Raw genomic sequence first — 269,230 nt, forward strand, 5'->3', positions numbered from 1 at the left:
TACACAGACATACAGCATGCTGTAAGATTCCAGTGAGTGTCAGGAGCAAAGACTGATCGGAGGTCTTTCTTACTTAATTTTAACTAGATATTTCTTTGGAAGCATCTTTTTTAATTATGGCAGAGAAGCTGTATTATCTATTATCTCATCTAATGTTATTTCCTGGGGTTGTTTCCAGCAGACTGGATAAATAATTTCTTCTTGCTGTTGTTAAAAGCTATAACTATGTTTTAAAACTAGTGTGAATAATTGCATGCAAAATTTCTCTCCTTTACACCTAACCAAGAGTGTGAGTGTGGCAGAACAGATCACTCTTCCTCTTGTTCTCTTTCCATTTTTGTCCTTTTCAGCTTTTAGAGCTTGCCACAGCAGATCATCTGCATCCTCCTCTGTCACACCATCCCTCTGCATGTCTTCTTTCACTAAATCCATGGATCTCCTCTGAGATATTTATTTCTTATCCTCTTGCCTGGAAGCACCATATTCAATGAGCTTTACTCAATACATCAAAAATGCTTCCTCTGCACATCCCCAAAACCATCTCAGCCTTACTTCTCTAACTTTGTCTCCAAAGTACTCAACCTGAGCTGTCTTTCCGATGTGCTCACTTCTAATCTTGTCCATTTTGGTCACCCCCAACAAAGCATCTTTAAAGAAAACACTTATGATTAGCAATGATTTTATAAATTTTATTTGGAAATACTATCCCCATACTTCTAGCTTTGTACTGTATCCCAAAAATTGGCGCAAAATCAATTGTGGATATAGAGGAGAAAAATACAAAGCAAAGCTCTTCCAACATAAAGAAGAACCTCATATAAAGCAATAAAAAATACTTTATGAGACATGGCAGCGGAAAAATCCCAGTAAAGCAGAGATTCACATGGCTGTCAGCCAGGAGAGCAGAAGCACATGCAGCATGAAACCAAGCATCCCTGCGTGTACTCCACAGATGCTCTTTGGCATTACCTGCTCATCTCTCTGTCACACTGAAAAATTAATATGGAAATCGCCACTGATCATCTGATCATGCTCTCATTTGTTGTTTTTCCTCCATAAATTTCTTTAAATAAGTATAATTTTCCTTCATTATGACTCATTTTAAAATAATTACAGCCCCCTTTTTTCACACATCCTAAAACAAATCCGATGAAATCTATTGAAATGATGAAGAATTACTGCAGCCCACTGGGCATAAATTTTAGGAGAAAAAAAGAGAATATAAGACTCGTTATGACTGGTATATTTTGCAGTGCCCCTTCCTTTCTCATATCTAGTTATTATTCTATCCTAGTCTGCCAGGCTCTTCTTCTGTGCAGTGGAGTGCCAATTATTATGGTAATAACTGAAACAGATATCAGATGGGTTTCCCTGGAATAAGCTTTTTCACATTTCTCACACATCCCTCCGTGTGTGTGTGTGTTTATACATATGTACATGCACATTCATGCCTGTATTTGTGTGTTTATGGGAAAGTAAGACACAGGACAAAGCTGCAGGAAGAGTTTCTCCATGATGAATTGAGTTTTTTCACTTTCCCTGGCTGAATAAGCCCTTATGGGGGAAAAAGCTGAGCAAACTACTGCTCATCAAAAACACATTTCTTTGAACATTTTGGGTTTAAATTTGGAATTATTAAAGGAGTCGGTGACAGAGCCAGTAGCAATAATTGGACACAAGAGAGATATGATGACAGTGCTGTTTGCAATGTCTCCATCTCCCTCTTGTTTCGTCTCTTCAACCTCTCTGCTGAATGGTTCGCTGTGATCTTCATGGACTCATATAATGAGTTTCATCAGATGTGTTGGATCTGCTCTATGATGATAATGGACCTGTTTGTTTCAGAGAGGTAGTGGTGTGTGTGCTTCCTGTCCAAAGTGCAGAACCATGGAATTACTAAAAGAAAAATGAAGTTTCACACTGTGTAAAACAGCCTTTCAACCTCTAATGGCTAAATTATGTGAAATGGAACCTGTGAATATACTGTATGACAAGTGGGTGCCAGCAACTACAATTTCAGGAGCTGTAACCATTACTGTGCCTTTATGTATGCATGATAAAAATCTTATGAAATCATAAGAAATCATAATAAAAGCCTTTTTTCTTTGATAAAATGTTAGTTTCATTTTTTTAATGCTTCTTTAAGCTTAATATCTTTAATTTGAGCACATTCACTACTTATACGTGGAAATGTAGTTCTTGTTGCAGCAACTGTATGGGCTTCACTGCAGAGCAGCTAGATTCATTACAATCCGTTCACTAAAATGCTGTTCAGTGTCTGGGCTAAGCTGTAGAGAAGCAGCTTAAACATCACATACAACAACTTTTTTTCACAAAACATTTAGAGAAATGTGTAGCTGATTGACTGCTGACAGTAATCCTGCACTCATTCCTAATAAGTTAGTCTGATATCCACGTCCCTTTTTTCAAATTTTACTTACAGCCATGTGTAAAAGACACCCGATTATATTGCAGCTTGTAGAACCACCTTCAGCTGCTCTGCTGAGAATCATGACTCAGCTTCTCCTATGGCCTCACATAAGGCTCAAGGATACTTTTGTATATGGAGGAGTTCATGGTCAACTCAGTGTCTGCAAGGTGCCCGGGTCCTGTAGCTGACAGTCCAGATCCTCACCCCTCCACCACCATACTTGTCAGCTGATACAAGGTATTTATGCTGATATCCTGTGTTTGGTTTTACAAAATGCGATCCTGTTCATTATGGCCAAATATCTCCATTTGTTTTGTCTTTTTCTAATTTTATTGTAATGAACCTTAACATTTAACATTATAGCTAGGACCTGCAGAGTCTGAGATGTTGATTGTGGGTGTTTAAAGCTTTAGGGATTGATGGGTGTAACATTTGCTTCTCTAAAATCATCACTGGCATTTTTCCTCCTTGGTATTGTGTTAACACACACCTGAATGCTCCAGACCAGCAAACTAACAAAACATCTGCTTTTAAGAGAGGTGCTCACACATGCTGATGATCAATTAATTAATGTGCATTTGATTATCGGTGCTTAACTGCTAATCAGTTTCTTAATTAAGATAATATCAGTGTGCTTAGTGTTAATATGACTGTAGCTTTTAGCAGTGTTAGTACTTTCATAGTTTGTAGCATCTTGCTGCTTAGCTTCAAAACAGCTGATAAATAAACTTCTGAAGAATAAGATGCTGTTTTACTGTAGAAACTGGGTTGAGCTCCTGGGCGCAAGCTAGTTTTTGAAGAAGCTATTTAGTAGTGCAATTGTTTGACTTCAAAGTAATTCCCTTTTCTGGGCTTGATTCTTATTTAATTTGAATAATATATTAGTAGTGGAGGAGTGGAAAGGGTGGGGGGAGAGATTTTTTATCCACTGCAATAATGTGGATGTTATTGATTTCACCTTGTGAGTCTGAATGTGTGTGTGCGTGTGTTGGTGTGTGTGTCATGGCAAGATGTGCTCCAACAGATACCTAGTGTAGTTGGATTCACATCAGAGTGGGTTTTCAGTATACTTTGAAAGCTTTCCCTTCTTTGTTGTGATCAGCTTTGGGGTTTTTCCTCAAAATAAAATGTATTACACATATACACACAGAACACTTTTCTTAAAACTAATGCAGTATATTTCTTAGTTACTCCCAGGAGAAAGTAATTCATTACAATACCACTGGCGTTACTTTGGTGATTCTGTGTAAAAAGAGCTGAAACCCGCCTGTCTCAAAATGAACATTTAACAATATAAACCCATAGGCAACATTCCCACATTCTTCTTTAGAAACATGAATAGGTTGAAATAGAGTCTGGAGTAGCCTGACTACTCATCCATTGTGCTACTGTTAAACTTCAGACTTTGGGTCCTTGGCTAGCTTAATGTTAGCATGCTGTCTGTGCAGGTGCCTGCAAAGAGCTGAAGTAGTGTTAGCAACATTATGCAGTTGTTTCTGTCTGGATATATTTTGCACTTTACCATTGTGCTCTCGTCCTTTACTGCAATTAAAAATAAAAGTTCATATCCGCACTGTAGACTGCATCTCCGGCACACAAACTTAAAATCAGCTGATTGTTGCGCAAACGTAAGTGGAACAGATAAGCAGGATCGATAGGCAAGCAGACTCGTAATAGGCCTACACTTGGTCAAAATTTCAAATAATGATGTCAGTGTAGTCATGTGATGAAAGCTCTAGCTCCAGATGGCCCAAAGTGCTTTGTTTTGTAATTTTTTTTCTTCTCCTGGATTTGCATGATGTCAGTGATGGACCTCAATATGATCATGTCAGGCACATACTAGTGCCCTCCATAACGTTTAAGGTAAAGACACAGTTTTTGTAGCTTTGCCTCCGTACACAACCATGGTGGATTGTAAATCAATATGTGATTAAAGTGAAGAGTTTCAGCTTTAACTCAACAGGTTTACAAAGAATCTGCAATCATTTTTAAAGGTTCAACAATAATTGGAAAAACCGTTTCATGGCCAGGTGAGGACATACATAATATCTTGAGTTGATTCAAAGTTTTGAATTTGTATTTTATAGCTTTTCACTGTAATTTTATATATATATATATATATATATATATATATATATATATATATATATATGAGTCCTAAAGACAAAGTTATTGCGAGTGAAGTAGGCCGTCATCAGGCTGTAAACTCAAGTAAACCTATCAGAGATGTAGCAAAAGCTTTGGACGTGGCCAAATCAGCAAAAAAGTAAAAGAAAAGAAAATGAATCCACTGACTAGCTCAGCAACACCAAAATACCTGAAAGTCCACAGAATGCAATAAATGACAGAATTATTGACATAATTAAGAAAAACAAACTCACAAAATCTAATGAAGTCAAGAGTTTATAACAAGGTGCAAACCATTGAGGAAGGTCTAGTGCAGATATCACAGATATCACAAACATTACATCTGGCGATGTCCATGGGCTGTAAACTTTAGGTAGACATGGGCTGCAAAGTTTTTTTTTCCATCCAAGTATTCTAAGTCTCTGAATTTAAATTCATTTTGTCTGATTAATTTTGAACCTCTGAAAATGGGAGACTGTGTAAAAAATGTCTGTAATTCTTTAACAGTTTATGCAAAACTGTTTGTTAAATCACTTAACTTGAAAGTAGTAGCTGTGTAGCTATGTTTGTGACAGTGAGCCACTCTGAAGACAGCTACCTAAAAGGTGACATCTGAGGTGGAGGAGCTAAAATAGAGGCTTGTTTCAATCAGAATGGGTCCTAATGACCAATACAATATTGGCTGAATAAAAGCGTAACAAAACAGATGCAAATTCTGTGCAGAAAATCTTGGTTCTTCTCATTGTTGACTTCTGATTGAAGACACTGCTGGCTTCGCAAATCTCAGAAATGTGATTCTCAGAAAAAGAGAAGAAAGAAAAAAAAGCACACTCAGAGTCAAGGACATTCTGTTTACCTTCTATACCTCAAAATTTTACTGTTCAGAACGAGAAGATGACACTATTTGTTGAAATCATTAAAAAATGAGGCTGTGTCAACACTAATCTCCCACTAAGGTTCCCAGGATGTGATGTGCTGATCCTAAAGACGAAACGAGAGCCGAGATTTATCGATAAAACTCGATGCTGCATTTTAATGAAGTCAAACACTTTCAAGCCTCTCAGCAAATCTCCAGACTTTACCTGTGTTTACCCTCAAATCCCCAAATGTACTGCTCTTCAGAATACATGGGAAATCTACAGGGACAATGCTGAAAACTGGGCAACAAAACATTCTGTGAAAATAAGATCCCTGAGTGATGTTATCTAATCACACTCCAAGGAGTGAATTCAATAATCAAAGAACAATATGATTAGGATTTATATCTATTGCAACCATTTCTCCAAAAGAAGACGTAATAGAGCATCTTCACTATGAGTTTATTAAGCTTTTGTGTTACATTTTGGTTGGTTAGATAGATAGATAGATAGATAGATAGATAGATAGATAGATAGATAGATAGATAGATCAAAAAGCACATCCTGGTAAATTAAACAGGGCTGTGTATAAAAGGATATTATCTCTGGACACATTTGGCTTATGCACTTTTGGTGTAAGACTCTGCAGGTTTGAAATGCGTGTTCAAAGGCAATTCCATCGTTTTCATCATTTGTGATTAAGCCTCAAGCTAAATGCCGTGATTGCAGCTATAAGTGTACATGAGGAGGAGGGTGATTTGCTGCTCCATTAGATTACCTTGTGATTTTGTACAACATTACTGAAGTGTTGTGGAGGAGGACATAACTGTGTATGTTGCATAGACACATTCCTGCCAAGAACTAGAGGATTAGGTACAGTAATATTAACCCAACATAAACACGCCACTTGATGAAAATGACAAGTGCACGACATCTTTATGTAACTGCCACTTTTCAATACAACAGGCGTAGGTTCAGAGCTGAGCCACATTTCTCTTTGTACAGAGTGTGCAGATGCAGAAGGGTCGATATTCCTGTTTAAGTTTTCTGTCATATAAGCAAAATAATCTCTGTTTATGACAGCATTTCAGAGAAAGAACAGTAGAGGAGGGTGGCAGTGAAATAACTTGAAAAAAAAACATTAACATTTTAGCATCTTTTATAGGTGACAGAATAATGGTATCCTATTAGAGAACAGCTATTTATTAAAGGTAGTGATTTAAAGCAAATATTATGACAGATTTACAAACTGGAATAAGATCAAAGGACAAAACGGCTCCATCTCACTAATATCCCACTGGACTGGCCTAAGATTGCTGAGATGCAAACACATCCATCCACTCACACAAAAATAAATGAACCTGCAATTTAACAGATTTTTCCCCTTTTAAGTTTCAAATAATTTTTCTGTTATTTTTTCATTGGAGATTATATATCGGAATTTCAAGAGCGGGACCACGCCTCCAAACACGCTCCTTACGGTTCTGATCTATATAGGTTCCCCCAGTTCTGCAAGCTGTTCATTCTCGTTTACATGCCCCACCCTCCCTTCCTCCTTGTTCTCAATTCTTTAACTTCTTCATTTCTATTTAGTACATGAGGATCTGCCATGTCCGGGAGCCTTCGCCAGTCCCCTTCGAGGCCTTCCCCAAACCGCAGCTCAATTCATGTCCAAGCATTCACCTTTACCTACTAAAACGCTGTCAAACCTAAAATGAGGACGTGGGCCCAGCTAGTGAAATACATAAAATAACACTTTGCATTGCGCTTGGTGATATGAAGTTTGCATGCAGCTGCTCAGACATGGAAACCTGTTGCATGAAACTCTCTTTACACACTGTTCTTGAGCTAAGCTGAAGGCCACATGAAGTTTGAAGGTCTGTAGTGACTGACTCTGCAGAAAGTTGGCAATCTCTTTGCACTATGCGCCTCAGCATCCACTGACCCCGGGCTGTCAGGCATAGATAGAAGTCTTAATATAGCAATTACAATGGCACCATGTCCTATATGACAGCTTCTAAAATTTTGTTTTAACTTACACACATTCATTAAACGTTTGTCACATCTGATTTGGCCTCACGGTTGATGCACTAAATGAGATGGTAAGCACAGGACTAAACAAATAACTTCAAGTGCATCATGTGCACATGAAGGAAAATTAGAGACAGTTTATCTATACAGTTGCTGCAATTTTCACCTGCTTCAAAATAAAGTCCAGCATTCTCACTTGTGTTTCAGGGATTTTCTGTTGTTTTCTACAGCTCTCATCTACAAATATTGACATCTACTAAAAAAAAATTTAAAAAAAAATCTCTGGTTTTGTTTTGTTTTCTTTGTGTCCCTCTTAAGTTTCAGTCCCCATCACTCTGCCACAAATAGTAATAGTATTACTGCAGTTGGTAATTTTCCAACACTGTGCAGGATAGCAAAGCAGAAAAGTGTTTCACTGGGGTAACGATTGCACCACTGCTTCTAAAGAAAGTCTTTTGTTGGGGAACAATGTGAGTGTGAGTCATGTCACTTCACATTTCCTGTTGATGATCAGAAAGGGGGGGGGAGACAAATGTAAAGAAACAAAATGCCCAAATTGCTTTTTGCTCACATAAAAAGTTGATTCGGGCAGTTTCAGACCAACAGAGGATGGATTAATAATTTCCTCAAAGGAACAAGGCCCAGTGACTCAGGGAGAACATTTTCAGTTCTAAGAGGAGTGCCTGTAAAGGATAACCAAACTTTCTGACCTGGGGTGTACTGCTGAGCTGGTGCTATGTGTATGTTTTGTTGAGCAGCCCTGCTCTCTCTAAACCTTTCTGCAGTGATAGTGTCACTATCAGATTGTTTCTGTTGGACAGGGACAATTCAGTGACACAATCACAGGGAAATACAGACCTGGGTTTACTACATGTGAGCAAGAATTACAGGAGGCCAGCAGGTTGTCAGTAAAAGTGTTTACTTTAGGTACAAATTAAAGAGACTGGAGGGAGCATAAAGACAAGTGGGAGGTCCTCTGCTAGGATTTAGGGTTTTTCCTTGTCTGACCGTGGTAAGAGCCTCACAACGTAGGGAGAAGGGGTTTTATTGCCAGGACTGAGAAGCTAAGATGCTAAACAGGAGCACAAGGGGAAACACACAACAATGACGGTGTATGACACAACAAAAGGCAAAGGAAAACACAGGGCTTAAATACACGAGCGAATGGGAAACAGGAGGGAAACACAGCAGGGCCTAATCAGACATAATGAGACAAGGGGAAGCAAAACTAGATACACTGCGCACAGGACTATCAAAATAAAGCAGGAAACAAGAGACAATCACAAAGACGGGGACTTGACACAGAGACAGAGGGAACATGGAGACAAGTTGAGAAACGTGAAACACGGGAAAGGCAAAGGAACTGGAACCTAAGGCCTAAGAACAAAGAAAATAAAATAAACATAATAATGAGAATCAAAACTATGAATAACAATAAAGAAGGAATATACATTAATCCACAACCACACGACACCGTGACACAAACTCAATGTAGGTGATATTCTTGTGATTTTATAGCCAGCAGTGCCCAATGTCTCATACCATAGCTCTGCCCAGATGGAGTTAAATGATGTGGGCAAGATGTATCCAGTTGCAGCTAAACATCTGGACTTGGGGACTGAGAAAGTACAGTTCTGACCTAGAGTAGCCTCACAATAAACTGGAACTACAACTCTGGTTTAATTAGAACTGGGGCTGAGATTAACTGCATCTTCACTTTTTTAAATTAAATTTTTGGGGACGTTTCAGACAGAATTTGGTTGATACTCAGAGGCTGTAGCATATTTCATCACTGGATTAGCTACTGATTAGTTGTCTGCTCATGCCCCACTAAGGATTTTAAAACTTGGTCAGTACAACATTACAACACTTCCTGGCTAGCTAGGTCACAGTGGACTGCACAGTGGTTTTGACAAGATCGTCTGGTTCATGACAGAACCAGAACAAGTGGACTCAATTATGCAGACACAGACATCAAACACAGTTCAGAGATTTAAAGTGAAAGCCAAAGGAGTATTCCTCACTGAGGGGAATTGGGCTGAGGTAACACCGAGCAGTGGAGAATGGGTTGGCAGGTGAGTATTTCCAAGAGGTAAGTTTCCCAGAGATGCTTGTTTCAAGGTGGAGGTTACTGGCAACAGGCAGCTGCACCAGAGGACTGTAAGAAGTAAATATTCAAACAAACTAGGAGCCGAACGTGAAGCTGTACTATCTGGTGAAGCATGGATGACAGAGTTGCTCCACGAGTACTCAGGATGGGAAATGTGCTGATGAAATGCAGGTGTAGCAGCCAGATATCCAGCTGGAACTCAAGATGCCACAGATATGATAAGACCTGCCCACTCACGTACACTTACACCCAAAAAAACAAGGTGAGAAAGAAGGTGAAAGAGAGAGAAAAAACTAGAAGGAGGGAAGAGAAAGAGAAAAATGAACCATGAGGAACTGGAGGCAGCCACGGCGTATGACAAAATGATCTGCAAATCATTGCATTCTGCTTTCATTTACACGAAACAGTACTGCTTTTGTGTGTTACAATTTATTACCAATCCTTGAAGCTTTGCAAACCAAATGCATTTAACAAGTAGATGTCCCTTTCAAAGAAGCCACTCCTCACTGGATAATGGCAAAAAGAGGAAGCAGTTTTCTTTTACATCTGCTGACATGTTCTGCTAGCTGCCTCCTTTTCTCTCTGCCTCTCATAGTTAACAATGACAGATCCTGTCTTAGTGTTTTCTTGAAGTTGCTCTGATGATGAGCCACTCTGCTTTCCCCCCGTGTTATTATTCTTTTTCATGTTTTCAAGCGTCATGGATGAATATGTTTTCAGGGACAGATGTGGGAGGAAAATAAATTCTTCTTTCATAAAAAATCTTTTGTGTATTTATATGCAGCGCACATCACACCCAGTCATTGTGGAATGTGAATGTATGTATGTACACCATGCTCTCTGCAATGTTGGCTTTGTTATGAGTGACACAAATTGCATGCTGCTGTGTAACAATTTTTTTGTGAATACATACACCACTGGGAATGAAATGGAGGCTGTGAGTTAGATTTTTAATGAAGGCAGTTGTGGATCCTTTTTAGTCTTGAAGGCATCTTTTGTGATTTAAATAATGAATCCATAATGTATCTATGCACTAACAAACAAAGAAAAAAAGGTTTAGCATATCACAGCACAAAAATGTCATAGATCTTCAGGGTGATCTTTACTCTGATCACCCTACATGGTTAATGCTTATACTATGTAACAAGTACACGGGGAGGAGGCTAACAAAGGCCAGTCAGTTATGTATGTAAATCAAAGAAAACTTTTTTTTTTTACCATAACCACAAAAAGAAAAAAATGTATTTGGTTTGAAGTGATAAATTATCTTTAAGCAATCTCCACAGGCAATTTACTTGGAGCCAAATTACTTTTGATTGGAATTAATGGAGCTTTTTATTTTCCATTTGGTTTTTAATTTCTATTCTGTTTTATTTTGCTTTATTTATTAAAATCTAGCCTTAAAATCTAAGACGTTCCAAATAGGTGTTAGAATACAAGCATAGCACTTTGTGAAGGCCACAGTCACAATAATCTTATTTTCACACATATGGTTTTTTTCCCCTGTAATTTTATTCTCTATTATTTTCTGAAACTCTTTTCTGCACATACAGGTGAAACTTGAAAAATTACAATATCGTGCAAAAGTTCATTTATTTCAGTAATTCAACTCAAAAGGTGAAACTAATATATGATATAGACTCATTACTTGCAAAGCGAGATATTTCAAGCCTTTATTTGTTATAATTTTGATGATTATGGCTTACAGCTCATGAAAACCTCAAATTCAAAATCTTAGAAAATTAGAATATTGTGAATAGGTTCAATATTTTAGACTCAACGTGTCACACTCTAATCAGCTAATTAATCCAAAACACCTGCATAGGGTTCCCGAGCCTTTAAATGGTCTCTTAGGCTGGTTCAGTAGGAATCTGAATCTCATTTGGAAACCAAGGTCCCAGAGTCTGGAGGAAGAATGGAGAGGCACGCAATCCAAGATTCTTGAAGTCCAGTGTGAATTTTCCACAGTCCTCACAGTTGATTTGGGGCGCCGTGCCATCTGCTGGTGTTGGTCTACTGTGCAGAGTCCAGAGTCAACGCCGCCGTCTACCAGGACATTTTGGAGCACCTCATGCTTCCTTCCCCAGACAAGCTTTCTGGATTTCATTTTCCAGGAGGACTTGGCACCTGCCCACACTGCCAAAAGTACCCAAAACCTGGTTCAATGACCATTGGATTACTGTGCTTGATTGGCCAGCAAACTCGCTTGACCTGAATCCCAAAGAGAATTTATGGGGCAATGTCAAGAGAAAGATGAAACATGAGACCAAACAATGCAGAAGAGCTGAAGGCTGCTATTGAAGCATCCTGGTCTTCCATAACACCTCAGCATTGCCACAGGCTGATAGCCTCCATGCCACACCGCATTAAGGCAGTAATTCATGAAAAAGGGGCGCAAAACAAGTTCTGAGTACATATGTATGATTATACTTTTTAGAGGTCCGACATTTCTCTATTTAAAATCCTTGTTTCATTGATTTCATGTAATATTCTGATTTTCAGAGATTTTGAAATTGGGGCTAACATAAGCTGTTAGCCATGATCATCAAAATTATAAAAAAAATAATAATAAAGGCTTGAAATATCTTGCTTTACATGTAATGAGTCTATATTAGTTTGACCTTTAAGTTGAATTAGTGAAATAAATGAATTTTTCAAGTTTTACCTGTATATCTACTGAAAGTCTGAACTGGTGTATCAAAAGTCCTGCAGACATCCCCAGTCTCAACAAACATCTGTACAAACGTCTCATCAGGCTGGTTGTTTGGTTGTTTGTCTGTATTATCATTTTAGTTTATTTAGTTTTCTAATGATAAAATCTTTTTCAAATCTAAAATATGTGTGCTTCTATTCACTTACTCATAAATTGAGATGATTTGATTAGATTTGTATTATTTTCAGAAACCTTCTGTTGCACAAATGTTTACTTAATCCATTGTGGAGATCAGACATTCATTCAAGCTGGAAGATACCGCTGGTGAGCAGAAATCATGGTCCTGTTATTTATGACAGCTCATGAAGCAGGAAAGCAGCCTCGCTGCAAGGCTGCTCGGGGCTTCACTTGAGAAGTATTTCTTCTTCACTCTTTTTTTTTTTTCAATCGCTATGTGTTTATGCACCACTCTGCATTTAACCATTAGTTATGTGCTCTTTCCACAGCATCGTCCTCTCCTCACTTGCCGCCCCTCCCTGAGCCTGGTTTTGCCAGAGGTTTCTTCCTGTTAAAACAAAGGTTTTTCTCCCCACTGTTGCAGAATGCTTGCTTTAAAAGGGTTGTTTGATTGTTGGGGTTTCTCTTTATTATTGTAGGGTCTTTACCCTACAATACAAAACGCCCTGAGGTGACTGTTGTTTTGATTTGTGTTGATTACGCTGTAAAGTTGAATTTATTTAAACTGATAATGGCTTTTTCCTTGGTTCTCTGGTGTCCCACAGCTTCATGGCTTTATAACCCTTTAAAACTGATAGATGAATTTCTGAGTTTCTTTCGATTTGTGGCATGATGTGTTGCTTTGTGAGATCTTTTAGCCTAATCCACTTTGTCAGGAAGGTTCCATTTTTGAATTAACTCCGGTGATCTTGACTAATATTGCTGCACTGCAGTATTTCTTTTTATCTGGGATCAAATGAGTTTGGTGTGCAGGGTATAATATCTTTTTATATGAAATGTAAAAGTCCAATTAAAACCTTAAAAAGAATATTTCCATCAGCTGTTTGCATACAATTTTTCTGACATCTTTACATTACTGCTTGTCACTTTGAACCTCCATCTGTTCCATGAATTCTTCATTTTGTGCCATATCCTGTTGATACAGCTCCTCCTGCAGTGACCCAGTTTCTATACAGCGATCAGTACAATTTTATCTAATTTGTCATATTCTTGTGTACATCCAGCTATATTCACATAAATTTTGTGCGAAACGTCTTCCTCCAACCCTGAAGTGAGTCTTGCATGGGGAGGCTGACTTGAACCGGTTTCATAACCAAGGAATGACAAACTCACCAGAGCGCCTGCGATGCATGACTCATAAAGATATGATTTTTGAAATGCTAATGAGGTGAAGATTATACAGAGTGGAAGAGCAAGATAGAGTGTGAAACTGTGATATAGAGACAGTAAGACAGTGGGAGCGATTCTCCGTATCTTGCTGGGTGTTTTGCTGGAGCTGACAGTCATGGTTTTCTAATGAATGTATAAGATAGTTTTTTAAATAATCCCCCTTTACCCGCTTTAGTATTTCATGACTTTGCGATGAGTCAGAGAGGGAAAGCGAGTCTATGCGGTAAAGCCTGCAGCACTGTGAGAACACTCCTTACTTTTTTCTCTGCCTCTCTCTCTCGCTCTCTCTCTCTCTTCATCATGTGTTCATCTCCAGCACAGTGAAACAGGGCTAAACAAGGTTAAAGAGAAGGTCAAACACACATGGACACAGTTAATCTAATTCCTGTCACTCCATCCACATGGGATACGGCTCATCCAGGAGAGACTCAATTATGTTTGGTAGTGAAATACACTGTATTTTCTGCATGCATGGTTATTGTCTATTAGTATGTGAGCACAATTAAGGTGATGTTATGTGACTGACGAGCGATCAGCGGGGCAATCGAGCCCTTCAGGTCAAAGATTTATTTTAGTACACGTGCTGTGATCTCACTCAGTTCCCCCCCCCCCAATTCTTTACTCAGAACGTTTTTTGCTCCGTCTGATCATGCTTGTATAATTTTTCACTCTTTTCATCATCCTCTTGCTATTTATCCTCCTTCTCAAAACACTTCCTTCTGCTCGTTCACATCTGTACTTCTCATTCGCGTCTCCTTATCCCACTCTGATTCCGTCGTTCCCTTCTTCCGGCATGTTGAACTTGTGAAGGTCATTTTAGTGTTGGAGACAGAGGGGAGGGGAGGGGATGATACAGCTGCAGTTTTTCGCAACTGCTGCTTTGGGTGAGTGCAAGAGGACGGCTGGATGGATGGATGATAAGAGGAGGAAAGTGAAAACCAAGAAACGGAAAAGACAGACGGTATTCAATCCCACCTTTGTCTGCATCCTGATGAGGACACAGTGAGCTGGAGTGTGCGTGCTTGCCTCTCATGATTAACTGTGCTGTTATGTGTGCACTAAAGCATACTGCTACCATTTGATTTCATTAGTAGTCCATCCAGAGGGGGCCCCCTTCAAATTACCTTGCTGTTAGCTGCAGCGTCTTTATGTGTCTTTGACATGAAGCATGGGGAGCCAAAGAAAAACAAGAGCCTTTTAACCCCCAAATGACCATTTGCTAAAACCCGCCTTCAAACAGAGACGAGATATTTCAGCAATTTTAACATGCCAAAAAGCTGCATAAAGAATGGAAAATAGTGTCGTCACATTACCTGCTGTAAATCTTAAATGTTTTTTGCCTAAATGGCTAGTGGTAACAGTGTTATACTGTTTCCAAGACCACTAAGTGTTAACCATTTTGGTGTATTACATAGCAGCTTTGGTAGCTCCACTTCCCTTCAGTGCTTTTTGCTGGAGTTTAGAAAGCACTAGTGTTTGAGATTTTAATGGATTTTGAAAATTTTCCACCCCACCCCACACAAACTTTTTACTTAACACTGGTCTTAATTATGAAATACCTCATTTGGGAGTACTGGATACCCTTGAACATTAAGGGGTGACTGGGTGCATTTAATCCAAACCAAAGAGTGAGTGAAAAGGAAGGAAAAATAAAGTTCCACAGCTCTGGAAATTGGGTATAAACCATGTTGTCCAGATTTACACTCTCCCGATTTATGTCACCACAACCCCTACTGCCTCCTTATGCGAGCTCTATCGCTCTTTCAAACAGACTGTTTGCTCTTGCCGTGGCCACAGCATCAAGGTTCAGACACCACAGTACACATTGTGCATATCTCATTGATACCAGCAGCTTCTGGCAAAATGACAGTATCTGACACCTGAGATGAAAATGGGTGGAAGTACTACATCTTTTAAAAGCTATTCTGCCCATTGTAAACAACAGCAAACTGGAAAGGTTAATTGCCAGAATAACTAAAGATGTCAGAAGACCTGGTGAGCAGTGTTGGTCAAGTTACTTGAAAAAAGTAATCAGTAACTAATTACTGATTACTTCCCCAAAACAGTAATCCTGTTACTTTACTGATTACTTATTTTCAAAAGTAATTACTTAGTTACTTTTAAAAAACAATTTACAACCTGAATAGGTGATAAAGCGATAGATCTTTCAGCCCAATCTACTTTTTCTACATAATCCATCATACAAAATGTAATCAAATGGAAAAGTCTCTTTTTAAAACTTGTTTTATCAGTTTTAATCTTTTAACTTTATGCATCAAGCAAAAATTTCATTATATGCAACATTCTCTGACTGGAAGAAATTTAACATTTAAACCTATTTTCTGCACATTCCAGCACGTAAAATAAAATATTTTTTTGTGTTTACACTCACTCTTTCAAATAGATGCAAGTAAAACACAGCAGAAAATAAATAAAGTCAAAGACTAGCGGTCCTTTGGCTCTATTTTCACCTGTAAAGCAGGAGTAGGGTAGGCGGAGGTTTACCCTGGTGCAGGTGTGCCGCAGCGGTCAGTTGAAGAATCCGCGAGTTTCTCTGTGAATTTCCCATTACGTCGTAGCGCACTCGGTGCTTGCTTGGAAGTTTAGGGGTATTTTACTCGTTACTTGAAAAAAGTAATCGGATTACAGTAACGCGTTATAAGTAACGCGTTACTGCCCATCTCTGCTGGTGAGTCTTCTGCTGTTTACTCGCAATATGCTAAAAGCTGAATTTCTTTTCACTGGTGTAAAATATCTGTTAGAATATGTTGAAGAGAATTTGCTTTGAAATGGAACATAAAATAGAGCTATCATGTCAAGAGAGACCAAAGAGCTCCAGCAGGAAGCAACTTTTCAGTTTCATTTGGTCTTGCATCAGTTAGCTCTATGAATATGTTGCTATTTTCAGGTGACAGCAGTATCGAACAGAGGACAAAGATTTGTGCCCTGCAGGCTATAAACACATGCACACTCTGATAAACAGCTGGGGGGGGGGAAAAAAAGTGCAGATTTTGTGTGGATGTTGCCAAAAAGCTTCTTCCTCTGTCACTGTCAGATATACATCTACACATCTCTTCCTTTGGCTTGGCAGTAACTGCACGCAGGATTTTGTTAAACCTGAACTTTTCCTTGCCTCAGTGAAAAGTATATGAAAGAGATGGAGTTAAAAGAAAGCTGCAAACAGAGCTCAGCCTGAGCTCGATCGCTGCTGCACAAACTGATGTTTCATGAGCAGAGATGGGCAGTAACGCGTTACTTGTAACGCGTTACTGTAATCTGATTACTTTTTTCAAGTAACGAGTAAAGTAAGGGATTACTATTGCAAAATCAGTAATTACCGTTACTTTCCCGTAGGAACGCTGCGTTACTGCGTTACTAAAACCGTGATTTTTTTTGCGAGAATGTCTCATGACAGTGATGTAAGCAAGTGCGACGTTGGTGACAGCAGCTGTGTGCAGATCAACAATGGATAATATATCGAGTGCGGGAGAGAGTATGAGCGTGCAGCGTTTAAAGTGTGGAAGTACTGACCTTACTTTGAGTTTGATTCCATAAAAAGTGACAAAAACATTAGCGTCCATCGTGCGTGGGAAGAAAACTTCTTTTTACAGCGAAAAAAACCCCTAAACTTCCAAGCAAGCACCGAGTAGCTACGACGTGATGAGAAACTCACAGAGACACTCGCGCGGATTCTTCAACTGACCGCAGCACACCTGCACCAGGGTAACCCTCCGCCTACCCTGCTCCTGCTTTACAGGTGAAAATAGAGCGAAAGGACCGCTGAGTCTTTGACTTTATTTATTTTCTGCTGTGTTTTACTTGCATCTGTTTGAAAGAGTGAGTGAAAACACAAAAAATATTTTATTTTATGTGCTGGAATGTGTAGAAAATAGGTTTAAATGTTAAACTAATTTATTCAAGTCAGAGAATGTTGCATATAATTAAATGTTTTGCTTGATGCATAAAGTTAAAAGATTAAAACTGATAAAACAAGTTTAAAAAAGAGACTTTTCCATTTGATTACATTTTGTATGATGGATTATGTAGAAAAAGTAGAATTGGGCTGAAAGATCTATCACTTTATCACCTCTTCAGGTTGTAAATCGTGTTTTTAAAAAGTAACTAAGTAACTAAGTAACTAAGTAATTAATTACTTTTGAAAATAAGTAATCAGTAAAGTAACGGGATTACTTTTTTGGGGGAGTAATCAGTAATTAGTTACTGATTACTTTTTTCAAGTAACTTGACCAACACTGTTCATGAGTGGAGGTGGTTAACAATCACAGGTATTAAATGAATGGGAGTCTTTCCCTCTTGTGGATGTCCTAACTTGATAGTGTAATACAGATTAGGCACTCTGCAGTGAGATAACATAAAGAAGAGGTTGCTTTTGCATGTAAGGTTATGCTTACTGAAAATGTCTAATAGACATTAGCTACAGCTGCCCTGCACCCTGCCTACTGTCTGACATGCTGTGTGAAACGTGTTCCGATTCCCTCAGGTACTGAACCGGGGCAGCCCTGGCATTTCCATCCTAATAAAAACAATGATGAGAAAAATATGTTAATCTGCTCGGCTGTGGTTGGCCGAAACAAACTGTGCTCTTTTAGAAAGGCCACACGCTCCTGTGAGTAATCACCTATGGCAACTGAATCCATTTAGCTGTAACCATTATGGCTCTCTATTTGACCCATGCGTGTGATGTAAAGATTGATATCTGGCTAGCTTGTCATTTTATGACAGAGCTAAAATCATCCTTAAGTGTCGGGTCACTATTTACAGGTAACGGCCCAAAGGGAAAATCTTTCAGGAGGAACCATCATTGGCAAGTTTGAATAATCCTGTTCAGTGATGCAAAGTGCTGAAAATCATCAGTTTTACACAGAGGACTAAACCCAGTAAACCAGAGCATATCACAAAATGAGCTGAACTGCTTTATAGAAATAGTATAAACAGTTAGGCTGTTGGATCTTGACCAATAATATCTCCAAGGGAAGGATTTAGTCAGGCAGAGGCACTCTTAATGTGACTAATCACAGAAGAATACACAGTATGATACAAACACTGTAAAGAAAAATGTATTTGGTACAACTGTCAGTTATTTTCATGAAAACAACAGTGAAAAATAAATATACAATAGAGACTTACAGTTTTAAGCTATGATAAAAAAAATGGAGGTGGTTTAAAGTAGAAAAGGAAACAGTCAAACTCCAGTCTTCTGCATGAAGGTGCTAAAATTAGCTTGTGTTTTTAGAGAGGGGTGAACTACTTATAGTTAATAGTATGTACAGCTAAGACATTAGCATTGCTTATTCTGGCAAGAGTTGACAACAATACTGAACAGTTGCTATGTAGTGTGCATGCACCTGTGTACTGGTGATGGCAGTTCTGACAATGCAGCTACCAGCAGCACTGCATAATTTGAAGGTGGTTTTAAAATGAGAACAGGTTCTGACAGACAAATGTTCCAATTAGAGCGTCAGTCAGCTGATGTGATGACAGCAAATCATTATTAAAGGACAAACATGTGGGGAAACAGCTGTAAAAGTTCCTGTTGGGCTGTGTTATGTTTTTAAAATGATCTGGATTCTACTGCTCTAAAAATGATTGCAAGATTTACACTCACACTGACGCTTATTCACCAGTATGTCTGAAGCAATGTTCTCATCCTACACAAAATATAACACAACACACACACACACACACACACACACACAATTACGATCAAAATCATGAATCGCGCATACCGGCTAATACTGTTCCTACGTGGAGAACAAGGGACATCTGATCTGTCAGCCCTACAATAATTACTAAAAACAGTGGGTTATCACCAAGAAATGAGAGTTTATTTTTCAAACTGACGTATACGTTTACTGGTGTGTGTAAAATATTTGGAGATGTTTTTGTCTGGTGTTTTGCCTTTTTCTTTGTATTGTAAAGCTTAGTGCTAAAAAGGTCACCTATTAGAGTATTTTAATATAAACTACAGCATTACCATTATGAGTCAACATTTTAAGCTTTTTACATGTAATTTAGCTCCTTTTGGTAATTTATTTAGTTGAGGGGTTGGTAAAATTTACTATCAAGAGAGTAATTTTAAGCAATTTTTGACCAGAAAATCTGTACTGAGCCGCAAAACATATTCAAGCCTTGTAATTAAACCTAAAATTTAAGATGAACCTATCAGTATAGGGCTATTTATTACTTTAACTTTGTGTTTTCATTTCAATAATACCCTTTATTATTTACTGTATTTATGAAATTATAGAAATACAATAAATTAATCAAAAATGTTTAACTGTTATTTACTTAATTTAATCATCAATTGAACAATTGTGGTGTGGATGAAAAATATAATAGCTTGTTGGGTAAATGAATCAGTTTAAAGTAACCTATTTCGATTTTAAAAATTATTCTTTAAACTATTTTAATAATAGTAAATGTTTTTTATGTGTTTTGTTTTTTTAAAGGCTAGTTTCAATTTCATTTTAACTAAAGGTTGAGCCATAATTTAAGCATTAGCACTGAAATTAAACACATTTGTTTACGCACTATTAAATTCTTATTAATTCTGAATCAGTAGGTGGACTCAAAAATATTTATGCATATACATCCATGGTAGCCACCTCTACAGCTTCAACAAGATTAAGAGGATAAAGTGACAGGTGCTCGATGTAAGCTGTAATTCAGATGTAAAAACATTAGGAATATGAACTACACACATTTAAAACTGTAGAAGATGATCCATAGTGAAGATAAATTTGTATTTTTTGTTTTATGAAACCCACAGAGAGCTACTGGAGATGGGTGAAAGAGCTGCATGGAGTTCAAGAACCACAAGATACCCCTGATTTAGTTCTGATTCTCAGCATGTCTTTCTCATATTATTTTGGAAAGCTGTAAATACTCACCAAAATAAATGCAAAAAATAATAATAATAATTAGAAGAAGTAGTAATTCAGTAAATTCAATAAGACGAGGTGCTTTATACTGTAAGGTAAAGACCCTGCAAAGAGAAAACAGAAAACCCCTACAGTCAATTAAATCCCTATGAGCAAGCGCTTTGGTGACAGTGGGAAGGAAAAACTCCCCTTTAATGGGAAGAAATCTCCTGCAGAACAAATTAGTAGTAGTAATAGTGTTGTATTATGTTCAGAGATGGGCAGTAATGCGTTACTGTAATCCGATGACCTTTTTCAAGTAATGAGTAAAGTAAGGGATTACTATTGCAAAAAAGTAATTATATTACTGTTACTTTTCCGTAAGCACGCTGCGTTACTGCATTATTAAACCTGATTTTGTTTGTGTGAGCGTCTCATGACAATGGCGTACAAGTGTGCGATGCCCGTGGTAGCAACAGATGTGTGTAGATTAACAATGGATAATATGGAGTGCGGGAGAGAGTATGACCATACGGCGCTTAAAACTTAGAAGTACTGACATTACTTTGAGTTTGATCCCATAAAAAGTGACAAAAACAAACTCTGCATTGGAAGAAAACTTCTTTCTACAGCAAAAAATTTAACTTCAAATTAAGCAAGCACCTAGCACACTGCCACGGGAATGTGAAATTAACAGAGAAACCCCCGGATCCCCCCACTGACATGACCGGGCAAACCTCCACCGGCCCCACTTCCGATCTAATGATCATCAAATTAATAATCAATATCTTTGTTTTTTTCCCCCAAAAACGTCCATTTAGAGATGAAGACACAGAAAATGTTGGAATGAAGAGAAGCATGAAAAACCCCTAACTTTTTTTTGTGTGTACTGTTATGCGTGTACAATATCCTCTGTGTGGTGTGCCTGCACAACAACAAACTTGGCCTGCTGTATTTGCTCTAAGACAATAGAAGGCTTGATCTTTAGTCGGAGTTTAAAAAGACAAAAGTAAAGTTGTTTCAGCCGACTCAAAATTAGCTGTGTTCTGCTGTCTATGAGATACACAACAGAACTTAATGTACACCGAGTAAAGATGCCAGGTGTTGCCGTAAGGTCAACAATTCCTTACACTAAATATTAATTTTAGTGTAAGTTTGAAGTGGATTTGTTAAATACGTTAACATGGCTTTAAGATATGTAAATGCTCAAAACGCATAGCTGAAATGTGTCAATGAATGACGAACTCATACAGCAGTATCTGAACTGAGCCACCATTGTAGGAGGTGAAGGCACAACTTCAAAAATTACATACAGGGTTTCACAAATATATTAACCGACCTGTCATGAAAGCAATATTTAAAAAATAAAAATAAAAATAAAAAAATGCAAAAACTTGTTTAAAACTAAAAACGATGTTGTTATTTTAGGCACTACCTTCAGTATAAATGCACCAATGACACGCGGCATGCCTTCCATTCTTACTCTCCGCTCTGGCATGGTCTCAGTGTTCTAAAAAAATCACTGTAATAAACGAATAAATCTGGCTGTGCCTGTGTGCGTGTGTGTCCTCATTGTGGCTAATAAATCAAATGACGTCAAAAAAAGTACGAGGTATGTGTGTCCCTGATCCTTTTATGGGGAGAAGGGGCATGTGGGTGGGTGACAGGTTGCCACGAGCAGAAATAACAACCTTGAGGCTGAAATATGTCTGCCAGACCAACTTCCTACTGTGTGTGTGCGCGCGCATGTGGGCATGTGTGAGAGACTGTATTTAGTCATGCTAAGGGGCAGGACAAAGATACAAAAAACAGAAGCAACAGTAAGTGACAGAGGCGGGAGGGCAAGAAAGGAGAGATTAGTCATTATCAAAGGGAGAACACACACACACACACACACACACACACACACACAAAGCAGAGTCATGTTTCCATCACTTCAGAGAACACTGCATTGACTGATATCCTGGAGATTAAGTCAAACTGCATCCATGCCATAATTAAAGCAGCATGTGCAATTCCTAACGTTCAGCCTGACTTTAAACTAGGATTTTACCGTGTTTACTGATTTATGTTCTCAAGACATTTGGCTCCATAATGGAGCCAAATATCCAAAGCATGAGTATAAAATCCAGACAATATGAGGTAATACAAGTACACACAACCCTCTCAAGTCTCCACTAAAATGCATTGTTTCTCTGTTTGTAGCCCATGAAAACCTAAAACCTGCACTGTGTGCAGCCTACAGGGCAGACATCTTTGTCCTCAGTTCAATAGTCCTGTCACCGGCCCATGAATTATGGAAGTGTTTGGAAGTGACAAAGCACAGCTTACAGCCAAGAGACAGTTTCACTGAGTTGCGAGACGTGATGGATGTGTGCAAGTCCGTGTGCGTGTATGTGTGTAATTATAATTCTGTGTGTGTTAATCCATTCACCACGGTCCTGATAAAAAAAAAAAGATAGATTGCCACTCTCCTCCGCTTTTCTTCTTCGTCACTCTGCCGAAGCAGCACGTCCACCACGATCTCTCTCGTTTCTACCTTTTTCTAACACGCAGCTGCCACAATAAAACAAACTGAGGTTTGAGGTTTTCCTTCTGAGCACTAGGCACAGTCAGCCTGGTGAGACTGTCTCTACTTGTTATTATTCTCCTCCAAAGTAATGGAAAACTGGGATTGTACTTTGCAGACATATAATAGAGTGGCTTCACAGCTATGAAAAATATACAAAGTGCATATCTGGGTCCTGTTGCTTGCTGAAGACCACGTGACTAAAGTACTAAATAAGTGGGTCATGTCATATAAGGTAAACTGCGGATGTCATTTTTGGAAGAAAATTGTTTTTCTAAAGCAAAACTGTGTCACATCAGGTTACTATAGCAACACAGGTAGATATAATTCAGACAGGGACTCTAAAACATTGATAACGAGATGTGGATACAGATTTGGCTCTTTCCCAACACTTTATTTATTGTGTAAAAATAACCTTGGATTTGACAAATGACTGTGTCTACTGATTATAATACAATTATAAAATTCCAAAACTGAAATGAGAGCCCAATTATTGATGATAAATCACTCACATTCTTAACATACAGATGTGATAACTCCTTAAAAAGGTTAGTTGTTTTAATGTAGATTACGTACTTTGCACAAAAGCTTTGCTCTAAATGCAATTTGAAACAGGAAAACTTTGTTTCTTTTGAAAACTTTGGAATGAAAACATAACTACATCATAAAAAACAGCCAGGAGCCCTAATAAGCAGAACACACACTCACAACCACACACACACACACACACACACACACACACAGCGCACGCACAACGTCTCAGGCATAAACTGAGTGTGTTCCCTGAAATGCCCTGAAGTTGTTATCTTAAAGTGGCATCCTGGAGCTTTAGGGTGGGCGGGTGCGTGACTTGTGGAGCAGATTTAGAGTGTCCCTAAAGAGTACTAAACACACACATACCCCCACACACAAACACTGAACAGCGACACAGGCATGAAGACAGAACATTTTCTATATGCCAGTTAGTACACATACTGGTAAAGACACACCCAGTGAAAAATATGCAAATGAATATGAGTTATAAATATTACATACTGTGTAGTAATTGAGAAACACTCACAGGATTTTTTTGTTTTGATATTTTTCCTTTTTATTTATTTCCTGGAGGGAAGCGTGGTTCTGCACATAAGATCAAAAATCAGAGCCCAAACACACATGCATACATGTAATTTTTATCCAATGTTTACTGGATATCGTTCTTTGTGTTCAAGCATAGTCAGCTGGAGATAAAACGTCTCAGGGTTTCCTGGCTGGAGTCATTCCAGGGAGGTTGTGGTTACAGTGATGTGTGTAATAGACTACTCTGCATCAGGGGTAGCCTCTGTCTTTGATTATTTTGGGATTATAGTTTCTCCTGTCTGACTTGAGCCACATGTTACAGACACCAAGAGTAAAATACCCTGGATGCCCCCAGCTCACTATTCTCTTCTTAGCGTGACTTCTATTTTTAAAGCTCTAACTTTCTAAAACCATGCATAAAACCACTCAGGTTGAACCTGAGACCAGCACAATAATAACCTCATGAGATGGAGCAGTAAATGGAACTGAGAGGTGGAGAGGAGAAACGTATGCCCCTTTCTCTGCTGGAGTGGAAAACACTGACCTGTGTCTAAATCATTGACGAAAAGAGAGGGAAAGGAACTTAAAGAGATACTCAGAGTATCCTGACGATTTTCTGCAGCAGAATAACAAAACCTGCACATGAATTGTAGACAGATTGTTTCTCGAAAATATTCTGCTTCACTGAATTTTTAGAAGCTACTCCCTGCTGTAACACACACACACACACCCTTTTAAAGTGTTGTTATTTTTGACCTCATGAGCTGGATTTCTTTAAACAATTAGGAAAACTGTTCATTTTTAGTGGTTCCGGTTACTTTAAAATGCAAAGCAGTGGGATAATTTCACCCAGAGAAATTAAACTTAACCTTTTTTTTTTTTTTTTAAATCAAATGAGTGGAAAAACTTTAGCAGATCAATCTTATCTGGTTTTAATATGAAGAGATCAGTAATTACAAGCACGTTAAATCAAGTATTCGGCGCAATTACAGTCTTGAATTAATTAAAATTCAACCTCAGTTAAAATAGAGCGTTAGAATTAAACAGAACACTTGTGCTTAAACCTAAGTAGGAAAAAATATTTTGCTTTAACCTTGATTCAATCACATCTAAACCTTAACTAAAAAGCTTCCCAGAATGGCAGTAATACAAGGTTTTAGCAGAAAAACAAAAAAACAAAAACAAAATACTAAAGTCAAAAAAAGGACAATACATGGCATATTGCAAATTAAGAGCCTTGTTTTCCCAGAGTTAATGTAGAAGACAATATGGTATAAACCTTCCCTTTGCTTCCTGATCCAGTTCTGATGGTCATGATGGAAATGCAGCCACAATAGCATCGGGGGTAGGACAAAATATCAATATGGCAATATATCATACCACGTCCTATTGAATGTTAGTATTTTACTGATTCACTGCATTCCAACAGCTTTTAGGGGCAGCATTGTGTGGCACCGTACCCACAGGACAGTCAAACTTTCAGGAAATGCTTACAATGCTACTGCCTTTATTTGTATTGGCAACATTTAGGAAATTCTACTCCTATATGATCCTATTCAGCTTGATAAATGCCCCCAAAAAGCACCATTTTCATGCAAAAACTTTTAGGTGTTTCTAACAGGCATCGACACCCAGCTGAACACGGCACTTGTAAAAGATCGTGTAATACAGCACACTTCACTGGACAGTACCAGAGTTTCCACACAGGTCAAGTTGTCTTCAGCCTCAGCACTTCATTTCCCTTCATTAGGCCAACTCTGTAAAGCTGTCCTCAAGGATTTGACATACATTCTAATTTGTTGCACTTTGAAGTCTGATTAATTCAAATTACTGAAGGAAAAAGGAAGGAAAGCCGAGGACACGGGAGGCAGCGAGAACAAGCGAGCGTATAGATATGTTACAGAGCAGAGTGAAGAAGTAGCACAGTAATCTAAATACAGCAGGTTTTAAACAATCCTAATTACAGAAAGGCTGATAAACTCATTTTAGCTGAAGAAGCCAGCAAGTGATTCCGTGTGAAATGATCTTTGGCGTGGCCATATTTATCCAAAAGTAAATGTGACATAATAATGCAACATGCATTGAAATTATAGCTGCAAATACTTGTGTGGAGTCTAGTTTATATGACAGATTGAGAGCTGTTCCAGGGCAGCTCAGTAATATTTTGAGTAAACTGCATTACATCAGAAACTGAGCAACTGGCTGAGTTTCTAAGAAGAGGCTGACAAGTATATTCTGAGTACAACTATGCTGCACAGAGGATAACGGTGAAATTAATCATGAACCTAGCCATTGTGGAGATTTATTGAGTCACATCCATCATTACAAAGATGAAAGCGCAAAGACAGTTTTACTACGCTGTTAAGAGCAGGAAATAATGAGCGGTTCAGCCAAAGGCCTTAAAACTGCATGATGAATTTAAAGATTCAAATAAGTTCATCTTTTTAGCACTGAGAGTGGAAGCTCTAGTACAGACTGACAGATTCATCTGAGTCACATTTGATTGTATTTTTTATGAAAGAGCTGTAGTACAAAATTGTTGTCAAAATATGCACATTTTGGCATTTCATTGCTAGCATTTTCACACATCTTCTCCATTTCTGACTGCACTTAGTGACCAACTCAGCCCACACATCCGTTGCAATTTTTAAAACTAAGCATCTTTCAAAACCTTGACCTTGGAGTGGCAATAAGAATGAGTCATCTGTCGTCAAGAGGAAGTCAAATTGTAGAGACCTGCATGACAAAACAACCCTACTGCTCACTCACCTCCGTAAAACATCTTCCTGTTCAGTCTCAGTTGGAATTTTGCATACTTAAATCAAACTTTAAATTCATTTTGCGGCTTAAAGTAGAGTTTGCTTTAAACTGAGTATCTTGTGACAGCAGTATAAATGTGCAGCATCTGATTCTTAATTCAGAGCTTCCTCATGCTTATGAGGTCAAAACAAAATAATAAAATTAAAAATGCGGCTCAAGTCCAGGTTTTTAAACAAGACTTCCAAAACAAGTGGATGATGTTACAGCGGGTACATTCATATTTTATATACAGCCTACAATAAGAGTATAACTTCTGTTGTTAAATAGAGTCCCTTTCCTTTTTGCATGAATAACTGATAAAAGGTTAACTGATTTTACAGGGTACAGGGAAAAGGTAGAGATTTGATAGGGTGTTCTTGTCTAATATTTTCATGTGTGTGCGCATGCACGGGTTTGTTGATTGAGAGATATCTCTCTCTATCTATCTATCTATCTCTATATATATATATATATATATATATATATATATATATATATATATATATATATATATATATATATATATATATATATATATATATATATATATATATATATATATAGATATAGATATAGATATATATAGATATATATAGATATATATATATAGCCATTCCGGGAATGGCTAACTGAAGGCCGGACGGTCCTGATCCCCAAGGACCCCAAGAAGGGACCGGTCCCCTCCAACTACCGACCAATAACCTGCCTCAGTACTACATGGAAGCTCCTGTCAGGCATCATATCGGCTAAGATGAACAGGCACATGGGTCAATACATGAGCGGGACACAGAAAGGAATTGGCAAGAATACCAGAGGTGCAAAACACCAGCTACTGGTAGACAGAACAATCAGCCGAGACTGCAAGACCAGACTGACCAACCTGTGCACTGCCTGGATTGATTACAAGAAGGCCTATGACTCTATGCCCCACAGCTGGATACTGGAATGCCTAGAATTGTACAAGATCAATGGGACCCTAAGAGCCTTCATCAGGAACTCAATGGGGATGTGGCATACAACACTAGAGGCCAACTCCAAGCCCATAGCACAAGTTACCATCAAGTGCGGGATCTACCAAGGAGATGCTCTGTCCCCACTGCTGTTCTGCATAGGCCTGAACCCCCTCAGTGAGATCATTAACAAGACTGGCTACGGATACCGACTACGGAACGGAGCAGTTGTCAGCCACCTCCTGTACATGGATGACATCAAGCTGTATGCCAAGAGTGAACGAGACATCGATTCACTGATCCACACTACCAGGCTATACAGCAATGACATTGGAATGTCGTTCGGACTGGAGAAGTGTAGTCGGATGGTAACAAAGAGAGGGAAGGTAGTCAGAACTGAGGGGATTGAACTACCAGAAGGCAACATTGCAGACATAGAGGACAGTTACAAGTACCTGGGGATCCCGCAGGCAAATGGGAACCATGAAGAGGCCGCTAGAAAGGCTGCAACCACCAAGTACCTGCAGAGGGTCAGGCAAGTCCTGAGGAGTCAGCTGAATGGTAAGAACAAGATCCGGGCCATCAACACGTACGCCCTGCCCGTGATCAGGTACCCTGCTGGGGTAATAGGCTGGCCAAAGGAGGAGATAGAAGCCACTGACATAAAGACAAGAAAGCTCCTTACCATGCATGGAGGGTTTCACCCCAAGTCCAGCACCCTGAGGCTGTACGCTAAGCGGAAGGAAGGGGGCCGGGGACTGGTGAGTGTCAGCACCACAGTCCAGGATGAGACAACGGATGGCCCCAACTGACCGAGGATGGCCCCAACTGACCGAGGATGGCCCCAACTGACCGAGTGCTCAGTGAATACCTCAGGCAGCAGAAACCCAAGAAAGAGGAGGGAGACGAGGAACCATCATGGAAGGACAGGCCCCTGCACGGTATGTACCACCGGCAGATAGAGGAGGTGGCTGATATCCAGAAATCCTACCAGTGGCTGGACAAAGCTGGACTGAAAGACAGCACAGAGGCACTAATCATGGCAGCACAGGAACAAGCTCTGAGCACAAGATCCATAGAGGCTGGGGTCTATCACACCAGGAAAGACCCCAGGTGCAGGCTGTGTAAAGATGCCCCAGAGACAATCCAGCACATAACAGCAGGGTGCAAGATGCTAGCAGGCAAGGCATACATGGAACGCCATAACCAAGTGGCCGGCATAGTGTACAGGAACATCTGTGCCGAGTATAACCTAGAAGTCCCGAGGTCAAAATGGGAGATGCCCCCAAGGGTGGTGGAGAATGACCGAGCTAAGATCCTGTGGGACTTCCAGATACAGACGGACAAAATGGTGGTGGCTAACCAACCAGACATAGTGGTGGTAGACAAACAGAAGAAGACGGCCGTAGTGATCGATGTAGCGGTTCCGAATGACAGCAATATCAGGAAGAAGGAACACGAGAAGCTGGAGAAATACCAAGGGCTCAGAGAAGAGCTCGAGAGGATGTGGAGGGTGAAGGTAACGGTGGTCCCCGTGGTAATCGGAGCACTAGGTGCGGTGACTCCCAAGCTAGGCGAGTGGCTCCAGCAGATCCCAGGAATAACATCGGAGATCTCTGTCCAGAAGAGCGCAGTCCTGGGAACAGCTAAGATACTGCGCAGGACCCTCAAGCTCCCAGGCCTCTGGTAGAGGACCCGAGCTTGAAGGATAAACCGCCCGCAGGGGCGCGCTGGGTGTTTTTTTGTTTATAGATATATAGATATATATAGATATAGATATCTATATAGAGATATATAGATATAGATATCTATATAGAGATATCTATATAGATATAGAGATATCTATATAGATATCTCTATCTCTCTCTCTCCCTCTCTCTCTATCTATATATCTATATATCTATATATAATTGTAGGTTGTGTATCCTTCAGGTGTTAATGGGGTTATTGAAAATGTGTATATGTGCGTATGTGTGTATATACGTAGGTATGGATAGATAGAAACATATGTGTATATATTAAAAAAAAAAAATTACACATAACATATAATGTAATTACAAGGAGGTATTTCTGTAGTCTATTGATACTAGATAGTGGAAAAGGGGTGGGATTAAATAAGCTTATGCTTCTTCCTGCTCCTTTTTGAACATGGACGTTATTTGGAGTTGTGGTTGCTCGTTTTCCTTTTGTTTGCTTTGTTCATTTGTCTCTTTTAATTCTATTTTTTTTTTTTTATACTTTTTCAACATGTTCAAAATAAAGATTCAATCAATCAATAATGATTCACATTGCTTTTGACATGAACGATCAGTTTGATGCAAAAAAGTTGTTGCAAAAGGTTTAAGCTTGGCTGAGGTGAGAAAGCTGTCATAATGAAAAAGCAGCTGTGACCTTGCAATGGAAATGGATAAATGATGATGCACATAAAGTGCTCCAATCTGCAGAGCTTCTATTCTAACTGCCCTTCCTCCAACTAATGTGTTTAACTGGCACTTCTTTACTGATTTCAATGATGAGCCAACCCACTGAAGAATTAGTCTATAAAACTGTATTTTATGTTCTGATAATCTTCTGGCTTCATCTGCATTCAGTAGCTATTCAATATCCCATTAACTTCTATTAAATGATTAAACCAAACTATTTCTTCTACCAGCATTTCTTTTTATATAAATACTTTGGGAGAGAACTACAGTATATACACACACATGCAAGTGTCAATGCATCAGATGTATTGACACTTAACATACAAAACTGCCTTTATACCCTCATTTTTAATTTCCAGATATATATGCTTACAATAGCATAACTTTAAAAAGTGAACAGTTTCAGCTTAAGTCTACTTTGCTAGATCGGACTGTTTAGTTTTACCAGTTCTAGTATCTGCTGCTACAGCTTGCTTTAAAGCTCACTGGATTTTATTCATAAAGCACAATATCCAGATTACCTTAAATACAATTTAAGGTTTTAGGAAAGTAAAATCTTAGGGGGGGATATATCAGGTTAAAAGCAGAGATTAGGTAAGACTCTCCATCAGCTTTGACATTCACAGATGACATAAGGGTAGGGAGCAGATGGAAAAAGTGGAGGTATACGCTGGGGAAAGAAAAAAAAAAAAAAAAAGATGGCTCAGTTGAAGCAAGAGGTGGGGAAGGCGTTTAAATACCTAGTGTCAATGACAATGCAACAGGTAAAGAGTACAGGCAGGATGTAGTGGGTGAAGATGAGTGTCAAGGGTGATCTGTGAAAGAATGGCAACAAAGGTGAAAGGGAAGGTTTGCAAGATGATAGACACCCCTGCTATGATGTGTGGTTTGGAGGGAGTGACAAAAGGGAGGCAGAGCTGAAGATCTTAAGATTTTCACTGGGAGCGCCGAATAGAGACAGGATTTAAAATGAGACTATTCAGATTAAACAGTCTGGAGATAAAGTTTCCAATTTGGAGACAAGCCTTAGCTTTGTTTCTGAGACCTTTTCAGCTTCTTTATGGTCCTTACTAGTGGCATGCAGGGCACCTTTTGTTCTTTCTAAGAAACTTGATGAAATTTCCTGTCATACAGATTAATGTCCAAAACAAGGACATTAGTTTAAATATCTAGAGTCAAACCTTTGATTATGCAATCAGAAATGCGACGCTGTAGTCATGCTGAAGAATTTATTTTGAAATTTCATGGGAAAAGTGAAAACACAGGAAAGGGATGTGATTCCCCCCCCAGGAGTGAGGCTTCACTCCTGGTACAGCATCCATTTTTCTTCATCTTATGCCTTTTTGTGTCCCAGCACCGCATCATAGATCTTCCCAGTGAGGCAGTGCCGGATGTTGGTGAATCCGGCAGCAGTCAACAGGGCAGCATACTGAACATCTGTCCTCTCTCTGCCCTCCGTCTGCACCAGCATGTTCAGGGAGTAAAGCTGAGCTGTAAGCGGGCCAGAACCATCCTCACTGAGCAGCGCCTCCACCACCAGCACAGCACCTCCTATAGCAGGGATAAAAATACCTGCTTCAGTTCTTTCCCCCCTTTTAAATAAAGTGTCCTGGCAAAGCTTGGAGACAGGTTTGCAAAACCAAAAAACAAAATAACCACACACACGTTAAACCAATCGATCCAATGTGATGATCCCTACTAGGTGTTGCTACATCAGGCCACCTTTCAGATGATGATTATGGTTAATGACTGGCATAAGCCAAATCTGAGCCCAGGTCTGCTTTTAAACCCCACTTCCTTCTGTAAGCTGGCACTGTGACACTATTCACCATCCCGACTTTCTCATTTTTCTTTTGCTGCCCTCTCTGCTCTGTGATAGAGTTGGCTGCTTTGTGTCTGACTTTGATCAGAGTCAGAAGGACAGATTTCTCTGGGATCAGCTGCATTGTGGGATACAATCTGCTCTCATTTCAAGCAGATGAGAAAAAAAAAAAAAAAAAAAGGCGCTCATCCCTTTCACACTCAGATATGCTCAGACCTGGTTTGCAGGCTTTATAGATTCTCTGGAGTAGCTCTACGCAGCGTTCGTCTGTCCAGTCATGGAGGATTCTTGCCAGAATATAGAGTTCAGCTTCTGGTAGAGAGTCTTTGAAGAAGTCCCCTGAGAAAGAAAGAAAAAACACATCCATCCATATGAACATTTTAAAACTCCCTCCATTGAATTCCTAAGACACAGCTGCATTTCAGTCATCCAGTTCTGATGAATAGATTATGTGAATGGGAGTTCTAGGCTCTGAATTTAACCCTATAAGTCAATGCTAAAGTGGAAAGGATTCTCCTGAACACGTGAGCCATATGCATCTAGACATGCAGCAGAAATGTAAACAGAGCGGCCATGATTAAAAGTGTACATTTGATACGTGTTGGTGGAACGAGCATGTCAAGTTAGTGACTCAAACTAGGCAGAGTGCTTCCCTTTGATTTAATTATTCCATGTAATTAATAATTCTGTTGACAAGCCTTCAAGTAGTAAGACATGATTCGTTTAGTGGTTTACATTCTCAAACCTAATTACTACTAAAGGATTATGTCCGTTATAAAATGCATGCAACCTAAAAATTACTAGAGCATATCTCCAGCTGCTGTCTTGTGCTGATAGTTATCAGGGAAAAATTATTTTCCTGCCAACAGCACCGTTTCTGTAATATCAGTGTGCAAGCAGTAACTATTTTTTTTCTATGCCCATTGTAAGAGTGTCGGCATATTTGCAAGTTATGAAATAAAGCACACTGAGGCCAACACTCCTAAAAAGGCCATGTCACAGCTTCCATTGTGCTCAACACCATGATGGCTAGGAAAACAGCAGGAAGCAGTTTTGTGTCTGGGTTTAAGATTGGCATCTGCTGCAAACCTGCGCTCTGCCTTACAATAGCTGCTGTGCTGAAGGTAACAATATACATTAAAAAAGGAAGCAGGAAGTAAAAAAATATTATTATTATTATTATTATTATTATTATTCTACCCAATGTTTTCCAGCATGCCACACAAACTCTGGGAGAATGGCAGACTCATTTGATGACATCAAAATTCTCATTCTGCTTGTTTTGAGATCAGTGATTTTAAGACATTTTGCAGTAATGACAGGCATTATCCTGTCTTCCTTCTCTCTCCCCCCCAAACGCTTCGCCGCAGGCATCGGCCCCTCCCTGAGCCTGGTTCTGCCAGAGGTTTCTTCCTGTTAAAAGGGAGTTTTCCCTTCTCACTGTCACCAAAGTGCTTGCTCATAGGGGTCATATGATTTGGGGGGGTTCCTCTGCATTATTGTAGAGTCTACCTTATAATATAAAGCACCTTGAGGCGACTGTTGTTGTGATTTGGCGCTGTATAAATAAAATTGAATCCTGCTTTGGATCAGTGGTTCAGACTGATGTCATGTGTATGAGATATTTGCTTGACACCCTTTGGGCCCTTTAGTACCAACTAAGCATCACTGAAACACCACAGCCTCCCATGTGTACCCAACAAAGTAGCCAGTGAGTGTATATTTAGAGTTGGCCGACATGGATACCGAGCTGGATATTATGCAGGTGAAGTCAACTTGCTGAAAAACAACCAAATGTCTGCTTTTGTTTACCTTCAACTATTTTCTAAAAAAAAAAAAAAAAAAAAAAAAAAAAAAATAAAAAGCTGAAGAATTCGTTTTCGCAAAAGTCACTCAAACAGAATCATGAAAAAATATTCAAATTAGAATCCATGTTTTGTGAACAAGGAAACATGTCAACTAGAAAAATGAAATAGTTCACTGATGTCTTTTGGGTAAGAACTGAAGAAAAGTTTTATCTACACAAAACCCTCATTGCCATTTCATTGGGATGGTCACATAGCTCCTGTCTTTAATTTCCATAACCTTAGTATCAGCCAGTTTTGTTGACAACCCCTTGCTCTGTTTATGTAATTTGCATATTTAGATCTTATCAAAATGCAGCAGAACTGAGATAATGAGTCCTTTTAAAACCACATGTAAACACAAGAGCTCAGAGTGTATCCAAATGTAGACTGCTTGTCAATAACATGTGAATTATGTTATAGACACCAGTCTATTGAGAAGAAAAGGGAAAGAAAAACATAACAGAAACACATGTTATATTGAGACTTATTCCTGCATCCATCAGGGGTTTTGCCAAGTAATAATGGTGTTACCTTCATGAAAGCTTATCCTCTGGTCATCCTCCTTGATAAAGTGTTCCTTGGACATGTGCACCACCTTGGGAAGGTCAAAGATTGTCACAGTGCATTCTGGGTAGGCTGACGTGCAGTGCTTGGCTAATGCCCCACTGCAGCCTGGAGAGGGAGAATTACCATTAGTTGCAGCACAATGAATGCAGTCTTCATTAAAAGGACTGCATCACTCAAAAGTGCAGTCATACAAGCGGAACAGATGCTTTCAGGTAGAATCTGGTTATTTGCATGATTTGTATGCGGTGGCTTTGGGAATATGGTTCAGCTAACATTCATGCCAATAAAGCAGAGCAGAACAAATTACTTGATTTGACTAATCAGTTTTAGTCTGATTAGACTTCTGAATATCAACCTTTATGCTGGAATTCATTTGAAATCATTTTTCGCTATGAAAGCTGCCTGTTCTCTCAAGCAACAGTCAGTGCACAAATTCCACAGCAGTTCATTTCATCATTGAAGTCTCTTTAGACTGGATAAACAAATGTTTCAAGTGCATAGAGGATTACTTTGTTTTCCACTTTGGTGACGGTCCAACTTTTCCTTTAGTGCCATTAGTAGGTCAAACCCTTCCACCAGTGAGGATATGATGAGCAAGCAAATTTTTAGATCAGCTAAACATGAGCATGCAGGCATCCTCGGTGTGCATTTTAACATGACATTAGCATTTAGGAGTTCAAAAGAAGCCATTAGTGTTCCTCTGAGAACCTTGACTGAAAATCAGACTTTATGAGATGGGAAGAGGCTTTGAATTGAGGAAATGAACAAATGTGCACATGGGTGGAAACAATGACTAAATGTGAAAATATGAATCCTTCAACTTCAGGCTTTGGCAGCATCATTACCATCAATTATGCCTCATAAAGCAAACTGAATTTAAAAATTCAGAGTGACCGATATGGAAAGATTGATTGGGCAAGAGAAAGTTAGACTGTATGAATGAGACAGAGTGAGACAGTGAGGTAGAATACAGGATCAAAGGATTTCACTTTACACAAACCTACAAAGGCAATCAGACTCCGGCTGGTGTTTGTGGGCATATATGCCAAACCATCTAGCCCTGTAGAGCCTTCCTCCTAGTGTGAGCTGTTGCTGCTATATTGTATTCTTAGACAGCTTTCTATAGCCCCTACAAACACCCACCTAATACCATATTTGGCTCACATCAAACAGGGGTCAGTAGAGGAGAAAAATCAAAGAGCAACAAGGGGAAGCAAAACCCAAACACAATATGCTGTTGGAGTCCTCCCCAGCTGACCCGACTGTCTCAGTTTGTTAATGAAATCCTTTGATGACGGTTTCAGATTATAGCAATGCAACAGTTATTGCTGCATTTTAAACTAGTCAATGTCATGAGTGCAAGTTTCCTGAATTTTTATCCACATGGTCATTTAAATAAAAATCATAAAGAATTAGGATTTTATTCTCATGGAGTTTTGTTCATTGGACAGTTTAAATCCAAACTCATTCTGGTTTGCACCCCAGCAGTATTGTGTCAGCTGGATATTGTTGACTACATCTGCATCCAATGCAGTCACAGAAGGGGCAACTTTATTTTGCACATACCTCACAATGGGGAGTACTGCTCAGCCTGTGAACAGTCAAGTAATGCCTCTGTTGCTCTGGAGCAGCTTTCAGAACAAGCTTCAGCATAATTACATTTTTCCTTTATAAACCAGAAGGTCTTTTTCAAGCTGGGGAATGGAGCTGAAGAGGATTTCCTTTGGGGAAGGCCTAATACACCCCAGAGAGATGCATATTGACGAGTGTGCAGATTGAAGTGGCGCCATGCTAGGGGTTGGAGGTAAGGATATATTGGCCTTAAGATGCAAATATTTGACCGCCTGTCATTTGGAGTTGCCTCAAATTTATGGATGAACCAATTTAATTTCAGGAAAGTCATCAGAATGACACTGCTGCTTTAAGTGGCATTTCCTTAATACTTTGAGATTTTGTTTGCAGTCTAACATTAAAACACCCTGTCCATATTCTGATGTCTTAAAATGCATTTGCAGAGAAACAAATTGATTAACATGAAAGTAGCTTGAAAGGTTTCAGTTTGCTTGTTATGCAGTTACCATTGATCAAAAGGAAACAATTAGTTTTTTGTAGGCGTTTACCTAGGAGTCAAATTTAGTTACGTCTAATAGACCAAATGAACCTCATTCACTTTGAATGTTGTCAGGGTTTGGGACACAGCTCACATGTCGTTTATAGTGAAGACATGTGACTTAACATTCATATCCCCACAGCAGAGTAGAAAATGATGTTTTCCCCACAAAGATTTGGCTACTTTTGAATGTCCTGTCTACAATCAGAGCCAGCACTACCAAACCAGTTTCAGATCAGCACAAATGCCCAAATGTATACATGCAAACCAATTCCCACAATTGGGCTAATTTGTCAGCCCAATGAATTTGATTTAGTTAACTTGGCCACATATAAAGATGAAAATATAACTTGCTTTCTTTTTTGCTGCGACTACCTCCTGATATGTTTCATACATTAGTGGCATAGCCTAGAAGCAGACATTTCAACAGCTGTAAACTGCAAACACTAACAAGCTATGGTGGGCTTGTTTTTGTTCCTTTCCTAGTTTTGTCATAATTTTCATTACTGTTTATAATAGTGTTTCTTAAAACCTTATTCTGCAAGTCTCTCATTAGAGAGATTCCCTTGGGGGGGATATATAGAGAGATGTCTTGCCTAGATGGCAGTTTACATTTTAGAGGTTTAACAGTGGTTGTAACCTTTAAGTTGATCATCCATTTTAAACAAAAACATGCCTTTTAAATTGCCATTAAATGTCACATTAAAATCAATGTAAATAAACCCAGGGAAGGCTCTTTCCAGAGATGTGCACACAGTGGTTTGTAATCCAAACCAAATCAACTAGTTGACAGAGTGCTGGACAGAAAGAGCTCCTGAGCAGCAGGTGTGCACAGACACAACAGATGCTGTGTGAGACTGTCTAGATGGGATGCTGCAGTCGTGCCCTTGAGGCTCCTACTATTTCCCCAAGCACACACTTTTCAGGGATGCAGCATCATGCATAAGCATGAACATACAAGCCCATACTGAGAAAGCCACAGAGGGGTGGGTAAAACACTGTACACATGTAGGGTTCCATGTGGGAGAAGTTGTTCTTTTATTGGCTTCACAGCACCCCTATGTGGTCAGTAGTGGTGCTACAATGCAGCCACCTGTGGTACAGCGATAGTCAAAGTAGATGCTGCATCTGTTCTCAGTTTAGTAGTTCACCCAGTTTGTACAGCGCAGATTCTCTTAAACATGAATACTGGACTTTCAGGGATAAGCATCAACATTTTAATGCAAGCACCACATTGTCAGTGGGCAGAGCCACCTGAATTCAATTGGTGCATTGTAATATCACCCAGTACAAGTACAGAGCTGAGAATACACTGACCTCCTAGCTCAGCTTGATTCACATGATGGCAACAGACTCAATATCTCAGACAAAAGCCTTTTCCAGCTTTTATTCATAGTATTTTTAGGATAGAAGAAAACTCCTGTGACTACCCTTTTATTTGTTCCTCCATGCTTCTTTTTGATCTGTTCCATTGTTGGTTGGCTTTCCTGCATAGCTTTACAAGCTCTGTTCTTATTGTGTTTGTTCAGTATTTCTCTCCCTCAAAGTTTATTCATTGTGCCATTTGCTCTCCTTGTAAAGCATTTTGTAAGAAACCTGCTATTCAAAAGACACTATGAATAAATCTGACTTAAAGCAGTACACGCAGAACAGTGAAGAAAGCTTCCTTTCAAGTATCCAAAGACAGGTGACTGCTGTGAGCAGCGTCTAGTTTCACATATATTTTTTAAAAAAAAAAGGCACACAAGCTGTTCAGTTCAACAGTTGTTACAATTGTATTTACTGGCTTATGCCCAATTCTAGTTTGTGGGGAACTTCTTGTGATAGGGGTAATAGGATATACATTTGTCATGCGTTTCCATACCTGTAGAATCAAGTTAAATACAATCCACCAAAATGTTAGATGGTGTGTAAAGTGTAAAAATATTTGTTCCAGTCTTGTCTGGAATGAGATTCTAGCTGCCTAACCCTGGAAATCTGCATTTTGTTTAATGAGTCAAGTGTTTTGGTAGGCACTGCACTGATGTTGTAATAGATTGAAAATGTGGTCTGGCATCATCTTACTGAAATGTAGAAGGCCTTCCCTGAAAGACCTCTTAAGGAGCGCATCTGCTTTTCAGCACAGATTCTCATTTTCCAGATTTGGAAGTTACCAATAGTACAGATACTAATCCACCCTCATATCATCACAGATGAAGGCATTTGATAAGAGTGCTGATAAGCCAGATGGTTTCTCTTTCATTCATATTTTTCCAAGGAGAATTACAGATTTTAACAAGTATGACTCAGAAAATGCCAGCAAATAAGCCAAATCAGGCTCTAAGAAATTAAACCACCATCGCAGCTAACAAATACCAAGTTTTGGCCTGTGAGGAGATTAACCCAGATGCTGGTTCTGTTATACTGTAGATGTTCAAAGTCTTGACATTGAGGAATAGTCTGAGATTTTTCCAGTTTGCAAATGTAATTCTTTGCAAAACAGAGTATAAAGGAGCATCCTAGCTGAGCTTCACAGAAGGTGGCCAGTTTTTCAATCTTAACGACCTGTTGCCAATTAACTCATTCCAAGTCTTCTTTCAGCTGCCGAAATTATTCCAATAAATAAATAATGTTTAATACAAACTGAGATCGGGTTGCCTCGAATTCAAGCTGACCTAATATTTTTAAGGAATGACTCTGTTTAAACATCTTTGTTGTTCCCGCAGGTTTTTTCTTCCAGATCCTATCAGATCCAAGACATGGTTACTAAAAGGTAAATGAAGTCTTTGACTCAGAAGGTGTGGGGAGATCAAAGATGCGTACACTGCAAATGTGCGGCTGACCCAGCAGCTGCTCAGTTAAGACAAACTTGGACGGACTTATGGAAATCTGATGAAAACTTACCTCCAAGGTCGCAGATGACTTTGAAGGGGGAAAGGTCAAAGGCTGTGACCACATCCTTACCACAGATGTTCCAGATGGAGTGCATTAACTGCATAAATTTCACCATTTCCTCATCAGACCTACACACACGAGAAACATTGGTAATACTTTCGTCATCTCAATGCATTGTAGGAAAAGTTTCATTTTCTGCAAGCGATCGCCTAAAGGAGGCTTCTTGCTGCCACACACACACACACACACACACAGCCTCTTGTACAAAGTCTTGCCCTGTGGGGACACCATGTTGTGTGCATGCGAGACAGGGTGAGGCAGAACAGAAGAGCCTGTGGTGACTGCTGCTGCTCTGAGGAGTCTCCACCTCATCAACCAGCACTCCACCCTGCCATGAGGGCACTGTGCATACAAACAGCCTCCAGTTTGTAACAGAATTTATCCAAACTTCAGGGTAGCAAAAGCCACTTCCATCTGACGCACAAACCAGCTTCAGACGACACAGTGACCTCAAGAGTAACTTTGAAAGTGAATCATTGTTGCTTCAGACACTGACTGCACTGGATGGGAAAAGATGAATTGACTGTGAGGTCAAACAGCAGACTGTCATCTTCAATTTGAAAACATTTGGGGTATAGAATGATGAATGCCCCCCCAACGACAATCTTCAGTCGTTTTCCTTCATGAGGAATACATTTACTTGAACTCTCATCCCATCTCTAGTTCTATTGAGTAAAATGTGCTTAGCCTGGTTTTCTGTCCTCGTCCACATCATGATATTAGAACTGCATGACGTGTCTTATATTATTCAGCATCCCCCAGTCTCCATCATCTCTGCACTTGCTGGAGACCTAGCTAATGGCTTTCTGTTGCTCCAGCCTCTGCCATCCTGGCTGCAATAGAATAGTTTGAGCAGCAATGTTTAAAATATGATTCACTAAGTGTTGTCATGTTTTCTGACAAACTATTGCAGTGTATTCCTGCACTGACAGCTGATGGGAGACATGCGAGCCATTTTCCATTATACTGGAGCCAGTATAAAGTACAATCACACAGGTTCAGAACTGGTTACTCCAGCATGCATATCTTTGGACTCTGGGAGGAAGCCAGAATCCCCAGACAGCACATGCAGATTCCACACAGGACTCCAGCAAGCTAGTCTGCATTTTAGAGCCCAGACAATATACTGATGGGGCACATATTTTCAATTTGCAGATCTACTGTAGTGGCATTTATCATGGCAGCAAAATTAAAGTTCAAAAGGCAAACTGATGCCTTATGAATTATGCTTCATAGTTTGTTCACCAGCACAACTTTCCTGCTGGTAACATTCATGTTTGGAGCCACAACCAACCCAAGTCAGTGAGAGCATTACAAGTAATCCATGATTTTGTGACAATCTCAATCTTATTAAGGACTCAAATAACCAAGTTAGAGAAATCAGTTTTGCTCAGTGCTTCAACATCTGTATTTCCTGTCAATTTCATGCAGAAGCACAAATTCAGCCAGTGATCGTTTCCTTTTATATGCAATCCTCAAATAGACAAGAAATTTGATTCTGAAACCCTCCTAGTCAAATAAAACTCATCTTCAGAGTAAAGTGTTTTACTGTTAAAGGGCATGCGTATCACAGATAGCCAAAGCCAGACCCCCTGTTCGCTCCAAATCATCTGCTTTCTCAAGTATAAGAACTCGAGCTCTAGATGAGACTTTGCTGTAAATTATTCAGGTGCAGTACATGACTGGTTAAATGGCTGTGAGTAAACAGGAGTGACTCATCCAGCCAGTTTTGAATCATCCTGCTCCCTGCTGCAGCACTCCAAGAATGCACTGATTTCAGTGGTTGTTTTCCCCCTTACCAATTTACCCACAGTATTCACAGGGGGAATCAGCTGGGACAAACAACTGCTTCTCCACATTAAACTGTGTGCAGGTGCAGAAAGTCTCTCATGTAGGGCATTTTCATTTACAGTCAATTAACATTCAATTGCAGAGTCATCAGCACAAAGGTGTATTGTTTTACTCTCATATGCTTCATGGTTTTTGCATGCATCCTTGTTAATGAGGTTTATTCAGTTATATCAGCTGCAGTTTCAGAGTACAAAACGCTAAAAACTGCAAGTACAAAGAAAATTTAGCTTTATGATATCTGCTTAATGTGTGCCCAGGTTCACTACACTAAAGACCTCTTTACTTTGGTGCTTTTCAGTCCTATGGAAAATAAACTGTCACAGTTTTGCAAATCATGCCATAAGGATGTTTTATTTATATTTTTATTTATTGCCATTTGTTTCTGGCAGTGATTTACAGTGCACGGCCTCAGGGAGACCGCTCAAAACCTATTAGCAAACCAAGTGTGAATTTTTATTGCATGTGACCCCTGAACACCGCAGATTGGTGAAGCGTTAAAACTGGGCACCAGATACTATAAACACACGAGTCCTAAAGGACAATGGCGGTTGCATTCTCTTTGCCCCAAGCTTCCTCACATCACTGCCTGTCCACTCCCCCTCTGTCTCACACAATACCTGCCTTCAAATGAATTCCAGATAGTTTTTGTAAATAGAAAAAAAGAAAACAAAAAACTGACAGACAGGCTCAAGATGGAGAGACATGGATGGAATGCAAATGTGGTAAAGTGTGCATTTCGTCTGTTTACCACAAAGGGAGCTTCTCACCTGTAGATTGCTTCAAACAGGTCTCCAGAACTGACTCCAAAAGCCTTTTCATACTGGGTTCTTCCCTCTCTGGGATAAGGCAAAGAAAGAATTACTTTATATGACAACCATAACATGCAATTATCTGGTTACATGAGACTTTACTAATCATATTCAACTCCTATGATACGTGAGCATTTCACAGTCAGTTCATAAGATTATATCCCAATTTGGTAAGTGGCACATGCTTCGTTCAGCTCCTGCAAGATCAAATTAGTCATTTTGATCAGTGTCTTTGTCCTTTGGCATCTTCAGTGAATGGTTTTTCACCATTTTAGATGAACTACAGCAACAGTTCATTCAGTCACACTGCCTGAAATATGCTGGCAGCCCACCACCGGATATGAGAATCAAATCAATTTTAGGATTATGTTTTTAAAAAAAAAAAAAAAAACCCACAGGAAATCCAGCCCACAATCTTAAGCTACAGGTCAAAACTTACATTCTCACAGCTCATTGCTAACTCACTTTGGTATGCTTTTATTCTCAAACTAAATCTTAAACTCCAAGCATGTGTCAAAGTTAAATGTTTATAGAAGTACTTTAGTGTGCCGGGCATTGTTCAATTTTCTAACACTATATAAAGCATAGATTAAATCTTTTACATAAAATAGGCAGTTTAATAGAAACTGAAGAGCTTACTGCTGTAAGACTAAAAAGGTAATGATCTAATAAGCAACAAATATCACTAAGTGCTTGACAAGTGGTCTGTCAAGTATTGAGAAAAATCAAATTAGAAAATTGGTTTGGTCATTAAAAAACATTTTGATAAAATTTAAATTGGATGGCAGTTCTCAACCTGGACACTGGATACATTTCTAAGCTTGTGATGTGGTGATGTTCAGTGTACTGACCTGACGGCATCAGTCAGATAGTGCCAGCAGAGGTAGATTGTTTTGGAATGGTAATGGATGGACTGGTAGAGGGACAAAGGACTGGAGCGCGTGAGAAAGAGCCTGGCCTGCTCAGTGTTACTGTAAGACACTGACAGGTGGGAGAAGGGGTGGAGTAAATTACTGAATGAATGCATGCAACCCTTTTACTTCATATTTGAAATGACGTGATATCTGAAGAAGGGGAGGTGAATCTCCAGACAGATAAATTACAATAATCGATCACAAGTGTTAAATTGTGGGCTTGTAAATTCCAATTTTCTTCCACATTCATATTTAAAACTAGTTCAACCTTAAGTGACAATTAGCAATGAGAACTGCTACATGGCTCACTTAAGTTGTATTACTGATGTGTGTCGGCTGACCTTTCCCATCGTCTTGGTGTCTATTGAGAAGCTGCATGCCAGTGCAGGCAGCCAGCAGCCTCTCTGTGCCATCCAGACTCGCACCCACAGCCTGACTGATCTCTGCTGCAGACAGGGAGCGCTCTGAACCCAATAACAGCTCAAACACACCCAGCTCGCAGGATGTGAACAATGTCTAGGTCAGTGAGCAGAGAGAATAGAGATAAATGGAGAGGCAAGTTAATAGAATAAATTGACTTTTAAAGAATGTTATTAATGAACTTCTATTGGGTAAGACTGGGTTCATCTACACAGATTAATATAGATGAAAGTACTTTTGGCCAGTTCCTCTCAGAGCTGCTAAGTCCTGCATGAACTACATAACATATCAGAGACTACTGGTGAAGGGGAAAAAAGGGCACATGCCTGCTGTTTTGAAGTAACATACCAAACATAGGTTATTAATTTTGCTGACATTCTGGCTCACATTATTTCCAGCATTTTTTGGTCCAATTATTCAAACAAGTGTTTGAAGTAAAAGGACTTTCCTTTCAGAACCCTTTAATTTGTTTCTTAAATACTGTAATTTGCCAGTCAACAAGCTTCAGCATGCAGCATCTTTGCACTATATACACGATGGTTTTCGATATCAAGACCTATATAGTTTAATAGATGATGTACTGATTATTATGTTGGAATTTGTGTTACATAATTAACCAATTAGTTAATGCACCACTGAAATGTCAAGTTTACAATCCAACACATGTCTGCATTTGACCTGTATACATATACGATGTACATATGTTACCTTGGAGATCAGGAAGCCTTCGATATACTCCATTATTCTTTTAGGGTACACGTCTGCAGTAGGCGACACCTTAATTGGAACCATTTTCCCACCGTCAGCCATTGCCACAGATCGATCTTCCAGACAAGAGAGAAACGTGCCTTCTCAGTTGTTACACCTGCAAGAGGTTTGCATGAATGGCAGTAAGAAAAGAGGCAGACTAAAACTACACAGCGTGCCCACCCAGCAGCAGCAACGAGTGTTGCAGTGGGCTAAGCTGATTACAGCCAGATAACCTAGATTAGAGCATGGGCTCAGTGTGTCAGACAAAGAAACAACTCTGAAAATACTGCTGCCTTGTTCATTCTCGCTCAGCCACTGCATTCTCATACCAGACCCAGTTTCTACAAAGATTTCATCACCCCAAATCCAATAGTGTGGGATAGCCAGCTCTTTGACAGGACATAAGAGCAAAGTGTGCTGCTTACATTTCATGCATTAGCACTAAAGTGATACTATGTCACCATATATTTCTTAGAAGCACACATTCATTGTAATTTCATTAATCATTCAATCCGTGATGGTCATACTTGCAGCCACACAAATATAAAGCCAGCAACCAAGACTTAATACAACATAACTGAGCCTCCTTAGTTTCTGATACAAACTACACTTTCAAACATATTCAGCACACGTGCGGTTTTGTACCATTTTTTTTTTGTATTTAATGTAATGCACTTTCTATCTGTTGTGCACACATTTGGTTAACTTTATGCTCAACAACGTTAAACTACATCAGACAAAGGGTTTTCTCTTGTTTTACCAGAGCTGTGCCAGGGTCCGCTTGGGTTCTGAGGTCTGCTGGTACCAAACAATATTCTACCTGCCACTGGAGCACTATTACATACAAGAAGCGCTAATTGGGACATACCAAGTGTTGCTACATCATGGGGAGAGGAGTATTTAACTTAAATACGTTGTTGATTTTCTTTGCTTTCTGAATTAGTTATTTTGAATATGGCGATTTTTACATAAATAACTATTAAAAAAGCTTTTGTTTTTGTTTCTTTGTTATTGGATATGTTTTCAGTGTTTGTTCCACTTGATTGCCTAAATTGGCCAGTACCAAAATGATCAATACTTGGTTTGTTTGTTATTTTGTATCCTGGTGCTTCATTAGAGCTTGAGTTTAGTTGACGCTTTTAAGGGTCTAGAACTATACTTGACTTTGGAAAAAGTATTTTATTTGGGGAGTGGAAATAAAGCCCTGTTCCAAAACCTACTACACGACTCACACATGGTGGCAGTGCAGTGATCAGCCACCTTTCTGTTTTTATAACTATAATTTTTCTACTTTTTTTGTTTCTAATATGGCACCAGACGCAGTGGATGAAGATATCAACTAGCTAACATTAAAGGAACTAGCCACAATCATCCGGGCCTTGATGCCACAGCAGGAGGTCAAATTGAAACAAGAGTCTAGGACAAAAACTGTTTTTAAGGCAATTCAGCAGTTTTAGCTCTTACAGAAGAAAGCACAGGCTTGCTCTTCCCAGAGACCACTTCAGCTGATCCAGAACCACAGGAAGTTGTGATCTGGTGGTAAACCACCACCAGGTCCAAGATAAGACACCCTCCACAAAATAAGAGAGCCAGTATTCCCACAGGTCAGTCAAAAAGCTCATGAGCCAAGGTTACAAAAATTTGCAGAAAATACTGAGCCTTCTGTCCTCCTTACCTTTGAGAAAATTAGAGCCTGTAGAAATATGACTGGGTTTCCTGCCTCATTCTTCTGTTGAGGCTGGAGGTGCTGGACTATACAAGGATGCTGATGAGTCAGTTGCTGAATGTTGAGGCTGCAGACGTGACCTTTTCCTGTGGTGCTGGGAGATCTGCCTGTTCTTTATAAGTTGTTAAAAATCAATACAAAGCTTTAATCCTGCTGGCTGTTACTGAGACCAAAGTTAACGGTCAACGTGATCACTTCCCAACTTATCACATCTTACTTATGTTTGATGCTAAGGAATCAGCCTGGAAAGTCTCAGCTGAGGTTGCTCCAGATGTTCCCTCGAGACTTCAGATGCAGCAAAATGAACCAAACTTGTCAGCCATCTTGTTAAGAACTAAAGAGAGACAGTCTGTTGTTGATGCTGAGTGCAGGGAGGAGTTTTCCCCAACAGAGACATCATTAACCATTACCATTGCAGCGGAACAAGAAATGATAGTTATACAAGCAGGGGATATCACACCCACTACACCTGGCTTGTAGCCACAGCCATAGGAAGTGACTGGACAAGGACATGACCACTGCGACCACTAAACATTATTTCAGTCACCCGGGATTGTGCTCAGATGTTGCTGTTTTGTATGACTGGTCCCCATTGTCAGATGCCAAATGCCCCCACCCACCTAACAGATCCTTGAAATGACAACTCTGCTCCTGAATCTGGGTGTGATGGCCACATTTGCAGTCAGAGCCATAATGAGCAACCTATCCCAACAACTGACAGTGTCTGATTTCATGTATCGCACTCTTAGTTATTAAGCTTTGTAAAACACTAGATGTATTTTTAGCACACGTTTAGCTAACTTTTGTATATTAAAAAGTGCGCTCTGATCAGCCAGTTTTTAGACAAAGCTATGGACTTTGTCTTAGATCAGATTTTGTTTCAACATGACTTTGCACCACTGCACAAAGCAAGGTCCATAATGACATGGATGTGTGGAAGAACTTGACTGGCCTGCACAGAGTCCTGACCTCAACCCAAAAGAACACCTTTGGGATGAATTAGAGCAGAGACTCTCACCCCCATTCTCTGCGACCTGCTGGAGCGGGGGGGCTAGGAGGAGGAGTTGGCCATCCGACTGCGGTCTGGAGTGTGGGGCCTCCCTGCTGCTGCGGAGTCGGGGCACGGCTGGCTGCCGGCGGAGCTCACGGGCGCGTCACTGCAACTCCCCCTGGCTTCTGCTCCGCGGCTGCTGAGTGAGCCCTCATCTGGGACTCTCCTCAGCTCTTTCTGGGACAGTGGCGCGGCTGCCCCTCTGTTGGTCTTCCTTGGTCTCTTGTGTTCTGGGGGCCTCTGGATGTCTGGAGTTTTGATCTCCTCCATACCTGCTTCATACCCTGGAGGACGGGGCTGTGGCCCCCCCACACCCTCTAGCAGATCATTACATGAAGGAACCTTTTAAAAAACAAAAAACAAGCGCGTCCATGCTCACAGGTGTACACACGGGTGATCACACCCACAAACTACACCCTTTTTGGCTCCTACCTCAAAGCACACTGTGTTCTGTTGATCTTATGTGCTGCACAATAATGTTTAACATTTAGTATTTACTGTCATATTCCCATATATCATTGTGATGTTGTTTATTCTATTACTCTTGTTCTCTTCTGCTTGTTTTCGTTTTTCTTTCTCAGCAGGTGACCCAGGTGATTGATATATGCATTTTTTTCTCTGCCCGTTCTGTTGGTTTTTGTCTGTCCTTCTCCCCCGTCCCTCTTCTCAGCTGTTTCTCTTTCCCTCTTTCTTTCTCCCCTTCTTTCCTCCAGTAAAGTCTGTCCTGTATTCAGTAAGTGAAAATAAAATAAACAATAAAAGGTGAATCAAATGGACCATTACGGCAAAGCTGGGATGGTCAATTTGGTAAAGTAAATCCGTTGGGCATCTTTCTTTGCCTTTAGACAACAATTCTGATGGCAAAAGAGCCAAACGGGACAGGCAAAAAAAAAAAAAAAAAAAAAAAAAAAAAGAGCAGAGACTGTGAGCCATCCTGGCTGAGTTTGTGTTTAAAGCCATGTCCTCATGCTTAATCTAATTGGTTCCTCAAACAGCCACAAATGTCATAATACCAGCATTGCATGTTTTGTAGGCCTCAGGCTGACTGAACATTTTTTTGTAAATGTAAATATTACATTTTGATGATGAGTAGGAAAAAAGGTAGCAGAATATCCTAAACTTGATTTTAAACCTTCCATTTAAGGTTCACTGTAGTAAGGAAATTGCAGGTTTATCTAGGGAAAGAAAAAAAACAAACAAAAAGGGCTCAGCTTGAATTTTTTTTTATTTTAAACAACTTGCAATGTGCGCAAGACATGCTCTAGTGGATCATGAGCACATGGAGAACAAACAGGCTTTGACACAAGTACAAATGACAAAGTGTCAGCAAAACTTGGACATCCTCTGAGCAAGTAAATGTCAAGAACAGTCTGTACAGTAATTAGTAAGGTTGAAGAAATTTACCTGTCACTACAATTGGTCTGTAAAAGCAAGAGAAACGTCATCATAGTACACTTTTACAAATGCATCCAAGAAACTGCTTTATCAAAGATTTGTGAAGTGTTGAGGAAACTAGACAGGCCTCAAATCCATCACTTGCACTCTAGATCAACATCTGACTGTGAAAGAGCAAGTACACTACCTGCAGAGTTGGGTTTAATACATCAAGCCTTCAAACAAATCAAATCACGTCATTCAACTTCAAAAGCAAAAATGTTCTTTGAATTGTACACAAAAGTAATTCTTTAACTAAAACTATGTGCTGTTATTCAAAGTTGAAACAGTCACAGAGAGCTGTTTGTGTTTTTCTCTGAACCATTATCAGCAACAAAGCCAATACATAAGCAGTACTTAACAACAACAAAAAAATGATAACAAAACCAGTCATTGTACCTTACAGTCTTAAAGCAGGTATGCGTTTCATCATTTGAGAATTCTCTCCCCCCCACTGTAATTGAGCAGCAGCCATTTGTTATGGCTGGTAGTCACCTTTACAGTGTTCGGCAGCTACTGTAACATGCAAGTGCTTGTTAGAACAAACCTTATGTATATTAATATCAGATCCTGTGTCTTATTTTCTAAAAATCTGACTACAAATCTGGACAAAAATAATAATAATCATGTCTGAACTCTGTTACTCACTGATCCGTCACAGTCATTGTTTTATGTTTTAATGAGAGAACAGACTGTCGATGTAATAACCTGTGGACCAGGATATAGCCTTTAACTTAAATTTGTCCAATCACCCCTTTAAAACTCACTTTTTTAGAATTAATTTTTAGATTTATGTTTTAGTGTACTTCAATCCAGTTTATACATTTTACTTCACACACAAATAATTTTCCAGGAAAGGGAAAAAAGGTCAAGTTTATATTTTGCATCACTAATTTTTGTGAACATGCTACACTGATTATAGTGAAAATTTAGGTTGTCAACAACATCAATCTGAGAACAACTTGGGTAAAAATCCACAGCAACAACTAAGGTTCACCTGCATATGCAGTCTGTAAAGTTGGGACGTTCTTCACCTAACTGAGGAACCAAAAGTATCTAATCTTCTCTGAAACTTGCTGAACTTGAAATGTCAGTCCAGAAATGGTGAGTACAAATGAATAAAATGATAACTGTCATCCATGAGTTTAGCGCCGTGTGGAGTGGCTCCTATCCCTGCTATTGCTGTGTCTCCTGTATCGTCGACTATGACTGTGACTCCTCCGGTCCCTGCCTCTATCGCTGCTCCTGCCACTGCCTCTGCGATGACTGTGCCTGTGACTCCTCCCTCTGCTGGAACTCCTCTCAGTGCTGCTCCAGCTCCTCTCTCTGCTGGAGCTTATGCTCCTGCTGCAGTGGCTGTGGCTATATCTCCTCCTGCTCCTATGATGACTGTAGCTCCTCCTTCGGTGGCTGCAGCTCCTTCTCCTCCTGCTGTGCGACCGTTGCCTCCTTCCTCGGCTGTGAGAGCTCCTTTCCCTGTGGGAATGGTCTCGTGCTCGTTCCCTGCTGCGCTTGCTGCTAAACACGTCTTCCCTTCTTCCCTCCCGGTCCTTTTTTCTGTCCTCCCCTTCTCTCCTTTCTTCCATTAATTTATTCTTCCCTGAAACTCGGGAGTGAGCACCAGATTTGGACATCTGCTTTTCTTTGCTTTCAGTTGCCTTCAATCCATTCACCCCACTCAGGACCCCAAGTATCACATCATCTGGATTACAGATATCCTCAGTCACTTCAGGGCCACTCTGATCCTGGATGCCTGCAGCTTTGCTGCTGTTTTTCTTCAGCAAGTTGGAAAGCAGTCGCTCCCTGAGCTCCTTCTCTCTCCGCTGTAGCTCCAGTGCTCGCTCTTTCTCCACCTCCACCCTCCGCAGCTCCTCCTCTTGCTTGCGGCGACAGGCCTCCAACTGCTGAAGACGGGCCAATTCCTCCTCCTGTCGAGCTTTCTCCTTCCTCTCCTGCTCTTCACGCTCAGCCCTTTCTTTCTTCTGCTGCTCCTGTTTCAAAGCCTGATGAGGAGAACACAAAAGAAAAGATAAACGAAAGCATATGATTTAGGAGTCGGTTGGGGGGGGAAGTATCACAGGAGTAACACTTTCCCAGGAGTTGTATTGTGCAAGTCCCAACACATGCAGTACTCTGGTTGTCAAAATGAAATCCAAATTAGAGACATTAGTCATCAGTATTTTACTTTTTCTGTCCCAATGTATCAAAGTCCTATATGAGGTCCTCAAATGCTTTTCTGATGTCTTGTACCTTTAATAAGTGTGAAAATCCTAAACTCAACAGCAAACCCTTTTTTGAAGGGTTATATGCCATGTGTATTTGTGGCTGTGAACTTGTAGTGGGCTTAGTAATAAATTTCACATCTATGCAAGAAGAAAAACAGCACCTTTCCTAAAAAATAAAATTATTCCTTTATGCTGACATGGTCGAGTCAACTTTTATTAGGCAAGAGAAACTTTGCGTGATTCGCAGTTCAAAACAACCCTAACTGATTCTATACCAGTGCTCTGTGCAATCTCCCATTTCATCCTCTGTCTGAAACAAGACGCTTTAGCACCTCTTGCTTTAATATTACCCACTCTTTAATGCTGAGACTTTGTTTGCAACTCCAATTGAAACCACAGCATACAAACGCATCACTCTATGTTCCTTGTAATAGTACTTTAAAAAAAAAAAAAAACTCTTGGTGTGATCCGAAGCTGTGCAAACAACAGACAGAACAAAACTGGGTTGGGGACATTACATCAAACACGCATACCCGGTGTATTTTCAGGATACCACAACTTTTTTCTGATTGGCTGCCCCTCACAAGCATTAGATAGGGGTGCTGCTCACAGCCAGAGCTGTGTGCCTAAGATCAGCGGTCCCCAACCATTTTTGTGCAACGGACCAGTTTATGTCTGACAATATTTTCACAGACCAGCCTTTAAGGTGTCGCGGATAAATACAACAAAAGAAAACCAGTATCGGTACTAAAAAAAAAAAAAAAAGAAAGAAGAAGATTTATTCATAACACAGGGGAAAAGACCCAGGGAAACCGAGTTAACGATAAAAACGGTTAAAAACATAATGATAGAAACCGATAAAAACCCAGAAATCCATAGATTTCACACCCGAGCCTCAACTCTCGCGGCCCGGTACCAAACAGCAGGTCTGTGGCCCGGGGGTTGGGGACCACTGGCTAAAATGATAATATTAAGGATAATCACTGTCACTACTACCAAACAGCCAAGAATAGCAAAAAATGTCTGAAAGAGAGCAGCCTGGCTGGCTCTGTCACATGTGGATTACTTGCAAATATGCCAATCTCACCATTTGAAACTTCTGCAATTAATAATATAAGCTTCCACTATTATAATCACTCTCAGAAACAAAAATGGAAAAGCAAGATAGTTACATTTTAAAGATCCAACATGAATACTCATATGGGGACAGACATTTAAAGTTGAGCTGTACACACTGCAGAAGTCTTAAATATTGATTAAGCTATTGGGGTTCAACAATAAAACGCAACATTCTGCTGGACCATTGTCAGGGACTGCAGAGTACTTATTCAGATGCGTATAGTGTTGCATTGTGTAAATTGATACCTTAGCCCTGGCCAGCAGCTCAGCAATGAGCCGTATCGATTCCAAGTTGCGCTGAGCCAACAGCAGTCTCCTCTCTTCCAAGGCAATCTTCATCTGCAGCTTCTTCTGCTCCTCCTCTTGCTGACGCCTCACTTTCTTCAGATTCTTGCGCTCCTCCCTCTCTCGCAACTTTTGCTCTCGCTTCCGTAATCTTTCCTCCTTCTTCCTTTCCCTCTCCTCCTCTTCCAATTCCTTTTGTTTCCTGAAAAAGTGGTTTAATATGCTCTGTGAATATTTATTGTTAACTTTTTGACAACTCTTATCAAACCAGGTGATGAAGTTGTTCATTTAAAAGCCACCAACTCCATCAAATACTGAAAATCAATCCCCCAATTTATTTATTTTTTTATTCCTCATATTAAGTTGTTTAAACAGAATTTCTATTTTTTTTCCCCCTAACATTTTTTCTGTTTAACTTTTCAATATAGTCCAATTTTAGTCCATGTTCCTATGTAGGCTTCCATCATACCTCTCTTCTTCCTTACGCCGCTCCTCTTTTTCCTTCTCTCGTTGTTTCTGCTCCTCTCTCTGCCTCTCCAGCTCCTGCAACTTCATCCTCTCTAGGTTTCTCTTCTTCACAGAAGCATCGCTAAGGTGCTTGCTTGTGTCAAAGGTCACCTGAGGATAAGAAACGCACATCATATGAAGGTTAATTGTCACAACAGCTTTTCATATCGAAACAGCTGAGCACTTCAGTTGACGTCATTGGTTTGACTGAATGTAGCTATTAAACTAAATGGTCTTTGTTTTGGTAAAATTATACACACAAAAAACCCCAAAACAAAAGTATTTAAATTTTTATTAATTCAGTACTTTAACCAACTTTGGAGGGGATAGTGGCTAAAGCAAAACAAAATATCATCCAAGAATACCAGATTGATTGGGTTGGGTTGTATGGAAGCCCCAAACGCAATTTCATTGTTCTTGACAATGACAATAAATAAATAAATACTAAATACTAACCCATTGGTGAGTTTAAGGGCTTATTCAAGTGCTTCACACATTTCAGAGTGGTTTACTATGATTACAACATTTTATAACCATGCTTAGTCAGGAACAGTCATTCCAGCTCTTCATTTGAAAGCTAAAAATATTACATCCATGGCAGATTACTGTGGCAACACAGATTTTAAATAAATGAATAATGAACAAATATTCCAGTGACACAGCTACAAATACAACATCTTTTCTGCTCTACAAGTTTTAAGCTATTGTCACAGTACATTTAACATTTTCATATAAGAAGAAAAAAAAAGCTACACTCACTGGTAGCCTGAATGGAAAAGGAGGTTCTTTATATTACATAGAATCATTCATTTATCAGCATGTTTATCAAACAAACCTCCCAAGGCTGCATGGTTAATACAACCATATTTGAAAGGGCACTGCATTAGAACACCTTAATAATGAGTTGAACTCCAGTTCTCTCAAAACCCTGGCATTTAAAGTTTGTACGAAGAAATTTCTCTCCCAGCAGTGACTGAACATAATTAAGAAAACAACATTTTAGGAGATGGATTTAAAAAAAAGTCCTGGAATGATTGGTTTGATCAATTAAGAGGTAGAAAATAAAAGCAGCTTTAATATGTGTAGGCAGAGGCTTGACACTACTGTAGTCTGCAGTACCTTGATGTTGCAAGCCACGGCTTTTCCATCATCTCCTTTCAGCATCAGCTTCATGCTGCGCATAGTGTCCATGGCTTTCGTGAAGCCACAGTATTCCTGATACTGGACATACGCTTCAAAGTTCAGATGGCCCCCAAAGCTGAATGTGCTGAAGTTCTTGCCCATCATTTCCTCTCTATATGGGTCCAGCATGGGAATGTCAACATTTCGTACCTTAAAAAAAAATAAAAAAATACTAATGTCTTAACTTTTTATTTCGACATTTATTAGTTTCTTGTTGTTTAGTTAGGCACAGCTTATATCTTCTTCTTTTTTAAAATTGTGAACTAAAAATGTGAATATTAAAAGCTTAATTTCCTTTTAGCTACACAGAAACATGAATGTGAATCACCTTGCCGAATGTCTGGAAAACTGCAACGAGGGCTTCTTCTGAGGGCCGATCTGGGTACTGGCTGTCCTTCTGACTGAACCAGCGGCAAGGAAGCCCTTCTAGGTGGATGGTGTCAGGCCTCTCACCTGGTAGCGTCTCATTCATGTCTTTGGCATCACGGAAAAAAGAATCCCAATCGTGACGTGTCGGGAAGTCCACTTTATTTTCTACTGCACGAACCTTAATGATGAGAGGGTGACATAAATATACTCTGCTGTCGGTTTATTAGTGCAATTAAATTCAACCTGTAATCAATCTATGGTAGATAATGTTATAATACTTAGAACTAGCTGCCTTGCCTTTGGATAGTTGTTTATTTTCAAGGTAATTTCTTTGAGCTGCCAAATTACAATGTATTGACAAAGAGTTACAAACATTCAGAACATTTAAGTAGCAACAACAAACTCCAGTGACTCCAATAACCATGCAGTTACTAATTATAAGTACTGCAATGCTCTACATTTGTTCACCCTTACCTTCAGTACATCAGTAAAGCCACTGAGTTTGATGCTCTTCCCATCCAAACGACTTAGCAGGCTCTTGACTACAGTTTTGTTTTCCACTTCACCTTCAAAGCGGATGAAGTCCATTGTGCTCTTGGAGATTCGCAAGACTGAAAACTGCTCCGGAGCCACCATGGCCTTCACCCGCTCCATTACCTCCCAGTTGGAGATGCTTTTGCCTGGCAGCTTGAGCTGGGGCAAAGCCACGCTGATGGTCATTTTGGCAATAGGCTTGAGGTACAGGTTGTAGTCAGCAGAGAGGCACACTGCCTCTGTGGTATCATGTACAATGGTGGTCATTGCTGCAGAGACACAGAAGCTGGTTACACAAACGTTAGCAAACTCAATGTAACATTAGCTGAAAGCTAACGCTAAAGTCTTCGCTTCATCCCGAAGGACGGCAGGCTAGAAAGCTATGAACTTAACTAAACAGCGATCTGGTTAACGTGATTAATTTAACGTTATTACGTGCAAACTGCGCATTATTATTTGTTTACTGATTGTTATTATTTGTTAACGTTACGGTTTTTACGAGTTTGGTCCTAAAACATCACCGCTTTAGACAACAACATGCTAACGTCAGCTAGCACAGAAGATAACAGACTAGTCACAACCTACCAAAATCACTTAGCCCCCCTGTAAAAACCGAAAATGCAAAACACAACAAACACACTGTTGTAATTTAAGGTGAGCCATACACTTGAGAGGCATACAGAAAATCCAACTACATGCTACTTCCGAACGCAATGAACTCCGACCTTCTACAGAAGCCTATACCAGCGCCCACAGCGACACCACATGGATGAATATGGCGGTGAGAAAAATGGAAAAAGATCTCTTAAATTGAATTCAGTTTAATATTAATATTCATAGCAATTTTCTTCTTGGACTGCCTGGTCGCCGGGACAGTGAATCATTTGTCTCCATTGCACCCATTTCCTAGCATGTTCTTTTTTTTTCTTTTTCTTTTTTTTTTAAATTAGCAAAATACAACAAAATGCACAATATATTATACATTCAGAAAATACAAATTTCAACCTTTGTACAAAGAAAAAGAAGATACAAAGACGGGGTCATAAAAGTTAACAGAGTACTAACTCACTAAATCAAAATCTTCCGAAAAGGAAACAAAAAAATGCAGCCTTTTTCTTTTTAACTAAAGTCAAAGATTTAACCATCAGGTTTAGGTTGTTTTTCCAGTAAAGTAGGGTTGAAGTAGGGTATAATCTTTTAATATGTAATTACGTCTAAGCAAATTTGGAGAATAAAGACTCCTTAATGAAGATCTCAGAAATGTATTATTGCATTTAACATCACAAAACTGAATACCATCTATATATAATTGCCTTAACTTGGGGGAGATGTCAGAATATACTATATCACTTACGATTATGTTTTTAAGTGACAATGGAATGGATTTTATAACCCGATTAAAATTACTTTTAGAACATTGGATATTAAATTTTTGCCAAAAATCGTGATGTCAGAGCATGTCCCTCCTCATCTACAAAATGAGCAATTGCCCAAACACCTTTCTAGAACCAATCTTGAATAAAAATAGATTTTCTATTCATCAGTATATATCTATTGTTCCAAATCGGGCTGTTATGTAGAGTGAAATTATGTTTAAATATAATTTTCCAATACAGAAGGACCTGTTTATGGAATTCAGAGAGTTTAACAGGTAGCTTAGTAATTTCAAAGTCACATTTGAGGAGAAAATCGATACCCCCAGTTTGTTAAAGACCTTACTTGGTATAAGAAACCAAATGGAGTGAGGATTATTTAAAAAGGATTTTAACCATTTAAGTTTCAAAACACCATTCATTATATCAAAGTCCTAGCATGTTCTTCTGCTTCAACAACTCAAGGCTACCATCTACTCAAGGCTTTTCGTAGAAGGTATAGCAACCTGGGAGTTTGTCTTCAAACAGCAACCATAATCTCCACCCTTTGGCTTTTGTCTCAAACTAGTATTTCAACTTTTTTTTCTCAAAATACATTTTTGACTTTATTCTCAAAATTGTCAGCAATATTTTTTTTCTTAATAAGGCCCTCCTGCCTGGGAGCTCCATGTTCAACATCATATGTCCAATATGTCCACTCTCCCTCCTCTGCACATGTCTAAGTCAGCCTTGCCTCTCTAACTTTGTGCTCAACCTGAGGTCTCCCTCTGACGTGCTCATTTCTAATCCTCTCCATCTTCTCAACGAAAATCTTAACTTCTTCAGCTCTGGCACTTTTGCCTTGGCCTCCTGTCTTTTTGTAGTGTCACCATTTCGAAACTAAGCATCATAACAGGTCTCACTACCATCTTGTTAAATCTTGCCTTTCATTGGTTGACACCAGGTATTTAAACCTATCTACCATCAGTACCTCTCCTCCTTGTATGTTCATGGGGTACATGGCGGTCTGATGATTAGTGCTGTCGGCTCACAGCAAGAAGGGTTTGAATCCAGTCTGGAGCCTTTCTGTGTGGAGTTTGCAGTTCTCACAGAGAGAGAGAGTATGCATGGTTTCTCTTTGAGTACTCAGCTTCCTTCCACTGAGACCTTTTCTGACGAGGCTTCAGGGAACAGTAGATGGGTCAGATGCATCTGTGAGGTCTTTTTTTTTAACCGGGCTCACAAATTATTCAAGACTTTTGGTGTAAATAACCAAGGTTTATAGATACATATATATTAGCAGTATTTAAAAAGAGAAAGAACACACACCCTGCTATATATTTCAGAACACACATAATTAATACATAATAGAAACTTTGGCAATTGATTGTAATCGCCTGCAATTTAATTACTTATTAGCAAATCGCTGATATGGTTTATGCAAAAAAAATGTTGATCAGTACCAAAAAATGGTTCAGGCTGGATTCACTGTCTTTTTTTATATCTGCCACAAGACAAACAGCACTCTGATGACAGTACACATTTGTTACTCACTTGATATCTATTTGGCACTGTTTGTGACTCATTAGGGTTTGTCTGAAAGCCATCATCACTGTGGTAACTGTGTGAGATAAAAATGGACTGGACTTGGATTGGTCCAACAGTTGGAGGCCCCAGGCTAAAAAGTTGGCACAGTTTCCCTGAAAGGATGGCAGAGGAATTTGCATAATAGGCATTACTCCCTTCACTGTGCATGTAGGTCAGTTACTGCAGTCAAAAAGGCTCTCTATCCTGTCCTGATCAGCAGTCATCCGGTAGATAGCCTGCCTAAGGCAAATCTGGATTCTACATAACCAGAAAAAAAGCACGTCACTTCTGACCTCTATAAATCATTATTTGACTTCTAGACCAGGGAAACCCCAGAGATTACAGAATCATCAAAGGAGCTGTCTTAAGAGCATTCAGTTTTATATAAGAAACATATTGTGTGATACACTGTGACTGTTTACATGTAATCCAGCTTTTATATGGTTGGTTTGATCTGGGAAACACGAAGCAGAGAACAGACAGGGTGCCAGCAGGACATCAGAGCAACAAGAGGATTGGCAGATCTGTAGTAATCTGTTCAGGCTCAGGCACTGAGAAATGTATCGTATCCCCCACACACATATGAAAGCTTGTGGGCATTAAATTCCTCTGTACTCTATACTTTCTCTAACCAATGACAAAAATAGCATAGCAGGGAAACACAAAACTGATTGTCCTCTTAGGTTCTCTTAAGTATATTAAGATAAACACGATAAAATCTGATTTTCAAGTATTTGCAAAAATGGATTAAATAGAGTTTATATCCCAACAACAGCAGTGTTGACTTTAGGTCAGTCTGCATAACAAGAGGTGCAAAATAAGAACTGGATACTAATCTGTCTGGTGGGCCATGTGGACAGGAAGTTGTGGATATACTGTAAATGCCAGAGCAAAGCTGGGGTCGTCAGATCATCAATTATTCAGCACCAACAGGCAAGGACAATCAGCTGGTGTCAGCAGGAAGGGCGGATGAAGCGACTCGCTTCAATTGTATTTTTAATCTATTCTGGTAACGTTAACATGAGTATTCACAGCTGCTCTTTACATTTTAAACCTTCTCATTATTACCGAGGCCGTTTCTTTATACAGTCATTGCATCAATGGGACAATACAGCGTAGTTGACAAACTTAAAAACTTTAGATTATGCAAATAAAAACAAAACTTCTTTATTTCACATTTATGGATAAGACATTAATCCAAAAACAAAAGTGGCTCGTTAACAGTGATTTCACACCACACAATCACTTCACAGCATTTTACAATGAAAACACATTTTCTTTATATAGACATAAGAATCAACAGTGTGCTGCATTTCCATTTCCTCTACTCATGCCGCTGAGAAAATGACATAAAATCTCTACATCAAAAGTGTCAAGACATAGAATGACACGAATCTCCGTGATAAAAGTACAAATGCTACAAATTAGTAACAGAACATTCATGAAATTTGGGAGGAAGAAAGGTTCACATATTTGGGAAACCACTTGAGAAATCGCTGCTAAACCTATGGCACATTCTGGCCAGAGTCCTTAGAGAAAACGGAGCTTGATGAATAGATGACAGTGTGCATGCAAAGTCAGACTAATATATGGGAACAATATTGACTTTGTCTCAGTTTCATATGATGTCGTGGTTTCCGGCGGATATCTATGACCGTGGTTGCCTGAACCTTTACCCTTATGAACCAATGAATCCTGTGTCACATTTTTGGAGTAAATATAGAAATGAAATGTCAGATAACAAAGCAAAACTCTGCAACTGACATTCAGAGAGCAATATCTAAATATCAGTGTCTGAACATTTGCATACACACCACACACAAAGCAATGTAGAAACAAGTGAATTAGCTTCAGAAAATTTGAGGTACGTTATCGGCAGTAGAAAAATGTATATAAAGTTGGTGACTGTGCTTCTACTAATCTGTGTTTTTGTATAGCTAATTGGAAACAATTAAACAATTCTTAGCAACATCTCCCCATTAGTGAACCTAACTCTTTTTGGCTCCAACTTTAAATAAACAAAAATGAATGGAGAAATAACTTACCAAGCCCCTTTTGAATATCAGTTAATTTTGCATTTAAACAGGTAAAAATCTGATCCCCTTTTGATGTTATGCCTAGAATTTTAAAAAATAGATATGATTTGGGACCCAAATGGATTTTTCTACTACCAATTTTTAAAAAGTGACAAGTGCAAACATGATGACTGTACACTGTTGCTCGTTATAAAAAAAAAATCTGCGATTTCAACTGTCTGAATATTAAAATCTGCCACTTTAAAAAATAAAATATTTGTTCACATTACAGGAATGTACTAAAAAAAACGTCAGCACCATCTAATTTCAGACTAATAGTGTGTGTAAATATATATTACTCTGCAAACAGAAACGCGGTGAGGAAACAAACCAAAGTGCTTCAAAGTGAAAACTTTCTACAATACTGCTTGTTGCTTTTGCATTTTTATGAACATAACTGTACTGTAACATATTTAAACTATGTTTGTGATGTTAGTTGTCCAAATTAAATAAAGGGGGGAAAAAAAGTCAAAACAAAAATCAAGTTTGAAAGAATTCACAGTCTAGCCAAGGCAAATAAACTGTCATGTGACTGTACCCTTCCCTCAGTGACAAACAATAACTGCAACAGGAACAAAAATAAACTAGAATTTTAGAAAATTTTGTAAAATGTGTTAGTTTCTGCACTGTTATATTTTGTCACTAAAATATCTGACCTGTCAGATAATAAAAGATACCTATGCTACAAATAAAAACACCTGGGAGTGGTGTACAGCTCTGTGTCGCTGGCTTAGAGTGGTGTCGATTTATCCAAACAGGTTGGACAGCGGTCTCGTTCGAAGAGGACTGCTGTGTAGCTCCTCTCCTCTTCCCACCTCTCCTGTGTCCCTGAAGGAGGCGCTGTGGATGATCTGGGCTCTGTGGCGTCCTCTGTGCAGCCGGGCATTCAGTCGGCTCAAAGACGTCTTCCTCTGCATCCCCCCTTTACTCTTCCCGTTCCCCGTTCCATCTTCTGATGCCTCTGTTGGTGAATTCAGCAGCCGGAGCGGGTTCAGATTCCCTTGGAGGACTTTGGCAAATCTCCAGCCCCGACCTCTGCCGCTGCCGTTGTTCTCACTGTCTGACTCAGGTCCCGGTGAGGTGACCACTCCTTCTTCCAGCAGGTCAGCAGCTAGCGGTGGGGACAAGTACTGCATTGGTCTCCTCCCGCTGTAATCTCGAGCTTCAGGGTCTGCATCCCAGTCTGACAGCAGGACACGAACCACCTGTCAATGCAAACACACCGCATGCAAACATGAGAGGTCTCGTTTTCAAGGATATTAGAAGGCGACCATGTAGCTGCATTTCTTTCCCTCTCTCTCCCCACTTTCATGTCTGTCTACACCGTCTCTATCCAATAAAGGCTAAAATGCCAAAATAATAATAATACTAATTATTAAAAAAATGAATAACTAGACATTTGAAACTTGTCCACAACTGGGTGTTCCAACAGGGCATTAATCCCAAACACAAATAAAAACTAGAAGGTGTCTGTGAAGGTTCTCAGTCATCCAGGTCATCGTAGTCTAAGGAGCTTGGAAAGGAAAGCGTCTGGACTTCTTTACATTGCTTGAACGTAAAGAAGTCCAGACGCTTTCCTTTCCAGAAAAAAAAAAAAACTAGAAGGGATAGAGAAAGCTAACATTAAGCTTCTGGTAAGAGCACTGATCTGTAATAGGTTCTAAATGAATCAACTCTGCACAGGAGAGTGGTCAAATATCCATATTGCTACTAAAACATGTGGTTGAGGTGCAACTTGCTAAGGAATATTGAACCAAATAACAGTGCACGTTTGAACCCCTATGTATACTTTTGGCGCTATGTGGATTGCAGAATATCTAAAATAAGCTCAAACTTCTTGTCATTAACAATATATGCTGTACAATCATTCCATCCTGGAAAAAAAGCTTCAAAGAAATCCTTAAAAAACCCAAATTACCACCTAGGATGAGTGTGTTTAAACTTGTGTTTACAACCATAGTTCAGTTAACTTGTTTTGAGCTAATGTTTCTAGCCTGGGCAGATAAAGTGTAGGTAATTATGTACTGCTTCACTGAGCAGGTGTAACACATGATACTACTCCCTGCAACCCACCTGGGTGTGTCCATGCATGGCGGCCAGGTGCAGCGGTGTGTAACCAGCACTTGATCTCACATTCACATTCACAGGTATAGTGTTCTCTTTGGCAAAGGTGAGCAGCTGAGACAGCAGCTCAGCTTTTCCCTGCTTAGCTGCCCAGTGGAGGCAGGTAAAACCAGTCACAAAGTCTCTCTTGGTCACCAGGCTGGGTTCGACAGCAAGCAGGGGCTGAAGGCTGTCCCACAGGCCGTCTGAGGCGCACAGCATCCACTCGTGCTCTAGAGGGTCCAGGGTTACTGAGGCGCAGTCCTCGTCAGTGGCTGAGGAGAGGAGGGACGCCGAGTCGCCTTCGCTCTTAACCGAGTCCCGGAGGCGTGACCCACGGTTGATCAGAGATCTCCGCACCTGACAGAACATACAATAGCCGTGGCTTTTGTTAAGATTTTTGTGTCACAGCACAAAATGTAGTCATTTAGAAATTCCCAGCAAACTGTTACTTTCCACAGAAAGCTGCCATTCAAAGAAAGAAAAAAAGAAGGGCAAAAGCAACAAATACTTAATGATAATAAAAAGCACTGTGTCCTACCTGAGGAGAACTACTCATCATCAGCTCTATGAAGTTCCTGCGACTTCCTTTGGGTGTTTGGATATCTCCTATATGGTCCAGTCCCTCCAGAGCACTGTCTTCAGACAGGCAGCTGGTCAGCATGGCACGCTGTGACCCTCTAGACACCCTGCGTGCCCCTCTTGTCTGCTGGTTATGAGATCCTCCGGGTTGGGCCTGGTCGAGATCTGGCATCCCAAGAACTGGAGCTGACTCTCGTCTCCTTCTGTCTCTTAGCTTCACTTCACCTCCTCCACCAGGGGTAGGAACTCCTGTGCTGGTCTTGCTCTGGGATGGGGTTGCAGGTTTCTTATTGCCATTTGTCTGTTTGTCATTGTCCAGTGGAAAGTGGACCCCTGTAAGACCATTAATTTTTTTTGTGTTCATTCAACTTCATGCAGACTTTTGATCACATGCTGCAGAATTTAACAGGCTGTTGTTGTTATTTTTCCTCACTGGTGTCATTAGTATCCTGAACCTTAGGGATTTTGTGTTTTTGGCAGGAAATGATTCCAAATTAAATTGAATCAAACACTATTTTGTACGGTGAAAAAAAAAAAGAAGCAGTATGCGTATATTGGCCTGTAAAAACAACAAAATAATTGCCAAACCTTTTATTTATTCGTGCTGTATTACAAATAAACAAGTAGACAGTACATAAACAAAAATATAGATAAAACAGCCTACGTTACACGTAAGAAAGCAATTCATGGATAAAACACGTGCGTAAAAATCACGCAAACACAATGGATCCGTCGTCCTCACCTGTTTGGTCGCCCTTATCATGATTGCCGTTGACACAGTTGTTGTCCAGCGTCTCTTGGATGTTGCCATTGCACTCCGCACCATCGTGGCCATCTACGTCTGTACGCATCACCGACGCCCCGCTGCCTTCACTGTTCAAACACACAAATTTCACGCCGTTTTCTACCTTCACGAAACCCACGCTGTCAACGATGCTTTTCAGCACCTCGCGATCCACCCCTTCCTTCGACTGTTCATTCAGCGATAGGAAATGATCGATCAGCTCCATCTGTTGGACCCTCCCTCCTCTCTCCGACAGGAACTCCTGCACGGCTTGCACTGTGCAGCGGGACGCCATCATCATCATCGTCCTCGTCCTGAACGACTCAGACAGAGCGCAAAGATCACTGGGTTATTTGCGCACGAAGGTTTAAAAATGAGCCCATTAACGCGCTCATTCGCTTAAGGAGAGGATGACAGCATCTTCTTCTCTGGCCTCCTCCTCTCCTCCATGGGAAGACCAGTGTTTAGCTCTTTCAGACAGGGGGCGCTCACATCGTCTCACAGGCAAGGGGCAAGAATCATGTTGCGTTCCAGTGCTCATCGGAAACGCGGGCTTCCCAGACGACTAGTTATTTAAAAGTGACCATAAATACTGCGTATACATAATATATAATAAAATACACATTTTTTTCCGGTCAACACACTCACAGTATTAATAATAATTGCACTGCACAATTTGAACTTTTCAAAATAATATCCAAGGTTCATCCAGATTGCATTATGTTCATCCTATTTACGGCTATCTTTCATGCCCAGCTGGAGTTTCTTTTTGCATGCAGTGAGGAAACCGGACTCAATCTCCTTGTATTTTTGCAAAAACTTGGCCAGATTAAGAGGATTCTGATCCTAAAACATTTACCTCACCTCACAAAGAAAAGTAATCCACCGCAGAACTTGATCTTTCAGTCCTTATTAAAATTTTTACAAAACAACAAAAACAGGAGGTTATTTGAGTAAACAAATACACCTTAACAGTCAAGAAGTAAATTCAAGGGGAAGAGCACAAATTATTGACCTAAAAGGTGCAAATTGAACCTTAAGCTTATTAAACCTGTACTTATTTGTTATATTAAGATTTCAACCAAAATACAAAAAAGATGATACAATATGAAGAATCGAAACAGAACCAGGACAAAAATAAATGTTTCTTTTAAACAATGGAAATCATTCTGTTCCACATTTTTACATTTGTTTACGATCTGATTTTTAGACTGTTTTTAAAATGACATAGTGAACAGAACAATCGTAATTCCTCATTACAGTTACTCACATTTACCCATATAACAGATACACCTTGTATTTGTTTTTAAATTGTCCTGGCCCTGTTCTTAGTTAACATGCTTTCCCTCTAATTTAAAACCTCCAAATACAGTTTAGAAGGAGATTTTTTGTGCTTTGTACAATATCGGTGGAGTCCGGAGCTCAATGAAACAGTAGAATTTTAAGGCATGCAATTTAATGGATATTCTAATCCCTTGATCATAATAATCTGATAATATTTAATCTATTTATAATTGCTTTAGCTTTCTTCTGTAGCATATAAACCGGATTAGTTAGTTGGTCTTACATGCATTTCCCCATAGCTATACACAGCAGATCCTATATGGAACAGTTTTAAATTAATATGATATATATAATGATTTTTCATCTCGTTATTTTATTATAATAATCACACCTCAAAAAAAATCTAATTTCATACATTTTAATGTTTTGTCGGTGCAAACAGTCCCCAAAGTAAGCACTGGGAAAATTAAATTGCGCTGTACCATTATTAGAAAAGGGGGGCGATTTTATTACTGCATTAAGTTTTTCTTGCTTTTCAGCGCTATCTTATCTTTTATTTTTGTAAATTACATGCTGTAGAACATTTAAATATTGGAGCCTCCGCAAAATTTGCCATAACTTGCATTACTGTCGATATAAAGAAAATTTAAAAATCGTCCCATTACTACATTGTGTTTAATGGTGTCGTCTGTCCAGTTGTCGACAGCAGTAGGGCGATATTGAGCGAGATTCTTTGAGAAAGAAGTCGATCCTTTTCTAATTTTTATTTTTTTAAAGTTATTTCTGAATCTGTTTACGACCCATCTTAAGTTATGGCTTCTTCGGATGTTGCGCGGCAGCCGGTTAGTATTTTTTTTAATTTTTTTTTACTCTGTGTTGTCGACAATAAACTTCTTTCTAGACAGTTGAGCAGGGAGTGTCCGAGGCTATCGTTAAGTTAGCTCCTAGCCTGAAAACTTTCAGTTATTACACTTATGGAAAACATTCATGTTTAAACGGGGCAAAGTTTAAAACTCGACAACATATGTATGATGTGCTATCAACACAAGCACTGAACCTTTTTTTAAAAAAAGATCCCCGGTTATGCCTTTCACTACGGTAAACGGCTGAGAGGGCGCTAGCTGGCTAAGGCTACACTAGCAGTGCTACATTAGTTTCATAGAATCGTTAACGTTAGCTCCGTGATAAGCTTTTGAAAATATGTGTGCAATTCGTGCCTGCCGCAAGATGTATTTGTACGTTGCGGGAGCTTTGTGACACAAATATCATTGATTATTAGCCCTCACAAATCTGAATGAAAGTTGGCGTTTCGACCTCCAGCAATGACAAGGATTCAGAAATAAAGCACAGCACCGCCCACAGAGTTATTAAAGGTTCTTAGTCATAGCATATCTAAATCAGTGCTGCTGACCACCTACACTCGGGAAGTTTCATTAATTTAGACTGGAGAAGGTCTGACAAAGTGGACGACGGTGATATTTAAAGTTATCTCAGGCTTTTGGAAGTTAGGTGGATTTATCTTATTGTCCTATTTAACGTCTTCTAACCGCTTTTGTGCCTCTTTGGCCCACACACAGGCTTTAAAAACCAGATTTATCTAATCAGGCAAAGAATAAAGACAAAAATACGTAAACATCTTGGCTGGACTAGACTACTCGGTGCATTATGTGATTCTGTTTGTTTGTAAGTGCAATATTTTGTGAAATAAGAGAGGAAAAAAAGCATCATAATGTTACAACCCAGCTTTTCCTGTCAAATTTATTCCACAGGATAAAGGAGTCCGGTCCTTGTCTCTTGCTGGCCATGTGGGCTTTGACAGCCTTCCTGACCAGCTTGTCAACAAGTCCATCTGCCAGGGCTTCTGCTTTAATATTCTCTGCATCGGTACTGTGTCGCTCACACATAGATACATAGATGAAACTCTGCATAATGTATGCAGAGTTTCTTTTTGCTGTTGATGATGAGCTAATTAAAAAAATTTTTTTTTTTGGTATTTAGGAAAAAATTAAGACATTTTTTTTTATTATTTGTCATGTCATTTAGACAGGAGTAGTGGACATTTTTGTTGAACAAATTGACAGGAATAACAGAACATAGACTCTCTCAGAAAGTTTTATTGCCTTTATAAAACGTAGGTAGATTGTCTGTCATTAAATAGTAATAGAAATGCATTGCTAAATTTTATTTTGCATACAAACATTCAGTTAATGATCTCAGTTTGCAGCTCTTAGTCAGGCATTCCTGATGTTAAAGCTCCTGCACACTTAGCTAGAATTAATTGTGACCACAGTTGCATTGCTGGATAAATCTGACTTTCTGGCAGTTATAGTTACAATAAAATTGTACTGAAAAGTTTCTGTTTCAAGTTTAGTTACTAAAGATTGCATCATACGTCTCTTTTGTGCCCCTAGGTGAGACGGGTATAGGCAAGTCTACACTGATGGACACGCTATTTAATACCAACTTTGAGAACTTTGAGTCATCCCACTTTGAACCTCAGGTGAAGCTCCGGGCTCAAACATATGACCTGCAGGAGAGCAACGTCAGACTACGTCTCACTGTGGTCAACACAGTTGGCTTTGGAGACCAGATGAATAAACAAGAGAGGTACGGGGAAGAGCTGAGTAGGTTATTAATGTTGGAGGATTGCGACTGCCGTGAAGTGATTTTACTGTCGTTGTGAACTTGCCAGTTACTGATGATCACTTTATGTATGTCTTTTAGCTACCAGCCTGTGGTGGACTACATTGACAGGCAATTTGAGAGTTATCTCCAGGAGGAGCTAAAAATCAAGCGTTCTCTTCACAACTACCATGACTCACGAGTCCATGCCTGCCTTTACTTCATTTCCCCCTCAGGCCATTCACTCAAATCCCTTGATCTGGTCACCATGAAGAAATTAGACAGCAAGGTAGGAGAAAGGACCACAGTGTCTTCTGCATGTCAGAGGGTATAATAAATGTGTTGTATTTCTCAGTGTCACTGTAATGTAATACTTAAGAAAATCTGTCAGTTTTAAAGTTGTTTTCTTTATGTTTGAAGTAGAAAAAGTAGCAAGTCAAGTTGTTTCACGCATTTTGTGTAATTGATGGCGAAACTTACCTGTGTCTGTGGTTGCAGTGCTACTAAGTAGCATAGTTAATAGCAGGCTTAAGTTTAAAAAAAAAATCTAGCCCAGCAACATTTCAGTCAGGCGGCTCACATTTGAAATGTATTATTGCAGCACAAGAATATAATTGGCGTTGGCATCTAGATATGTTACACTTGTTCATTGGGGAATGATGATGTACTCCAAAGGTTAAAACGTAATTAAAAGGGCATGTTTGGTATTTGATCTGAGGAGAGTCAGGTGTGTTGATGTGTATGTCACAACATACCTTCAAACCTAGTTTGTGCTCACAATTGTTACTTTTGCAAACAGCAGCATTCACCAAAACTGACGTCACAACTATTGGCATGCGCCATGCTGTGGTGTAGTTTGGGCTTGTCGTTTCCCTTTTCGATTCCCTTTTCGACCTGACACACAAATCTATGATCATGTTGGTTTTTAACTACCATTTAAGTAAATATCAGAACAGAAGCTAAGATTCCCGGAATATACAGATGGTTTGAAGAGATTATACGTTTTGGAGGAAAAAACCAAACCAACTTGCTTTTCATGTCTTCTTGTTTTGACTTTTCTACTCTTATGCCAGCACTAATGCCAAGATTTTTTTTAAAATGGTAAATGGCCTGTATTTGTATAGCGCTTTACTTAGTCCCTAAGGACCCCACAGCGCTTCACACTACATTTAGTCATCCACCCATTCACACACTGGTGATGGCAAGCTACATTGTAGCCACAGCTGCCCTGGGGCGCACTGACAGAGGCGAGGCTGCTGGACACTGGCGCCACCGGGCCCTCTGACCACCACCAGTAGGCAACGGGGGAAGTGTCTTGCCCAAGGACACAACGACCGAGACTGCCGGAGCCAGGGCTCGAACCGGCAACCTTCCGATTACAAGACGAACTGCCAACTCTTGAGCCACGATCGCCCTGTGCTGAATTCAGGAGAAAACCTGTCATTCAGGAGAAGTCTGAACTGAGCTGGTTTGCTCCAGGTGCCAATATAAACAATGCCGGGGCTGTGGTGACGTTGCATTTGGTGTGCGTTGACCATAAACCAGGCTTAAGTTGTCTACCTGACCTGGACCACTGCCCTCGGTCCACAACAGGCCAGTGATTACCAATGAGGAAAGGGGCAATAATGCAGTAGACATTCTGTAAGGCACCATTTCATTACAGTTAAAAGGGTAAGACAATGACAAGAATTGTTGTGTGGAGATGAGTAGTAAAAAATAGAATATGATGTAGACCATATACTAAAAGCATTGTAATCTCCGCATTTAGTTTGGAGCTAAAGATGACGAATTGAACATTATAAAAGATACTCTGAAAAATCAGGCCAATGCTGAAGTGCCGTAAACGTTTTATGGCCGCCAGTGGATAATAACTGTGGTTCCAAAAAAGAATTTATAAAAGGTTATCTGAAAACCACCCTCAACTTCCTTTCTTTGTGACCTCAGTAAAACACCTTATTGTTATTTTTAGGTAATCCTGAATAATAAAAACAAAAGTTAAAAATCTGGTCAAGAGAATTATGGAGGATATGTTCAGTTTCAGATCCTCCTCTTATTACACGCAGTTTCAAAAGACCAAGGAGGTGATGGCAAACGCTGTTCAGCTTAGAACAGGATTTCACAAACCACTGGCTGATGTCACTGTGGTTACATCCATCTTTTGTACTGTCTGTGGATGAAGATGAAGGCTGGCTTAACTTTGATAGCTTTGTCTTCAGTGAACTACAGGGATAACAGGAGATTAATGATGCGTTCATGATGCATTTGCAGGAGATAAATTTCAAACTTGGAAGCGACAACTGCAAAAGGTGCCTTCTTTTAGTGCTTCTTTAGTAGGAATACAGTGTGAAAACATTTAACATGAAGACAGATTATATGTGGTTGTGTGTGGGAGAGATGGTGGGAGTTTCTGTATAAGTTGCTACTGAGGTTGTTTTTATGTCTGACTGCTGGGAGAGGTTCACTGTCCAACTAACTGAACCCCCTTCTATCCATTCCTCTTGAAATGGTTAGAGAGTTTCCCATGCTCCCTGTGTGTAGCAACTTTGTGCTTTTTGTGTGTTTGTGTGGTTTCGCTGCTCTGGAGTGTTGGTAACCCTGGATTTGCGTGTGAAAGGGATAGAAGCAGCACTGGAATGCTGTAATCACCTCACGCACACACACTCGAGTTGTCCTTCTGTGTCAGTGTACAGAACCACACAGAAAGAGCCAATTGTTCAATCTGCAGCAGTGACAGACAGGCAGTCACTCAGACAGCTGTTGGATCAGATCTCTTAAGACTTCTCTGCTGGGGTCAGTGTGTGTGTATTCTGTATGTGTGTATGGGTGTGTGTGGTCTGGCCCCAGAAGCTCGCCCAATGACAACAAGTCATTCCAGGTCCCAGTTTGGTTTGACAACGTGACAGACAGACAGGAATGTGGGACAGCGTGGTGAACTGCTGGGCCAGAAATGACATTCAGAAAACATGGTTTTTATAACACTTAGCAAAAAATAGTTTTAGGAGAAAGAATTTCTGATAAAGAGAGAGACAACAAATACAGTTCCCGTTCTTGTTGAGTGATACTGTTACCAGTCTGATGACAGGATGTATTTAATGTGTCTACATGTACTTTCACGGTATGCTGTGCTGTGAAAACAACTTGTTTTAGCTCAATTAGTGGATGCCTGTGATATCAGGAGTTGCTCTTTTTATTGAAGATAACTTTGTGAATTTAGTGTTTTGAATTTTATATATTGTCTACATGCAGCTTAAAGACAACAGTAGTTGCTGTCATGGTATTTAGTTCTTATTGAGAATAAAAGTCTCTAAATTAATGTGATAGCTGTGATGAAAATACATTTATTTGTTTCTATTTTATATTTTTCAGTATTTATCTGTATATAAATGTCCTTTAGCATACTGAGGGGAAATGCAGTGGTTTGCATGTCTTAGTTCTCAGTGTCATTGAACCATATCAAGCTACTGATATCAGTGCGGCCTTGCATTCTTTAGTGGATTTATAATTTTGTGCATTTGAGGCATTGGATGTTAATGGAGATGAAGGTCTGACTATGAAAATGGAAGCTAAAGTGTGACTCCATCATAACAAAGACATGGTGAAAATATGTTTGATGGTAAACTGGATTATCAGATTATCATTTTGTTTTTAATTATTATTATTATTTTATTTCACAGATGGCATGAAAAGTTATTTTCTGTAGCTGGCATGTATTTGTAAAAAATACTGTCACTATGCTTATCATGAACATTTATCACATCTGTCTGTAGGTGAATATCATTCCAGTGATTGCCAAGGCCGACACAATCAGCAAGAGTGAACTGCACAAGTTCAAGATCAAGATCATGAGTGAGCTGGTCAGCAATGGTGTCCAGATATACCAGTTCCCACTGGATGATGAGACAGTGGCCAAAGTCAACACTACAATGAATGTAAGGAAAAACACACACATAGACTTTTCTCAGATACAGGTTTAGGTGAATGTTTTTACTGGCAGAAATGTTCGAAACATATAATTCAAATTTCAGACACACACCGTGTGTGTTTTGTTTTGTCAAAGGAAACATTTCTGAGGTGTAAAAGGAATCTGTGATTTTAAGTGAGAATATTAGTGTAGGCGTTTGATCTACAACAGCTTTAGTTAAAGTATTTTTCCAAGCTGTGTCTTTTGCTTCAGATGCATGAATCCGTCTTGTATATGATTTTTTTTTTCTTTAAGGGTCATTTGCCATTTGCTGTAGTAGGCAGCACAGAGGAAGTTGCTGTTGGAAACAAGATGGTGAAAGCTCGCCAGTATCCATGGGGTGTAGTGCAAGGTAGGATGAATTACTCTGTTTATGGATTTCTTTAAAGCTTTGGCAGTTCACCTTAACATTTTCCTTTACTGTGGTTTTCACTGGCTACACTTTGTGTCATGCTTGAAACTAGTGCTGGGCGATATGGAAAAAATATTTATCACAAATCAATTATTTTATATCACAATAATGATATATATCACGATATACGACAATTTTACCTTGTTTCCAGTTATTCTCTGGAAAGTTTGACAAATTTCATTGCTCACTTTTCTCCAATTTTAATTTGAAAAGACATTTAACAGAACTGTTACAAATAAGAAACAAACATTTTAGTGCAGCAATATCAATGTATCAAATGAAAACAGCGGCTACTGTGATTTGTTTATGGCCCTGGGACGTTTTCTCATTGTGCGAAAGACTGCTGTATCTTCAGCTGGCTATAGTTCTTCTTTTTCCAGCTTGCTCCCATTGTTTCACAACTTGGTTTAGCTCGGGTTTTCTGGGTTCTTGAGTATTCTTTTTCTTGGACCTTCTGTAGGTGATAGAAGAGATTTGTTGTGTTGCCATCAGGCGCGGGAATAGTTTTATGGCATAGCTTGCAAATGGGCGTCTTCCGCTCTGTCGGTGCTGTTGAACCCGAAATGTAACCAAATCACAGACGTACCCCCTCTTTTCAGTAAAAGTGCTTCTTCTTGGGGTGCTGTGTAGCTGTCTCTGCCTGTTGCATGTCCGGGCATGAAACTGCAACCTGTCGCGCGTCCATCGTTTTGAGTTGCCATAAAGCATCTCGCAAATCCGGGTGCACATAAAGCAGCACCATGTCGCAAAACCACAAGACGGAGTTTCTTTACGAAAAATATAATTTTTTTTTTTTATACTTTATTTTCTTGTGCATAAAGTTAGAGTATGTATAGTGACAAGACAACACTAATATATTTGCAACAGGCTATTTAATGATAAATTTTATGTAATAATTTATACAATTAGGTTAGGAACGATAGAAACTATAGAAGACAAATGCACGATAGACACTTTTCTATCGTCCAGGCGATATATATCGTCATATCGCCCAGCACTACTTGAAACTATTTTTTTTTTTTTTTAACTTGAAGTTTAGAATGTATTTTATTATGAAGAATAACCCTTTGATTTCTTTGATGTGTGTGTGTCAGTGGAAAATGAGAATCACTGCGACTTTGTTAAGCTGAGGGAGATGCTCATATGCGTAAATATGGAAGACCTGAGAGAGCAGACCCACACTCGGCATTACGAGCTTTACAGACGCTGCAAGCTTGAAGAGCTTGGTTTCAAAGACACAGACTCAGAGTGCAAACCTGTCAGGTATGACGTCACAAACCCATGCATACATCCACAAAATGAGAAAATGCACGGGCATATGACTTACAGCTGAGTTATGTGTGTTGCAGTTTGCAGCAGACGTATGAGGCAAAGCGTCAGGAGTTTCTGGTGGAGCTGCAGAAGAGGGAGGATGAAATGAGGCAGATGTTTGTGCAGAGGGTAAAGGACAAGGAAGCGGAACTAAAGGAGGCTGAAAGAGAGGTATACAGTGCATACATGCAAACTGATGTCCTCACAACACACCTTAAGCAATGTGCTTTTTGCCCCGAGTTTCCTATTCTTTATATTTAATAGACAAATAAAATCTCGCATCAGCTGAAGAGATTAAAGTAAAGTGTTTCCTATTGGAAAAATAAAGTCAGCTTTTCCATTTTTCCCCATTAAAGAAGTCATTTATTTATATTCCGCTTTCAGTTTTATGCTCTATTATAAAAAAAAATTCACTGATGTTTTGTTTTCACCCAATCAGTCTACCTTTCTACACTTTTACATTCAATTTGTTCGACGTGTGAAAGTAAGTATTATGTAATGAACATGTGTTGTCACATCTCATTCTTTCAGCTCCAGAGTCGTTTTGAGCAGCTCAAGCGCCTCCATGCAGAAGAGAAAGCTGCTTTGGAGGAGAAGAAGCGGCTTCTTGATGACGACCTAAGCTCCTTCGGCAAGAGAAAAGCTGCTGCCCAACTCCTGCAGGCCCAGAGCCTCACTGCCAATGGCAAGAAGGACAAAGACCGGAAGAAGTAAGAGAATTCTGCAAATACCAATGCCTGTGCTTTTATGGAATACTGGGGGGCGAGTCATACTGGACATCTGAGTAATGTGTTAGGAATAAATAGATTCCACATTGTTTTTTGGAAATGAAAATTATCAACATACAGACGGCTGAATTCATCAAACCAAAGAAAAAATGATGGCTTAAAATTACAGTTGATTTTTGTGAAGTTATCAAAAAACTCATGACTCCTCGAGTGATGCCACTGACCAGCCAATCGTGGCATGCAGTCTGTAGATGTCATATTTTTAATACCTGCTCAGATTGCTTGGAACCCCGGCTGGTCAGGTACTATTTTAGTATCTGGTACCAGGTACTATGACCTAATGGAAAACCCCTGAAAAGTCGATCTGAGTAGGTAATAATGGAAAAGGAGCTATTGTTGCCTCTTAGTGCTCCTGTTGTTAATTTCATAAACACCTCTGCTCCTTAACTGGCCAGATCAATACCCCAGAAGTTTACCTGGTGTGATGCTATACTTTGATTAAAAAGTGTTCCTTTATACATATATAATCATAATATCATATTGTGAGTAAGCACCCCTGCACAGGTCATTAATTACTTGTTCTCTAAGAGACAGTGCAGATGAAGACATACTCATTGAACTCAAGGGTATCAAATCTGATAACTAATGAGGATGTTTAAGATCTGTGCACATGTAAGATGTTTAAGTTATTGTCACTGATTAACTGCAAACGGGAAATTCTGTAAGTTGCTCATATGTCTCTCTCTTGTTCTTTTTTTCAGTTCTGGTTTCATGTGAAGATTCTCAGTTGTGACCAGCAAAACCGGTGACATTATACCCCACACCCTTTCCACACCCCTGTGGCCAGTTGTAACACTAAAGAAACCGCCCACATAAATCAGTTCAACAAAGTCCAAAATGGGTTTTAAAATGAATCATGTATTTAATTTTTTATCTTTCTAGCAGTGAAGTGGTTCCTGTGAGGTACAATTCACTTTCAGCTTGTCAGCACCATATGTAATAATCCATCACCATTTTTACAGGTTTGTCTAGTGTTTCTGTCATTAAGAGTTGTCAAAAGTGTCACAGGATATTATATTTCCCTGTTTCTTTCTAGTTTTTTATATTCTCTTTGTTTGGTACACCACCTTGATGCTCTAAATCTTCAATCTGAACATACTAGCATTAACTAAAAAAAAAACCCCCAAAAACACTGTTAGGAACCTCACACGTTCTCTTGCGGTTGTTCCAAAGGGAACAAATTGGTTCAGAGTGTTTCACTTCTCTGCCGAGGTTTACAGTTAAACGGTTTTCTGAGGAGGGTAAAACAGAGGCTTGGTTTGGGATTAGGTACATGTTACTGTGTATTTTTATACATATATTTTTTGTTTTACTTGCTCTCTTATTTTCATTTTTATTTTATTTTTTTTATATATTGACACAAACCGTTGACGCTTGCAGTCCTGTCTGTATGAGAAGAGCTGACTCACGGGGGAAAAAATGCATCACACCGAGTCGCTGTTTGAGGGAGAATTGTATTTCTCTGAAGACTGTATTCTACATATTTCTGTTCATCGCTTTTCGGACTTTTTAACTGTGTGAAACCCTTTCTCAGCAATACTCCAGCATAAACCGCTGCTGGTTTCAATGATTAAAAAAAAAAAAAAAAACTTACTGTATTTACACTAGTTAAAGGTAATAGTGCCTTATCTGTATTAAACCTAAAAACTACGTTATCCAGTTTGTGATCACATCCAGGGAAACACATCGATGCCTACTGGATAAATGCTTGCCTGAGACACATTTGTACTACACTTATATTTAAGGAATAAACAGTATTATATGGGAGCTTTTCTTCTTTCTAAATAAATCTTTGTATTTTTATGATGATGGATTGTGTTTGTCTACTTCATTAAAGGCTGGGATGTTTATAGGCAACACATCTACTGGTACCATCTACTGGTACAGCGTGAGGTTCAGACTGTGATGTAATGAATGAGGACTGATTTAACCGTACCCACAGTCTGTTTGCACTGGCTTCAAAGATTTGACAGTGGAAGAGCTACAAACTGAAATGTTATGTCCATGTGTAATGGCATCATTGCAGTCCTGCCAAGGAATTCCCCCAGGATATCTAATTGTGGAGATTATTACACTATTAAATGTACTGTTGGTCTGACATTATACACTGTATTTGGGGGAAAGCATTTCTTTAGCGAGGCCTGTTTTTGCCTCACTAAAGTTTTATTGTTGGTTGCTGACACCACATCTAATCACTGGAATAACACTTTTAAGGCATTTGAACGTTTTCTTTTATACCGTACCCACATCTCCGAGGATCTCACCTGGACGACCAACTGCTCCAAGCTGGTCAAGAAGGCTCACCAGCGCCTCTTCTTCTTGAGGACTCTGAGGAAGAACCACCTGTCCTCAGACACCCTGGTGAACTTCTATCGTTGCACCATTGAGAGCATCCTGACCAACTGTATAACAGTCTGGTACGGGAACTGCTCTGCCTCGGACCGGAAGGCGTTGCAGAGGGTCGTGAAAACTGCCCAGCGCATCGCCGGAGCACCACTTCCTGCCATAAAAGACATCTACAGGAAGCGGTGTCTGAAAAGGGCTGGGAAAATCATCAAAGACCCCAGTCACCCATCACATGGACTCTTCACCCTCCTGCCCTCTGGGAGGCGCTACAGGAGCCTCCGGACTAAGACCACCAGGTACCGGAACAGCTTCTTCCCCATAGCTGTCAGACTCCTGAACTCTGCCTCCTGACATCTGACCCACGTTAACACATGGACTGAACATACACACACCCACAATGGACAACTGTACCCTCAAACACACAATAATAACATTGACTGAACCACCACTCACAACCACTAGCACTTTATATAGCCTCTGTAGGAATTATATCTCACTTATCTTAACTGCACTACTGTATAGCTCTGTGTAAATAATCATTCTGTACATTCGATAATTTTTAATCCTACAACTGTTTACAACTTGCATAGTTCCCATTTCTGTATAGCTGTATATCCCAGATTCTGTAAAGTTATTTATTTCATATTCTGTATAGTTTTTCATATTTATATCCTGTTCATATCCTGTACATAGCTTGTACTCACTACAGCCTGTACATACTTATAGTTATAGAATATTCACAACATACTTCATACCGTGTACATTATAACATACCATAATAGACCCATTTCTGTAATATACTCACATATCTATATTATTGCTAATATATATTGTAATATATCTATATCACTAAAGCACTTCTGGATGGATGCAAACTGCATTTCGTTGCCCTGTACCTGTGCATGTGCAATGACAATAAAGTTGAATTCTATTCTATTCTAATTCTAAAAGAAAAGAAAATGCCTCCATCTGTGTGGTTCAGTTAGAAGAAATGTTAATGTCTACATTTCGTTTTCCTTTTCTCAGAAGATAAGTGGAAGAAGCTCTCCCTTTGCTTTAGAGTAAGATTTAGTAGGTAACAGCAGCTTAACATCTCCCCTACCCACCACTTGCTATATCTGAACACGAACACACACACACACACACACACACAAAGGGAGTGCCCTATATTGCCTGATAAAGGACTTGTTCCCTGCAGTGTCTTACCCTACAGCCCTCTTTCCCTTAGTGCGACTCTGGAGCTGGCACACAGACAGGTGGAAAGACAGCTCTGGCGTATAGCAGAGGAATGCTGATCGATTCCTTGCAGGAGCCTGCAGCACCTCACTGGTATAATAAGCTGAGAAGTGGATACCTAGAGGAGAACCATTTCACCCAGGAAAACTGTGGAGAATGGGCACGTGTGTGTGTGTGTGTGTATATACAGACACCTTCAGCTGCTCTCTAGGAGATTCAGCTCCCAGGTGGGAAGTGATTTCACCCAGTTTTCCTGGAAGAACACAATCTGTGCACTGCAGAAATCTGAAAAATCAAAGAAAAAAGTGCAGCATTCCCTCTCTCTGCTTTAAACGCAGCAGTTTGAGTGTTAGAGTCGAGTTTTTTATGACTGGGTTTACAGCTAAGATAGCTGTCATACACCTGCACTCGCACATGCAGACATTCCCGTACACACCCCTGTCACCTTTTGCCAGTCACTCTAAATGCAAATGGGGGTGATCGCTGGAGACAGGCTCGACTCGTGGAAAGATAGGGTTGTCATTTAAGGGGAGTGCCGCTGACGCTCTGAAATTTACCAATTACACACCTCATCCACGCCAGCGTTGGCTTTTAGAGGCCAAGAGGAAGAAGATAAGAAAGGAGGAAGATAGAGATTTGAGAATGAGTCAAAGAGACAATGGGGGGGAAGGATAAAAGAGGAAGAACGTCTCCTTTATTCCTAAACACCTCTTCACTTCACACACTTCACTAATGATATGCCGACAACCATACCTGGAGTGTTGCTCCCACAGCTTTTCACAAGATAATTATAATTATAGCAAGATACAATATGACTCTCCAGGATGGATTCTCTAATGGCCAGCTGTGAAATCTTAATGGGCTATACAGGTAATGTCCTTGTTTTTGTACCAGGAGCACATAAATGTGAATTGATTCTGCCACTTCCTCTTTCATGATAATCATAAAGCTGCAGGCAACATGTAGAGAAAAAAACACACTGAACAGCTGTTTTAAAACAAAGGCATTTATTGCGAAAAATGCACTTGACATGAAAAAACAAATCAACCACGGGTCATCAGTACAAGACGATGTATAATGATCACATGGTAGAGAGCGCTGGGCGTGGCCAGCACAGAGCATGACTTCAATGGCACAAAAGGCCTATAAATATTCTGCACAATATAGAATAATATATATACTTTTTTTCGTCCCTCTGTTTCTCTCACTGCTCTGCTGGACTCTTTCCTGGAGAGGCATGAGTATCCATGCTCCACCGAACTGTTTTTTTTAATTTATTTTTTTTAATAAAGTTTCTTTTTTATGTAAAGAGCTACATACAGATGCCTCCTCCCAACCTCTCTCATCACACACACAAACACCCAAGTATCCATAGGAACAAATATGGCCAACATCTAAGTCAAGATGGCAGGGTGACACAGCTCAGGCTTCCTGGAAGGACAAACCAAAATGAACTATTATTATTTCAAATTCATAATCTGAAACAAGCTCAATCGAAACAGGAGCGTCATACAAAATCCAACGATGTGTTCGCGTCCAGTGGGAGCTACCGCTGCTGTTCAAAGCCTGTTCACATTTTCCACAACCAGGAAGCTGAGGCAAACGACAAGCTTACATCACGTAATCAAAACACATGAAGACAGTTTGCAAAAACCAGCGGTTCAAGTTATTTTGCGTAAAGTGACCACCGTGCAGTGGTTTTATTCCTGACTTTTTGACTCTTGTAAACGCTTTCTCCTCACATCACCCACCCCAAAGAAAAAAAAAAAAAAAAAAAAAAAGAACAAACCGGGCAAACAAGGACTTGTGCTTAAGTTTGACTCTATAGAAATTAAAGTCCTCAGTTTAGCGGGCATCCAAACAGATCCAAACTTTGCTCAGTGTTTCTTCGGAAACTGTTCTGGGATCCGCTGGATTTCCGTCTTTGTGCGGATTGAAAAGCAAACAGCAAACTTATCACACTGATACAAACAAAACAAAGAGGGAAAGAGGGCACTGATCTACCTAGAAGGAAAAGTAAGAGCGTATACTTGTGTTTGCGTGTGTATTGACATTTGTAGGCACTGGGGTTTGACTGACAGGTTTTGAAGGCCAATGTAGATATGTTCAGATTGAAGTTTCCCATCACAATATCAAAAAATTTGGCATTTACTTTCCCTTTTGTTTTTTTCAAGGTAAATAAACTGGCACTTTTAATCGACTGACCCCAAACGCCCCACTGAAACATATACAAAGATCATAGTCTGGTACACTTGTATAAAATAACATCACATAGACAAAAACGACCAGTTAAACATTAAACGTGTTAAGAATTGAAGCGAGCTTCTTCATATAAGTAATGTTAACGGAAAACAGCCTAGCCCTAGTCTGTATGTGTTGGAAAAAACTTTAATTTAGAGTCCAGTATATTTCTTTTGCTTGTTTTTCAAAATTATATGCCTACTGTTCAGAAAGCACAAGTATCTCACAGCATCAAAAGTATTCGGGAGGGAAAAAAATGGTTTCTAGCGAATTCGACGTTGTAGTCTGATTTAGCATCTGTTTATGTTATGTGCTTTTTTCTTCAAGTATCCACTGATTTCGCTGGAAGGTCTCAGATTTGATCATTCGGTCTGATAATTTGTAGAAAACACGTGACAGTAGCTTCCAAACATTTTGTCCTCTAGAGTTTGTAGAGTTTCCTCTCTGAGGAAGAAAAAAAAAAGACCAAAATGCGACAAGTTTTGTGCCATTTATCTTGTGGATGTTCTTTAAATTAGCTAAAATTGTATGCATGTTCAAAAAAGTGCTCTATAAATAAAGATTCTCAGAGCAGTGTAGATACCTTTTTGTATCTACACTGCTCATTTGATCAACAAAATATAGCACAATGTCAGTTCGACTTCAGGGACATCAATCTGTGCAGGTAGGAAGCACGAGGAACCATTGTGGTGCACATGAAAGTGACAGCAAGACAGCCCACCACAAAGGGAATTACAGGAATTATTAAAGGATTTAAAGGTGGTGGCCACAGACCATTCCTCTCTCCTCATTCCTCCTTACTCATTTTGCAGTAGTTTTTATTCTGTCTAGTGTCCTTCTCACTACTGGCAGCATGTGACGATACTAGCAGGTTATGCTACAAAGGGAGTTTTCTGTGTCTTCTGACTAAATCACCGTGGTAACTTGTGCTGATCACATAAAGTGGTCAGGGTCAGGTTATGTTCAGAGTTTTGGTTTAAAATTGACCGGGAGCTCCACTTTCTTGCTGATTCTTTTATTTACAGCATGTTTTAAGCGGAATGTAAATTGTCTGCAGGGTGAATATGTATTACGTGCGCAAGCTGTTAACATCATGAATGAATCAGAGCGTTAAAGGTTCAGCAGTGCAAACTGGGCATTGGCATGATACATTTATTCATTTGGTGATGCAGAAAATCTATAAATGTTGTTATACTTCACACGAATCTGCTCTTAACTCTCTTTTAGACTTCTGGAACTGCAGCTAAAGAGCGCAGAACACACACCAATCAATAAAATTACTTTTACTTTGTTCTGCTGACAAACTAAAGCAATTTCCATCCAGATGAGCAGACTCAACGTTATGGCATGTCTGTACGTGATCATCCATCATGACACTTTGACACAATTTAGCAAGGACGGCTTAAAACTGATATGTAACTTTGATGTTTAATTGTATCTATTTGAAAGTTTCAGAGCTCTGTAATTGTTTGGGTTTTATTGAATTAAGCTAAAGCAAAGAAAGCCTGGCTTTGTTGAACTTTGTAGTATATCCCTCTGCTGTGTCTCCCAGCACATCACTGACTGGCATCAGCAGACTACACCAGAATCGGCATGTCAGCTCTTGGTGGCATCATAAAGTTTGCTACGGCATCTTCATGCTCTTTCACATCTTTCACATGTGCTCAGTGTGAACCTGAACCAAAGCAGGTGAAACTGATTCACAATGGTTTGTGCTTCCTAACTGTACAGCATGACGTCCCTGATATTTTATTTACTTTAGTCTGTACTGTGATGATCAAATGTTCCCTTAATGAATGAATTTTTTTGTGAGCAGTGTATTTTTCTTCCCACATAACATGGATGTAGGAAGGAGACTCAACAGTGCTTAAGCCATAAAGGCTCTGTGCTTAGGATCAGGTTAGAGCCAATTAGAAATCTAAGCAGTCAGCCAATGAACAACCCTCGCCTGTGTGTTTAACTCTGCCTCGTTTAAAAAAATAGGTGAGGAAGTGCCTCGTGCCCTGTACCTGTGCTCTTTGACTGCCTCTTTATCTCTGATGTACCGCCGCACACACAGCGAGTGAGTCAGGCTCTGAGTGTTGCTGTGCTTTTGTCTCCACAAGCAGAAAAACAGGTAGGTGGTTGTGGCAGAACGTAAACCAGGCAAGCCTGCATCTAAACTCTGGATACGAAAGAATCACAGAAGCAGACAGACTACACTTTCACTAAAGCAGAACAAAATTATTTGACACGATCTGAGTAACAAAGTCAATTCTGGCAGTTGCATGATGAAAGTTTGTGTCCTCTGAGTTTCCCCTCTCAGCTATTCTTTCACGAGCATCGAGTCTGTGCAGTTTTGGTTTGGCAACGTTGTCTCAGAATAGATAAAAAACTGTCGAGGAAAAAGCTGAGGAAGAGGAAATACTCTTCGCAATCTTTGTACTTATTTGATGAGAACTGTCAATAATGGAAGCTTTGTTTTTTTTACATTTCAAGCTGACATCTGAAAAAAATGTTTTAGTCATTTCACCCCACCAAAGAAATTTGTGCTTTCTTAAAGAAAAATCATATTTGCGCTTAAAACAAGTATGTCACAAGCAGCAGTGGAAATCCCCTTTGTCAAGTAAATACTGTACATTAGTAAAATACTGTAAATGTAGATATTCTGGAAGGTTGTATCAAATATTACCAAGTGCATTTCTTTTGTTTCTAAACTCATACAGAAGTTCAAAAACAGCATTATAAATACAAATGAATTCTTTAAAGGAGTTTTGGTGTGACTTTGTGTTCCTTTTTACATTCAACAATTCAGCTTAATCCAACTGATGGGGTCTGTTTAAATCAGATGTAATAAAAAAAAAAACTTGAATAAAAATAAGCGGTTCACCATTATGTTATGATATAGAAATAGAAAAATTAATGACCTAATTTAGACTTTCTGTGACACTGGCTTTTAAATTACAAATCCTGTGACAGACAGCACGGCAACATAAAATATCTATTTCAACATTTTTTAAAAATGTGATAATGCTACATGCATCGTTAACAAATAATATATCGGGTTGAAAAGAAACATACTGGTCGTAGATTCGACACAGAGATGTGCTTACAATGATTCTGGAGTGTAGGCTTATGTGCTTCCTCATCACCTGGCTGTATGTTCTCACTTCTCAGACAAAGAAAGCACCCGAATTTAAGTTCTGAGGTCTCAGAGGAAAAGCAAAGCTAATGCTTTTTTGAGCTAGTGTTTGCTGGTGGATGATGCCGAGGAGGAGAATTAGGAGGCAGGGTTCGTCTTTCTGTGCTCTTTCAGTCTGCGTGCCTTCAGTAGTCAACATCACGGGTCGGGAAACCGAGTCTGATGGAGCCCCTCTGACCCAACACTGGGCGGATAATGGGAAAAGCTGCCCTGCTTCCTGTGTGGCTGAGCTGGTCGAGGCAGGGACGAGCTTTCTTGTACATTATCAGTGTGTATATGTGTTTGTGTGTGTAGATACGTTGGACTGATATGGATTACTATAGCCAACACCAATAATTAATAATTAATAATATAATTTCTTTATGGATTATAAAGTATTCTCATTCTGAATGATATTTTCCAATAGAATCAAAAACATTTTAATTCCAAACAGATTACTTGGCAAATATAAATAACAAAAAAATCTCCTTTGTTTTCAAGGTTAGCCGCCTCTTAAGGCCTTGTTGAGCTTTAATCCAATAAAACAAAGATAAATCTGGGGAACCTAATATCAGCCCAACCTTGGATTTTGTGTGTGTGTTCATGTGTTTTATGACTCAGTAACAGGAACAATGTGTGCATTCATTCGTCCACTTTTTGCAGTTCAGAAGCTCTCGACAAAGCTGCCTGGAAACAGGCCGGTCTGACCCGTCCTCTGCAGAGTGCCTTTGTACCAGCCGTCGTCCCTCTTCTTATGGACGAACACCACGTCTCCCTCCCGCAGCTCGATCTCTGCCTCGCTCTGGGGTGGGTACGGAACCACCACACGATACCTGCCTCACGGAAACACAGAGTAGCAAAGTCAAGATCGCATGCTGGGACGATCCTCCTAACTAAATGATATCAGCCAAATGATCAAAATCTCTGAGCAATGTTTCCAGCTCCTTATTGAATCTATGCAAAGAACATAAATTCTGAAGGCAAAAGGGGGCCAACCAGATACTAGCAAATTGTCAGTGAGTATAAATGTTACAATTTAGATGAGTAGTTAGTCACTGGAATAAACTTAATTTTTTATATTTTGACAATGCCCTCACCCTCTAATATAATCTACAGTTTCACACACAGGTGCAAAATAGCAGCTCTTTTGAGTGACTGATGAGTCGCTTCTTGTTACAAGAAAAAAAAATCAAACATTTTACCTATAAATTAAACTGTTTCTTTTTTTTGAGAACCAGAGATTAATTCCACAGTCCCGTTAAATCTTCCCCAGTGATTGATGTTTTTGTAAGTGCGTGATAAGTTGTTGTGATAACCATAGCGCTGATGTTTTGGTGTAATGCTGTCAAACACAGGGGACGAGATTTGTTTTCCTTCTCTGCTTTTTTCTTCGCACAAACAGAATAAGCATCATTCTGTGATAACCAGCGTTCCCATTACACCAGCATCCTGCTGACAGTGATAATTTCATGCTAAATGCATTATTCCCCCTCAACGTCCAGCTGAGGAGTCTTTAAGTGCGTTCCAGCATTTACAGGTTTTTTCTAAGGAGGCACAAAGTGTGTGTTAGTGTGTGTTCATGGGAAAGAAAAAGAATGAATGTTTTCATGAGTAGGATGGCTTACAGGGAGCTGTCTATGTGTACACAGGCTTTGGCTCTCTTATACACCTCTTGCCTGCCAGTCAAATCAATGCACATTACTGTAAGCAATCTGAGTCTGCCATGCCTGAAAACAGTCGACCACGCCAGGCAAGTGGCTATCCGGTCAGACGAGAGCGTCTTTCAGTGCTGGAAATTCAACACTTTCCTCTTGAAGTCAACATTGCTATAGAGCAGGGGTGCTCAATACGTCGATCGCGATCGACCAGTCGATCGCAAAGGTAGTATTGGTAGATCGCATGGCATTAAAAAAATAGATGCCAGCCTATCATCCATCCCGTCACTTGATTGATACAGGGAAGCCAGTCAGATGACATCAGATTTTTTTCTGACGCTTAGGTCGCTGCGCATGCGCAAACAGCGGCGCGAAGTGTAGTAAAACTGACAAGCTAGTCAGCGAGTTAACTCCAATTTTTAGCTCTCGGTTTTTTCTCTTAAACCTGGCCGTCAGCAGCTACTGTCCGGACTATGCATCCCTGGCTGATTCAATTCAGTGCAAGTCATCAGAGTAAACTCAGGTAATGACAAAAAATTTACATAGTTAATTGTGTTGTGAAATATTGGATATTGCGGTTATGCATGTATATACATTGTAGATATAAAGAATCCTCAATATATTTATAAATAAGTATATGTTTTGGATTTTTGTAGTGGGTAGATCATTTTGACTTGGTCATTTTATAAGTAGCTCACATGCGGAAAAAGTGTGAGCACCCCTGCTATAGAGAGTAGAGCTCATTTATTTATGCTTTGAGCACTGAAATGCTTGATGTCAAACCTAAGGAAACATTTACAGTCTGTAGAGGACACCGTTTTATTGCTTAAAACCTTTGCTTAGTAAAGTAATCAAAAGTTTAGTTACATTACTTTAGTGTTGTAAATAACATAGAAATGCAATAAGCGATGCAATTTAGCTAAGAAGGTAACCAGTGTTTTGTAACCTCTTCTATTTCACAGGTAACACTCCTAACACTGTCTGTGTTTCACCATAGTATTGCGATGTGTTCTTATCAACACTTAAGCTCACATATCGCAGTAAGTGTAGAACAACTAACATAGATGGCAGCATATATAACAAAAAACTACCACCTCAAGAGAAACCCGGTATTACATATCTCTTTGTGGGAATGCAGCACCAACTGGTCATGAAGGCACCTCTGGAGAGGCTCCCAGCTTTGTTTTCATCCATTGTCTGCTTATGGTTTATTATCCCGCACTCTCACAAGATTTGATGCCAAAATTGCTTAAACTTGTCAGAAAATATTTGCTGTCATTTCCAGCTGGTCAGAATGTTCGTTTACTCGCAGTATTTACGATATTGTCAGTGTTCTGCGCTCGCACATATCCAAATATTACCTTGTCTAACTTTTTAATCACTCTGGAGAGAAACAATATAACGGATTTGTTTGAGGAATATTGCATCGCCTGCAGCCTTGTTCTGCACAGTGACAATAAACTCGTGCTTGAGCCAAGTTCATAAAAGCATCACCTCGGCCTGCAAGCGTGTTTGTTTATCTGTGTTTATCAAGCGGCAACCTCTGGGGCTGGAAAATAAAGCCAACATGGAAGTGCCAAACACTCCTTGAAGGCTGGCATTAAAACCAAATAACCCACATGTTAAAATGCCCGGATACACAGCAGAATTTAACATATTCTGGCACAAAAAAAAAAGGGTTTTGTCTTTAGAGCCAATATTCCTTTTCATGAAAACTGCAGAGGTTGTGAATTTTGGCCATGTGGCTGCTTTAAGTGACAGGCGCTCAAAGAGTTTGAGCATCTGCCTGTTACTTGATCCCTCTCTCAATCAAGTTGGTGGTATTGGTGTCTTCTGCAGAGTTTTTGATGTCTGTGTCTATACAAACTATGGATTCAGCTTGAGAACCAGGCTTACTTTTATTGACTGATAATTTTTTACTCCACCTCTCATCCAAACATCCAATCCAAACCACTCTCTCAAACATACAAATGTTAAGCTCGTAACAGCAGGTGGCTAAATCCACCTGTTGTATACAGACTATTTAAGTGTGCGCGTGTGTGTTTTCATGTGTCTGTGTGCCCACCTCTCTCTGGACAGGGGTTTGGGTTCAGGTCGGAGGACCATCAGAGCATTGCCAGCACGTGTTGCCGGGGGTGACATGGGGAAGTTGGTATCCAGGGAACCGGACTTTCTGTGCAGAGGCTCCAGCCCAATTGCCCCCGCCATGTCGCTCTCGATTGGACAGGAACCGGCTCGTCCTTGCGACGCCATCGGACAGGAACCTGAGCGGGCGTGGTGGTGATGGTGGTGCACGGGGTCGGTAGCCACGGCGCCTTGACCAGTGGGGTCATGGGTGGGTGGGGAGGATGGGGGTGAGCGAGGTTTCTTCTTTGCTGCGGCGCCCGATAAGAGTTTTAATAAACCTCCTGCTTTCCTCTCCTTCTGAATACAGAGGCATGAAGAAAAAGATGCAGGGGAGGATGGAGGGATAGAATAAGGGAGGAACAAGAAAACAAATAACTCAGAGCTAGTAAGGGTCATCGTTTTTCTATATAAAGGTATATTTCGGAAGGCCTTTCTTGATAAGAAACTAATAAAAGTGATGTTGTAAAAAAAACAGGTCAGGAGGGTATTGTTTGTTTCCTATAACTAAATAACAAATACATTATAACATGGAGAAATACAGAAAACAATAGCGATGACAAAACAACGCAAGCTTTACAAGTGTCAGAAAATTTCAGGTATGATTTACAACACATTAAATATTTTTATGCATACTGCTTTGCTGCCTCTTATGTTGGAAAGGAAAGAAGAGTATCTATCAAAATATTCCAATTACAATATTTAGTGTAACTAAAGTGTGGTCAAAAGTTTAGATACATGTTTACTTGGGCATGAATGTCGTGGCTTTTAATGAATTCTTTGAACCATTCTTTTTCCAAAGAGGAATGATTGTACAGCATACAACTTGTAACTTTAAAGTTTAAATGTAACTATTTTGGATCCACTCCACAGGCTCAAATATATTCATACACCAGCAGTCTCCCAGTCATGGCAGGCTTGAGCCTTTGTGGTTCCTGGGTTGTCCGTCAGCATCCTAACCAACGTCATCTCATCTGAGGGTAACAATCTGGATCTTCTTCCGGACTTTAGCAAAGTGGTGAAACAACCAAAGTTAATAGGCCTTGATCTTGTCAAGTTAACACACATTGTAAAATCTTCAGCACTGCTTATTAAAAGATTTAAGAGCATGTATGTATATATTTGAACCTCTATGTATACCTTTTACCCTATCTAGATTAGATAATATCCATAATAAATAAAAAATTGTGCCCCAAAATTCTTGTTTTTCAAAGTAATCAAAGCTGTATGATCTACAATTATTCCCCCCTGGGAAAAAAAACAGTTCAAAGAAATGATTAAAAGCCTCAAATGACCACGGCATTCAGACCCATGATGAGTGTAACTTCTGAGCACAACTGTACCAGTCTACCAAGCTATGATTGACAGTTTTACAGGTGTCCCAGTGACAGCAAGCCAAAAGTAAAACTACCATTGTTCTTAGTTAACTAATATTACTGTTAATTTTTTCTTTATTAATCACTATGAAGTATTTTGTGTAAGTCTGGAATACATTGAAAACGCAGCTCGAGTCTTCTTTCCTGCATTAGCATGCCTTACACTCATGACTTAGAAAGAAGGAACCAGTGGATATGTGAGATTGTTAAGAAATCTGTGTTCACAGTGTGAATGCCCGTGTTACACTGAGTGCTAACTGAGGAAAGTGGTTGGGTATGTGGTCTTCAAGCTGATTACACATGCAGCTGACTATGGTGTATTGATTATAGAGCAAGCGTTTCTTAATGGTGTCTGTGAAGGCAGATTCATGCCTTTTCATACAGGCTTCACTGTGATTGATCATGGACGTGCTTGGCAATATTGTCCATTCAGCTCATACAGCTTGCTGTGATTTCACACCCTTAATCATGATGACACGAATCAATAGTAAGCATGTCTGAGCATGATTTCAGCTGTTTTGGAGACGCACACAGAGAATTCACATTGGCTCTACCTCTGTCTCACCTATTTTGGTTGCTAGATCTATCATCAGATCTTTCTACGTATACATATATCTATATATATATGTATATCTATATATATATCTACATATCTATAGATATCTATCTATATCTATCTATCTATATATCTATATCTATATATATATATATATATATATATATATCTCTATATATATCTCTATATATATATATATATATATCTATATATATATATATATATATCTCTATATATATCTCTATATATATCTCTATATATATATATATATATATATATATATATATATATATATATATATATATATATATATATATATATATATATATATATATATATATATGTGTACATATATGTATGTATGTATGTATTAATCTGGCATTTACTTGCTTGGGCTATACCTACACCTTTTTTTTTCTAACACTGAATTCAAAAATGAGAATTCAAGCTAATTTTAAAAGGTTTAATATCTTCTACAAACCGGTATATGAAAACTCTAACTTACACATACAAAATGTATAAGGTGCCACTTCTCTCTAGTATCGTGCTACATTCTTCTAATTATATGCGTAATACCTTTTAACTGTTTAAAATTATGAAACACCAGACAAAGGTTTAGCTTTTGACCTCCTTTCTTGACTCTGTTTATTGCTTTCAGTACTCTCACTTTTGACAGTGAATCACACAAAGACGTGTTCTTTGTCGTTAAACTGAAACTACAAAAAAAAGCGACATTGAAATTCAATTCTAAGAAAAAAGTCACTTTTTCAAAAAGTTATTCATGAGGTTTCGAGTTATTTTTCATCACTTTTATTCCAACTCAAATGATTTCTCTGGACTCTACATAAGCTATTGAGCATGCTATAGTATACAGCTGATTAGCTATTGTGTAGCCTGTTACTGAAATTGAACTGAACCTTGACATAATAATAACGATATTAACAATAAGCTGTAATGGCATCAGAAACAAGAGCAGTTCCAGACTGGAATAAGTAAAACTAAAAATTTACTTGACAAAGGACATGAACTGAGTCCTTGGATAAGAAGAAGAAGACGATCTGTGAACATATGTCCAACTCTACCATCTTTCAATGCAGAATAATGAACAAATGTTAAAAAAAGAGTCATCCCAAAAATTGCTAAAACAGTTTGAGATCCAGAGCAAATCCTGCTAACAAGCAGACAAACAAAAACAGAGAAACCAAACTAATCATGTTTCCTTAGGGAGACTACACTTCTTCCATGTAATTGAAATTTAAGATATCGCTGTCTATATATCTGAATTCTGCTCACTGGCCCTTGTGATAGTTCTGCCCAGCTGTCACAGTAAATTTGCAAGCCTTTGCAGATGGCTTTACAATACTGTCGTCTACTGAACCAGGCTTGACGGAAAACCTGCCTGTTCTGCATGAAGTTGTGAAAACTAGAAGCCGTCATTAAATATGGAGGGCGATAAGAGTAATGATCTGTCACAGAGAAATAGCCAGAACACAACACTTTCGGGAGGATTACTTCTTCTTACTAATTATAACTAATGAGCACAAAACTGCATTGAAATGTGTGCTCAAGCAAAGAAACGAACAAGCAAAAATACTAGTTAAAAAGGCACTTATGTCAAAACTTTGTTCATCTTGGCTTGTTTGTTTCCTGCATGAAATACACCTACTTTGGCTGGTCAATAACTTAATTTGGACAGTTTAAAAAGATCATTTGTTCAGGTGTAAATGGCTTCCTGTGACAGTCTGTAAATTAAACTCTGTTCCTTTCGTGAAAGCAAACGTGTAGAGCATGTCATTGTTTAAACTTAAATCTAAACAGGGTCGAACATGCTAACCTTTAAAACTGCTGTCTAACTGGAGTTTCTGAAATTGAATCCATTAACTCTGAAAACAACCAGCAGAGTATTCATCTACACAACAGCTTATTCAACCTAGGGTCAAAGGGGGCTATCATTAGCAAAAAAAGGCTAAAAAAAAAAAGGTGGTGTATACCCTAGACGTATTTTCAGACCACCTCTAACATCCACATTTATGGCCAACTTAGAATCACCAGTTAAAGTAACATGCATCTGCAGAGGCCTTGTGGGAATAACGCAGGCCCAATGAGAACACGCAAACTCCACACAAGAACGGCCCCATCGACCAGGAGGTCCACACCAGGAACATTTTGCTGTGGTCAAAATTGCAAATAATCCCGAGTTGCAGCCCTCAGATAAATTCAATTATTACATCTTGGACAACCAAATTCCATTAGTGATGATTGAGTGTTTTGATGATAACTGTATTAAAATAACTGATAAAATGAAGCAAAACAAAAAAGGAGACCAATAATAATTCAGTCCTAATGACCAAACTTATTATGGAGGTGGGATGGTTAGAAAAAAGTGCTTGGGAAAGCATTAGGGGAGGCTGTAAAACACTTTGACTCAGCAGACCCGCTGCAGAAAATGAACCGCATAACCTGCTCCTACACTCAGAGAAGCAGCGCTTTAGGGATGTGCATTCCTCTAAATAAAGACATATGTTTTTTTCTTGTTAGATGCCTAAAAAAATACTGCTCACCTTTCTTTATTTCCCAGCCTTCTTTAAAAATAAAAGTGCTCACTGTCTGGATAACATACAGCTGTCTCGAGTGTACTCTGGCATGGTATAACACGCATAAGATGTTGCACGGCTTTGGCAACACAGGTTTTCTTCCTTTTCATGCAAATGCAGATTGTCTGGAATCTAATTTGGGAGAGCGAGGGGGAAAAAATAAAGATTAAAGAGATAGAAGAAGAATGGAAGGATGGAGGAAAAAAGGAAAAGAAGTCAGAATGGGAAAGAGGTAGAGAAGAGGGAGAAAAAGAAGAAGGTCAACAGTGGGTGGGAAAGAAATACAGGGGGCAGGATAGAGAGAACAGAGAGGTTCAGGCATAGAGATAGAGGGAGGGAGGCGGGAGTGAAATGGCACAAAAAGTGAATAATCACTCCCTCTCTTCTTTCATCTGCTGGCTTAAAGGCTTAATCTGCCTCCTGCGAGTGTGTGCGCTCATCTGTGTGTGCGTCTGTTTGCACGAGTGTGTCGAGCCCCTGGTGTTCTTCCAAAACGAACCACGAGGGGGCAGCAGCTACTCGCATTTAATCGCTTGTGACTCTGCCGTCCAGTCTGTGATTTGCACAGTATGTAAATAAATACCGTTGATGCCCGTGTGTGAGTGAACTTGTGTTACACTTTAAATGTGAGAAAGCTGTGTTAAAGTCGCAGTGTTTTTAACTTCACTTCTAAAAGTAGGCACCATGGAGATCGGGGTTGATAGAAGTAATGCACTGGATGCCACTTTCTGTCCACCCACAGAGCTAATTACTCTGCCATTTTATTCACCCACGCTCAACACTCTGCTTAGGTTTAAAAAAAGAAGTAAAATTGAGAAAGATTAATCAGGAAATTTTAAGAATGAATGAACATGTGGAGCATTGGACTGCTTAAGCATTGGACCTCATAAGACTTTGTTGTTACACTATCTCTTACCGTACACTACTAAATCCCCATTTGCACTATTTGCCTATTTTGCACCACTATGCCTTCTTACTTGAATATTGTATATTGTATATTGCATAGCTTTTTTTTGTTATACGTAAAATTGTATTGTATTTATTTAAATTTTTACTTTTTAATTATTTTATTTGCATTTTTCTAATCACTAGGGTTTGAGAGTAACGCAATTTCTATTCTGTGTATGTCCTGTACATGTGGCAGAATTGACAAATAAAGTTGACTTGACTTGACTTGACTTGACTCCTTCATATTCATATATCTTATTTAGTTTGGTGTCCTTGTTTTCCCTAGTCATAGCTGTCGCTTTAAGGACAAAAGAGCCTCTGGGTATAAGGATCAAGGTTCCAACATGATTTAATGACACCACTATACAGCTAAATGTGAGACTTATTTACAATCAATCTCCAAAGTGTTTCAAGGCATTTTCAGACTTCATGCAATCACTTCTGACAGCCTTTTTCTTGGCGGTTGGCCTGTGAGGGCAGGCCTCTTGGAAGTGGTGTACAAATGCATTTCAGTGTCCGGCGTGATATGCGTCTGTAATGCTGGCTTGCACTGTAGACAGTGTGTCGAACAGAGATTACCCTAAACTGCGTCTGGCAGAGAGTTATCATAGCTGCTTCATCATTTCCTCTGTAACAAAGTCTGTGCAGCCTCACCGCCACGCTGATTTCATACCTGATGTTTCAGCTGTGCCAATGCAACCGCGAACGAGCCAAGTACAAAAGGATAGTGTCATATAATGGGACAAAAGATGTCAATACCCAGTTTTTTAACCAATAATAACCAACCTAATGGTTGTAACAAGCCCGTTTGTCTTCGGAAAAAAGAAGAATTATCTGGCTTTCCTCTGAAATTTTAATCAGCATTTAGATCAGGGGTGCTCACACTTTTTCCGCATGTGAGCTACTTATAAAATGACCAAGTCAAAATGATCTACCCACTACAAAAATCCAAAACATATACTTATTTATAAATATATTGAGGATTCTTTATATCTACAATGAATATACATGCATAACCGCAATATCCAATATTTCACAACACAATTAACTATGTAAATTTTTTGTCATTACCTGAGTTTACTCTGATGACTTGCACTGAATTGAATCAGCCAGGGATGCATAGTCCGGACAGTAGCTGCTGACGGCCAGGTTTAAGAGAAAAAACCGAGAGCTAAAAATTGGAGTTAACTCGCTGACTAGCTTGTCAGTTTTACTACACTTCGCGCCGCTGTTTGCGCATGCGCAGCGACCTAAGCGTCAGAAAAAATCTGATGTCATCTGACTGGCTTCCCTGTATCAATCAAGTGACGGGATGGATGATAGGCTGGCATCTATTTTTTTAATGCCATGCGATCTACCAATACTACCTTTGCGATCGACTGGTCGATCGCGATCGACGTATTGAGCACCCCTGATTTAGATGATAAATGGATGTTACAACTACAGAAAAATCCATACTGAGAGGCTCTTTTGGGATCAGAGACAGCTCAGAAAGGATGTTTAAGCCAGGTGATCAGTTAAAAGCTGAGAAAAAATCTCCTTAAACCCTCCAAATATATGATTTTAGGAGGGTGGTGCAGAGGTGAGCTTGGGTCTGTACATGTACCTGTGTGTGCACAGGGAACTGTGCTTGTTTGGCAAATGGTGATTTGAAACTGACCGTAGACGTGGGTGTGAAAGTGTAGTTGTCATTTTAGCTATCTGTCTAGGTTCTACTGCGCCTCTGGTCCTATATCAGCTGGGATAGGCTCCAGGCCCCCTAAGAAAACTGTAAATTGGTTAAGTTGTTAAGAGAAGACCATAGTGTGTATAATTTTAGTGATAAAAGGCAGCATTCTTTAAAATCATAATGAAATAAAGGATGTCATAAATAGCCATTTTAAATGAATTACAGGTAGTTGTAATATATTTATTAGTATGTGGAACACAAACTCCTAACAAAAAATGAGAGGCATTTCATCTATGAGTGTGACAGTGTCAACAAGGCCTCTGCCTGCTGTTCCATAATCAATGAGCTGTTTGTCAGCTAGCCACGTAGTTAGATTAGCTGTCCCAGACAGTGAAGCCAACAGTGAGGCAAATGGAGCTGAGACAGATGTGAGCTTTCGGTGCCATCATTCACTGTCAAAGCAGCCCGACTTAACATCCACAGCTTTAACGCTGCGGTTCTTATAACATATAGGATGGCACTCAGCGTTTGTGCCAGCTGCCTGGGTGAATGACACTTACTGAGGAAGAGGACATACACAGCACAGATTTCACACCTACTTAGCTGTGACAGGTGAAAGACAAAACACATTTTCTCCTCGCGTGGTGTGAACATTAATTAAACTATATGTGATGAGTATTAATAGGAGGGGTATAATGTCTGGAGACATAAAAGTAGAAGTGGCACCAATTACTTGTTCCCTCAGTTACTATCCGTGTAAATGAGAAGAGCTGGGCGGTCTGAAATGAGGGAATTTAGGTGCAGGCAAAATACGCAAACTGACAGATGAGTTTTGCCATGTTGAATTTCCAGCCGTGAAAAACGATTCTGTGAACATTTTCATTAATAATTTTGGCAATTCTGGTATATTTTTCTGTGTTCATGTCCATAGATCTGAAATATTCTTGCCCTGATATAAATACAGTCATTTATAGTTATTTTATGATTAAGAGGTGTGACTTTCATTTCTCATAGAACCTAATTCCCACAAAACAGTTCAGTTTTGTGATTATATATGTGAAGAAAATAATGAAAGCCATATTGTAATGTAAGACATCCAATTATTCCATTAGAGGAAAAGTCCTTGTGGCTGTAATTTCACAAAATCCAATAATTTTTTTTCAAAATCTGATGGCAAATGTTTGTACAAAAAGACAAATATTGAAGCAAGCTAATAATATTTGCTCTCTGCTGCAAAGTGTCTTCAGAATTATCAGCGAGAATGAGCCTCACCTTCTCTGCTTTGGGCGCGAGGACGCCTTGGGCTGTGGTGTGTGAGGGGCCCGGCGATGGCGGTTGCAGTGGACTGGCTGACTCTCCGTTGAGGAGCACCGCGGACACGTTCGGAGGCGTGAGGCAGGAGAGAGGGGAGGAGAGGGGGAGGATGGGGCGCGAAGCCGGGGAAGAGAGGGGCGAGGGCCCTAAGCTGGGTCCCGGAGATACCATGGAGAGAGGACGACCCGATTGGCCAGGGCAGCGCGACGGGGAGGAGCTCTGAGAACGAAGGGGAGATATGGCCACCGTGGGGCGTTCCGGGCTTGCAGCAGAGGGACTGTGGACTGGAAGACACAAAGATGCAGTGTGGATTAGTATAAATGAGCGGCCTTCACTGACTGCAGCCGTCACTCGGTATTAGGCCCTGGAGGGAACAAATCAGTGGTTTGACATTGAGTCTCACTGAATAATCACTTAATATTGCAGGAGAGGGCTGGTTTTAAAATTGTGTCTCGGAAATAATAGGTCTGCCTGTATCTGTAAGCAGTTAGCATCATTATTACTTTCAAAGTCATCTTAGCTTGTTTAAGATGTACCCGTGCTACCTCACCCCTCTGTCTCCTGATACTCCTCATATACTGGCTAACACTAAATTACTTGATACACTATTGTGTCCAAGGCTCTGGTGCAATTTGCACAGGATAGAAAACATAGACACAGTACAGTCAGCCGATTGTCAACACCCATGTTGGTGCAAATATGCAAAGAAGTTGTAACCACTTTAGTTCCTACATGAGAAGTCTTCCAAACCTGCAAGTTTATAATGTCTGTTTAGAAACCAACTTGTCCAACAGCTAAGATAATAGTCATTATAATGCATTACTTCATGCATTTATAATTGTATTAATTAAATTTATAATGTAGGAAATGCAATTTAACACTATTAGGGCTGAGTTTGTTTCTCGTGAGAATAAAAGTGCACAAATATACAATTCCACGACAACATTCAGGCAAGCACGTGAGTGTGTTTGTGTATGCATGTGCACGCACAAATGGACACATATGGTTGCTAGCCACCTGCTCTTCTACACTGCAGAACAGAGGCAGAAATCCACAGAGAGGTGTACCGGTCATGTGAAAAACCCCAAAATGCCAGAGCTATGCGCATACTTTCTTTTGTAATTGAGAACAGATGCGTGTGTGTGCATGTTCGTGTGCGTGCGTGCGTTTGTGTGCGCATATATGCGAGAGGGAGCGCAAGAGAGGGAGAGAAAAACAGAGCGAAAGGAGAAGCTCTGTCATTACGCCTCCATAAAACAAAAAGCACAGTGATGTCATTCAGCTGTGTGTTTTGTGAGTCTGTGTGTTCACTTGTGTGTACGTATGTACGTGGGAGTGCTCGTGTGTGTATGTGTGTTATTCTTGGCTGTCTCCTCACAGTGTGTACTCTTTAGCTTCCCAAATGAAACACTCACCATTATTTTCTCAAAGGGAGAAAGCAAAGATTCAAAGAGAGATCAAGGCTGATGTGTCGTATGGACACTGCTGTCTGTTTGTGTGTGTGTGTGTGTGTTTCTGGGAACTGTGTATAAGGGTGCTTCTGGCAAAAGCAGTAACACTGCATGATCAGAGTGCTTAGAAATGTCTGTGTTGTGTGCAGAAGTCCAGTGTCTTTATGTGTGAGTGCATGTAGTAACACTGACATTGTGCTAAATTATCCAGCTGAGGTACAATGTGTTCTTGTACAGCCTCTCTGAACATAAACTCCCATCTTTAGTGTTGTTCCTTAAGGTTTATGGGGTAAAATGCAATGATTGAGTGTATGTGTATGATGCACATTAAATAATGTCCCACGGTCACAAGTTTTTTCTAAATTTAACAAAAATGTTTTAGTGTCTATATTTAGGTTTTGCTGCTTTACTGAGGACTGCAACCGGTTGCAATCAACATGCTGCAGATACAGACAATATGATTGTTGGAAATGCATTATATTTACCCCACAGCATACCCTCTGGGCCATTTTATTAGGTATACCTATTCAGCTGCTTGTTATCTAATCTGGCAATCACGTGCAGGCAACTCAGTGCATTTAGGCTTGTAGACGTGGCAAAAACAACCTGATGAAGTTCAAACTGAACATCCAAATGGGGAAGAAAGGTGATTTAAGAGACTCTCAACCAAACTCCCTGAGAGAAACTATCCAGTGAGGGGTGGTTTTGCAGGTGCCAGAGATCAGACGAGCAAGACCAGATGGCTTCAAGACGACAGGATAGCAACAGTAACTCAACAAACTACAGGTTTCAACCAAGGTATACAGAAGAGCATCTCAGAAGGCACAACATGGCAAACCTTGAAACAGAATACTTTCAAGCAAAAGACCAGAGAGGGGCATCATTCAAACCCCACAGACTACTAGGATGACATGTCCTTCCTTCTGATTGGCTGCTTTCAGCGGGATAATGTGCCACGTCACAGAGCTTACATAATTTCAAACAGATTTCTTGAACATGACAACGGGTTAACTGTACTCAAATGGCATCTCCAGACACAATTTGTCATTCCAATACAGCACTTTGAGACAGGGTGAAACAGGAGATTCACACCAAGTCTGTCCAGTCGACAAATCTGCAGCAAGTGTGTGATGCTTTCATGTCAATGTGGACCAAAATCTCACCTTGTTGAAGCTATGCCACGAAGAACTGAGTTCGTTCTAAAGGCAAAGGGGGAACCAACCTAATACTCGCAAGGCATACCTAATAAAGATGATGAGCGTATTTTATGAATGTATTAAAGCGAAGCAGGGTTATAAAAAGAAACCTTGGTTATCATGTTGACTAATAAAAAATTCACCAGCTGTTAAATCAGGGTTTTTCTCTGTCTGGTTTGGGAAAACCTGGGTGGATATGTGCACTTTGTTCATCATTAGTGCACAACTGCTTGCCAGCACAATATACTTTAAAAGCCAAGTGTGCACATACCTTTGGATATTTTGTCTATGTGAACAATACTAACTGGGTTTCATTTATTTAGGCACATTTTTCTTGTTTGCTTTTATTTAGCTGCTACCAAAAACAATCAGCACATGACTAACAACATGGAAGAAGCTGAAGATTAAAGAGGTTACTTGTAAAACTGCATATGGTAGCTACTTGAATTAATGACTGTTCAATATTCTGTAATCAAAGACTACGGGGCAACAATGCTATAGCACCCCAAATAATCTGGACTTGGCTCCTTTAAGGCTGGAGGCTGCTGAGCAGTTTTACTGAAGCACATTAAAACTGTAAAAATACTGCACATCCCCGTATGATTTCTTTTTACTGAATATTTCTTTGCAGCAAAGATCCAGTCATCTGTCATTTAAAGAGGCTTTAATGTTTCCCCTTCTCCTGCGGAAAACCTTATTCTTTGTTTCTCAGAAGTATACGTCAATTTTGGAATAACTGATTTATCATCAAAGTAAAATCTTTTACCAATCATAGAACATACTGCCTGTGTCAGTTTGTTAGTCAGACCTTTGCGTTTTGCTAACTCTGAATTTGAAACTAACAGTCCTATTAGCCTGAAATCTGTAATGCTGCAAAATAAAGTTTTTAAAGCATATTACAAAAACCCATGCATGATATTTTTCAGGATCTCCTTTGCTGTTACCCTGCATTAAAGAAAAATATACATGCGATTAAAGCAATACATCTATGTGATACTCTAGGTAACTGAAAAAAAAAAGACTTTTTCTCTGTGTCACAACATCCCACCTGGATGCAGTAGCCTTAACCTGGCCTGGCAGGCTAGGCTCAGTACAGCTGCTTTTACGAAATGAAGGGGAACGACACTGTTATGCTCTCTTCCGTGCTGTATATAGACCTTTTTCTGGCTTATAAATTTTTCCATAATGAAGAAAGGTGGTTTAGAATAGAATAGAAGAGAATAGAATAGAATAGAACAGCTCTTGTCATTATGACAAGCTAACAAAAGCACAAGAAAACAGATATGATAGTCTACTTTAATTGTTATATTTGGGTTTAGTACATTAAAATCCAATTAGTAATTTTTTCTCACAAGAGGAAAACTTGTGCAAAACTTTTGACCAAGTAGAAATATATAGATTTAAAATGTTTCTGCTCACCCAGCTGCATTGAGGTGCGTGCTTGGTTGGTATGCTGGCTGGAGCGCAGGCAGTTTTTCAGCTGGGCGGCAGCAGTTTGTGGCGAAGAGGCGGGACTGATGCTGTTAACAGCGTTGGCTGAGTTTACCAGTGGGGTGCCAGGACGGGACGAAGAGGGCCCCGGGGATCCTGGAGACGAGGGGTCTAAGATTTTACTTGCCACCTGACTGCAGCCACTTCCTCCTCCTGGGCTGGACAAACACGAGCTCCGAGTAGCACCAACTCCAAATGGAGCCCTTCAACGAAAAAAGGTGAAAGCGATATAGACTTTTTATTAAATTTATTTTATCATTTAATTACAACTGTTTTCTACTGTACTTGTGACCATTAACATTTACTGCTCTGAAAACATCAGTCTCTTTCAATACAGTGACTTTTCTTCTAGTGCCACATTAAGATTCATTTCAGTGGTTTAGAGTAAAAACTGTTGAACATATTGCCTTGAAATTTGATGTACCACTGGCCCCTGACAGTCCTCTTCTGTTTATTTGCTCAGTAACTCAAATACCCATTTAATGCTAAGTAGCAAATCGGAGCTTGAAAACCTACACTTTAATGTGGTCAACTCCAGCTGTGTATTCATCTCAAGCTGACGTGAGAAAGTAGCTTTACAATCCAAGACCAGAAGCCATCTCCATGTATAAAAATAAGATGGAGATAGCTTCTGGTTTGAAAAGTAAAGCCAGTGTGGAAGGGCCCTAAACATACAACCATTGCAAAGGAAAATCTGATTGGACAGATTTACCCAATGATATATTAGTTTAGTTAACATCCTTTTTATGGTCTCTAGCTATAGTCTTCTTTAACACAGCATGGTGTTTGCATTGTAAGTTAGCCATATTTAAAGTAAAAACAGAAAAAAAATGAGGGATAAGTCTTTAAAAATGGCTACCCCAGTCCTTACCAACCTGCAGCAACTCTGGGAACTAATTCTGGCCTTCTGGTGAACGATAAATGCAACTAGTTAACAGATAACAGATTTGCCCTTTTTACTAATTTATCACGGTTAATTGCCATATTATCAGAAATTAATTGCATTCAAATGCAAATGTGATCCCATTCAGATTTAAACTGATAGACTGGTAGCAGATTGATAGTGAATGCAGTTTTATCTTATTGCATCAAAGTCACTTTAAAGACAGCAGCTGACTACAAGTGGTTGCAGACCTGGTCCCTTTCTTTGAAGCAACCATTTCAAAGGCAACAAGACTTTAAGTTCATTGCACGCAGTCACAGTAATTTAGTCATGCTGCGGTCTCTAACCACTGCTTTCCCTAGTGAGACCGTAGCACAATGGGGAATATAACTGAAAAAACAAACATCATATCATACTTAATAAGCGACCGAGACAATAAACTCATCAGGAGTTACGTTAAATGTTAATTATGAGCCAGTACTGAATCCAAAATTAAAATTTGCAAGCTTCCCTGTCAGTACTATTACCCTCTGTCAAAGTGAAAAATTCCAGTACTATTATCTGACCGGTGGATCAGCACGAGAAAGTGTCCTGCTGTAACATATATGGCGTTGCAGACTGCTCATGTTTCTGTCTGCAGAGTGCTGAATGGCAGAACAGTGAGCTGAACATTATTGACGCAGCGGTATTCACACACTTATGGTTGCCCATCGACTTCCCGTCAGACACATACAGAGTTATGGCTTTCTCTCCCTGTGTGTGTTTTTGCCAAAAGAAACTGCAAAGTTATCCACTGTTTCTTCGACACACTAAATTCAACTGCTTAAAGTGTGTGCTGGGTTTAACTCAGGTCTTTTAGCAGGCGTTTTTGGCCTTACTTATGAGTAAGTTTGAAGATTTCATACAAAAGAGGATTTTTTTCCCCCCAGTATGAGTTCAAGATCGGAAATGAATCCGGCAACACAACAATCAAAAGGCTTCTTGGGAGTCTTATGTTTAATCACATGCATTTGTTATGTATACTCACGGTTTGCATTAACCAGGATAATGAATTCCACAACAAATATGCAAATATTCAAAGTGAAATTTAAATTTGCCAGTATGGGCCACCTGTGTAGCTCTAAAATAAACATGCATTTATGTGTTTGATCAAGTCAGTGTGTTTCTGTGTGCATATCTTTGGCAGCTTCTCATTATCATACTGAGAAATTTCTGAGCTGCACTGCAGACAAAGGGGGGTGGGGGGTAGGGGGGGGGGGTGTAAGGAGGGAGGAAGGCAGAGAGGGAGAGAGTATGCTTGCGTAAAAATAACAAATTGCCTCTCATTTGATTACTCGCCCATCCTGTCTTTCTCTCTTTCTCTCTTCTTGGGATTGCATAATTGCAAAATGTGAAGCAGCCATTCATATCCACTGGAGAAGGACACCTGCTGTTTTTGCACCCGTTTCATGTCTTTGTATCATTTTCTTTTGCTTTCTCTTCCTTCTTCTCTCTCCTGCTCCTCCTCCTCACTCTGTCAATTTCTCTTTCAGCCATCTTCTGTTTGAATTTCTTTCCATAATTCACGCCCTTCTTCACCTTTTCCTTTGTCAAACCCATTCTATTCCCTTTCAACCGTTTTCTTCTCCTCTCACATTTTGCTTCCCTCCATTCGCTTTCCCTGTTTATCCTGCATAGCCTCATCATGCTCTCCAGCTTCTCATTACCTTCCTCTCTCTCATTTTTTTGGCTCTCTTTTCTTCCATTACTGTTACTGTGCCTTGCTTTCATTTTCTTCTCTCCTTTTTCTTGACTGCATCATGGAGCGGAATACAGATGAGATATAAAGCAACTGAAAACGTTTTAATGCATATGGGAATAATGAGGGTAATTAAGTTGCAAAATATTTCAGCACACCATTTTTACTGGTTTATTTGTTTTGGACAGCTACGAGAAGTAGCTGTACTACTAAGTAACGACGAGGATGGTAATTATAATAATGACGACAGTCGCAATGATCTACGGTGAGGCTGCGGAAGCCAAACACTAGAACGGCAGAGCCAGTAGTGTCGGACTGGTTAAATTTTATGATGTATTTAATTTAATCTTCATGTAACAACATTGAATTGATTAAGAATGGATTAGATCAAGATTAAGACATTTTTGCACTACACTTTGTTTCTTCTTGTCTTCACAGCAATATACAGTTTCGCTCCTAGCAATGGCTTCCCAGATCATACTTCTGGTAAATGTGCTGGCTCGACCTAATCATTTTGGTGGTTTTTGTAGCCACGTTGGAGATAATATGCACAGATTGCACCTTTCTCCAACTAAAGCCCCCCAAAATTACCTTTTTGGGTGTGCCTTTGTGACGAGAGGCAGCCTGAGTGCAGAAAAACACATGTGCAATTGCCATGCCATAATACCGGGCAAATTGCACATTTCAGTCTGCAACTAAGTAATGACTGCAAAAAAATTACACAGTAAATTACAACAACTATGTTGATGCTACCATTCACATTGCCTTTGTGAGAGGACAAAATTGGGGTGTGCGTCTGATTTGATTGCAATGCTGGGTACATTAAAAAAAAAAAGAGGGCAAAAAGGCTTTAACAGGGCATAAAGAGATTAAAAATTTAACTCATGTGCCCTCTGCTTATACTGTGGAGAAATTCAGTTGAACTTACTTGTCCATCTTCGGTGAACGAGATTAACTGTACTCTAAGCTTCATCACCACAGCTGATATGATTGGCAGTCATAATAAGAGCTAGTGGAATTCTCTAAAAGCTAAGGTGCTTTAATTGTACCTTTATTACTTCTTTAAGGCCCAGCATAACTAAGACTAATTCAAAAATCAAACATAATGCACCATTTGGGTGTTCGTGAAAACAAGCCATCACCAGGTAAATGACCACTTTTACCAATATGTTGAACCCACAAGTGCACTATAAACTTTATGCTGTCATAAAATCTGCTTGTTAAGTAATTGTTGTCTTGTATGCAGCTCTTTGTACTGTGGATTTAGAAAAGATTATAGGCTCTATTAAATTGATGAAAGTGAAGTTGATGTAGCACAGCATAAGATACTTTTATTGCCTTTTACTTCAGTCACAGAAGCTGAAAGCCTTGCCTTAATAAAGGCTAGACTTCAAATGGATTTTCCACTCAGCAGGAAGAGAAAATATAAATGGACACAAGGGTGAGTATCAAGTCTCGATGTGACAACCATTTCATTTCACTTTACTGTTTTGCTTTTCAGCTTTGGTAATGAAGTAAAAATGCTCAGTGTGGGGTCCCAGTTTATTTAGCTTACATCAAACAACAAGGTAAGAACACCCGGGGTGGGTATCTCTGTTATCTGTCTTCAGAACACTGTAGTTTTACCACAGCAGACAAGTGGATGGATGGACACATCTCAACAACATCTGTCATTGCATAACTAAGTTGCCAAGTGTTCATGCAGTGGTAGTTCTTTCACTATTTAACCACATGCATGCAGTACTTTCCGCTCTCACCTGGACACAGGAGTGACATAGTTTCCCGGGAAGACGCCAGAGGCAGCAGTTCTCAGTGACGTGCCTTTGAACCATCCGTCTTGACACTTCTCTGTCACCCGATACATCTCCCCTTTTCTAAGCTCCAGCTCGTCAGCCTTCTGGGGTTTGTAGGCATATAATGCCAGGTATCTGAGAAAGAAAAGTGACAAGCTGCATTGCAAAAGCGAGTCATATAATAACAATATTTAACTCTAAAGGAAATCTTGAACAACTGTTCACCTAATTATAAACTCCCACTGGACATCTTCTTCTTAAAGCATTCATGTGGATTACTCCGAGTGAACAGCAGCAATTCAATCTTTTAATAAGGCAGTGCTGTTTGGTCCTTCCACTATAAATCCCCTGTTTTTGCTGTATATTTCATGTCTGTGTATTACTGTCTCCTTTAGAAATAGAGGGAAGGAGTGGGACTGCAAACACGAACAGTTGTCAACTACTGGTTTAAGTGAGACTATGATTATCACCCTAACACTGCAAATAAATATATACATGTACAGCATGTATAATGTTTTACTCCAAAAGTTGATTCTGTTCATCTGGATGTAGCGTTTTCAGTGGGAGAAACATTTCATCACTCATCCAAGTGACTTCTTCAGTCTCAGCTGACTGCAGGTTTCCCCAGTCTTATAAATAGTGCATTTTATGAAGGAACTGAACTCCCAGCCCATTGTTCCTTCAGTGGTGCTAGTTTCAGTCATTATGTAAATGCATCGTCAATGTTTTACCTTTACTTATCCACTAATGTGTCTAAGAATTAATTCTGTAATGCAGTTGTACAGTTGTTGAATACTAAATAAGAAAGAATATATTTAGACAGATCTTACAATAGCTTCAATTTACTGTTATGACAATTTGAACTATAAGACAACAAAAACACTGTTAAAAAAAAGAAAACATCAAAAGACGTAACACCTTTTTTGCATACTTCCTATTTTTACAGGACACTTTTTTTCTGTCTGAAGGACCAGTGTGACCACTAGAGGTGAATGGTACACTTTGCCATACGTGTCTTGGTTTATGTGTTTACACACACATTTATTGATCAGTGTAGTATTTTGAAATGTCCTAAATGTGACTGTATATTGAGTTTTGTGGGTTCTACAACTACTACATATACATGATATCCCGGTACCGGTGCTGGAGTGCACTCATAGTTGTGTGGTGCCAGATTCCAACAGAAGACGATAATACCAGAAAGTAAACAAGTACTATATATGCTGCCTTCCCGTTTCCATGGTAACAGATGTAGGGACTGTCTTCAGTCTCCCCATGGCAACAGGAACAGTTGCCAGGTCAAGAGGAAAACGTCCGACCTCATCAGTAGTATGAACTCACTCCGGATGCACGTGTGCATATTGTGTGTGTGTTTGTGTGTGTGCGTGAGAGAGCGCACGTCTGAGTGTGTACCTACTACTTGGAAAGTGATATTATTAAATCTGACAATGTTGCTGTATTTGGCTCACATCCTGCAGGAAGGACACCGGTTAATAGTAAACAGCACACACACAGGCCATCGCACACACGCGCATACACACATGCGAACTTCTACTTCTATACAAGTGAAGATCTTCACTGGTGTAATGTTGTTCTTGGCACAAATGTATGGGTTTCTTTTTTAACACAATGTCTTTGTTATTTGTTTGAAGAATGATTTATAGTAATAATAAAACAAACAAGCAGATACAAATAAATCCTACAAAATAATACAATAAAAAAAACAAAACCCCTAAATGTCCCAATTCCCAAACACTGACACTTTAAAAGTTATACCAAAGTAAACACTTTTGCTGTGGTTTACACTAAATAGTCAGTTTTTCTGTTCGAGCCCAAAGCTTTAGAAATTCAAACTTTTACAAATCTCTTTTTTTTACCCTGAAAAAAATAACGCTATTATCTTTTTGTAATTTGAAAGAATATTGAGTTTCATTAATGTCTGTCCATTGTTATTATACCATAGTTCTAATTCTAACCTTGTATGGCGCGCAGACTAAGCAAGTGTCCTCACTTTCCAAAAATATCCACACCCTCAAGGTCTCACTCTCAAAATTGGTCCATGCAGCAATGGAAGCACAAGAGAACAATCACATGCTCACCTTGAAGAGACCTTTATTTTCCTAGTTAATTTGTTTGTAGGTTAGTTATGTGGTAAAACTAGGTTAGCAGTGGCACTTCCCCAGGACTGCTGACCACCTAAATTTTCCAAAGGATTCAATGTAGTTTTTTGTGTTTGTGTAAAGCTAAAGTCTCCAACTGCAGCAATAAATTACTTTATCATGCACATCCTAATGCATAACACCTCTTTTTATGTTGCAATGCATGCAATGTTAGTGTGATAGTCATAGTCTCACTTTTTATGTCATAATCTTTATGACAGAAATCTTTTTTGTGTGCATCTCTCATCCCTCTTAACATGGTCATTTTAATGAAATAACAAAAACCTGTACAGTAAAATGCTGTTAAGAGCCTTGTTACGAAACACTGACGTAAGCATCGCACAAGTGAGGAAATAGCATATTTTCCTGTCTGGGGAGAATTTCATCATTGACCAGTGGAGGAGCGAATGTGCAGAGGTGGTGGAACACGGCCAATATCTCAGAGCACAACAAAGGAAATATTTTTAACGCTGCCAGCAGGCGGCTTGTGAAATCAAGCTTGGATCTGAGTCGCACGTATGCTGTGATAAACAGAATGGGCAGGTGGAAAAAAGAGAAAAGAAAGTCACAGCTGGGTGAACTCACAGCACTGAGGCATACTCACATGTTGAGTGGGAGCTGAACCTTGGCATGGGCCAGCAGCTCAGAGGTTATGGATGCCACTTTGGGGGGCACCAGCACCCCTGCCGAGGAGGGAGAGGGACCTGGGGGAGACGCATCCTAAAGAAATGCAGAAAGATATACAATGAAAATGCCTACAACCCACATGCAGTTTTACAGTATACATGCTGGGTATTATTCACAGAATACAAACTGAACCCACGTCTAAATACAACAAGAGGCAGTATTTGCAAGAGCAATGCGTCTCTAGTGAAATGCTGTAAATAAGAGGAATGATTTTATTTACATGGAACTGGACGAGTAGGTGATTGGGGAATAAGTTATTAAATCTAGAGTAACAGAGTGACTGAAGTGAACTCTGGTTTGTGAAATGCAAGCAATGCCTTAGAGGTGAAACCAAGGAATCAGCAGGGGCAATACACTGGCTGATATTAGTTCCCCGCAGATATATTACATGCCAAGCAATGTATTTGTTGACTGCTGTTTAACTAGAAAATGCACAAAAAATCCAAGTGATTTTCACTATACACTTTTTAAATACAAAACAAGCATAGTACTTGTACATAATGGGGCCACATTACATCTAATCAAGTATTTTCTTATGCTCAAACAAACTGATTTTCCCTGATATAAAAGATCTGCTGCGTTCTGTAATTATGGGGTCTGTGTACATCACATGCACCTGGATGCGTGCAGCCGCTCTGGGGTCAGAGGAGCTGATGAGGACTGGGTGGGAGATCTCCATGCTGTGTCTGTTGTTGAGCTGGGCAGCCCTCTGGCTGACGGATAGAGCGGTAAACGAATGGCGCTTCTTGGCGTTCTTCTTTCCTTCGCCTCTCCGATGGCCAAAGCCGTTTCCATTAGACGGGGACGCGCTTGGGGAGGGCCCGGAAGAGCAGGGGCCCAACGGGGCCGGCTCAGAGCTCGGACCCGGTGCATTAGCTGGTATAGGTTTGTCAATCTCCATCAACTGCTTGGCTGTTTCATTTAACTGCGAGGAGAGCAGAGGAGAGGAGAGGGGGAGGGAACTATGAGAGAGAAGACGTTCAGGTGTTCGATTTCAGACCTGAGTGGTTCAAGTACATCTCCAGTACATTCAAGTGTGTTTGTGTGGCTCTCTTGCTGCTTGTTCTTGCTGGCAGCTTTTCAGACCAGCAGCACAAGAATCATCACTTACAACAGCAGGTCTGGTGAGACTCCCTCTGTGTAACACTTTGACAGTAGCTCAAACACACAGATACTCAAATAACCCACAGAAAGGTGAGCATTCACTTTGCTTGCCAGAGTTTACTCCTTTTCTTCTCACCAATAGATGGTCTTGTACATGTTTCAAACATTTATTTACAGAGTATTTCCAGGAAAAACATTTTTTTTGGGGGGGAAGACACAATCAGCCTGATTCACTAAACAGGGGACTGACCTGCAGAGTGTGGGGGCCATAGGTGTCGTTAGCTGGGTGATTTACAAAAGCTGTGTTGTTTTCTAAACAGGTGCAGTCGGCTCATTTCAATATAAAGCACAAAAAATGAGACATGCTGCTTTTTGGTGTTAAATATTGGAACAATTAGCAGGAAATTATGTGCACAGTAAATCACTTACTTTGCTCTATTGATTTAAAAATTATCCTCCCTATAATTTGCACCTTGAAAAAGGAATTCCCAGAAATACGTATACAACACGGTTAGTGGCATAACCCCAGTTTCCACCTCTTACACGCAATCTTGACACTGCACTCTTTTGTAAATACCATTTTTCTGTTGTTTTGGTAAAACATCCTTTTAAGACATGGCAAAAATGAATGAATCCAAAGCCTCATTAACTGGGTGATTAAAAAAAAGGTTGGCTCTGTGACTCTAACATCTGGTCAGAGCTCTGGATTTTAATAATGTGTCAATTTTATTTATTCATTTTTTTCAACCAGAAATTGATGAGAAAGAAACACCTACTTTATTTTTTTTAACTTTAAGGTAGAAGAGCTCACACTATCGGTGCAGGTTGTGGTCTGTTTACAGACAGTGTGATTTACCGGCAGAGGAGAAGATGCATCATTTTGTTGAGGTAAAGAAGGAAAATAATTCGAAAAAAATAAGCCAATAAATTACGAGTGCAAAGTATCAAATTCCAGGTTCCCTTACAGCTGATAAATAATTTTACTTATTAAATCCTGATTTATAACAGTTACACATGCGATACACTATATAATAGAAGTATTAGACGTCTAAATTATGGATCGCTGTGCTGGGAAAAAGCACCAGTATAGGAGGTAAAAGCACCTCTGTAAATCTAATCAATCTTGATTATTTGTGGTCAGGCACTGACCTGCAACAAGAAGTTTGTTGGTGTAGTCCTGATCATTGCCGTTTCCTACTGTACTCAGTATGCATCATATTATCAAGGAAAGAGCAAAATGTGTTTATCAACATAAAAAAGTAGTGAAAATATGAGAATGAGTGTTCCATAGAAATTGAATTATGTTATGTTATTATCTGTAATACTTACCAAGCGTTGGAAAACCCCCTATATGAACTAATCTGATTGTGTTTTCTGTGGACGTGAGCACATATTTGATTGCAAATGGGATTACTGAAAGGAACAATTTGTATTTTTTGACCACTATGGAGCTCTGAGGTAGTTTAAGCTGGCAGTGAAGTTGTTTTACTGTCACACGTTGCTTGTACAATCCAATTAGTCATCCAAGCAATCATTACAAGAACCTGCCGCTCATTAATTCTTCTTACTCCGGTGCTTACGCTGCTTCTCTTTGTTACTGAAGTATCTGTTGCTTGCAATTCAACCTCCCTTCGCCTCACTCAGACAGAAACCCTGCAGCTTTTACATAAATACTATATACGCATTATGACCTGAGTATTTCACTTTTGTTACCTCAGTGAAAGTCTAACATTTCCGCTTCACATTTTTCTTCAGTGTTAAGCAAGGGTCTTTAAAGTGCTGCCTGCAGGCCAATGGCAGCCCATTGTTACATGCTGTGCAGCCTGCAAGCATGCCAAAGAAAGACTGTACATGTACATGTAGTTCATCGGCACTTCATGCCAAATTAAGGTATGACTTGGCACAGAACAAGACCAAAGGAACAACTCCTTTCAATTTTAACTCTTGTATTCTAGTCATCAAAGCAGACTGAATATTTATAAGTTTGAAATATACAGCTGGGCTCAGAAATATCTATGAAGCAGTGAGTTTCTAACAATAAATGTCTGAACAGAGAGATGACATATAAGCTAACGCATCTGATACATTAACAGACATCATCAACTTTGGCATCCTCCAACAAATTCCCTGAGCAACCCCTGGAGAGATATGTGTGGTATATAAGTGTGTGTGTGTTGGAGAGAGAGACTCAGACAAAGTGTGTACAGGGCCGCCCTGTCTGGGTTCAGTGTTGGTGATGTTGCATTTCCATTTTAATAGATATGCTAATCAAAGCCAAATCATATGCTAATGAGCATGATGGATTGATGCTGCAGATATAACTCAGTTTGCTCTCATGAGGTTGACTAGAGGACACACACACACACACACAGTCAGGAATTCATCCAACACTTTCACTAAGTGACTTACACAAACACATTCCAGTTACTGTCTGTGAATGCAACAACTGGACGGATACACAGACGCACATACATTTTCAGCTGTTCCACTGAAAATGGCGCATTAAATGACAGAGGGTGCATGTCGGTGTGTGTGTCTGTGCGTGTTTGAGTGAAAGTGACAGAGCCAGAGAAAAGAGAGCGAAGTTTTGATAGGCGCAGTTCTTCATTTGGTGCTTTTGGCTGAATGAAATCTCCAAGGTCATCTATTATGTGTTGAGCTAACTGTAACGTGTACCTTTTGGAGAGTCAGTTCCTCTCTAGGGGTAATACTGAGACTCGAGCTGATGAGCTGATATCTGCACTGCGAAAGGGTAAGCCAGCAGGACACTTGCATGTACTAGCACAAGCACACACACACAGACACACACACACACGCAGAGAACTGGTGGCAGACATGTGCCAACTTCCTTTTGCTGCAGGGATACATAAAAGTGGAAACTCTCCACAACAAAAACAGAACAAAACAAAGGAAGTCCCAATATGTCTCCCGTTACCATCATTAAACTTAAATCAGTCATTGTCATTTAGCACAAACTTATGCACACTGAGCTCACATCTACCTGAAACCACATCAGCTCCTTCAGCTCCTGCTGCAAACTTACACAACACAGACCAGCCCGCTCATTATATATCCACTCAAAGTCATGTCGGGTACAGTATATTCAAATGCAAAGCATATCTACTCCTTTACATCATCCACCCTACTGTTCTCAAACATTTAACCCCCCCAAAAAACCCAGGCACATCCAATAAATCCACCCAAACTTACCGAATCAAACGAATCACAAATTTAACGATACATTTCCTGCAGTCAGTAAAATTAGATAGTTTCTGTCCTCTTGTTTTAATTCTCTTTTCAATACAGTTGAGATTAGAAATAGAGACGTGGTGATGCAAACTCTTGCATAAGCTCTGAAAGACCTACAGACATTATCAGATAACACGTATATAATGAAAAATGAATTATTTTGGCATGGCTCTTAACACGTGAAATGTACTGACATGAAAAGATTAGAGCACCCGGCTCTGCACGGCTTCCCATGCAATTAAATGAATAGTTTAAAAGAATAGTGTCAAAAAATAACACCCTTTCCCTTTAGGGGAGATCTACTAATGCAGAGGGCCCCAACAAAAAACTCAAAGCTTTCTGGCAAAAAAAATGTTGATACAACTTTTGGTGCAAATTGGTGCAACATCAACCAGCAATGCAAGTGATCTGGAAGTGGTATTTACTTCATATCCAGTAGGGCAGACACACAGGGATCTTAGTATACTAAGTCAGCTCATGTCTGGCATTAGAATCTATCTCCGCACGGTTCTTGAGTAACCTATGATTGAACCTCACCTTCCCGCCTCTGTATGTGAAAACACAAGCATATTATTTCTGTTTGTCAAGCTCAAATAACAGAGTCACGCACAGGTCAACATTTGCAAATGCACACTCTATCTGTATAGTATAACAGACTTCAAGAACCAACCTCTTACCCACAATTATTTCCAAGCAAATCTAAACCAGCTGTGACCCTTTAATACAAGTACCCGAGATATTAAACACATCCACCTCAAACCGCTTCATTTTTACTAAACACTTTGATGACACCATTTTTAATTCACTCTAAGCTTCTTTTTAAAAAAATCTGCTTTCTGTTATCACAAAAAGTTACCACAAATCCCAGTAATATCTGTTAGAACCCAACAATATGATCTAAATGGGCTGTAATTTTTTCTTGAGCAAGCGGCCAACAGCCTTATGCAAAAACAAATAGCTAATGACAAGCTGTGGGTAATCAAGCAAGTGCAGGACTCTGCCAGACGCACTGCTGCTTTGCACCTGCAGTAGGCACGCCACTTGAGTAGAAGGTCCTTTTAAGTGGCTCGCAATGATGTAGCAACTGCAAAAACAATTTGCCCATATGTGGCTCACCCCACCTCTCAATGAGGTCTGAGTGATGGGATGTTATTGCATCTTTGTTGCATTAAAATCTGGAGCTGTCTACTTATGATTGGATCACTCAAAATTTATGTTAATACCTGGTCTGAACAGGGCCACAGATCGGCAGAGGCTCCAGCTGGGTCCTCCTTATTGGCTTTTAAATGATGACACACACATGCGCGTGCGCACGTACACACATCAAGCACTCACACGTCTGCTCGCACGTCGTCAACATGCCCCTGCACCCCCACTGTGTGAGAGTGATGGAGAGGCCTAAATTATTGATGCATCTCGATCTAATAGGAACCCCTGTGCGTCTGGGTGCGTGTGTGTGTGTGTGTGTGTGTATCCCAACACGACTCAGCCTATGGCTTAATCACCATCACCTAAGAGAGTCCTTTTCTAGAGTTGTTAGCTAATTTCAAGGACATTGTGTGTGTGAGATTGTGTGGCCAAGAGTACAAGCATGAGTAGGCTGCAAACCCAGACATAGAGAAAAAATGAAAAATTATTCAGAGAGCAGTATGATTAAAGTTTAGAGAAAAAACACACCACTGATTTCATATACACATGTATATGGATCCTGATTGTAACACATGTGCTGTGTTGTACTACTAAGTGTTTTATATAATATGTGCTTTATTCAGCAAGAAAAAGCAATATAATGTATAAAAGCAGCATATAGGATGACTCCATCCTACAGCGACTTGCCTCTAATCTGTGCATTAAAAATCTGCTTTGACTTTATAAAGAAGACAATGCAGCTACTACACTGCAGCTGAACTCCTGGCACTCCCGCTGTTTTGAAAATCACACACACAAAAGCTCTTTGTAGTGTGGGTGAATCTCCTGACATTTCTGAAGACTTCATCATTTGTTTTGGACAGGTCATGCGAGAATCAGCGTTTTTACAAATTTGTGGTGTCGTAGAGATAAAAAATTGCAAACACACTTGCTTCGGAACTGTTATTTTAATCCAAACCAGAGTTCTGAATCCTTTTTAATTTTACAGCACAAAGGCCCACAAAGGCATTGGACATGTCATGCAATACCATGCTGAAAAAGACGGATAAACAGAGCGATGCTTTTAAGTTTCTTTGAATTTAGTACACTGAATGAATGGTTATTAATACAGAAAGAGAGAAAACAGAAGTCCTTGTTTGTGCCCCCAACTGATTTGTACCTAACATAACAGAAACTCTAGGTACGCTTCACACAGGAACATCGAGGTACCTTTGACTTAGTCTACATTTTGGATTCTCTGGTTCGCTCTCGCTTTTTATCACTTAAGTTCCACTGTGTCACACTGTGTAGATTGTCATCCATGCCTTCATTTAATCACATCTGGATTACTGTTTACTTGTCTAAGCAAGGCTTCCTTTGAACGTCTCCAAGTTGTTCCAACGCCGCTGCAAGCCTTCTGACTAAGCCTTCTGACTAAGTCTTCTGACTAAGTCTTCTAAATACTCACATATCACACTGTTGCTAAATCAGTTGCTCTGGCTCCCCATCAACTTCAGACTTCACTTTAAGTGAAAATGACTTGACTTTTATAGCTCTGCGTGGACAAACACTGCCATACAACAGTGAACTTTTACATCCATACATCCCCAGCAGGTCCCTGAGGTCATGTGATCAGGACCTGCTGGCTATACAGCGTACGTGACTGTGAAATAAAGGAGACAGAGCTTATGCAACAGTGGCGCCACCGAACTCTGGAACGCTCTCGCTCTGAGTCTGAGATCTGTGGACTTGGTGATCTCTTTTAAAAGGCAGCTAAAAACTCTGCCTGTTTTTCAGCTTTGTTTTTGGCTAACACTTTAGTCTTAGGTTTTTATTATTGTTGTTGGAAAGCACTTATTCATCTTGAAAGGTGCTATATCAATAAAATTTTACTAACTTGTTTAAAAAAAGACATTAAGTAGAAATGAATGGATGTTTTCAGAAAGTACTTGGATTTCTTTAAACTTTGGTGGTTTTTATTTTAATATTTTAATTGTCTGGCCCAGTAAGTCTCTTGTGGTCGAGCTAAAATAAGGCCGACTGCCTTGCCTGAGAGGAAAGGGTCACTGCAAATCAATACAAAGCTGTGGTGGCGCAGCCCCTCACTAAGACACTTAAATTTGTCACCCGTCTGAAAGTGGTCAAGCCTTAACATCCTGATATGGAAGCATAATGTGGAATCTCAATGCGGAAACAGCATGATTAATGGAGAATAATGAACACACAATATGCCTCCTTTCAGAGTGAAATCCCAGCGTTAATTAATATTAATGCTGGAGGCTTTACAACATTTCATTAATCAGCCAAGAACATGTAGCCATCTCCTCTCACATCCTAACTTTAGAGTGAGCACACACTCCGTGTGTCCCTGCTCTCTGCACTTATGGTAGTGAGGTTATTAAAACCAAAGAAAATAAATAATAGATTACTCATTACCACTGGCAGTGAATTTCGACAAGAGATATGCTTTCACTAAGTACAGAGAACAAAGTGCAGCTGTGCTAAAGAAGAATAGAGTTAATGACTACAGTAGTAGCAGTACCTTTGGTAAAATTTATAACTGAATCGGAATGCAATTTAGTTGAAACCTACTTGGTATCAAGAAACAATAATTTAGTAAAGGTGAACATATTCAGCTTTTTTACTGGCGACTATACTGATTTATCCTCCGCTCGCTAACAAATCTGAACCAGTCAACTTCTTTCTTTAACATGGAAAGCTTCTACTTGTCAGTTTTCGGCACATTCCACAGTAGAAACAGCGTTTTATCACTCTTTCAGTGGACACATGCAAAACTAACTTTTGAAGCCTTCATCAAGTGTTTGATAAAAGGAGATCGCATTTTCTTCCTCTTCTCTTAAAAGTAGCAATGTGGCAATGACAATAGATGTGACAGTGGATGTTTTGCTACAGCATCATCGACACTTCTGCAGTGGGTTTGTGTTTGTATGCCATTTTACCTCCACATAAAGAATTGGGAAGATGCCAATCTTGTCTCCCAGCATGCCTTCTGCCCAGTTCTCATCTACTCGCCTGATTACTGTCAGCACCTCATCCTGGGGAGAGAGGAAATGAGTGAAGCTACAAACACACTCAAGTATACACCGTATACCACACTTCCAGAACAATAGACATTTAACTACTTTTGATATGCTGCAGAAAAAACAAAGTTTATTTGTTCTGCCTTTGCATATAAAGCGTTTATGCATAATGATGTGACTTTTTTTAAAACATGGGCTGCTTATGAAAGCATGATCAAATTATTCCAAGTGATGCCTTGCTACCTTGTTGAGGTCCCTGAAAATATATTTAATAAATGGCAAATCAACATTTTTCAAGGCTGTTTATGTTTATGTTGGAACGGCAACTCAGGACTGATACAATTCCAGCACGACACACTGGCATCCTTGCAAGCCACTGCATATTAACTACAAACTGTAACCCTTTTCAGTGACTGCAAGCAGGCTACTGAATTCAAATTACTTGAGCTGCTCCCATTTCAAATGTAAAATGCGAGCTAAAAATGAGCTAAATATGACACTCTGCAGAAATATTTAAAATGACTGCCTTAGGGCAAAGTTAAGGTGAATACTGATGCATCTGTTTTTCCTTTTTTTCTACATCTGCGTGCCCAACCCAAACCAACTTTACATCGATCAACAATCGTGTATATAACAACAAAAACCAACAATTTGATGTCAGTTTACATACTGGTTACCAGTAAATATGTACCTTTGTGTACACTTCCATCTCTACATTGTGCATATGATATAATATCATATGTAATATAATAAATATATGATGTTTTTCCCTCTGCTTCTCCTCTCCTCACATAAAGGTCTTGGTTAGACCATTATGGGATGGCAGTGATAATGCCAGCAAATGACTCTGTATTAGTCATACTGAGTAATTACCTCTCACACTGAGAAAACAATATCACACACACTGGTTCTGCATGACAACACGCATACAGAACTCCACGGGGGCACGTGTCTCTGTGTGAATTATGGTCTTGCATGATTTTTAGTTGTTAACCTGTTGATTAGTTTAACCCTAAAAATCAAAATAATGTGATGCCCCAGCATTATCTGTTCTCCTGGATGCAGAGAGCGGTGTGTCGGAAACAACGTGTGTACACTTTACATTACCGTGATAGGTCTTAAGACGCCCACACTAGACTGAACATTACACTGTAATTTAATAAACTATCTTGTTCTCTTGCTGCAGACACATTTAGAGTGCAAAGACAGAGTGGAGGTGTCGAGCCTTCAGTCCTAGCACAAATGAGGCCTGTGTAACAGCGGGAAAAAAATGATAAGCTCAGAGGAACACAACATTACGGAGAATACAAATTACTGTTTACACCAAGCCCGACCTGGACGTGCACTGCTCAAGGACTGAGTGCCTTCTCTCATTTCCATCCTATTCAAAGTATAATTTGAGTGATATTTTTGACATCGGCTACTCAGATTATCTACCTCTTATATGATAAAGGTCATTAAGATCAGTAAGACTGACACAGAAAATGTACCCACGCTTGCACAATTTAATTCCCAAAATACAGAAAGCTGCGGACAGCAAGTCCCGAGGATAGTTAATGCCAGTTCTACGTGTATTTGAGCTTAACGGTATTATAAGATAGAGACATCATTACTGGCAGCAACATGATACCCAACCAATTAACAATCTGCTTGGCCACAAAGAGCAGAAATACACGTTTTTTTTCTTGCACTTCCAGTTCACACTTCCTGTCTTTTGTAAAAGCACCATTTTTTTCCTGCACTCATGATGACGCACAACCACAAGCGCATTAGAAGTACTGGAGAGTAGAATGTAATAGACATTTTGACACTCCAATCACAGATCCACGAGCAAAAAAGAGCCCATGCTACACAGCTGGTTAGGATCCAGGCACTGTTGGGAGTAATGCCTTACAGAGCAACACGTTATTGTAATCAGGTTAGAGTTTTCAGTACAATAGTAGTGTACCATGTTACCGTAGTAAATTTGGCAATTATATTACAGTCTTAATTACAGTTGAAACCAAGCACACCATTGTTTTTCTTGTGACATTACCAATACGTTTGATGAGTCACATGGCCCTCTTCCTATTGAAAAAACAAAAGTTGTATCCAAGATGGCCGACTTCTAAATGGCCACCATCGTCACCACCCATCTTGAGGAGTTTTCCCCCTCACATATACTAATCTGCCACAAACAGGACTTTAATATCACCAACCATTCCCATTTTATTACGGTGTATCCATATAAATGGCCCACCCTGTATAATACTGGACTTATTTTTCTACGAAGGTTTGAACTTTGAGAGAAAAGTGTGAAAATGTTCATGCCTGTCTGAGAAAAGTGTATAAAGTGTGTAGTGAGGGGTTTTACAGCCTTAAAACACATTGTAAAAAATAAAGCTGACTACTTCGCGGATTTCACCTATTGCGGGTTATTTTTAGAACGTAACTCCTGTGAAAAACGAGGGACCACTATACTATTATTTTATTGAAGAAAAGGAGTGTGTTTGTAAAGTGCAAACAACGCCCAGGACAGAAAATCCATTACCTTGCTAACCCAATTTCTGCACAGACAGCATGCTAACACAAAGCTAGCCAAGAACCCAGAGTGATGGTACAGCTAAGCTATGCTGAGCCCAGCAGCCAGAGCCTGAACTTCAACAGTCTCTTTGTAAAGGTTTTCTTTGCTTTGTGTTGTCAGCTTTTTGTTTAAATGTAAACACTAAAGAACAATCTTTTGTGTCCTCATTGGGACATAAAGCATTTGTGTTGGTGTGTAGAACTGTAGCCTGGAGTTTATACTGTTAGCTGGTAATTATGTAACAGTGAATTTCAGATAATTTTATGGAGTAATGAGAAAGTAATGTGACATCTACATTTTTACATATAAGAGAAAGTTAGGTAGGGTTATGTAGCAAAATTCCTGAAATAGCCCATCCCAATTTTGCAATGCAGACACAAAGCACATATCTGCTTCAATAGAAAGGCAATAGTGTCCTCCAGGTGGTTGTTCCTCTCTGGCCTTTGCTTTGGAAAATACTTTTAATATTAATTTCACATCAAACAAACCAAAACCCCACAATGGATTTTACTCCATGCAAATCCACATGAAAAAGAATAGATTAGACTCCACCAGTAAATAAATAGTGGTATTTTAGTGGAGTTTTTGAGTATAATCGTGGTGTAAATGCTGTCTTGGCATTAAAACAGAAGAATATTATTTGAAGATGGGCATAGAGAGTATCAGTTGCCAGAACTTTCATTTCCCCCCCCAAAAAAGAGTGAGTGTTAAAATTCAACTTCAGCCAAATCCTCGAGGAGACTGGTAATGATTGCAGTGCAGCAACTCCCCGCTACTTGTCTGCTGTCTCCATAGTAGAAAACCTCATAACAAACACAATACACAATCACTTACACTGATGAAAACATCAGCTGTAAAATTAAAAAAAAGTGGTGTAAACTGTTAAAATGAGAGAGAACAAAGTAAAACATGAAACTGCAACTACAGTCGCTTTAAATACCAGCACCTTCAAGTAACACACTACCGCAAATAGTAATACTTATTCTGGTTTTCCGCTCAGACAGATCACATGACTTTATAACAGTAACAAAGGCATTCGTTTTCTAAGTCAAACAATTAGATTTCATGAACAGCACTGATCTTATCAGAGACAGCAGACTATTTTGTTATCTGTGGACTCCACTAAGGAGAGCATGCACTTGTTTCTCTGTTTGAAGATGTTCCAGTTTACATTCTGTGAACCAATCTGTAGAGCAGGGTCTGAGCTAATAAATTATTAGTGCCCTACAAAGAACCAGCCTGGTTTAACACTACAGATAAGTGTTTTCTCCTGCTACAGTATTTATGCTGTTGTAAATTCTGAACACATCAGTCCTTCGGATCTTTTTACTGATTTAAGCATGCAGCCTTTTTTTAAATGTTATTCTGTGTCGGATATTAAAAAAGCATGTGTATACTATGAGTGTGTGCTACCTTGCTGAAGGCCAGACAGTCTTTATCCTGGTCCTTGTCTTTGACCTCAAAGTCATACAATGCTTTGCCCTGGGGTGGAGTTTGGCTCAGGGGACGCAGCAGCTGGATGTAACTAGCAGGCAAGAAACCATGACAACCATTGAGCTCGCCGTGGTACCAGTTGTCATCCACCTTGCGTCGCAGGATGATGATGTCACCTTTGGAAAACTGGAGGTCGCCCGGTTCCTTGCCCTCATAAGAATAGAGGGCTTTGCCGCAAGGTAGCGCTGGGATATTCTGTGAAGCATACACACAGAAGCACTTAATATCAGAAGAAATTTATAACGTTTTAGAAGGGCATCAATAAAAAGCATTAAGGAAAGGGGTGGATGGCATGTGCTATTCGGGTGCTTTTTCATGTTAAATACTACATTTTTGTGTCTCTTCAGGTTTTTAAAAACCCTTCCAATAAATCTTAGAAGATAAATTCTGTAATATACACTCTGAAATCATAACCTACATGATGAAGGGGTCAAAACAGAAGCTAAAAGGATTAGATTAGAGCACTTGGTTGCTGGTGTTTTGAAATGATTTGCATTTTTCTCTTATATTTCAATATGAAGAATGCTCTCCAGTACAGCAGGAGTTATTAATATAAAAGGTTCGACGGCAGGTGTTCTTTTGACATAAACATCTTACACAGAGCAGCTTTAAGAGCTTTTTTACATCTCTACAGAAGACTAAAAGCATTTCTGTTTAAAATTAGTGCAACTGTGCTGAAATGTTAGGCGATAACTACACTTGGGGTTGACAGATTACAGGGTAATGCTTTTTTATTAAATTCTGTTAAGATGCAACAGAATTTCCCTTTGTGTCATGTCCGGAATAAATGGGCTTCAGGTCTGTTTGCTAATCACAAACAAGGTGGTGACCCCTGCAGCGATGAGTAAATGAAGTAAAAAAAAAAAAACCCTGGAGGTAAACATGCTATAAACCAACTTAAAACACTGGCAAATCAAATATATTACAAACTACAGGCCCTGGAGACAAATTTGTAGAAATTGAGGATTGGATATGTGCTTGAAGGTTCATTTTATCCCCCCCCCAGCAGTATGTGAGATATGACGGGTTATTAAAATGTTTGCAAGGTAATTGCTGCTCCCACCTTGGGCCAAACATAGTAATTTTCAAAATGCCAGAACGGCATGAAGCATGACTCCCGTGAGTTTCATCAAAATCAGGTCCTCGGTGTCTCACTTATCAAATGTCCAGGACAAACGCACCATTTATCCTCCACACATCAGATACATGAAGCAAACTTGAGTAAAATGATTAAAACGTCACACTGAACTCAATTTGTGTTAAAACTGCATTTAACTAGTGTGCTTTTGAAATCATTTAAAATAATGATTTGCTAGGCAGATACCCAGCATGCATAGGCCTATCACAGGTACACAAGACTGTAACTCTTGCCCTATGACAGCGGATATAGGTTTCAGACCTGCAGACTCTGCAGCCCTAAATTGGAAGTTAATGGATGGATGGATGGATACTGTATGAAATCCTTGGGGTATACATTCTGCTATATGTGCTGCTCTGTCTGCAGCACATGTAACAGAACATGAATCACAGCTAAGCAGATGGCGTCTTAATTGTAAGTTACTGACTAGCTCGTACAATAAATTGCTGGAAAGTTCATGAACAATTACCTCATCAATCCTGCCTTTTCAATATGACTCTGACATACATATATATTTGGGTTGTCAAAAAAAATGAAGACTCAGATAGTAATTGATTATAAAAAATTAATATTGGATTAGACACTCCTTTGCAACAGTATTGATATTGTTCACATTGAATTCAGGCAGGTACATAGCCCTCCCCTCACTAGCAGTTATAACAGATGATTTGTAAGGTCAGTAAAGCTCCTGTTTCGAGAATATTAATGTTTTTAACAGTTATATCATAAATGCGGATATGTTTGAGTCAGTCATTTCTTTTGGGAGCACCCCGACAGCCACAATAGCCTCTTGTTAGGTTATTACGGTAGTGGCGAGTGGCTGTGACTAATGATGAAAGGATAAAGTTAATGTGGGAGTCATTCAGCTAACATTATCGCTCCTGCCTGTCTGTCATTTTAAAACAGTCTTAGTTTACCAGGATAGCTTGATTATTTGTGTCCAATGAGACGTCAGAGAAGGAAAAGAGTATGGTGCAAGTCACTATTATTATTATTATTACTTGCTTTAGGTGAGTGTTGTTGTTGATGTTATTATTTGTATTTTTCTAAACTTTATTTAAAAATAATTTATATTTGTCTTCCTGTGGTGTATTGAAAAAGTATTGAGAATTGTGTTTGAAAGTTTGAAATTCTCCCAGTTAAGAATAAACATGAATAAATAAAAATTCAGCATAGGCATCATCCCAAAAGCTCCAGTAATGGTGGGACCTGCATGATAACACAGCACTGGCATATCTGAATAGCTACTGTAACATGCTATTTCTAACTTACAATAATAAAGACTTCTGTTTAGAGTGCTAATATAAGTAGCAGCCTTTTTTCCCTGTTAACATATTCTTCCCTTTACCTTAACTTCCACCCCTTATGCCTTAGAGAGGATTAGCTTAAATCCATACCCAGTTTTCTCTGCCACATTGAACCTAGGTTGATATGACAGGTGTGGGGGCATAAACACAAGATGTGCTCTGGATGCTCTTGCCAAATATTAGCTGTTCTCTTAATTATTTCTTTTTGTACTTGGAAATGTAAGCCACTCTGTTGAGCAAACCCATATACAATATGATAGCGACAATAGGATCTGACATTTTTCCATATCATTTTTAGCACAGTAGGAAAAACTATCTCTACACTGTAACACAATTACAATGCTGTTTCTTTATTTGGTGTTACATAATGCTGCCTATTGAAAGGATCATCATCTGGTGAGATATTATGACAGTTTTCTAGTATGCTCTAGGATAATATCATGTCTGTAGATAATAGAATGAAGACATTTTCATAGAGACAATACCCCTTAACCAGCTAATTATAAGTCCTCAGTCGCACAGGCCTTGAGACAGATTAGCAAGCATCTGGCAAGTGAGAAAAATAATGTATTCCCCTGACCTGTTGCTAGTGGTTGCTGGAGATTGCTGGTTGATGCTAGGTGAAATTAGTTGCATAGAGGGTGCTGCAGCACAACCTCCTTGCAATTGCTTTAGTAATTGTCACGCTCATTCATAGTTTGCATTAAAGTCACAACTTGTCTGCACTCACTATTTTATTTTGAAACTTGAAAAGGTGTAACACAAACCAGAAACTTTGATTTCAAGGTAAAAGTTGTACCTTACTGCTGCAATCGTCACATTTCACAAGGCACAACTTTTACTTTGAAGGCCTCTGTTTCCAGTTTGCGCCGCACCAATCACATTTTCACGACCTCTTGGTGAATAGTTTGCAAGCGTTTGCAGCCAAGTTGGCATCTGCCATGCAAACTACGGGCAGCCACGGTAACCAGCTAGCGACGAAAACAATCCCAAGAAGTTTTTTGGTGCAGCACCATAGGCCTCTTTGCTACCGATTTCACACTAGTGATTTCCGGCAGCCTCAGAAACCACTCAGCAACTGGTCATGGAATACGTACTTTTCCCTAGCTCAGTGACCAGCTGATGGCAAGGGTTCACTGACCAGTCTGTAGGTCAATGGGGTTCTACCTGTTTATTTCAGAGTGACTTTTAGCAATCTCCAGCAACCACTCGCAACTGATCGCGCAACACACTTTTTTCTCTCACAACCAGCTTGTGTGCTCAAAAAATCATAAATTTTCTCTGACTGTGTGTGACCCTTTAGCAAATAACTGTGGGTTGAAGGTGAGCCACTGTTGGAGAAGTTATTTAACCTGCCTACGTGGCATGCTATAGGGGAAATCTTGACAGCAATAGCAACAGCAAGTAAGGGGGAAAGGCTAATATAGTCTAGATTCAGCAAGTGAGATAAAACTGTCATTTCCATATAACCAGTGATACATAGATATGCATCATCGCAGTACACCTATATTTACTTTCTCCAACACCACACACACACACACACACACACACACACACACACACACACACACACACACACACACACACACACACACACACACACATAAACAAACACTGCAGCGTTCAGCAGACACTTAATAAACCGAACATGTTCTTGGAGGCAAGCGGTCCTGAAAGGGAGTTTATCTTAAAGAAGATCCAGGTAAACAAACAGCACTGTGTAACAGAAGAGACAATGCATGAGAGTGAAAACTTATTTTCTTCACAGAGAAGCTGTTTACAATAACACAAACACACGTACACACACTGACATTTTATACACTCACATATAGATAGATTCTCCCCAGACAGAGCACTGAAGAGAACAGCCTGAGGCTCCCCTGCCTGACTGTTTTGAGATCAGTGATGACGCAATAAGAGGAAACACACACACAGACACACGCAAACAACTAGAAAGTAAAATAAAATATTAATGCTGCTTTAACTATTACTACTGCTATTTCTCTCTTCTACTGTAACACATTTAATACAGCTTGTGTTTCACTACTATACAAAACAACACTTGATCAAAGAAGACCTTCCACTAAACATATTCTCCTCCTCTCCTTAGTGCCAGACCTGCCGGCACAGATGTTGGGCAGAAAAGTGTGGATTGAGGTCAGGTGTGTTTAAAACAGGGGTGTGAAACATAAGACCCGGGGGCCAGAATTACCTTTCGGACCACTAGACCGCTTTAGAAAAAGTGAAAGAGGGCATAAAGTTTGCACATTTAAATGCATTTTAATAAGTTTTACAGTTTTTTCCTGCTGATAAAGACCTCCCCCATGACAGTTTATACCATACCAAAATAATCACGTAAAGGACAAACAGTTAAATGACTATCAGCGATCAAAATGTCTGTTTTTTATAATGGGTCCACAGTAAAAAGAACAGAATTTTCTGTGAAATATCAGAAAATGTCTGTTTTACAATTACAGCTCAGTCTGTGCAATGAGCTACCAGAAACGTTTCTGCAATTTCACACATTTCTTTCATTTACTACACAGGCATTTCTTTATCGTGTAAAAAAATTGAGATGTATTGTTGAAATTGCACATTTTTACTTATATTTAGACATCTCGGGGATTAAATGTGTAGCTGAACTGTTTCCACTGAAAGAAAGAGGAGTTTCACTGGTCCAGCCCACTTAAGATCAAAATGAGCTGTTGTGTGGACCATGTTGTAAAATGAGATAAAGGATATTCTTCTTCTTTCAAACCAAAATAATACATACGCACAGGGATTCCCATTTATGCGCGAGGGCATTCATGTCAGGTTAAAACAGGAAAGAGCTTTTCCTAACCTGCTGCCACAAAGCGCAGCTCCTGGTGCTCCATCTGTGTGTGCACAGGATGTGTTCAGGCACAGTAGCAGTAGGTTGCTCATGTTTTGGAAGTGCTCGGAGCCCAGCGCACAATAAAGCACACAATGCAACAGCTGCATGTGCAAAACACAAAAAAATAGACAACCTGCGTAGACAGCTGGTACACAGCTGGATTCATTAAAAGAGGAATCTATTCTGTAAGTAAGAGGTGGTCGACTGAAGGATGCAGCTAAAACACTTCCTCTTACCTAAAATGACGTGACCTGATATTTTAGTGGACGATTTTTTGGCAGATAACAAAATGTAATAAACTACTTTGTCATTATTTTAATGATACGCTGTAAAAGTGTAGCTTCCAGCATTACATCAACAATTCATCTTCATGTTATTAAAAAATGTAATCTGAGTGGCCTTACATTTCCAAGAAATATTCGCCATTTAGATTGGTTTTATAAACTGTGTACATAGTTCCAAGGAGACGTACTTCAGCGAGGCTGCAATTCATTTTGAGAAGACTCCCCCAAAACTGGGAGTTTCGCTTAAATAGTTGCAGATGGCAAAGATGGTGGTGGAGATGTGAGACATTGTAATCTGGCAAAAGAAAGACAGTACTGGAGGAAGAACAGCTACGTCACACAAATTTCTTAGTCTTCATTTCCCTTTGGAAGACTCACTTGTTTCTTCTCACCTGTGCCCCTACAACTCTCATTTTCTGCACTCCCTCTATGTTCTTCTTATCCTTCCTCCTCTGATTATTTTCACCTTTCTTTCTTTCCCTCAGCCCTTCCTCCCTCTCTTCAATCTTTACTTGCCTGCCCCTGGGCCAACAGACTGGGTGGTAGAAGCTGCCGCATGGCTTCATCAGGGAATTGCTGTGTTTGCTGCTCAGTGCTGGGAGGAGGGCGATGGCTACGCTCTCTCTGCTTGGCGATCATCTGAGACTGCAATACATGCCACAAGAACAAAGCCACTTTATCAATCATCTTTGGAGGAACAGTCTTTGCTTAGCAGTTCTTTTTGGTAATAAACTGATATGTATCATTGTGATATATTAGTATTAGTAGTGACAGGGTGGTGCAGAACCAGACAGTTCTAGGTCTGGACATCATGACAGGGAGATTCAGAGTTTGCATGTTCTGCCTGTGCGGGTTTTCTCTAGGTACTGTTTGTGTGTATTTTAGTTGCTTCCCACTTCCCAAGTGTGAGATTAAGTGGTGATTCTGAATTGGTGTGGATGTGAGTGGGAGTGGCTGTCTGTCTCTCTGCTAGCCCTGTGACAGACTGGGTATTGTGTGTACAAATGTGGACACTTCTTAATCTTTCATTTCAGATGTTTTCAATCCCATTGTACCAGGTGTATAAATTCAAGTACCATGCAGTCTGCCTTTACAAACATTTGTGACAGAATGGGCCATTTCAAAGAGCTGGTGAGTGGTATTGCTGCAAAGTAAAAGTTTTCAGGAGCCACAGCAGCTAAGCCACAAAGAAGCAAACCATGTAAAGTTACAGAATGATGAGCCATATAATGTGTTAAAGTTGCTAACACTCTGCTGACTCAATAATTGCAGAGATCCAAACCTCCACATTAACATCAGTACAAGAATTATGCACTAGGGCCTTCATGGCATTGGTTTCCATGGTTGAGCAGCTCCTGCTGGTGTAAAGGGTATTTGTCTCATAGAGTGTATGAGTTAATCTAATTCCGTTTTAAAGCAATCCCCCCCTAAAAACTCTGTTAGTGAGCATTTAAGCAGAAATGTTTGTGTTTAAGTGCAATAAACACAACCCAGCTGAACCAGATGTTGCCACTAATAACACTGCTGTCCTCCTGTGAGCTTTAACCTGGACTACAAGCCGAGCTTGCAAGTAAAAAGTGTATTCTCTGTTAAGAAAGATGTAAGGTAAATGTTTTCATTACACAAGATACATAATCTGCCACTGAAAGTCAAGTGAAATTTAATATAGAACACATTTCAAAGCAAGAAATATAAAAACTAACTAATATAAAACAATAAAAACAGGATTATTTGGCCACTGAAAACAATCTAAAATGTAGGCACACTATCTAAAAGGCAAAATACCTGAAATAAAATGTAGAAAAATAAAAAATAAATAAATAAAATTGGAGTGCAAGAAGTTTAATTTATCATTTATTAATTCAGCTGGAAACATTTAACTTCAACACTCTTCAACACACACTGTATATTCAGTATATTCTATTCAGATACACACATATTCTATTCAGTAGGTAATTTGGCATACACCAGTGCTAGGGTTAACTAGATGCTTTCAGCTTTCAAGTTGCTAAATGAAAACATTACTCTGCTACACACTAAAACCTTAACATTTATGTACAAAACTAAACCTAAAATTCCAGGAACATTACATTTAGAGGACTTAAATATTTCTTTTTACTGAATTTGAACGTTCCTTCCACCCTAATGTTTCTCTGCTGCTTTCATTCCACCCATTACCCCAATTGTTTGACTATAACACTATTAATGCTTTTCTAAGTGTCTCTGTAGCACTGTAAAAACCCTTTAACATGTTAACTTTGCTGTATAAACATTCCAGCACATATGAAAAGGTCCCTGAGTCACTCTGTTCTCTCTAATTGCATCTAATTGAGCTGTAATTCATCCCTTGCAGCTCAACACAAAACTTTGCTTTGCTACGAGGTACCCCTACCCTCATAATTTAGACATTATTTGAATGGCTACAAAGTATTTAGAAATGCAGTTTTACAATTACACCTTTGTATATAGCCACTTTTATTGCAATTTGTATTTCCTATGAATAAATTAAACAAAATAAACCCCTTTCATTTACAAATAAAACCCTTTAGATAAGCTAGTTCCAGCTTCATTTTTGTAGAAGATTTATATATTTTAAGCTGTCCTACTCTTGAATATTTGTAGTAGCAGATCGGGGGATGCAAAATCTCCCCGGCAGAAAATTGCATTCTACATGCACAACACAAAGTTTTTAGAATTAATTACAATTTTTTACATCATGGCCATCCGGGAAAACTGCTTCACCTACAAGATTAACGTCAAGCGGGAGTATGGTAGGGATTAAATGAAAGCTAAAACTTATCTACAGTTTTGTGTTGAATTTAATTCCGGTGGCTCGTGTGTTGTCTGTCAGGCTGTATCTCGAGATAACATTTTTTTCTCCATTTTTCCATGAATTAATGATAAAACTGAGGCAGCAAAGTTTTAAACCCATCACTGAAGGTTGCTGTAAGGTAAGTGACAGCCCTCTCACACTTTTCTTTTGATTACTTTCAAGCTCAGCGGTGCTTTCCTGCAGTCCTCCCACCATTGTGAGAACGGATCAGAACTGCGTGAGTGGGCAAAACCAAGCCAGGACTCTTGGATCTCAGTGGGGAAGCAGAGGGAGTTTTTTGTGTCCTTTCAGCAGCGCACTATTCTCATCAGTAAACACACATGTACACACACAGAGACAGACAAACACACCCCTCCAAATGGTAATTACTGCAGCAAAAGGGTAAGAAAGTGTTCGGAATACTTTTGTGTGTGTGTGTCTGATTTTCCTTGGTGACATACAATAAATGCACAAGTCGCTGCTAGGACGCCCATCTGTCACATCTCTGAGTGTGCGCTTGTGTATGTGTGTGAATGATAATCAGAGACAGTTTTCACAAGGCACAGTGTACTTCAGTGAAATGTGCAGTTAGTGCAGTAATCATCCATTTAAGTCACCTACTCTTTTAATTTAAACACTTTTTATTTGGACACTTCTATTAACTTGTGTGTTTGTCAGAACAAGCACACATATGTAATTTGTGAATAAAATAACATTTTCCCAGTTTTACATTGGTTATACCACCTGACATAGAAAGTGTAGCAGCCTACATATGAGCTGAATTCTGCTACTTTTATCGGTATTTAAGAGAGAGGCACAAACATTTTCATCCACCCGTGACAAAATATTCTTTTCACTATTATTACTTTCCCCCCCTCATAATAAAGTAATAAATATTACTTGACAATTATATTCACAATGATAAAAATTTTGGTATCTATTGAGATTGTGTAGACACATGACCTCTAACCATGTGTCATGACAATGGTCCCTGTCACACAGTTTGATCCATGACCATCTGGCAACCACCTGTCATAAGGGGAAAATGAATATTCCCCAACCAGTTTAGAGTGGTTGCCAGAGATTGGCAGTTGCTGGGAAAATGATGCTTAATTTGTTATCATTTAAATGCCATTCATTCAAATGGAGAGTGGATAGTTTTGGGTTTACATACAATATATTATTTCAATGTTCTTAAAACCAAATCTATTTAAAGTGAAGAGTTTTATAGAAACGATAAAACCATGAAATTAACACATTGTTTTAATAGAAATGATTCACAACTACATGTCACATCAGTGACCCATATACACACAACTACATACACACATACACATTCACACACAGTATTAATGACCTTATTATACAAGATAGATTCACCTGCTCGAACAATAAGTTGCACCATTAGCTGCTCTTATCCTTGCCAGCTAAGTGACACAACTAAGATTTTACATGAGTGAAATGGATATAATCTTCACATAGAAATAAATACACAAATTAAGTACACTAAAAGAGAATCTATTGATTGATGTTTGCCTATTGATATACATTTGTTTAAATGTCAAGCTAACTACAGCTGATCTACATATTTAGGGTCTACTGAAGGTTCTTCCTCACATAGATGAGCTAATACTACAGCATTAGGGCGTGCGCTGCATTCAACACAGCAGCATAAGCAACTGCTGATGTTGCACCGCAAGTAGAAAGAGTTAATAATGTCGCCCACGAGAGCCCCAATCTCACAATGCTGACAATGGTGTTTAACATTCACTTTTAAAAATCGGGCCAACATTGTTCTTCACAACAAACATCTGCTGCTGTGAATTGTGTTTTGTGAAAAGGATTTATAATCAAGAACTATTGATTGAAATAAAGCTTGCTTTATGAGTTTGGCAGGTCGAAAGCTTCATCGGGAACGCCTGGCCTTCGTTCTGAAAGGTTTTTGTCATGGTCCTGGGCCATGTTGGCCCAGTATTCTTAGTTTTCTTGTATGTTTGTATTTTGTTCCCTATTTAGGCCATGTTTCCTGAGTCGCCCTGTTATGTTGTTCCCTGTGTGCTTTCCCTTTGTGACTCTCACCCCCTGTGTGCCCCTCTATGTATTCATGAGCCCTTGTCCCCTTTCGTGTTTTATTCCATGTTTTCCCCAGCCTGTTATGTCTGTGTTCTCCCCGTGCTCTCTCCTCCTGCCTGAACCTCTGTGTACTTCCTGTTTGACTCTGCCCGTCTCCCGTCAGTGTTATGTTCACCCCGCCCTGTCTCGTTATGGTTATCTGTGTCAGCTGTGTTCCCCGTGTGTTCCCACTTTCCTCGTTAACCCTCTGTGTATTTCTGTCTGCGTCTTCCTCTGTTCGGCGTTGCGTTCTCCCTCATGTTGTGTGTTATTCTCCCCGTGGTTCCTGGTACATCTCATGTTTAGTTTTTCCAGTTTAGTTCAGTACTGTTTTGTGTTTCACCTTTAAGCCAGCATTAAAACTGTGATCTTTAAGTTTATCCCCGTGTCTGTGAGTCTGCATCTTGGGTCCTTCTCCTGCCTGCCACACAACGAATCATGACAGAAGAACGCGACCCCGAACTGGACCCAGCAGCTCACAACCCCTCCGCGGACCTCCAAGAAGACTTGGTCTACACGGTGGAATACCACTGTGAGGAATGGGCGACGCTGCCTAGAGGCGAATACCGGGAGACCGTAGCCGTCCGTCTTCAGCGGATGGTGTCCGGGCTCCCGTGGCTATTCGGGGCGCTGCGCCCCCACATCCGGGACTTTCTTGTGTCCGCCGTGGGCATCCGCCCGGGGCAGCTGTCCCAGAAAGAACCGGAAACGGTCAGGATCGGGACCATGGGGCTCACCACCGTTACGCCGCCTGTTCGCTTCTCATCGGTTTCTACATCTTCGCCACCGCCTGTCTACACTACGTGGCGCACGGAGATGCCAGAGGCCAGCGACTTCGGTGAAGAGGAGCGGCAGCAGGTGTTACGGGCGTATCGGGAGGACGAGCTCCGTTGGAAGCCCTGGCTTATCACCGAGGAGGAGCTCTCGTCAGCTGTCCCACCACAGATCGACCACCCACCCTCGCCGCCGCGATCGGGCTACTCGTCTCCTGCTTCCTGCCTGGCACGGATGTGGTCTGAGGGCGAGGAGCCGGTCGCCACGGAAGGCCAGGCTGAGCCCACGGCCGCCCCTAAGAGGAAACTGCGTTCCCGCCGCTGTCGCGCACCGCCACGGCCCGTTCTGCCCTCCACTGAGCAACACGAGGTGGCTGTGGGGTGCGCGGATTCCGACCTCGAGGAGCGGCAGCGCGCCGTATGCGCGCAACTGGAGGAAGAGCTACGAGAGGAGCCATGGCTCGCTCCCCCCTACGATGAGGTTTTCCGCGGGACACGGCTAGCCCTTGGGGGCCCCCGGAGTTGCCTGGGACTCCCGCCTGCCACTCCGCTTACTACCGCCTCCTCAGCCGCTGCGACGCCTCAGGAGCCTCCATCTCCCACGTCTACGGGGCCCACGGTCAAGAAAAAACGGCGTTCGCGTCGCCATCGCATCGCCCGACGCTCGGAGGTGAGTGAAACTGTCCAGTCACTCCAAGTTACCTCTGAGCAGAAGGCGTGTGAGGTGGCTACAGACTTAGCCGGTGATATGGCTAGCAACGAGCTGTTCACCAAGCCGCAGGCTAGAGACAGTTCTTCTCAGTCATTCACGACTAATTCACTCACTCCTGCAGGGACCTTAGAATCCACACATAGACTGAGAAAGACTTCCACTGCTTCTCATGTTGATAGTGGGAGGGAGGTGTTTCCTTTTGTGTCCCTTTCCGTGTCTGCAGTTCCAACCAAGTCTGAGTTGCCGGTGGCTAATGTCTTCCCTCCTGACCCGGCCCTGCTCCTTCACCAGTCTCTGAATGAAGGTAACGGAAGCATAACTAGTGCTCCGGTTTGCCCAGCTACACTTGTTTCTCACAAACGGAAAACTGTGAACACTGATCATGAACCCATGTTAAGTCATCATGAGGCAAACATAACTGCAGATCATGGTGACCTGGACTCTGTAATGTCACAACATGACTTCTGTCTTCCTGAAGGTAATAAACAGGGTGATTTTGAACTGTTTTGCTCCAGCACCATTACCTCCACTCAGGAGATGGAGGCTGAGATCAGGGTTAATGTGACACCATTTTCTCCTGCCTCTGTGAACTCATCACTAGATAGGATTTTGGCCTCGAACAATGGTGTAACCACTCACTCTCAGCCTGAAGTGTCACCCGCTTCAGTTAATGGTTTACGTACCGTTTTACCTGTATCTGTCTCTCCACTCAATATAGTCATCACTCTGAAGCCACAGATCACTGCGGGTGCGGGTTCCAACAAACACATCCATCCAACACACCACAGTCATGCTACCACGGTGCCATTGGTTAGGTCCATACCTGTGTGTTTACTGTTTTTCCAGGAGTTAGCTCCTGATGATCTAAGCCTTGTTTTTGTGGATCGAGTGGCAATTCTTGTTTTCCGTATGGTTGAACCAGCTCCTCTGAGTCGCACACTACCACCGGTTGAGTCCAACCAGCTTATGTTGACCTCTCCTAGGACTACACAGACTGGGCTAGTAACCTCTGAGCCACTTTGGACTGATGCAGACTTTGGGAACCTAGTGATTGCTGGCTCAGAACTGGTGGTCCCTACCACTGTCCACTTCATGGTTTCTTGTGTTAAGATGTTAAGCCCTATAGACTGCTTTTTACCTGCTCTCTCTCTCTCTGGGTTTGTGCCTCAGCAGCCTGTGTTTCCTCAGCTCCTAGTCCAGCCAGGGGCCTTCATAACAGTTTATCCTGCCTCTGCTGTTGGACTCCCAGGTGTGCCTATCCGGCACCCTGCGGCGACGCCACCGCTTCGCATCATGTCAGCTGGAGGGCCCGAGGGGCCCGTTCAGCCACCCGTCTCCGCTGGAGGGTCCGAGGGGCCCGTTCAGCCTCCTGTCTCCGCTGGAGGGTCCGAGGGGCCCGTTCAGCCTCCTGTCTCCGCTGGAGGGTCCGAGGGGCCCGTTCAGCCTCCTGTCTCCGCTGGGGGGCCCGAGCCGCCCGTCCAGCACCATGCCACCTCAGCTGGAGGGCCCGAGCCGCCCGTCCAGCACCATGCCACCTCAGCTGGAGGGCCCGAGCCGCCCGTCCAGCACCATGCCACCTCAGCTGGAGGGCCCGAGGAGCCCATCCAGCCACCTTCTGCTTCTGCTCCTCCTGGTCCAGCTCCAGCCCGTGCTTCGTCTGCCGCAGCTCCAGCCCGTGCTTCGTCTGCCGCAGCTCCAGCCCGTGCTTCGTCTGCCGCAGCTCCAGCCTCTGAGTCTTCGTCCTCGGCTGGCCCAGCCTCAGCCTGTGCGTCATCGCCTTCAACGTCGCCCGGTCCGGCGTTGGCCTCTGCTTCGCCCAGTCCGGCCTCGGCCTCAGCTCCTGCTTCGCCGTCGCCTGGTCCAGCCTCAGCCTCTGCAGCGACGCCTGGTCCGGCCCCCGCATCGCCACCATCAGGTCCTGCCTCGTCTGGTCCTGCCTCGACTGGTCCTGTGCCCACCGGGCCTCGGCCAGTACGCCTGACACTGGAGAGCCGCCGCTGCCTTCCGCGCGGCCGGCCTCCTGAACTGCCCAGTCGTCCCCTTCGCCGCCACCGTTGCCTTCCGCGCGGCCGGCCTCCGGACCAGCTCTGTCACCTGTGCCACCCGCCCGGTCGGCCCCCCGACCGTGTGACCCGTGAACTTTTGTGCCGGTGGGCTCTGGGTCGGCCCCCTGTACTTTATTTGAACTATGGTCTTGTGCTCCTGTGTTTTCTGTTGCTCGTTTTTGTTTTCTGTTCCGAGCCCTCCGTCCTGGGCCCCCGCCGCCCGCCCTGGGTCGTTTTCTGTTTGGTTTTTGTTTTCCTGTGTTTGGGCTGTCTGGAGCCAGCCCTTATGGGGGGGGTGATGTCATGGTCCTGGGCCATGTTGGCCCAGTATTCTTAGTTTTCTTGTATGTTTGTATTTTGTTCCCTATTTAGGCCATGTTTCCTGAGTCGCCCTGTTATGTTGTTCCCTGTGTGCTTTCCCTTTGTGACTCTCACCCCCTGTGTGCCCCTCTATGTATTCATGAGCCCTTGTCCCCTTTCGTGTTTTATTCCATGTTTTCCCCAGCCTGTTATGTCTGTGTTCTCCCCGTGCTCTCTCCTCCTGCCTGAACCTCTGTGTACTTCCTGTTTGACTCTGCCCGTCTCCCGTCAGTGTTATGTTCACCCCGCCCTGTCTCGTTATGGTTATCTGTGTCAGCTGTGTTCCCCGTGTGTTCCCACTTTCCTCGTTAACCCTCTGTGTATTTCTGTCTGCGTCTTCCTCTGTTCGGCGTCGCGTTCTCCCTCATGTTGTGTGTTATTCTCCCCGTGGTTCCTGGTACATCTCATGTTTAGTTTTTCCAGTTTAGTTCAGTACTGTTTTGTGTTTCACCTTTAAGCCAGCATTAAAACTGATCTTTAAGTTTATCCCCGTGTCTGTGAGTCTGCATCTTGGGTCCTTCTCCTGCCTGCCACACAACGAATCATGACAGTTTTTCTCACTTGTGGGTTTTCATTGACCTGCACTAAAGAGCTGAATGCTTCCGCTAAACACGCATGCAGACTCACATGTGTGAACCAGCTGTTACATTCGTAAGGATGCACACAGATTCCACAGGCAGAAGAAATGCAGTTGACTCTGACAGACTGAAACAACAAATGACAACAAAACACTAATATTCATGTATTCATGTAAATCTATTCATTTATTTGCTGTGAATGATGGCAAACACTGAGTCTCAAATAAATAAACGTTATATAATGGTAAACAGAGGTGGTTGTTGAGGTTGAGGATATATTAGGGAAGTTATTTGGTGATCGGTGACCGTTGATACTAATGTCCTTTGAAATGGTTGCACATCACAGCACTCCTGGCTCAAAGATGTCTTGTTATAATGCACAGATTAATAATAATTCATCTATCATTAGTCTTTATGTTTGTCACTTAATGTACAGCTGTTTTTCGTAGTTGGTGTTACTCCTCAGAGGAAATAGGGACAAAGAACTCATGACAGACGAAGCTTCTGCAGGGAAACAAATGAATATGCTGTTCACTGCAAACTTACAGTGAACAGTTGCAGGTTATATACACTGCTGAGACAAACATTGCTCAAGCTCTAGTGTCCACTTCATGCTTCCAAAATTCTACATATCAACTACAACCGACTGTATTAGAAGAATTGTTTGAATAACTTCCCTGTGTTGCCAACAGAAACCTTTGTACATTAAAGATAAGTTTAACTTCCAATTTTAAAATTTTCCATTTTCCATTTGTAAGTACTCTGATTGTGTACTAGGCTCCGAGTGCTGTAAAAATGCATGACAAAACAGCAGCACTGTGGCTGAATGGATCCTGAAGCTGCTGACTTGTTGCTTTTGCTGTGTGACCGATGTAAAAAGAGCCCTCTGAAAAGGCAGTTAAAGGTGTATTGTCAGTGAGTGTGCCCCAGTGTCACTTGGCAGAAAACTGGATTAATCTTTTGACCAGCTGTCACTCAACGGCAGCTCTTGCTCTACTGGGCAAATATACCATTCACTGTCTGTTCTTAAACTTGGCTTCCAGCTGGTATTGTAGATGTTGAGGCAGTTTAGAAGATTTGTCAAGCCAAGCACTCCTGAATGTTAGATGACAATGAGGAGTTCCGCTTTACTGCTGCACTTTGTTATCACCATCTGTGGCTGAAATCTTACGACCCCTTACATTGCCTTTTTCGAGGCTCAAGTCCCCAGTAACATCACTTAAAAGGTTATTTTTTAAGAATCCAGAATTATTTTCAACTATGCTGAAAGTAAACTGTGTTAGGCACACTCTTTCCTTCTTCTTTGTCACCAAAGAAGAGGAATTATTGTGTACACAGCTTACATGTATGTGTGTGGGACAGCACATATGGGAAGTCACGCTAAATCACATCCTGTATTGCCATTAACAGCAGTGATTTCCCTGGCGTGGTGCACTGACTGTATTAGATCCAAATTGAGTTTTTCTATGAGAAAACTAATGGCCTGGAACATGCTGGGTTGCAGCTGTGAACCTATGGCAGCCCAATATGTTGTCATGAATGTCTCGATTAAAGTTACATTTATTTTTTATTTTTTTCAGTTTATGGCCATGGCAACTTTGGCAGACACTCAGTCCTTTGTGAGTGGCACTGTACAATTTTATGTGACACATATTGATTTAAAGTTGCAAATGCAACAACAGTGCCATAAATAACAGTGAAAGTACGATGAAAAATGTGCTCTGGTGGTATGAAATGTACTGTAATCCACCAATGAGTAGCTCAGCAGAAGACAGAAACTCTGCGCACCCACACAAAAATAGACCCAATATGTTAACTGCTACAAAAGCGTGATACACATCACTACAGCCTCTTTTCATGCTGTTTTTGCAAGTGAAACAAAATGTAGATTTGTTTTTCAATATGTGCACAAAAGGCAAGCTGAAACAAAAAAAACACAAAACCCCAAAAAACAAAAACAATACACCCACAGAACATGCACTTTAAAGCAGAATACTCCAAAACAACAAGAGTCAGGATCTTTTAGGGACTGACATCTACAACATGAGCTTTAATACTCTCTAATTTTCAGATCACGTAGCACAGTCATGGTTCTTACTCTGCATTTCATTTTGTTGTTATAAAAGTCTTGTGTATTATGAAAGATTCTTTTGGATGTGTATGATATACCTGATCCGCTGCTAAGGGTTTAACCAAATACCTTTCAACTGTTTGTTAATAAGAATAGGAGTCTGAGTATTTCAGAAACATAACCATCTTTACGGTTTACAGAGAAAATGTGGATGGTAGGCAAAACAACATGAAAGCATGGCTTTAACTTGTCTTATATTACTGGTTGGTTGGTGCTGGTGATGTAAGAGTATACTAATTTTGTACCAAGTGAAAATTATTTAAGCATCACAGACATAAGCTACCTGAGTATTGTTGCTGACCATATCCATCCCTTTATAACCACAATGCACTTATATCCAGTTTCCAGCGGGAAAATGCACCATGTCACAAAGCTCAAAGCATCTCAAAGTGATTTCTTAAATATAGAAATTTGAGTGTACTGTACTCAAATGGCCTCAAGGGTCACCAGATACAGCTGGTAGAACTGCAGCTACTCAGTCTTAACATTCATCTCATGGAGAGCAGCGGTCATCACACTACAGTTGACTTCACTGTTCCCAAATTATCAACCTTATTACTAGATTTAACAGATTGTCAGACTTCAGAAGCAACCTCATGCTAGATTTTGACTTTATGGGCAATACTGCTTCATAAAGTTATTTTGCTATCACAAGTACTCTGCTCAAAGTAGTGGCACTATGAAGGGGAAGAGCATCAATACTGTTGACTTATCCTAAAAAAGAGAGACTAATATGTAAAAACTTTTTTTAAAAAAAGCATCGGTCTTACAGTAATGTCTATACTGCCTGCTGTGAACTGAGACTCAATTTTAGAGGTTTCGCTTCAGTGGCGACATCTGCATACTGGCTTCAGGTTAAGTGAGCTTTGAGGGAAATATGGAATTAAAGCAACTAAACGGCCATGTTTGGAGTACTGGAACACATTCCGTATCCTGGATTCACTCATCTGTCTACTCCACTGCTCAAGAACACTAACATAGCCACACCGAACCGCTCCATGTGTGAGTGCAAGTATGTGAAGAATGGTAGATGGGACAGGATGTTCCACTCGGTTCATATCCCCATCCATTTTTTCCAGCACCAAGCCATTCCTGTGTCCCCTGTAGTACGTTTATTCACCTCCCTACAGACACACACACACACACACACACACACTCTCTGTTTAACTGTGATTACCCTGCTCGCTCCTCGCTCGCTCACCCGTCCTTGGAGGGGCAGTGGGCCATTACAACTTTTCTCCTGCACAGCCTGTGTGTATGTGTGTGTGTGTGTGTATATATATATATATATATATATATATATATATATATATATATATATATATATATATATATATATATGTGTGTGTGCGTGTGTGTGTGTGTGTGTGTGTGTGGTAATAGCATAGTAAATCTGCAGAGGTCTTTTTCCACTCTGCTGTGAGAGCGGCGTTCGATCATACGGTGCCGTTTTATTGGAGCAGACACTCGAGCACAACACAAACACACAATCCAGCACAAAAAAGGGGATTGCACACATGTTAAGCTGAGGTAATTGGCAGAAACTGACTGTTTTCTAAAAATGAAAACACGTGACCACGCCCACACATAGTTACAAAATCACAGTGCTGGTGCAGGAGAATATCTGAAGATGAGAAAACGCAAGAAAATATTTATTTATATACATAAAATGTGAAGCAGCAAATTTGCACCATTATACAACAAGTCTCATGCTGACATCAGTGCATACACACACATGTGCATACACACACACACAGAGGCTGTCTGGCAGTAATTCAGTGCACTATTGATTCAATTTCCATCTATAATTCATGGTACAACGCACACCTCAGCTTAAGTGCAGAAACACACACACACAAACTGCCAGTTTCTGAGAAGCAGGAAGAGAAGAAACACAATACCACTCGCTGTACATAAACTTAAACCCACTGATACACACACAGTCGCACACCAGTCTAGCCAGCAGCTACCACGAGTTCATTCATCTTAACCTTGTCTTCACCTCCCCATCACTCCCTCATTCTTCTCTCTACATGTCTCCTCTCTTTCTTCACTCTCAGCACATCACAAAGCTCAGGTGCCATTCTTCAACCCTGCTTTGGATTATCCTCGGGTTTTTAGTCCCTTCTACTTCTTAATCTCAGGAAGCTTTTGTGTCACAAATGAAAAAAGTTTAATCCTCTGTGAAAACGCTTTTTTAAAACATAATGGATAGTTCCCTAGTAGATGTCTGTACAGCCATAACCACTTACCTTAAACCAGGTGAAATTTTCAAAGTTATCTTAAGGTGAGTTGCTTTTGCATCCAAAAAGGGAAATGAGTCCTCACAATGTGACTTAGTAAACAGATGTCCCCACAACATGAGAAAAACAAGTAAACACTCCCATAGACACACATGCATGAATACTCGTGCCCCATTATTACCATATGGGAAAAGCCACTTCCCAAGTGTGTTTGCTTTATTGAAATTACTGGGTCACTGAAGCAGCATGAATGAGGAGCTCAGCAATCAGCATAATTCATGTGCGTGTTGCTGTGCTGAGGTCAGACATGCTGGCATTGGGACTGTGTGCATTCTTCACTGTATTAGGGATTCTATATACATAGGATGGGACCAGAGCCCATAAAACCTTGGAGAAGTTCTTTGCTTATTTTGTGCAATAACATACATTTATAAAGTGAAGTGCTCACACTAACAGGAAAATATAACTTTTTTCAGGATCAGAGGAGAATTATGTCGTGAAGGCGACTTGGACTTTTCTGGTTACTGATGAAGTTAACAGTTTATCAGGATCGCTAAAGTGCACTCACCCATGGCGCTTCAGTCGAGCTAGTGTTTTCTAAATGAGGAGGTTCGATTACAAAATTATTTCTCTGTCCATCCGGCTGCCTGCTTGTCTGTCTCTTACATTATCACCATGTAAAACATATATATCTGAGTGCTTGATTGATCAATGTTTTTTAGGCTCTCACCATAAGTATTTGAAAACAAACAAAAAAAAAACAACCCTTTTTTATTTATTTTTAATTTGTGTTTTGCTTGCATATTGTGCCTTGGGGGTGGGGCATGTACAGGCCATGTATATGTCCTGTGCATATGACAGAATTGACATCACGGTTAACTTTAACAGTGACTCTAACAAGAAGACACAATCCAATTTCTGGCCATGTTAGACCTTGATTGAAGCACAGGGTGATGCACTGCTCAGTAATGGATACTTTTTAAGTAAAGGTTTTACTTTAAACTGGGAGCAACAGTTGACAAGGGACACTCAAGGTTGTTTTTTTTTGACATTTTCATGATCTAAAACTATTAACATATAATTAGTTTAATTAAAATTTTATTGATGAGCATTCCTAAAAACATAAATATGAATGAAAACAGATAAGAGCACCAACTGCTGCCTTCTGAGCGTCTTGCACCACAAAGGTCTGTAAAGCAGAGAAACAGACTGTTTATCTCGCTAATGGTGGTAGCAGTAGGATATTCCTTTGTTAATCGGGACAAAAACAGCAAGACACAATTTAACTACTGTAGTTCGTTTTTTCCTTCGTGCTACGTTTCACACGTTACTGTTTCATAAAGGTGACAAGACAAATCGAGATTGCCAAGAATAGCGTGCATGCCTATATCTTTATGAATATTAATCAATAATGGGATAATTTTATGTATGATCTACAATGATAAAGAAAAAGAATGACAGAAACGCATGGGACGAATGGTATAGTGCCAATATCATAATCTAGGAGCTTGTGTTTACTAAGAAGAGCCAAGCTCCCGCTGGCTTCACTGTAGTTGCACCCTGCTGGGATGGCACTTTTCTGTTTCTTGCAATAAATAAATGAAGTCATTATCACCAGGAAATGTTTATTGTCACAGAAAAATAGGATAAATTTACCAGTTATCACAAAACCTTAGACAAATATTGCAAGCACAAACGTCTTGGATTCCATAACAATCTGATATATTTATAATGTATACAGTTCTGTGCAAAAGCCACCTGCATTTCTTTATATTTTGCAATGGAAACCCAAGGGTATTCAGAGCTCTTCTTCATTCTGTTCTCTGTCAAGATTGCTTCAGTACTGTTGAGGATCTACTGCTCACAACCATTTAAAAAAATAAATGATATATATATTTAAATATAATAAAGTCTGTCTCCCTGAAAGTAAAGTATAAAGAAATGAGGTTGTGGCTCAGAACGTTTGCACAGTACTGTAAAAATCAAAATTAAAATAAAGAGAAAGTAGAGAGAAATAAAAAAAAACCACTGATTTATGTGTGGAAAGTAGGGCTGTGCGATATGACCAAAATCTCATATCCCGATATAAGAATTCTATCGTCCCGATAACGATATAAATCACAAAAATGTAACATTTTCTGTAAATTCTGTGAATCTCGGGCAGCTCGACTTGCGGGAAGTGTTTCCAGCTGGGCGTCGCGTACCTGGAGTCGAGTGTTTTAACCGATGCATGAAACTATACATTTTTTAGACATAAGTTGTAACGGCCGCCGTTTTCTTTGTGAGTATTTATTACACGCCGTGCTGCGAGGAAAAGCCTGTTCTAACGTTTGAGTCTAAGGTTTATTTTTTAGCACCTGACGGCTCTTTTTTACTTCTCATCCGTAAATAATCTGCTCTTTCACGTGATTCAGTTTATTTTGAAAAGTCTCAACAGGATCCTGAGCTTTATTGTGAAAGGTTTATGTGGAACAAGCGGACACGCGGTGGTTTTACCGTCGTTGTTGCTAACGACAACGCATAAAAACAAACGCTTGTCTGTCTGTAGTGTGGTTATATTAAATATAAGAGAAAGAGAGAACTTTAATAAATTAATATAGCCACTACAGTGACCATCAAAACGATGAAAAAATATTGCCGTAAACAGTTTAACACAACGAAACAAACGATAGCGTAAAATGAAACGATAGACGTTTTTATATCGTCATCCAATATCGTCATCGATATCGAACAGCCCTAGTGGAAAGTAAATATACCGCAATGATTGCAAGGGGAAAAAACACTGCCACCACAATGCATACAAATTAATAAACTTAAGATACTTCATTGCATTTCTCCTCTGCTTATCCAGAATCTCTTTTCTCAGAGATCATTTCACAAACATAAATTTAATTGATCAAAAGTTGCATTTTTTAATATTTATAATTTATTTATTTCATAGTTTATTAGTAGGAGCAACACGTGAGCATAGTGCTTTATGTCTCTGACCTGATGTCGCGATACGTATCCGCGTTACATAACAGAGGACGTTTTAAAATCTGTGAAGTAAGACAGAATAAATGCTACGATTCTCCCAGAGCTGAGACAGCCTGTCAAAAAGAATTATAATTGTTTTAGCACACACGCACTCTTACAAACACACTGTTATCTTTAATCTCTCCTCCGACTTTTGTACAATGTCACACAAACTTTCATCTTCACATTGAATATTCTTTGTGAATATCGTCAATGATCTACTTTCACGCCTGAATGCCAGGGTTCTGCATTGAGCGTTTCTGACTGAGTGAGTGACTGAGTAGAAGCGATGACAGAGAGCGAGGAACAGAGCGAAAGATGGGAAGGAGACTCGACAGCAGGCTTTAGTTCAGAAAGCTCGAGGACTGCATGCATATTCATAAGGCTCGTTTCCATCTGAGCTGTGAGAGAAAAAGTAGCCCTCTAAAAAACACATACATGCACAGCACGCTTAAATACGCAAGCACTTCAGTGACAGTGGAGTTGTGAAAATGATGGCGTCTTACCTGATCAAGTATCCAGAGGGTTGATCCACATGTTAAGGAAGGCAGAGGGGAGGTAAAAAAAACAGAAGAGAAGAGGAGAATAAGTATAATTAGTCTATGAGTTATGAATATGATTGTCTATCCTATTGTGTAGATATAAGAACAACACTTGTGATAACAATAATTTGCAAAGCACCATTCAAAAATGACACCAAAGCTCAGTTTAAGCTTTCAAATCATGGAGCAAGTCCCACAGCTCTCTGAATGATAAAATAATCTACGTAGAACATGACATGCCATCTGGTTAGCATGTGGCTAACAGCTGTCTCCATCCTTTTTTTTTATACATTTTAACTTTATTACCTTTTGTGCCGTTGCTGTAAAAACAGTCAAAAGAGCAACTGATTTGACATGAAGTAGGCAGCTCTTTGAACTGTTGTATTTGAAGATTTTTTTCTTTAAGTTACACTACTTCAATATAGCGCATGAGTGGATAAACTTATACAATAACGAGATTTATTATGATACAGAAAAGGCTGACGTTTCAACAGTGTGAGCAACAAGCTGTAAAAACAAGCCAAATCAATCATCAAATATAAGAAATAATCTAAATTACTGCATCGTGAAGATATTTTAAATAGAAGCCTCTTGTGCGCCAGGTTTGAGCGATGGATCTCTGTGTCAGAAAGGTAACCTTTCAACCCTAATTTCATTTTGGCGAAGCAGACAAAGTGAGTCAGATCAGGTGAGCAGGGTGAATGGAAAACAAATATTGTGTTAGTGTGATCCAAAAAAGCCCTTTCAATGCCCTGCGTGCTTCAGTTCAGGTAGTTTTCCCTCAATTTTTTCTGTGTTTTACAAAACTGATTTACAAGTACAAAATATTTATGACCACAATTTGAGCCCATACGTTTGTCCCAAATAACAAGACTTCTCAACTTGTGGAATATAAGTCTCAGTAGACTGAGTTTTCAAGATTAACTGTCTTCTTTATATTTTACAAAGACATGCATCAAAGGACAATAACTGCTTGCAGAAAGAGACAGGGCAGCTTTATACTTGCAATGACAATTTCATTCTGTCCTTGAAAAATTGTCAGACCCACTACTGAAGCAAAACACCCCTAAGAACAATACCCTACACCTACATCGTCTAGCTATTCTGTTTGTTTGGAAAGTGCATCACTATGTCCAGGTGTCCCCAACGTCCCGACCCGCACAAATATGAAAACACAACACAACAAATGATTAGCATAACAGATATTAAATTAAATTAAATCACACAAGTGAATCATGTAAGTAATTACACTTGTATATTGTATTATATCTCCTTTGTTAAGCTGCTTTACACAAAACCTAAGGCCTCGGTTAATACAAATAATATATCTTCTAGTCCTTTCCTCCTCCACCGCTCTACAAGACAAGGGTGCCCTTTGTCCCCATTGCTATTTGCACTTGTGATAGAACCTCTTGCCATTCAATTATGCTCTACAAAAGATTATAAAGGAATAAGGAGATTTGGTGTAGAACATAAGGTGTCTCTCTATGCAGATGATTTGTTGTTATATATCACTGACCCTACTAAATCATTGCCAAAAATTATGACAGTTTTAACTGAATTTGGGAAAATTTCTGGATACAAAATCAATTTAACAAAAAGTATATTGTTTCCAATTAGTTCTTTAGAAAAATTAGATAGCGCTACATTGATCTCGTTTCCTTTTACAAGCTCAAATACCTTCAAATATCTTGGAATAACTGTAACCCGTGAATTCTCTGGCCTTTTTAAATATAATTCTATTAATTTATACCATCAAACTGAACAGAACTTGGAAAGACTGTCTAAACTGCCCATCTCCCTTGCTGGCCGAGTAAATATCATTAGGATGAGCACTTTACCCAAATTTTTATTTTTGTTTCAATGTATCCCAATATTGATCACAAAAACTTTTTTTAAGAAAATAGACCAGTTAATTTCTCAGTTTATCTGGAACAAAAAGACACCCAGAATAAAAAAGATATTTCTCCAAAGAGCCAAGATTACAGGAGGAATGGGGTTGCCTTGTTTTCAGTTTTATTATTGGGCCTGCAATATACGTTGTATGTCATTCTGGGGCGGGGAACATAGACCTGATTGGGAACGGATGGAAAGTATGACTTTTTTCTCCAATACTCTTAAATCTTTGGTTCATTCAAACTCAGATCTGGGTAAGCATAAATGTAAAAATCCGGTAGTGTCTGGCTCACTAAAAATTTGGTCTCAAATTAGAAAGCATTTTCATTGGCGTCAATGTTCAATCTTTACACCATTAATTCATAATCAAGCATACACATTGCTCTCAGGATCAACATTCCAGCTATGGACTTCCAAAGGGATACACACAATCAAGGATCTGTTTATTGATAATCTTTTTCCTTCATTTCCACAACTTCAACAAAAATTTTCCATAGAAAACAGAGATTTTTTCAAGTATTTACAAATACGTCATGTTATTAAAGAAACGTTTCCATCCTTTCCCAATGAACCACAAAAGCTAGTTTCAGATGATCTATTCTTAATGAACCCGCTAAAGAAAGGAGCTAGACAGTACAACTACATTGGACCACTTGAGAAATGCTTGGAGTGAAGAACTGGCTACTAACATCACTAAAGATCAATGGACTAAGGCACAAGAACTGGTTCACTCCACTTCTGTCTGCTGCAGGCACGGACTGCTACAATTTAAGGTCTTGCATAGGCTCCATCTGTCTAAATTGAAGGTTTCAAGGATGTTTCCAGGGGCCGATTCAAGATGTGATCGATGTGGCCAGAATTCTGCCTCATTGTCACATATGTTTTGGACATGTCCTAATATCGCTACCTACTGGTCTAAAATATTTAAAACTTTGTCTGATATTTTTAAAAAACAGCTCCCCCCAGACCCAGTAATGGCACTATTTGGTGTAGCTACAGTTAAAAACTTAAATAATAAACAAATGCGTGCTCTGAGTTTTATAACATTGCTTGCAAGACGCCTTATACTTCTGAATTGGAAAAATAAAGCCCCCCCAACTCATTCTGCTTTATTAAGAGACACAATGTATCATTTACAGTTGGAGAAAATTAAATTTTCATTAAGAGATAATGTTAAACAGTTTTACCTAATTTGGCAACCCTTTATAGATTACTTTAATAAGTAAAACTGAGAGGTTTGGCCTCCTCTCATATCTGCCCCAAGATTATATATATGGGTCTACGCAGGTGTTGTTGTTTTTTTTTTGTTGTTGTTTTTTTTTTTTTTGGGGGGGGGGGGGGGGGGGGGGTTTCGTTTGTTTTTTTCTTTTTTTTTTTTTTCCTCTCTCCCTCCTTTGAATATACTTATTTAGGATAATAAATGTGTATGTATAGACATAGATATGATTGTTTATATAATGATAATTATATTTTATGTAAAAAGGATGGGGAGAGGAAGGAAGGGAAGGGGAAAAAGAGGGGAGGGGAAGGGAAGGGGGGAAAAAAGAAAAAAAAACTATGTCAATGTAAATGAGATATATACTTTGTTGCCTGATTTGAATAAAGAAAGGAAAAAAATGTAAGTCATGTAAGAAAAACAATTCAACAGGACACAACAGCAAATACAACATACAAGATACCTTGATGCATGCTCAGTAATCTAGGTAAGGCTTCTCCAACCTGCAGTCAGCTGAGACTGAAGAAGTTACATCAATGAATGATGAAACATTGTTCCCACTGAAAATGCTACATCAGATATGAACAGAATCAACTTCCCGGGTACACACATTTTTTTTGTCACAGTTTACAGGAAACAGTATTTTGGTGAGAAGTAAACCACAGATCCATATGTTAAATATCACAAACAAGACTGACTTTTTAAATCTTCAACCACCTTTTGCGTTTAGTACACCACCTTGTAATTTCTACTTGCAATAAAATGCAGAATTCAGCCTCCAAGGCTTTCAGGTCTGGAATTATGCCTAAAAGATGTGGTTGACAACACTGTTAGTCCTGTCATCTGAAGCATTCAAGTAGATACCTTCATATCACCAGCTGATTCAGTCGTTCAAACCTTAAAAGTTTAAACGTTTGTGTTCTCAAATAAGTTTTTGCATTAACAGACCCATGTTCAACCCTTCCGAAAGATTAAGAGAGCCAAATCAGCTATGAGGACAGAAATAGATGCAGGTGAGGTTGCTAGGGATAATATGTTGTCATGGATGTGTCCTTTGAATTGGTCCCCTCCCCTCTCTAGACCCCTGTTACTGTGGCGACAGGGGGCCTTGAGTGACGGACGGTTGCTAAGGCATGTCGATGGTTGTTAAGACTACTAAATGTGTCAATCAGAGTCATAGATATAAAGAACTTAAAGGATCTAATCATGGCCAGAAGAAACCCAATCCACAGCGAGTAGAGTGCAATTCACATGATTTGCAAAAGAATCATTATTTATAAGGGATTGACATTTTTCACTTGTAAGAAAAATAAATGAACTCATTAGTGATGTTTACCACACAATACAAGCTGAGATCAGGCCCTGCAACTCTGAACATTCACTAAATGAGTGGCTGGATGTGCATAAATAATGAATAATTGAGCAAGTGAGCACTAATTACTTATTAAGTCTCCCCATCAAAAGGCAAACCCTCATTTATTAAGGAAAAATATGAGCGCTGGAGCATTTTGAATAACAACAGGGAAACATAAGCTAGCTTTGTCATAGTTTGATTATCTTTCACTCCAAAGAAAAATAGCCCATTAAGAAGATGAAAAAAAATTTAATCTAGGATGCGTGAATGTTGTGCACTGAATACTAATACTATTAGAAAGCTGTTTTCTCCATGTCAGCATCAGGCTTGAGGATATTGTAGGAGATTTTTGAAAGTCTATATAAACCCTGGTCTCTACAAATTCAAAATCCATAAATCTCAACATGACAAATCCAAGCAAAGGAAAATGCTGTTTAAATTGATCAACTCTACTCCAACTCCATAACTGTCAAAAACAAAAAGTTAAATTCAAAAACAAACAAAAAACAACATAATTATTCAATTACACCTCATTTAAAATTGATCATCGATTACTATAGAACGATTCAAGAACAAAGAAAAAAGTGGTTTTAGTCAGCTCTGATAATATTGATACATTCTGACAGGCTTGTGTAGGTGGATTGAGTTGTCAGATTAAACATCTTATCACAATATTTAGTTTTCTATCAGATGATATCAATACATATGACAAAATAAATAAAATCAGAAAGGTTTTTTTTTTTATTCCTAAGTGTGGAAATGAGTTTGATAAACATACTGTAGTTTTGTTTATTCTGGGTTTTTGTGGAGTTTTCATAGTTTTCTCTTTTGTATTTTGTATTCCTTAGTTATTCTTTAGCACTGCTGTTGTTTTCCAGCCTTTAGGTTTTGTCTCTGTGCCTCCCTTCTGTTCTTTGTGTGGTGTCTTGTGTTCCTGGGTTGATGTACATGTTGTTTCCTGTTTTGATTTGACAGTCCCATGTCCTATGTCAGTGGGTCTAGTTTTGCTTCCTGTTGTCCTGTTATGTCTTTTCTGTTTCTTCCTGTCAATGTCGCGTCATACCTCCTTATGTCTGTAAGTCTCTCTGTCTTCCTGGTTTCAGAGTTAGTTCCATGTTTCTAGTTTCCTTGAGTTTTAGTTCAAGCTTCTCAGTGTTCTTTTCCTAGTTTTCAAGTTTGGGGCTTTAGTTTGTTTTTTGTGCTTATGTTTTGGACATTTTTTCCAGCAATAAAGCTGCCACGTTAAGTTCACTTTCTGTGTCTGAGTCCTGCATTTGTATCATCCTCCCGATGTACATTATAATACAAGACAAAATCTAAAAAAAACCAACAACAAATAACCTGTATCATTTCTTTTTTATAGATTCAAATATTTGTAATAATTACATTTATTGTTTTATTACCCAGCCCTATATACACTCTATAATTTGGCAATTCCAAACCCAAGAAGCAGTGTCCCTGTAGTCTCTCTATTTCTAAAGCTACTTCCACTAAATCTTTAACTGGTCCAGAGAAAATGTGAGACATATGAGACAGTGACATATCCATCCATTCAACAAAAAAGTAGACCTAATATACAGTCGACATCTGACAGAGATGAACAAGACTTAAGAGGCGAGGATAGTGTGATCCAGAGCTCTACGGCCTAATGTTAAAGTGTGAACTGCGTAGGTGCATGTTAATGTCAAGAGCTGCGCTACACTGATGGGTGCAGTGTGTCGAATCAGAGATGTTAACCTAGAGTCTGACCCTGCAGACTCAACACAGGGTGAGAACGCAGTACATCTCTGCACCTCATGTGCTCCCATTACAAATTTACAAGTGCGTGCACGCACACATACATCACTGCATGTACACACAGGCATGAGCACTGAAGTCAAAGGGAACAAAAAGGTTCTTCCCCCAGGCTCTTCACTGAAGACTTGTTGCAAAAGGAGATTCCTCCACCATGTCGTCAGTCTGTTACACAGTACACTCAGTAGTACACAAACACACACTAGCTTTGACAACAAAGATGATTGGAGGATGGCTGTTGGCAACAACCAATTATCTCGCAGTAACACATGGTGACAGCAGTGTCTACCTCCTTTATATTCCTTCCTCTTTCCAACACCTCACCGCCGTATGTCTCTATCTTTATATCCACCACCTCCTCACACCTCCACCTGGTGTGGTGCACGGTTCCTTCCTTATCACATGTCACGTCTTTCCCTGTCTCTCCTTATCTCCCTCTCCCTATCTCTCCCCCCCCCCCTTCTCTCATCCTGTTGCTTCAGGGTGTTATGTTTATTTCTGATGTGTCTCAGTTTTACATTAAAACATTTTCCCTGACAACAAAACCAAAGATATTTAAAAAGAGAACAAGCGAAGCCAGAATCAATGCCAGTGATGCACCGTTAAATTATAATAATGCAATATCATAGAGTGGTGCAGTTCAATGAGAGTGAAGAATTCTTTGGACATATTTTTATTTTTCGTGTCTATATCAGTTTAAACATTAATATCACTTAGTAATCAAAAATATGTTACCATGCATCTAAACCCTACATTCTCAATAATGCTTGGACTAAATGTTTATTTTGCAACAACTTTGTGAAATGTTACAAATGTATTTGTAATCAGCACATCCTCTTTTTACTGTTTCTTGTTTTCAGGTCACCAATATATTACAACACTCAGAGAAAGGACCTATTTTATACAAACTAAATATTCCTATAGCCAAGCTCACCAAAAATGTATCATGTTTCATAGCAAACACCGCAGCATGGTTATAAGGCAGATGGGCAGGGGGTGTTGTGTACTCAGTGGTGGTCCAGTAAGGCTCTTTTTTACAAATCAAAACATATTGATCCGCTGAGGTCATAGATAATTAGATAAAACATCGTAATGTGTGATGCTATAGAATCACGGAGTAGCTTATTATTTGGCATTATTGCAGGCAAACCAGCATATGAAATATGAAACAGAAAAGAAAAGTATGTTTATTTTTTTTATTCAAGATCTGTTCACCTGTACTTAGCAAGTACATACACATGAAATGCAAACTTTACATGGCAACGCACAGCTGGCAACCTGGCTGTATCTTGGTCATATGGTCAACGTACTCACAACGTGGAGGCTTAAAAACGGCCAAATCTTGTACCCAACCGTTTGTGAACTAGATGTGTGTCTCCAGGAATTTATAATTCCGAAAATGATTCGCCGTGTATGCGCAGAAAATCAAAACTATTTACTTTCTTAACCACTTGTCTTATTCAGGTCCATGGTAGGGATGGGTCCTGTCCAAGCTATCTTAGAGAGACACATGAAATGTTCAAATCACTTTTAAAAATGCACCTTTTTTCCAAGGCTTTTTAGGAGTACTACCACAGTCAGCTTGTAGTCAGTTTTAGTCAGCTTTTGGTTGTTCTTAATCTTTTTTATTTTTGTTCATTTTATTTTTATTTATTGTATATTTTAATGTTTATTTTACTGATTTTTATCTTTTTTTTTCATTATGTATTTTATTGGGTTTTTTTTAGCTTTGTCTGTCTGTTTAATGTATGGTTTTTAACCTTTATCTCTGCTTTCTACTGGAAAGCACTTTGGTCAACCATGTTGTTTTAAAGTGCTCTATAAATAACGTTGGATTGGATTCGATTGGAGAATGGTGGGGAAGACCCTGGACAGGTCACAGATTAACACACAGAGAAAGACACACTTTTAGAACCATCAAATAACTGAACATGTATGTCTTTGGACTGTGGAGGAAGCTGAAGTACCCAGAAAGAACTCATGCAGGCACAGCGAGAACATGCAGATTCCACAGAGAAAGGCTAAAGCCTGGATTCAAAACCAGGACCTTCTTTGCAAGCAATAGTGCTAAACACTACTCTATGTGCTAACACCTCTATGCCACCCCTAAACTTAAGGCCAAACCACCCTGAGCATGTCTGATCTCTTTAAAAAATAACAATAATAAAAATACTTTTATACCAATGATGTTTGTCTTGTTGGATATAGTATTGTGAACTTTTGTACATGGGTCTCAAGCCTGTCAAGGTGCATAACAAGAGTTCACTTCACTTCAAATATGAGCAGGGCCACGTAGTCTACAGAAAAGTCCCAAGGTTGAGCTTTCTGGCCTGGGATTATCTCTTCATCTCTGTTTTCACTGCTACTTTCCTAATGTCTTTCTGACAAATCAGATTACAAAATGATCAGTTAACGAATTGAAGTAGAACTCAGCAAATGTTATTATATCTGTTTCTAAATTCACTATCTTATCAGAGGTAGTGAAGAGCACTGAGGGTCCTTAGGTATCATATAAATTGAAATCGAATAAAGGGGGGAGTAAATTCATCCTAACAACGCACGGGCAGACAGTTGGCGAGATTTAACTGTAGACTTGGGAGTCTTCCATCACTGGGAACATGGCAACTAGAGAGAAACAGAGAGTGGAAGGGATGCACTGAAAACGTTCTTATCAATGAGCGACAGTTCATTTGTTTTCCCATGGCACAAGTACCGCTGAATCTTCACATCTTTTGTTTTAAATACCTCTTCACATTAAACATATAATCATCTCACTGACTTATTTAAGTGTGTGTTTAACAGGTCTCTGTGGACAGGGAAAACCACATCAGTGTAGTCATTTTCACTCATGGGGAGCTCCTTTAAGTAAATCAAAGGAGAAGTACAACCTCATTCAGCAACACTGCAGGTCCCTGGTTAAGTTCTCTTGAAAGCCAAGTACATGGATGAGCTAAAAGTTGAAAAACAAATAAAAACTTTAAATATTCTCATTAATCTATTCAATTTTCGTATGGAATAAGCTGATTTTCATCAAACGATTATTCAAGCGACTACTTTCCAACAGACTAGACAGTGCTTCTGAAGCTGATTCTACACCTTTCATGTTTAATGACACAGCGGGATATGTATTATTAAAAGCAATGTCACCATGACTTGCCTCCAAAACACATCACATCACCAGACACTTCTCTATCCAGGGCCTCCCCTGCTGCCAACTTCAGCTCTCGCTTGTTTGATGTCTGTGGACTTTGACTCTATTGGACTGAGATCAGATGATTGATTCTGCCACACAAAAATTTTCCACCTCTTCATTCTGAATAACTCTTTAGTTGCTGTTGCTGTAACTTTGGGCCTCCTTAAAACATGCCTGTATATCTTACTCATCAGTAAATCCCAGTGTGCCAGTTTCATTGGGAGCCATACAAGTTGAAGCCATACTGTAACTGTTTCCTTCAACTATATTTTAGAGGTGATGTCTTATGCTTTGGATGAAGAGATGTTCCTTTTTTCCCTCCACTTTTTACCCTTTCAATAATTGTGATTGTGAATGATTTTTTTGTTTGATCAGTCCACAGAACTTTCTTTGAGGACCCTGCTGGTTTCTTTTCTGTGTTTCTGTGAATAGTCACTTCCTTTTTCAAGGTTACCAGTGGATTGCATCTTGATATGAATTCACTAAAGTTCTGGCCATGTAGTCACAAATGTTATATTTTGGGAAGTAACAAGAAATATTGTTGTATTCCTTATTACTTCTCAACATTTGCACTGTTAGCATTACTGTAGATGGGCATTTTGAAGAAATGCTGATAACACTGTTGAATTAAATGAATCTCTGTTTAATTTATTTTGTGCCAAATCACAACAAGTTGTGCAAAAGTACTGTTTATAAGATTGGGGAAACCTGCAGTCAGCTGAGACTGAAGAAGTCACTTGGATGAGTGACGAAACGTTTCCCCCACAAAACGCTACGTCTAGATGAACAGATTCAACCTTTGGAGAAACAACTACAGTTGTTATATTGTAAAGTACAGACCGTACAATAATAACAAGAAAACAGAGAAATCCCCAACAATCATATGATCCCTTATGAGCAAGCGCTTTGACGACAGTGAGAAAGAAAAACTTCCTTTAACAGGAGGAAACCTTAAAGAAGGGCATCTGCTGTATCCGGTTGTGGGTAAGTGGATGAAGACAGGACAAAGACATGCTGTGGAAGAGAGCCATAAAATTAAATGCAAATTTGAGTTCATCCAAGTCTTTAAGACATTCCTGCATTTTTACTATTTGGTGTGTGTTATCTGGCATCATGGATAGAAAGTTTGGTGTCATCTGCATATTAGTGAAAATCTATGCTATGCCTTCTAATGATAGTGCCTTAAGGAAGGATATATAATGTAAACAATAAATGTCCTAGCACTGGAACTCCATAATTAACCTTAGTGTCTGAAGAGGACTCTCCATTTACATGAACAAATTGGAGTCTATTAGATAGATATGATTCAACCACTGGAGTACCTTTAATACTTACTGCATGCTCTAACCGCTGTAATCAAATGTTATGGTCAATGGTATCGAATGTTGCACTGAGGTCTAGCAGGACAACCACACATAAGTCCACTGTCAGAGGCCACAAAAAGATCATTTGTAACCTTACTAAAGCTGTTTCTGTATTGTGATGAGCTCTGAAACCTGGCTGAAACTCTTCAAATAAACTCCTCGTCTGCAGATGAATTTCTGAGATAAAAGGAAAGCAGGAGATTGGACTAAAATTACCTAAGACAGCTGAGTAAAATGATGGCTTTTTAAGTAAATTTAACTCATGCCAGCTTGAAGGCCTGCGGCACATTATTACAGATAGGTTGATCATATTCAAAACTGAAACATTAATTAATGGTAGAACTTCCTTGAGCAGTCTAAAAAGGTCTAAAAGACATGATGGTTTGGAGGAAGTAATTACTGACGTTAACTCAGAAAGATCAACTGGAGAAAAAGAGTCTAAATAAATACTAACGGTACTGAAAGTAGCTGTACATAATGTTATATCTGTGAGATGGTTATGACTAATTTTTTTTCTAATGTTTAAAATTTTAGTTGTAAATAAATTCATGAAGTCAATACCCGGTAAATTTAAAGGAATGGTTGGCTCAACAGAGCTCTGACTTTTTGTCAGCCTTGCTACAGCGCTGAAGAGACACCTAGGTTTGTTGTTATTTCCTTTAATCAGTGATGAATAGTAAGATGTTCTAGTTTTACGGAGGGCTTTTTACACTATATACTATATAAATATAAATGACATGAAACTGCAAGTTTGGATCACCCAAAAACCCTGCAACATCCAGTATCTATCCATCCATGATCATAGGAGATGCAGTTTTGGTATGATACCACCAGTCCATCCAGTGTCTAGCTCTTTAGCTAAAGTCGACTGACACTTTTATTTCACCACCTATATATTTTTCAGTTACTTTGAAACTACCCATCTGATATTTGAAAAACACTTAGGAAGATAATGGCTATGACGAATATAAATGAAAGCAGCTTATCTTATCATATGTGAAACTTTGTTTTCATCCATAAGACACGTAAAAGTGAAAAACACACTGTCAACAAATGCAGTTTAACGCCAGAAATGACCACCACAACAACAAAACAAACACAAAATTATTAACACCAAATAATATAAACACAGTCGGTTCTACTCTGATGTGAGCGAAGGAGTGACGGAGTGAATGAGTGAGATGACATTGATGATACAGTCTCAATGATAAGGACCATTTCTACATATTCTCTCTTGTGGAAAAGTAAACTGTATTTTTCCAGTCTTTATGCAAATCTACATTTCAAAGTGCACAAAATGCATAATTTTGTGCCTCCTTGCACCTTGTTACTTTGAAATGCTAATGATGGTGTTGGTTCATGCTTGCTCTCTGTCTGTGCATGTGCGAAAGTGAGAGAGATGTGTGGCAAAGCGGTTAGCATAGATTCGCTGCTGACTGAATGACATCTTCAGCTCTCGTCTGTCCCATTTGCTCTCATTTGTTACACACGCAAACCCAAATTTCTAAGGTGAAAAAAAACTCTTCCATTCTCTCTCTCTCTCTCTCTCTCTCTCTCTCACACACACACACACACACACACACACACACACACACACTTGCATTGCCCTGCATCTATCTTGATGTACAAGAAAAGTGAGGGCCCATCCAGCCATTATTCTTCATATATCAAATCACAGCTTCTGCCGCCTCCCTGGCTATAACACCTATACAACGCTCATACACACACACACACACACACACACACACACACACACACACACACACACACACTTTTTATTGCTGCAGTTACTTAAAAAAGGTCATGACCTATGAAGTGTCATTAATCATGCAACATGAACTGCTTTGACTGGAGTGCTTAGATTTAACAAGGGGCGGGACTCACCTTTAAATGTGAGAGAGTTATAACTGAAATGATTTATTTTTGATGCAATGCTAAAATTTCTAAAAAGTAGAAAAACTGCATAGGTTACCGTCTTTGTTCTTGTTTCTGTATGTTCAGTTCAAACATTTATATTTGAACACGCAAAACTCACAATACCCATCTCGTCTTTCAGCATCTCTCACGACTGAGACTTCAATTCTCCCTTTGCAACGTTAACAGTTATGCATTTGGTTTGACGTCTATTCAGAGCTGTGTGTGGGCATGCCTATATATGTGTGTCAGGGCCCTTCCTCTCTTGGGAGCCAAGCGAAGGGGGGAGGTCTACAGAAGATGACAGTGAACAGTAAAAGGGAAAAATGACTTTTACATTATCTACAGAATATGCTTCCTCGGGGGGAAGAAACGGTAAGGTTTCTAAAATGAAATCTGATTGCCAAGTGATCTATAGAAAATGCAGTGTGAAAGCTGAATTAATGAGCCTTAATGTAAATCCCGAATTCTACATCCGAGAGCTCATTTATAAACACAGAAATAAATCACGCTCTCACAGGATGTATACGCCGCGTTCCTCTGCAGAAGTCAGGATTTAAGCAAATATTCAAAGAGCATGTGTGCAAGTGAAAAGAAGAAGTGCAATGTGTTACTGAGTCTTCTGACACAGTTCACTTCAATCCATATCAAATTACTCTAATAATTATACCCTGTCATAGCAGACACCGTGGTCTAATCAGTGTTTGTTTTTGTTTCTGAGATCAGATGAAATGACAAGCAGCTAATGAAGTGTGCTGTGCTGTTAGACACAAAACAAGAAGAGGCTATTTAGCTCCTCTTTTTACAATCTCAGCAGACCGTGACATTATAAAACCCCACAAAATGACTGCTTTCACAAACCTACACAAATTTAGCCTTGACAGTGAGACAACAGCCCATGTTGATTGACTCCGTAAAATGACAATACCAACATGGGTTTGTAATGCTGTAAAAACAGACATTTTTACTTTTTTGTGATAATTTTAGCTGCAATTTCTACTAAAAAAAAAGAAATTTAAATAAAAGGAAATATTTCGAGTGCAAAGAGAGATGTATGCAACAAAGATGACCCTGCACAGAGAACTGCACTTAAATGCAATTTCTGCACACTGCTTTTTACCAGTTGTTTTGGCACTGCTTGTGAAATTATTTCTTCCACTGTGAGGTGCTGACAGGTCATTATGAGACCAAACACAGTGGTTATACTTTATACATTATATATAATGGCTTATATTTCCACAGCTGGGATATGCTCCAGTCTCCCACAACCCTAAACTGGATAAGTGGTTAAAAAAATAGATGGATGGATGGTTTGTATTTCCTCCTCATTACGAGCATCCACCTAGCCAGACTAGAATGTAAGCAGTCCAGCTTAATGGCCTGATCAGCTGTCATGCTCAGTTCACATATCTGCTTGCTTGGTATCTATCCCCTGGTCTTGAATAAGGCATGAGTCTTATAAAACTAAAATCATAAATAATGTGATTTTTGTAAGACAAAAATCTCCCTGCACCATCCATTACAATCCTACCCTAGTTTTCCAGTGGTTCTTAGAGATAATTGAGGCTAGCCGCAGAAACCAGAAAGTGTGTGTATGTGATTTATGTGGATGGTTTGTGTCTGTGTGCTGCTTTGAGACAGCAGTAAGCTTGCAGGGCGACGTGGAGGGATTGGGTAGCAGCGTGTAATGACTTTGGGGGAGAGGGGTGGCCTGGATCAGGTGGCGCATTATGTGGGTGGGCCTGCATGGGGCCATATCCACACACACACACACATTGCAAAACCACTAGATATACTCACTGATATATCTAATATGCAGTGATGTAATGTATACTAACTGAGACAGGCAGGAAGACACAAATCTAAGGCATTCAAACACACACAAACACACTATGTGTGCTCAGAAAATCTGGTATAACACAAATATGGATTCTTCTCTGACCTTTTCCTGACTCATCTTGACCTGATAATAACCCTTAACCATTAGCAGACTGTAAGTGTGAGTGTGTATATGTTTATGAGTATGTGTGCGCACACTTCCATCCTCAGCTGCTCAGCTCATTCAGTCCTCCCCAGTGTTCAGCTGCTTGACTAAGCAGACTCAACAGCGTTTTCCCAGATTTATCAGCCGCAGCGAGTTGGACAGTGAGATCTCTACATGTTATCTTTATCACAGGCTATGGCTACACTCTGTTTAACCATTTAATAATCAGTCCCATGAAACAAATCTTTGCTACACTGTAAAGAAAAAAACCCAGAGATAAGTAAATTTTGACATTTTTGACGTCCATTTGTTTCATAAATTGCATATGAAATAGCTTCTTCTATCTAAAGTTATTACATCTGGTAATTATTTAAATTAAATGTATTTATACAATGCCAAATCACAACAACAGACCCACCCAGGGCCTGGCTGCCCCTGGGTGGGTCCAGGATGGGCGTGAGGTTCTGGGGGCGCTCCGTCTCTGGGCTGGGGCCCGGGCTGGGCCTCGGGGGCTTGGGTCCTGGTTGGTGTGTTGCCGGGGTTGTGGGTGGGTGCATGGGGGCCCAGCCCTGGAGCAGGGTGCCGCCGGTGCATCGAGCCACCTGGGGGGCTCTTCAACTGGTGGGGAAGATTGTCACATCTTGCAGGAGCTTTCCTCTCCTCAGGAACTCTCTACAGGAGGGTGAGATACAGGAGAGGTGGAGGAAGATCTCAGCCTGGGTGTTTATTGTCTTATGTAGTCTGGAAGAAGAGTGGATGGTGGGGTGGGTGCAGTTTTCTCTGTGGTGGGGTTGGGTGGACTGTCCTGGGCTCTGTGGGGCCGGGAGGCGCTGCTGCGCTGGGCCCCGGTCTGGATGGGCCTGGGCCCCCTTTCCCTGGTGGGTCGCGGAGTATGGGGGTGCCTACTGGGGTCAGCGGGGGAGCTGGCCCCAGGGAGGGGTCACTTGCCCCTCCCTTCCTTCCCTCCCCATCTCCAGCTGCCTCCCTCTTCCCGCTCCATCACAACCACCCACACATGCAGGACCTTGGAGTAGGGGTATGTCACCAGGGTGCAGAGGAGGCCACCCCCCCCCCCGTCCCCTTCTGGCTGCCCCTGCCTCAATTTTATCCCACAACTTAGACATTCACATTACTCACACTCTCATTACACATACATATAGGATCTTGGGGGTGGGCACGATACACGGAATCCAAAGTACCATCAGGGTGTATACCCCACCCCTGGCATCGTTGCCCACCTCTCAATGTTAAATACACGTAGACATTGAGGGCCAGCAGGAGGGACCATGCGCTTACCTGCTGCTCTCTGGCAGGTAGCTCCAAGCCCTCCTGGGTTTTAAATGCACCTTAGAACACACATGCATCAACATTACAATGAGCGGGTGGAGGGAGGTTTGGAGTCTTCTCTCACCCCCATTCTCTGCGACCTGCTGGGGCGGGGGGGCTAGGAGGAGGAGTTGGCCGTCCGACTGCGGTCTGGAGTGTGGGGCCTCCCTGCTGCTGCGGAGTCGGGCGGTCTGCCTCCCCCCACCGCAGGGAAAAGGGTAACACCACCTGGGTCTGGGTGCAGTTCCCCCCCCTCCAGGGGCAAGGGTACCTAGACCCGGGGCTTAGAGTACGCTTGGGGAGTGTGATCGTGTGTACAGCGTCTCTTTATGTCTGTCTCCACGTTGGTTGAGTGTGGAGTAAGTGTATATGAGAGCATGAGGGTGGGAATGGATGTTTGTATCTGTGTGTGCCTGTATGTCTGTGTCTATATGTCAGGTTGGGTGTCAGGCGCCACCTCTCTGGGGACATCTTAGGCCCTCCAAGGTATGGAGGCCTATCTCCCCCTACCACCACTTCCCCTGCCAGTGGCGGACTCCCTCAGACGTCGGTGCGTTGGTGGTTCTTTGTGTCCGGGGATGGGCGTCCAGGTACACACCGGCTCACTCCTTGGCGGCCGCTTATCGGGGCCTGGAGCCTGGGGCTTGCTCGGGCCACTTCGGAGGTGGGGTGCCCCCGGCCTCTCGGCCTGGGGCTCGGTCACTCAGGCACGGCTGGCTGCCGGCGGAGCTCACGGGCGCGTCACTGCAACTCCCCCTGGCTTCTGCTCCGCGGCTGCTGAGTGAGCCCTCATCTGGGACTCTCCTCAGCTCTTTCTGGGACAGTGGCGCGGCTGCCCCTCTGTTGGTCTTCCTTGGTCTCTTGTGTTCTGGGGGCCTCTGGATGTCTGGAGTTTTGATCTCCTCCATACCTGCTTCATGCCCTGGAGGACGGGGCTGTGGCCCCCCCACACCCTCTAGCAGATCATTACATGAAGGAACCTTTTAAAAAACAAAAAGCAAGCGCGTCCATGCTCACAGGTGTACACACGGGTGCTCACACACACAAACTACACCCTTTTTGGCTCCTACCTCAAAGCACACTGTGTTCTGTTGATCTTATGTGCTGCACAATAATGTTTAATATTTAGTATTTACTGTCATATTCCCATATATCATTGTGATGCTGTTTATTCTATTACTCTTGTTCTCTTCTGCTTGTTTTCTTTTTTCTTTCTCAGCAGGTGATCCAGGTGATTGATATATGCATTTTTTTTCTTTTTTTTTTCTTTTTTTTCTTTTTCTGCTCATTCTGTTGGTTTTTGGTTTTTGCCCTTCTCCCCCATCCCTCTTCTCAGCTGTTTCTCTTTCCCTCTTTCTTTCTCCCCTTCTTTCCCCCAGTCAAGTCTGTCCCATGTTCAGTAAGTGAAAATAAAATAAACAATAAAAGGTGAATCAAATGGACCATTATGGCAAGGCTGGGATGGTCAATTTGGTAAAGTAAATCCGTTGGGCATCTTTCTTTGCCTTTAGACAACAATTCTGATGGCAAAAGAGCCAAACGGGACAGGCAAAAAAAAAAAAAAGAAATAAATAATCAGATACGGTGCGTGTTGAAGTGGATGTTTCATATTCTGAATTGTTTTTGGAAATAAGACATTAAAAAGTAACAATTCCATGTTTCTCAAATTTCATTCTTTTATAGTGCAGGCTGAAGTGCAGTGTTATGGTACACTGTATACTGATGAACGATGTTGCACTGGTGGAGGGCAGATTGTGGAATCTCATGTCACTACTAGGTTAGTTCCTGAATCAGAGGCATCGTAAAAGACACTCCAATAATTCTGACCTGAAATTTATATTTAACCTCCTAAGACCTGAACTCCTCCACAGCATGCAATTTTAATTTCTCTGTGATATTTGGGCATATTGGGGCCCGATAAATGTAAAAACAACAAATTACCAGATTTTGGTTTTTTTTACCTTATTTTTGTTTTTATGAAAAATCAGAGCCACATATGAGGATATTCGTTTAAAATTTTGATAGAACAGTAGCGGTATAATGTCCTCGTAAGTGGATATCAGGCCCTTGAAGAGCAAAATTGAGTATTTTGGTCTAAATAACCCAAAATGTGATGTCCACATATGTGGACGCCAGGTCCTAGGAGGTTAAAAAAAAAAAATTTTTTAAGTATTTTTTCCGGTGGAAAAAGCTTTTAAAATCTGCAAACTTTTACGCATTTTTAATCACATTTGACTGAATTTTCTGTTTTCATGTCCATCTGACTTTATAATTATATATAATAAATTATTATAATTGCAATAATTTATAACTGATTACAGTGTTTCAGAATGGCTGCTGAATAACAGAGTGTGCTTCTGGAAGGTATTATCAATGATTTTCTTTAGTAACGCTTGCCAAATTCCACCTGGGGTTTGGAAAAGAGCCATAATAGCTCATGTAACATGGACCTATTACAGTAGAATGTAGTTGGCTAAATCCACAAACCAGTAAAGTTATTTACTTATGCTAAATTAGCGTAAGTAAATTATTACTTCAACCCCACTACACAAGAACTCAGGGTTCCTCCACCTGCTAAATCCCACATTTACTGCTGCAAAGAACCCTTCAACCATTATTACCCAGAAGTAAAACAAATAACTAAATCCATAAATAAATGGAGTACAGATGAGATGGGGAGTGTGCATCAGTTTACACAAACAATTCAGACCATTCTGCACAGCTGCAGTTATTTATAGGACATTAAATTTGCTACAAATAATAATATACTATTAATAAGATGATGATGGATGAAGAATAAGTCTTAGACAATTTTTGCACAAAAATGTTCATGTTAATATATCAGGTATGTTTTTCTACATACAAGTAATGCAAATTCTGTAAAAAACACAAACAAAAAAAAACAAGTCATTGTTTTGCTCTATGATAACATTTGGCTTCATCTTGCTTTGCGTCTTCACTTCATCTTGACTTGACACATCTGCTTAAGCATGCATGAGGTCTGCACATTTTAGCCACATATATTTATTTTATAGATATCAGTTTGTGTGTGGGGAAGAAGTGTGTGCATGGTTTTGTGAATGTACACGTCCTTTATACAAAAAAAATAACATATACACAAATCTGATACTAAAAAGGATCTTTTTCTTAGACCTCATCTCATTGAATAATTTGTTAGTCTAGTCTTTTAAAGATTAAAAAAATATTTTAAATTTAGAAAAATTTGGGTTTTAGAAATGAAACTAACAGAAAACTAGTAATTAGAAGTGCATGTACACACTGCATATTATTTATAATTAATAAGCGGAGTACACATAATTCCTCTTGGGAGTCATGAGCAATTCTTTTGAGATAATTACTGAGAACTTAAATTCATATATTCTGTCTGTGTGGTTGTTTTTCTCCATATACACATGTGCAGTACAGAGTATCAGTGGCTGGAGACGGGAGAGAGAGCTATCAGTAATGGAAACAAATATTCCTCAAATCCCTTCAGACAATGCATAATTTATTACATAGGGGTTTGAATTATATATATTAATCATCAAATATTTACAATATTTGTGTTTCTTTTTTTCTTTGAAACTAAGGGTGCTGGATGTACTTCTTTGCATTGGCTTCATGTATGGAGAGAAAAAAAGAGATAACGTGAGATTTTGGTTTCACGGGGATGCCTTAAAAAACGACTTTCTTCCTTCAACTAGTGAATTTTTAAACTACAATAATAGATCCTTCCCATCAATCTTTATGTATTTATTTACTGGTAACTTCTACTTTATGCGATATAATTTCCCTTCACGTAAATAAATGTTGCTTATTCTGTCTGAGATTACAGTAAAAGCACTGAGAAGACTGATGTAGTAATCAGATGATGAGGGTGTTACAGACCAGACTTAAACCTTTGTAAGCTCTCAGATACATGCAGACAGACATATGCAGACATTTGTCATCCAAGCCTACCTATATGTCAGACAAACACATCTGCTAGATCTCTGTGGCTTTTCAGCCATGAGATATTGGTGGGGTACACATGCAGTTTTACAATCCAGCCCAACAGGCATAAAAATAAACACTCTTTGCAAAGTTTCACAATATTCTTTAAGATGTTCATTGTTTTGTCCACCCCTGTTGAAATTGCCCAAATGAATAGTGGATTAATTCCTCCCAAATAGATGGATTTGGTGATGATAAGAAGCAGATTAACTCTGTGTCAGTGAGAGAAGAGAGAGGGGGGGAGAGAGAGTATCAGGCAAGGTTATAATTCTTTTTAAAGGAGATTAAACCTTTATTTTGGCAAACATCTTACTCAGGAGTGATCCCTCTTACATACACACACACGTGCTGTAGGGGAGTGCGATTGGGAAGTGGGCCAGATTAGAGGGATGGAGGGAAGACACCTACTGGGGAGGGGGGAGAAGTAGCAAATAGGACAGATGCAAGGCCATAGTGGGTCAGATAACGCTTCACTGATGGAGACAGAAAGAAATCTGATCCTCTGATACTTTTTCATCCATTCTCTCTCTCCCTCTCTCAGTTTCTCTGTGTGCGGCTACCTCTCTCTCTCTGTGTCATGGAGCCACTGAGTCTTGCAGTCAAGCGTGCAGCTGTCAGCCACTTTGTAACAGGTCAGCAATACGCAACCCCTCCATCACCAAGAAAATCATGCTGCATACAAGGGGTGTAATAGCACATAAAATACAATGTTTGGTGCATTTTACAGCAGAGATTAAGAAAAAAAATGTGATAATAATAAGGTAAAGCTTAAAGGTTACCGTGTAACTATTTTCAAATTTTAAAGTGGATTATTGCACTGTAGATGATCATTTGCACTGAACTGCAGCTCAACATAGCACACATGAAGAAACACTACAGCTGGGCTCAAGCTTTGGGAGGGAAGGGGGGGGGGGGGGGGGGGCTGAAGGCTGCAGACCTGTGATATACTTACTTTTTTCAGTTTTCTTGGAAGCAACCAGTTAGACTAGGAGCTACATAAGTGTCACGGTCCATGAAAAAAATGTGATAAGAGTTTATAATAAAGGAACCTGATTAGTTATAAAGAAGAAGTGAACTTGATAAGAGGCATTCATGAATGATAAAGGGAGAAGAGGATTAAAGGAGCGATAGTGGATTACTGCCACTGTCATGTTACTTTTGAATGCTTTACGGATCATATGTACGTGAATAGTACCATTATGGCCATGAGCTTAAGAGTACAGAGCAGCGAGTAGGTTGATGCTTTGTTTGTTTCCTGCCCACGTGCAAAGGCACACATGCACATCTCACCAGCAGATTTGCAATAACACTGTAACACTGACTAACACTTTACATTACAGGAAGATTAAAGTTGAAAATTGTACCCTTTGGGAGCCTTTGGGAGATAATCGGCAAACTAATATAGGTTTTGTTGTCAAATAAATAGATTTAAAAGATGATATTTTATGGAAATCAGCTCTTTGGTCTGTCACTTGCTAAATATACCAACAGATTCAGGCATCTGGGAAGAAGCCTGGCTGGAAAACCTATTTATTCATGATAAAAGGCTGCATTAGAAGAGTATTAATATAGGCATAGAGTTTATCTCCTAAAAACTTTCCCCCAAGGAAAGAGTGTATATGGGTTCAGGGCCTCTTTCAACCTCCATTGCCTCGGTAATGGACAAATATGAGCTAATGAGAAAATGTTGTTTTTCTTCTCTGCGGGAAACCAAGAATAAGATCATTTGATATGAAATGAAAATCACACAACACGCTAATATACGACATTTCAATTGTGGGACAATGCGCGGACATCCAACAGAAAAAAGAAAACAGCAGGAGCAACAAAGGGTGAAGATTTCATGAGGAGCGAGAAGGATGGGATACACAAGTGATAAAAAAAGGAAGGGGAAGGGAAGAAGCAGGCTGTTGTGTCAGATGGACAGGCAGATGGTCGGAGGGTGCAATTCCAATCAGCCTGGTGACAGGGGTGAATCCTAAAACACTAAATCCAAAGAAATCCGTATGATAAAAACACACACATACTGTATCCTCACAGCTAAAGGTTACAGTAAGCCCTCCTCTCGCTAAAAACCACCATTTTATCTCCTACAAACAGTCGCTTGCTCCTGAGCGTGACAGCAAATTTCTGACAATAATTTCACATGAAAGTCTGAATATATTTTAGAGTTCTTATGAAGTCATTGGATATTTTTGCCCCCAGCTGATTTTCATGTTAGAGTCACAAGTCTGCATTTAAAAAAAGGAACTTGCAGCTGGAACTGATACTATGTGAAGATACTTTTGGCTCCTGCCTTATTTCCCAATGGGTTGCCAAAGTAGATGGATCCACATAGTTGATTTGTCAAGGATTTCACGCCGGATGCCCTTCCTGATGCAGCTCTCCCTTTTATCCAGACTGGAGACTGCCACTAAGCTGGATTTCTGTCTCCTCCCAGAACTGAACCAGGGATCTTTATGTAACCGACTAAAATGTACCTCATCTATTGATGAACTGTAGTTGACATAATAATGTAATGGCTCTTCACCCCAAAGAGCCAATCACCTTTTTTTGTAACAGGTGAATGGGGAATCATACGTTAATTCTGTTACGCAAAAATCACCTTTCAGCCAAGAATCATGGCAGCTACATTTATGTGCTGTTAAAGATATGAATGAAAGGTATAGATAAGTGTTTTATTGCCCTCTGTTGGCATGACTAATACAGACTGACCATGCCCGTATTCTAGTTTGAGCCATAAATTAAATAAATGCAGTGTTTTGTGAAACTGTGCCCAGAATTGCTCTGAACATGACAGAACTGATAAATACTATCGCATCATTATTAGTGGGTATGTACAGTATGTCCCGTTTGGTCAGTGAGGGATGGATGGCTTGTCAGTATCATCACTGAGCTGCAGCTGCTTGTTGACATCATTACCACGGGACAGCTGAGAACAGCTGCAAGAGCCCCAGAGACAAGCGAGAGAGGGACGCTTAGGTCATCGACCCAGACTGACCGCCCAAATCTTTTCACCTTTCTTTCTTTCATCTCTTCTGTTTCTCTCTTGTGTTGTCATTTTGTGTCTTTATATAAATCGCAACCTTCTCCTGAACTAACATACTGGAAAACATTGAAATGCTCCCAAACACTTAAGCATCGGGAGCAGACTGCCATCATTAATGTGTTTCAGAGACTAGAACGTGCACCCAGCCAACAAGGATTAGCTTTTTTAGTATTTGTCTCACACACGCACAGACACATATGCACATCCTACAACGGGCCATAAACTGAATTTACTATACATACACACATGCACAGTGTTGCTTAGATAACAAATGTATATGTTTATTCCTGGTTTTAGTTATGGTGGAATCAATCAATGACTGTAGAAAACAGTACAGTCATTGGTGGGAATATAAATTACAGTAACACACTGAGGGGCTGCACTTACCTTTTGTGAAAAAAAAAATTCTCCACATTTTCATCATCACATTTCAATACGAAGACTCGGTGTAGAGTATTGATGTAATCAGATTACTGTACGTCTCCAGGAAATTAATGTAAGTCAGTAAAATATCCTCTGAAGTGTCGGAAACATTTGTGTGTGTGTGTGTGTGTGTGTGTGTGTGTGTGTGTGTGTGTGTGTGTGTGTGTGTGTGTGTGTGTGTGTGTGTGTGTGTGTGCCAAAGTAGTCTGGCCAAGACCACAAACCAAGAGGAAGCGATACTGCTGGTGCAGACGGACACATGCAGAGACACACACCTTCCTCCATCTGTGTACTCAATCAGGTCAATCATAACTTCATTCATGCAGAGAAAAAAGGAGAGACTGGATCAGGTCTCCCGCTGTGGCTCACACACCATGTGAACAGAGCTGCTTTGGACCAGATTACACTGGAGTGAATGGGAGTGAATGGGATTGTAATAAACTGAACTGGATCATGTGAGTCTCAAACTGATTATGCTGAATTAGCGGATTATTTAGAACTGGATTACACTGGATAGATTAAGACTGTAGCAGAGGAAATAGGAATACGTGGCAGTGAATTAAAGGTGGAATCAGATTATACTAAACTGAACCCAATCTTACTGCACTGGAATAAATCAGTGGGCTTTAGGTTTACTTTTTGTTTATTATTCTTTTTTTTTTCAGATGCATTCACTGAGCAAACCATGATTTTGGGGATTTCCTGCTGGCGTAGCGTATGCTACTTTCTCTTCATGATGAGACTCTTATCACGACAAACACTCTCTGGTCTGTCTTTCTCCTCTGATCAGCAGTAGCATGTCTACAAAGAAAAAACACCAGAGCTGCAAATACTAAGTTCAGATTTTGTCTCTGCCACATGTAAGCCATTTATCATGGGGTGTGGAAAGTATTAAACATATGCTAAGTTAAATCCCCTGAACTTTGCTCCTTTTTGAAATAAAACAGTAAATACTGGAATAAATACTGTAGCACAGTCTCAGGAGTGGGTTTTAATTAATTTTCCTCAATAAAAACGGGATTCTCGAATAGTGAATGTCTCTTACATTGTTTCAGCATAAGTTCATGCAAAAAAGAGTTCAAGATGGTGTAAGAGTTGAACAGTGTCACATTGAGGAAATAAGACGATGAGGAGATGAGCATCATGCGCATACAAAGGGATGACTGAAAGACTCAAAAAAGCAAAACTCTATCACAGAGATATCAAATATAGCAGGTTTACTAATATGAACATAAAATCAAATGAATAAAAAATGATAGGAAGAGGAAATATCTGAGATAAATGTTTTATCGAATCACCATGTCATTGCATTGAGTAAGGCCTTAAGTAGAAGTTTTGTGAAATAAATTCCTTATAAAAAGCCACAATCACCAATGCATTTACAGTATTCATCTACCAAGTACTTGTAGCCAAAGCATGATACCACATCCCTGTGTGCTGTAGAATATCTGAGTTAATTAAATACTCATATAGTATGCTCCCTGCTTTATTGCCCAGTAACAGGGTGCTGCTCAGTCCCTGACCTCCAGAAAACCCTAAAGTTCTCCACTGGGATGAACAGAAGAGCTCATTATTATCTAGAATTAATTGGTTTAGTTCATTATGTTTCACTGTGCTCTTTTTGAACGGTTCTGTGAAATACCTCACTCAGACGGCTGGCTAAACAGAGATAGCTAAGGATAGACACACACAGGCAGCTCAAATACCACATATAGAAAAGTCTCAGCCCTGCAAGCAATGTAGACTGGCTCCAAACATCTCTCACTCTGAACACACACACACAGACGACTGCAGACCACCAGAGAGACCACAGACTGTCCCACCTGTCCACTCATGGACCACCAGCGGCTAATGGATCACTGTCTGTTGATGTGCTCTGGAGCAAAAAATGACACCATGAAAATCAAGTCAGTTTTTTTTTTGGTTATCTGCACAACCACATACCTGTGTTGTTCTGCCTCATGAGCCACACGCCAGTCATAAGATTCAATTATGACGAACAAGAGATCTTTATTCACGATTGACAACAGCAACACACACAAACATCTGCATAGTTTCAGAGCCATCTGTTGTTACAACTGCTCAATCAGCCCGATGTGTGTCTGAGTGTGAATGTCACACATCTTCCATTTAGACATAAACCATTGTCTTCTGAATGTGTGTGTGTGTGTGGTTTCCGAGAGTATGTGCAGCTTGTGGCGGGGAATGTAGCCTGTCTGTGAAAAGGAATGTCAGTCAGCAGAAACTCTCCGCTTTATCATAGCGGGAGCAAAAACACAAACTTTAACCCAAAAGCTGTCAAAAAAACACACATTCATTGTGACAGTTACAGGAGGAATCTTGGAAGGATTTCAACAATGTAAGGAGTAAATCATTGCTCATACGATAATGGCTGTCATTTCTCTGTAAACTGTGTGTGGCTCTGCTTTTTGTGATCAACTTTTTATGGGCTTAACAATGCAAAATCTGACAAAAAAGACAGTAGGAGCCAGATGCCGACATCCCAACACAACACAGCGCAAGTCAATAAATAAACAAGTTGATACTTGCCATCATCATTGCATATGTTGAAGCACTATCAGCGAGACTGCTCAGAATGACAGGGAACTGTCAAGACCACTGTGTTGGAAATGAGAGCACTGCCTACAGAAACATGATTTTTTTTCAGGTCAAAAAACCTGATATGTCCAAATCTTGTTAATTACTTGCACAATTAATTGTACTTTCATGAGGTTTTGTCCTGAATAATGATAACTATTGACCAATTTATAGTCACAATCTTGAAGAAATCAATAAATAAAGAACAGCGTTACCCAAACTTTCTTACTCCATGTGGAACTAAACGCATGATTAACTGTGGCACAACTGGGACACTCAAATGCAGCATATGCACTTGGGGGTGAAACTTATTTTGTAAACAGTCGACAGAACAGCTCAGCAAACAGTTTTGGGTTTGTTTTAGTAAGAACAAAAAGGTTCTGGTTTTCAAAAGATGTTTGGCATATCAGGATCATGTTTAGTAATTTATCTGATCGGTGTCTCTACTTTTCCTGTCTTAACTTTAACCCTTGTGTGGTGTTCGTATTTTTGTTACTCAGCCAGTGTTCATGGGTCTGGTGGACCCGCTAGAGTTTTGGCTTTCCAAATTAACACTATCAAACAATTTTATGTTAAATTACTCAACAGATGTTTACTTCATCCCAATTACAAGACATATGAACAGCAAACATGGTTAATTTTTTCCCTTTACCTTTGTTAGATCACATTTATGAATTAATGTGCTTCTCGTTTTTCTTTTATATAAAATGTTATAAATAAATCAGTTATAATCAAGTGGAGTGAGTGGAAAGACACAACACATTTACACGTGTAAAAATAATTAATTGTTTAATTTTTCTTTTGAAAAAAACTGAACACGGGTCTCACAGACCCGAACACCATACAAGGGTTAAAATAACACTTTTATACATTTTTTCATTTTGTGTTTGATTAGGCTGAAATCATGCAAGCCTCGAGACCTGTTGTTGGTCTCCTGCCCACAAGTTGTCTTGAGTATTTCCCAACTACTTGTTGGGGAATAATCAGTTAATAGTTGCTGGAAGCTGCTGACAGTCTATGGGTGAAGTTGGTTGCAAAGACGTGTACAGTGCTGCACTGATAAACTCCTTCTGATTGCTTTGGTTGCTAGTCACCATTCATAGATTTCATGGAAGACACTGGTTTGTCTGCAAACGCTTGCCGACTTGTACTGAAACTAAAAAGTGTGACACCAAATGGAAATGAGACTGCCTTACTTGAAACCAATTTTCTAACCTCTAGCAACCACTCAGCAGCTGGTTGGGGAATAAACATCTCTCCCTAGCAACCAGTGGTTGACAGGGAGAGATGTAATGACTGAGACATTACATCCAAAACTTTCTTCATAATAAAATGTCACTGTTTTAAAATCTTCCAAACCTCCTTTAAAATCTTCCAAACCTCCTTCACATGTTCTTTGAATGAGCAGTAATTGTCCAGTACAAGTCAGAGTTAGGTTTATGAACCTTAATTGTAAGTACTGCAAAACTAATGGGCCACAGCTGATTCACATCAATGAATTTTTTTATATTTCAAGTTTTGATGTTATCTCTGGTTTCCGTATTACGCTCTAAATCTAATCCTCTGTTCAGATGCTCTTACACCCTGACATGAATACAAACAGTGAATACAGAGGAAATTAACTGCTTCTACTTTTGGTATTAGCAGTTGTCAACAAACAGCAGCGTTAGTGTACATTTATGCATGTATGTCTGTGCGTGCATATTTGTGCCTTTATATAGGCACTAAGGGACATGAGTGACTTATCTGGGACAGAGACATCACAGGGAACAACAGCAGTAGAAATTCAATTTTCTGGTGGCGATAGAATAGGGAGAGAGAGCATGACTGAATAGGTGTGACTGCAGAGGTTTTCCTTTAATACGTCCAACATCATACAACACAAACAGAAGAACAGGCCGCCAGGAAAAGCCTTCCTGCTGACATCGTTTTATGTCTTAAAAAAACACGCGTGAGAAAGTGTGGATGTGTAAAGCTGCAGCAGCTGAATTCAGCAGATATAAATGAGCACTGTAGTGTCACTCAAAACAAGAGAAAAGAGGAAAAAAGAGAGAGCAAGAGAGCGCAGAGAACAAAGAGGAAATAAAAAAAAGAGTGGGAGCAACAGAGAGCGGACATCAGTCAGTTGAGGTGAATAGCTCCATTTTTTCCAGCATGTTTTAATTTCAGGGTATATTAATGTAGTTTTTTCCTTAGCAGTCATCTTGAAGTGTACTTAACTCGTGCATATCACCCAGGGGTGCTGTATATCAGGAGCCCTGTGAAGGGCTGGACCCTGGCCCTAAAGTTCAGTGGACAAAGCACAGATGCAGTACCACACCTTGGACTAAGGCACAGTCGCTCTAAGTCAGTGAAAACTGTTGGTCACTGTAGGTGGCAAGAATACGTTTCCATAAATGTACTTTGCTGCAGTGTTGCATCATTTTTTAAATTTGGAGCACCAAAACAAAACCTTCTGTACTCAAAGTAAAATATATATAGATACCTCAGTGAGACAGTGTGTCTTCTTGTGAGTGTGAGACACTAAAACTTGGCAGTTTTGCAAAGATATAGAACTCACAGCAAGAATGATGCTATAGTTACATCCCCTAGAATATGACACCTTCCAGTGTCAGTAGATTTTCTTCAAATACTAACTAGATATCTTATAGGGGTGTGTGGAAAAGGCAGAAAAATGTGAAATGTTGAATTTCACAGAAAAATTAGTAGGCATAACAGTTCTCATAATACAAACGTGTTTTTACAGGAGCCGTCAGCATTACTTTGGTTAGAGTTTCAAACAAAAACAGTGCATTACTGCTAATTACACAAACTTTATGTAAGGGACTGTTATTAAGTGCAGTTGAAGCTCAGAACTTTTTGAAGTCTGTCACCGTGCAGGTGTGAAGGGTGAGTAAACAAGCTGGCATTATCACATATTACCAGCGTGAGTCATTATACCAGTTACATCAGCTCTTCTCTTCCCCTCTAAAAGCTGTACTCTCCCATCACGATGTACTGAGAGTCTGCTGATGGAAAGTGCAGGAGAGTTTCTCCTGAAAGGAAACTTGGCCAGGAAGTGCAGTGTTGCAAGATGAAATACAGAACAGTGCAAATATGCTGGCAGGGACAAATTGCGTCTCCACTATCCAGAGGTCATTGTGATTTACAACAATTTACAGCAATCCATACAATAACCAGATCTGCAGTTCCTAGTAAAACTGTGGTGTAACAAAAATAAATGAATAAATAAATATATAGCACTGTGCAAAAGTCCCCTCATTTCTTTATATTTTCCTTCCAAGAAGCTGCACTTGTATTTTTTCCTTCAATTTTTTTTCCAGTCTTTTCAGTATCTGATCATTTTCATCATTTTTTTTAGTTTTTTGTTAAGCCACATAACACTGGTCTATTAATCATTCAAGCATAAAAAAGGCATCTAACCAGTGTTGTGTCTATACATAACAAAATGTTCCCATTAGTAATTAGCTCATTAGCTGAATCCACAAAAGACATTTTGACAGGCACAAAATAGTATGTTTTTTCTGGAATATCATAGAATGGCGTTTAGCACATTCTCTAAAAATATTCAAAAATTGGACACGTAGAGGACAAACGAAGATGTGGCAAGCTTAATAGAAGCACCTGATTGGCAAGCGCTTATGCAGTAGAAGTATACTTGGATTGAAAAACACATAGTGATGGATTGGCCTACCCAGAGCCTGGACCTCAGCATTATTGAAGCGGTTTAGGATCGTCTTGAGAGAGAAAATAAGAAAATACAGCCAGAGAAGAGCTTTGGAATGTCCTCCAAGAAGCCTGGATAATTATTCCTAAAAAATACTTAAAGAAATTACAAAAAGCTTGCCTCAGACAGTTTCTTGTTTTTGCTTTATATATACTTTATCTCCCTGTATGTTTGAAGGTTTCAGTAAATCACTGCATTTATTTCCACCGCAACACAACAAATCAACAATACAGAAAAAATACAAATATATTTTAAATAAAAGGCTATTATTTTTCCTATTATCTTAACTTTTACCTTATATGGTTACCAAGGTTGACTATTTCTGGATGCATTATTACGTTAGCTGCATAAAAACAGAAACAAGATAACGATGAGTAAATTTGCACATCTGTTACATAATTAAAACATTATTTATGATACGTTTTTATTAACACACACACCGTTCTTTTCAGTCTCATTATTTTGAAACTTATAGTTTAATATCTCTGGCAATCATCCAAACACTGCATCAGGCACCGAATACCCTGGTGGCACTGAATGAAAGTAATTGAAGTATTTTTTGGCGGCTTGATGATATTTGGTGCATAAACCGCTTTACTTTGCTGAAAAGTGAAATCTAACCAGACAGTTTAATTGGTGCAATGAAACAGAGGTTTGTGTGTGCACAGTCAGGTATTATATGAGGCTCAGGACTGCCTAACTGATTTTGAAGAACACTGCTCCCTTCAGCTAAAAGGTAAAGCCTCCACGTGGTATGCAAACTGCAGGAATGAAAAAAAAAAAAAAAAGATCTCAAGTATGCGCCCCTTGGAATACTGCTACAACCACACTTCGATAACAACACATTCTTCTTCTGCAATTACGTTTGTCAACTCTATACTTTCTAAAGCTTAATTCACTCACCAAAATAACACAAAACAGACTCATAAAGTTACAGATGAGGGCTGGCAGTTTTGACGTCTGGCTGAGTCACTGACCACAATCTGATTTAGGTTGAAGAAACATTTGGCTATGTGTATAAATGTCCCGCAATAATGTTAATAAATGTTTTATTGTGTAATCACTATATAAGCAAACTATAAGTATTACTTCATCATATTTTGTATGGCGCTGTTATAATTCTTTATTGTATTTCAAGTGTCTCCAACTGTGTAATGATCCAACTAAAAGCTTGTAAAACTGGTCTCAAAGCAGCTTTTGCGGTTGTAGGTTACCATCTTCATAAAGCATGGCACCGACATCCATTGATTTTTAATCCATTCCAAAGGACCTGCCAACCTTACCCACAATTATATATCACTTTAACAACAGTGCTGTTACCAAGCAGCGCGATGAACCTGACCTGGGTACTGGGAAGACTGGGGGAAAAAGAAGAAGAGGCATAAATGAGCGTGAGACAGAAATGTGGTGTGTGTTGATAAAGGCAGAAATGGGGTTAATGTATGAAAGAATGCGCTTTCAGAGAGGAAAAGGGAAAGCCATGGCTGCAGGGTCTGACACTGCCCCAGTTTTGCTACAGAGCCAGAATCTCCTGTGGCTCTCCAACACATTTCTACCCAGTTGATTAATGCTGCCATCACAACCATCGCCAGTCTCTTTGAAGACTGAAAAAAAGAAACTATGATGATCCACATAAAATATCTGCTCATCACAGCTCTCCGTTTCAGCCTAGTTTTAGTGTTGATTGCCTGAGAAAAAAAGTTCTGGGACATGCTGGCATCCTGGTGGAATTAGGGCATGAAGGTACACTAGGCTGCTTCAGGATGGTGTGTGACTAACGTATTTTTATAGCTTGGTTAAAATGGTTGTCAGAAAATTTATTGCCCTGGATTCTGTGCATTAAGTGATTTCAAATTGGAAGTTCTTCAGTGTGAAAGACGTTTAATTTGTCACTTCCTGTGAGAAAAAGATTTCATTCTAAAGGTTCTCAGTGTGTCTGACTGATTTGGCTTTGCATGATTATATGTAAATGTTTAGCAGCTTTGATAGAACACAATATTGCCTCAACTTAATTCTTATGGCAACCACTTAATCAAAGCCTAAGGTGGGGGGAGAGAAAATCTTCTATTCTTTGAGGTAAAGGCTTTAAATCTGAGCCTGACCCCCTGTCAGGTCAGTGGACCATAGGGCTGTGCGATATGACCAAAATCTCATATCCCAATATTAAGACATCTATCGTCCCGATAACGATATAAATCACAAAAATGTAACATTTTCTGTAAATTCTGTGAATCTCGGGCAGTTCGACTTGCGGGAAGTGTTTCCAGCTGGGCGTCGTGTACCTGGAGTCCAGTGTTTTAACTGATGCATGAAACTATACATTTTTAGACATAAGTTGTAACGGCCGCTGTTTTCTTTGTGAGTATTTATTACACGGCGTGCTGCGGGGAAAAGCCTGTTCTAACGTTTGAGTCTAAGGTTTATTTTTTAGCACCTGGCGGCTCTTTTTTAATTCTCATCCGTAAACACTCTGCATCTTTCACGTGATTCAGTTTATTTTGAAAAGTCTCAACAGGATCTTGAGCTTTATTGTGAAAGGTTTATGTGGAACAAGCGGACACGCGGTGGTTTTACCGTCGTTGTTGCTAACGACAACGCATAAAAACAAAAGCTTGTCTGTCTGTAGTGTGGTTATATTAAATATAAGAGAAATAGAGAACTTTAAGAAATTAATATAGCCACTACAGTGACCATCAAAATAATGAAAAAATATTGCCGTAGTTTATTTCACCACGAAACAAACGATAGCGTAAAATGAAACGATAGACGTTTTTATATCGTCATCCGATATATATCGTTATATCGAACAGCCCTAGTGCACCAAGTATTTTATTTGTTTGTTTATTTCTAATTTTGAGGCAAAAGCGACAACCATTAAGTTTGATAATTTCGTCGTAGTGTAAGTTTGCTAATCACACCCTGGAGAGACACTACAGATTTCTGTACATCAAACCAACAAGACATCTGTACAGTTTCGACAAGCCATCACTTTGATGAACACTTAAATCACTCACATAGTGTCTGTACTTATCTACCATATCTGCCACTGAATTAAAAGCAAGACCCTCATGCAAATGCAAAGTTTGTGCCACGGCTGCCCTCATTTTTCTGTAGCACTGAGTACCAAAAACATTTTTTTATGCTTCTGTAATGGTTAATCCACTATTATGTTCAAGCTGTTTCAAAGAAATGATATAATTTTTTTCACTGATAAATTGTCAAATTTACAGTTTTCCAAAAAAGCAAAGAAAATAATGAAGCCTGTTATTATTTTTTGATTAACATACCAAATTATAGCTATTTACTTGTGAACAGAAAAAAATAGGTTTCATTGTGGTGGAATATTAGGCTTGATATATTTCTGACGTCTTACAGAAGTCCAGAGTGTGTGTTGGCTCGTTGACAGATTTCTCAAATAATTGTTTTTCCCTTGTTTTTATGACAGGTGGTCTAATACATTTGTTAAGAACTGGAAAGTCCTCGTGTGTATGTAATAACCAGTTATTCATCCATTATTTATTCCATAATTATTCCTGCATCTTTGCACCATTACACACAAAAATACTTGCCTGAATTTTTAAGTTTGTTATTTTCTGTATAGTCTGTACTGCACCGGAGCCCGATTCCTTGTATACGTACACATACTTGGCCAAAAAGCTGATTCTGATTATTACCCTACTGCTCCTCCTATGAAAAACCTATGAAAAGTTAAAAAAAGAGAGCTTAAAAAGTAAGAAACTCCTTTTTTCTCTCTGTGTCTCGCCATGTGCAGAGCTGCACTAACGCATCGCCGCTGTTCTGTCTGAGCTGCCACACAACTAGCAATTAGCTTTATAGTAAGTCGATATCAAGTGCAACATTAAGTTGAAATAATAACCTGCACCTCAGCATACACACGCATAACCCACCGAGTCCAGCAACCTTTCTGGCACAGCCCTGCCACATGAGTATCTAAAGCAATCCATACATGTTTAAGTAGCAGAGCATAGCTTCTTTATTAATTACTCTGGCCAAGCAGCTATTTGATTCTTTAAACTTTCACTTACTATACACTTACTACGATCTTCCGTACTATCATGTGACTAAGAAGTTTTAGTCTTCCCAAACTCTGAGATTTTTTGTGCCCAACAAAGAACTCCTAACTTCTCAGGCTGCTGCACTATCAAATTTCAATGCTGTGTTAAACAGGAAATTAGAAAAATATGTGTCACAGCTTCTAATCACAGTCATCACGGCAGTAAAAAAGAAGAAACAAATGTATCTAAAGCCAATTTTAACAAACTGTCACACATGTTTACTTTAAAAGATGATGAAGGTCAAAAGCAAGTGCCACAGATACACTGTTAGCTTTCCCGCAAGTGATGATATTACATGTGTGTAAAAAGGGCTTAATCTTAATCATATTGCACCACACATTCTCAAACTTTCAACACAAAATGGACAAGCTACAAGGCTGCTTTACTCAGTTAACACAAAAGTCTGTTTACTGTACATTTTATGCGATTTCCTGATGGCAGCGATGTACAGTTGGTGCCAGAGAACAGCAAGATGACCTGTGGTGTTTTAATAGAGCTGGCAGGACTGGGCAAAGGCAGCGTAAGATGAACTTGGATTTCGGCCAACTGTCTGAGGAGGGATGAAGAGAATGAATGAAGAGCTGAGTGGAGAAGTGGCTGCAATCATTCTGTGAAAGTCCCTCTACGAGTGGACAAACATCGGTCAAAGGCAGAGATTAGAGTAATGAAAGAGAGAATGCAGAAAGAGGGGAAAATGAAACCGTGTAAGATGACAGTGATGCACAGTGGCAGAGTGAGACACAGAGGGCATTAGCATTCAGACAGAACACTCTTTAATCATGATTAAACTTTGAGTTTAAAGAGTGTCAACATTTGTCGCAGTTACTTGAAGAGATAGCAGATGGCAGAATAGATCCAGCACCTTCTCCTGTTAGCAGCCGTGACAGCGAGGCTAGTATTGTTTTCCTAGTGAGTCTCTGTGCGTCTCATCTTGAAAAAATATGGACACTGTTAATGCGGTTGGCTGCCTTAGTGAAATGAAATAGTGGTTTAAACTTAATTTAGGAGTCGTTTTATTTTTATTTGCTTACAGTATGTTTTCTCACCTATTTACCTGCACACTCGTTTCATTAAATCAGATATACTTGATTTGCATGGGGTGTTCCACACAGGTAAGTGCCAAGGCTCGTTGGATGGATATTAAGGTTAAGATCATAAATTTAGATGAGATGTGGTGGTTATTTCCATCCATCTATCTTCTTAACTGCTTATCGAATTCAGGGTCATGAGGACGCTGGAACTTTCCCCAGTTTTTATTGGGCAAAAGGCTGGGGACACTCTGGACAGGTCACCAGGGGGGTTATTTCCATTATGATGTGTTTCACTAATAGTTTCAGCAGGCAGGAGACCAACACTGAGCACTGAAAATGAATCTCTCTGTATATTTGTTCACCTGTTAGGTATTCAGTTTTCAGTTTAGGGATTCTGATGTTAGTTTAGCTGATTCTTTTTTCATTTGAAAATATAAACGAGTTGGCAATTTGACATATCTCGCACCACGCTACAGTTCATTGTTGGAAGCTTAATGATTGTCACTAGACTTCGCAAACCTGTGCACCTCTTTTTATTTTCAATATGTTCTAATGAAAAATGTGAGGACAGGACTGCTTCACAGTAAGTTCTTATTCTCTATGGGAGAGGCACAGCTTTCATTCTGTGTCTGCTCTGTTCAAGAGTAGAGTGACAGAGAAGCGAAGACAGTGAATAACAATGTCTTTTTTTGTTTCTTACAATCTCTCTTCTTGATTGTCATACATGTTAATGTAGCGAAGAAACAGAGCAAAACCACTGCAGGAGATATTCCCCTTTCAATATGTAGTGCTTATTGCTTTCAAAGCTCCAAATCCCCAAAATAATGGCAGGCTGTTCAAGCCCTACTGATCATATTTTAGTGCAATCTAGCAGGTGTTTGTGTGTCGATCATTTGTGCCAATGTGTCTTAGTAATGCACAGTCACACAGGCCTAAAGAGTGGTCTGCGACTAACTGGTAAGTAGTGGCTGCTAGGAGACGATGTATATTCCCCAACAGGGGTTTGCAAGTGATACTGGCAGTTGCTGGAAGTCCATGTGAAATCAGTTGCTAAAACCCATTTGCACAGGCCTACAGGTCAGTCGATGATCATAACACCCCCTTGGTCACTTCAGGAAACGTGTGTTTCGCAACTGTTTAGTAAGTGTTTTTTGGAGGTTGATGGCAGTCGCTTGTCTGAACTAGTGTACAGAAATAGGTACACAGTAGGGCTGGGACGACGCGGCGACGTAATCGATTACGTCGACACGTAAAATACGTCAACATAAAAAAATGTGCATCGATGCGTCGTCACTTTCAAAACAGACATGGCGGCAGCGAGTAGCAGCAACATTAGTGAGGCAGCTGCAGTCGACTTAAATCACTCCACCCGAACACGCAGTTCTACAGTCTGGGGATATTTTAACAGAAAAGGAAGTGATTCAGTTGTTTGCCGGCTTTGTAAGGTGGAAATGGCTATGATGGCTATGCACCAGCACCTCAAATGACGGCATCCAGGAGCAACTTCTGCAAAGGACAAACCCTATACAAGTCAAATAATGGGGAAATAATCAATAATCGAATCAAATCAAAATAGAATCGGATTGAAAAATTCATCATTAGATTCATTGATGCATCGAAAAATTAATTGCTAGATTCATCGATTAGGAAAATAATAGTTTTGCCCAGCCCTAGTACACAGTAGGGATGGGTATCGTTTAGGTTTTATCCGATACCGGTGCCAAATCGGTACTTTTGAAACGGTGCCGGTGCTTAAACGGTGCTCGAACCGGTGCTTAAAGAATGGAAAACACAAAATTGGTCCAAAAACCTCTCATGTTCAGCTGTTTTTTTGTAAAAAGATAACAATGTTAGCCTTTTCTGCAGCTATAGGGGATTTATGGCATCACTCTTGGCTGGAAGCAGTGCTTAATCAATGGAAAAAAACAAACTTTGTCCAAAAACCTCTCATGTTTTGCTGTTTTCCACTTTTTCTTTGGTCATTTTAGCCTTTTTGGCCAGGGTGAAGGGAGTACCTGCCATCAAACAAGAAGACAGCCGCATGTAACTACGACGGTGTTTGATAGTTCACCTTATTATGCATTAATGTAATAACGTGGTTAGCCTACTCAACGTAAATTACACACGAACAACATTAAGCTACTCACGCAGAGAAGAACGGCTGCTGCTGCCATCATCACCCTCATCATTTCTGCTACACTGGCAGGGCTAGGGGCCAGGACTCTCGTCTTCGGGTTTTTGGGCTTTTAACAAAACGCTATGCGTCGCCAGGTGTTTCATCAGATTCGAGCTGTTACCTCCTTTGCACAGTATCAGCTTAAAGCACTTGTTACAGGCTGCTGAGTTTGCATCTTTTGCTGTGAAGTACAGCCAGACTTTGACCGCTTCGCTTAGGGCATTTTTAATCTGTAGCTCTGCTCTAAAAGAATGTACGTACCTGGGCCCGCCTACTACGCTCGCAAAGGTAAAATGATTGGCTGGAATCCAAAGTGTATGACATCTCAGGAAAAAAAAAGCACCGAAAGAAAGCACTGAAATGTGCGCTGCTTTTCGGTCTGGTTACTACCGGTACCCATCCCTAGTACACAGTGCTGCATAGTCGCCCATAGTTTACATTGCAGATGTTGATCTGACAGCAAATGCCAGAGGACTGCTTGCTGAGTGCAATCAAACTCTGGAAAAAAAAAAGAACAGGAAGGGTGACCACCTTTCGAAATGTGTTGGTTGCAGCAGTAAGGCACAACTTCTACCTCGAATGTCTTTGTTTCTGGTTTAGGTTGCACTTCTTCAAGTTTCACTAAACCTCAGAGAGTACAATGATGAGTGTTTGCAGACAAGTCTGCATCTTTCATGCAAATGATGGGCTACCACAGCAATCTCCTTGCAACCAAAGCAATCACAAGGAGGTTTTTGGTCCAGCATCAGTTTTGTGACTGATTTCACCAAGTATCAGCCAGAAGCCTCTAGCAACTGATTGCAGAATACTCATTTTCCTCTAGTGACCAGTGGTTTCCAGATGTTCTCTAACTGGTCTCTAGGCCTGTGTAATACCCACCACTATAATAACTTCAATGACCTTCAATGAACACTGATTCCACATGTTTCTAAAACTATTGGCCTCCCTAATATCATGATTATATTTAAGTATGCAATAATGGCTATCACTCAGGACAAGTTTCTTCAGACTAGCCTTATCAGAGAAAAACTTACACTGGTGATACCTTGAAATTGTGATTTCACACAATATAATAAAATGTCTGTATCTGGAGGACGAAATGTCAAAGAAACGTTCACTATTATAAGCACAGACCAAGAGATTTTGCTAAACAACAAACCCGCCCTCCTTTTTTATGAAGAGATAAAATTTGTAAGACTGGTCTGTGCATGTTGCAAGAGTAATGTCTCTGTTGATACTTCTAATCTTCTCCCTCTTCCTCTTTACTTCAATTTCTGTTTCTTAAAATAAGCCCTATGTAAAGCCATAAAATATCTGATAAAGAGCAAAGTGGCAGTGACCTGTAGGGTTTTATGTTTATTGTGTCTACCATTGTTTCCATTGTTCCCAGTCTACACAGCTGGAAAAAAACGATGGTATTTGACCTTACTTCTCTGTGCTTACATAATCCCTGTCCCGAAGGGAGAAAACTGCCAGATCCTTCTTACACATACACACACACACACACACAAACACACACACACAACACACCAGACCCAAAGCCAAAAATTCACAACATAACTGCCACTAGGCTTTCATGCTTTTCTTCCAGCTTTAACCCCCCACCCCCAGATACACACCCTTCCCCTCTAACACACTACCATGACGGGTTTCTGAACTTCTAAGCACACAGGCACCAACAAAAGTTTGAGCAAACCTACTTATAAACATAAAGCAGCCAGGAAACACACATACATACACATAGCAATTTCTTTACTGTAAGTATGCACACAAACCAACACCAAACACCACACACATATGCATATGCCAATTCAAATACGCACACATAGTATTTATGCACACACACACACACACACACACACACAGACTCAAAGACAGAGCCAGGAGTAGATGTTTGGACACAGACGTCAGAGTGGAAAGCTGATCACAGCTGTACTGTAGCCATGAACACTGAGGATCAGTGTCCTGAAATAACCGGCAATGCTTTTATATGACCCCAAAATTTTATATGCATGCAGATGCACATTCATTCACACACAGGAAAAAAATAAATTAGAACTCAGTATTCCTGTAGCCCCTACAGGAATATTCTATTCTATTCTATTCTATTCTAGATCTTTATATATTCATGGTTTTCTGAGTCTGACACCATATTCAGAATATTTTAACAGCTGTGCTATTACACTTTGTGATTTATTAAGGATTCAACGCTGATTTTAGCATAAAATATTCACACTTTAATACTTCATGTGTAAACGAAACAGAGTTCACTTTATTTTGCACTGGTGTTTTTGTCTCCATACATTAACTTTTTAAAGACTGGATATAGTTCACAACTTTCAAACTGTGGAAAAGTCTACCTGAAATATTTCAGAAAGTACACTGAGTAAAAAAGGGCACTGTTTATAATTTTCTCTTCATTTAATTACCAAAGTGTGACAATAATTTCCTTACTTTCCTTACTCAGTTACCACCTACTCACAAATCTATTCTTTTTCTGCTGCACCACTTAACACTAACCTATGAATCATTGAAGCATAAAAAAGGCACCTAGGTCAAAGGATGAACCTGCACCTAATAGACAACTTATCAAAGAATCAATTAACTGTTTAGGCACTTTGTTACTAGCAGCCTGTTGTAAAAACACATCAGTTACTCTGACTTCTTTAAGTTAATCTATGAAAAATGCCAAATATAAAACAGTTTGACAGGCATAAAATTCTATTTTTCCACCAACAAGGTGATTCCCAAAGAGCTATTAGATGAAAACGAGTCGTTTCTCATCATGGTGTGTGGTGTAAAATAGACAAGTAGAGGACAAAGCAGTGGGAAGCCAATAAAAATATCTCAGCAGAACTTGAAAGTCCTGACCTTAAAAATAGGGGGGGGGGGGGGGGGGAATCCAACAAAATCCTGACACTGGCCCTGAGAGATGCATCTGGTGGTTCAGTTGATCAATCTGCTGTTTGCGAACGACTTATCACAAATGATCTCAGTGGAATGGTGATTGCCGAGACTGGCTTCTTGACAGTCACCATTCAACAGGGAGAAAAGTGTTCCAAAATACACATGAAAAGATGAAATTTTTGGTCACTGTCAATATGTGTTGAGGAAGTGAGGAGAGAGGTACAACAGTCAGTTTCTACAGCCATCTGTGCAAACCCTCTGCCACGCTTTAGGGCTGCGTTTCAGCCAGTGGTGTTTGGGATCTTGTCAAAATTGATGGAATTATGAACGGAGAAATGCACCATGGCAGTTTGACCCACCATACAATACCATCTGGAAAGCATCTGATTAACAACAGCTTCGATTTTCAGCATGACATTGATCCTAAACACTGGCACTGCACTAAAAGCATACCTGGAAAAAATAAAACACACACAGTGGAACACAATCAGTCATGGATCGGTCTCCCTATGGCCTGGCCATCAACATTATTGAAGCAGTGTGGGAAGCGAACAAAAGGTAGCCATCATCTAAAGAGGAGCTTTAAATGTTCTTCAACAAATCTGGAGAACTATTCCTGAAGACTACTTAAAGAACTGACAAGTGTTGCAGAGCAAAGGTGATCATACCAAATATTGACTTTCAAGCTCACTAAAATTGTACAAACTCTGTTTTTGCCGTACATATTGTATTGCCATGTATATTTGAACTTGTTAAAATAAATTCCTGCACCTGTTTCCCATTTAACATTTTAATTCAATCAAAAGAATCTGTTTATGCACAGTGAGCACTTTGCCCCAGCGCCTTTCTTTCGCTCCCCTGCAGTACCAACAGTGAGTGACACTGGCAAAGTCTATTTATAAATGTAGTCCATTCATTAATATCGCCCAAAAAATGATCGTTTTATTCAGTTACGTCTGTCTGGTCAACCAGAAATTATACTGATGTCAGGAAAAACCAAAACTAGGGTTGACATCAGCAACACCGATTCATGGATTTAAAAAACAAACAAACACACATTTAAAGCTGTTTTTTTTCCTGCCTAATTTTACAGACAGAAAAAGTAAAGTTTATAGTAAAAATCTGGAAATTGTTTACACATTAAACTAGGAACATCAACAGCTCCTGAGAATATTTTTAAAGAAAGGAAGGAATAATTTCCACACAACTGGTGATGAACTGAAGTCAAGAGCTGTGAAAATGAACAGCAGGTCGATAAAAAGGAAGACCTGTATTCACTGCCATGTTTCCAAATTCTGTTCAAATGTGTCTGCATGTATGTGTGTATGTGTGTGCGCTCTGATGTGTCTTCTCTACTCCAGCCAATACTCTGTTTCCTGCCAAATCTAAAGTGGGTGGTGGGTGCATTTCAACATCTCTCCATTACAGAGAAAGATGAGGAGAAGGAGGAGGGGTGGCAGAGGAGGATAGAGGAGGCATTTTTGCAATAAGACAGGAAGGAACTGAAACATATTTACACTTAGGCATACAAGCGCTCACGCACACACGCACCCATGCAGCGTCTGACACCTGAAGAAACCACTGCGTGTTTCCACGATTCCACTCCCCCAAGAGAACCGTTCTACTTCTTCAAGCACATCAGTAGTGGAACCTTATCTGATATTACAACAGACATACACACATTACATAGCAGGCTGTTAAAGGAGTCAGCACCAAAGGAAAACGTGCTACAAGTCACAAACTGTTACTTGGAGCACTTTTCCAAAGCAAATTTCTTCACTTATTCAACCCCTAAAGAACCTTGAGATAAGCACCAATTTGGGGATTAGATACCAGGATGGTTTTCAGTACCTCACTGTACTAGTCATTATAACAGTATAGGGAATTTTGGGGCACAATGACACTTTCAGCCAAAAAATATGGTAAATGGCCTGTATTTGTATAGCACTTTACTAGTCCCTAAGGACCCCAAAGCGCTTTACACATCCAGTCATCCATCCATTCACGCACACATTCACACACTGGTGATGGCAAGCTACATTGTAGCCACAGCCACCCTGGGGCGCACTGACAGAGGCGAGGCTGCCGGACACTGGCGCCACCGGGCCCTCTGACCACCACCAGTAGGCAACGGGTGAAGTGTCTTGCCCAAGGACACAACGACCGAGACTGTCCAAGCCGGGGCTCGAAACGGCAACCTTCCAATTACAAGGCAAATTCCCAACTCTTGAGCCACGATCGCCCCAGAGTTAAGGAAGTTTTATAAGTATATAAAACTTCCTTAACTCTGTCATCTGCCATGTTTTGCTAATCGCTACCTTACCTGCTGTTCACATTTTATATGTTCCGTTTTTTTCCTTTTTTTAAAAATTTACTTAAGATGTACGTGTATATTCAAGAGAGTGACAGAGTGGGGGCTTCAATTGTGTCTAATAACTTTGAATGAAGAAAAAGCATGTGTAATTCAGCGAAAATGCAGGGGCTATATAAGGTTTTTTTATGTTATTTTAAAAAAAACAGCATGCATGTATAATTTTTACAATTATTAAACTAAAATTAAATTAAGGTTAATAATTTAGGTTCTCTAAAGCACATTTTCTATTCATTATTCCTGTGTTTTAATGCAACCATTAGCTGTTGTAATATGTAAAACCTCACAGATGAAAACAGTAGCTTACACAATTCCTTTCACTGGGACCAGACTTTGACAGCTATGCAATGATTTAATGAAAGAAAAAAATTGATTGTGGTTGAACCGTAGGAGAAAAAACTGATTGAGATATTTCTGCGAGGCGTTCTGTAATGACAAATTAGAAAGATCCAGAGTTATGCAACATTGTTTTCACTTTCCTTGAAAAATGTTCACAGGGAAACTTTAATCTGATTTCGTTTTTAATAATTACAGTTTTAAAAAATCTGTCTAAAATGCAATGTCCTAGAATAGATTTAAATGTTAATTGGATCTAGATAATAAGGTGTCAATCTTCCATCTAAAATATAATGGCTTGACTAGTGGCCAGTGACTTCTCACCCTTATCTCCATAGTAACAAAAGGAGCAGTAGTGAGGGGGTTAACCCTTAACCCAATGTGTGTGTGTGTATGTGTGCGTGTGTGTGTGTGTGTGTGTGTGTGTGTGTGTGTGTGTGTGTGTAACTGGCTACACTCGTGGGAATAGCAGTCAAGCTCCAAAAGCATGTTTAGCCCTTAACACCCGTTATACATCAACCCCCAAAACTAAATACATCTCCCAGGCTGGAAGCTGCCCTCTTCTGTCACACTGCTTCTATCCATTGGAACATTATTTGATCCACCTTTCTCCATATCTATACTAGTTAGATGATGGTAGGGTGCAATATGATATAGAATTTCACAGATTTAGCACAATATAGACACTATATAATAAAGTTGTACAAAACAGGAATTGGTACTGCAAAATATATTATTATAGGCAAAGCTGTCTCCCACCAGTAAGCAAGAACAATAAAACCACTGACAGGGGGAAAAGGGTAACATTGATCACCTTGTTACAATACCATATCCTGCAGGGAAATCTTGGCTTCTGGCATTCATGAGGATGTTTCTTTGACACATACCACCCACCTAAACATTTTTGCAGACAAAGAACACCCTCACTTGGATTAAGGTCATAACCAGCTCAGCGAACACAGCATGAATCCAAGGTGTTGATCTGGCCCCCAGTCTCCCCAGGTCCCAATCTGATTGAACATCCACTGGATTTCAACCACAGGGGTTCTCACCCTGCAACCCACGGGACCATAAGATTCAGTAATGTGCCAAAATGAGATATCAACGGGAATCTAAAGATGCCACCCCACTGTGTCCGTTCTTTGAGTGGTTAGAACTGTTGGCAGAACCGTGGCACTTGATTCTAAAACTCTGGGTGTTTTATATTTCCAAAGAAACATGACACCAAAACATATCTAGCCATACAAAGATCAACATTTTTTTAAATCACCAGAAGAAATAAAAATGACTTTTTTGGAGAATGCGTATATTTAAAGTTAGGTTTCTGTTCTTTGTCTAGTGCAGAAATAAATACATTTCCCATGAATCTACTGAAAATGTGAATGAGTCGTTTTGGTTCTGCCCCGTATTTTAAAGGAGAGCAAAAAATAAACACTGGTCCACTTTAGGCGGACGAGAATAAAATTGTGGAGGAAACAATACCACAGCACATTCTGGCAAGGAAACGGTTTAAACTACAAGATTCTGGACACACTCTGTGGGCTGCTTAATTGCAAACCATTCAAAATCCCATTGTGCTCAACTGATAAACACAAAAATAAGCATGGGACCATATGCATACTGCAGCTACCACACATTTGTGCAAGCACACCACAAAACAGCATAATTCCATAGATGCCAGAGGAGAACCAGAGTGCTAAATGCACTTCTTGCATGTGTGTGGGGGATGGGGACCTTATTTTGCGACTTTATTTGAATTAATTTGATTCTTCTTACTTCAGAAAAAGTGAGCAGAAGATGAAAAGCAATAAGCAGAGAGTCACAGAGGGAAAAGATGTGTTTGTGCGAGTATGTGCTAACAAGCTGAGCTGAAAAGGTCGCGCGCTCACAGACATAAACATTTACGAGCACAGAAAAAGAGAGTGTCTAGAGCGATACTATAATACTCACGAAGATGATTTGTGTGCATCTGTTTGGCTGTGTGCGTGTACATCGCTGTGTAGCGTGTGTGCCAGGCCTTCGTTCAGTATTCATGAAGTTGGGGGGATAATGTGGAGGTAATGACGAGGAGCTCGTTGTTTGCTGCAGAGATCGGCAGTTTGCAACACTAACGACTGAATAAATGTGCATGCACGTGTGTGCATGAGAACGTGTGCGTTTGTATATGCAGCTGGGGAGAAGGAAATGTGGTGATTGTGCAAATGAGTGAGCAGATTCTAAGTTTGTAAGTTTTAAGTGAGTTTTAAGACTTATTTGGAAATTGTTTTTCTAGTTAAAAAACTGCGTTCCAGAGTTAAAGTTAGAAAAACCGTTTACATTAAGAAAACACCTTTGTGTGTGTGTGTGTGCCTGTGTGTGCACGCATTGTGTTTCTTTGTGTGTCTCTACTGTGCTATCATACAAAGGACACAGGTTCAAAGGATCATTACAGGGACTGGTAAAAGACTATTTCCTTTTGGAACCCCACCTAATCCCTGGGAATGACAGGGCAAAGCAATATCTGACTCTGGAGATGAAAGGAGGCGGCGTCATTACTGCAGTGCACTGTCATGGTAACCCCAGGTGTCACCATAGCAACCCCAGGTAAATACAGGTAAGGAAGAAGATCAAGGGCTGGGATCTTCGTGACACATTGCTTTGATGAAAATTGGACTGCTACAGATGGGTGACAAATTAAAGGAAAGACGTGAACCTTTTGACCCCTAGAGGCAGGACATCTCGTGGCTCTGTTGTGCCTCTGAGTGCATTTTGCTAGCATGATTCGGATCCACTCGTCCCCTCAAAGGGAATGGTTACTGCAAGTAATTAAAAAGTTGCTATGAGTGATCCTTTAGATGCAACTTTTCTATCTTGCAGCTTCCAAGAAGGCAATACCTCCATCCGTTGGGTACAAGAAGTAACTGAACACTTTGAAAAGTATTAATGCATCATCTTCACAGCTATCAGATCTTGAACTAATTAAACAGCTACAAGCAATTTTGGACTGATAGGTTAGACAATGCTCACGATCACCTAATGAAGGAACCCTTCTTTATACTCTTAGAGACTTTGACAGTCCATGGTAAATCACAGTGAAACTATTCTGGGGCAGCCCAACAAATTACTTTCAGTGTGACGATATGCAGCAGTTTGCTTGAACAGATATTTGATAGATCAGTTTAGCTCTGAATTTTGACTGTTGATGCTCAGGTACATCATAATTATCTGTAAATGACCAGAATATAATTCCGAAGAATATTCTTGATTCGTGATCACATCAAAATGATTGAGAACTTCGAATGTTTTATACTGTGCATAGCGATCCAAAATTAATCTCTTCTAAGACAAAATCTATCACTGACAGATGGATGAGCAGACGAACTGAATACCAAACAGGAGTCTGGGTAAGTCACTGAAGTATAAAAGAGAGCCCAAATAATCCATAAACCCCTAACTCTCAAAAAACAATCCACTCTAAAAGGACATATTCCTACCAAGGCCAACCTGCCAGAAGAAAGCCACTAAAAATTCATGAATCTGTGCGAGTCATCCTTCAGTGTCATCAGGTCCTGATGATAGCATTCTAATGCTTCAGAGTGCAGACGTCTTATTTGTCTCTCTTCAGACTTAGCAAGTGAAGACATTTCTGATCAAACCAATGCAAAAGGCTCTGTATCAAATAGGTTTCTGTAATGACATTGACCACATTCAAAAATAAGATCTGATTCACTCTGTGCCATGAGAAAAACGTGACCATAAATATGCCGGCATTTCCCCCCCCATTTTCCCAAGAAATTGGTTTTAGTTTTACACCTAAAACTTGATAAATGATTTTTTTTCTGTATAACAAACTTTACACAGAATGGCCCCAGTGGGTTCAAACCAGGAACACTCTTGCTATGATGTGGCAGGGCTAATCAGTGTACAACCATGCTTCCTTTGGGCTATCTACAACTGGACTGAAATTTGACGTACATACAGTGACACATTTTCTGGAAATCTAGCTAAAACACATGCTAAACAGGACTAAAACAAGAGAACTGAAAATTGAGAACAACGCTGCAGTCAGTATGAGAACTGATAATAAAAGACAGGTGCCATAACTGAGTCTGAGTATTATTGTGCTTTAATAAGACTTAACATAATTTAGTTGATTGACAGAGATCCACTCTCTTCCGCTTATCCAATTCAAAGTCTCAGGGGAGGAGCTGGAACTGATCCTGGCTGCCATAGGGCAAAAGGCGGAGCACACCCTGAATAGGTCACCAGTCTGTCACACAGCACAGAGAGACCAACAACCACTAACACGTATGGGCAATTTAGAATCACCAGTTAATCTAACCCCACTAACCACATGTCTTTGAACTGCGGGACAAAGCCAGAGCACCTGGAGAGAACCCATGCAGACACAAGGAGAAACATACACACAGAGAAAGGTGGATTTTGTTGTGAGGGAACAACAACACCATGCTGCCAAGATTGAAAGAGACTAAATATACTAAAATTGATTTACTATAAAAATCTTGTGCTATTCAAAGCAAAACAAAAAAAGAAAAACAATGAGCACACAAATGCAACAGCTGATGTTCATCACAACGACTGAGGGACTACTTAAGATGTATTAAAAATGCAAATAGGCTCCAAATTTCTCCTTTCAAGTTAAGAGCAACACAGCAATTGAATGTTTGACCCCCAAAAAAATGTTTGAGCAGAGGAAATAACGCTGTAAAGGTTTGAATATCCCTGTAAAAACAATGTGAAAGAGCTATTTTTTGACACTGTTATAGATGGGGATTGTAATCTCTCTTTCTGATTGGCAAAATAGACTTTATCGGTCTTGATAGACTTTAACTGGTCAAAGCACGAAGTCGGCAACAGAGGCTCAAGGAGCACAAAGAGCGGGGGAATTGCAGATCTCACTGCTGACTCAGCATGCCTGCCTCTTCTTCCTTTTCCATAGCAACACATTCATTCTAATCTACAACCCCAAATACATGATGTAGAGTGCTCTGTTTCACCTGTTTGACTCCCTCTGTGACCATGTGTGTTTGTGAGGTAGTGCTGCACAAGTGTGTCACTCAAAGAGAGAATTAAATCCTTTTGCGATACCCCTGCTGTTTATATGTTGAGGTGTGTGCATCCAAATGCACACGCACACACACACACACACACCACTGTTAGAGGAGATTAATTCACACTTTCATCACCAAGCCTTGGTCCCAGGAGAGCCTGGATGAGACTTGGACAAAGTGACTGCAGTGGGATTGCGGGGGGGCGTTAATGGGTTATAGGTGTGTGCACGTGTACTAGCGGGTGACTGTTTGTGTGTTCACTGACCAATAAAAGCTTGGTCCACAGTGGAGTCCTCTCCCATGGGGCCCTAAAACAAGCACAGACTGGCCACAATTAAGTAGTAAGCGTCCACTGTGCATGTATGTGGCTGCTTCGGACAACAGCTTCTGAAATCCATGTTAGTACGGCTGAAGTGATCTGCTGATTACTTGATTACTCAATAAATCATGTATATTTACAAGTAAATGGTAACTGGACTGGTTCTTATATGGTTCTTATTTCTACTCACAGCGCTTTATACAACATCCCTCATTCACCCATTCACACCTATTCATATAAGCACTTTTTCTAGTGCTTTCTATCTTGCATTCACACTCCAATGAACACATCAGAGAACAACTTGGAGTTCAGCATCTAGACCCAGGATACTTCGGCATGCAGGCGGGAGCAGCCAGGGATCGAATTCAATTAAATTCCAAAATCTGTTTTATTCATATAGTGCATAATCACAACAACAATAATAGCTTCAAGGGGTTGTAAGGTAAAGACCCTACAATAATAGAGAGAAACCCCCCACAGTCAAGCTACCCTCTTTGAGCAAGCATTAGGCGACAGTGAGAAGGAAAAATTCCCTTTAAATAGGAAGAAACCTCAGGCAGAACCAGGCTCAGGGAGGGGCGGCCACCTTCCGCAACCGGTTGGGGATGAAGCAGGTGGTGGATTGGCAGTGCATTGAACCAGCATAGCTCAGGAGGTAAAGTCACCTCCTGAGCTACAGCAACCCTAAATATTAGAAATACAGCAAATATAAAATATTTTCTGGATACCATTATTTCCGGTGCAAACTGCAAATCAAGATGTCACTTTGTGCTCCAGAGCAATTGTCCAAAAACTTTTTTAAAACTAACAGTTCAATATCCTTTCTACACTTTCTGTATAAAACTATTAAAAATATGAGAGCTTATATCACCACATGTCGCTTTTGCTGTTCCAAGCTCCAAAATTGCCTGTAGGCCCCTTAAAGTTTAACAAGCAAAGTGAAATAAAGGCTTAAGTGCTGGCAGAAATGTCACTGAGGGTCTGGATTTCTGTTCACCACCTCAAGCGCTCCACATCTTCAAACAATGCCTAGCTAATGTGAGAAAACTCAAGCACTGAATATGGTGTGAGACCTGACAGGAATGTTTTTAAGTTGCTTGAACATTCTTTGCATCTGCATTTGGGGTGGCTGTAGCTCAGGTGGCAGAGCAGGTCAGCCACTAATCAGAAGGTTGGTGGTTCGATCCCAGGCTGCCTCCTGGCTGCATGCCAAATATCCTTGGGCAAGATACTAACCCTATGTTTGCCTACTGGTGGTGGTCAGAGGGCCCGGTGGCGCCAGTGTCCGACAGCCTCGCCTCTGTCAGTGTGCCCCAGGGCAGCTGTGGCTACAATGTAGCTTGCCATCACGAATGGGTGAATGACTGAATGTAGTGTGAAGTGCTTTGGGGTCCTTAAGGACTGAGTAAAGCGCTATACATGCAGGCCATTTACCATCTTTCTTACTCAGGTCCTCACTAAATTCATGACGGAAACTCTTGTGTACTCCAGCTCTAAGAAATCTCATTGTTCTTATCAGAAAACCAACACACACACACACAATATGTCCACAATAAATTTTGTAACATGTCGCAAATTATTTTTCAAAGATCCTTCTGACACCTTACCACATTTATGGTTTTTAGCCAGTCTTTTCCATTAGCTGTTGAATTTTCTGATTTCACTGTCAGTATGCGTTTACAACTGAAATTCGAGTCTTGAAAAACATCTTAAAGCACTTTAGCTATTTGTACAAACATTTAAATTGTTTAATTGCAGGATGTTTAACCACACAATTCTGGTACTTCTGAATTCAGTAAAGCAAAAACAACAAAAACAAACAAAAAGAAAAACCCTGAGCATTTCTATCAAACCGCAAACCATAAGCTTTTCCAGATTTTAGACCCCAGGTGAAAATTCCAGCAAAATGTCAATATTTTTGCAGCTAAGTGCAGATTGTCTCACATTTTACTGCTTAACTGACATATTCTTTAACAAGTTACAGCCATAAGACAATGCTGGCTGCACTGAAGTAAACAAAGCTCTCAGATCTACTCCCATTGAGTGTGAGTAATAAAACCTCAGAATGCTGCAGCCTGTGGGCGGCTGGACATTACCAGAAGTATGGCAACTGTAACACTGACCAGTGACCCCATCCTCTTCCATCTGTCTTCACGTTTGCCTCCCCTCTTGCTTTGCAAACTCAGTTCAGTTTAATTAGGTAACACAAGAGAGATTATAAATGAGTCACTACACATCTCTGTCTTTGTAACAGTATGGGAAAACCACAGCAACGCATTTCTCCTTTTCCATTCAGTTACATATTATGAACATTGGAAAGAAATGTTCTCATTCTCTCGATCAATGTATTCCATGACTTGGAGTCTTATTCCAAGTTTTTTTTCCTCCCTTCATTCAACTCATGACCAGAAGTATGACCGATGCATGAAATCACAGTTTATATAATCAGGATATAATTGGAATGTTTGCATCTAACTACACAGCACCTGAATATCTGAGCAGGCGGATGATGAGCACGCTGATCTACAGTTCCAGTAATTAAAAGCGTGAGAAAGAACGCCCGTACTTTTCTCAGTACGGTACAGAGTGCCGTGCAAACAACCTTAAAGTTGTGCGTTACGTATTGCAAAATGAAAACCAACTAACTTTTTACAAAATTACGTATTTTCGAAAGTGTTGGATGTTAGGTGTCGTCATCCACATCGTGCACAATTGGGGGAAAAGTGACTAACCTTAACAGGAGAGCTCCTGGTGGCCACGGGAAGCTCCCTGATCGCTGTGCCCGGAGGAGAGGCGGATATCCCGGCTGCGTACCCCTGCAGCGAGCCCCCGGCTAGGGACTGCCTGCCTCCCGCTCCTACTCCCCCTCCTCCTCCGCTTCCTCGCTGGGGCCGCTGCTTGATACCATCCAGGAGGCGAACCAGGAGGATGTTAGCGGGCAGGTCGTCCACCCCGCAGTCCACCAGGATGCGGCACTCCGGGCAGCGGAGCTCGTTCCGGGAGCTGACAATGTTCTCCAGGCAGCGGCGGCAGAAGGTGTGCTGGCACGGTAGCACCTTAGCCGTGGTGTCCAGGCGCTCCAGGCACACCGAACACTCCAGCAGATCCAGCAGTGACGAGGACTCGTCCATGTCGGCGGAGAGGGTGAGCATCTGGGCTTCAGTGTCCGTGGGGACGCCGCGGCGACTGTTTCGTGTACCGTAGAAAAGAACCGGGGGCACAGAACATTCTGGGAGGCGGACTGACTGGGAAGCAGTCCACGGACGCCCTACGACGACGGTGTTCCCTCGTGCCGAGCGGTTCCCCGCTGAGTTGTGAATGTTCTCCGCTGTTCCGCGCCTCTCTCTCGCTGTCTCCCTCGGCGTGTTTATGTTGTTCGCTCCGCTCTCCGTGTGTCTCCCCCGCTCTCCAGCAGCTGTGCGGAAAGCGGTGAGGTCACGCTCTCATCATCATCATCATCCGCGCGCCGATCACAATTGCGGTGCGCGCTCACGCACCAAAGACAGATTGATAAAGACTGAGAGAGCGCGAGAGGGAGAGAGAGAGAGAGAGACCTTACACCTCAGAACCACCACAGGCATGCAGGCGGCTCCACAGCCCCCCTCGGTAATTACCAGCAGCCCGCTCTCTCACTCCTCACACCTTCACTCCAACTGGTTAAGAAGGAAGCTGGTATCGCTCCTTGAAAGGCCGAAAGGTTCTTTGTCATCTCACCTTCTTATACCTGTCATAAACAATTCATTCCTAGTTTTTGATTCTCCAAATCCTCACAGCTCGCAGCATCCAGAGATACAAAAGTTGATTCCTGGACGCTTTTTCTCGATTTTGTTCCCCTTTCTGTTCAAATGCGACCAACAGGGCGCGGGCTTGATCTCAGTCTCTATGCTGTCTTTTTGTGTGATGCCTACCTGACAGGAGAAGACATCATTTTGATTACCTCATTAACAACATCCAGCTGATGGTTGAGGGAATGGGAGAGGGTGGTTTGTGGCGACGCCTGGCGGTCGTTTCCTGTGACTTTTTAATTTAAATCAATTAGTCAGAGATTCTCAAAGTTTTCGTGACACAGTGTCAATTTACGGAGGCAATGTACAACTGGGGCGCAGGGGAATAACGTATACATCGCGCATTATTAATCATTTTTAATATAAGGAAAGTGTGGTCTGCTATCATAGGTAGAATAGATTATTTAAAACAGGAGTGATGGCCGCTCAGTAGTTATAGTATGACACAATTTTTGGATTAATTACATAGTAGTGCCTTCTTTCCTTGCCGTGCTTGCACATTTGTTCAGAAGTGGCAATTATTCTACGGACAACACTTTAAGAACCGTGGTTACGATCCATCCATCCTTTTAACAGCTTATCAAATTCAGGCTCATTCAGGCTGGGGACATACAGAGCCTAGCTCATATGACAATGGGCAGCTAATTGCCTCATTATAAACTACTTGGTTAGCGCAATGAGAAGGTCCTGGGTTCAAATCCACCAGCCATCCAGAGCCTTTCTTTGTGGACTTTGCATGTTCTTCTTATGCTTGTTTTCCGACTCTCCGTGTTAGCCTTGCAATACACTGGCGACCTGTCCAGGGTATACCCTGCCTTTCGCCCTATGATAGCTGGGATAGGCTGCAGCCAACTGGATAAGCAAGTGAAAAATGAATGGTATCAATAGATGGTTATAATGCAAAACCTCATTATCATTAGTTTCATTGCAAATTGTAAAAGGGAATGTCACTGAATAATTCCAGGATTCTATTTACAGATAACATTTTTGACAGCACTACATTAGAAACATGGTAAGATGATTACAATGCCATTTCCTATGAAATGACATGACCTTTATTTAAAGATACAGGGAAAGAAATCTGTAACATTTCCACTGACCTATTCCTGGCATATGCTATATAATGAGCACAAAATAGACAAAGGACAAGGAAATGTGTGTATGTATGTGTGCGTGTGTGTTGGGGGGGTCCATGTATTACTCATTAGCCAAATCGCATTACAAATCTACATCATGTAAGCTAAATCAGTACACTGGCTTTAGTTTAAAGTTATGTTTAAGTTAAGTTTGGCTAGTATTGTTAATGTCACCAAGACAAATCCACAGCAAATTTCTGTACAAGTCAATTAAACTCTCTGCGAAGTGACGATAACATGACCATGTGGTCTGTTTCTCAGCCATAGTCTTTCTCAGCTCGTCCACCTGTTCAGACTTGCTCTGCTCTCACATTCAGGAGAGGCAGGGAGTGATTAAGACCACTGTGTGTGTCTGTGCTCATTTGTGTGTTTGCGAGTGTCTATGTCTGTGTGACTAAAGTGACGCCTTCCTGGTTGCAGGGTGAACCCACTCTTTACCACCCACGATGAAAAGAAGAGGGTGTACAGCTTAGGGATACAATAAGAAATAAGGAGTGTATGTGTGTGAGTGTGTCTGTTTGTGACACAGTATTGCAGATTTTTTGTTCGTTTTTATGACAGTATCGGGCTGTTAAAATACACTTACGCATTCTGTACAAAGTTTTAAACACTGAAGAAGATTTCAGAGCAGAGAAGCACAGTTAAAATAATGTAATGAAGCATACTGATTTAAAAAAGTACTCTTACTGGAGTCCATGTGTTTGGTAATGAATGGTGTAGAGCTAAACAGATAAAAACTGCACAGCACAGTAAAGGCTATATTAAAGGAGCTGGAAAAGAAGCTTCTACAGCTAACTAGAAAAAGACTGAAATCAAGGGCTTGTTTTTTATGCCAGTAATGGGGTTATTTAAAAAAAAATTCTCTGTGACACAGAGCTCCACTTGCCATTTATCTACAGAGGCCTCCCATTTCCTAAGGTGTATTTGTATGTCTATAGCCACGGAGCAATCCAATGCAACTCAGCTGCTAAAACACATGTATGTTGTTGTTATCAAGCCCTGATTCTCAATACCTCACTAGTGCAGCAGCCCACGAGTGCTGGCAGTGAACCAAAATTCATCCTGTCTCCCTCCCCTCTTGTTATCATACTCACTCCTGTCTTATGCCCAGTGTCTTTCATCTGCTTAATACAATTCTTCACAGCCAATGATTCAGAATTAGAGGGGAACTACAGAGAGAAGTGAACATAAATGATTATTGGATGAAAATCCCCTCAATCCATTTAAGCAGGATCGTCAGGGCTCCCTGTAGGATGCACTGCTGTCAATAATAGACAAAAGCTGGATGCTGTTTAACCAGCACACGTGTCAATTAAGAATGATAACTAGCTTTCTGGTAATATAAGGGGCTAGTCAATTCTCAGAGAAATTACAGAGTCTAACAATGTTGCAAAGCATGAACACACATGCACTCCACGTGCTTCTCTGCTGCAGTGCACATGCTGTTGTTTTGCATGTTAATGCTCTCTATTAGATACTGTAATGATGAGCTAAAAGATTATGCAAAAAAAGTGTTATTTTTCATGCAATCAGTTAGTACAATAGTGCATTGCATGTAAGGTAAATTATATGTACATTTGTGTTGGGTTTATTTGAATTTTCTTTACATTTCCCAAGGAAGGAGCGTCTGAAAATGGCAGATTGCTCAGTGCTTTGCAAAATAAGTTACAGTCAGCCTTGTGAGTGATTTCTTCGTGTATTTTGTGCTCTCTATTCAATTTTACTGCATAGTGCGCTGCAATGTTTCACTTTATTCTTAAAATAAATAAATGACTTATTGTTTTTATTACTGCAGTGTAGTTATTTTGCAATTGGATATTGTCCTCTGGGAAATTCTTGCCGTGATGAGCCATGAAAATAAACCTGATTTGTGCTGACCTCACTTCAGCTTCATTTATATTCACATTCCTCCTGCTGCTTTTCTGACAGCTGTTTACTTCTGCACAAATCTAGTTCACCAAAGTTTCACAGAATCCTATGTTATCTTCATCTTTATCAGTTCTAATTTCATCGGACTAAACTGAAGAAAGATTAAATCTTGTTTGCTTTAGGTATAAAAATATAATAAACATTTACTGTGCGTATATGTGTGGACGCGTGTGAGTGTATATGTGTAAATGGGTGGATCTTTACCATGAACCTATACCATACACCTCTCTCTCAGCCGCCAATGACTTTCCTTCATGCAAAAGTAGGTTAGCTGACACGACAGTTACCATGGCAACCGGCTCTTGCTTCCTCACTGAAGAGTGGTGCGTGTGTGTGTTCTCACTGAAAGACTTCCAGGGGTAATGGCAAGGTCATAGAGTCTGTTGTAGGCAGTTTCAGTAGTACAGCGTGCGCATTCCACACCTTTTTTAATGTGTAACAAAAAGTACAATGCTCAAGAGGTGTTGTCTACCTGCGATGTGACACATACAAAGTTATTTTTTTATTTTCTGTGGACTCTGACTACTCATAATAATATTGAAACATGATTCCATTTACACAGTAACCCTGAGATCAAGTGGAAAGCCTGTATAATTTGTGGTTGTGGTTATTACAGTTTTTCTCAAATGCTAAAACACATGTCACAAACGTTACCACCAGGTCCCCCAATGTCTAAACACAACACCCTTCTCTAAAGCTACATAAACACAACCACACCTTCCCACTGCAAAACTCAAACTCCCACACCAAGAGAGCAGCTCGAAGCTGTCAAAACTGTAAACACTATACACAGCATTACACACTACAGCAAAACTATTGAAAACACAATGCCCAATTTGTGAGAAGGTTCTTTGTTTCATAACTGCCAATGCATATTTTAGAAACTATACAGTAACGGATCGTCGTAGATCTCTGCAGAGGATTAGGCATTTAGATTTGTGAGTTTCATATGAGTAGTATAAATCTATAGAAAATCCTGCATGTACGTACACTACTGTAACACAACTCAATGCAAAAACAGAATCTATTGCACACAACAGTAATCTTGAAAACATGAACAGGGTGTGAAGTTTTTTTATTTACGTTATTCACACCACACACACACCACAATCACTGTGCGGCATCATGTCGCTGAGCTGTTGCTCGCATCTCGTCAGTAATGATGGTGCGAGGTTGTCTTGCTCTCCCTCCTGGACCTTCTCCTCTCCCATGTTGGCCTTCTCCTCTTCCTCGTTGGTCGCTCCTCTTCCTCCTCTCATTTGAACTCCTCTTCCTCATTGGCCTGCTCCTCTTCTTCCAGGGCCAGCTCTTCTCCCTCCTCTGCATCAAATTCCTCTTCCCCTGACTCTGCCTTCATCCATTGTGTTTGTTTGGACTCTTCAGCATACTGTGCACTCTGAACTTGCTTTTACATGTGGGTACAGCATTAGCAACAAGTGTCTTCAATTTTGAGTCATTGTGTGTAGTGAATGACGCCAGGTGTGTTCCCTGTGTTCAAAGATTGGTGACTGTGGCAAGCATTTTGCATCACATGGGCTTTCATTTGAGAATATGAGCAGAGTTGTTTTGCAACATGTGTTTTAGCAAGGAAAAATGTGTTTAGATTTATGAGTACAGAGGGTTGTGTTTTGTGAATTGTGTCTTCATGTGACATGTGTTTATGGTACTGGAATATGGTGGCTACATTTAGTAAATGTGTTTAGACTACTGGTCATTTGGGTTACAGGATTGGCTTTTGTGTTTTAACATTTGAGAAAAACTGTAATATGAATCAGAAGAGATCAGTGGTTGCATTTTTATTCTGTCTTTTAAATATTGCACTCATCTATGGATTTTTTAAAATATTGTTTCGCTTTTTGGACATTTAAGCCTTATAAAAGGCATGAGAAGTGTGTTTTGGTGGTAAACTGAAGTCATCCTAATTCAATATACCAAACAAATTAGGCTTCCGCTGACTTCTGTCTTCTCAGAGCTACAGTGCTTTGATTGGAGCTTAGCTGGGTTATAAACAGGGTAGGCATTCTGTGACAGATGCTGTGCTCTTGTGATTCTTTGAAACTGAGATGTCCTACATCAATGCATTTTAAGACTTTGTAGAGCCTAAATATATTCTGCCAATGATTAGATTTGTTCATCAAGTAGTGGTAGCTGTAAACCTAACTTGTTTAGCATATTTTATAAAGACAGACCCCAAAAAATAAATGAGAAAAAAACATGAAGTGAATAAATAACAATCACATATCATTCATGCCATGTATTATTAAAAGGAGAAAAAATTATCAGAGCTGTCTATTTTTATTTTTTTTTGCATCTTTGTCACATGCTTCAAACGATCAAACACATTTTAATATTAGACAAAGATAAACGGATTAAATACAAAATGCAGTTTTTCAATGATGATTTCATTTATTAAGGGGAAAAGGTTATCCAAACCTACCTGGCCCTGTGTGAAAATGTATTTGCCTGCTAAAACATAACCGGTTGTGCCAGCAAGAAGTGCACTCAAGCATTTGCGAAAACTGACAATGAGTCTTTCACATCACTGTGGAGGAATTTTGGCTCACTCTTCTTTTCAGAATTGTTTTAATTCAGCCACATTGGAGGGTTTTCAAGCATGAATGGCCTGTTTAAGGACACGCCAAAGCAACACAATTGGATCTTAGTCTGGACTTTGATTAGGCCGATCCAAAACTCATGCAAAAGATTTGTTTTTTGAGTGGACTTGTTGGTGTGTTTTGTACTATTGTTCTGCTGAATAACTTGAGCTTCAGGGCATTAACTGTTTTGGTAGAGAGCATGTTCTTCTTATGCTTTGCTGCTTCAGGTCCTTTTTAGTCAGCACTAGTTTTCACCTCAGGACGCTCCCATGAATGACCCAGTCTCTTTGCTATTGGTGAATCATTAACACTGACCTTAACTGAAACAAGTGAGGCCTGAGGTACTTTAGATCTTGTTATTGAATTTGTTGTGATCTGGATGAGTCATCAGTGCACCACTCTTGGAGTAATTTGGGCAAACCGGCCACTACTGGAAAGATTCACCATTTGTGGATAATGGTTTTTACTGTTGTTTACTAGAGAACCAAAACCTTAGAAATGGCTTTGCAACCATGGATTGAAAGATCTAAATGACTTTCTTCTTCATCTGTTCTTGAGTTTCTTTAGATCATGTCATGATGTGTTGCTTTCTGAGATCTTTTTTAAATACTTTTTCACATAATGTCAGGAAGATTTGTGTTTTTCAAATACATCCTGTTGAACTACATAGTTCACATTTAGCAGGCGGAAATAAGGATATTGTCTTGATTCGAATGCAGACCAGAGGAGCCATTAGAGCATGATAACTAAGGCTTCATTCATTTGAAACCTTGCTTTTCATTATAAGATGCACTACATTTTCCACATATAAGACGTATTAGATAAATTGCATGGTCTATTTAGAAAATTACATAACAAAAAAAAAATCCTTTATCTCATGACATCTGCTTCTGTTTCTTTTCATTGCATTATGGTTCATCTGTCCCAGCTTGTCTCATTAAAGCATCTCTTTCATCATCTATGTCATATTATCTAAACTAAAGTGTGCTCCACCATCTACTGCAGTAAATACAGGTTTTGCTTAATATGTGTTTTTGTCCGGTGTGTGACAGAGCAGCCATCGTTCTCTCAGCAGAATTCATCACTTTTCTTGTTATCCCCTCCTCATCCTCTCTTTATCCCCTCCTCTCATCTAATCTCTTCTCCTCTCATCCTCCGTTTCAGTCAGGAAGCCCTGGACAGACATCAATGAGGCTCCAAAAGAGGAGCGAGGATGACAGAAAAAGAGAGAGAAAGAGAGAAGAGGATGGAGAAGGAAGAAGACGATGAAAAGAGGGCAAAGAAAGTGGGGGGAAAAACAGAAAGTGACCAAATAAAAGAAAAACAAAAAAGACATGAAAGACGAAGGCAGAGACAGATAGACGGACACCGAGATGAAGAGTAAGTAATTACAGGCCTCCCAGTGTTTTCAAAGCCCCTCTTTTATCTCATTCTTCCTGTGGCTGAGAAAAGGAGAAGGAGCGGAAAGGAAGAGGAGGAGGAGGAGAAGAAGACTAAAGTCGAAGCTTTATTCCAACTCAGACATCAGGCACCAGTTAGCTACATCACAGACACACTCAACCTATGTCTTGTGTGTGCGTGTGTGTGTGTATGTGTGTGTGTGTGTGTGTTTGTGGCGGTGGGGTATTTGCAGGGTGTTTATATGAAGAAGTTTAATTGTATATTTTCAGTCTTAATGTGCAACTTTTGTTTATCCATCTACAGTAGCAATACTGTGGTTATCATTTATTGTTTAATGTGTCGTTTGATGTTCTGTTGTTATTCCTTCACTGTTTAGCCTTCTTGTTTCAGCTGCTCTCTTTAGGGTTCACCACAGCGGATCATCTACCTCCATCTCACCCTATCCTGAGCATCCTCTTCTGTCACACCAATCCCCTCCGTATCCTCCATTACTACATCCATGAACCTTCTCTGAGGCCTTCCTCTTTTTCTTCTGCCTCAGCAGCTCCATCTTCTACGTCTTTCAACGTCCAGTCTATCCACGATCCTTCCTCAGCACATCTTCAAACCATCTCAGCCTTCCCTCTTTGTCTCCAAATCTGATCTCTCGCTCAGACGTACTCATTTCTAATCGTGTCCATCTTGGTGACTTTGAATGAAAATATTAGCATGTTCAACTTTGCCACTTCAAAATAAAAACAAAAATAAACAACTTGCATCATCTCACACCATGCCAAGTGAAGTGAAATGAAGTAGCTGAGGTCACAGAGGTGGATGTGGTAGTTGTGGTGACATTTTTATGAATTATTAAATGTACACAAAGTGACCTTTAGTGACCTTATTCTGTTACTAATTAGACTTTCAGTACTTTCGTGTAAGTGCAAACTATAACTGAGCTTCTTGTTACCCTCATGACGACCATAGACTTGTTTAAGACTATAGTCATGCCACTGTGGTCTTATGAACGCTAGATGGCAGAGTCGAGTTGTAGCCTGTAGCACATTAATTGCCCCGACTGAAAAACATAGTCTACCTGGGCCACGTTAATCCGTTTCTTATCCAGGGCGGGGAGAAAACTTCTCACTTTTTTCTTATCAAGGAGGAGCCTGGAGACGCACCGACAAGCAGCGGCGCAGAGGCTGGGGCACAATTTGACTTTGCGGAGTAAAAACTCTTAGACAGCGAGTCAGTCCCTCGGCGATGCTCACCCGGCTCCACGCTCGAGATTGATCACCAATTACCTGGACTGATCATCGGGCAGCTTAGCCGGTAGCGCAGGGGAGAAACCAAACCAGTGCGCCCCGCTCCTGAGCTCCAGGTAAGAAGAGTGATCAGCTCCGCTCTCAGGAATGCAAGGACGGATTGCTGCAACACTCGGGGAAATTCCTGAGCAGCACTTTTTTATGCCAAGCAGACATGTGCTTCACTGTAATTTTCACTCAAAGGGGAAATGCACGAATTGTTGCTTTTATTTTGTTTTACGGGAAATGATAAAGAATCAGTGGACCATGGCATATTATCACACCGGCAATTCCTTTTCAGAAGTGACTTAAAACAACAGCGCACAAAAAAATCTTTCATATAAACACTTGACAGGATGATTTTTGGCGCAAGGCATAATTATCTAGTAATAAATAGTTTTGTTTATAGTGAACACGGCTGAATGAAAACATTTTCAATGTTATGATTTGCAGGAATGACAGCTTCAAGAAATACATTTTCTAACAGTGAGTGTGTGACAAGCATATAGCTAGATGATTGTGGAGCATGTTAGAGGTAGCTCACTGTACGTGTTGATGCAAAGGTTTTAGCCTAAGGTGGTAGAAAAATTTGATTGTTTTTCCATTTCTCACATTTCCGACCTCAGTTGGTTCGTGATGAATGGTTGATAATGAATTGGATTAAGCACTGTGCTGATTACTTTGATTTGAAAAACGGATAGCGATTTCTATTATTAATTTCGTCTCAGTCAATCATTTTAGAGCTTCTATGAATAACAAGCCACGTCATACTTACAGTGCACGGCGTTATTTTTCCTGTGACACTTGAGGTAGTGCGCGTTTGTGACCTCGCACAACTTTCTCGTCTGTCTGCGTAATTGTTTTTCTGGTGCCGCCTGACTGTCCCGGGCCCCGGGCCCCCCAGGGGAACTCCTGCCCGCAGACAGGCAGCTCGGCCCGGCTGGGGACATGCCGGGTCCTGCCGAGCCTCTGAAGTCTGCTGGCTGGCTTTGAACTGAAGCTGCTGGAGGTGGAAATCAATCCGTCTCGATCCCCCTCTCTCTCTGTCTCTGTGTCTCTTGCCCTGACTCTCTCTTCCCCTCACTCTCACTCTCTCTCTCTCTCTCCCCTGCAGCCCCCGGTTCAGACATCTCTTCTGCCACTGAATCTTTCATGTAGAAAGGCAAAGGATACACAGAGAAGAAACAGGAGGGATTGTAACTCATCTTCAAAAGAAGTTAATATGGTTTCTGAGGATTAAAGGGATGAAGGTAGAAAAACTAACAAAGCCAGCGCCTGTAGTCATGATCATCCTATACTAGGCTGAAGTGAATGGGAAATTTGTTTACTTACTCACTTTTTTGGCGTGTTATCATTGCAAGTGTTTTTCTTGTGAAAGTTTAATGTTTAAATTTATGCTAGATGTCACAGCTGATTCCAATAGAGGAAGCATAACCATTTCCCCCCATGGAGAAATTTATAGAGCTCAGGAGGCCTTCTGGGGTTGAATGTTTCGTAAATGCTTCACACATCTAAGAGGAAACTCAACTAAAACACGTCATTTGGAGTTTACTTATGGTAGTGAAGTTATTTCAGCTCATTATTTTAGTTAGCGGGACAATTTATGATACAGCTGTTTGGTGGAGTCTTGTAGCCAAACTTACAGCACTGGGAACATGTGTAAGAGTTACAGTGACCCTGTGCATTTTGCATAATATGCAATATATTGCTTATAGCTTTATATGAAGAACATAAAAATCTAGGTCCCATTTATCCACAAATTAATACTTCCATTTATTTAGGAGGCATTTATTGCTTTTAGAGCCGAAAAAGTAGGCTAGAATTTTTTTTTTGCTACTTTTCTGCATTAGTTTTGCATTAGTTGTAAAATAAATGTGTCAGTTCATCAGCTTTCAAACCTTTTAAAATATATTCCATTAGTAGATAAATAATTTGATTTTAAGCTTTAGCTTAGTTCTACCCTTGTATAATAAAAAGGTTAGCTCTGTGAATATGCACACACAAAAACGTTATAGCATCAAAGTAAATTTAAAGTACAAACAATGAAAATCCAAGTAATATTTTTATTTTTAAAAGTACATTTAAGTCCGCAGAGATTCTTAAAAGCACATACACAAATAAATGATTGTGTATTGTGTGAAGAGATACATCAAATATTAAATGCCACCTGACTTAAATCATATGATCCTAAAATATGAGAATTGTTTTGTAATTTTACAGACAAAATTATAAAATAAGTCCAATGGCATTTATGATACTTTTGTGATAAAGAGTGTAGTGAAAAACTGACCCTCCCAAACTCTTGGGGGGGGGGGGGCATTAATTACTCATTATGGGTCAACAGCTTAAAACAGGGCAGTGGTTCTTCTTTTCTGCGCTCCGTCATGGGCTTCCAGGAGGTCCCAAACAAAATGAGAAGTAGCAGCTCCACTTCATTGTATTTTATCTTTGCAATAATACTTTGTAATAATCCCAGCAAAGGAACATAAAAGCAAGAAAGCTTTTCTAATCATAGGTTTCATTCTCACCGCTATTATTTCCCCATGCACAGTGAATACAGTTCAACAAACCAATACTAAATCCTCTCCGTGTAGACCCCAGAGAGGGAAGTTTTAATCAAATTGGGGTTTGTGGTCTAATTTGTGTCTACTTACAATTCCTCCTGTGTATGGGTAACCTACTACATCAATGTCCTTCATGTAGAGTCTGTGGAGAGAGCGATCTGGCACTTTGTGTCTTACATTATGGAAAAATGCTGAGAGTGGTTTTAGAAATCAAAGTTCGGATAAACACATGCAAGAACGTTTGTGCCTTAAGATGAAGTTAAAATAGGTTGTCCTTTGCTGGTTGTCAATTAGAGGAATTCATGGGCATCGAGGATGCTTTCATCTCCAAATCTAGTGTTTCTCATTTGGTTGTTGAGACATTTTGCAGGTGGAGAGTCTGTGTGGGACCGTGTCATCAGTGCACTAAGTTGGGCACCTGTGCAGCTGAACATATGAGCTGTAAGATCTATGATAGCATGAGCCCTCCTTGGGCTGTTAGTGATGGCAGATGAAGGCATAAAGTGTGCTTTTGATGGTTTGCAAATACCTCTATGTAAATCTTTAAATTCCCAAATTTGGAGTCTTGGGTTGATTGACTAGGAATTTAGCTTTGAAGATTTCCCTTCTCTCACAACCACATCCATCCATCATGACAAGCTTCGGCTCAAAAGACTTAAATTATCCCTCAATTTCAGCCGCTTGAAAAATCTGAAAGCTTTTAGAAGGCACACCTATATGGTTCCTTTTTTAAAATCGTAGAAGTAGCAATGAACAGTGCAGATTGATTCTACTTTGAGCCAGAGTTTTAAAAGGCACTCGCTCTGTTGATTATGAGTGTGGCTAAATTCTTGCTAATCACATCAAATGAGTCATTGCTGTTACTGAAAAGCATGTCCGCTGTTGATTTGAGCTTGATTTGATCATTAAACACTCTTTAACACTCTTTGTTACAGCACAGTGTCTTCTAGGAGCAAAAAGGCCAGTGAAACCTTTTTTAAGGGGCACAGCCCAAAAACATATTTATGCTAATTTTTGAAAGTTGTTTTTTTCTTTACTGTAGGTGTATTGAGAGAAGGAATAAGACATACAGAGGAATTTCAGGTAGAAGATTAAGCTTCCCACCTACAGTCAATGCAAAATAAACAGAGACAGACGTGGAGACAGGGAGAGAGATGTTATGCACCGGCAGAGCTAAAGAGAGAACAAGGGATCAAGGAGTGGAGACGATGAAAGACAGATCACCGGCAGGCAGAGAATCAAAGAGCACGGTGACTGACTTGAACTGTGATAGGTGTGTGCTGCATGTGTGTGTGTGTGTGTGTGTGTAGGCATTCGCGACTTCTTTTCATGTGCCCTAAGAGTTTGTTTTTCCTGCGCATTGAGTGGGAAGCTGACAGTAAGTCTGTAATTAAACCAATCAAAAGATGAAGAGACATGAAGAAACATCACACATGTATGCACACACACACATGCATGCACATAAACATACATTTCGCTTTGTGCGTTCAAATTATTGAAAGTGTGTTTCTGTTGTGCTTAAAAAATATGGACATTATTCACCATCAAGGACTCAAGTCCGTCTTCGAGCTGGCTCTCGTCATCGCGTCTCTTAGCGGCACATGTTTACACGAATCACGGTTCTCTAGATGATATCTGAGTCACTGCACTTGCTGCGTGTCCATGTCACAGTAGAATTGCACTCTGATTTGTTGGTGGAAATTCAAGTTGCAGCAAAGCATGTTTTGACGCTCTTGTGAAAACGCAGCTCGAATTGATAAAAGCACGGATGATGCTGTTGGGTGGGATTGGAGTAAATGGATATTTAGTGAGGAGGCAAGAGCCAGCTGTTGTCTGAGGTTTGGGTATGTCTCCAGAGTTGGAAATCCCTTTAATCAGCATTTATTTTCACATCAAACTTAAGACAGTAATCATGTTGCAAATCAGATGTATTTATTTCCGGCTCATTTAGTTCCCCAATAGTGAGTCTTGATGGCTACTTCATTCAGTGAGTTTGACTTTCTCAAAGACTTGTCAAGACTTTTAAACGTTAACTTTTTTTTTAAAGACTAGTACAAGAAGTCAGTGAGATCCATTAATAGAAGTTTTGATTGAGTTTTTGATGGCCTGACTCAGCTGAAGGTGAAAGCGGTTGGTCTAATTTGAGTGACAGGCCTGCTGCCACCACCCCTTTATTTACTTTCCAGCTGCCTGCAAATCATTCAAAAGAGACAAAATGCCAGCAGCACATTCCTTCTTCATAATTCACTGGAGAAAAGAAAGACAGTTGGTGAGTTTATGATTACTGAGGATACCTAAATATGAAATGACAGCAAAATGGCCTCATTTTTAAACACATAGTTGGATTAATTTTGAAAGCTGCACATTGTTTAGGAGTAAAGTGTGATTTTATGCTTTTCGAGCAGGTTGTTAAGTGCAGGTAGCTGATTATGGCCACTGTTCAGTTAATGACATGGTGTTACACTGAATAGAATAGTTTATTTCTTTTCCCCCCCTGATAATTATAGGCTCGTGCAGTATGGGTTTTATGCTTATAATCTCGTTTTAATCTCTTTATAATTTGAGGTTGCATTGTGAAATTTTACTTTATTCTACTGCGTTTCAGTGATTTATCCTCTTGAGTGTAAAACCTGTCACAAAACATAACAACGTATGTATAAAAAGACGTACAGTCGTCCAGTTTCGGTGAAAATAAAAATCTGTGCTATGTAAGTCTTGTTAAAGTAGGTTGTTTATCGGAGATGGTGGAGGTTTAAATGACAGACTACAGAAACTTGATAGTGGGGAAATCCACAAAATGTGTGGTTTTCTGCTTTCTGTTTTATCTAGAAACCCACGCCACTGAAGTTTTACTACCTATAAGAAAACCGATAATTGACTTGCATAATATCCCAACACTATAGTTTACATTTTAACTGATCACAACTAATTGTCGGTTGGTAATTGGTATAAAGTTGTATACAGTCTGTTGTGATTCAGGGCTAATGTAGTGGGAATGTATTAAAACTATAAACTTCCTTAACATGTTAAAAAATGCACTAGAAATCAGATGTTGTAATGGGTGGAATCTTCTATAGAAAGACATCAAGTGAAGACATCTTGTGTTCTGACGGAGGCTTAAAGATGGTGATGCTGAAATAGAGCTGCCATTAGGTTTGCAAGAAAACAGATGGGTTTGAGGTGTTGTGCTTCTTGGATGCACATGCAGACAAACAAGGTAGTTTAAGGCAGTCAGACTGTGTTACATGTGTTTGAAATTGTGCCTGGATTTGGCAGGTTGAGCCCTACTTTGTTAAGGGATCAAATCATTTGCCTGTTTAGGGATAGAGCTCCTCCAGAGAACGCTGATTAACTTTGGAACTTTGTTTATGACCTGGTTGGATTGTGTAGGAATGTGTTTATGGCAGCGTTGGGCAGGTTTATTGGTTAAAAAGACCAACATTGCTTTTTTTTATAGATGTTCAAAGTATAATTCTCCTCAGGTATACTGGATATGCTATATTAGATAGTTTGATTTCTTTTTTAATATGAGGAATGCATTAGTACTAATTGTGGTTTTCTTGCAAAACTTTAATTGTTTCTAAATTTGCATTTTTATGACACTAAGAATTAATTTTGGCATCACTTAAACATTATATAAAGTATATGACTATTAGGTATTTAGTTTTAACATGTACTTTCATCTGTATAACAAGAAGTTACATCGTGTTTAAGGATCATTAAAAATGTCATTAAGACAGGAAAAGGGGTCGGTTAGATGAAAAAGTGGGAGGAAGAGTGAAGGAACGATCTAAATGGGAAACAGATTTTTCCTTTTAGAAAAACCAAGAAATCCCAAGATGAAAAAAGGCTGGACCCTGCTGCTGATTTGATTGTCATCAGAAATTAAGTGCTTTTCAAGAGACCACAAACCATCCTCTTACCAAATTCTTCATTTTCTACATTGACTAGCTTGTTGGCTTTGTTCCCTGGCCACTGATTGGCCTAATACTTCACGGGGCAGGAAGTCAGGGTAATAAATATCCTTTACAGGGTTAAACACTGTTGCTGAAAAGCCATTTTCCACACAATCCATCTGTAACATTGCTTAATGATACAGACGTAGGAGAGCACAGAAGGAAGGAGTGAAATAGACATGGCGTATTTCCCAGAAAAAGCTTAATGAAAGGAATTAAATCAGTGACACAGAGGAGAAAGAGGCAGGCATCAGGAAAGAGCAATGTTTAAGATGATTACCATCATCACTGGGTTCACTAAAGATCATAGTAAAACACTGGTTGACCACTGGTGAGAACAAATTACATATAGAGTGACAATCAGACAATCTTTATGGCCTATAAGAGATCTAAAAACAGGTGTACAAATGGTGGACTACCTACATGCTAACTAACCATCAGCCTCTTTTACTTTGAAACTCAGTGGTCTGTTTCGAGTCTGGGTTGCAATCTTGAAAGTTAAACCACTTAGTGAGCTGTATTTGCAGACAAGTTGGCATCTTCCAAGCAAAATACAGGGGACTCTGGCAGTCTGCGAACAAATAAAGCAATCACAATGAGGTCTTCAGTGCAGCACCAAATACCTCTTGGTGATCGGTTTCACCAAGCAACTTCCAGCGACCACTTGGGAAATGCTGATTTTTTACAAACAACCAGTGGTTGCCAGGTGGTCACAGGCAGGTCTCTTGACCTGGGTGATTGGGACTAAAGATGCTTGAAACGTCAGTTTTCCAAGGACCCTTGTGAAGTTAGCCACAGTCTTTCATCTTACTTTCTGCTTTCTCCTTACTTAATCTCAGGCTTACTCCATAATGCTAACATTGACTCTCTTTGGGGCTTTGCTGTAGGACTCTTCTAGTTTTTGCTGATGCTGAAGAGTGAATTTAGGACCGGTCAGACAATCCCCTCATTGTACTACATAATGAAAAACTTTAGCACTATGTTTCTAACTATATAATAATCCCCTGACTAAATGATCTCATTGGAATTAACATCTAAAGAACTAGACAGCTACATTGACAGGTAAAGTTGGATTGAAATTACATATATGAGAATTTGCACTTTTAAGAAAGTCTGTATAAGCAGACAAGATGGGTTGAAGAGCACAAATACACCTGGCATCATTTTCAAGTTTTCTCTTCATTCCGTTTAGTTTATTTTGACAAAACCTGATCACAAAAACAACTTATTAGAAAATTGTCTTGGTTCAAGTTAAAATACGTCTTTTTACAATTTCACACACATGCTACAGGACTCGATTTTCTGACTAACTTAAGTTAATAAATTAACAGCTTGCACACACAGCCTGTCTGCTCACGTTCTCAGGGTGGACATCCTCACGTAAACACTGGACAAAGTACTCTGAACCACATTTGTGGTCATTTCTGCTCCAGTAAGTGTAGCATGACCTCACACAAAAACACACAGAATCACTTGCATAGCTTCCAACAGCTATGGTATCACGACTTGTAATTAGTCCACTATACAACTCATACGAATTTCAGTCCTCAGACTGAACAGACTGCGACTGTCTGTTCCGTCCAAATAGTGATTGTTGACACGATAGATAGAATTAGTCGATTTCCCATAAAAAAGTAGATCGCATAAACTAATCATTGGACTTACACACACTTACACACTTGACAGCCTTTAGTGTTTTCTTTGAACATATATAATTTACTTATGCATTAAAATCTAAAGCATTACTGCAAAAATTCAAGCACATTGAGCACATTAAGCCACGTCTATGAGTGGTACATTGCTTCACTTGCACAAAAAAGAGGACAAGTGGAATTAGCAAGAAAGACGTGGAGCCTGTCTACTTAGTCCTTGTATGATGTAATCTATGGGAATTTCCAAAGACCAACATCTCCTTTCACCTGCAGGATGTAAACATCACCATAATGACTTTAAGTAAGTCTATCACATTTAGCTGACACATTTTGTTGCAGTCCATATCAATACAGACTTTAACCCGCTTTGAAGTTCTGCTCTGGATCTTTAGCAACATTACAGCATTATACTTGTCACTGTAGGCCAAACAGCTTTGGCAAAAGATGCCTTCTTTAGGTCTTGCTGATTAGTGTTACATGCGTTTAAGGTTAATGCGTTTGAAATTGTGCATTTTTGAAATGAAGCGAGATAAATTGCCACCCCCTCGCTTTGTGGTATTGCACATTTAATTTCTTCCGCTAACAAAAACAGCAATCAGATGCAACCAAATGAAAACCAGACATGAAGACAGAGCTAATGAAGCCAGCGAGGCACCAAAAGGCTTCTCGAAAATGTTTACTACTGTAAAAATGTACTACAGATGAACAATGCTGGACTGTGATTCATACACAGTACATTTGCTGTGTAACTAAGAGCAGCTTACACTCTTACTTAGTAATGACACAGCTAAAGACACAAGGGTTATTTATCGGTGATTTTAGGATCGTTAGAAGATTAATACCCTTGGGGGGGTTAAAGGCTTACTTTCATCTTAGACCTGCCCCGACAGAGAAAGCTGAGGTTAGAGAGACAGCGTGCGGGTTGAAAGAGGTAAAGCAGACTGTCAGAAGACACCAAGAGTCTTCAAACGCTGCCATGTTGGAGTTATGTGTGTGTGTTGTGCTTGGGTTTATGTGTGTATCACTTTAACCCCATAATGAGAAGCCTTGAGGGGGTCCATAGCCATTTGGCAGATCTTAATTTCCTGATTTCAAAAAAAAAAAAAAACTGTCTCCCCTTTTATCTCCTTTTCAGCAGTGATACACACACACACACACACACACACACACACACACACACACACACACACACACACACCGGTTGTGGTCTTACCACAAGTACTTGTGCAATTAAGCCTGTTCTGCCCTTAAAAGCGAATTGTGCGCATTTATAGCCCCCGTATATGTGTGTTCATGCGCGTGTGTGCATGTGCGTGTATGTGGATGCTGTAATTAAGCAAGATCAAACCTCTGGGTTTGTAGAATTAGCCATCGTTGAAGATCAGAAGGTTTTTAGTCAAGTGTGAGACAGGGAAGAATGAATTTAGAGGTTTGGAGCCAGGCAGCAGACAGATTGTGACCTCAGGTAATTGTGGTCTCTTCCTTTTTTTGTCTCTCAGACACACTGACACATACACAAAAATACTTTGATACTCTCGACAAGTTCAGATGGATTTAAAGTTCAGCCGTCAGTGTGCAAAACTGATCTGATCTGACCTGGGGCCACACCGGTTAAAACGGTAAAACACGTTTTTATCAAAGTGTCAGTGCATGTGTTTGCTGGTTTTCTGATTTAGGCAGCTAAAACTACTGGTACATGTCGGGGAGTCATTGCCTTGATGGATGATGAAAGCCAGTCCTGCTACAAGACAGCGCTGTTGTTAATTTCCATGAATGCATCTTGATGACTGTTAAACTGATCCATACTTAAAAAGATATTATAGAACAATATGAAATTGATTTTAATGACCGATTTTAATGAGGTCACGTACTTTTTTGTATAATGTTCTTTTGATAGCTGATGACCATATAATCAGGATTCAAACATGTTGGGATTTTTGTGGATTCTTCAAACAAAAATGTTATTTAATTTTATATTGCAGGAAGAAAAAAAATGTTAACTGTACTGAGCCACAGATACACCGGAAATTGTGACTTGAAAGTACAAAAAAAAAATCTGTTCGTTTGCATAATGATGTGTCATCCAGTATTTAGTATGTGTCATGACCCGTTATAAACAGGCAGAAAAATGACTGTATCTATTATCTGATGCCTGTTATCCAGCAGGATAACACACCATGTCACAAAGCTGAAATCATCTCAGTCTGACAACGAGTTCACTGTACTCAAATTTGTGACAAAACGTCAGCAGCTAAGTAATGCTATTAAGTCAGTATGGACCAAAATCTCTGGGGAATGTTTCCAGCACCTTGTTGAATCTATGCCATGACGGACTAGCAAGGTAGAAATAATAATAATAATAATAATTAGAACGGATCCCAGCCAGCTGAGTTACTCGGAGACATATGTATTTAGTTCCCCGTTGACAGTGATAAACTAATGACTTAATAATAATTTAGTAATTTAATGTTACAAGCAAAATATATCAGTGAATGGTATTTAAACATAGACACAGACAGCCACACACACACACACACACAGAAATGCTGTATACTCAGTGCAGGACAAACATACAGTGACTAAAATCAGAGACACTTTCTTGGAAACGCTTGCATTTCCAAGAAATAAACAAGCAATCAAACAATACCACACAGCAGATTAATTTCTGGCACATTAAGGGGGAATACACACATGTTTTATGAAGTGCTGCTATCAACAACCTTATATACAAACACAGCTGTCATTTCACAAAAACCAAACTAAACAAGCTTTCTCTTCGTCCGGGATTTTATAGCTTTCCCGACCTTTGCAAACTCTTCGTTTTCGCGTTAGCTTGTCATTAAACCGTTTAGCAGCGAGGTAAAGAATATTTTTGCGTGTTTGCAGAAACAATCACAAAATGTAAAATTGCTGTTTACCTAATGTCAACTTAATGATCGCAGTAGCTGTGGAAGTATGATTTGAAAATGGATCCTAGGCATTTTATTTTAAGTGTTTTCCTTCTCCTTTAACCTGTGCTTAGCAGAACTATAAACTGAATTAGAAACATCAAATTGATTTATTACCTACTGATCGACTACATTACTCTGGGGATTTACACCCTACTGCAAGCCAACTTTTTCCACCCTGGTTCCATACCAGGTTAGCATTAAATATTAGTTGCACTATTAAGTGGCAGCCATCAGTGTGAAACTAAGCTTGAAATATGTTTTTACTCGCGTTTCAGCTGAGGTTGAGGTTTGGAGAAAATTTCTAACCTAACGTGACAGAGACATAACAAAGAAATAGGCGTATAATTAAATGTTGTTAAGTGATATCACCAACCTTTATTGAAGCAGAGGTTAGCCAACGGTGATGTGTGCTTGTAGTTATGAGTCAGAAGAATGCCATGGGCTGTTCTGTTGCTATTACTTGCTCTTGGTGTGACGTGCTATCAGCATGAGAGTGAAGTCATTTGGGCCACACCGACACTTACACACACACAGACACACAATATCCCCACTGACAGCACTGCTGTCGGCAGGATGCTGAGATTCATAACAATGCTGTTTTATGATTGAAGTTTTGTGCAGGAGTCTGAATGCTGGAATGTTTGCATGAATATAATTCGAATTAACAACCTGTCTTTCTCTCAGCTCTCCCAGGAAGAACACACAAAAATGTCAGAAAGGAGGGAGAAGAAGTCGATCTTTCTGTCCTCGTTATTGGTAAGTTTTCCTCTCCTGCCTCATATCCGCTTATTTTACCTTATATTTGATAAAATCTTCTCCCTTGCATATCTTCATACATCACTTACTCCCCCTCTCCACCCCTTATCTTTGGCTGTTTGCATTCCTCTGCTCTTCTCTTTACTTTTTTCTTCTTTTCTTCTGAAATCATAAAGCAGTAGCTTTAATTTAACTTCGTCATCTTGTTTTTGATGCTGACCCCTCAGAAACCCATATTGGTCCAGCAGTATGGCTCGCAGCCATAATAAACTCCACATTTGGCACAGGAAAAAAACAGACTTTGTGGTTTTATGTGCCAGCAGCTTGCATAACTCTTCAGCACTTGTACCAATTAGTGAACCTTGGAGTTTTTATAGAACAGATATCTTTATAATCTGTCTTACAATCTGGAGATTCTCAGCTTGTTTTGATGTTGAAACCTACTGGCAGTCTTCTGACACACACCCTCATCTTAACCTCTTTCCCAGAATGACAGACAGTATACTTCTCGGCTACTGTCATACAACATAGCACCCTTTTGATGATTATAGAAGTGATGGATACTAGCACTATATTATTTGCAGTCCCCTTACTTTCTGCTAAATTTTAATTCTATAGGCTGAGATAATTATTAGACGTTAAAGAATGCGTCATCTTGCTTTAAATGCTTTTTAAATACATCAGTTGCATTGAAAAAAAATTGAAAGCCGATGTGCTTTAAACATGCATACACTTGCAAGGCCAGCAGGGGGCGACTCATCTGTTCGTCTGTGAAGGTTCTCAGTCATCCAGGTCATCGTAGTCAAAGGAGCTTGCAAAGAAAAGCTTTTCTTTGCGCACTGCAGTTGGACAATCTGTGCTGTTAGTAAAGGGAAGTAAATAGAACAGCTTACTAATGACAATAAACGAGCACTCTACTTATCCCACATTTAAAGCTCATCTTAAAGAAGCTGATGGGAAACCAGGTCTGTGACCATTTGAAACGAATTTCTCTCTGATGAGGTATTAATATCTGTTTTTGCTGAATCTCTTTTTTTATGCGACTTTCCCTGGGAAACCAGATGTAAAACAGCAGTTTTGATCAAATCTGGCATCTTTAAATCTTTAAATATTTTTGGTATCTTGATGTCGATTAGCATGTGTTGTAACTGTTAAATGAATAAAGACACAAAGAAAGACAATATCTAAATGTCTCTTGCAGAAAGTGATTGCTCTCAGTGACTCCACACTAGCTCTTAAACGAAGGATTTCAGTTTCAAACTAAACATTTTAAATCCACCAGTTTTAATTTACTCATCACTGGAAGCACTACTTAACCTGTGAACTATTGCAAGCTAATCTGGAGGATCTGGTTTGACTCACCAAATATCTGGTATGAGATAATATATGCAGTCAAATACTGAATATCTAGACACATAAACACACTCGTGGTGTAGATGTATATTTATTTAAATGGTGCCTTATCTCTGCTGACATGAGATGGTTATTAGGGAGAATACAGTGAGTGGGAGATGTTATTAAACAATAGAGAGAAGATGGAGAAACTTAGTCATGCACAGTCATGCACTCATTTACTTTCACTCCATCATTTTCTGGACTGCAAATGATTTTTAAAAGTCAGTTTGTTTGTTTGGAAAAGGACAAAGTGTGCTGGTAAAGCTATAAATACCAGCTGCTACTTATTACAGTGAGCCACAGTGACACGGCACAAAGACACATAGGCTACACCGTCACATTTTCACATTTTAGAGGATGTTATACTGACTTGCGTTCATTTCCAAATCTTAACCAATACCACAACTTTTCTTCATGCAACCCTAACCTACACCTGAAAGGTCTAAACCAGGTCTTCACCTCACACTTCAGCGATTGAGGTTAATGAGTTACTGTGCAGATATATTTATGTCTAAACAAGATGAGTAACACAACCACAAACAAATACACACACATTCAATTGATGGGATCATGCAAACTCTTGTTTGACATGAGGACAGCTAACGATGGTCTCCATCTGAGCTATTGCAGACAAAGAAGTCAACATGTTTGTTTTATTTGCTGCTTGTTTATTTCCAGTTAAAGTGAAGATGCTGATTCATGGATGTTTAACTTTATTTATAGACTCTATAAATAAAATGAAAGATGGATGTAGGCCCTATATATATCATCAGCCATTTCTTTGTGGCGAAACTGGAGTATCTGCTTTTCCAGAACTTAAACTATGATAATAAGAATTAAAAAATGATGTTTAAGGCAAATACCAATACCAATATTAGGTGATTTAAATATCTGATAGTCCAAAATATTGGATGATTAAGTAAATAAACAACTACAACAGTGTAGCTGTTTGTTTACTGATCTGTTTTTGCTTGAATAAGCTGGTTGTTGTATTTCCAAACACAACTGTTAGTATTGGGAAACTTGCAGAGTGCCCTCTGGTAGACAAACTATGCAATGTCAACACTTGTAACATAGTTGAAGAGTGTTTCTCCTGATTATGATTTATTGGAAATTACAAATTCCACTACTGATAGATCAGCAAATAAGTAATATTAGCCGTGTGATAAATCTGTTAGATTAGGCGTCGATCTGGATCTATTAAGCAGCAGTGCCTTTAATCTTTTTGCCGGTTGCAAACATGTCTTGCACAGGGAGTCTGTCAGCAGTAGTATGTATCTGTCATTTCTGTTTTCACAAGTTATTATATGTTTCTGACTCTCTTTCTTTTCCTCCAGGTGTGTTGTGTGTTTGCTAGTGCAGAATATAACATCTGTGGACAGAATGAGTTCTTCAACCAGACCAGTAACAGCTGCCAGGCCTGCCCTCAGTGCCAGCCAGGACATGAGCCATATATGGTGAGAATGCATGCATGCACTCATACATAAAAAATGTTAATTTAAGTCGTAAAATTTTTACACTATCTGAGTACATTTTGAAATCAACTGTTGGAATCAACTGACAGCACGAGTGAAGGAAATGCAGTAGCGAATCATCATCAAACTAAGACCGTCAAAAACTGAAGAAAAAACGGACTTTTTGAATGTAGGTGTCAGTTTTGCTTAGACCACCCACAATCCATGCATTCCAACACATATATACAAATACACAGCACGCACACATAGCTGCACGGTGAAGGGTGCCTTAATTTAAATGAACAATTTCTTTATGATTTATTGCTATCATTGACTTCAACGTGAAGGCATGCATTACAGTGAATGGCTTGCAGTAGTCACATAGTGATTTAGCCCTCGTCAGTCAGTCTGCCAACAGCCAAAGCAAACAAAGTGCAGGTAAATGCTTCAGTGGGCACCTAGGGGTGCCACACCCGCTTGAGAGAGACAGCTGCACTCAAGGGTGAACAGAATGAATTACAAGCTGTTTTCACACATGCTCTACATCTTTAAACTTTTCTCAGTATTACTGGTGGAGCTGCTTATAGGAACGCAAGTGTCCTACTTAGTCAAAGCAGAACAGTGTATGGTCTTTATCCTGCCAGGTAGATAGCACAAAGACATTGTGAGGCACCCGTTTCCAAACAGAGCTGGCAAATATCCAGAATTCCCAATAAGTCATAAATTTGGCCTCTTGCATGCTTTGCTCAGGTAGCACCCTTGACTTCAAGCAGTAGTGAGACCAACTACATTATTGTGTGGTAAAAAAGCAATGATATTTTTTCAACATTTGTAGAATTCTTGTGCATAAACAGGAAATCTATATGCTGCATTTATTTAATATTTTGAGCAGACCCTTTATTAGAATTTACTTTTATATATATATTTGTGCGTATACATGTGTCTGTTCAGTAGAAGCTGGATTCTCTGGGCTCATTAACCTGCATGAATAATGCTTAAATCATTTGATCAAAACATAGAAAGAAAAATCCAACTTCTCCAACTACTTATCTAAAGTCGATGTCCTTTAAAGCAGCTGTGGGTCATCTATTGATTGGAATGTCGGTCATGTGATCCATGGCTCCTCTAGTCTGCAAGCGGAAGTATCCCTGGGCAAGACACTGAGCCCTGAGTTGCCCCCGGTGTTTGAATGTATAAATGTTAAGTTAAAAGCTCTTAGACAAAAAAAACACTTGTGTAGGTGTGTGTGTGTGTGTGAATGTGGCTTGTAAGAAAGCCTTTTGAGAGCTCAAATAAAGGAGAAAAGTGCTGTATAAGTGCAATTTAAATCTAAATTTGCATAGTAGTAAGAGTTATAAATTATATTGATATAGATACGGATTTTACAAAACAGAATGAATTTTAGAAGAACCTTTTTATCAAAAACAGAAAACATGGCACACTGTTTTGTCTCATATTTTATGCTGCTGAAAATAAAGTAAATGACATAAACCCGACTAAAAAAATGAATATAAAATGTTAAAACACCCTCTAGGTATTGTTAATTAAGACTAACAGTTCAAACTGTCTTGCTTTATAAGGGCTGCGTGGATGCAACGGTGAATTTGACTGACAATGTCCTCAGGATCTGATTTGTACCGGCGCACTGAATTATGTGGCGTCACTGTTTTTCCAGCTGAATGCGACTCACCTCAAATTAGGCATGATGTTATGAACGGACAAACCACCCAATACTGCAGGTTCCCTCGGCACTCTGACTGCTCAGTGGCAGTTTTTAACCACAGCAGCCTATTAAAATTGACAAAAAAAACGCTCGGCACTCTAGACTCAGCGCTGGACGGGCAAAATTAGCAGCAGCTGGATGGATGTTGTAGTGCATTCTGTATTTAAAGAGCTTAAAAAACAAGATCACAGAAAAAGCATGAACCAAGAAACGATCAAATACTACAAGTATTTTAATGATCCCCAAAGGCAGACAAAAAAACCCACAATTACACATTTGCATGGAAGTGATCACAGTGCACTAAACCCTTTGTTTCTATCTTAGTTCTCTCCTCTGGTGCTTTCCTCATTCCTGCTTTGTGTTTCCGCATGTTAACAGAAACTTCTATAAAGCAGCTGGTGAAATCAAATGATCTTTCTCCTCTTTCTCCACCTGATGGGAAGCTCAGTCTGATAATCAAGGAGTATTGCAGCCATTTGAATGTAAACCTCGAGTAGTTTCATCAGTGACATGAAAGCCCTCTTTGCACTCTGATCCTTTAGGTGCCACAGTCTGGAACAGTCTGTCACTTGTTCTTCTGTTTCCCTGACATGTTTCATGTACATGTGTGTCTTAATCACAGTATAACCAGAAAGTTCTTGCTCAAAACAGAGACTCCAAAAAGTACATGCCCGCACACACTCGCACAGACACTATGCAAGACTCCACACAGTGCAGAGAGATATTGAAGGCCTATTTCAGTGCACATCTTGTATGCAGATTTCCAGGCTAGTTAACAGCCCACCCTTACATTTCTGATTTTGGTGGAAGGGTTGGTGGGGGGAGGAAAGATTGAGGAAGTGAAGAAGTACAGAAGTTTTACATCAGATTGCATCTTGTATTGTGTATTGTGATTATGGTCCCTTGTAACCCCAGCGTTTGATGAATAATATGCACTGCAAGTCTGAGGTAATCGCCTTTATTTCTCTTCACGGTCAAGTATTATAATACAAGCATAACTATCTGAGTTTCACTCACCTCCATAACTCCTATAATAAGCAAGATTCAAAAAGGCATCAATTTGCTTTTCAAAGGAACGAGTTCTTAATCATTCTGGAGAAGATTTGAGTCACTGTAATCTTGAGTATAAATGATCCAACGAGAGCTTTAACTCAAAGCGACAAGATCCTGCCGATAACCCAGCACAGTTTTATATCAAACAATCCCACCGAGACTCACGGACGTCAAAAAAAGAAGGGAGAGAATATTAGATTTCTGTAAGAGTCAGCCTGCTGTAGCCTAAAGCTAAGAGGCATAGGCTTTTTTTAATAGACAGATGAAAGTGAGAGGGAAATGAAAGATGAAAGGAGCGAAAAAGAGAAAGAGGTTGATGTGTTTTTACATGTGTGTGTTTGCGTGTGGCCTGTTTGGCCTCCTAACTGAGAGGAATTACCATGTGGAGATGGGAGGAGATGGATGCTTGAAAACATACCAGTCATCTTAAACAACACCAGTCATTGAAAAGCATGCGCAGCGAAAAATCTGATTTTCCTCTTGTCTTTTGAAAAAGTAATGTCAGATTGTCTCAGAACAGAGAAACACATCACTGTTTTATAATGTGTGTGTCCACGTCACAGTTGGAATGTCAGTGATCTGTAAATTGTATTCATTTGTTTTTTTGATTTAATAATTGATCATAAAACTGAAAACGTCTCTTTATAAAAAATGTCTTTGTGTGTGCTTCGCAGACCTGCGGTCATGGTGTGAAGGATGAAGGCTTTACCTGCGTGTTGTGCCCAAAGGGAAAATACTCCGGAGGGAAATATGAGATCTGCAAACGTCACACAGACTGTCATGCGCTTTACAGTGCCACTGTTCACATACCAGGAACTCCCGAACGCGACGCAGAGTGTGGACCCTGTTTACCTGGGTAAAGCACACTAACAAGCAGAGGCAACAGCCATTTAACACACACAATGCAGGACACCTTTTAAATGATCACACAAAGAATCATTGAACTATTAAAATATACTCAGTGTTTTTCATTGGCTTCAGTTACTTAATCAATGTTAAATGGTAAATAAGACAAATGCATGCGATGAATTTCCATGTCATTATGGTCAGCTTCACCCATCTGTTATTCACTTTGCATTATAATAATAAGGTAGTGTGTCAATAAAAAAATAGCCTTTGTAGCCTTTTAAATACGCAAATGACATGTGAACTGTCACTTTTTTCCTGGTGCGTCTTCTTACATGTCCTTGTAAATACGTGTCCCATAAGAAAAACAGGTGCTTAAGCCTTAAAACATCTGGCTCAATGTTATATTTAAAAATGACTCGAACATTTGTTTGCCTCCAGTTTTAGCTGCTTAGTTTCTAAGTTCTTTTTACCTTTTCCTGATGCATTCCTGCATTTCTTGGCACACTACTGCCACCTATAGAACACTGACTGGTGTAAAACCAATGACATCACTCGAACAAATCGCCCTTTGCATGCAGACACAAGAAGAAGAAAGAATGGATCCAGAGATGGATAACTTTGCTATGGATGCTAGTTAATTCTGCCAAAGAAGGATATTTATGACAACTCATCTTTAGGCAAACAGACACGGCTGATTACGTCCTGAATGGATGTTCTACTCAAGCGTCGATTTACTGTACAGCATGCATTTTTAATATGATTCGCACTCGGATGCATTATTTAGCATGTGAATAGGCTGCCGTGCTCCATTCGGTTTCATACATCCTCTCGCTTTGTATGAATACACACTAAATCTTGCACTTTTCAATTTGCACATGGCAGTTGTCTTTGCAACCCCATGCCACATAAATATTAAGTCAATAAGGGGCTTTTAAATGTTGCCAGACCTTCCTCTCCTCCCTCTTCCTTATTTGCCCTTTGCATCATCAATCATGTTGTGTCGCCGCCGATAAATTGCTTGAGTTTATTTTTTTGTTTTTTTTTTCTATTCAATCATATTTCATTGGAAACATTTTTTTGGTTACATGTGGGCAATATAGCGATATATTATATAGTAGGTAGGAAATTCATAATTAGGGGATTTTTTAAGAAACATCCCACACTATCACAAGGAGTCTAATGTTGAAATCATCTCATCCTGTCATCGCCTGGATGATGATCTGCTGTCTTCTAATTTTCAAATTTAATTTGAAAAGCACCAAATCCCAATAAGACCTGCTAAAAAATTTATAATTTGTGGTGTTTTTCCAGTATAATAATTATTATTCTGTTAATAAATAAATCAATCAATTCTTTATTGACTGTCATGTATTGAAAAAAAACTGCTCATCATAAGTGAATAAGATGCCATTTTTTTATTCTCATGAACTGTTGGACTGAGTTTGCTGTTACGGTTATATTTAAAGTCCATTACAAACATCGAATCAGATGTCTCCTTATGTGTCTGCACAGCGAAGACCTCATATATGTGTTCTATATTAAACCATTACTTAATTATCTGCAATCATGTGTATTTATTCAGATATTTCACTTGTGCCCTGAAGCACAAATGATACACTACCTTCCTCTCTTCTTTCCCCCCACAGACGCTTCATAACTTCATAAATCTGTACCAAGCCACGCTTCGTGCCCTCAAGGCATCAATTATGTACATATCCTCACAGATTCAAACTTTTAACCTTCGCTGCTTCCACATACTTTTGAATCGTGTTGAACTTATAAGTGTCTTGAAACCCGGTTGTGTCTGAAAGTCTTGCGTTTCATACATTATGTGATTTCTCTATTTAGTTTTTCTCTTGCTGCCTTTGCTAAAGACACTTTGTGTTTTCCAGGTATTACAGGTTGGGGAACAGGTCAGAAAAGCCCTATTGGATGGTTTGCCATTCCTGCCAAAACGCACCACGCAACACCAAAGAATGTAAGTTTAGCTACTTTTTTCTTAATTTTTGCTCCATTTGTTTTCACGCATTTTTTTTAAATGTTATCTCCCAACTCTAAATTTTTTCTATCCATGCATACAACAACTACAAAAGCTACCAAACATTAAAGTTTTTTTTTCCTAAATGAAAGGAAGTACAATATGACAGTGGAAAAGCAGATGTCTGCCGTAAGCCTGTGCTCCATTTAAGGAAACAATTAAAGGTCAGAGGTTGTGTTGAGTTCTGCCAGACTCTCTGATGGATACAAGGAAGTTGTACGCCCACTCCCCCCCCGGATCAGTGCTTCTCTGGCTCCACAGGGCTGTTTGGCTGCTTATCAATAACATCGTTGCCTCACTGGTTATTCTGCTTACCTGACACTATATGCTATATATGTTTGTGTGTGAGTGTGTGTGTGTGCAAACTGTTGCTGCAATCACAGACATTTCTTGAGACTTGCAACACGGCGCATAAATCTTGAGCAGTCACATCTTCTTGTTTGTTTGACCGTCCTGAATTGGAGGCATAGTTGCTGTGTAGTGGATGTGTGATGTGTTGTGATATGCAAGCAGATTAATTGCTTTTTCATTGTACAATTGTCACAGAGTCTCTTGTGGGTTGTTTTCCTTTTTGCAAACTTTCAACAGTGCTAGTGTGTTTCTAATGATGAGCAGTGCTGAAGACGTTTGCAGTTCTGCTTTGCCCCCCATGTGTTCATCCAGATGTGGCAGATCAGAACATCAGCAGGATCTGAACTGCGTTTGTGACCCTGGCTGGTACATCCTGCTAAGCAAACGATATTCATTGTCCCATCATTGCTCAAAATCCCCTTTGAGTCGGAAACAATTTTTATTGTGTCATATTTAATGAGCGTGTTTTGAAAGATTGAAACCCCAAAAAGCAGCCTGGGCCTGCAGAGAAGAGGGTGTGAAGTGTGTGTGTGTGTATGTTGTGCTTGTTTCTGTGTGTAAGGATAAGCACTTGATTTTCAACAGCAACCTAATTGTCTCTCCCAGGCATGGAAATGAGTGATTGAGTGATGTTGTAAAGCAATGCAAATAAGATAAGATAAAGTGATGTGAATACTACAAAGAAATGGCAAATATAGCAAGTATTAAATCTCATTTAAAACCCTTTTCATTTAAACATTTTGCATTTCTCCTCATTTTGAAGACTGGAAAATACCTTTTGTTAGATAGGGGGATTGATAAACTCCTGTAGCTCAGCTTTTTATAGTATGGATGACTGTAAAAGGGTTACCAACTGCGTATTTCCTAAACCTTCCTACTTGTTATGCTTCAGCCAAGGTGGATCTAAGTTTTGATGTTGTGGCTTCTCTTTCAGCAATATTATGCAAAAAAATACCGGCTCGGCTTTATTAAACTCAGAGAAGCTGAAGCATGGCCAAAGGAAGAACCCATTAAATGTTGGTGCCGATCCAGATCATTCTTTTATATTTCAAGACAAGGCACTGGCCTCCAAATGCCCTTCTACTTTAAAGATTTTAACCATAACTCTAAGATATGTTTGGGATACCAAATCAGTTTAAAAAGCAAATAAATCAAGTCTTTAACAAACCTGACATGAATGTAAATCATGCAGTGTGGCTTCCTGGAGTTAGGTTGTTTAGACTGGATGAATTTTTCCCTACATTTTAAATCATGCACAATTTAATTACATCCCTTTGAATGAGGTCTTCAAAAATAATGTGCCCCCAACAGTAAATACGAAAGCTGGGAGTTCTCTTTGCTTAAGGTGAAGGCAGGCTGACACTTGCCATGTAATCTGTAAATTACCCTGGCTCCTGCCTCGCTCTGTGTGTGCGATAATTAAAACTTTGGCGGGTATGAGAAAAAAAAAAAAAGAAAAAAAAAGATGATTAGCATGTTTGTGCTTGCGCTGATGCTACCCTTTGGCAGGCTGCTGATGAGTCTGTAGACGTTGCTCAATTTCTTCGGTCACCTTTTGATTTCTGTGTGCCGTTTCTCAAGTGAGCATAAATGCACTAAAAATAAAAAGATGGCATTTCCAGTATCAACAGGGATCATAATGTTAATCTTTTTTGCCAACTCTGCTGTAAGAGGTGTCACCTCACACACTGCTGGGTAATTCTGCTCTTCTTAGTTTGTTGGGACCTAAGCAGTCAGATCGCCCAGCGAAATTATCAGTTTTTCAGCCTGGGTTCAGACTCCGAGACATGATTAAGAGATTAAACCACAAGACGCTAAAGAGAATTCCAGATCAGGCTCATATCCTTATCCAGAGAGTCTAAACAGATACCTCACGTTAATAACTTCAATCACAGGACACTGCAATCTGCGTGTGTGCATGTGTCTGTGTTTGTGTATGTGTGTGTTGATATGAGGCTCTGAGACCATGGGAAGTGGCAAGCCAAATGCCAACAAGGTCTATAGTATATCAGCTCGGTGAAAGGAAAGACTGATTAAAAGAGTTGATTTATGAGCTGCCATGAGTTTACGGCTCCATTAGGAAAGAGGAAAAGCAGCTGATGAATAATCCAGAAAGAGTCACAATGAGAGGAGGCGAAAAGAGCAGGACAGATAGGAAACAGAGGGAAATCTGGACAGAGAGTTACTGCTTTGTGTCCACCCTGCCCAATGTAACAGTTTGTTTACTGCAGCGGGAGAAGGTCTGAAAGAAATAAAGTTTTACTGCTCCTAGCGCAGATGATTTTCTTTTGTGAAATGTTAGAGTTTGGAGAATGATCCAGTGCATTGCTTTTGAGGTCAATAAAATGCAAGGCCAAAGCTAACACACTGCCAGTAGTGAATGATGGGATGCAAACTTTGCCAATAACCAATGTCCATACCATGAAGCATCTGGGGTACCTCCCTTTTTGGAGAAATCTGAAACATTTACTCATTTATGGGGATGCAGGCCTCACCAGTCACCATTTCTTTGCTTGATCCTCAATATTTAAATAGGAAGTTTAAATATTAAATTATTAATTAAGTTATTTCAACTTAGCATAAAGCCTGAAGACAGACATTAGGTAACAAAAGCCACCCACAAATGGTGAAAGGATTCTAATACACCTAAAGTCTAAAGTGCCTTTAGGTGACTAATGTGATTTGTTGTTTTTATCTAAATAAAAATGAATTGAATTTGTTTAGTTTTCACTGAATACTTGAAGTAATGTGATTTCCGGGTCACGTGTGTTGAAATGCGTGGCGATGGACGTGAACTCCAAATTATCCATAAACGAGAATGTGTGTGTTATAGCCGCAGTTAACGAAGTAGACTGAATTACGACACTCAGCCTGTCTCTGTGTGTGTTTGTGTTTGTTTCCCAGGCATGCAAACCAACAAACCGAAAGAAAAAACAATATTTCACAGTGGTAGCACAACTGTGTTCCCTTCTGTAATTAAAGGTATACACAAATACGCAAATATCATCCTCTGTCTCATCAATCATCCATTCTTTCTCTTTCTCTCTCTCGTTTCTCACAACACATAACTTTACATCATTGCCTCCATCTTTCAGATTCCCACGGACAGGGTCACCTGGCAACAGCTCTCATTATCGCCATGTCGACCATTTTCATCATGGCCATCGCCATTGTTCTCATCATCATGTTTTACATCCTGAAGGCCAAACCGAATGGCCAGGGTGAGACGAATAAACAAACACGCGCGCAAAATCTCATCTGAAAAGTAGATGTTTGCGTTTTTTGTGATATTTATAATGAGCGCGTGTGTTTTTTGGCAGCGTGCTGCTCCGGACAGGTTGTGAAAGCAGTGGAGGCTCAGACCAACAAACAGGAAGACAAGAAAGACGTCCCTGGTGAGACAGGCTGCGCACACTCTACAATTAATGACACGAACACTGTTATTATTGTTTGAGATGTTTTTTTTCCACTCTCATAATTGGTAGTAAAAAACAATTAATTTGTTTACATGTGTGCTAGTATCCCGCTTATGACCCTTATAATGGTTTTGATTATACATTGCGATGTTTATGGGAAATATGAGTAATATACTTGCATAAACAACTGTAACATTTTCCACATTTTTGGCCATGTGTAAAGATGCAGACACACTTTTGACCCCATCTTGCGTATCCTCTCTCGCTCTCTCTTTCTTTCTTTGTTTTAATTGGATAATGGCTTGGATTGAAAACAAGTCAAACAAGTTGACATTTTAAGGCAGAAAAATACAAATACAATACATGTGTTCAATACATGTTTTTAATAACTAGGATACTAGGAAGCCAGTGAGGAACTCTCCACTTCAAGCATATGTGCCACAAATTTGGCTTTCAACTCTAAGGCCACATAAAGTTGGTGCTTTTTTCCCCCCTTTTCTTTTTGTTCTTAAAACCAACGTCAGCTGTGCTTAAGAAGAAAAGTAGCTGCAGTTACCGGCATCATTCAGAGTACTTAGTTAATATAGACGCAATTATAAGCTAATATACCACAAGATATTTCTTCCACAATCTATTACAAGAGGATAGTTCCCTGTCCTGAAGGGTAGAAACAAAATAACTACGAGCATACATTTACTTTGTGACATTAGGGGTTGTTTATGCGCCGACCATCTGTTTTTCTTCTCTAACTTTCTCATTGTTTTCATATCTGTAAAAGTAAACAGGCCGACAGTCACTAACTGATCATTACCATGTTTCCATAAACTCCCCTCACATGTTGCACATTTTCAAAAGCTTAGCCCACAAAATATATACTCGATAAAGTTAAATCAAACTTAAAAAGCGCGCTTCAAATAGCACAAAGACACACAAATGTACATGATTAGAGAAACAAGAGCAACTCTAATTAGCATTTTTTCCACTCTTAGCTTTAAAGACTATAAGATGACTCAAAAAATAGTTGCGATGACACGAATGCGTTCAGCAGTCAGCGGAAGTATGAATAGAAACCACGCGGCAGCACTAAATCCTGCAGAAAAAAACCCTTACAAACCTTAATTCAGGTAAATGAGTGACTGGCTTTGTCAAACCAAACACCGAATGTTATCTTTGGACAAGGTGTCCACACATGTATTACCCAAAGCTTTATTGAAGCGCTCTGGGCTCAGCTGATAATGATTTTTCTTTTTGATTGAAGTTAGACATTGCAGTCTGTTCTGCAACCATTACATACTGAAGAAGAAAAAAAAGTGTTTCCTTGTATTTGAAGAGCGCTTGGAGCAGCTTCCACATGTGAATTATAGGACACATGTTAAAATCTGTCCTGCAACCAGTGCAGTGCTGACCATGTGTCATCAAACAAACTGTATCATCTCATCAGATCTAATAGAATCCTGTATAAATGTTAATACTCTGCTGTATTTATGTGCACACATACAATTTGGAGCGTTATGTTTTCAAATGCAGCTGTGTGCTTTTACACTTTATGTGTGTGTGTGTGTGTGTGTAGGCTGATAGACGTGCAGCGTGATGAATACATCATGGTGGAATGCAAAAGCTTCTAGAGACGAAGTCATACGTTGCTTTAGGCGCCGTTTTTCATGACAATGATGCTCTGTTCGATTTCAATCCCAGACTGGCTGAATAACCACTTACATGTGGTGTAAATGAGAACACACACACACTCACACAGTTACTGTATCACTGGCCACAGACACATTAAAACTTAAGACGTGATAGGTTAAAAAAGAAAAAAAAAGTGGTTAGAGAGTCATTAAAGCTAAATGTCTTCATTGTTAGTTAATTTTGGGTTATTGTAATTGGCTGGGTCAGTGCGAGTCTGTGAATGCACTCTGGATGACTGGTGTGTGTATTTGGGAGACAAGCCCATTGCTTGGAGCTCTACCGGTGCTATCTGCCACTCATGTAGACACTGACTTAATAAGGCTCCAAGATGAAAGACACAGGCGCTTTATTTCACACACACCCTTACACACACACACACACACACACACACACACACACACACACACACACACACAGGGCTTGTTCCACTTTGGTATTCACTCATTATGCTGTCTATCCCTATCAGTGTCCATGATGTAAGTGTAATTTAATATAATATCCGCTGTAATCATTTTTATGTATTACTCCAAGTGCAGTTCCGTTTTAAGGAAAAAAAGCTTTTAGCCTCAGGAACCCATGTTCATATTTATATTCTAATTGATGCCAATGTGGATTAAAAATTGCTCGTTTGATGCAGTCAAAAAAAGCTGACAAAAGTGGATTGGTGCGCTTTTCTTTTTAGTTTGGGGCTTGTGGATCACTTGTGTGTTCGTAACGAATTTTTGTCGATGATATTTTTGGGTTTGTTTGGTGAATAATGTGTCTCGACACCATGTACTGTAGCACACTTGATGTCTTATGGTCACTGAGGTTTTCTGTGTGTCTCTTGGTTTTCTTATTCTGAAAACACCAGTAATCCTGTGCGCTCTCTCTTTTGTTGTCGCAGACAATGTGGTGATATTCTCAGAGAAAGACGAGTTCGACAAACTGAAAGCTCCTCCTCAGAAGACTGTGAAAAGGTGAGAGAAGAGTCTGACTCACTGGCCTACTTCAGCCTGAGTGCACAAATAGGTTCAGACAAAATGAAAAGCTTCTCTGTGATTGCTGGTAAAAAAAAATCCAGGCAGCTTAAAGTTTTAGGCAGCAAAAAACTGAAAGCGTGATCCGGTAAGAACTGACATGCAGCTTGTTATGAGCTCAGCTACACTGGGTCTGCAAAAGATGAAGGGTTCCACACACACGTGCATGATTTTAGGGATTTAGATCAAGGCGATAAACAAAAGACTTTATTTTATCCAGTGAGATCTTTATAACCAAGGCTATAATAGAAAATCTGCTACAGTACAATCAATCAATCACATGGCAGCAACTAAATGGATTTAGGGATTTAGACATGGTCAAGACAAGCTGTTGATGTTCAAACTGAGCATCAGAACGGGGAAGAAAGGTCATTTAAGTGACTTTGAAGGTGGCGTGGCTGTTGATGCTAGATGGATTAGTGTGAGTAGTTCAGAAATTGCTCATCTACTTGGATTTTCCTACACAAGCATCTCTAGATTTTTGCAGAGAATGGTCTGAAAAAGAAAAATATTCAGTGAGTGGCATCTCTCTGGCTGAAAATGAGTTTTTGATGCCAGAGAGGAAAATCGCCTGACTGCTTCGAGCTGACAGGAAGGCAACGGTAACTCAAATAACTACTTGTTAAAACCAAAGTATGCAGAAGAGCATCTGTGAATCCACATGTCAAGTCTTGAAGCAGAGGAATTACAGCAGCAGAAGTACCATGGTGTACCTATATCCTGATGGCCGCTAGAAGCGCGGTAACATATCACAAATAGTCTCAAACTTGTGTTAAACATGACAATGAGTTCACTGCACTCAGATCATCTCTAAAGTCACCAGATCTCAATCCAATAGAGCATCCTTGGGATGTGGTCGAACACGAGATTCATATCACGGACTGAAAAAAGCTGAAAATTTGCAGCAACTGCATGCTGGCCTGTCAAGATGGGCCGAAGTCTCTGAATGTTTCAAACAGCTTGTTGAATCTATGCAAAGTATTAAAGCAGTTCTGAAGGCAGAAGAGGGTCCAATCTGGTACTAGCAACATGAAACTAAGAAAGTTGGCAGCGATAGTATTTTAAATACATTATTAATTACAATAATGATTAGACAAATGAGTTTAAATGGATCTGCTGAATGTTTATTGACTTTTTTTACTGTATGAAATTTCTATAAAACAGCAAAAAGGGTCTTGTAATTTTATTATACTGAGGTTATAGAAGCCAAACATATCCAGTGGACATAAGCAGAAAAATTATCACATTTAGGAAAATAAGTTCAAAAAAGGAATAATAAGGTATGAAAGAATAACTGCCAACCCATTTACTCCTAAATTGTAAATGAACAAACTTGTGTGTGGTCTTCAAACCAAAATACTTTTATCTTCCAAGCGTAACACTATCCATAGATGAAATGTGCAAATGTTGGTGACTTCAGGATAACTGTGCTAAATGTATCGCTAATAATGTATATGTCCACTCACTGTTAGGCACACCCACTGTGACTTTCTTAACCACACGAAGTAGAATTACTTTTTTACTTTCATAAATTTTTACTTTATGGCAAATGCAGATTCATTAGATTTCACATGTGTACCCAATGAAGAGGCGACACTCTCTGAATGTGCGTTATATGTTTGTGTATACTAATGTGTGCGTTTGCATTTGTATTTGGTGCCGTAGACTCAACAAAGAGAATCTTTAATCAGTATTCTGGAACGTGCCCATAATTAAGCGACCACAAAACAAGTCACTGCAGTTTTGTCCTGTATATACATACACATATGTGTAGTGTTCAAAACACATTCATTTCTGGTTTTTCTTTGTCTTTTTTTTTAATTTAGTAGAAAGCCATTATGTGGCTTTGGAGAAGGCAAAGGAGGTGGGTTTGGAGGGGGATGTGAGGGCTACAGATGAGCCCTGAAGTCTGGCAAATACTGAGAGACAAACAGAGAGGGTAGTTGTTAAGCGGGATAGGGGTATTTATTCCAGGCCTCATCTTAAACCACCACCAGGTAAAATCATGTCCTGGCAGACAACAAAAGAACGACAGTTTTCTTACCTTCCTCTTTCACCTACATCTTGTTCCGCATGTGAGGACAGTGCTGCTGGTGGCTAATGTGCATAAAGCATACAGTACTGCACGCAAAGTTACAATGAAGCACTGTGTTCAGATGTTACAGTGCTCGTAGTCAGCACGCTTAGATTGATAATACTGAGACGGGTGTAAATTAGAGAATAAAAGAGCCACACATATGCACACACACACTCCACAGCATAAATAGTGTGGTACAGCAGCATGCCAGAGGATGTGCTAACTCACTGCATTAGCTGCCAGAGTGGGTGTAAGATGTCTGGGAAACAATGCCATGTTGTGTGTGTGTGTGTGTGTGTGTGTGTTTAGAAGATGAGTCCAGGACATCGAAACAATGGCATTCTGTAAGTATCTCTGTCAAAAAAAAGCGCTTTTGCGAGAAAATCCAGAGCAGAGAGAGAAAGAGGGAGAGGAGCGGTATTAAAATGATATTACATAGTATCATATTTTAAAATGCCCTGCTTATTTCAGTCAATCACAGGAACTGCTTAGAAACATCAGCAACAAAACAGCATTCTTCTCTGATTCCTGCTACGTTTGCAAAGACAAAAGTCATTCTTTGGGTGTTAGTTGTCACCATTTGCATGTTAATGTAATAGTGTTACAGCAGGCAGGGCAGAATTGCTCTGACTGCAACAAAAGAGTGGCTTTTTATGCGTGAAAAGCAGCGTTCAAGTGTAAACGTGCAGTCGCCAGTTTACTTGGCATACCCAGCTACAGCTAGGGCAGCTCAGTACATTTACCTTATCTTATTTATTATGTCATTAAATAAAAAGAACAGCAGCTTGCTATAGAGCAATTCGGCGGGATGAGGCAGAGTAGGTGAAATTAAGTTGAATAAATGTGATTTTTTTTTTTTAGGGAAAATTCAAAACAAATAGCTGATTTTCCATTTATTAAATAAAAATGTTTTATGATTACTGATCGCTAAAAACACTGCATGGTGGTGAGGCAGTGAACTTTCCTTCACCTCTGAAGTAAGGCATGCCAGAAAAAGTCATAGAGACTAGAAATTGAGAAATAGAACTGCCCGCAGGTAAATAAATCCACCAATCACTGTCTCTGAAGTTCACAGAAATAACTAATCCTCACCAGGAACTAGTGAGGTGGGTTAACCCTTTAAACTTTGTACACCTTAAGCAAACTGCATTTGTGTTTATTATTAAGGCATTGAGGTGTTGGTGGACACCTCTGTAGCTTAGAGGTGCCCGCTTCTAATCCACTGAGGACTGCTGACTGTGGTCTTGCGACTGCATACCATATACTCACATTTTAAATACCTGCAAATATGAGTATCATCGACCTATGTATGCATACTTACGTATGTGTTTATATTTGCAGTGAAAATGATGCATCTTCAGAAAATGAGCAGCTGTTGAGCCGCAGCATCGACAGCGACGAGGAGGCGGGAACAGAAAAGCAGGGCTCGGCAGAGACCACTAACCTCGACCCTAACCTGTGCCTGGTCAACCTAGGCAACAAACCCGACCTCTGCCTGCTCTCCCTGGGGCTCTTGGACCGTGGCCGCGTATGCAATGGCACCCCAGGCATCGCAGCCAGTCAGACTAACATCCCGAGTCCCAACCACATGAACAATGTCAACCGCATCGCAAGCAGCAACCACATCAGCAGTGTGAATGGGATCAACAACAACAATAAAACCCCAGGGGTAGGAAGACGAGGCCTTTATAGTGGAGAAAAAAAATCTGATTATGAACAGATTCTCAGTTAAGTATCATCTTGGGATAACGTTTTTTTTTTTCTAATTCACAGATGCTACAGAGTCGGAGGAAAAAGATTCTAGATCTGTATGCCAGAGCCTGCAATGCGACTGAGGGTAAATCTGTCACTTAGAGGAAAATATCCTCTGTAACAAGTTTTATCATCAACAACATGTGGGATGGTTTCACAGTTTTCTGGTGACAACCTGTGACCCTCGAACTCTACTCCATAAAATAAAGCTAAATAACAAAAAAATAATTCAATATTAATTTATATATATGAGTTTTTTGTGCCATACTTTCTGTATTTTTTTTGCAATTTATTGCTTAAAAATTAATTGTGCAATTTATCAGATATTTGAGAGGAAATAAATATCACACTGATTATGTAAAAGTCTCAAAAACTCATAAAAACCGATATGATAAAATAGGTTTTAAGGGGTTAATGGCATCTACAGGTCCACTGAACCTTTGAATGAAAGTTTTGAAACAAGCTTATTTGTCTCTACCCAGGCCTCAGCCCCACAGAGCTTCCCTTTGACTGCCTGGAGAAGGCCAGCCGCATGCTGAGCTCCTCCTACAGCAGCGACGCCGCCGTGGTGAAGACTTGGAGGCACCTGGCTGAGAGTTTTGGACTGAAGCGCGACGAGATCGGCGGCATGAGCGACGGCCTGCAGCTCTTCGAGAGAGTTAGCACGGCGGGCTACAGCATCCCCGACCTACTTACTCGCCTGGTGCAGATCGAAAGGCTGGATGCCGTGGAGTCGCTCTGTGCAGATGTGCTGGGCAGTAGCGAGGGGGCAGCAGTGGCTGGACGGCAGGGAATTGGCAGTTTTCACAGCCAGTTAGTGTGTCCTTCTCCCTGCCCATCTCCATCCCATCGCTGCGCCAGTGTTTAAATAAGAAGTGAAGCAGAAACATAAGAGACTTAGAGACTTGATTGCCTTACAGTACACATGTATGTACGGACATTTACTGCTCTGACAAGGAGGAAAGCACATTTAAATACACACGTTACCCCATTAGATGAAGAATGTCGATGGACTTTAGTGTCCACAATCCTTTTTTTCTTTTATGTATAAAAGCTAATAGTTTGAAAAACACTTTCTCTCTTTCAAAGTGTTTGAAAGAGAGAGCAAAATCAAAGGCCTCAGATTCACATTAACCTCAAGTTTGCCATTTCAAATAATTTCTCTTTTGCAAGAATATAAGAATCAGAATTAGCTCCCATTTTGATAGATTCTTGACTTTCATAAATGCAACACTTTAGTAAAAAATCATGTGGAAAGCCTGTGCGCTGGATGCACAGTTCTTTTTTTTCCTAAACATTTTTTTTAAGAAATCACCAGGAAAAGATGAAATGGCATGCTAATGGAAAGTCACTGGAAAGTGGCAGACTGAGGATGCCTTCCTACTGGCTCACTCACTTAAGTTTCTCACCAAAGCCTTGCCGCAGTGACATAACCAGACGTTTGCATCCATATACAGAAAGCGATCTGGTGTGACCGCAGCATGAGCGAACATTCATAACTCAGTCATGTCTTAAAACAGGAAAAACGGCTGATTAGAGCAGTCATTGTGTCTGAGTGGAAAACATCCTTCAGCTCAGCTCGGCTTACATTTGGTAAACCTGCTTGCGAACTCTGGAAGTTTGTGGACGCCCTGGCGTCTCTCCCTAAACCGTGGAGTCACCAGCAAACACACAACAGTGTGCTAGAGTGGATTGTGATATTTTTATTCTGGAGGATCAGTTTTGGGTTGACTTTGCACTCTTGTTTACTTTAAAACACCGACCGGATTTATTCATTGATTAACATATGTGTGGTAAATGTGGAAACACTGATCACAAGCAGATGTTGTGTATGGAAAAGTTCAACCAAGCACCTCACAAAAAAAAAAGAAAACCCCCAAAACACATGGACTCGTTTTAGGTGGTGTGTTCAGTGTTTCAGCTTTAATCCCATACACTGAATGAACACTACTCCGCTGCCTGTACTCCATCTAAGCACGTGCGTCCGCAGTCCACCGCCTACAAGTTTAACACACATCTCTCACATACTCTCTTACTTCACGTACTTCCTTAGCAATGACCCATTCTCTGACCCCCCTCCACCTCAAATATTCGCCCTCTTCCATCTTATACCCCAATACTGTGGTCTAGTGCTGCCGCCAGCCCTAATTATTTGGCGTGTGGCTCCCCATGCCCCTAATAGGCTGAAGTGTTGCGGTTTACAGAGCGGGTGTAAAGTGCCTGTGATTTCCAGCACCTAATTAAGCATTTAGGGACACTTAACCACTGAAAGCCCAGTGGAAAAGCTATAAAATCACTGCATTAAAAAGAGCAGTGCCAGGCCAGAGGAATGACTAAATGCCTCCGGGGTTGCTGCGCTGTCAACGGTGAGACGGTGCAGTCGGTTGCGGTGGAGGTAGCACTACAGTTGTGTCCTATAACGTCTGGTCTTATTCAGCTCTTGTGGTTAGCTCAGTCATGCTCACACACAGGATTATAGCTCGCCTCTCCCCGATGGGACCAATATAGCAAACAAGATCAGCATGCAGTTGTGTGAGTTCTGGAAAGCAGCTGAAGCCACTTAGGTGCTGTACGTACAGTAAATAAACTGTGGGTCTGTTAAGCATCTGATTGAACCTTTTTAAAGACCTGCATTTTAATGATCCCCTGAAGTCCATTATAAGTGATGTTAACAGTTAACATGCTGTAGGTTGACTCTGCTGCTTCCTGCAGAATTTAAGCTTCCAAACTTAACCACGCAGTGCCGAAACTGGCTTTGATCTCATTTCTCGGGAATGGAGCGGATCTTCATCTGATACCTGATGTTGTCTGGGTAATCTGCCATGACTGATAAGCACAGACTTTTTTCTTTCCTAAAGCTCGTTGTTCCCATTTTACATGCCAACCTGGAGCTGGACTCCATTATTTTAAATTTATTTACATTTATGCTTATCAAGTATGACTCCAGAATCTGCTTGTTCTTGATTTAAAGCTTACAATTAAATGTACTGCTTTATTAGAGCTTGACTGTCATCATCAAATCCACTTCAGTTCACAAATATTCTTTTTGAATTGTAATATGCTGTTGATAGATTTTTAAAAAGAAAAAAAAAATAGTGAGTCAGTGGACTGAAGTGCAGCCTGTTTTAAGACAAATTTTGTATGACATGTAATATGCTGACATAATAACAAGCAGAAGCCAAACATGAATTACTTACCTCAGTAGCACATGCAGTATAGTAGAGCATGTAAAAACACACAAACTCTTTTACAGAACCAAAGTGTCGCTGTATATATAACTTATTATTGTACATAAACTATATCTTATTAAAGATGTATGGCTGAAATGGCATGGTATTTTAATCTGTTTGTGTATTTATTGGTTTGTCCTTATGCAGCGTTCAGAAATCAGGAGAATGAAACCAGATTTGAAGGTAGATGGTTATTTATAACCGAGCTATAGGGCGCAGTATACTTGTGATCACAGTATATGTTGGATGAATGTGTATTTTGTGCTTTTGCCTGGTATGTTGGACCCTTCATAGACTAGCAGCCTGTCCAGGGGTGTAAACCCACATCTTGTCCTGTGGCAGCTTAGAGACTCTCTTCAGTATAAAACGAGAGAAATCATCACAGAGATCGTCTTTACCCATTTTTTTCCCTTAGGATGACATTACCCCAATCTGCAGGGCACAAGGTGGCACTGAGCAGCTGGATGGGAGCTGAAAATTATCCATTCATCTGTTCTCCTTCGCTTATCCTTAAATTATATGATACACATATCCCATGTATTAATTTTAGTCACCAGAGCTTAGCTCACATGAACCCTTTTTTGACCAGCCTGTCAGGGAGCTCTCACTAGAACCATCTTCAAAAGGGGAATGGCTTTTGTGAGCATGAAGTTCCAATGAACTTCTAAAATCTATACAAAGGTGCATTGAAGATCTGCTCTGTGAGAGAACGCTTTACTAAGGGACTTTACATTGATATTTCTTTTAATATATCACCTATACAGATGTGGCACAGGAGTAAGAAAATACAAATAAAGTATTCAGTTTGGATTCTAACTTATCATTATTACTTTATAATCTACAATAGTCAATACACAGACTGAGTATACATAAAAAGAGTACCATATGTGTCATGAATCATGTCAGAAATGAATGACATATAGGGTGGTAAATAACCCATAAATTTCTTCATCACAGATGGCTGTTAGTCAGCCGTTACTGCTGACACTGTGACACTGACAGGGTTGGTTAATGGCTTGAAAACACCAAATGGAAAATCACTAATCGCAGCATTTTCCACTTCATTCAACATTAAATTAAAGGTCATTAAATGTGACATATTAACTAGACGGTTAGACAAATGAAAGATGATTTTATTGGGAAAAGACCTTAGGACAAGACAACACAATGAGTTCGACTCATTATATCTCTCCCTCAAATGTTTGATCTTTCCCACTTGCTTTCTACTGCTAACCAAAGTACTGTTTTCTTTATCGGGATAATTACTTCTTATTATCATGCCGCACTACAAGGTATTTCTTTTAATCACTAGTTCTTACCAAAGTATGAAGAATACAAACTCTTGTGATCTTTGCATTTGCGTCATCCTTCCAGTTTGAGAACATTTAGATAATGTAACCTGACCTGCAAAAACACAGATCTAAGTATAGATGATACCTGCAAGAACGATTCTCTATCCACGTGGCATTATCCTCTGCAGTGGCAGTCATCACCTCTGCACACATTTCTGTTATCAGGCTTTTGCTTAGTGTGGGTGTGTGCCAGAATTTGAATAGACCTCAGTCTAACAATAAAGTGTGTGTGTGTGTGTGTGTGTGTGTGTGTGTGTGTGTGTGTGTGTGTGTGTGTGTGTGTGTGTGTGTGTGTGTGTGTGCGCGCGCGCGCGTGCTGGAATGGGATCTTAAGGCTGGTTGAAAGACAAAAAAAAACCAAAACAAAACAAAACAAAAAAAAAAACAAACTCTGGCTGGCAGTGGAAACAAGCCGATGCTGCTTTGGGGCATCGGGGATGCATTGAGGTCTCTCTCTCATCTAGTCTCAAATACTCAAAATTGACCACAAATAGTCCTTCCCACTAAATATGCCTTCCAGTCCTCACACATACACACAGTAGGTACACATGGGTAGTAGTGAGGAGGGGTGTGTTTGTCTTCAGGGGCTGTTACTGCATCTAAAGCACTTGGCATGGCTTACTTTCATATGACAAGGGATGAAGCCATAAAAAGCTTCTTCAGGGCAAGGAGTGCCAACCATGAGGGTAATTAAACCTTTGCCAGACAGCAACACCAACATGCACACACCAAACCCTGTCACTCACCTGCAGACACATCAAAGAGCATGTAGTGTCCAGACCCCAGCCAGGTGTATTTTCTATAACTTTTATGGATCTAAACTAAATCTGTCTGGAGTTCCAGATAAATGTGTTCACATCAATTAAAAGTTCTTCAACTGAAGACTGGTGCACTCACATGCCTGGAATATGGAGGGGATCGTCTTAGCACTAAGTAAAAGCAGAGGGACACCGATGGCCTGTATGCGCAGAGCCTAAAATCTTCAAGACAGCCCTAAAGCTCACTACCACATAACCAACTTTGACTCTTTTTTATAAAATCCTGCTAGTTGCTGTAACTATTTCCATCTCACAAACAGAAGGATGAAGCAAAACAGTTACATAAAATATATAAATCTGGGACTCCTGTTAAATTCGAAAATAATAGTGTTCATATTGTTCTTCCCCTTTGACCAACTCTGCAGTTATGTTGAGCAACAGAAAAAGTTTACGAGTCAGAGCCATCACATGCAGGCCTTCAGCACATCGTGAAAACCAGAAAAACAAACAGAAATTTAGAGGCACGGGGACACACACCAGGCAAAGCAATATGTATGAAAATCCCCTGGTTTGAATCAGGCTTGACATTTGACAGAAGCAAAAACAAACTCAAAGTTGGAAACTGGTGTAACCCCAGCCTTTCCACCATATATGAAACCCCGACAGCTGGTTCCACTTTGCCTCATCACACAACTGCTCATTTACAGTCAGGTATATTACCAGAACCTCCATGGACCTTTTTTTTTTGCATTACTTAAAACTTAAAGAGTGTATTTACACATATTGTGGCTGGTGGAAATAATAAACATTTGGTGGGCTGCCACATTAAATTGCTGATTTGTCTCAGCTCTAAGGTTTAGCTGGATTGGAAGTGCTGATGCTTCCCCCTTACCAGAAAACATTTTAATAAGGTTTACCAGCCAAACCAGAGCAGGGCGACTTTCGGGGTAATTTTCTTAATTTTTTTTACCACTAAAAACCCCCTAAATATAAATCAAGTTCAGAGGATAAAGTCATGCAGATGATATTGTTCAGGGCAGACTCGAAGACGTGAGCCTGTTAGGAAACACAGGCCAGACACTGCAGTGTGAACCAGGCTCATAGCGTAAATAATTCATCTGTTGACAGTTCCTGGAATAGACACATAGGCAGTCAAGGGCTCGTTAGAGTGATACTCTGTCCAAAATCCATTTTACTGTCAAACGCCCATCGCGTTTAGTGTAGAAAGACAGCTGTAAAATGTTTGAAGAGTCCTGCACCTTGAATTCACGTCAGCTACAATAAATTTCACTGATGAAAAGTTAGCTGAAATAAATAGCAACAGTGAGTTCCATCAGTTCTGTCTATCCTTTGTTGGAGCGTTTCAGTCACGTTGCTGCAGATGTCTCTTAGAGAAAAGATCTGTATTAGCTGTATATAACACAGTTATTGGCCACTTAAATATCACACTATGTTCTGTAACATGCACCTATGAGAACACTTTTTAATCACAGAATATAAAGCAGAAAAAGATGCTTGAGATAATTCAAAATTGTGTTTTTAAATAAATATGTATGTTGGAAATGTCTAAATGTTTTGGCATCTGACTGCATTTGATTTAGACAATCAAATGCAACACTTAGAATTGTAAAGCCTATAATGAGAGAGACCACAAGATAGCGATAGCATATTTTATGATTCTGCATTCTTTTCAATTACAGTGTTTTTTAACATTCATTATTACTGCATGCTAACTACAGTACAGTCGAAGTAGAACAAAGGGAACGAGATTATATTAAGGCTAATGAACTACACTTAAGATATATTTGGTTAGTTCTAGAGAAACATCTTTGTGAGGTGTAATTAAAAGGTATTTAACGGCTTTTTCTCATCAGCCAATTACATTGCAGCAACTCACACATTTTGGCATGTAGAGGCAGTGAAGAGGACCTGCTGAAGTTCAAACTGAGCAACAGAAGGGGTTTAGGAAAGCGACTTTCAATGTGACATGGTTGTTAGTGCCAGAGGTGCCAGACTGCTTCAGGCAACAGTAACTCAAACAACCACTAAGGTATGCAGAAGACCAAAATTTCATCCAGGCTAACCAAAACTGGGCAAGATTGGAAAAACATTGCTTGTTCTGTCTTTATTTCTGTTTTGACATTCAGATGTCACAATTTGGTGTAAACAACATGAAAGCAAGGATCCATCTGCCAGTATCAGTTGTTCAGTCTGTGGGGCATATTTCCTTGCCATGCATGGGGTCTCTTAGTACCAAGTAAGCATCATTTAAACACCTACCAGAGTATTGTTAGTGATCACGTCTATCTCTTTATGACCACAGTGTACCCATCTTCTGACAGCTGCTTCCAACAGGAAAATGTTGGTCTTTGTGTATCCACAACAGTGGTACCTATAGGATAACTTGACTGCTCATCGAGAAACATTGTTTTAACCTGACAACACTGTTTAAATGGCACAGACTGCACGTGTTACCATTCTGCACAACATCTCCAGATTGCAGCTTTGCCAAAGCAACAGATGAGTTGACGAAGTCTGAAAGTGACGAGTGAATGGATGCTGAGCTCCAGCTCAATCTGTACTACATCCAAAGAGAGACAGATGAGGATGAAACAGCGGATTTAACATGCTGACGTTGACAGAGATTTCATTAACCACAGCACATGGCCTGAACCGAAAGATTAAATTATTCAGACTTCTCTAAGACAAATTCAGAACATATTGATGTGCTACTACAAACACTTTAAGTTTATTCTTTTGTGTACTGACCTTACAAAAGTGTGAAGCAAAAGTCAAGCAAATAAATAATTTTCATCCACATTTGGTCTTCTGATACTCCTAATTCTATTTTCATATCAAGGGACAAACATATAATATTTACTTTCAACAAAGGAATACAGGAATAATTGAAAAATCTCTCTCCCTCTGAGAGAGACAGATAATTTCGCTCTCTCTCGCTCACTATCTATAGAGAGATATGATAAAGATATCATATGATTTAAAGCCCCTATGTTTAAGAGTGATAATGACCTGTTCTATAGTTCTAACTATAAACACATCACTCACACAACTGATCAATAAAATTGTTGGTGCAACCTCAAACATAGTAATAAAAGTTTCTTTATAATTCTTAAGCAAAATCCTGAAGCTTTGAATTTTAGGGCCTGTGACTTTAAGTAGATGTAAGTGGATTTATTGGTTTGTCCTTCTGCAGCGTGCAGGAATCAGGAGAATGAGAGCAGATTTGAAGGTAGGTTATTTATAACAGAGCTACTGGCCAAAAGCTACGTTGTTATCCATTATCATCCCATGACATGAAAAACATCAAAGATGGATATAACACAGGTATTCCTTGTAACAAAGAAATATACAAATGACTTTATACACAGATTAAAGTGGTGCATACACACTGCGAGGTGCTTTCTGCAATTAGGCAGAATTGGATGGTAGTCTGTAACACTTCAAGAACAGGAAGTGAGTGAAGGCAGAGGCAAGGATTAAAGGGTGGAAGCTGAAAATGGAAGAATGTTGCACCAAATTCAGGAAGGAATTGAGAATGGTTCTGGGTAGTAATGAAGAGTTACAAAATGACTGGGAAGGTACAGCCATAGTGCTGAGAGAAACTGCCAAGAATCTGTTTGATGTATCCTCTGGACAACGGAAAGAGGACAAGGAGACTGAGTGGTGTAATGAGGAAGTACAGTAAAGTATTCAAAGGAAGGGGTTGGGAAAGAAAAAGTGGGAGATGAAGGAAGAAGACAGTAGTACAGGGAGGCTGGACATACGGCATAGAGAGGTGGCAAAGGAAAAGGCTTATAGTGAATTGTATGTGAAGCTGGACAGTAAGAGAAGAGAAATGCACTACAGATGGAATAAGTTGATGAGCCATGCCAAGACGCCATGGCAAAGAGTCGGGGTGAGGTGATGATCAATGCTGAGAAAGAGCTCTACAGATGTGATGTTTGCTTTGAGAGTGCTGATGGAGAACTACAGAGGTCAGAGGGAGTTATACGGGGTCTTTATGGATCTAGAGAAAGCATGATAGGGTTCCAGGGACTGTGGTAACTATGAGGAAGTCAGCAGTGGCAGCAAAGTATGTGAGGCTGGTGCAGAACGTGTATGAGAATGTGATGAGGTGTGTGGTTGGACAGGTGGGATTTTATCACAGATTGGCTCAGAGCACCTTTTTTTTTTTTTTTTTTTTTTTTTTTAAAATTGGCAGAGGCTGACAGATGAGGTCAGGTAGGAGGGCTCTGGGAAGTCTCTCCTGGAAGACAGTCTGAAAAGGTGGAGGTCTGCACTGAAGAGAAGGGGAATGAAAGTCAGCAGAAGCAGGACAGAACACATTTGAAGGGGTAGGTGAACATGCGAGGAGTAGAAATAGTGACGGTAGATGAGTTTCAACAATCAAACTAAAGCAATGTATAGGTGCACAAATGAGGTGAAGAAGAGAGTGCAGCAGGGTAGAGTGGGTGGAGATGAGTGCCAGGGGTAATCTGTGACAGGATTGCAGCAACAGTGAAAAGGAAGATTTACAAGATGCCACTGAGCTCTGCTGTGATGTATGGTTTGGAGATGATGGCACCGACAAAAACATAGAAGGAGCAGAAGTCGCTCAGATTTTTACTGGGAGAAACAAGAGGAAAATGTCAATATAAATCAGTAGTTTTATCTGAAAATGACATGTTGCCTCCCAGGAAGTGAGTCATGTTTACCAGTGAATCAAATCATGTGCAAATTTAAATCAGTTTTTTGGGGTTTACAAAGAAACCCAATGACAGAGTACATGGTAGTCTATATCTTACAATAAACACGTGATTTAAGAACACAAATCTTTCATTCCAAAAACCTAACCTGAGCAGAAGTCTGCACTTTAACAAACATAATTAACTGGGGATTTGCTTTGCGGATATTAAAAAACCTGCATGTAAAACCTTTAAATGCACCAAAGAATGACTCCATTATATTTGAAATATCAGCTGTACCGTATTTCCCGGACTACAAAGCGCATCTGAATATTAGCCGCACAAGCTAAAATCAGGGGAAAATCCTGTTTTGTACATACATTAGCCGCACCTGACCAAAAGCCGCAGGTGTTTCAATATTGACTTATCATCAGTGTTGGGGAGTAACGGAATACATGTACCGCCGTTACGTATTTAAAATACAAAATATGAGTAACTGTATTCCGTTACAGTTACCGTTTAAAAAGGTGGTATTCAGAATACAGTTACTTTGTTGAAATAAATGGATTACACTGCAGTACTTTCCTGTTTCATTTTGTCGCAGGTCAGGACTGTTTGGGTTTTGTTTGACAGCTACGTTCTTTTGTTCCAGGCGGCAGCGTTACGGTTGCCATGGTTACAGGGCGACGCTCTCTCTCTCTCTCTCTGCGACTGTGTGTTTCCTGGGTGAGAGAGCGCCTTTTCGTTGTTGTTGTGCTAAGCTAACAGGCAGAATGCTACAAGCATAGCTCTAAAGAATGTAGCATCGTGGGCAGTGTAGTCCGTGTTGCAGGGAGAATGGACTGCCATACACGTTATGGGTCTGTGAGCGCGAGGAGGGAGAAAAAGGGGAGTGGAAAGGTACGAGTTGTCATCGAGCAAAAACGGGAGCTGGAAGCATGTAAATATAATAATAAAACAGCACACCAGAAAAATTGATTCAGACTACCTTTTAGGCTCAGGTGCAGTGACACGGCTTTAACAAGAAGAAAAGTCAGTCATTCACCACCATCTTCCTGCGCACTAAAACCACCAAAGTCCTCTTCTCCAGTGTCGGAAACGAACAGGCTCAGGATGGCTTCGTCATCCACTCTCAGCTTCTTTCCTTCGTTGTCACTTTCAAAACCAAAGAAATCCTCATTGTCAGTGTCGGAGTCGAACACCCTCTGAAGGGCCGTGGCGGTGTCCTCCTCTTCATCATGCAGCAGTCCAGCCCTTCGAAATCCGTTGGTGATCGTGGATGTTTGCACACTTTTCCACGCTGTCAGAATCCACCGGTAGAGTTGAGCACAACTTGCTTTTCGCAAGTTTATCGCCGCTCGTCATCCACGACTCCCGCTGAACGCATAGGGCTACTTTGAAGTTTTTTTTTCGCGCTACTTGTACGGCACTATGTTGCCTGGCGGATGGACATGTGACCAACATACCACTCTTGAACCCCGATCCTTCCGCCAGGCAACGTAGTGCCGTACAACAGTGGAACAAAAAAACCAAATCGTCTTACGATATCACAAAAATCATGGACAATCCATAGAAAAGCCGCACCTGACTAAAAGCCGCAGGGTTCAAAGCTTGTGCAAAAAGTAGCGGCTTATAGCCCGACAATTACGGTAATTGCTCCAGTGCGTTCCATCAACCACCACTAGCGCATCTCATATTGAGACTATTACTCTCTGTCAACTCAGACTTGCTCTGGAACAAAGAAATGAGACAAGTTTATACAAAACACAGGGGGGGTGGGGGGTTCAGTACTTCATGTGCCATCCAAACTTAATATGCTTCAGTTCTTTTTGTTTATTGCCATTAAACCATTTTACAGTCACAACCTCTCTTGGCAAGAGTGACACTCACTTTTATATGGAAAAATGGGTTTATGATCTCCAAAAAAAGAACAATTTGCATTTTGGAAAACAAAAAATATGGGTCAGAGACTTAAAACATACACAGCTTTAAATCAAAGTGCTTATGACAAATAAATACAAACACTTCATTGTATTACTAATAAAGAAAGCATGTCTCCAGTTATAATCTGAGGTAAACCAGGGTGGAGCTGCTGTTTTCATGTACTTTTGAAGTTTAAGCAAATCTTTCAAAAAGAAGAAAAAAACCCAAACAGAATCCAGGGAAAGTGTTGAAATAGTGAAGGAGAAGGGATGTCATCTTGAATAAGTTTCTGCAGACCAACACGATGAGAATTGTATTATTTAATGTTGTGGAGGATCGATCTAAGGTTCAGGCAGAGGAAAGCGTGTGTGTTTTTGGTTTTGTGATGCAGCTCTTCTATTTGGAGATGCAGGGAGGAAAGTTCAAACAGATGATGGTTCTTCCTGGAAAAAGTTGAAAGAAAATGAAAAACAAAGTGTTTGTCTCTACCTGCTGTGAACAAAGTCCATTACTGTGCTGTTTCAAATTTCACATTATGTCTCTAGCCTCCAATGTTGCATATCAAAAATACAAATTAGTGCTCCATGGCACAACATAAGACGTTTTGGGACATTGTTTAGGTTGTTTGATTAGACTGCTAATATGCTAAATGCTAGCAAACATATCCCTTAAAATCTAGTAATGTGAAAAGGTCTTGCGCCCACCCCTCATTTCTTTATATCTTTTAAGGAAAATGGGAGCTGAAAGCGATTTAATAAAACCTGTAAATGTACATGAAAACAGGGTCTAAGAAGCAAATTTAGCATTTACAACATTCTAACAAGCTTAAAAATCAATATTTGTTATGACCAAATGTATTATTCGACACAGCCTGAGCTTTTATAGCCAAGCTTTGTTGTAATTTCTTTCAGTTATCTTCGGTAATAGTTCTCCAACATTAAATGCGCTTCTTGAAGCACAATCAAAGCTCTTCTTTGGATGTTGGCGGCATTTTGTTCCATTCTCTGTCAAAATGATCCCACACCACTTCAATAATGTTGCGGTCTGGGCTCTGAAGAGGCCAGTGCATAACTGACAGTGTTTGATTGTGTCACTTTCTATTGAGGTGTACTTTTAGTACACTGGCAGTGTATTTGGGATCACAAGCTAAAATGCAACCCCAAACCATGACAAAGCTGTTATACTTTCCTCCCAACCTACTTCATACAGACTCATGATGATTTGAACCAAACATTTCGAATTTTGAAATGAGAAATTTTATGAAAGACTCCATAAAACTTTTGCTACTGATCTCCAACCCAATAAATAAAAGAAAACATTCCTCTAAAAAATGGTGCAGTATTAGGACTGGACTGAAAAAGAGTGAAAGAGCATCCAATATCCAGGGTAAAAACAAAAAGCTGTGACCTGAAGCTGTGCAAAGGATGAACAAATCCATGTTGAAAATGCAAAGACAAATCTCGTGTATTCCTGGAGTAAGTCGTGACAATCCACAAAATAAATGTTGCAAAACATGTTCACTTCCACTAAATCTTCTATTCAAATGCTGATTGGCTATTAAATATTTCTATTCATGAAGTCAAACGTAAACACATGAATCCAAGCAGGCAGGTAGTTTTTAGCCACGCCCAGAGAAATGCTTCCATGTTTAATATGGACATCACTGTGTCTACCTGATGTTGGAGAGCTTCTGCAGAAGGATGGAGAACTTCTCCAAAGATGGGAGGTCCAGATGAGGGTTTTTAAGAAGCAAGAAGGATGTTTGGAAAAACTCTTCACAGCTACATGCATCCAGAAAGGAATTTAAGTAGCCTATGAGCACAACAACAAAAGCAAAGAGAACAGGATATTATCAAGGCAATCAATTCTGATGATCTGCAACACATTTTATTCAATGTCAAAACTTCTAAAGAGATGGGAATTATCAGCTTAATTTTGCCAGCAAGAAAACTACACGAACACACCAACAAACCATGAATAACACAGAAAAACAGGAACACATATGCTGGTCAGAGTGTCTCTTAGAACATTGTATTTCCATATTGTCACTTTTAACTTTGACCTCAAACCTCAAACATACACAAACTCACACAGGGAGATGAAACAAAGGACAAAAACACCAGTGCTCACAGATGGGAGCTGTAGATCTCTTAAATTAATAACAGCAAACGTTGACCTTAAAATGAAGACGATTTCGAGTAAACAAACATTTGTTTCTGCTAAAAGTCACATTCCCGCTCCTTGAAAAAGTAGCTGTTTGTTAAAACACACATGCAGCGAGGGAATACAATCTGAGCAACAGAGGGACTTTTTTTGGCTGGTGAAGCAGCGCCACTGGCATCAAATCACAGCGGAAGATGGATGGGGAAGAATAGCACCGGGCTTAGATAAGAAAGGATCAGACAGATAGAAAGATAATATGACAAGGATAAGAAGGGAAACATGGATTGGTCAGTCTTTTTCCAACAATATCTTACCCTCAAAATCACTATGGATAACTATGGTAAAATGAATACTACTGGTATTCATTTTACAGCTTATAGGTACATTTGACAAATTTCAAATTTAAGCATTTTTAAACTGCCTTTAACTCCAGACTTTTAATGTAAGCTTAAACATGGCCCACACAGACAAACATAATCCACCAGTGAAGCAGAAGGTACAAGGCTCCAACAATTATTTTTAATATAGTCAAATCAAATGTAGAATAAACAGTGTTATCACCAAAACTCCCCAAGGTCCTGTTATTTAAAGCTATGCTGGGTTAATAGTTGAAAAGATTGAGTTACTGGTAGGGAATGTGACTACCTCTGTACAAGAAGAGGCGATTTGACCACAGATGTTTGGTACATTTGTGTATAAATGGACCTTTTTACATTTTTAAAAAAATTTTTTTTATTGCTAACCTTAAGGTGTAAACCTTTCCCCCTCTCCCTCAGCCCTTTTCCATCTCCCCTCATTACTGCTTGTAAAACAGAATAATTAGCAAGTCTCGCAAGGCTTACAATCCCCTTGAAACACACAAATATCTGCACACACATACAAACACACAGACCTCAGTCCCCAGTCGCCTCTGGCATATGGTCCTGCTGTTTATTAGTATGCAGCAGTTTAAATGATACGGCTCATAACCCTGCTGAACTCACCCTTCCATGAAAACACACTGCAGCTGGTATCTTAACCTTGTCCACCTCCATCTACTCTTTTGTCTTCCAATAAGTAAGACAGAAAGTGGTAGGGGTCCAAGGTTTTATGACCACAATTTCCAGATCTATTGCCTGACCACTAGTTATGATTGATCTAAGTTCAGAAAAAAAAAAAAAAAAAAAAAAACAACGTAATTTTTCACATGTGGTTTTTATGTGGGGAATATATGGAGTGATACACCAGGAGGGCTGTTTTAACTCAAAGAAAATTGTGATATTCAAAGCAGTCTATAAATCAGGGCTAGCAAAGTAATCACAGCAGCTTTGTCAATCAAAACCAGTTTTTAGGCAATATGAATTATACAGTTTTAAAATTGGCTCATAAGCTGGATAAAACTTGAACCATCCATTTAAAAAGTTGTTTTCAAAGAAGTCAGCAGAATCTAAATAAAAGAGAATGCAATATGTTTTAAAAAATGAACTCTACATTTTATTGGAAATGGTGAAAACATAAATGTGCTTATTTTAAATTGAATTAAAATAACCTTTTTAGAAAAGTCAGGAGAGGGACTTCTTTACCAATGTGTTGCATCACTTTTTTTTTTTTTTTTTGCTTAAAGCCTTTGGGAACAGAAAAGACCAACTACTACCATCTCGAAACATGTTTTATACACAAGCTTCCTGTGTTGTTTCCTCCAACTGTAATGAACAAATTGTACACTTTTAGAAAACTCATCCTATAATAGTAATAGGAAAAAGCACTTTCTATATGAAAAACAGTTGTGGTCAGAGGTTTACATACACTCATCTTGGACATGAATTTCATGGTAATTTGAGTCTTTCAACCCCTACTAGCATTTCGTTAATTGTCCATCAGGACCCCTGACCACTCTTTTTGGACTTTTTGGACATTTAATTGGATCGTTTTACTGGGACAGACTCTGCTTTAAAGCATAATCCATAAATTTTCAACACGGTTGACAATGGAGCTTTCCAGCAGCTGAAAATGTGCATGCTTTATCCATTCCAAAACCAATTTTGATGTGTGTTTGCGATCATTGTCATGTTGGAATACCGAGACACGTCCAGTTTTAAATGTGTAGCTGCTGAGTTCAGAAGAAGTTGAAGAATTCGGATGTAGCCCTAATTTTCATGATTTCACCCACTTCCTAAAATGTACCAGTACCACTGACCACACAACAGCCACAGAGCATGATACCACCACCACCATGCTTGACAGCTGGTACAGTGCTTTTTGAAAGCCTGATATTTACTGAGGTCTTTAGTGCCTTCTTTGTTGGCCAACACCCTCTCAAGTCCAATATAAAACCAACTTTACTGTGGACAGGGGCACTGGTGTTCCAACAGTTTCCAATTCCTTCCAAGCTTGAGCCTTGGTTGTTCCTGAGCCTCATCTAAGGGTAAAAATTTAGGTGTTCTCTCCAAGACCTTGGCAAATTGGTGACACATCTAAACAACTCATATTCAATTGTTTAGAAATGGCTTCAAGTGCCCTTCCCAACTTGTGTAAATCTATTGGTCAATCAATTAGTAAAGCTGGTAAAGAGAAACTACCAGTTATAGTCCATCATGATCACTATTGAGATGTTAAAAGGCCTTAAAAGATTGAGCCAGTATATATATACACACTTTTGACTCTGTGTGGATTAGAGAGAGAAAAAAAAAAGACTTGTATTATTGCTTTTTAAGCACTCAATCTTTGTTAAATAATTAATTGTTTACCATTATTATGGGATGTCCATACAGGAAGTCATTCTTTCACTGGGCATTGGTTTGTAGATAATTATTGGTCCTGGACATTCCAAGGTCCAGTTGCCTAGGTAACTCTCTAATGTCTTTACCACCCTGTAACATTTCAATCAACAGTCGCCCTCACTATGATTAGTAGTTACTTTAAAGTTTCACCTTGAAGTTCAGAAAAGTTTCACTCAGAACATGCTCACTTTGGGTTTGTCTGTGGTTATTTTGCTTGTCATTGCTTGGAGTTGGTGAATGCCAGTGACGGTCTATGGTTTCATGTTGCTGCCCCTTGCTTCCCTTGTGAATGTTCTTTTAAAATATAATTGCTGATACCTTTAAAGAAACTATTCTGGATTAAGAAAAACAAAAACAACACCCCAAACAAATCAAGGACCACCTCAAACAGCATTAAACTGTCAGATAACAGCATCAATAGATTTTAATATCTTCTAACATTGTGCAAATACCAAGTATCTTAGATTTAAAAATGTTTTCAATCGTGAAATTGTTTTTGTTATCACTGTAGTGTAAGGTACAATCATTTAAATAAATAGACTACAGTTATTCACATTAACAGATAGTATTCATGTATCAAAAACCTCTTCATAAAAAGATTTGACAGTTTTGTGGAAAAATATGAATTAATGACAGATAGTCAGTATGGGTTCAGAAACAACAGATCAACAGCTTTGGCACTGATAGATTTAATGGAAAAGATAACGGAATGTATGGATAATAAGAGGTATGCGCTCGGAGTTTTCTTAGATCTAAAGAAGGCGTTTGATACTGTTAATCATGAAATTCTATTAAAAAAACTGGAAAAGTACGGGTTTAGGGGAGTGGTTTTGGAATGGTTAAAAAGCTATGTAGGGAATAGGCAACAATATGTACAAATAAATGAATATAAATCTAATTTGATGGATATAGCTTGTGGAGTACCTCAAGGTTCAGTACTGGGTCCAAAAATGTTTATTATGTACTTAAATGATATCTGCAGAGTATCGGAGATTTTAAAGTTTGTAATATTTGCAGATGACACAAATATACTGTGTTCAGGTGTGGAGTTGCCACAGGTTTTGGAAATGATCACACAGGAATTAACGATATTAAAGAAGTGGTTTGATATAAATAAATTATCATTGAATCTAGATAAAACCAAATTTATGTTGTTTGGAAACCAAAAGAAAAACATCGAAGTAGAAATATGTGTTGACAATGTATATTTAGAAAGAGTAAATGCAATAAAATTTCTTGGGGTGATCATTGACCACAAGCTCTGTTGGAAGCCACACATTACTTATGTTCGGGGGAAATTGGCACGGGGCATTGCCGTCCTGGGGAAAGCAAAGCATATGTTGGATCAGAAAGCACTGCACATTTTATACTGTGCTTTACTACTGCCATATATGAGCTACTGTGTAGAGGTCTGGGGAAACACATACAAAAGTAACACACAAACAATAACTACAATACAGAAAAGGGCCATTAGATTAATAAATAATGTAGGGTACAGGGACCATACAAATGCACTCTTTGTCAAAATGCAAGCTATCAAATTCCAAGACTTGGTGAAGCTTAAAACAGCGCAGATAATGTATAAAGTAAGAAATAAACTGCTTCCCAAAGAAATCTGTAAATTGTTCATAGAAAGAGAAGGTGGGTATAACTTAAGAGGGAGATGGAATTTAAAAATACAAAGTGCTAGAACAACTTTAAGAACTATGTCTATCTCAATTGCAGGAGTTAAATTATGGAACAGTCTAACAGAAGAAATAAAAGACAGTCAAAACATAAAACAGTTTAAAGTAAAATATAAAAACCTAATTTTAAATAAGTATAAGAATGAAGAAAACAGGGTTAACCCAGGACGGTAATGTTGCTGGAAATGGTGTTGCGGTTCTTTTTTGTTTTTTTTGTTTTGTTTTGGTTTGTTGTTTTTCCATAACTTGTGTATCTGCAAATATACACATTCTGTATTTTTCATATGAAAGAAACTATACTGTGGTGGGGCTTGCTAATTTCTTGTTTTGATTTATGTATGTTATGTTTTGTTTTACTTCATATGTTTCATATGTTGTTTGTTTAATTTAAGACAAAAAAAATTAAATGAATGAGAGGTAAAACTTGAGGGGGTAGGGACAAATAAGTAAATACTTCAGCCTACTCCTTTTCAAACAAATAATGGAATGATATTTTGTAATGATTGTGAAGGCACATGTTTGAAATGTTTGAAATAAAAATGAACTGAACTGAACTGAACTGAAATTCCCACTTTTTAATTATTTCCTAGGGTGTGCGATACCAGTGACTGAATGGTAAATGGACTGGTTCTCATACAGCGCTTTTTAACTCTGAGAACTCAAAGTGCTCTATATAAACTTGCCTCATTCATCCATTCATACAAGCACTTTATTTCTATGCTTTTTCTACCCAAGTGCTTTCTATCTAACATTCACACATATTCATACTCTGATGGATGCATCAGAGAGCAACTTGGGGTTACTACCATGCCCAAAAACATTTGGCATGCAAAACGTCTTGCTACTCAATGCAAATCTACTACTACTACTGCTACTCAGCAGGCACACGTATCAACATTCATGAACTGATCAGCATTGACCCTTTTAGGTTAAATGTACCAGAAGGACGCTGCAGAAACTGTGAGTCACCACATTATATTCACTAAAAATAGGAAAAATAAAATTACAATGGAAGCCAAAGCCTTTTACTGTAAGCCTGTCTTTGCTCTGAGCTGCATTGGGAAAGGGAAAAAAAACAAACAAAAAAAAAAAAAAAAAAAAAAAGAAAAAAAAAGAAAAAAAAAAAAAAAAAAAAAAAACACGCCATAACCATTCATCTAAAAGTGTTTACCACAAAACAAGCCTACTTACAGGACTCCTCACTGAGTTTCATCAGAATGTCTATAGGCATGTTGAGCCCTGTGCGACTCCCCTGAAGCACTGAAAGCAGCCTCTGCACTCCTCCATAGTGGATGAACAGCCCTCGATTCTCCTCATTCATCAGTTCTATATAGAGACTTTCAAGTGCCTGGGACAGCACATCAGCTGCAAATGACAAGAGTAAAGTAGAAACAGTCAAAAACACTCCAGGTGTCTAGATGAAAATGACACATTTCTTTCAGTTGAAATTATAGTCTTAAAATATATAAAAATAATATGTTGTTTTGTTTTGTTTTTTTACATTTAAAGTAGCTGTTTTTGTTATTTTAATTTTTTTCCCCCAATAATTTTAAAAATAATAATAACAATTATATTTAATGGTATTACTAACGATTTTTAATATATTTACATACATACATACATGTTTATCATGTTAAAAGGGTAACAGTGGAAGATCTCATTGAATTTTGTTTGAAGGTTTCCACGTGTTCATTTCAAGCTCGGAGACCTCTCGGTAGCCTAGCCCCCATCATTTTCATTGTTTTTTGTTCTTGCTGAGAATTATACATACATAAAAACAGCTTGTACAAACTGTAAAGTTAATTAAAAGAAAACAAAACATGCAAATGTTTATAAGTCTTGGGATATTGTATTGAGCCTCATACAGAGAGGTCCAGTGAACAGCTACAAAATGCACTTCAATCACATCTTTGCTGTTATAAAATCCATTGTTGTACAAAAACATAAAAATTCTGTATTTGTCCAAATACTTATGGTTCTAACTGTATGATTACTTATTTGAGGTTACTCACTGAGGCAGAGACCTTTCTTAGTGTATCCCTTTGCATTAGATGCATTACACATGGAAAGTACTCATTCACCAGCTGTTTCCTATCTTCTCCCACTTAACTCACAACTTTCCACTGTACTTTGGATGTAATGGCTACAGTCCTCTGACAAAGTTATTTTCAGATTTCCAAAAGCTTCATATTTTACCTGACATATGATAAAGGCCAAGCTTTGTTAGTTTAAGTGCCTGAGTTTGGTATATATAAAAATGAGCAATTAGCAAAGGAGAAGAAATATCTCTTTCTTACAGTCAATTTGGCTCAACAATCCACAAGGAAAAAAAAAAAAAAAAAAACTAAACCTGGTAGGCAGATTGACAGAAAACAGTCTGCACTGATGTGCTGAGGGAGCCCTCGAGCAGACGGAAGGTCATTTTAGAAAAGAGTTTCATAAAATATGTCAGGATTTGTCAGGTTTGTGGGCTGAACTCAGAGAGCCAACCAAGATTTATAGTGTGGAAGGGCAAAGAGCTCCTTGCCTCTTTAAAATATTTGCACGTAACGGAAGAGGGCCAAGAACCTAAAGCAATGCTAGCAGCTCTGTGATCTGAGGATTTTCCTTATCAAACCCAGCCGAGAGTTTAGATCCAAAACTATCACTCACTGTCAATATATAAACTGTGGATGGAAGAATAACATGTTAGTGTAACATGATGCCAATATCCTAACGTTTAGCAAGAAATGTTTACCATCCTACTGTCTTAGTTAAGCTTTGTTTAGGAACAAACAGAAATCGTGTAAACCCATCCAGCAGTTTAATATTTAAGTCTGCACTCAGACACCAAACCCTGACCCAGGTTCAACTATATAGAGCCAGGCATATCTTCTAATTATCTCAGAAAAGACAGTAGTTACTTATATTTTTTTCTCTTTCTTATTTTACTGGTTGCGAAAATTGTCACACTTATTTCTCTGAGCTCTGATGGGCTGAGACGCTAACCGTGTCTGCACTCGGAACTGAGCTGTTAGTGATGCATATGTAGTAGAAGTATAACTTGACAGAAAAAAAGCTTTTAAACCTCATTTAGGACCAAAAATGTCAAAGTTTTATGTATTTTTTGTATCATTCATTTCCTTGGAAAATTAAATGTGACCACTGATTCTATATATGCAGATTTTATATCCTAGTGACCAGTCAGTTAAAGTTATCGCTCTCCATTCATCTTTGTTTAAAAATAACATTCAAAATAACTGTCCAGCATTGTTAATGACATAGCTGCTGAGTGCTGACACTTGCTTCTAAAAGGAAACTTCAGGGCTGGCTACCTCTGAATGGCAATGGATAACAACTGGTGTGCCTAACAATGCTTTAGACTGCAGTACTGCTTTACAATACAACACAATTTTTGCAATGGAACTCAACTCAAAGACAATATTATATGTTGTTAAGGTAATTGATGATAATAAATATCATGTCTTTGGTACTTCTAATCATGACAGTGAATGCAGTCTACCAAACATGTCCATTATTTAATCTCTGCATTTATTTCAAAGTATGGTCCCATGTTTTAAATCAGAGCATAGCATCAAGTCAGTTATACTTCCAGAATATTGATCTGGTCATTTAAGTAGCAGAGCGGGGTTGTTAATCAGTCTCACCTGCTTCGGTGTTAATGGCATTAACAGCAGATGCACTAGAGCAGGGTTGGGCAATTCCAGGCCTCGAGGGCCGGTGTCCTGCAGGTTTTAGATCTCACCTTAGGTCAACACACCTGAATCACATGATTAGTTCATTACCAGGCCTCTGGAGAACTTCAGGACATGTTGGGAGCTAATTTAGCCATTTAAATCAGCTGTGTTGGTTCAAGGACACATCTAAAACCTGCAGGGACACCGGCCCTCGGGGCCTGGAATTGCCCACCCCTGCACTAGAGACACAATAATTGGGCAAAACAGTAATGGTTTTACAGGTGGAGGCCTCTGCCTTTTTTCCCCAACCATCTTTTTAATGTATTTTCTCATTAGTTTTGCATTTGGCTAGGGTTAGTCTCACTATTGGTAGCATGATGAAGTTGCACAGATAGTGCAACTCCTTCTAGGATGGCACATCAATATGTCCCTATTGCCAGAAGATTCACTGTTGCTTCCAGCACAGTCTCAAGAGCATGGAGGAGACTCCAGGAGAAAGGCAGTTACTCTAGGAGAGCTACACAGGGCTGTAAAAGATACTTAACTCATCCGCAAGAATGGTATCTGCTCCTCTGAGGAAGGAGGGACATGATGAGCACTGCCAGAGCCCTAAAAAATCTCCAGCAGGCCACTAGTGTGAATATTTTTGACCAAACAATCGGAAACAGACTTCATTAGAGTAGCCTGAGGGCCTGACTTTCTGTATTGGGTCCTGTGCTCACTGCACATACATACATATATATACACATACATACATATATATACACATACATACATATATATACACATACATACACACATATACACATACATACACATATACACATACACACGTGTTTTCATTAATACCTTGTGTGATGGTGCTGAAGATAATGAGGACAGAAAGGATCCGTGTATGAGGACAAGGGCTTCGGTAAAGGGGCCAACTTCCAGCTGCTTCAGAGCATTTCATAGGGTGATCTGAATCTTCTGCAGGCTTTGACACTTCCTCTCCTATCCATTGCAGAGTAGCAGATGGTGCTACATGCTAGGCAAAATATACAGAAACACACACTCAGATGCTCTGGCCATTGCGCAATATTAGCAACTGTGCCTGCAATCATTCACTTTTGTTATATAACTGTCAAAACAGAAATTACATGCCTACAATGATCTTCATCAAATGCTAGTGTATAAAATACAAGGTCAGCCTGACAGGGAGCCAGCAGGCTTCTTCTGCAACTTTTCCATAACTGATGGATCTAATAAATCAGCACAGTAAACTACAGCTACTATCCAAGATTTATGTATTTTGAAAGCTGAAGAGCTGGTGGTCTTTCCCTTTCCCCAAGGTCTCCACTGGTTCACCAAGAACCCTCATCTTAAAGTCATCTCTGTTTCTCCATCTATGTGTTTTGGCTCAAAGCCAGTTGGTATTCATCATATAAAGGGAACACGTTATTTAGCAATAAGGAAGCAAGTGGTTTAACGGGCCCAAGCTCCCTGTAGCAGGACTAGTGACAAGGACTTAAGGCTGGAAGATTGGACACGGTAGAAAGTAAGTGGATAAGGACAGTTGGTGTAGGCTGAACCCAAGCTCATAGCTGGGACTGAGGCCAGATGACTGGCAGCTGGTAAGGACTTCATACGAGCATGAAAATTGCAGTCCAAGTCTGCAAATGGGATTGGGCCACGGTTTAATAATGTCTCACATTCAGATAGCAATTGCTGATATACAATGTTTGTTATCTAGGACTCTTGAGGGGCTTGTGGCCAGATAAGGAGAAGGACACACACCCTTATCAGAGCCACAAAAACGGCGACAGCCTGCTCAAATGTCTAGACTCTGTCTGACACACATACAGGCAGGGGACTTCAGAAAACCAAGCATCTCATGTAAACACAAGATGAAACTCGACAGGACTACCAAACAAGAAAGCCTTCCTTAGTGTGAAGGGAGATGTAGCGATAAAGTGGATACCCTCCGCTTGAAGTCGATGTGTACCTCTGATGTGTGGGGAGGGAAAAACTGTGTCAACTTTAGAGCCAGCCTCATGTTTTGAAATGAGGTCCAGCAGCTTTCTGCTAGCAGAATAACACTCAGCTTTATAAAGGCTGATGAAATATGAATGAGCCAGGCCACAGAATTACCTGCATCTTGTTATAGATTGTAATCTCACCCTGCTGTGTTCTTACTTTCTAAAAGCAAAGCTTATCTAGTAACAGGAATAACACTGCTGCTGAAAAGTGTCCAGAAGCAATGTTTTAGGAATAAAGCGGCTGTTACTTAGATTAATGTCCTTTCAGGCAGCTATGCGGGAGATTTAGTTTTTAAACAGTGGCAGATCATATAAACAAGATGCAGCCCATTTTGTCTTTCTTGCAGAAAAACAAACCATCCCCCCTGAAGGTCACTGTCTTGGCATCGTTTTTTCAGCACTGGCTTGTTTGCTCACAGTGAACACACGCTTAAAATTTTCATGAAAAAGAATAGTGACTGTGTTAGACTTTGTTTATAATGATCTCAGCCAGAGCTTAAATAGTCATAGCGTAACATTTCTTTCAACAACCCAACAAGAACATTTCCTAATAAATATCATGCATGGCCAAAGGTTTAATTATTATTATTTTTAGCTGAATTCCGGTAAAAATGTCATGCTCCACATGTCCATAATATAATACAGTAAGTTCCTTGGTGCATCTAAAAATTACCTGCTCTAAAAACACAGCTTGCTCACAGAAATAATATTATCTTTACCTGCCTGCTGTTGTCCAAGTGTCTCAAAGCAGAGTAAATGAGGCGAAGCAGGTTGAGGAGGAGCTTAGGTTCTGACAAAGGAGTGTGATGAAGCTGGTCTGCTAATAACGGGAGCACCTAAGAAACCCAAGATAAGTTATGTCTAATCAAACTCTGTCCGTGTCTCATCATCTCCTGCTTTTTTGTTGTTGTGACACCAACTGTGTGTGTTGGAATAGAGCCGGGAAGAAATGCAAAGATCAGAGCAAAGCTGCATTGAGCACACCACCTTGAGGAATCTTTCGCTGAGCAGAACCTCTGAACACCGGCCTACACCTTCCACTTTGTTTTCTGTTACATCAAGCACCCACTCCAGCAGAAAGGATATGAGCTTCAGTGGAGAGGGAGTTACGCTGCCCTGAAGGAAGAAGGGTGAAAAATAAGTTACAGTTGCTGTGTTTATTAGACCTCTCCCAGCTCAAATATAATGCAAAGAAAAAGTGTTAAAAAAGAAAATAAAGCAATAAAAGTTTGACAAAACCAGCTTTCTCAGCAGGGATATAACTGTATCCAACTCCGTATATCTATCTTCATCAATAGCAGTGATGATAACTTAACATAATCACAAACTATGATTTATCATGTCAGTTGGAAGTATGCGTGTGGTTTGTGGAGAAGGGCTGTTGTACCATTTCCTTTCCGGGTATATGTAAAGAGCAGTGTTAGTGTTTGTCTAACCACACTAAACCACATGCAGCGTTTTTCACTAAACACATTAACGATAGATTAAGTAACATGGCTGTAATTAGAGGAAATCTGTAAATCCTGCTGATTGGTAGTACATTTAACTGTTAAACAAACAACCCCCCCGGTCCCACTCCCACACACAGAGACGCACGCACACACACAGAGACACACTCTGAGTAGATGAAGTACCTTGTTGTTGGGTTTTCCAGAAGCTGTTGCTTTCTCCTTGTTGCATGGCTTAAAACACTCGGTACTCTTAATACTCCCTTTGTTGCAGCTTCTTGTTGCTAAATTGTGCTCATATTTCCTCTTAAAATAATAATAAAAAAAAAAAGCCAAAAAAAGTAAATGTCAATATCTGTTTTGTCTATTTACTAAAGATAACAGATATCAGAATGGCCTCCTTTATTCAACTCTCATTATTTAGATGCTGAAAACTGATTGTGAGACTAAACGTCACAACTTTAAGGCTTTTCATATAAAACATGAAGGAACGGCCTTTTCTGCACTGATATATTTGTTGTTACCTGAAGATTTTCAAGCCGAGCCTGCACCCTCTTGGATTGGCTCTCCAGCCTCTTATTTCGTTCACCGATCTCATTCAACTGTTGATTTGAAAAAAGAAAAAAAAGACAATGACTATCAGTGCGCTGTTGCAATATAAATTCCCCAAAAGCACTTAGATCAACAAAACAAGTGTAGACAAAGCAATCCTAATACACTGTCGTATTAGTGAACTTCCAGATATCTTATGTTGTAGCGCCCTCCTCTGGATCAACAAGCTACTGGCTTGGTAAGAAAACTTTAACTTCATTTTTGGGAACATTTGAATGGTAATTTTGAAGATGCCATCATCTTCATTTTGAATATGACATTCAAAAGTTGGAAATAATCATGCTTATGAAATGTTCAGACCTAGATTAGAAATTTTACAAATGCAACCAATTCCAACCTGCTTCTTCATGTTATCATTGAGCTCCTTGATTGTCTCGAAATTGCTTTTAAGCCTCTTGTTTTCTTTGTTTCTCTCTCGAAGAAGGTCCTGCAGCCGGCTCAGTTCATGCTGGTGTTTCTGGTGAGATGCACACATAACTGAACATTCACACAAAATGAAGATAGCAGTGACACCTTATGGAATAATCCATGACCTGTAAGTGCATGGATGGTTATGTAGAAGGTGGAGGGAAAGGGAACTATGTGTGGTGAAGAACACGTCCCTTCTTTTTAATGTAATATGATGTTTTATTCGTGTCAAACCTCCTCTATAGTCACAATGCGACTGTGGACCATCTCTTTCATCCCAGCCAGCTTCAGCAAAGCCTCTTCTTGCCGTTTTAGCCTCCTTTCTCTCTCATGCAATTCTCTCTCCCGCTGCTGCTGATTTTGTCGCTCTGCCTGTGAACACACAAATGCATGCTGAGTCTACAGCTTCAGCACAACAAAAACCGAAATACCTAACATGCCATGTTTGTAAGGTTTCTTCATTTTAATTGATTGAGCAATTCTGGACATAGAGCTTTATTTATTCTATTATGAGAGGAAGAAATATGTGTAAACCTTTAGCTGTTTGTGTATGGTCATCATTTCATGGTAAATCTTGACTAGTGCAAAGGAAGATGAGTCACATGAGTTGGGAAACTGGAAATCCCACTGCAGCTCTCTGTCACTCTCAGCTTCCTGGGACCCAGAGCTACCATCCAGATAGGAAGGCAAGGTCACATCTGGACAAGAGTATCAAGTTATTAAAAGAAAACTTTAAATCAACTTAGGATATAATTTCAGCTTCTGAGTGAAGCAGAAAACATTTGCCTTGGCAACAAAGTGGACTACTACCTGTGAAACACACATACCCATTTCTGTAAACAGCACCTGAGACTCCTGAAGTGGGACTACTGTGGAGTCTGCACTCAGGTCCTCATTGTTGCCATGCAAACTACAACTGTGCCAAATTAAACCAAACACAACCACATACAGGTTTTGCTCAAAGAAGTCATCATTAACATGCAAACACTTCCATGGTGTTACTGATCACTTACTGCTCAGGATGATTGGCGACTGCTTTGAACAGTTCATGCAAAGCTCTGTTGTAGCATTTCAACTCTTTGGACCCACCAGTCAAAACAAGTCTTTGTGCAAAGTCTAAAAAAAAAATTATTAAAAATAATAATTATAGTCATTCAATAATTTCTTTAATTTGTGTAGCACTGTCCGTACATGTGATGTGGCAAGTGCAATATGTGGTCTAACTTTAGAAATGTGTCCAAAATGGAAAAACTAGCTCTCAGTGAGATTTTATATCAGCAATTGGCAATTTGTATTCTCAAGGGCCCACATGAGATTGTTGTAGGCGGCCGCACTAACGAGCTGAACTCAATTCTGCTAAATATGAATTTTAGCTCTTTATAAGCTTTCCCATGAATGCCTCCACAGCAGCGCCAGTTTCCCATGTGACCCTTGGGAAAATCAACCGCCCACTCCTGTTTTAGAGCTTCAGTAATTTGCTTAGACAAGTTGAATGTTTTTCAAAACACCAAATTTTTTGCAATGGGACAATTGCGCTTGAAATTTCTTTTAAAGAAAGCTGGGCTACCAGCTGCAGTAGCTCTATATACTTTGTTTCACTTAAAAAACAAAAACAAGAAAACAAAAACAACAATGTAATTTCCCCAAGACTCTCTGAACTTTTGCATTTTGTTATGTACAGAACATTGCAACCCACTGTGTCAACAGTAGCATTTGGGGCTTGTTTTTAAGCTTTTCACCATTTTTAAAATAGAAAAAAAGCTATAATTCAATAATATCATGTTAACCAGTGAAGACAAATGTGGTGTGACGTGCAATATTTAATAAATATATAACGCTTAAAGATCTGTTGGAACCCAAAAGGGCATGTGACACCCAGACTACACTTACCATCACTGGTTCCTGTGGTAGTTCCCTTTGGAGGTAGAACCTTAAAGACAGTGCAACATGTTTTAGAACATAGGTGCAAAAAGACAAAATGTCATATAACTATTTGTCAAATAACGTGGCGACTACTCTTACACGAAGCCTACATACACAGCTGGTAAACCAGAAATACAGAGGCTCGGTGTTCAACTAGCTACACGTTAACCTAGTCTGTTTCTTATGAATTTAGATACAGGGATGGGAGACCAGATATTAATGATTTAAACGCGTAGGTTAACGTACATTTAACCAGTAGTAACTATGTAAACAAGCTTGGTAAACGTCGGTCGGAGAACAAACAGAAGAATGGACAGGCAACTTTTGCACAGGGTAGCGTTTCCAAGATACTGCACCACAAAACTTAACTGTGTACTTCAAATTGTCAAACCTGCTTCCTCCTCTCCAAATATTGCTGCCCAGGCTTTTCCACTGTGTTATTCAAGTCGGCATCCTTGAAATGTTGGTTCATAGCTACTATTACTGTGATTAGAATCTTCCTCCTCTTCACTTTTATCCCACGAGTTTACGTAAAATAAAAAATAAAACCAACTTCCGGTTAAAACTTTCGAATTAAAACCTCTTCATATCATGGATAAAGGTACTTTTTCTGAGCTGGTATTCTGTAAAGTCGTAACATATTCGACATTACTGGTGGCATGTTGGAAAACTTCCTTAACCAACCGTGTTCGCTAACTTTAAAGCACCATCCAAAATTTGGCGGATGATTAATCACGTGATGCATTTTCTTCAACGCCACCAGCGCTGTTTAGTGGGGGACAATGGCGCCAGCTAGTGGCTTTTAAATGTAATCAATATGAGGCAGACAGGTATAACAGCTGCAAGGAGCAGAGGCAGTGAAGGTGGATGAGTTTAAATACCTGGGGTCATCCAAGCAGGTGAAGGAGAGAGTGCAGGCAGGGAGGAGTGGAGAGGACAAAAGGAAGACCTATGAGGAGTCGCATGGATGTAGTGCTGAGGACATGCAGAGGGTTGGTGAAACAGAGGGGCATGCTAGGAATAGGGTAAAATGGAGGCAAATAATCCTCTGTGGTGATCTCTAAAGGGACCAGTCGAGAGAAGAAGAAGAAGAATATTGCTCCAAATAAAAAGAGAGAAGTACAGGACTATAAGTGACAGCAGGTGCGGAGGATGAATGTATGATTAGCATAGTCATCAGTGACTCTAATTTCTCCAGCAGTGTGTAGTCATTTGATCCACCCTTTCTGTGTTCACTAGTTTTAGGCTAATGCAAACAGTAAAGCACAATTTTTTCAGTAGCTTTTAAAAAAAAAAAATCAACAAAGCTTATCAAAGTTGTTTTAATTCAGCAATTTAGTGTAATCGTGTATAAGTCAATCCTCTAAAGCCCTTCAAAAATCAAGTACATTTGACATAACTCCTCTCTTATTTCTTGCCTTTAAATCGCAATATTTGGCTTAAAAAGCTAAATTTTATACAGTGTACGTTTCATCTAGATTCAGTTTTGGATTGCCTGAGGTGAGATCTCTGCGACTGATGGATGAAATCTTACCGGCTCAGTTACAGTGTAGTTACACCAATCAGCCACTAAGTGTCAGTGCTTCATCAAAGACAATAGACACCATCAGTCTTTAAGCTTGTCAAATCAGTGCACAACGTCAGACTGAGCAACTCAAACATCCCACTTTCACTTACAGTTCATTTACAGTTTTTCAACGGCTATCACAACATAAATATTTGTCTTTTATATTATTACTATCGGTGATAGCTTTGTTGCATGCATTCCCTAAAATCCTGAAATGTCACCGAAAGCAGACACTGTGCAATACAAAACTTTACATTTTTAAACAACAACAACAAAAAATATTGCATATTGTTTTCTTTTCTTTTCTATCTGACTGTATGAGCTTTAAGAAATTAAAGCTCAGTAAATATGATGACTGAATAACAAATATCAGTTGAATTCTGTGGGTTTTTAATTGCAATTTTGTAATAAAGGTGTGAGAATTAAAAAAAAATGCATAATGCATCACTATAAAGTCAATAAAAGTGCAGAGGTTAAAAAATAAAGATAAAAGAGAATCTTTATTGTGTATTTCCACAGATTAACCTTCCTGCAGCCCTTTAAGTACCCCTGTGACTCACAGTTTAGATTTTAGCCATTAGGCAGTGCCAAGTTTGCTTTAGACTTGAATAGTCTAAAATAGCCTTTAAGATTAATGTCCCCTCTCTCTGTTTGGCCAATTAGCAGCCTTCGCCATTAATACACATTCTCTTGATTCAGTCACTTTGTCCCTGCAGGCTTTTGCTTGATGCTGTGAGAAATTAGCCAGCACGCATAATAACACAGATCTTCATTAGAGCTTTTTCCTTTGTCCACTTTGTATGGAAATGACTCTTCCCATTATATTAATTGATCATAGACGTTCTTCATTCAGCGGTATTCTATCCATTTCGGCCAAAAAGAGACTGTATAAGGCAGTCAGTAGTGCGTGTAAATTTGTGAGTAGTTTTTGTTTGTGAAAGTTAAAGACTGCATAGTTGGGAGAAAAGTGCTCAGTACTTTAGTAATGTCCACTTTTGATTCATTTACATTCACTAAACAGTCCCCCCCCCCCCCCCCCCCCCCATTTATGGATATTCTAACATCAACAGCTCTCATGGAAGCAAGCAGTTTGTACACAAATTTTATGAAGAGCAGTCATGAAATTCTGGGGACCCACTCAAGATACGATAATTGGGTTTCATTTTCACTAAACAGTGGGGCACTCATATAAAGAACAATTCTGCTCTTTATTATAGCAGAGTGTATGAACTCTCCAAGCTCATGTTTTAGCATGCGGCTCTATTTATTATTGGGAGGGAATATTTCTCTCTTTAGTGGGTGAGTGTAATGAGTGTGTGTGTGAGGCAGTAACAGATATAGCGCAGACAGTAAGAAAAGATGTGGCCAACATAAACACGTGTCACCCCATGGGACACAACTAGACAAAAGCAATCAGCTCTAATCATTGAATTACCAACATATTGCTGTGTTGTATTGCACAACCAATTATCTCCCGTCTCATGATACAAGGCAACGCACATAGACACCCAAGTACTCTCACACTCAATTAAAGTGGCGATGGCAGTGCTCTGCTGTGAAAATGATTGCTTTTCAATTGGCATGACTCGTTGAGTCCACAGAGCAGTATTATGTATGCTAATGCAAGCTGTAAAAATGGATTTGCAGTTCAGGGGGTGGACTCAGAGCAATTAGAGAGCCCCAGACAAGACACTGCTACCCAGGGCAAGCAAAGCAATTTTATGAGCTCTTCCATATTAAAAAAATATATTTTTTGAAACATTTATAGGGACACGCCTGTAAAAATGTGAAGGCCAGTAGATACTGTAGCAGTAGACTGATGCATAAAAGTAGCCTTTTCTTCAGTGGGAGAAGCATGACTTCTTCAGTCTCCTAGATAATTATCCAAGCCTAAGTTAGGGGTCAATGAGGAGTAATAACATATACATATGCTCTGGTCAGCGTGTTTTCAGTCATCTCCCAGCTCTCACATTAATTGGACTTGGAATAAGCATCTAACATGCACACGACCGAAAGATATGGCTCTTCAACTTTGAGCAGCAGCTCATTCTTAACTTGGAAAGAGCGATCCATTGTTCTCTATAAGAACATGTTCAACTCCAATGCACCCTGAAGGTCACATGTCAAATAAAGCCAGTGGAAGAAACCCAAAAAGCAGAGAGGAAACTCTAATGTTCTCAAACTGGAGGCTTGTCAGGCAGGAATGGTCGGCATGTATCATAAACCCAAAGTACTAAACACAAAACTCCCTAAGGAATGTGGTTGTAAGAATTCTCCATTTCCACAGAGCAGTCAAACCCACCCCTCGGTGGTGACCAGTTGGCCATTGGGCTCTTCTTTTTCACCCCAGTGTCCAAGCTTACACTCCACTTGAACTTTATGGCTATCTTTGCAGTTTCCGGCCTCACAGCGTTCCCACTGTGCCCCACAGGTAAAGGCCCAGCCGCCGGAAAATTGACAGTAAGTGTCTCTTTCTCTCTCACTACAAGTTGGGGCCACTGTCTTTCTAAATTGGTCATAGAGACAGATCATAAGAGGCTATCTTATCTTACCAATGTTGGGTTTTTTTTGTGACTAAGTTTGAAATATTCCCACCCTCGCAGACTGAAGATCAGTCCCCAAATTTGAAAATGTTAATCTACATAAAAAAGGAATCAAAAGATCACTTAAAACTGCAGCGAGCTATCTAAGACAAAAAGAGTTCAATACTTCTAAAGTATGACACTGAAATTAAAGTAAATAATTTATTCATAGCTGAGAAGGGTCAGTGATACTACTTCCTTGTCCAGCCCTATACATTTGCATTTGTCAGAACTACTGCAATCAGCAGCCATAAAATGCCCTGCAGGATTTATCCTTATAATAACTTCTACTATTTAAGAGCCTGTAATAGCTTTGTCAGGTTATATTTATTAGATTAATTTCTACAGATTTAATTGATACATGAATATTTTAATGTTTACCCCTTACTTAGTCTAAAAGGCTCTTGGTTTCTCAGGAAACCAGGAGGAAAAGTAAAGTAAATCCACTTCTGGGGAAGCCCCTCGATAGCCACTTTTTTGTAATGGAAATGCATGAAAATGTTTTAATTATTCAAAGGATTCATAGTTTATTCGGACTTTTACATTTGTCTAATCATTATGGTGCTGAAACTGAAATGGGATTTAGTGATTATAGTAAAGTAGGTGACGATAAATCTGGATAAAGTCGGGCAGAATGTTACAGTATTTCAGAGAAACTGCCTTTCATTGTTCTCGCTGTAATGCACTTCCACTGATACTTTGGAAAAGTCAGCGGTGTATAGGAGTAAGAATCATTTTTTCAAATAAAATGCGGGCACATTTAGCATATATCTGCATATAATGTTTGCAGATCACTTTCTTATATTCATTTACCTATCCATCAGCGACCACGTGCACAAACAATAATATTAATGTCCTATCATTCCTATTTAAAAAAACAAAAAACAAATCACAACACTGAATGATCCTCACCCCAAAGTGGGTATGTGCAACGTCACAAGCATACGCAGGAGATGAGTGGAAGGTGATCGGCCCCTTTAAAATGCTTTAATGATCATTTAAGTTGCGTCAAAGGCCCTTAAGTGTCAGTGGCCCTATTTTCCAGCAGAATGAATGGAGCCACTGTTAAACAGCTAGCCTGCCTTAGACAGCCTGTATAGAAACCGAATACATCAACACAGTCCGTGATAGTGAAGTTTGACCTCAACTCCCACTCACAAACATTCCTCTAAGTGTGTGTGAGTGTGGTTGTGCACCAGTGTTTTTGAACGCCTGATGCAGACATTAATATCTGATAAGTTTACAGCACTGTGCAAAAGTCATGAGCCTGTCTACATTTCTTTATATTTTGCTTCCAAGGAGCCTGACTTTGTTGTGGACTTGAGCAATAGTACCCCAGGCTTTCTAAAGGGCTGTCAGAGTTTTTCCTTGGACACTGGCTTCTTTTACCTGACTCGTTTCAGAAGATTTATTAAGCCACTCAACAGTGACCTAGAAATCATTCAAGCACAAGTGTGCCCTGCAAAGATTTGAGAAGACGGGATGATTAGAAAACAAAAAGTGGTAGGCCTTAAAAATCTATCGACAACAGATGAAGAGGATCTAAAATTCATGACTGCAAGAAACAGGGGAAAAAACTGAGAAATGACCTGACACGTGACCTTAGAGATGTATTTGACCCCTCAGTTTATCAATTTTTTCTGTTTAGCGAGAACTCATCAGAAACGGTTTTAGTGGATCTCCTGTTTTCCTTAAGGAAGGAAACAAACAAGATTTTCCTTAAGGAAGGCAGAAAAGGCAGACGTATGGCAACTGACACAAGACTGAACTGTAATCATTGGCAACAGGTGTTGGGAGGTGATGAATCCAAACTTGAAGTTTTTGGGTAAACTCATTGCCAGTATATACAGTGGAGGTCAGAAGAGAAATACAACAGTGAGTCTCCACTGTCATCTGTAAAACGTGCATGCCCGTGCATTTCAGTCAGTAGTGTTGGGCCTCTTGTTGAAACTGATGGAATTGTGATTGCAGAAAGATGTAGTGAGATGCGATCGGCCACAGCTTCATTTTTCAGTATGACAATGAGCTCAAACATACTGTTACTGCAGTAAGGAAGCATACCTGGATAGAAAAACACACAATGGAACACTATCAATCATGAACTGGCCTCCCCAGAGTCCTCACGATTGTTGAAGCAATGTGTTCTTGAGAAAGAACAAAACAAAAGACCTCCAACATCCAAAGAAGAGCTTTGGGTGTCCTTCAAGAAGCCTGGAGAACTATTGGTGAAGATTACTTAGAGAAAGGACAAGGTTGCTTAAGAATAAAAGTGAGTATACTGAATATATCAAAATATCAAGAAATAAGGAGTGGCTCAAAGCACAAGACTGATTTTTATGTCAGAAAATCATTTGAAAAAATTAATAAACATTAATCATACTCTAATAGAGCTTATGTTTTTTACAGTGGTTAATAAAACATCCCACCCTATTTCTGGGGTGGAAGGGGGGTGGGGGTGGATTTTATCTATATTAGACATAGTTCTGCAACTGCCCCACAAGCGACCAAATAAGTTGAGCAGATTAAGCCATCATATGTTTTAAACCAACTGATAAGGGAGCAATCTTAATGCACCCAATCTAACCACAAAATTAAATAGCTGCTCTCAGATTGATATTAAATTTTCATGGGTACAGGAGGCCTATTTGACATTTGATAAGGAGAGTTAGGGTGGGAGACTCCACTCCTTTCCCTTGTGGGCTCAATATTCACTCATTCAATTTAAAGCTGTAAAGTACATCCTTCTCTCCTCATCAGATTTAACTGCAGGCTGACCAGGTTTGTGACCGATGTATAGAATTATCACTGGCCCATAAATTAATTTAGGAAACAAGTCCTGCAGATATCTTAAAAACTTCCCTGTGTCAAAATCAAACCAAACCATCTTATGTCCTTTTTTGGAAATGTTCCAGAAGGAAGACAATTAAAGGGTTAGGGGATTATTGCTTTTACTATACTATTGGCACACTGCCTGATACTTCTGAGATGAAAGGAGGCTGTTACATCCACATCACTTACTGGATTAAGAATCTAATCTCAAATCTGACACTTAAAAAAGAAAATCTGATGCACTCTCCAGACTTCTGAGCAGAAATCCTCATTCGATTGCAGAGGTACTCTTGAGGAAGCCCCTAAAAACGTGACTACACCAAACAAAAGAACATATATTACAAGTGATGATTATTTAATATGTGAGATAGTATTATTAAACAGAGGCTGAAGGACAAAAATAGCGAGAGTAAAGGATTGCAGAGGGAGTGTATCTATGAGAGAACCTTCATCAGCGACCCTGGCGATGCTGTAATTCCTGCAGGGTTAAGTCATGTGGGATGTTTCTGGGTAGTCTCAGGGCCCAGCAGCCCTTTTTTGGGAATGTCATGTTTTAACAACTCCAATGCCTTTTAATTCCTGCTTCTGAAAGTCTGTCTGGATGTATTGGAATGTGTGTGAGGCAGCAGGCCAGACGCTAGTGTTTGGAAATAAACTGTCTATCCAGTCTGATTGGCCTCGTTCTCAGGGACGTGGGAGCAGCAAGTCTGCCAATACGCAGCGCACTCATGCACGCATAGATAAACAAGGACGGAAACGCTTCCAAACACACCTTACAGCGACGCCTTTATTTTGCATTCCCATGTGCTCGCGCGCCCTAAAACATGCACATGTAGCCCTGTTGGACACACAAGATGAAACCTTTGGGATAATAATGACAACAATAAACAGTGCACAAAGACAGACAGACAGACACACAGAACATGGACAGTGCAGAAGCAAGGAAATACTTTGAT

General features: G+C 39.8%; 7 protein-coding genes across 15 annotated transcripts; 2 read left to right on the plus strand and 5 right to left on the minus strand.

Annotated features, from left to right (window-relative positions):
• Window positions 1-31,542: 31,542 nt before the first annotated feature.
• asmt (acetylserotonin O-methyltransferase) lies at window positions 31,543-45,213 on the minus strand. The gene is made up of 9 exons (XM_086266870.1): window positions 45,082-45,213; window positions 44,280-44,436; window positions 43,493-43,667; window positions 43,089-43,218; window positions 42,196-42,264; window positions 39,527-39,645; window positions 34,498-34,638; window positions 32,336-32,458; window positions 31,543-31,848 (listed from the first exon to the last, which is right to left on the minus strand). Exons 2-9 carry the CDS (start codon window positions 44,379-44,381, stop codon window positions 31,631-31,633), a joined length of 1,077 nt encoding a protein of 358 aa, XP_086122996.1. The 5' UTR covers window positions 44,382-44,436; window positions 45,082-45,213; the 3' UTR covers window positions 31,543-31,630.
• Window positions 45,214-48,280: 3,067 nt separating this feature from the next.
• Window positions 48,281-55,488, minus strand: akap17a (A kinase (PRKA) anchor protein 17A). Of its 2 annotated transcripts, XM_086267053.1 has the most exons (8): window positions 55,339-55,488; window positions 54,694-55,022; window positions 54,517-54,555; window positions 54,179-54,397; window positions 53,788-54,000; window positions 52,631-52,779; window positions 52,123-52,363; window positions 48,281-50,535 (listed from the first exon to the last, which is right to left on the minus strand). In XM_086267053.1, the coding sequence occupies exons 2-8, from the start codon at window positions 55,018-55,020 to the stop codon at window positions 49,678-49,680; spliced, it is 2,046 nt and encodes a 681-aa protein (XP_086123179.1). In that variant the 5' UTR covers window positions 55,021-55,022; window positions 55,339-55,488; the 3' UTR covers window positions 48,281-49,677. The 2 variants fall into 2 exon arrangements, with proteins under 2 accessions (XP_086123179.1, XP_086123180.1); XM_086267054.1 differs by lacking the exon at window positions 54,517-54,555 and having other exon boundaries at window positions 48,282-50,535.
• A 2,710-nt stretch (window positions 55,489-58,198) lies between these two features.
• On the minus strand, window positions 58,199-63,705 carry sowahca (sosondowah ankyrin repeat domain family Ca). The gene is made up of 4 exons (XM_086267445.1): window positions 63,195-63,705; window positions 62,412-62,785; window positions 61,841-62,230; window positions 58,199-60,972 (listed from the first exon to the last, which is right to left on the minus strand). Exons 1-4 carry the CDS (start codon window positions 63,538-63,540, stop codon window positions 60,514-60,516), a joined length of 1,569 nt encoding a protein of 522 aa, XP_086123571.1. The 5' UTR covers window positions 63,541-63,705; the 3' UTR covers window positions 58,199-60,513.
• Window positions 63,706-65,195: 1,490 nt separating this feature from the next.
• On the plus strand, window positions 65,196-75,423 carry septin10 (septin 10). 3 transcript variants are annotated; one of them, XM_086266452.1, is made up of 10 exons: window positions 65,196-65,362; window positions 66,290-66,404; window positions 66,932-67,127; window positions 67,245-67,431; window positions 70,910-71,071; window positions 71,359-71,455; window positions 72,610-72,778; window positions 72,865-72,997; window positions 73,358-73,536; window positions 74,316-75,423. In XM_086266452.1, the coding sequence occupies exons 1-10, from the start codon at window positions 65,333-65,335 to the stop codon at window positions 74,329-74,331; spliced, it is 1,284 nt and encodes a 427-aa protein (XP_086122578.1). In that variant the 5' UTR covers window positions 65,196-65,332; the 3' UTR covers window positions 74,332-75,423. The 3 variants fall into 3 exon arrangements, with proteins under 3 accessions (XP_086122578.1, XP_086122579.1, XP_086122581.1); XM_086266455.1 differs by lacking the exon at window positions 65,196-65,362 and adding an exon at window positions 66,185-66,203; XM_086266453.1 differs by lacking the exon at window positions 74,316-75,423 and having other exon boundaries at window positions 73,358-73,540.
• A 2,769-nt stretch (window positions 75,424-78,192) lies between these two features.
• On the minus strand, window positions 78,193-193,334 carry LOC147311779 (E3 ubiquitin-protein ligase SH3RF3-like). Its single transcript, XM_086265727.1, has 10 exons — window positions 192,568-193,334; window positions 118,730-119,005; window positions 114,673-114,768; window positions 106,848-107,156; window positions 106,149-106,264; window positions 103,350-103,520; window positions 98,900-99,174; window positions 94,792-95,117; window positions 86,318-86,676; window positions 78,193-83,430 (listed from the first exon to the last, which is right to left on the minus strand). Exons 1-10 carry the CDS (start codon window positions 192,985-192,987, stop codon window positions 83,262-83,264), a joined length of 2,517 nt encoding a protein of 838 aa, XP_086121853.1. The 5' UTR covers window positions 192,988-193,334; the 3' UTR covers window positions 78,193-83,261.
• An 8,495-nt stretch (window positions 193,335-201,829) lies between these two features.
• edar (ectodysplasin A receptor) lies at window positions 201,830-235,982 on the plus strand. The gene is made up of 12 exons (XM_086267177.1): window positions 201,830-202,040; window positions 213,771-213,842; window positions 216,575-216,694; window positions 220,142-220,323; window positions 222,209-222,294; window positions 225,610-225,687; window positions 225,801-225,926; window positions 226,026-226,100; window positions 228,694-228,766; window positions 232,245-232,572; window positions 232,677-232,740; window positions 233,138-235,982. The coding sequence occupies exons 2-12, from the start codon at window positions 213,795-213,797 to the stop codon at window positions 233,521-233,523; spliced, it is 1,566 nt and encodes a 521-aa protein (XP_086123303.1). The 5' UTR covers window positions 201,830-202,040; window positions 213,771-213,794; the 3' UTR covers window positions 233,524-235,982.
• Window positions 235,983-244,495: 8,513 nt separating this feature from the next.
• On the minus strand, window positions 244,496-262,047 carry ccdc138 (coiled-coil domain containing 138). Of its 6 annotated transcripts, XM_086267614.1 has the most exons (15): window positions 261,688-262,046; window positions 261,264-261,303; window positions 260,387-260,489; window positions 260,201-260,289; window positions 259,908-260,071; window positions 259,608-259,745; window positions 259,303-259,422; window positions 258,878-258,955; window positions 258,540-258,659; window positions 257,893-258,021; window positions 257,625-257,741; window positions 255,737-255,914; window positions 252,402-252,575; window positions 246,277-246,415; window positions 244,496-245,046 (listed from the first exon to the last, which is right to left on the minus strand). In XM_086267614.1, the coding sequence occupies exons 1-15, from the start codon at window positions 261,766-261,768 to the stop codon at window positions 244,920-244,922; spliced, it is 1,797 nt and encodes a 598-aa protein (XP_086123740.1). In that variant the 5' UTR covers window positions 261,769-262,046; the 3' UTR covers window positions 244,496-244,919. The 6 variants fall into 6 exon arrangements, with proteins under 6 accessions (XP_086123740.1, XP_086123741.1, XP_086123742.1 ...); XM_086267615.1 differs by lacking the exon at window positions 258,540-258,659 and having other exon boundaries at window positions 261,688-262,047; XM_086267616.1 differs by lacking the exon at window positions 260,201-260,289 and having other exon boundaries at window positions 261,688-262,045.
• Between the last annotated feature and the right edge of the window lie 7,183 nt (window positions 262,048-269,230).

Source organism: Aulonocara sp. 'chitande type north' Nkhata Bay, linkage group LG16, assembly GCF_057382095.1.
Source record: "Aulonocara sp. 'chitande type north' Nkhata Bay isolate Kocher_YH1m ecotype deep benthic linkage group LG16, A_spYH_male_GT1.1, whole genome shotgun sequence".
Classification (NCBI taxonomy): Eukaryota; Metazoa; Chordata; class Actinopteri; order Cichliformes; family Cichlidae; genus Aulonocara; species Aulonocara sp. 'chitande type north' Nkhata Bay.

What these genes read in the sequence shown, in the direction of transcription:
- asmt (XM_086266870.1), bottom strand. Translation starts at nt 44,381, where the DNA reads ATGGCTGACGGTGGGAAAATGGTTCCAATTAAGGTGTCGCCTACTGCA. An exon ending in ACACCAAGACGATGGGAAAG is followed by an intron (nt 43,219 to 43,492) that starts GTCAGCCGACAC and finishes CCCACCTGTCAG; the next exon opens with TGTCTTACAGTAACACTGAG. An exon ending in AGTCATCTGCGACCTTGGAG is followed by an intron (nt 34,639 to 39,526) that starts GTAAGTTTTCAT and finishes CTCCCTCTCCAG; the next exon opens with GCTGCAGTGGGGCATTAGCC.
- akap17a (XM_086267053.1), bottom strand. Translation starts at nt 55,020, where the DNA reads ATGACCACCATTGTACATGATACCACAGAGGCAGTGTGCCTCTCTGCT. An exon ending in CGGCGTAAGGAAGAAGAGAG is followed by an intron (nt 52,364 to 52,630) that starts GTATGATGGAAG and finishes CCACTTTTTCAG; the next exon opens with GAAACAAAAGGAATTGGAAG. An exon ending in AGCTGCTGGCCAGGGCTAAG is followed by an intron (nt 50,536 to 52,122) that starts GTATCAATTTAC and finishes TCTCCTCATCAG; the next exon opens with GCTTTGAAACAGGAGCAGCA.
- sowahca (XM_086267445.1), bottom strand. Translation starts at nt 63,540, where the DNA reads ATGATGATGATGGCGTCCCGCTGCACAGTGCAAGCCGTGCAGGAGTTC. An exon ending in TGATGAGTAGTTCTCCTCAG is followed by an intron (nt 62,231 to 62,411) that starts GTAGGACACAGT and finishes ATGTTCTGTCAG; the next exon opens with GTGCGGAGATCTCTGATCAA. An exon ending in CCATGCATGGACACACCCAG is followed by an intron (nt 60,973 to 61,840) that starts GTGGGTTGCAGG and finishes TTGCATTGACAG; the next exon opens with GTGGTTCGTGTCCTGCTGTC.
- septin10 (XM_086266452.1), top strand. Translation starts at nt 65,333, where the DNA reads ATGGCTTCTTCGGATGTTGCGCGGCAGCCG. An exon ending in CAGATGAATAAACAAGAGAG is followed by an intron (nt 67,128 to 67,244) that starts GTACGGGGAAGA and finishes TATGTCTTTTAG; the next exon opens with CTACCAGCCTGTGGTGGACT. An exon ending in TCCATGGGGTGTAGTGCAAG is followed by an intron (nt 71,456 to 72,609) that starts GTAGGATGAATT and finishes TGTGTGTGTCAG; the next exon opens with TGGAAAATGAGAATCACTGC.
- LOC147311779 (XM_086265727.1), bottom strand. Translation starts at nt 192,987, where the DNA reads ATGCTCACCCTCTCCGCCGACATGGACGAGTCCTCGTCACTGCTGGAT. An exon ending in TCGCGCCCAAAGCAGAGAAG is followed by an intron (nt 86,677 to 94,791) that starts GTGAGGCTCATT and finishes CTCTGTATTCAG; the next exon opens with AAGGAGAGGAAAGCAGGAGG. An exon ending in AAACCCCTGTCCAGAGAGAG is followed by an intron (nt 83,431 to 86,317) that starts GTGGGCACACAG and finishes TCCGTGAGGCAG; the next exon opens with GTATCGTGTGGTGGTTCCGT.
- edar (XM_086267177.1), top strand. Translation starts at nt 213,795, where the DNA reads ATGTCAGAAAGGAGGGAGAAGAAGTCGATCTTTCTGTCCTCGTTATTG. An exon ending in CAGGACATGAGCCATATATG is followed by an intron (nt 216,695 to 220,141) that starts GTGAGAATGCAT and finishes TGTGCTTCGCAG; the next exon opens with ACCTGCGGTCATGGTGTGAA. An exon ending in AGACAAGAAAGACGTCCCTG is followed by an intron (nt 226,101 to 228,693) that starts GTGAGACAGGCT and finishes TTGTTGTCGCAG; the next exon opens with ACAATGTGGTGATATTCTCA.
- ccdc138 (XM_086267614.1), bottom strand. Translation starts at nt 261,768, where the DNA reads ATGAACCAACATTTCAAGGATGCCGACTTGAATAACACAGTGGAAAAG. An exon ending in ATTTGGAGAGGAGGAAGCAG is followed by an intron (nt 261,304 to 261,687) that starts GTTTGACAATTT and finishes ACTGTCTTTAAG; the next exon opens with GTTCTACCTCCAAAGGGAAC. An exon ending in ACTTGGACAACAGCAGGCAG is followed by an intron (nt 255,915 to 257,624) that starts GTAAAGATAATA and finishes TATTTTGCCTAG; the next exon opens with CATGTAGCACCATCTGCTAC.